A 287,763-nucleotide genomic window follows, 5' to 3' on the forward strand; every position below is an offset into this window, starting at 1 on the left:
GAGCCTGCTTTTGCGCCTTAAAAACTACAGGAAATGAAACCGCGGAAGACACTGGGGTTTTGCAATCCCCACGTTCCCCTCCTGTACCTAAGAGGGTAAATCTTGTTTGGAGATGCTTCCGGAGATTAGAAGTCATTAGAGCTGAAGGAGCCGTAGGCCCTAGTTCATGCTGAACGCCATCAGGGGAAATACACATCTCCAAACCCACTATTCCGCACCTAAGGTTATTAAGTGTTCGAGGACGGGCAGGCACTGCGGGGGTGGGCGGGGCGAGGCGGGTGGGGCGGGGCCAGGAGGGCCGGGCGGATTCCAGGCCACTGGTCCAGGCAGGGCGGGGCCTGGTGGGGCGGGGCATCGTGGGCGGGGCTGGCGCTCTGCTAACGGTCCTTGCAGGCGGGCGCGTGCCCGCGCTCGTCGTCTCCGAGGCCCTTGGCGGCCAGGAGCGCGCCGCCGCCGCCTCTGTCGGCTCCTCCCGCGCGCGGTCACGGCTTCCTCTCGAGTTTCCTCCGCGGCGCCGGAGGCTGCTCCGGGGGCTGCGGCCGAGCACGGCGGGGCGGCGCCTATACGCGCCATGAGGATCTCGCCCTCCGGGCCGGCGCCGAGTCTCTCGGTGCCGCAGGGCCCGCAGTGACCCGGCGCCCGCGCCCTGGGGAGGACGCGGGCCCTCGGCGAGGAGTCAGGCAATGGGGGACAGGTAACCCGGGCCCAGCGCCGCGAGGGTCCCCGCAACAGAGACCCCGGGAGGTGGGGCGCGCGTTGGGTGGGCGCGGCCCCCCCTCGTGGTCCCCACTGAGGATCCCTTTGCCTTTTGCGCAGGTGGCTGCGGGTGACCGTCCTCCCCGGCTGCGTGGGCTGCAGGACTGTGACCGTCCTGGAGTCCTGGACAGTGCGAGACATCAAGGAGCTCATCCAGGCGGAGACCGGCTTCCCGGCGTCGGAGCAGCGGCTGTGGCTCGGGGACAGGGAGGTATGGCCCGTCTCCTCGTCCTAGCGGGAGGGTGGGCCTGCCATCGGTAGGCTTGCCGGCAGGGAGGCGGCATGGGTTTGCTCTTGTGTCATTAAGTAGTCACCCTGAAAATAATGCTTTGCACGTAACGTGAGCGCGACACGGATGTGTTCCTATCATTGTAAGTTTTACTGATTTACCATTCAACTTGCGATTCCCCCCCGGCCCCATTTTGTCTGAATCTTCGCTTTCTGAAACTAAGATACTTTTTCTGATGTGCATTATAACCAGAGGGTGTTTTGCTTTGTTTTGTTTTGTTTCCTTGTTTAGAGATATCATTAAATATCCTAACCTTTTTATGACTTAGAAGTACCCCCCTGCAGTTTTGAATCACAGAAATTTAGACTGCAAGTATCTTCAGACATAATTTAATGAAGAAACTATTAATTTGAGGAGTACATTTATATTAAAACTTCTAAGGTGGAAATGAATGCCTTAGCAGATCAAAACTTTGGAAAAGAGCGGGTATTTCATATTGGTGTATGTATCCTTTAAGATGGGTGAAAATACTTAAGGGAAGAGTTACAGGAGACATATCATTGAAAACTAACTTCTTTTATCCTAACAAATATATTTACTTTTTATGTGATAAAAGAACATCATTTCCAGGATTTAAAAGAGGCGAAAAAGAGTTGAACTGACACACAGGAGTGCTTGAGCTGTACGGAACCTGTGGTGTGGGGTTTCATTAGTGTCCAGTGCCAGTGTGGGTGAAGGGCTTGGTACCTGTGATTTTCAATCTCTCAGTGTGATCTTGACCCTCCATGCACCTGGGTCCACTCTCTGGTCACTTGCCCATTTAGGCCCAGACTTCCCATTGATCTGCCGTTTGTTCCCCCATGGGTCCGTCTTCTGTGCCAGCTCCCCAGGGTGTTCGGTGGCGTGCAGACGGTGACTGAGAACTTTGGGCGGAACTGAGGGGCAAAGCTCATTTTTTGTACTCTTTTTCTATACCTCCTCCTATTTTTGAACTTTCCCATGTATACTCCTGGTTCAGTGCCCACTTCTTTGGTTACCCCTTGAGTCTGCTTTGTCGATGTGTCCCCTAGGTGTGGTTGTCCCCAAAGGCTCAGTGTGGTGGGTCCTGCCATTAGAAGTGTCATTGGAGATGTGGGATGGTGCACATGGCAGCGGGGTGCAGCGTGGCCAGACTGCGTGGGTGGTCTGTCGGGGATCTAGTTAGGAAACTTACCCTAAGAGGGGATAGTGAGGCTCTAGACTATGCCTATACAGGTACACCGAAAGGAAAGGATGACCTGGAAAAATATAAAATGATGGCAGTTTGGTACCAAATGGATGGGGGTGCCGATCGGGGGGATGAGAAGAAGAATAAGGCAGAAGGCCTTGCCAAGGATGCTCAGAAGCCTTGAGTGAGATCGGAAAAAATACGGGCTCAGTTAGCAGAGATAAACATGTACAGAGGGGACCTCCTCACATTGGAGGAAAGGTGGTGGGTGACCAGTTTGCTCTGGGATGTGGCTCAGCTGGTGGCAGGGCATAAAAGAAACCTCTAGGAAAATGCATGCAGAGGTAAGTGACCCAGATCCTACTTCCAGTACTGCCCGAGTAACAGAGGCCGCGTTCACTACCATGAGGGAATCTGTGCTCTGTTTCTAGTAGGAACTGGATCAGTGGAATCCAGCCAGCTCTAAGGTCCCTGCTGGGCAGGGGTCTAGACGAGGGGGTGGTGGTTAGCAGAAAGGCCTGCGACTGAAGCTCAAGGGAGGGATGTCAGGGCCACAGACACACTTTTGGGAATCCGCTCTTCCCACACATTTCTCCTGCCGTGTTTCGCTAATGCATGAGGAAGAGTATTAACATTCATTGAGCCACTCGCTGGTGCACACACTGTTCTAGGTGCCTTGTGCATATGTATCATCTCATTCACCACTGAGAACAGCCTCATGAGTTTGCTGTTACTCCACACCCCAAAGAAGTGTCTGATCAGGATCGGGACTCAGGTCTGTCTGGTTTTAAAGTCACTGGGCTTTCTGCTGTTCCACACCAGAGAATCCACTAGGGTGTCAATTTAAAAAAAAGGAAAAAAGTAAAGTTCTTTAAAACAGGAGAAGAGCTTAAGCCATTAAACATGACCTTTCAAGTCCAGGGTGGAACTCCCCAGAAAAACCCGCAGAGGGCACAAATCTCTGCTGACTCAGAAAAGGCAGGCGGCGACTTCAGCGGTGCAGGCGAAGGTTGCAGTGCTGACCTGCGCCACTGCAGGGACACCTTTGTGTGAGCCAGTCTTCCCAGAGGTGGTTGTCTTTTTCGTGTAGAGTCGCACCAAACTGCTGGCAGGAGTTCTGAATATTTGAGGGAGGGAGGGAACAAAAGCTGTTGGCAGCTCCTTGTCACTCCCTGGTTTGGTTGGACACAGCAGCACCTACCCTCCTCTTTCTGCCTGTTGCTCTTTTGCTTTCCTTGGCCCGGAGGTGGCATCTGTAAGCTCCTGACCTCCTGACCGAAGCTTTCATGACAGCCACACGTGTCTCTGATCCTTTTTCTAACCCGCACCAAAGCAAGCCAGGCCTGAAGCATTAATTCACCTTCTTGTCTTGAATTTGATCAATGAGGCCCTTCCTGTCACGTCTTGAAAATTGAAAACCTCCTTGTGCCCTTGACAACTGAATGAAGGAAGAAGTGTTGGGAGATCCAGATTGCAATTAATATTGTCGTCTTTGCTTAAGAATTCGGAGTTACTGTTTCGCGGGAAATGAAAACGAGCATCTCCGAGGTGTTGAAGGGAGGCTGTGGTGGGCATGGACAGAAATCCGTGTGTTCAAATTATTTTTAATCACTTTGTTTTCAAAACAAATACAAAGACTGAAATGGACAGTGTTTACGATTTCGTTGCCTCTGGACGTTGCTAGGACCAATGTCACTTTGCCCTGTTGGAGGGACTTAAGGTCCAGGAAGGAATGAGGCCCAGGCAGAACCCTCCAATCTCGGCAGCCTGTGCTGCTGAGGTCACCTGTGCTGCTCGCTCTCTCTTTGGGAGAACCACGTCCCCGTAAGTAGGTCACTGATAACAGTCTACCACAGGCGGTCATTGTCAGGCTCACACAGTGGCGACATCTGTTTTCATTAACGTGCTTCTGCTCCACGCCGCCTCCTTTCCGAGTCCTCTTGGAGACCTGGAAACTTCTTCGTGCATCGTCGTTTTTCTTCCTTCCTCCCTTTCTGCCTTTAAATGTACCTCGCTGTATGGAATTAGACTAGTGACCCTTGGTTCCTACATGGCTCTCTTTCAGTAGTTAGTTAATTAGCTGACAATATAAGGAACAACCATAATGACATCATCCAACCGGAGAACTAAACACGGTTGATAGTTTGTATTCACCTCTTTGCTTCTCCTCCCCAGCCTGGACACCGGTACCTCTTCCCTTACCCTCTGTGTTTATTATTCTGGTGCCTTGTTGTTTGTGGTTGTTTTAATAGTTTGATCATGTGTTTGTGTGTGTGTCTGTATAGCCTAAATATACGACCTGGACAGTATGCTGTTTACTTTTAGCTATTTATGAACTTTGTAAGAAGGTGCATATTCTGTATGTAGTAACCCAGAATTAGCTCTTCACCCACAATATATGTTATGAATATTCACCTAAATATATGTGCAGTTTATTTAGCTTATTTGTTTTTTATTGCTGTATAATGTTCCATCATATCAATATGTCACAGAATTTCGGTTGTTTCTAAATTTTTGTTGTTAAGCAGTATTGCTCTGGCTATTCTTTTAAAAATGCTATAAAATTTTTGTTTATTGATTTTAAGGAGAAAGGAAGGGAAAAAGAGAGAAACATCGATATGAGAAACATTGATTGGTTACCTCCCATATATGCCCTGACCAGGAATTGAACCCACAACCTTTTGGTGTATGGGATGATGCTCCAACCAACTGAGCCACACCGGCCAGGGCATGATTTTTCTTATTCATGTTTCCTGTGCAAAGAATTTTTACAGGCTTCCTGTAAGATTCAGTGGGAATATATATATGAAGTGCTCCATACATTGGGAAGGGTAACATGTTCAGAATTGGATGTCAGAAATGGGGACTGGAATGAAGATGACGCACAGAAAGTTAGGACACCAGATGGAGACTGTTACGAAAATCCATGACACGCAGGGTCGGAACAGAGTCTGAGCAGTCGGAAGTGGAGAACAAGCTGGCTCGGAGAGGTACTCCGGGGGGGCGTGCTAGGCCGCAGGGATCAACTGGACATGTGGTTGAGAGAGAGAGAGGACTTTTCCCACAAAAGTGACGAGATTGAAGGTGCCACCAGTCACCGAGACACAGAGTGAATGGTGAGAGATGGGTGGTGGCAGGACAGCTATGACACCACCTTGGGTAGGGTGAGCTTTTTAGGAAACCCGGAGGATGTCAGGGTGAAGTGGGCAGTATCAGTCAGAAAAACGCGCCTTCGACATAGTAGACGTCCTTCCCCCCCGTTGGAGAAGCGGAAGGTGCTACGGTGGCTATCCAGGGGCACTTTTGAGTGACGGTCTGCAGACTGTTGACCTGCGAGGAGTCACTCCCTAACGACACTGAAGAGTGGACTGCTTGGGACTGGCTTTGGATTATTCATCTTATTTCTTAAGAGGCACTCAGTGAGACCGCTCCCGAGGTCACGGCCACCCACATTGTACCCTGCCCTTGTGAGGAGCAGGGGCAGCTGGTTTCAGGGACGTTAGTCTGCAGCAACCCCACAGGCTGGAGTCCTGGTTTGTCTCTTCCTTTGACACGACACCTTTCTCACGACAGCATCTATAGCCGTGTCTCCCCGACCGTGTTTCTAGGACCAGTGACCTATAAGATGCTCTTCAAAACTAAATGGAAAAGAAATCCCTGCTCAAATCTGTGCAACACTGCCTGGTACAGTCCTCTCTCAGAGAGTTGCAGTGCCTTCTTATTAATGTGTTAAGTGTCCCAAAACCCAGATTGTTCCAATTAACTTAAACTTTTTTTGCCCATGACTACCTGTGGTCATCACTGTGAGCCGTGCGCTTTGCGGGTGCTGACCCAAGATGAGTCTGCTTCTGTCAGTGGCCCTGATGCGGCACACACAGCTTACATCATCGTCCGTGGGAATGTGTGTGTCTTTCTTCATAATTATTTAAGGGGAAATCTTTTACATTTTCAAATAAAATTCTTGACTGAATTTCTTTTCTTTGAAGTATTCACTTTTCCTAGCAGCTTATTTCTTGATTAGAAAGGTTAAAAAGCATTATATCCTAAGTGAAAAAAAAACCTGTGGTGATGCTTTGTACTTTACAGTATTAGGAACTATATTATTTTTCATACATTTTACTTATTTATTTTTTCAGTTACCTGACTGGATCAAGATTGGAGATCTGACTTCCAAAAATCGTCATCTATTTGTAAACCTTCAATCAAAAGGCTTAAAAGGGGGAGGTATAACCTTGACTTTACTGGGAGATTGGGCCGTTCTGAGTTGAACAGACCACGGTTTAAAGTGAAACGAAAGTCTATGATGCTAGGGTGTGATGGGGACCTTGGGGGCCAAAGGAGAGTGTGGGGGGTGCTGCTGAGTTACGGAAGTGGGGGGGTGCCAGTTTGTGGGACAGAGGTGGGGTGGGCTTGGTGGGTAGTTGTGCCAAAATGATGCGAATAAATGTATGGCGATGATTTTGTTTGTTAAGCACAGATTTGTTTTTCTTCATATCCAGATTTTTTTTATTCTGTGCATCTGAAAAATTACTTCCCTTCCTCTGTTCTCCCTATACATTCCTGTCACCTGTCCGAAGGTGACTTGGTCAGTCCAGTCTAAGAATCTGTAGTTTGAAAAGCCGAAGGCTCTTTGAACCAGACGGCCATGGAGACCGGGACTGTGCCGAAGGTCCGAACGGCCGGGACATCGGCTGAGTTTGGGAGTGTTTACAGTGTCACAGTCAGCACCGTCCTCTGGCTTAGCAGTGAGCAGCGAAACACCATTTGTTTGTTTTAATCTTTTGGAAAATAGCAACACCCCCCCAGCCCCATGCTCTTTACTTTTGAATTAAGACTCTTTTGTGACATTTAGTATATTTTTGAACATATTTTTAAAGCAGAATTTGTAGCTTACTGAGAAATGTTGAGGTTTGATCCGACTGCATCTGTGGTCCTTTCTACTGCGTCTTTAGTCAGCAGAGGTTCATCTCCGAGGGCTGCGGTAGGCCGTGGAGTTTTCACTGGTAGAATTTTACCGTGTCTGGGAACCAGGAAACACCGGTCACAAGCCGTGGCATTTTTATCTTAGGTCGATTTGGTCAGACAACTCCACCACTTGTGGATTTTCTCAAGGACATTTTAAGAAGATACCCAGAAGGAGGACAGATTCTTAAGGTAAGGCCTGTGCCGTGTGCGAGCGTGTGAGTTCGTGTGTGAGTCTGCTTTGGTGACAACGAGGTGGAGGGAAACGCCTTAGAAGTGCAGTTAGTGTTTACATCTGTGAGCTCCTGTCTAGACTGGACCGGCTGTGTGTGTCCCCGTGCACCTGCGGCACGGTCACTGGCCGGCGCGCGCACGGGAGCTTCCGGAGGCCCAGAAATGCGTCCCCTGCTGTTGTCAAGCAGGGCCGCTCTGGAGCCCGTTCTGTGTTCCGTGCTCTGTTTTCCATGAAACCGCATTACACTCTGTGATGCGGCTTCGTGCAAAACACGGTGCAGCGGCATTGCAGATCTGCTGGCCGGCCACACGGACGAAGTGACGCAAGCCCACCTGCAGGGCCCGCGAGCGTGTGCTCGCTTGGCCCCCGGATGTAGAGGGCCGCTGTGGGGGAGGACAACTGCTTAGTTATTTAAAGCTGTTTGTGATAGTGTTCTGTCGTAAATAGCTCCATTTATGATGTGTTCTTTTGGTTCAAATACACGTGTTAAAAAGCTGGACAGCCATAAAGAAGCAATTATGGAAGATACTGCAAAGGTTAGATTTTGTGTGTAAGCTCAATAAGAAAGCTCCTTACTTGTAAAAGTAGATCAGTTATGATGCATTTTCTTCTCATTAATTTATTTAGTGTTTATTATGTCCAATATCTTAGTCCTCGTTATATTTTCTAGTTTAGACAGTACGTTTTTAGAAAATAAGGACTAAGGTCACTTAACTGGCCTTAGATAGTCCCGCTCCAACAGGCGCTGGGTGAGACTTACGCCATCTTCTGTGATTTTAGTGACTAGAGGGTGCCCTTCCAGAACAGGCATCAGTGGTTCACAGCAGGTTAATTTGCAAAACATTTCTGCACTGAGATGTTAGGAATGTAAAGATGGGAAGAGTGTGGTTATTGGGTTGTAAGAGGGTAGAAAGGTGAACAGATACACCCAAAAATGAAGATTGGGTTGGTGGTGGCAGGAGCAGAGTGTGATCGATTCACGAGTGAGAGAGGCCCTGTCAGTGAACCAGGCGGAGGCTGTGACAGGCCCTCTCACGTCCTCACAGTTAGCAGGCCACTGAGGCTTCGTCCTTGAGCCTTGCTCACTGTGGGTGTTTACGTGCAGGCCAGCTGAACACAGACTTTGCTCCTTGGATGTCTTAGTAGAATCTGACCATGTTAGACTTAACAGGACTCTCAGGAACCGCCCAGACTTAGAGCCAGAGACGCTCAAACGACTTGCCCAAGAGCACACGCAATCTGGCACACTTACTGCCTCCTCTCGGACTCGGTCCAAAAGAGAGCCCATTCTCGTTTTTGTTCCACTTGAGACTGATAGTGGGAGCCTGAGACTTGGGACTTTACCTTCAGTTTTCTTCATCTCTGCCCCCTTAAACACACATACATCAAAAATAGGTATCCAAATGAAAACAAGACCCAGCCTGTAAAGTGCTCTCATTGGTGAGTTAACATTGTATTTTGCTCCCTGTTAATTCTTATTCCTATCTTTTATGTCATAATAACCCAATGTAAATAAGGTTATTATTTAGGGTTGCTAATTTTTAGGGATTCTGGTAGAATAAATACAGTAGGAACTAGGTCTTAAAAATCCTAGGAGAAACAGGCCGTTGTGTGAACAGGAGAATCTGTAGTCCTTAAGGACTAGAGAGAAGGGCTGTCTGGGGTTGGGCAGCAGGTCCCCAACCTTGCGGGTGCGCCCAGTGAACTCACTGCCTCACCTGGTCTCAGACTGGCTCTTCACTTTGGTGCTGTCTCCTTGCTCAGTCTTAGAGTCGTCTCATTCCTGCGGGTGCTGTGTTCACCTTTTGCTCTGATTAAGGCTTTGCTGTGGCTTTGTTCTCTTCAGTCCTTGCCCATTGCTACCCCCACCCCTCCCCCAGTTTAGTGATACCAAGATGCTAGAGAAGTTAAGCTATAGTTCTCCCCAAGGTCAGGGGTCCCCGATGTAATGATACAGGGTGAACTGCTGTGTTTCTAGAGACCTGCCCACGGGGCCGCCTGCTCAGTTTGACCCACGTCTCAGCTCACCCGGCCCCTTGTCATGTGTTGGCGTTTCTGCGCTTTGGACAGGGTCTAGGATGAGCCAGGGGTGATGCCCCTGGGGTGTGTTTCAGCTTCTGAGATTAGGGGGTGGCCCTGGGAGCTGGACTCCTATTGCATAGTTTGGGGCTCCTGGCCCGATCTCGGTAGGTGTGCCGAAGTGCCGAAGCGCTAGGGGCTGTTGAGACCGGGCACTGGTTCGAGGCTGCTGATGGGTGTGAGCCTTGTAGTTTGTCCTTCCCACGTGCAGAGCTTCGACTGCCCGTTCACCTGTCATTTGCCCGTCCACTCACTCGCCCACCAGACAGTATCACTACCTTCTCAGTGAGAGGAGGAAGTGCTGACCTTCAAGACACTTTGACCTTAGGACAGACATGTTCATATCTCAAGTTCGCAGGAATGCAGCCTACTGTACATGAAGACTGATAGAGTTTTTTCTAAGAGAAGGGTAAGCAAATGATAAATGAAGGTCTTTTTTGGTAACTGCTTGAGAATGGTGCTTGTCCCTGACGACAGAACACTCTGTATAGCGTTTGGAACGGGAGCAGTTTCTTTTGTAGGAAGAAGGCTTTGGGTAGATTGTAAATAAGAGGCAGAGTTGTGAATAGTCCCAGGATTTGTATTATAGGCAGGAGTAGCATGTTTAAAAAAACGCACTGTAGGCACGTATAATTGCGGCAGGACTCCTAACACTACTTCCAGTGGTGCCCGCAGCAGGTCCTAAAGGTCAGGATGCAAGCAGCGGGTTTCCCCTACTGAAACGTAATTGCTTTTTAAATATTACAGGTAGATATAAAGATGGACAGTGGATTCCTGTATTATGAAACGTTATTTTTGTATATTTCTTGACTAGGAGTTAATTCAGAATGCAGAAGATGCTGGGGCCACGGCAGTTAAGTTTGTGTACGACGAGACTCAGTACGGGACAGAGACTCTGTGGTCGAAAGATATGGCGCAATTTCAGGGTAAGACTCAGTCTTTAGGAACAGTATGCACTAACAGGTGGTTTTTAGTGATTTACAATATTCTGTTTAATGAGTAGTCTGATTACCACTTATACTTCACTTCTTGGCATATTTCATTCCACTTCGGGAGGTGTAGGCACGTGAGAAGAGGCTTTTGGGTCCTGGGATGTTCTCCATTCATTTGGCTGGATGTTACGCAGGTCTACTCGTTTTGTGAGAATCCGTCAAGCTGCACACTTAAAACGTGGTACTCAGCTGTCTGTACAAGATGTGGTAAAGTAGGTTTGCAGTTGTCTGTGGAAAATAATACAGGAATTAATAATGATGCAAGAATAATTGTGTTTCACGTCCTCACCACTGTAAACCTACTTTTGCCCCACCCTGTGTGTTACACTTCAGGACTGCTTTCACACAGAAGTGTTAGGTCTTTTAAAGTATGGTGAGTTACTATAGTTGAACACATTGAAAGAATATTAGGGACTCGGAGGATATATCTCACAGAGTTCCAGAAATATTCAGGGCAGAATCATCACTTTTTAAAGGAACTACTTTGGAGGCAGGATCTTTTAAATTATATAAGCAGTGCCTTATAAGGTGATTATTAAACTTATTTAAAGGGTTATTGTACACCTTTTAAAGTAGTCTGTTAACAAGGTTTCTTCACATAGAAAGTATCCATAGTATATTTACAGGTAATCTCATTTGCAAAAAAAATTTTAATGTGCTGCTTAGAAACAAGTTGTACAGTGGGCCACTGCGATTGATTTCCTCGTTTGCTCCATGTTTTGGGTGTTTAAACACCACAAGACCCTTACCTTTTCCTTTTCAGATGGCCAACAGTGCTCTCTCTCTCTGCTGGTACTTTTCACCATTAATCTGACTTCTATTTTTACTGTGAGAACAACTGGAATTATAGTGCAGGATTTGGTCATTCCACTCCCTTCTTTCCGTTTTCCCATCCAATAAGCCACTGTCTGCGGAGCACGTGCTCGTGAGGACTGAACCCCTCAGAGTGGCGCTCTGCGCATGTGCGCGCGTGTCCCTGCCCGCAGGCGCCGCTCTGTACGTGTACAACAACGCGGTGTTCACCCCCGAGGACTGGCACGGCATCCAGGAGATAGCGAGAAGCAGGAAGAAGGACGACCCTCTGAAGGTGGGAAGATTTGGAATCGGGTTCAATTCTGTCTATCACATAACAGGTACAGTATTTGCTTTCAGTCATGATATTGAAAACTATTTTCGCCTGTAGTTTGTAATTTATTTAGTTAATTTAAGAGGTGATCTATTTTTAAAAGGCATCTTTTCCAAATTGTTTTGTCAGTGGCAAGAAGTATGTCAGTGAAATATTGGTGTGCCTTGAGTTTTCAGAAGTTCCCATGGTAACTACACCAAAGTTGCGTCATGTGACAGTAAAAGTGAATGTCATCATGGTGCAGTGTAATCAGTGTAATATATGAGAGGGGCCCGCCAAAACCGGAATCATCTTCTGGAGGGCGGCCCTTGTACTGCAGGCTTCCCCCCCAGGTGAGGGTTCCAGGAACCCATCTGTGTCAGTTACCAGCTGGTGGTGTTGTGAGAGGCTGCATTTGGCTTCAGTGAATGTTTTGTGAAGACTCTTGCAGTGCGCTTGCCCATTTCACGATGGGTGATTTCGGAGTGCACCTGCCACACCACGCTGAGTGTTCAGAAGTGTCTGACCCAACACTACATGACCCCCGTGCCCCACCCTCTCTATTTACCCAGTCTTGCCTGGAATGACTTTTTTTTTTTGTTTCCCTGGATGAAAAAAGGCCTCAAAGGGAAACGTTTTGCCAGTTTGGAAGAGGTAAAACAAAAAATGTCAGAAGCACTAAAAGGCATCCAAATCGACACGTTCAAACACTGAGCAGTGGGAAAAATGTCTCAGGAGGTACACCACGTCCTAAGGAGAGGACTTTGGTGGTTCAAACATGTGAGAGTGAATACACAGTTTTCTATAAGTACATTCCAGGTTTTGGGGGGTCCCCCCTTGTGTTAAGTCACTTTATGTGGGTTGTGAAATGTAGCTCTTGAAATGCCATGAAATTGTTACTCTAAGATACTTTACAGTGAAAACATCTGAGTCAGGAAGACTTATTCTCATTTTCTTGTACATATTTTTTAAATATCAGGAGGTTAAAGAGAAAAGTATAACACTAGTGGCATTGAATAACTGACAAAGTGAAGATCTTGGAAGTGATTCTGGTTTCTCTACATTTTTCTCATACAGATTTGCTCTTAAACTGATGAGTATTTTAAAGATCACTTTGAAATCATGTTTTGAATCAGGAAGAATATGAGGTTTCCATTTCAGAGCTGAAATAGGAAATATGTGTATCTCAGTGCGGACATCTCTGGAAGTACATGCATGCTGTTCTTTCTGAATCAAAGCCCTTAGTATTTACTACACTTTGTGATTAAAAGTTGTTGTGGAATTGGCCTTTGTTAGAGTTCAGGTTCAAACTGTTCTGCATTTTGCACTTGCAGGAGGAGAGGTTGAGCGGCAGAGCCGTAGCCATAGCTAGGGGGTGCTGTAACGTGTCATCCGAACTAGGACACGGAGGGACGCTGTTCTCCTTGGACAAGTGGCCTAAATTGGGACTGCCCTGGGTGTGTGGGAGTAGGGTCACCCTCATGGTAGCCCAGTTTAGTAAGCCTATTTTTCTGTATTGCAGTTACATGATGATATATTGTATAATGTCATATTAAGTGAGATTACTTATGTAACAAAATATTAACTTATAAATTATGATATATAATTATTATACATGAATATTGACATTCATGTATTCAGCTGTTGCAAAGTACACTCAGGGCAGTTTTAAAGCCCCTGGGGGCTCCTTGGTGACAGGCCGGAGCTGGAGACAGCTGTGCAAGGCAGAGGGAACTGCCTGGCAGTGTCCAGATGATGGCCGTTCTCTGATCTGACGGTTCGCATGGGTTGAGGTGCATGCTGTACAATCACCAGGCATGTCCCTAGTGTGTCTCAGTGACGGGAGGTGTGCACAGTCTGTGGTGGGAGTGCCACAGACCACGTTTGTGATCAGGGTCACAGCGGGCTTGGCGAAGGTAACCTTTCCTGCTTAAAATACCTGAGAGCTTCGGAGCCAGTGGTGGGGCCTGCAGCGGGGCCTGCAGTGGACGCCCACAGACAGTGTGAAAGGCGGGATTGCCCGAGCTGCGTCTGCACAGAAGGTCAGGTGCTGTGAGGATCACCCTCCCATCCCATCCAGGAAACGTTTCCTGTGGGCGCAGTGCACCCACCATGGGGAATGACTTCACGGACAAGCTAAGTCGGTGTTCAAGAGCAAGGCTGCTGGCTTCGGGCTCAAGGTGGTAGAGTAGGAAGGTCCTGAGCTCACCTCGTCTCATGGACACCAAACTGCAACTATGTCCAGAACAACTGTCTCTGGGCCACCTGAGGACTAGCAGAACAGATTTGTGATAACTGCAGATACAAAGTAAAAGCCACACTGAAACAGGTAGGAGGGGTAGAGACTAAGCTTGGTCAGGTCCTCCCTACTCCCCAGTCCTCTGCAGTGAGTCATGAGTGGGAGGGATGTCACAGCTGCAGCGGTCATCCCCACAGAGTGAAGGGTCTGAGCCCCAGCCTGCTTGACCTGAAGCAGGAACTGGGGCCCTCATAACATCAGGCTTTGAAAACCAGTGAGGCTTACATCTGGGGGAACCAAATGGCTCTAGGAAGCCCAGGCTACGCTCTCTCTGAGTCCTGGCACGGTGAAGGCAATGCATTGACTGATTTTAGGGTGTGTGCTGGAGGGACGGGGATTTCGGAACTTGCTCTTGTGTCAGACGTGGTGGTAGGTGCCATCTTTCCCCCCTTTCATAACCTGGCTGGTCTGACACAGGCGGGTGCCATACCTGACACTGTTATCCTTGGTGACACTGTTCACCCCATGCTGGCATTTCCCTGAGGACATACCCAGGGCAGCACCCCTCCAAAGTGCTTCTTTCCCACCACACCAAGGGGACAGCCTCAGCCGGCACCAGCACACAGCAGAGGGTCTGCTGCTGCGGGGCTGGGCCTTGGAGCCAGCTGCATCACAGGCTTGCCCCACACAAAGGGGAGCCTGCAGCAGCTGTGGCCTGGACTCCCCGCCAGCAGGCCAGGGACCAGCCTTGCCACCAGCGTTTCCATAAAGTGGTGGAACAGCCGCAACAGGAGGCCACACTAGTCCACCCCTGGAGCCCCTGGCTCTGGTGACAAGGGGGACACTTTCTAAACTTCCAAATAAGGCCACTTTTTTGAGACCAGGAGGTTTAGCTGACCTAATACAATACATAGAAACAAACAGGCAAAATGAGGATAGAAAAGAATATGTTCAAACAAACAAACAAAAAAACAGGACAAAACCCCAGAGAAAGAACTAAATGAAACCAAGGTAAGCTGTCTGTTAGATGAAGCGTTCAAAGTAACAGTCATGAAGAGGCTCATTCTACTCTCCAGACAGTGGATAGACTCACTGAGAACTTCAACAAAGAGATAAAAATGATAGAAAAGAAAGAACTATAACAACCTATCAGAAAGAAAGAATATAACAATTGAAAAAGCCACTGGAGGGAGTCAACAGCCAATCAGGTGACACAGAACAATGGATCGGCAGTCAGGAAGACAGGACAGTGGAAACCACCCAGCTGGAAGATCAGAAAGAAATAAGAATGCAAAAGACTGAAGACAGCATAAGGGGCCTTTGAGATGACATCAAACGTACTAACATTCGGATATAGGAGTCCCAGAGGAAGAGGGAGAAAGGGGCGGGAGGCCCATTTGAAGATGTATTAACTGAAAACTCTCCTAACCTGGCAAAGGAAACAGACATCCAAGTCCGGAAGCACAGCATCCCAAACAGGATGAACCCAAAGAGACCCACATGAAGACACAGAATGATCAAGTTATTTAAAGGTAAATAGGGAACCTTAAGGGCACCAGTAAATAAAGCACTAGGGCATACCCATAAGACTATCAGCGGGCTTTTCAACAGGAACTTTGCAGGCCAGAAGGGAATGGCATGATAGATTTCACACGATGAAAGGAAAAAAAACGTACAATGTACCCAGCAAGGTTGCCATTCAGAATGGAAGGAGAGATCAAGATTTTCTCACACAAGCAAAAGCTAAAGGAGTTCATCACCACTAAACCAGCCTTACAAGAGATGTTAATGGGAATTCTTTAAGTGGAAAAGAAAAGGCGAAAACTAGAAATAAGATAGTATGTGAGAAACCTCACTGGTAAAGGCAAACATATAGAGGTGGGAGACCAACCACTTACAAGTCTAGTATGAAAACAATTCAAATGGCCGTAAGCACATGCCTGTCACTAATTACTCTAAATGTAAATACTCTAAGTGCTCCACTGAAAACACATAGGGTAACTGAAGGGGTAAAATAAAAAACAAAACAAGAGCCCTACATAGACGGCCTGCAAGAGGCTCCAGACTGAAAGACAGATACTGAAAGCAGAAGGGCAGAAAGATATTTCATGAAAATGGAAATGAAAAAAAGGAGAGAAGCAGGGGTAGCAATGCTTACATCAGACAACACAGGCTTCAGAACAAAGGCTATGACAGGATACAAAGAAAGACCCAGCAATTCTGCTTCTGGGGGCGTAACTGAGGAAAATGAGACAAACTCCAAAAAGACACGTGCACCCCTGTACTTGCTGCAGCATTACGTGCAGTAGCTGGGTTATTGAAGCGTGTGCGTGCAGTCTGGAATATTACTCAGCCATGAAAAAGAATGAAACCGTGCCCTTTGCGACAACATGGATGGATCTGGAGGGTATTATGCTCAGTGAAATGAGTCAGAGAAAGACAAGTACTTTGTCATTTCACTTAGGGGTGGAATCTAAAAAACTAAAGAAGTGAACAAGCAAAACAAACTGACCCACAGACACAGAAAAACTGTTAATTGTCAGAGAGTTGGGTGGGAGAGGGGAGAGTATGGGCAAAAAGGTTAAAGGGATTAAGAGGGATAAACTTATAGTTAAAATATAAATAAGTCACGGGGATGTCAAGTACAACGTAGGGAATAATAATGTCACAGGAACTCTGTGGTGGCAGATGGGTGGGGACTTTTGTGGTGACCACTTTTAAGGCATATAAATGTGAAATCTCACTATGTCATACACCCGACACTAATATAATACTGTATGTCAACGATACTTCAATTCAAAAGAGCTTTACATTCCAGCAAAATTATACATAAACAAAATCACCCTCAGGAAGTCCTTAAAGGTCGGTGCAGAAGACTCTCTCACAACACAGCACTTTCAACGTGTCCCGTTTCTCTGCCAGTGTTGCAATACCACTTTGTCTTTGACTGAAGAACAGGCAAAGCAGCTGGTGCGGATGTAGACCCGTGCTGTATAAGATGCAGGCCCAGGTCGCACTGGCCTTGGCTCGCGGAGGTGAGCTGCCCCCGCTGTGGGCGCACCTGCTGGGAGAAGCAGGGGGTGGGAGCTCTGTTCACGCTCCCCGAGGGCAGGTGCGCACAGAGGACCAGCGCTGGCATCACCTGTGCTGCCGTCTCTCTGTCCCTCTGCCTTCGGGGCACCTGCTCTTGTTCTGATGGTGAGACGCAGCTCTCTTCTGTTCCCTGGAGTTGGTTCCTGGGGCTGTGGGGGCTGAGTGACCACGCCCACTTCCTCTGTACACATTCTGATTGTTTGGTAAGTGTCTAAAGATGTGTCTTAGGTTTTCAAAATAATCGTGTAAAGTCTCTATGCCTTGTGCTCATTGAATCGAATGAGAAACCGTTACCCTTCATGTAAGAATTATATCTTCTGAGCTAAGTTAGGGTTTTTTCTGAGATAAATCTGTTTTGGAGTCATTTCATGGCTTACTGTTTTTCATGTGAAATATTTTGGTAGTAATGATGCATTGTGATTGTACTTGTCCATTGAATTGCAGAACTGACCTTGGCTTGAATTTGTTTTACAGATGTTCCTTGTATTTTCAGTGGTGACCAGATCGGAATGTTAGACCCTCATCAGACACTTTTCGGTCCACACGAATCAGGGCAATGCTGGAATCTCAAAGGCGACAGCAAAGAAATCAGTGAACTTTCAGACCAGTTCGCGCCATTCGTCGGCATTTTCGGAAGCACCAAGGACACATTTGTGGAGGGCAATTTCCCGGGGACGCTGTTCCGGTTCCCGCTTCGCCTGCAGCCCTCCCAGCTGAGCAGTAACCTCTACAACAAGCAGAAGGTCCTGGAGCTGTTCGAGTCCTTTCGGGCGGACGCAGACACGGTGCTGCTCTTCCTGCGGAGCGTGCAGGACGTGTCCCTGCACGTCCGCGAGGCCAGCGGGACGGAGAGGCTGGTGTTCAGAGTGACCGCCAGCGAGGATGAGGCCCTGACTCAGGAGCGGCCGGATGCGGTCAGGCTGCTGGGAGCGGCTATAAGTAACTATTGTAAGAAGATCCCAAACGACAGCATAACCTGTGTAACGTATCACATGAACATAGCTCTGGAGGACGCGAGTGCGCAGGACACACAGAAGACGTCGTGGCTGGTGTGCAACAGTGTGGGCGGGCGGGGGGTTAGCAGTAAGCTCGATTCTTTAGCTGACGAATTGAAGTTCGTCCCAACCATCGGAATAGCGCTGTGCTTATCCAGCGGAGATGATGAAACAGGAGCAACGTCTGATTTCTCAGGAAAAGCATTTTGTTTTCTTCCCTTGCCGCCGGGGGAGGAGAGTAAAACCGGCCTCCCGGTTCACATCAGCGGGTTCTTCGGCCTGACGGACAATCGCAGGAGCATCAAGTGGCGAGAGCTGGACCAGTGGCGAGATCCGGCCGCCTTGTGGAATGAGCTGCTAGTCCTGAACGTGGTCCCGAAAGCCTACGCCACCCTGATCTTGGATTCCATCAGCCGCCTGGAGGCGCGCGGGAGCACCGGCTCGCCGCTGTCGGTGGACACCATCTACAAGCTCTGGCCGGACGCGAGCAGAGTGAGGGCGCACTGGCAGCCGGCGCTGGGGCCCCTGTTCCGCGAGCTGCTCCCGCACGCCGTGGTGCACTCCCTCGGCGGCCGCTGGGTGCGGCCGGAGCAGGCGCGCTTCTCCGACCTGGACGAGGGTTTGGAGCGCACCGGGGCGGTGCTCCGCTACCTCTGCAGCGCGGGGCAGCAGGTGGTCAAGGTGCCGGAGCATCTGGCGGAGGCCCTGCGACTGGCCGCTGCCCCCGAGCAGCCCGTGCAGAAGGTGACGCCCGCGTGGGTGCGGCAGGTGCTGAGGAAGTGCGCGCCCTCGGGCAGCGCCCAGGAGAAGCTCCACCTCCTGGAATTCGTGCTTTCCGACCAGGCCTACAGTGAGCTGCTGGGCCTGGAGCTGCTACCGCTGCAGAACGGAAAATTCGTTCCTTTCTCCTCCTCTGTGTCAGATCAAGATGTTATTTATATTTCCTCGGAAGACTATCCAAGGTACGGAACAGATTTTCAAAAGACGTGTTCACGCTTAAGGACGCCCCTGCCCCTGGCAACGTGTTGAACCCTGTACTGGACGGAGCCGTGATCCGGGTAGATTTTTCACAAGGAAGTCTTGTGCAGGAATGTAATACTGTGTTAAAATGTGAATGGACACATTTTTACACCCTAAAATGAAAAAAACATTCAGCTGTTTGTCAGTTAAAAAGTTATCCAGGCAGTCAGGTTTTTTTGGAAATTTTAATAAGAAAACAATGGTTATTAAGTGCTAATAATAACCTAGTCAGATTTGCCAATGAATTATTTTATGAAATTCAATTTAAGTGAATTAAAATAGAGTATTAAGTAATTCTTTATAACGAAGGATGCATATTGACATTTCAGAAAATAAGATTAACTTTATTCTGAGAGATTTAGACTATCTCTGGATTCACATGAGGTGCATGGTGCCCTCGTGGTTTAAAGCAAAGGCACAGTGATGGCTGGTCAGGAAGTGCTGCCTGTGATTGGACGCATGCCCTGACTGGTGTCCTGTGATTGGACGCATGCCCTGACTGGTGTCCTGTGATTGGACGCATGACCTGACCGGTGTGAAGCCCGGTGTTCAGAATAGTTAGAGATTGTAATTGCTGTGGTCCTTTCATCTTTCAGGTCCCTTTTCCCTGGTCTCGAAGGAAGATTTGTTTTGGACAACTTGAAGCCTCACCTTCTAGCTGCTTTAAAGGAAGCTGCCCAAACTCGAGGTATTATAATTGTTTTTTTTTAAATTTTCACCCAAAGATATGGTATTTAGAGAGAGAGGAAGGGAGAGAGAAAGTAGCATCAACCAGTTGCCTCTTATATGTGCCTTGACTGGGGATCGAACCCTCAACTTTTTGGTGCTTTGGTTTGGACAATTCTCCACCAAACCAAGCCACCTGGCTGGGGCAGTTTGTTGGGGTTTTTTGTTTTTTTAATAAACCTATCTATTAAAATGTAAACAATTTTTAAGTTTTCTGTTAAGTTGAACCCAATTTGAAATTGCCAGTAGTTTTCCATTTTAGACCTGGTAGTCAACAATTTCAGCCTAATCTAATTGTTATATTTTAAGATGTTTCAATCCTGGGTTCTGGCATCCAAAAGCATCCAAAGTTGCACTGATACCTGAGAACCGCTCCTGTCCCAGTGTGGCGGTGTACATTTGTGGAAGCCATTTCTTACAGCTGCACAGGGCTTTGCCTTCCCTGCATCCTCATTTCTCTCCTCCTCTGAGCCCCCGTCTCCCCCTTTGTAGCATGAGCGCAGAGAGGGCAGCTGCTGTCTTAGGCTGCACAGGTGAGGAGAGGATGAGGTGGATTTCGGGGTCTGCAGCTCCCGTCAGCCCGCAGCTCAGGTCCCTGAGCCTTGCTCTGTCACCCGTAGCAGCCCTCGGTTTTGAGCAGCTGCGCTGGGTCGCTTTGGGGAAATGCAGACAGGTGAAATGACCTCTGCAACTGTGTCAGGAAAGGGACCCGTGGGTCTCAGCAAAGGGCGTGCATTCCTGAGAACTCTAGGAAAAGACCGAATGCTTTGGGGGGAAATTGCGTGGCTCTAAGTGGGACATTCTCTTGCAGCTTTTGCAGGCATCCTTTCCCTTGTAAGACTATTATTGCCTGAACTTTTTCTAAGTTAGATATTGGCCTGAAAAATTCTGCATTTGCCCCACTGGTTGAGATTATAAAGCATATTTGATGTGATGTGTCTTTTATGGCACATGCTATATTCTTTTCAAAGGTAATGACAGGAGGAAAAGTTGTAATAACTGCACATCTCAGTTCATTGAAATATAAGTGAAAGGGATGCAGTAGGGGAGGCAAGTAAGTGCAGAGCCAGAGTGAGTCCAAAGGAGAATGAGTACGCACGTGCCGTTGACCACAGGGAGTCTGCAACTGTGAGGTCGTAGCTGTGACATTGGTGGGAACTGCCACCTTCAGAGCAGCCTCTTTGGGAGTCCAACCCTGCCGTGGTTTGCTCTAGAGTTTTAGAAATCCTTACTTTTCAAACTCATTGTTATATTCTGGTACAAAAGCATTACACTGAAGTGGAATATACCTACAGAAACGTGTACGTATCATAGATGCAAGCTTAACGAAGCTCGGTAAACCAAAAACACCTACATCAAAGCCGGCAGTTTGCCAACACCCAGCAACCCCTCTCGTGCCTCTTTCGGTCCCACCCACTCGGGGCCACGTGGTCCCGAGTCTCCCAGCATTGGCAAGTCCAGCTGGTCGTTGCACTCTCCACACAAGGGGTCACGCAGGGCGTGGGGACCCTTGCGTCTGCCCCTTCCCCACTGCTGTTTCTGAGACCACTGGCCTTGTTCATGGGTCTGCAGATCTCTCTCTCTCAGCGCTGTAGCATTCATTGTTGGACGATCACCTTCTTTTGAAGAGATTATTTTTGTTGATGGTCAATAGTTTCTGAGGTGGATATGGATTTGGAAATGAGCTGAAGGTTACCCACAACCAAATCAGATTACAAGTGTCTCAGACTAACAAAAGAGTACTGCTTTTACTCAAAACATCATAGCCTCGCAGGAGCGGAGCCTGTGAGCTTGCCCGCTCCGTGGAGCTCAGGGCCTGCTCTAAGGGGGGTGCTCGGTAATTGTTTTTAACCCAAGTGAAAGTTTTCTAAATCTGTATTTTTGTACAAGCTGTTCCTTTTGCTTAGAGCAGCCTTTTTCCATCCACCACCTCAACTTGCTGACTTCCGTCCCTCTTTTCACACTCGGCCCACTTGGTCCCTTCCTCCCACCCTCCTGCCCCTGCTGGCGGGTTCTCGCCAGGAGCCCAGTGCACAGCCCCCTAATCCTCTTCGCCTGATTCCGATCCTGCTTCTGCTGTGCCAGGCTGCACAGTCCTGAGAGCGGGCGGTCTGTCATTTCACTGTATCCCCATGTCTGTTGACAAGCTTGGTGACAAGCTCGGTTCGCATGGTAGTGCTTCCGTGTGATGGCAGTGGGGGGCCCGGGGCACTGAAAAGGCAGAGCTCTGGCAGATCCCGTGCCTGTGGTTTCGTATTTCTTTTTCTCCTTCTTTTTAAAGGATTTATTTATTTCCTTTTAGAGAGCGGGGAAGGGAGGGTAGGAGAGAGAGAAACATCAATGCGTGGTTGCCTCTCTCACACCCCGACTGCGGACCATGTACCGCGACTGGGAATCGAACCGGAGACTCTTTGGTTTGGGGGCCAGCAGTCAATCCACTGAGCCACACCAGCCAGGGCTTAGTGTTTCCTTTTCAAACAAGTATCTTCCGTTATCTGTTCTTCGCAGCTGTGACATGATGGAGCCTATTTTGTCGTCTTCATTTGAGAGATGGAGACGGTGCAGCTGCACGAGGCTGAAGGGCTTCAATGACTCGCTTGAGTTGCAGAGCGGGAACTACGACTGGTTTGCTTGTTTCCTGGTTCCGGGCTGGATTATTTCTGTATGGAGTTACCTGAGTAACGGGTGACGGGCAGGAGTCGGGGAATGGTCAGGAGAGCAGGTGGATGGCTTTCGGAGGAAGTGAGTAGGGAGGAAGCAGTCAAGTCAGACAAAGGGTAGGATTGCCTGACGGGGGGGTACCAAGGCACTGTCCACATTTAAAACTTTCCTCCACGTTTGTTACATAGGGTCTCATGGCTGCTTCTGTTTCACAGCCAAAGACTCTTCGGTGAGCATCTGCTTGAATGTCCTCCATGTGCCAGGCACCGAGGAGCTAGGTGGGGACGATGTGGAGGTGCAGAACCGGAAGGAGCGGAGAGCTGCGTGGGGACAGCAGTGGGTGGGGACAGGAACACTGTCATTGAGGAGGGTCGGTCCTCCTTCAGGTTCTGAGTTGAGCTGGTGCAGGTGGGGGTGGCCGGTCAGGGGACCTCGCAGATGAGCTGACGCATCTTCTGTCTCAAACGTTCAGGGAAGAAACCACGAGCTTCACGTGTGGAGGGCAGGCGTGTTCACATCGCCCACTCTGACACAGCTCTGTATTTACGGTGCTCTTCACAGAGGCCACGGCGTCTTCTGTGTGTGCGTAGGAATCTCTGCCACACGGGCCAGCCGCGGGTGTGTAGACCGGCAGTCTTCCAAGGATTTTGGTGCGAGATCTGCGCCGTCAGGGTGTTCTGGGCCACCGCTGTCACAGCTGCTTGTCGGCCCACGGGACCGGGTTCAGGAAGGCCATCCCCCACCCCGACCCCACCTTGTCCTTGTTTGGGCGACCTTCCTGCCTCGCCGGTTAATGAAGCACAGCACCACCAGACTTATCTTTGTAAAATATTATTTTCCCACTTTCCGTCTGAAAATCTTCCAAAGGCTCCCCCTTTTCCTTGGAACAAAGGCCAAAATCCTCAACAGCCCCCGGAGGCTCTGCATCACTTGGCTTGTTTTCCAGGTGTTGCAGAGACGCCTGGGCAGGGCCTGCAGGTGCCCACGTGTGAGGCATGGCTGTGGGGCTCTTACCAACAGGCCCTCCCTTGGGCCCTTTATCGTCTCCCTGCCCTTCCTCAGGCTTGGAAGGCGGCAGGCTCTTCCCCCAGCCCCTGGCGAGGTACATGGGGCTGCCCTGCCATCCCCTCCACCTCGCTGCCCACACCCACCTGTTGCACAGCCCATGTGTGCTGCTGACACAGCGCTGAGCTCCCTGTACACGCACGCTCTTGCACCTGTGTACTCCTTCACCAGGGTCCGTCTATACCTGCCTCTTCATGAGACGGTCAGGCAGAGTCGGGGGCCACCTCTGTTTAGGTCACATCTCTCTAGCACTTGGTCAGTATTGAATGGCTGACAAAATGCGTCTGAAGTGACTGAAAGGGTGTTAAGATGAGGGTGGAAATTCCCTTGGTGAGGCCCGTGGTCTCCGTGCGCGCTGGCAGGTGTAGTCAGAGGCTCTGGGACACACAGGTGTCTCACTGAGCTGTAGGGAGCTGGGCTCGATCGCAGCTGTAGGCAGAGGACGGGGCAGACGTCCATGGAGCGACCCTTTGACGAGTGTGATGTTGGTGGTCACCAGAGGTGCACGACACGCTCTCCCTTTCTTTACTGTAAAGCCGGAGACGAAGGAGTCATTGTAGGTTTTCTTCATGGAGATGGTCTGAACCCTTTAAAGTCGAGCATCTGCCTTTCCTTATTTCCTGCCTAGAGTGTTGCAATGTCTGGACGCGGAAGCCTGACCAAGAGCCCGCTGGGCGATTGTGGGACGGCTTTGTTTCTGCTGTTGGGGTGTGACTCTCACACCCGAACTACTTGTACCTGCCCTCTTCGCTCTCTTTCTGATCCGAAATGCCCCGCCTTTTATGTGGTTTGGCTTTAGTTTGTACAGTGCCTCTTTAAATTTTAAATGTATAATCTGCTATGTTTGGAGTTTTGTTTATAGCTTTTGTTTTACATAATGATGCAATGAGACAAACAGTGTTAAATAAAACAGTGTTACTTTAAGATACAGAATAATTTCTGTAGCTGTTGTGTGAAACTTGTGAGAATTCTGTCTTTTCTAAGAAGAGATTTCATTTTATTCTAGCACAGCAGCTTCTCTGGGGATACTCAGGTACGTGCCTGACGAACGTGTTCATGTGTGGCCTGATGTCTTCATTCGTGTGGTTTTTTGAGTCCTGTTTTTCATTCACCTGAGTAGCTAGAAATTGTGTCGACAGTTTTTTCTAGTGGGAATAGCTATTAAAGGAGAGAGGACACCCTACTGACGCAGGTGCGTAGGCGAGTGCTGCACGCACCACAGTGAAGCCACACTGACCGGCTTGGGGACACGTTTCTGAGAACACTTAGTCCCGAGGAAAGAATCCGGGGGACCTGCATTTCAGGCTGTGGCCTTTCATGGGGCCGTGCAGGAGTGAACACACCCCTGCTGCATGGCCCCCGTGACTACGAGGTTCTCAGTGAGAGGGTGGAGGGTGGGTGGGCAGTCGGTTCTGGGGGTGCATGGGGGAGAAGACCCATGGCTCGCTGTGCTGCCGCGGGGATGGCAGGGGACCAGGACAGCGGCCAGCCAGCCCCGTTCTCTCAGTGCCTCGCAGGTCCTTCTGTTGGCCTTTTTAAACTGCAAAGTGTTTGACTCGACTTGTATTACTTTCCCTTAGGGAAAATTAGAGGGGACGAGGTTTGCTTTACAGAGAATTTTGGTAAATGATACTTTTGGAGTCTATCTATCTTGTGAAGCAGGCTACACCTGTGTTAAAGGTAGTTGAAGAAGCAAGGGCCTGTTGCACTGATAATCCATGTAAACAGCCATTTGTTTTCTAGCTTGTATTCCAAGTGGCTTAGCATTGTTACAGTCTATTATTGTAACATGTCTTACCCCTCAATTAATATACCTTCTGTCAAGGTTCAGTCAAAGAGGAAACAGATCCTCCTGGACGTGAGCTCCCCAGGTCCCGCCCCAGGGGCTCTGGTTGTGGGCACCGTCCCCCAGGCGTAGCTGCGTCTCCTATTCACGTTCGGGGTGGAAACAGGGAAGGCGCAGCCCGTGCTGATGGACTGAGGAGATTTGGTCCCTGGTCCTGGTTTTGAGCCACCTGGGAGGCCCCGTCCACATTAGAGTGGACGTTCGCGCTGGGCCCACAGCGGACTGCCAGGTGGCATCTTGGTGGGCAGGCAGGCTTTGCTGTCCTTCCTTGGTCTGGCCTTTTTCTTTTCCTTTTTTCCTTTTTGTTTCTTTGGAGGTGTGACTGACTTCCTGTTCACTGTTTAATTGGACCTTCACTTTCACATGTATGTATTTACAAAGAGATTTGGCTCCCTGCTCACAGCGGTTGGGACTCATCAGCTACAAAAGCTGCTGTTGCCACTTTCTGTAGGAGAAAAGTGTAAAAACCGCTGCTGGACTCACAGCCTCAGGTCATCAGTCTGGTCAGCTGTAGTCAGCTCCCAGGTGACAAGCGAGGGGGCGAGTTTTTGGTTAAGTCAATTTTGAAGTAGACTATGATACTTCATTTCCGTCCACGCTGAAAACCCTTCTCCAAGTTAGTGCTGAGCACACACATGCAAATAAATGTGCACAATAAAGAACAGTGCAGCCTTTTGGTGGTCACTCAGAATTGACGTTATTTTGAACTCATCTGCAGAAAAGCTGAAAATACTCAGAATCTGAGTTATTTCTAAAGTAACTAGTCATTTAATAATCACTTAGAAAAAAGCTTTCTGTCCCTGGGAACACTTTCAGTACAGTTACCTACTTTTGACAGTGCTGATCATTCAAAGGCTAGGCCACAAAAACACGAGTCATTTATCACGATGCTATAAATTATTTTGCTGGTGCTGTTAGAGGAGATTTACAATTTGAGTGACTTTCTAAACCAGGACATTAAGGCGTTTTTCTGTGTTAACGTTCATAATTGAGGGTTAAAAGCTCTATCAGGGCCTAACTACAAAATAACAGGAAGAGCGAGGACATCAGACCGCGCTGACGTGGGCACATAGAACTGTGTGCTTCCGTGTTTGCCCTCCCCTTTAGTTCCATCACAGCTGCGGTCGAGCATGGCCTGTGCGTCATCTGCATGTGTGTGTGTGTGTGTGTGTGTGTGTGGTTGGCATTTTTCATACATTCATATTGGGTAATTTTCCTGAAGGTAGGTATGTGTTTTATAAATTGCCAAGTTTCACGCAAGGATATTGGATAGGATTACTTACAAAAATGCATGTTGTATGACGATTATTAACATGGAACCTATTGTGCTGCATATTTAGTTTTTTGTTTTCTAAATGTTATGAACTTTAATTTCTAACTTGTATCTTTGGCATTGTCTCTTTGTGTTTCTTTTTTCTTTTTTTAGATTTTATTTATTTATCTTTAGAGGGGAAGGGAAGGAGAGAGGGAGAGAAACAGCAATGTATGGTTGCCTTTCGTGTGTCCCCTGCTGGGAACTGGCCTGCAACCCATCTTTGTGTTTCTTATTATCTAGGTACTCGGTTATTGTAAATTGAGTATGCATTTGTTTACAACGTTGTTGTTAAAAATTAATCACAAACACATATCTCGGTGGGACCCATGGACTGAGCAGCCCGTGCCACTTGAGCTCCTGACAAAACCTTGTGATTCCTCAGACGTTTCCACTGGATTTACCGACTTGAGTCACACGATGTGGAAACTGGGAATATTCAGAATTTGGGGGTTGAGAGCTTCTGAACACGGCAGACAGGTGCTCGTGCTTAAACCTGTGTGGCAGTGATTTTCAAATGTCTTGTTACGACACGAGAGATGGCTTCGGGACAAAGGTGAAGTCGCCTCCTGACGTGTAGGGTGACGACCGAAGGGAGCTCTTCCTTGCTCAAAGTGTAATGATACGTAGAAACTTCAAGGGGTTTGAGCCGTGCCCTCTTTTATACGTTTTTTCCAAATCCGTCCTAGGAGAGTCTAGAAACTGTAGCTATGCAGGGAGAACATTGGTGCCAGTGCCCCACAGCCCTGCGTTTGGGGTGCTTTCTGCCTCCCTGTACGGGCAGATGTGTTAGCGGCGGGAAGGAAGCCCCGCGAGCCTCCTCGGGTCTCAGCCTCAGGCAGGGTCGTCTCAGCCCCCGGGCCGGGGGCTCTGCGCCTGCGCCCTGACTCCGGGCCCTTCCTGGTGTCGGTGCAGCCGCGCGTCCCCTGCAGGCCCGAGGAGGAGGCAGCCGTGCTGGGCCTGCCCAGAAGTCACTCACCCTAATGAAGTGGCGCTCACTTAAACTCCATCTGCTCTTCTTGGAACTTTTATTTGTGAACAAATAACCACTAACAGTTCTTTTCCATGTCGATTCCATTTGTGGAACATCATAAGATAATTTTTAAAGCACACACAAGTGCACTTTATATATTTATTTAAAATCAGCACTTTCCAGAGAAAATTCTATCTCCCGTTGGTTATTACAAATACGGATCTATGGGTAGACTCTTGGATCTGCAGAAATAGGAAGCTGAGCACCTTGTGGCAGCATTGTGTGTCTAACGCGTGTCTCTGGTTCGCAGGGAGGCCGTGCACCCAGCTGCAGCTCCTGAACCCCGAGCGGTTTGCGCGGCTCATCAAGGAAGTGATGGGCGCCATCTGGCCTGGCAGAGAGCTGGTCGTTCAGTGGTATCCGTCTGACGAAGACAAAAATCACCCCTCCGTTTCATGGCTCAAAATGGTTTGGAAGAATCTCTACATACATTTTTCAGAGGACCTGACGTTGTTTGACGAGATGCCACTTGTCCCCAGGACAGCACTGGAGGAAGGGCAGACGTGTGTGGAGCTCATCAGACTCAGGGTCCCGTCATCGGTCATTTTAGAGGATGAGTCTGAAGCGCGGCTTCCAGAGTTTTTAGCTGACATTGTCCAGAAACTTGGAGGGATCGTCCTTAAAAAGTTAGATGCCTGCATACAGCATCCACTTATTAAAAAATACGTTCACTCGCCATTGCCAGCTGCCGTGTTGCAGATGATGGAGAAGATGCCGCTGCAGAAACTGTGTAACCAGGTGGCCTCGCTGCATCCAACACACAAAGACGCCCTGAGGAGGTTCTTAGCCGGTTTAACTGAGAGCAGCGAAAAGGACAAAAGGGTAATTCAGGAATTGCCGATATTCAAACGAATTGACCACTCCTCTGGCCAGGGAGTTTCCTCGTACACAAAACTGAAAGGTTGTAAAGTCTTGCACCGGACCGCCAAACTTCCACCAAACCTGCGGCTCTCGGTTTCAGTGATAGACAGTGCTGATGAAGCTACTGTTCGCCTGGCAGAGATGTTGAAAATAGAGAAGTTAAAGACCACCGGCTGCTTAAAGATTGTTTTAAAAGATATGCAGAGTGCATTTTACTCACATGAAGAAGTAACACACCTTATGTTGTGGATCCTTGAGAATCTGTCCTCTCTTAAAAATGAGAACCCAAACGTGCTCGATTGGTTAAAGCCGTTAAAGTTCATTCAGATTTCCCCGGAACGGGTGGTGCCAGCCAGTGAGCTCTTTGACCCTGATGCAGCAGTCCTGAAGGACCTCTTCTGTAATGAAGAGGAAACTTGCTTCCCACCGTCAGCTTTTACCTCACCCGATGTCCTTCACTCTTTGAGACAGATTGGTTTAAAAAATGAAGCCAGTCTCACAGAGAAAGATGTTGTGCAGGTGGCAAAAAAAATTGAGGCTTTACAGGTCAGTGCTTGTCTGAATCAGGAAGTTCTCACCAAGAAAGCCAGAACACTCCTGCAGGTTTTAAATAAGAACCCCACGCTGCTGCAGTCGTCGGAAGGGAGGATGGTGCTGAAGAAGATAAAATGGGTTCCCGCTTGCAAGGAGCGGCCCCTGAACTACCCGGGCTCGCTGGCCTGGCGGGGGGATCTGTGCAGGCTGTGCGCCCCACCAGAGATGTGTGACGCGGCCCACGCGGTTCTTGTTGGCGCGGCGCTGCCCCTTGTGGAGAGTGTCCATGTGGACTTGGCAGGTGCTCTAGACGTCTGCACACAGCCCAGCATCAGTGCCGTCCTAAAACACTTCAAGATCGTGGTTGACTGGTATACTTCGAAAACGTTCAGCGACGAAGACTACTACCAATTCCAGCACATTTTGCTCGAAATCTATGGCTTCATGCACGACCATTTAAATGAAGGGAAAGATGCTTTCAGAGCCTTAAAATTTCCATGGGTTTGGACTGGCAAAAAATTTTGTCCCCTCACCCAAGCTGTGATAAAACCGTTCCATGACCTTGACCTTCAGCCTTATTTGTACAGTGTGCCTAAAACCATGGCAAAATTCCACCAGCTGTTTAAGGTCTGTGGTTCAATAGAGGAGCTGACGTCGGACCACATTTCCATGGTCATCCAGGAGGTGTATCTGAAAAGTGGTCAGGACCTCAGCGACCAAGAAAGCAGGCAAAACCTCCAGCTGATGCTGAGCATCGTCAGGTGGCTGTACAGCCATCAGATCCCCGCCAGCCCCAACACGCCCGTTCCCATACATCATGGCCGAAAGCCTTCTAAACTCATCATGAAGCCCATTCACGAGTGCTGCTACTGTGACATCAAAGTCGATGACCTGAATGACTTACTGGAAGATTCGGTGGAACCAATCATTCTGGTGCACGAGGACATACCCATGAAAACCGCGGAGTGGCTGAAAGTCCCCTGCCTCAGCACCAGGCTGATCAACCCTGAGAACATGGGGTTCGAGCAGTCAGGACAGAGGGAACCACTTACTGTAAGAATTAAAAACATCCTGGAAGAATATCCTTCAGTGTCAGATATTTTCAAAGAACTACTTCAAAATGCTGATGATGCAAAGGCAACAGAATGCAGTTTCCTGATTGACATGAGAAGAAATATGGACATCAGAGAGAACCTCCTGGACCCAGGCATGGCGGCGTGTCATGGGCCTGCTTTGTGGTCGTTCAATAATTCTGAGTTCTCAGATTCCGACTTTGTGAACATAACTAGGTTGGGAGAGTCTTTAAAAAGAGGAGAAGTTGACAAAGTTGGGAAGTTTGGTCTTGGATTTAACTCCGTGTACCACATCACTGACATTCCCATCATTATGAGTCGAGAATTCATGATCATGTTCGATCCAAACATAAACCATATCAGTAAACACATTAAAGACAGATCTAACCCTGGGATCAAAATCAATTGGAGTAAACAACAGAAGAGACTTAGGAAATTTCCTAATCAGTTCAAACCATTTATAGGCGTGTTTGGCTGTCAGTTACCCTTGACCGTGGAAACACCTTACAGCTACGGTGGAACTCTTTTCCGGCTGTCCTTTAGAACACAGCAGGAAGCAAAAGTGAGCGAAATTAGTAGTACCTGCTACAATACGGCGGATATCTACTCTCTTGTGGATGAATTTAGTCTCTGTGGACACAGGCTTATCCTCTTCACTCAGAATGTAAACTCAATGTATTTAAAGTATTTGAAAATCGAGGAAAGCAATCCCAGCTTAGCACAGGATACAATAATAATTAAGAAAAGACTCTGCTCTTCCAAAGCACTGAATGCACCTGTCTTAAGTGTTTTAAAAGAAGCTGCTGAGCTCATGAAAACTTGCAGCGGCAGCAATAAAAAGCCTCCTCCTGATGCACCCAAGTCGTCTTGCATCCTTCAGATCACAGTCGAAGAATTTCACAACGTGTTCCGAAGGATCGCTGACCTGCAGTCGCCGCTGTTTAGGGGTCCAGATGATGACCCAGCTGCTCTCTTTGAAATGGCCAAGTTGGGCCAATCGAAAAGGCCACCAGATGAGCTGCCCCAGAAGACAGCAGAGTGCACCACGTGGCTTCTGTGCAGCTGCATGGACGCGGGGGAGGCCCTGAGGTTCTCCCTGGGTGAGAGTGGGAGGAGACTAGGCCTGGTGCCCTGTGGGGCCGTGGGAGTTCTGCTCTCTGAAGTCCAGGACCAGAAGTGGGCTGTGAAACCACACACGGGAGAGGTGTTTTGCTACCTGCCTTTACGAATAAAAACAGGGTTGCCGGTTCACATCAATGGGTGCTTTGCTGTCACCTGCAATAGGAAAGAGATCTGGAAGACAGATACGAAGGGACGGTGGAACACCACCTTTATGAGACACGTTGTAGTGAAGGCCTACCTCGAGGCACTCAGTGTCCTGCGGGACTTGGCCATCGGTGGGGAGTTGGTGGATTACACTTACTATGCAGTGTGGCCCGATCCCGATTTGGTTCACGATGACTTTTCTGTGATTTGTCAAGGGTTTTATGAAGATATAGCTCATGGAAAGGGGAAAGAGTTGACCAGAGTCTTCTCTGATGGGTCTACGTGGGTTTCCATGAAGAATGTGAGGTTTCTAGATGACTCTATACTTAAAAGAAGAGACGTTGGTCCAGCAGCCTTCAAGATATTTTTGAAATACCTCAAGAAGACTGGGTCAAAAAACCTCTGTGCTGTCGAGCTCCCTTCTTCGGTAAAACTAGGATTTGAAGAAGCTGGCTGCAAACAGATACTGCTTGAAAATACATTTTCAGAGAAACAGTTTTTCTCAGAAGTGTTTTTCCCAAACATTCAAGAAATTGAAGCAGAACTCCGAGACCCTTTAATGAATTTTGTTCTGAATGAAAAGGTCGATGAATTCTCAGGAATTCTTCGTGTCACCCCATGTATCCCTTGCTCTCTGGAGGGACATCCTTTGGTGTTGCCTTCAAGATTAATTCACCCTGAAGGACGAGTCGCAAAGTTGTTTGATACCAAAGATGGACGCTTTCCTTATGGTTCTGCTCGGGATTATCTGAATCCTATTATTTTGGTTAAACTGGTTCAGTTAGGTATGGCAAAAGATGATATTTTATGGGATGACATGCTAGAGCGTGCAGAGTCGGTGGCCGAAATTAACCAAAGTGACCATGCGGCTGCTTGTCTGAGGAGCAGCATCTTGCTGAGTCTCATTGACGAGAAGCTAAAAATAAGGGATCCCAGAGCAAAGGATTTTGCTGCCAGGTACCAAACAATCCCCTTCCTTCCGTTTCTGACAAAGCCAGCAGGTTTTTCTCTGGGCTGGAAAGGTAACAGTTTTGCGCCTGAAACCATGTTTGCCGCAACGGACCTGTACACAGCTGAGCATCAGGATGTGGTTTGTCTCCTGCAGCCAATTCTAAACGAAAACTCACATTCCTTCAGAGGTTGCGGTTCAGTGCCTCTGGCCGTTAAGGAGTTTTTGGGATTACTGAAGAAGCCAACAGTTGATCTCGTTGTAAACCAATTGAAAGAAGTTGCAAAATCGGTTGATGATGGAATTACATTATACCAGGAGAATATCACCAATGCTTGCTACAAACACCTACATGAAGCAATGATGCAAAATGAAAACACGAAGTTATCAATTGTTGAGAAGTTAAAATCCTTTCATTTCATTCTAGTTGAAAATGTGTATGTTGGCTCCGAAAAGGTTTCTTTTCATTTGAACTTTGAAGCAGCACCGTACCTTTATCAGTTGCCGAATAAATATAAAAATAATTTCCGTGAACTTTTTGAAGGTGTGGGGGTAAGGCAGTCATTTACTGTTGAAGATTTTGCCCTTGTTTTGGAATCCATCGATCAAGAAAGGGGGACAAAGCAAATAACAGAAGAGGGCTTCCAGCTTTGTCGGCGAATAATTAGTGAAGGGATATGGAGTCTTATTAGAGACAAGAAACAAGAATTTTGTGAGAGAAATTATGGCAGAATATTGTTGCCAGATACTAACCTGAAGCTGCTCCCTGCGCAGTCTTTGTGCTACAACGATTGTCCCTGGATAAAGGTGAAGGACAGCTCTGTGAAATACTGTCACGCTGACATACCCAGGGAAGTGGCTGTGAAACTGGGGGCGGTGCCCAAGCGACATAAAGCCTTGGAAAGGTATGCGTCCAACATCTGCTTCACCACTCTGGGCACTGAATTCGGACAGAAGGAGAAACTGACCAGCAGGATTAAGAGCATCCTTAACGCCTATCCTTCAGAAAAGGAAATGTTGAAAGAACTTCTTCAGAATGCCGATGATGCGAAGGCCACAGAAATCTGTTTTGTGTTTGACCCCAGACAGCATCCAGTGGACAGGATATTTGATGATAAGTGGGCGCCCTTGCAGGGGCCGGCCCTGTGTGTGTATAACAACCAGCCTTTTACAGAAGACGATGTCAGAGGGATTCAGAATCTTGGAAAAGGCACCAAGGAAGGAAATCCGTACAAAACGGGACAGTATGGAATAGGATTCAATTCTGTGTACCATATTACAGACTGCCCTTCCTTTATTTCTGGCAACGACATCCTGTGTATTTTCGATCCTCATGCCAGATACGCACCGGGAGCCACATCCATTAGTCCTGGCCGCATGTTTAGAGATTTGGATGCAGATTTCAGGACACAGTTCTCAGATGTTCTGGATCTTTACTTGGGAAACCACTTTAAGCTGGATAACTGCACAATGTTTAGATTTCCTCTTCGTAATGCAGAAATGGCGAAAGTTTCAGAAATTTCTTCAGTTCCGTCATCAGACAGAATGGTCCAGAACCTTTTGGACAAATTGCGGTCAGATGGAGCAGAACTCTTAATGTTTCTTAATCACATGGAGAAAATCTCGATTTGTGAAATAGATAAAACCACTGGGGCTCTGAATGTGCTGTATTCTGTGAAGGGCAAAATCACCGATGGAGACAGACTGAAAAGGAAGCAATTTCACGCATCTGTAGTTGACAGCGTTACTAAAAAGAGACAGCTAAAAGACATCCCAGTCCAACAGATCACCTATACTATGGATACTGAGGACTCTGAAGGAAACCTTACTACCTGGCTAATTTGTAATAGGTCAGGCTTCTCAAGTATGGAGAAAGTATCTAAGAGCGTCATATCAGCTCACAAGAACCAAGATATTACTCTCTTCCCACGCGGTGGAGTAGCTGCCTGCGTCACTCACAACTATAAGAAACCCCACAGGGCCTTCTGTTTCTTACCCCTCTCTCTAGAGACAGGCTTGCCGTTTCACGTGAATGGCCACTTTGCTCTAGATTCAGCCAGAAGAAATCTGTGGCGTGACGACAATGGAGTTGGTGTTCGAAGTGACTGGAATAACAACTTAATGACAGCATTGATAGCCCCTGCATATGTCGAATTACTAATCCAGTTAAAAAAGCGGTATTTCCCTGGTTCTGACCCAACATTATCCGTTTTACAGAACACACCTATTCATGTTGTAAAGGACACTTTGAAGAAGTTTTTGTCATTTTTCCCAGTCAACAGGCTTGATCTACAACCAGATTTATATTGTCTAGTGAAAGCACTTTATAGTTACATTCACGAAGATATGAAACGTCTTTTACCTGTTGTACGGGCTCCAAATATTGATGGCTCTGATTTGCATTCTGCAGTTATAATTACTTGGATTAATATGTCTACTTCAAATAAAACGAGGCCATTTTTTGACAATTTACTGCAGGATGAATTACAAAACCTTAAAAATGCAGATTATAATATCACAACACGGAAAACAGTAGCGGAGAATGTGTATAGACTGAAACACCTGCTTTTGGAAATTGGTTTCAACTTGGTTTACAACTGTGATGAAACCGCCAATCTGTACCACTGCCTCATCGATGCAGATATTCCCGTGAGCTATGTGACTCCCACTGACGTCAGAGCTTTTTTAATGACGTTCTCCTCTCCGGACACCAGTTGCCATATTGGGAAGCTGCCTTGTCGTCTCCAGCAGACCAACCTAAAACTTTTTCATAGTTTAAAGCTTTTGGTTGATTATTGTTTTAAGGATGCAGAGGAGAATGAGATCGAAGTGGAGGGACTTCCCCTTCTCATCACACTGGACAGTGTTTTGCAAACTTTTGATACAAAGCGACCCAAGTTTCTAACAACATACCATGAATTGATTCCATCCCGCAAAGACTTGTTCATGAATACGTTGTATTTGAAATACAGTAATATTTTATTGAGCTGTAAAGTTGCAAAAGTATTTGACATCTCCAGCTTTGCTGATTTGCTGTCCTCTGTATTGCCTCGTGAATATAAGACCAAAAATTGTACAAAGTGGAAAGATAATTTTGCAAGTGAGTCCTGGCTTAAGAATACATGGCATTTTATCAGTGAATCTGCAAATGTGAAAGAAGACCAAGAAGAAACAAAACCAACATTTGATGTTGTTGTTGATACCCTAAAAGACTGGGCGTTGCTTCCAGGAACAAAGTTCACTGTGTCAGCCAATCAGCTTGTCGTTCCTGAAGGGGATGTTCTGCTTCCTCTGAGCCTGATGCACATCGCGGTTTTTCCAAATGCCCAGAGTGATAAAGTGTTTCACGCTCTCATGAAAGCTGGCTGCATCCAGCTTGCTCTGAACAAAATATGTTCCAAAGACAGTGCCTTTGTTCCTCTGTTGTCCTGTCACACCGCAAACATAGAGAGCCCCACGAGTATATTGAGGGCTGTACACTATATGGTTCAAACTTCAACGTTTAGAACTGAAAAATTAGTAGAAAATGACTTTGAAGCACTTTTGATGTATTTCAACTGCAATTTGAGTCACTTGATGTCCCAAGATGACATAAAAATTTTAAAGTCACTTCCATGCTACAAATCCATCAGTGGTCGCTATATGAGCATTGCAAAATTTGGAACATGCTACGTGCTCACAAAGAGTATTCCCTCCGCAGAAGTGGAAAAGTGGACGCAATCATCAGCATCTGCATTCCTTGAAGAGAAGACACACCTAAAAGAACTGTATGGGGTGCTTGGCTGCGTGCCTGTGGATGACCTTGAGGTGTATTTGAAACACCTCTTACCAAAAGTTGAGAATCTCTCTTACGATGCAAAATTAGAGCATTTGATCTATCTGAAGAATAGATTATCCAACACTGAGGAATTGTCAGAGATCAAGGAACAGCTTTTTGAAAAGCTGGAAAGTTTATTGATAATCTATGATGCTAATAATCGATTAAAGCAAGCAAAACATTTCTATGATAGAACTGTGAGAGTTTTTGAAGTTATGCTTCCTGAAAAGTTGTTCGTTCCAAAGGACTTCTTTAAAAAATTAGAACAACTTATAAAACCCAAAAATCAAGTTGCATTTATGACCTCTTGGGTGGAATTCTTAAGAAATATTGGACTAAAATACATACTTTCTCAGCAGCAGTTGTTACAGTTTGCTAAGGAAATCAGTGTGAGAGCTAACACAGAAAACTGGTCTAAAGAAACATTGCAAAATACAGTTGACATCCTTCTCCATCATATATTCCAAGAACGAACAGATTTATTATCTGGAAATTTTTTGAAAGAACTGTCTTTAATACCATTCTTATGTCCTGAGCGGGCCCCTGCTGAATTCATTAGATTTCACCCCCAGTATCAAGAGGTAAATGGGACACTTCCCCTTATAAAGTTCAACGGGGCACAAGTGAACCCCAAATTCAAGCAGTGTGATGTGCTGCAGCTGTTATGGACATCCTGCCCCATTCTTCCAGAGAAAGCCACGCCCTTGAGCATCAAAGAACAGGAAGGTAGTGACCTTGGCCCACAAGAACAGCTTGAACAAGTCTTAAGCATGCTTAATGTTAACCTGGATCCCCCTCTTGATAAGGTCATTAATAACTGCAGAAACATATGCAGCATTACAACTTTGGATGAAGAAATGGTAAAAACCAGAGCAAAGGTCTTGAGGACCTTGTATGAATTTCTCAGTGCAGAAAAAAGGGAATTTCGTTTCCAGCTGCGGGGTGTTGCTTTTGTGATGGTAGAGGATGGTTGGAAACTTCTGAAGCCTGAAGAGGTAGTGATAAATCTAGAATATGAATCTGACTTTAAACCTTACTTGTACAAACTGCCTTTGGAACTTGGCACCTTTCATCAGCTGTTCAAACATTTAGGTACCGAAGATGTCATTTCAACTAAGCAGTATGTTGAAGTGTTGAGCCGCATATTCAAAAGTTCTGAAGGAAAGCAATTAGATCCTAATGAAATGCGTACAGTTAAGAGAGTAGTTTCTGGTTTGTTCAAGAGTCTACAAAATGACTCAGTCAAGGTGAGGAGTGAGCTGGAGAATGTACGTGACCTTGCACTTCACCTTCCAAGCCAAGATGGTAGACTGGTAAAGTCCAGCATCTTAGTGTTTGATGATGCACCGCATTACAAAAGTAGAATCCAGGGGAATATTGGTGTGCAAATGTTGGTTGATCTTAGCCAGTGCTATTTAGGGAAAGACCACGGATTTCATACTAAGTTAATAATGCTTTTTCCTCAAAAACTCAGACCTCGTTTACTGAGCAGTATACTTGAAGAGCAGTTGGATGAGGAGATGCCCAAGGTCTGTCAGTTTGGGGCCTTGTGCTCCCTCCAGGGAAGGCTGCAGCTCCTCCTGTCTTCTGAACAGTTCATTACGGGACTGATTAGAATTATGAAGCATGAAAACGATAATGCTTTCCTGGCCAATGAAGAAAAAGCCATAAGACTTTGCAAAGCCCTAAGAGAGGGCCTGAAAGTGTCCTGTTTTGAAAAGCTCCAGACAACATTAAGAGTTAAAGGCTTTAATCCCATCCCCCACAGTAGAAGTGAAACTTTTGCTTTTCTGAAGAGATTTGGGAATGCTGTTATCCTGCTATACATACAACATTCAGACAGCAAGGACATTAATTTCCTACTAGCATTAGCAATGACGCTTAAATCGGCCACTGACAACTTGATTTCTGACACTTCATACTTAATTGCTATGCTGGGATGCAATGACATTTATAGGATCAGTGAGAAACTCGACAGTTTAGGGGTGAAATATGACTCCTCGGAACCGTCAAAGCTTGAACTTCCAATGCCTGGCACTCCAATACCCGCTGAAATTCATTACACCCTGCTTATGGATCCGATGAATGTCTTCTACCCGGGAGAATACGTGGGGTACCTGGTTGATGCCGAAGGGGGTGACATCTACGGGTCATACCAGCCAACGTACACGTATGCAATCATTGTACAAGAAGTTGAAAGAGAGGATGCCGACAGCTCTAGTTTTCTAGGGAAGATCTATCAGATTGATATTGGGTACAGTGAATATAAAATAGTGAGCTCTCTCGATCTTTATAAGTTTTCAAGGCCTGAGGAAAGCTCTCAAAGCCGAGACAGCGCCCCTTCTACACCAACCAGCCCCACGGAGTTCCTCGTCCCTGGCGTACGAAGCGTCCCTCCTCTCTTCTCTGGCAAAGAGGGCCACAAGACCTCCTCTTCCAAACACCACCCCTCAAAGAAGCTCAAGGTGAGTTCTTTACCAGAAATTTTAAAAGAAGTGACGGCAGTGGTGGAGCAAGCTTGGAAGCTTCCAGAATCTGAAAGGAAGAAGATTATTAGACGGTTATATTTGAAGTGGCACCCTGACAAAAATCCAGAGAACCATGACATGGCCAATGAGGTTTTTAAACATTTGCAGAATGAAATTAACAGATTAGAGAAACAGGCTTTTCTGGATCAAACTGCAGACAGAAGCTCGAGGCGGACGTTTTCCACCTCGGCCTCCCGGTTTCAGTCAGAGAAATACTCATTTCAGAGGTTTTATACTTCATGGAATCAAGAAGCGACAAGCCATAAATCTGAACGGCAACAGCAAAATAAAGACAAATGCCCGCCTTCGGCCGGACAGACTTACTCCCAGCGGTTCTTCGTTCCCCCTACTTTCAAGTCCGTCGGTAACCCGGTCGAAGCGCGGAGGTGGTTAAGACAAGCCAGAGCGAATTTCTCCGCTGCCAGGAATGACCTTCATAAAAATGCCAATGAATGGGTGTGCTTCAAATGCTATCTTTCCACCAAGTTGGCCTTGATCGCTGCTGACTATGCTGTGAGGGGCAAGTCTGATAAGGACGTGAAGCCAACTGCACTTGCCCAGAAAATAGAGGAATATAGTCAGCAACTCGAAGGACTGACCAATGACGTCCACACTTTGGAAGCATACGGGGTGGACAGTTTAAAAACAAGATACCCCGATTTGCTCCCTTTCCCACAGATTCCCAATGACAGGTTCACTTCTGAGGTTGCCATGAGGGTGATGGAGTGTACTGCCTGTATCATAATAAAACTTGAAAATTTTATACAACAAAAAGTGTGAAAGTGTTTGAAGAGAAACAGTAGACCTAAGGCCTGAATGGGTCAGAGCACAAACAGGAACTGCTGCCCTCCCTCCGGCTCCATCGCTGTGTCTCAGGAACTCGGAGCACAGAGCAGGCTGCTTGGGACGGGTTTCGGAGTTGCTGTGAATTTGAGTGTCCGCAGAAGACCTTGGCTGGTTCCAAAAGGAAACTGTTTTGAAAGCAGGGGCGGACTGCAGAATCCCCAGCTGTGCTTGAGTGGCCAGGACAGCATAGTGTTGGATTGCACTTGGTCGCCACGGCTTGGCTGTTCGTTAGAGGGGTTCTGCTCGTGTCAGCGGTTGGGATGGAGTTAATTTTGTGTTCTTAACGTGGTCTTTTCGAAGGAGCTGACAAACACTGGAATACCATTGGTTTAAACAAATAAGGGGAATTAAGTCCTAGAATTTTATCGTTTCTTTATGTCCTCTTGGACATATGCTGTTTTCTTATCAGCTGGATCTGATTATGAATTTGTTGCAATTTTACATCTTAAATCCTCAGTCCATTTAGAGCGTGGTACCGTATTTTATTCCTGAATGTTACTTGATTAGGAGCAGTCGGGTAGTGCTCATTAGGGTGCGCTGGGTGCACTTTGCATCTTTACGTTAAATGTTTTTCACACTTTATGTTTACAGGCTGCCTCTTTCAGGAAAGATAGCGTATGGGGAACTAACAATTGTGGCAGTTCTTACCGCCAGGTGTCCATATTGCTTCTGGAAACTGCGCACCAAAACAACATTTATCAGCTGTTAGAACATTTGCCTCATGTTTGTTTGTATGTGCTTTCCACGGATGTCCTAATTTATATAGTGTAGCTGAACAGGATGCGGTCTTTCGTTGTCTAAAGGTGCTGCAGTTAAAAAAAAATCCTTGTCTTTCAAGATGGCACTTAGTGGAGCCTTGAAAAACTGTAAAATCATTGTGACAAAATCCAGTAGTTTGTAAGAGAGGAATTATCAGTTTGTGTCTTCCCCATGAACGATTCAGAACTGACCGTTCGTTCCCATTGTGTTGGAGTGTCTCTTCACAGGTGCTCAACACACTTCTCGTGCAGAATGTAAAAGGGTAATGATAAGTAGTTCACACACGTGTGCTGGCTGTAAATGATGCTAAAAATATTATATTTTTAATTGCATAGAAATATAATATTTTATGCAATTAAGGGCTTATGGAACATTACAACTTTTTTACTTGTATTGGTAATAAGGAATGTTTGCACCACCGTGATTCTCTTGCTTCTGAATGTGGAGCCATGTAATTATTTCTGCTGTTATATTAAGTGCCATAATTTTAATAAAGTGAAATGTACATATGAAACCATTGCAACTGGTGTTTTCTGAGAAATAGTTCATTGACAATCAAACTTAATGTCTTCCTATATTAAAATTTTTTTTAAGATTTTATTTATCTTTAGAGGGGAAGAAAAGGAGAGGGAGAGAAATATCAATGTATGGTTGCCTCTTGTGGGTACCTTGCTGGGAACTGGCCTGCAACCCAGACATGTGCCCTGACTGGGAATCAAACTGTGATCTTTTGGTTCACAGGCCTGCGCTGAATCCACTGAGCTACACCAGCCAGGGCTCCTATATTAAGTTTTGATATGTGTGTACATGTGGATTTATTGGAAATATGGAATTTTCCCACATTTTTTATACTGGAATTTTAGTAGATTTCTCTTTTATGATTGAATATAAAGTACTAGGTTTATTAGGTGCTTATTGATGAAGGAATTTATCTGATTGTACCTTTTTAGGGAATAAGCACACCTGATACATAGTGTGTACAGGGTAAGGCAAAAGTGGGCGCAGTTGTGAGTAAATCACACACACAGTTTCTTCTTGTGCCCTTATGATGTATTGTATCCTTCTCCATGTGAACAACTGGAAACCCGTGTTTGCCCCACCCTGTGTGTGTGTGCGTTTGGAAGTGGATGCAGTAAATATGGCTCCCCTACAGGCAGAGGCTGACTTGCTGTTTTCTGTGCCTCAGGACAAGGCTTCATGTTTGGGGGCTAGTTCACACCTGAGCCCTAACGGGTAGGAAATCATCTTCCCATCGGAGGCGGAGGTCTTCGGAGGTAGGCAAGCAGCGCGAGTTCTGTGTCCTGGGGCAGCCCAGACTCTGGGTCTGCAGCTTCCTGGGCCTTTGTAAAGAAGTGCTTGGTACTTTGGAGCTCGGTTGGGGCACTTGGAGGATATGTTACCGCTCTGGGTTTTTAAAACTGACACAGGAAACCTTGTCTGGCCTTTGTGATACCTGACCCCGTCAGAGTCCCGGTGGCTTTTTAAAAAGACTTTCTTTTTTAAAAAGTTACAGGTTCACAGTCCCTGGTATGAAACCCTGGCGTTCAGATGTACTTCAGATTTGGATTTTAGAAAGTAAGCATTCCCATCAAGCTGCTATTTTTGCAGGAAAGCCTGTGAATATTCGCACCAAGTTGAATAGAGACCTGGTGAGCAGCCTCAAATAAATGTAGGTCATGTTTTGCAGCCAACATATTCAGAAGGTTTTCATATTGGGGAGCTTTTTAGGTTTTAAATTCAGTGTAAAGAATTTTGTACCTGAACTAATTATTTTATGCTGTTTCTTTCTTTTGCCCTGTTTGGCTTTTCGTATTGAAAGGAAGATGGAAACTGTCAGCCAGGGTGCAGAGCGCTGCTTGGGAGGAACGCACATTCCACTCGGGAGTGGGTGCCCGCGCTCAGGAGCAGGCTCTGAGAGCCCGAGAATGGTGTTGGTAAACTGTTCCAATCGGGTTTAATAAAATAAAGTTGCTACCAGGTCTGATTTGGGGATAGGTGGGGCTTTTTCTATTTGCGCAAGTCGACATTTTCTGTACTTTGATGTTTTGTAGATGTGAGAAGAGTAAACTCGGTAGTGTGCTGGTAGAAAACAGGAATTAGAAAAGATTCCTGTTTCATTAATGACGGTTCCAGCAGAGCGAGCCGGAGGGAGAGCCTGTAGATGCAGTAGACACAGCTCCGTGAAGAGATGTACTCGTATTTCCAGGGACCGACTCGTGCCTGTGGGGACCGCCAGATTTTCCGTTCCTAGGCCAGGCCTGCACCGCTGGCTGGAGATGCCCGGGCAGGAGCTGAAGCTGCAGTCTGCATGCAGGTGGGATTTCCTAGACCTTTGGCTTCTAAGTTCCTCCCCCCTCCCAATGATCTTATTTTCACCCCGGTGGCCCACAGCAGCACTTCTGAGCGCCCTGCCAGGGTGCGCCTCTGGGCTTGGAGGTCCCTGCATCCCACATCACTGTCTACCCACGGCCGTGAGACTTGTGTGCGCGCAGTGGGGACTTGGTACTGCACACTGAAGCCGAAATGGGAGAGGTTTTATTTTAAACTGAGAGTGATGTGTCTCTCTCGACAAGTGGCTTGGGGAGTGTCCTTGTTTGAACTCTGAATACAAAGCCAGCCCTCGAAGAAGACAAAACCGAAGTCACACTGTCTGTTCCCTGAAAAAATTGTGTTTTACTTACTGGTGCCCTTAGATCTCCTGGTTCCACCTGCTTCTTAGTACTTGATCCAACGTTTATGTGGTTTGCACACAGCAGTCAAGTTGAGGTGGAATTTGAAACACCCAGTGGGAAGGGGCGCTCTAAATCAGGAAAGGAAACGAGGGCAGGCACTACTTTGTAGCCTTGGCAGGGGTGGGGGGAGCAGGGCTCTGCCCTTTCGGAAGACTGACTCCCACGGGTTCACACCACTCCCCGGAGGGTCCACAGCTGAGCCACTGGGTGAGTGGACAGGGAGGGCCTGGATGGGCAGGGGGTGGGAGGGAGGTGAGGGAGTGGGGGGTCGCCCCCTCCTGGTTTGAACTTGGCTGCCTTGGGAGCAGGGGCGCTGCCCTGCCCACCCTGCCCTGCATAGTGAGCCCCGGGTTCTGCCTGGGTCAGGAGCATGCATGCGGTACTCAGCCGTTCAGTCTTAGAAAGTCTATTTTGCTGTGACTCAGACTTCTTTAGTAGTCAGGCTAATATTTTGATTTTTTTTTCTTATGTCTACTCAGTTGGTTTGGAAATGGGGGAAAAAGTAAGGATTTTGAGCAAAATGTCAACACTTGCTGGTCTTATTATTACTTCGTCTTAGGGGTGTCGGTTTATCTACCTCGTTAGTGTGTATGCGTAATCATGACCTTAGACCTTTGATAATAATTTAAATGACATTGTATAATGCATTTGAGAAGGCAGACTTGTGGACTACATTTGAGAATACAGCTTATCTAAAAGTTTTCATTGTAACCAGGGAGAAATTTCTTATGTCTCTCTGGAGAATGTAGATACCCTCAGCAATTTCTTTCATGACAATGCCATAAAGCAAAGGGGCCAAAAAAAATCTCATTTATATCTTTTATTTAAAAGGTTCTATTCTTCGTACTTTCTCCTTCATATTTCTTCTTGACCTCTCTTTATCATTTAAGCACCATTTTTTAACCCTCACTTGAGGACATTTTTTTCATTGCTTTTAGACAGAGAGGGAGGAAGGGGGAGAGAGAGAAACATCAGCTGATTGCCTTCTCGCTCCCATCCCGACCAGGAAGTGAACATGCACCCCGCACATGTGCCCTGAGCAGGAATCGAACCCACGACCTTTCAGTCCATGGGACGACATTCCAAGCAGCTCAGCCACCCTGGCTAAGCACCGTTTTTTTTTTTTCTAATGCGAACTGTGAGAACCAAGCTAATGTGTGAATGTTCCACGGTGATCCCGCGCTATGTCAGCTGGGCTTCAGGTTCTTTCTTTTGCACAAACATGGAACCACACAGTGAATACGATCCAAAAAATGGCAACACTAGGTACTATGGCAATAGGAACGTCATAGAAAGTAGACATTAATTTAAATCAAGACTTAAACAGAAATGAATAAACAATTTATAATTTAACAGAACCCACCCCCTGTGAAACTTTGGAAAAGCAGATTGGAGTTGAATTTGCTCTTAACTGCTTAGGAAGCTCCGTGGTTTTATTTTGCAATTTCAAGTCTTCACACACACTTGCGATTTAAAGTCAGATTGTTACAAGTGGGTTACCCATTGCTCAGCGAACACCACCCTGCAAAACAGCATTGGGAATGAGCTCACTTTTCTATTTCCAGTTTTGAGACTAGAAGATGAATTGGAACTTGGGATTATAGTTGCACGTCCCGTAACTGGAAAGCTGCCATGCTGTTGATGCCCCACACCTTGTACTGCTGGGGGAGTCTAGCCACGACAGCTGGTCAAACGCAAAACAAACCCAAACCCACCAGGCCTCCGGAGGAAGGGCGTGTGGAAGACGAGAAGCTACACGTGGCCAACTGGTTTTCATAGGTGATGCAGCAACTCACACAGCCAGTCGGCACTAAATATATTTTCAGAGGGTCCGATTCCATGAAGTCACACCCAGTCGTGTACCTGTTGTGCAGAGGTAAGTCCACGGGACTGGCAGCCACGAGCCCCACCACCTGGCTGTTGGACCTCCACCAGCGACAAAGGCCATTAGGACTTTGGTTTCTTCGCTGAAGGAGTGTCATCCCATCTGCATAGTTACCCTGTTGACGGGGGTCTGCGATGGAATGAAACGACATACCCAAGTCTCCCCAAGGGACAGCAGCGGTTCAGGTGCAGGGTCACCATTTAATTTCCAGTAGAAACTGCGTGGCCCTGTGACTTGCTCTGCCTGAACCATTCTTTTCCATCACTGGTAACTTGGGCGAAAAATCGTACCTCCCTCAAAGAGTTGTGAGGCTTAAAGAAAGTAAGACACTCAAACTGTGAAGTTGGTGACAAATAGAAGTTGGTTTTTATTGCTCATTGATGATACAGAAAGCATGTTTAATTTTGTGCAGTTTACTCCTGTGACTACATATTGAACATCAGAGCAACCTTGAAGTCGCTTTCAAACTGAAGAAGGACTTTCCTGTGAACTGAGACACAACTTTGCAATAAAATGAAGAGGGAACTGGCAGGCTTGAGTGATGGAAGCACCTTGCAGAACTCGGGGCCTTTTAGTGCTGACCAACGCCACTTCTACGGGGCATCAGACAGCACACGGGAACATCACAGATAAATCCCACACAGCCGTTCAGGACTCTTGGTAGATTGACGTGCACGAGAAAGGAAAAGGAAATTCACGTAGTTCTGACGACACTCACTCTGGAGAAACAAACAGTCCATTGGCGTGGCTTTGACTTTCACATCTAACACCCGCACACCAGTCGTCTGAACACCTTCGTGGGCACGCTTTTCTTTCTAAGCCCCTTTTGGAAGGGTGTCCTCTCCTGCCACCCGCCCGCTCCTCTTTCCAGGGTCTCACGTCCCTTGAGGTCAGTGTTTCAGGTTCGCCGAGACAAAGCAGAGCTCCACGGAAGACGTGGCTGGTTCAGAGACAGACGTGGCTGTTTTCGTGGCACGTGGTGTCTGCGGCAGCCACAGACAGGTAAAGCTTCCCATCTGGACACACGCAGATTTCGTAGAGTCCCTGTGAGCTGCCAGCAGGCCCCGGAGTCCCCTGAGCCAACTTGGGTAAACACAGAGTTTCAGCGTCAAGCACGAGCTGTTTGGGAGACAACGAGAGGTTACGTGCTGAGGGAGGAACACACAGGATAGATATAAAACCCTCTTCCCGACACGCTCTGAACAAGCTCGTTTTCTCTCTGCAGAGAAAACGAGGAAGCACCTGGTTTGAGTTGTTGTATCATCTGAATTCTTCAACGCCCGTTTCTATTTTACATTCAGGCTGGGTGTTCCTAATTCCTCCCCCAGCCTGGAGGGGGCCATCTTTGTTTTGCCCGTGTGCTGGCTGAGCTAGGGAAACGCATGGTGCTGCCTCCCCACCGTGCCTTCCGGAACGAGCTGGTGGAAGAAGCATAGAGTTCTCGGCCGCTTTGCGTTTATCACGTTGACTTTGTTAAATCATGTTCTCTTTCCCATTAGGACTGATTCCAAGCCACAGAACTAGATTCTTCTAAGTAGTTTTTTACCTGCAAGTGTTGGAATTTCTCCTAATTTTATTTTCCCATGAAAGGCAAATAAATACATCCTATTCGCCATCAACCATTTCCCCAGATTTTAAAATAATGAAACTGCTGCCTTCCATTAGCTGGGGAAAAGCAGGGCACAGACAGGCAAACGCCAACTGAAATGAAAGGAAAGCGGCTGAGTTGTGTTCCGGCCACAGTGCAGTTCGGCTGAAACGCAAGCAGCCAGCCATGGGCGGAGATTCGGAAGCTTCTCCATAACCGAAGGCAGCAGGAGTTGCCGTGGACACAATGTTCTTCCTCACCCACAAGCGGGCCTCCCCACTCTTTCGCGGGGCTCCATCCACGAACCCCAGTGCCGGAATGAACTGCCGGCTGCAGGCTGCCCTCCCGCCCCAGACACAGGCTGACTGCTGCTGGTGGGAGCAGGGGCTGCAGCAGCGTAGGGACACGGCAGGCAGAGCTCTCCCCTTGCACTCTGCGGCTCATGGGTGCTGCTTTGAAAAGCAGAGCCTGTACACGTCACCGCCCCATGCTGTGGGTCCCCTGGATGCTGCTGGCCTTTGCCTGCATGCTCTTGTTTTTCTCTCACTTGTCTGCTGCGCTCTCCTTTCTTATGAATAATTGCCCATCTTTTTTCTAGTTGTTTTTTTTTTACCGGGCAAGCTCTAGTTGCTGGTAGTTCACACACTGCTTCCCTGCTCATTCTCTTATACTTTTGTGGGACAGGACTTTGGGGGAGGCCAGAGGTGGTCCCAGTCCTCTAAACAGGCCCAGGAATGAGGGACAGGAACTTCAGTTCTGGGTCAGGGGGAGCTGCTTATGACGTGATGCCTAAATCACGGAGGAGAGAATGTTCTGTGATTTTAAAATGGTCAGTATATGTTTTTTCAGGTTTTAAGTATGCAGTGACGTTGTGATCTAGTGGTAAGATTCCAGAATTCCTGATTTCCGCGTTTGCATTTATCTGCTCCGGGCATCACGGCTCCTTTGGTGGAAGCTCGCAGAAGCCTTGCCGATGACCTTTACCCACTCCCAGGCCTCTGCACTCAGGAGCTGCCTCACACGGCCTCTGCTTGCTGCCTCAGCTCCACTTCCTCTTAATGTTAAATTCTTCATGTTAAATTTAGCGTAATGTCAAAACATCACCCCTGTTCCCATACGGGTGTCTCATAGACCTGTGACATAGTGAAGCATGGTGTCCCCTGAACTCGGAAAGGTGGTCTGTGCATTGATCGAGTGCTAGAACATTCCAGGCTGAGTAGCATGCGCTCTGCAGCCTCGCCCGACTGTAGCTGGTATCAGTGTTGCGCTGTCTCGGGACGGGAAGTTGCAGATTTTATCCTCACTGTGGTTGACTTCTGAAGATCTTGTTTTCACCCAAAGCCCAGTGCTCTGAGCAGTGACAGATAATGGCTGTCACTTCCAGGTCCCTCCTCCCCGGGATGGCTGCATGGAGACAAGCCCAACCTCTGTGGAAATGGCAGTGTTCTCAGTCCCTGCAACCGCTGTAGGTCCAGGGTGTTTTTCCAAAGCAGAAAGTAACAGGAGACTGGACAGCTCAAACACCAGCCTAAGAAAGCTGTCTGGGTCCAGTTCTGTGCTGGAGTGTCCAGCCTTGTGGCGCATCTGGGCCACACTGGAAGGTGAAGAGTTGTCTTGGGCCACACATTAAATATACTGCAACACGTAATCACACACAAAAAATCTCATCACGTTTTAAATAGTTTACAATTTTGTGTTGGGTGCATTCATAGCCATCCTCAGGTGGCCCATGGGCCTCTGGTGGACACCCCCAAACACAGAATTATTTTAACCTTTCTTGGACCTTCGTTCAACGCCCAATGAGCGTTTAGCTTTGTTTCACATGTTCTACTCCTAAGCTCTTCCTGCGGTTTCTTTGCAAACAACCACCAGTTTAACCTGCCGGCCCCTCCCAGACACACGCAACGCAAGGACATCGCCTGGACTCACCCGACCGTCACCGCTGTGAAGAATGACGTCCATCTGAGAAAGGGCCTGGAGGCTCCCGGCCCGAGCGCGGATGTGAACACCCTGCGGGGCGTCCATGCTCAGGCTTCGCGTGGGGGACTCTAATCTGAAACGAGGGCACAAGACCAGGGAGAGACGGCATCACAGAGAGCCACCCAGGCACCCCTCCGCGAAGAGCCTCGCCCAGAGAAGACCCTGAATGAGGTACACTGTACCGTCACATCACTCCCGAGTGTGACTATAGTGTGCACTGTTCGTGGGCGAGGCTAGAAATCAGCTTTCTATCAGTGAGACTGCAGGCAATTAGTACCCCCTAAAAGCATACCCCTGTGCAGAAGGTTCAGACGCTGGGTGGGACGCGCTGGTGGGCCGAACCAGAGAGACATGCCCTTGGCGAAAAACTTTGTGGAGCATTTTTCTTAGTTGAAGCACAGACTTGTTTGGGGAAAAGACAAATCGATGGGTAGCACATGCATTTGCTTCATAAACTAGAATATGCGTTTGGCCTTTAGGTTTTGTTTGTGTTTATTTATTTATTTTATTAATTTAAGGAGAGGACAGGGCAGGTGCAAAGATTTCTTTTGGTAAACTACTGAACTGATGGTGTTAATATGTGGGATGGAGATTGGGCTCAGCTGGCTTTGTTTTCGTAAACTTGAAAAGAATCTTGTTATGACGGAGTCAAACGTGATACAGAAGTTCTAGGAATATATGGGCCAGGAAATGTGCCTCTGCCTGGAAAACACTGAATGCCCACCAGATGGCGCCATGGGATCACTTGAAAGATTTTTCAGTTGCTCCAACCCAACCCCGCCCAGAAGTTTGGAAGGCCGATGGGCTGAAAAGTTTCAAGACAAGGAAAGGAAGAACAGGGTAGAAAAAGAGTTGTATCCTCCTGAAGGGTAAGTTCAGCGTGCAGGTGGGTAGGAGAGAGAAAAAGGAATGATTGAGAGAAATACCCTGATCAGGAATTTGCTTTTGAGTGGACTGAATATGTATTTGATAGAATTTCAAATCAGATGGCCGCCTCCTGTAACTGGCAAGTTTTTTTGTCTACTGATACTGGTTATAGTAAACAAAGTTTCATTTTTTATGTTCATCTCAGTAAGTGAGCTTTGATATGCTACATGTTTTGAAATCTCAGTCTGACTTGAGAAAACTCAGAAACACTGATAGTGAGATTTCTTGGTCACATGACCTCGGGCTTTGGTTTGGGGGTAACATTGATATTTCCAGATGAGCTTGGTCTGGCTGGCAGCCCATTTGACGATTTTGACTTCTGCTGATTGCCTCCTTTTGTCTTGCCCGGATTGATCGGAGGGAGGAGGGGAAGAGGAAGGCAGGAGGAAGGCAGGGAAGAAGCCATGGGCCAAGGTCTGCTCTGTTTCAGGCAAACCATTTGTGAACTTGGAGCCCCTGGTGAAAGTGGGTCCGTTTCAAAGACTGGATAACCACAAAATGGCCTCCACAGGGCCAATGACTCATCTTTAACCTTATCATAATATGATGCTTCCAGAAGAGCAAATCTCCTCCCCTTTGCTGTCATTTCTAGCCTTGAAGATAAAGCACTTCAGTCTAGGTCAGCTCGAGACTCACGTCACCAAAAAGCCTGCGACTAGAATGCTCTGAAGTATGCATTTCTACAAGCACGTTGGAGAGGAGTCGGAGAGAAAGTAATTTAATTTTTTCTTTCTGCTGTGTTTTAGTTTGCTTGTTAGACATCACCCCTTTTCTTCAAATATGTGCATATATAAATATTTACCATTGACATATAAAGAGCAAAAAGTTTTGAACACTCACAGAAATCTATGGAAATAAATAAACAAATGAGCTGTGTCTGTGTATATGTACATATAGACACAAAATTCATGTTAAAAAAGTACAATTAAGATACTTGGTTGCTAAAGCAGGTGAGTTTTAAGTGGTATTCCTTTCAAAATGAAGAGAGGGTTCATTAATTCTCCAAAGTTTTGCACATACTCACTTATTATAGATGGCATACAATATTATGTTAATCTCCGGTGTACAGTATAGTGATCCGATGTTTCCATCGTCAGAGGTGCCCACCACACTGTGTGTGCAACCATCTGTCATCACACAAAGTCATCACACTGTCACCGACCGTATTCCCTGTCACTTTTCATGCCCATCTCCGGACCCCTCCCTCTGGCAACGGTCCTTTTGTTCTTTGTCTCTGTGAGTCTGTCCTTGTTTTGTTTTGCTGGTTTTTTTTTAAACGTAATACATTTCCATAAAATAAAACTCTCTCTTTTTAAATTACACTTGGCATTCAAAATTATTTTGTATTAGTTTCAGGTGCACAGCGTAGCGGTTAGACAGTCATCCACTTTTCCGAGTGACCCCCGGTATTTCCAGCGTCCACCGGGCGCCGTCCACAGGTATCACAATATTCCTGGCTGCATCCCCCACCCCGGACTTCACATCCCCCTGGCTGTTCTGGGACCACCAGTCTGTGTTTCTTAGTCCCTTCGGCTTTCCCACCCAGGCCCCCGACACACCAACCCTCCGGCACCCATCAGTCTTTCTCTGTGTCTGTTCTATTTCTAGTCTGTTTGTTTTGTTCACTGGATTCCACGTGTGAGTAAAATCACATGGCATTTGTCTTCCTCTGTCTGACTTGTTTCGGTGAGCATACGCCCCCCAGGTCCACCCGTGCTGGCACAACGGGGAGGATTGCCTGCTTTTCACGGCCAAGTGGTGCCCCTCTGGGTACACGCACTCAGCCTTCCCATCCACGTGTCTGTTGACGGACACGCGGGCTGCTTCCATATCTTGGTGATTGTAAATAACGCTGTAGCGAACAGAGGGGCGCACATATTCTTTTGAATTGGTGTTTTTGCCTTCTTTGAGTATGTACATAGACCCAGAAGTGGACTCTCTGGGTCATAAGGCAGCTCCATTTTTAATCTGGGGGGGTAACTCCATGCTGCTTTCCACAGTGGCCCCACCAGTCTGCATTCCCGCCCACAGGGCACGAGGGGTCCCCTTTCTCCACATCTTTCCCAGCACTTGTTGCTTGTGGACTTTTGATGACGGCCATTCTGACAGGTGTGGGCTGGTAAAGCCGCAGCGGCAGAGGCGGAGCTTTCGATGAGTCACCTGAGCGCAGGCCCCGTCGCTGGTCAGCTGGAAAAGGTAAAAGTCGACCCAGACCTCGTGCCTCACGCCTCGGGCAGCAATAAACTCTAAGTGGATCGAGGACCTAAGTGTGGAAGGTGCAGCCATAACAGGAAACCTGGCTGCCCAAGTGCTCCCCCTGCAGGAAAGTCTTTGAACTCACGGCTTAAAATCTAGATGCAATAAAAACTGCTCAAGTTGAGTGTACAAACATTACAATCAATGAAACAGTGAAAAAGGTTAATATTCATAATGTATAGTATATTAACCCCTACACATTTATTTTTTTAAGTAATTAAAGAGGAAAAGGAGACGAGTCAATTCACAGAAGAAGCAACTTTTTTACCTCATCTTTGTAGTCAAGTTCCTTTCCTGTGTGAAGATTCTATTCATACCCGTTTTAAAGTCTTTCCCCCACTACCTAGAGTTTTAGGGGTTGACTTGTCGTGGTCGCTAATTTTTGGCAATGGCAGTTCGATTCTTGATCCCTTTATCTTTTCTTCTTTCTTTGATAAGCTCATCTTCAGCAAAAACTGTTTTCCATAAGTGTTTTTGTGTCACGGATAATAGAGTAATGTCTTTAATGCAATTCCCTTTCTTTTTATTGTCCTGCAGGATTAATACACTTGGTGCAGTTTTTAATGTTAATTCTCCAGCATGGAACTTCTTTACAATGACGTCGTATAGACAGTCCTCCTACCATGGCCAGTGCTGGCTTGTAATTTGTGATTTCTTCTAAGTTTTCAACCTGTGACCCAGGGTAATAATCTTTCCTGCCACTTCCTTGGGCTAGTGTGCAAATTGTTTGAAATACTTGTTCCGGGGGGTGGGGGCAGGATTTGTGAGTCATACATCTCCAGGGACCCTCAGTCCCACATGTCATGCACACTAGGCCAGAGCCTGGGCCCTTGGCCCCCACGATCTACTGTGGTCCCAGACTCTGTTCTACAGGACCCCAATTTCTTTGTCAGCATCTTGGCTTAGCTCCCATTCTGCTCTGCCCACACACTTGCTCTTTATTACTGGAACCTGGAAATCAGCTTTTCTTGGTTTCTGCTTGAGCAATATTTATAAACTTTGGATAAGTAAACCAGGGTTTATAAGTGTTTCAAATAGAAAATGTTTCCATGTCTGCTCATTCTACTTATTCAGTGAATACACACATACACGCTACTGACTACATGCTAGGCGTTGTTCCCAGCAGTTTACAAATAATAAGTCATTATTCTTATCCTTTTATCTTCACATGAGGACATTTTTTCATCGGTTTTTTAGAAAGGGAGGAAGGGAGGGAGGAAGAGAGAGAAATGTCAATGTGAGTGAAAAGCATCGTTTGGTTGCCTCTCATACATGGCCAGATTGGGGATCGAACCCACAACCCAGATATGTGCCCTAACCAGGAATCAAATTGGCACCCTTTTGGTCATGGGATAATGAATGCTCCAACCAACTGAGCCACACTGTCCAGGGCCAAATAATGACATGTAATCAGCATCACATCCCTACTGGGTTGCAGAGAATTTCTAGTTTACCGTACCATAGTCACTTCTGCTGATTCCTTAAACTTCGGTTTAAAATGCTCTCTTCCCCATCATATCACGTCAGTCACCCAGGGAAGGTTTTATGCTGTGTGTCCCGTGCCTTGGCTGTAATGTACTCGCATCATACAAGAATGGCATTGTTGTAACGTGTTTGTGTGATCAGGGACCATGCCTTTTGTCCCCATAGAACTAGCATCCATCATGGATTCGGGCACATAGATTCTAGTGTAAGTACAAGGTAATTGTCTCTCTTCTTAAAGAAGATAATTAATCATCCTCCTTCTATGACTACCATTTCAGCAAATATCAAAACTGACATTGTGGCATTTAAACGTGTATTTCAGAGAGACATACATAAAGGCCTCATGATCATAATCTTACAAAATCTGCATTCAGTGTTTTCATAGGTCAGGTAGGGCATTCTAGAATCATTTTTACCTTACTCAGGCCAAGAATAGGAACGCTACCGGGCCCGGCAATGAAAAGTGAGAGCCCGTTTGTGGTGAGAATCTGTGGCAGGGAATGTAACTGCCACACGATAAATCAGTGGAGTTGGGAGGTAGATGAAAGAAGAGGTCTCTCCAGGTCCACTCGGTGGTGGGGAGAGTGCGCAGTGTGCGTGGGTTCACAGGCAGGGCTGGATTTAAGTTAGAAGTTGTCCACATTGTTATCACTGGCCGCAGAGCAGGCTACTGTCTGGAGCTCAGTTTTCTCGTATAAAATGAAGGTAAAGTTGATCACTTTTAAGGTCGAGCGGATGGTTAGAGGAGGTTATGACAGCACAGTAGTCCCTGGCAATTGAGTGCATTCAGTACATGTTCATGCTTCCACCCACACCGCATTCCTCACGCAATTCCTTGCAATTTCATTGTTTTCTCACTCATTCTGGTTGTAAAGCTGGGGGTTTGTAACCCTCCCTTATTATTACCTTTTAGGAAAAAAGAGAATACTCTTTTGCCATATCTTTTTCAGCAAGGACCTGCTGTATAAGTTAGTAGAATTTCTGTTGTGGTGGGACAACATAAGGTGAACTGTTTAATTTTGAGATTTATATATTTTAATTGGAGCACTTAAGCCATTTATATTTGAAGTGATTATTGATCGATTTTTAAAAATATATTTATTGCCATTTTATTTTTAAAATATTTTCTTCTATTTTTTTTTCCTTTTTTTCCCCTTCTTTTTGAAGCAAACCCTTTAACATTTGTTGAAATACTGGTTTGGTGGTAAGAAACTCCTACAGCTTTTTTTGGTCTGAGAAGCTCTTTATTTCCCCTTCATTTTAAATGTTAGCTTTACTGGGTAAAGTAGCCTTGATTGTAGGTCCTCATTTCCCATCGCCTCGAGTATTTCATGCCACTGCCTTCTGGCCTGACACAGTTCTCCTGAGTAATCAGAGGGCAGTCTATTTGGTGCTCCCTTGTAGGTAACTACCTGCTTTTCTCTTGTGGCTTTTGAAATTCTGTCCTTGTCTTCAAGCTTTGCCATTTTAATTATGATGTGTCTTGATGTGGGCTCCTTTGGGTCGATCTTGTTTGGGACTCTGCACTTTCTGGACTTCTGTGTCTTTTTCCTTCACAAGGTGAGGGACCTTCATGGTCATTCTTTCTTCAAATAGGTCGTTGGTCCCTTGCTCACTTTCTTCTCCTTCTGGTCTCTTCATGATGCAGATTTGTCACACCTCATTTGTCCTGAAGGTCGCTTAAACTCTCTCCATGGCTTTTTAATTCTCTTTTCTTTTTGCTGCTCTTCTTGGTTTTTATTCCTACTCTTCTTTTTTCCCTACTTTGTCTTCCAAATTGCTGATTCAATCTTCTGCTTCATAAGACCTACCATTTATTTCTTTCAGTGTATTATTTACTTCAGATATTGCATTGTTAATTTTTTAATATTTTATTTATTTTTTAGAGAGAGGAGAAAGAAGAGAGGAAGAGAGAGAGAAACATTGAAGTGTACAAGAAACAGTGGTTGCTTCTTGCATGCCCAAAACCAGGGACCTGGCCCATAACCCAGGCATGTGACCTGACTGGGAATCAAACCAGTAACCTTTCTGTTTGCAGATTAGCACTCAGCCTGCTGAGCCACACCATCCAGGGCACATTCTTTATTTCTAACTGACCCTTTTTAATGGGTTGTCTGTCTTTTTCATGCTGCTGAGCATACTGACGATCATTACTTTAAACTCTATATCTGGTAAACTGCTTGCCTCCACTTCACTTAGCTCTTCTGGAGATTCTCTTGTTCTTCTGTTTGAGGCCCATTTTTTTCTCTCCCCATTGTGCCTGCCTCTTTGTGTTTGTTTCCATGTATTGGGTAGGTCTGCAAAGACTCTGGTGCAGTCCTATGTCAGACGCTGCCTGTGACTGGCCCAGGACAACCTGTTTGGAGTTATCCGTGATCCACAGCTTGTAGCTCCCCCTGCTGGGCCTTGGGTGTGTGCTGAACGAATCAAGTTACACACCTGGGCCGGCTTTTACCAGCACCAGGCCTGGGGGAGGATCAGCTACAGTTTCAAAGCTCCCATCTGCAGGCTTCCTGTTAGGCCCAATCACTGGAAGTGCCTCCGGCTGTCCTCCCCAGCAGGGCTTAAGCTCCGAGGGGTGAGGCTAAGGGATTCCTGCAGGGGGGGGGCATTGCCTCCCCCAGGCTGGTGCTGCATGGAGAGCAGTGCTCTGCCCAAGAGAGGCGGCCTCTGCAGTGTGGGGAGTGATGAAGCGCAGGGGTCCTGGTGGCTGACCCTTCAGCTCTCTCCCCAGAGCCACCATCCTCTGCGGGAGCCCCGGGTAAGTGGCTCATAACAAACTGTGTGATGGGTGGATTAGAGAGGAATAACCCGAAGGCAGCGATAGGCTACAGGCAAGCGCAGGGCCTGAACTAAAGGAGGCGGCAGGGAGAGTGGAGGCCTGGGGCCCAGAGACAGTAAGAGTGGAGAACTGGAACTTTCTGCCACCTTTGCATTGCAGTAAGTAATGACCCGTTACATGCAGAGAGTCATGAGAATAGAGGCAACTAATGGAATAAAAAGCAATCTGGTAACAACAGCTAAAATATTATTCTAGCACCTATGCTGGTATCTGTGATATGAGAGTATGTTTATATTCGAACAAAATTTTTACCTTAGCTCCTTGAACGGGTTGGCCGTTACGAGGGGTGTCTCTGCTGAATGTTCAAAAAGAGCCCCTTCAGGCCCTAAACAAAAAAACAAAGAGGCACCAAAGTGACGTTCATGACACCAAACAGAGAACGTTTAGACCACATACTACAGCATGAGTAGGTTCTGATCCTCGTGGCTGAATCGGTGCCGATGTTTGAGTTGCAGAGCAAAGAATAGGCATGGTTGCTCTCTTGCTTTTCCAGGGACACCAGTCTCAGTGGGTTCCTATAAAAATATGACCTTAAAGCAATTTAAAATATGCAGGTTGATTTTAGATCTAGAAAGCACTATTAGCCCTCAAATGAAAAAGAAGTAATTTCAGTTGAAAACTGCATAAGTCTCTATCTTTCGGGTAATAGTGATTTGAGTCATTCTCTAGATTTTGTAAGTAAAATCTGCATCATGTGATGTGTTTCTTAAACCACATCAGGAAATTATAGGAAAAAATGAAAAAATTTTCACTTCTGGAAATATATCCTAACAATTCCGAAACACCAATCTGAAAAAATATATATCCATAGCAGCATTATTTACAATCACCAAGATTGGAAGCAGCCCAAGTGCCCACCAGTAGATGAGTGGACAAAAAAGCTGTGGTCCATTCACACCGTGGAATACTACTCAGCCGTAAAGAAGGAATCATTACCCTTTGCCACAGCATGGATGGACCTGGAGAGCATTATGCTAAGTGAAATAAGCCAGTCAGAGAAAAACAACACCATATGATCTTTCCTATATGTGGAATCTAATGAACAAAATAAACTGATGAACAGAAACAGAGGCGTGTTTGCACGGAACGGCCCAACAGCTGTCAGGCAGGAGGGGGAAAGGGGACTGGGTAAAAGAAGGGGAAGGGATCAGCCAAAGAACATACATGTAGAACCCATGGACACAGACAGCAGTGTGGTGACGGCCAGAGGGAAGAGGGTAGGGGCTGGGTGGAGGAGGGCAAAGCGGGGAAGAACGGGGACATCTGTAATAGTGTCAACAATAAAAATAAGGTTTAAACAAGAAAAGAAAATGTTTTAAATATTGTAAACTGACTTTGCAATCTCTGGGAGCTGGCCCCTTCCCAGCTGCTCCTCCGAATCTCAGAGTCGTCTGTAAACTCGGGGTGAATGGAGCTAGTGTTTGCCTCTGTGGGTCTCCTCGTCTTACGGAAGCTCAGCAAGTGCATTTGGAACATTTTCTGGATATTTTTCAAAATAAAGTTTCTTCTTTTCAGTCCTAAAAATGAGTCCTGTCAGAGGCCCATCTTATCTTTATCTCAAAGAAAGAAATGCTTTCTGTAAAAATGTAGGGAATCCAAGTACCTGACACAGTGGGAATAAAAGAGACTTGGAAGAAGGTTCTTTCGCAAAAGTCACGTGGGAAACAGATGCTCTAATATTGCCCAGATAGGGGAGGAATTCATGATGAGCCTTTGTCTGCACCAGTTGGAGGGACACAAAGGGGAACAATGTGGACGAAGAAAAGATTTGAGCAGGATGCCACTCTTCTGGGACAGCACCAAAGAATTCCCAAAGAAATGTCATGCAGACAAGTCAACAGCCCTGGCGGGTGACTCAGTTGTTTGGAGTGTCATCCTGAGCACTGAGAGGCCGTGGGTTCAATCCCAGTCAGGTCACATGGCTAGGCTGCGGGTTCTGTCCCCGGTCAGGGTGTGCACGGGGGACAACTGAGGGCATCTCTCTCTCTCATTGATGTTTCCCTCTCTCCCTTCCCCCCTCTCTCTGAAATCAGTAAGCATGACCTTGGGCGAGGATAAAAAGAAAAGAAAAAAGAAAGTCAACAAATTCACACTACTTTTTCTTATCTGCCTCAGAGATTGCAGAGTAAATGCACTGACAGTACCGTTTGCTTTTGCAGAGGTGTACTCCACGGGGTGTGGTTTCCTCAAGAGGGATCGGAGATGTATATGGGATATTGTCGAGCCTTAAAAAAGATGAAAATCGTACTATTTGTGACAACATGGATGAGGCCTGAGTGCATGATGCTGAGTGAAAAGAGTCAGACAGAGAAAGACACATACATTATGATCTCATTTATATGCAGAATCAAAACCAAAACAAAACGAAACGAAACAACCGAAGTCATAGACACAGAGGACAGCTTGGTGGTTCAGCAGGTGAGGGGCGGAGGGTGGACAGGGTGGGCGAAGGGAATCGAAAGGCCCAAAACTCCAGCTGTAAACTGAAGAAGCCACGGGATGTGATCCGCACCAGAGTTCTGCAGTTGGGATACTGTATCGTCTATTGGAAAGCTGCTCTTCGGTGAATTTGAAAAGCTCTTTACCGCAAGAACAACCTTGGAAGTGTGTGTGCCGGTGGCTGCTAACTGGGACTTACTGTGGCGATCACCGCATGATTGGTACAAATGTGGCGTCATGGTGCCAAAATGAACCTAATGTTAGATGTCGATCACATCGCAATGAAATGAGAAGAGCTGCCACATACCCGTTACTCGAAGTCTGTCCGTGCCGACCAGAACTTGGCTTTCGTCCACAGTGAACAGCGGCTTCCCTTCTTTGGAATTGATCTGAAACTGTGGACTCTGGACTTCTACCATTTGGGGACCTGAGGGATCAATTAAAACAGGTTATTATAAAGTGTTCACTACACGCAGTGTACAGTCTGTTTTTACACGTTCCACGACACCCTCACTAGCAAGTTACGAAGTACTTAGAATTTGCTACCAATAAGTTTTTTTTAAGTTATGATTAAAATTTTAAGTTCTAAGTCTAAATCTATGATATTACTTAATTTATGTCAAACCTGTGCTGATCTATATCAAATATATATGTATGTATGCCTAAGTTATTTAAAAGTTCACTATTTCAGGTTTCCGAAACTTGCCAACGATTATTTAATCCCGCCACACATCACTTAAATCTGCATTCTTTGGAGGCCAACCAAAGGAGGCCTTCGTATTCTGAAATGCGAGACTTACAAAAGGCTCGCTTGAATGGCTATCGTCACCCCAGAAAGTGGCTCCCACTACGGTTATTTCTTCCCCCCCTGTGCTCAGGAGAGGTCTTCCCCTCTTATCCCACGCAGAAACCAGGCCTCGCTGTGGAAGAACACCCCCAGTCCCCGCCCTCACTGAGGCCTTTTGTCTCCTTCGCTCCTTCCTTCTTTCTCTTTCAGTGACACAAACACCATTTTCTCCTGCGAGCTTCATTCCTTCCCATGTGTGTTGGGCCCGCTGCCTCCCTCACGTTACTGAATCCAGCAACTGTGTGATGGGTGCTTCAGCCGGCCGGGTGCTGGGGATGCTGGTACCCGGGGGTGCCGGTGCCTTCCTGGTGTGACAGGGACCCTGCACTCGTCATGTCGTGTTTTGTAATGTCTCTCTGCGCATCCAACCCTCCAGCTCTGGTGGCATCACGGACTAACTCTCTAGAGCACAGCTTTACGCCTTTGCTTAAGGAGCCTCAAGGGTTCCCTGCTTTTTCTGTTTGTCAGCTCTAGAGTCTCACCTAGAAAAGAAACTTCACCGAGAAAATGGATCCCTTACGGTTCGCGTGTGCAAGCCCCTCCCTGGGCGCCTCACGGTGCCCCTGAACGCTGGCGGGCCCCTGCCAGAAATTAAACAACAGCTTTTCAATTCATACACGAGTCCATTTGGGACATGCTCTCCAGTGTGTTCTTACATTGCGTTATTAATTTGTACCCCAAAGCCCTTCAGTGACCCTCATTTAAGTGTGTGTTTGTGCCTCACTTATAAAGTGAAACTCATTTTTTCCTGTTTTATCTTCTTTCTCTCTTTTTTAAAAAAGGTTTTATTTATTTATTTTAGACAGGAGGAGGGAGGGAGAAAGAGAGGGAGAGAAACATCAATGTGTGGTTGCCTCTCACTCGCCCCCTCCTGGGGACCTGGCCTGCAACCCAGGCATGTGCCCTGACTGGGAATGGAACTAGCGACCTTTTGGCTCGTGGGCTGGCCCTCGGTTCACTGAGCCACACCAGCCAGGGCTGTCTTCTCCTGCCTTTCTTTCTTTGCTAGTTGCCTGTGTTTTTGCTCTTCCAAGCTGTCTCGCAGACATAGTTACCCAGGGACTCAGTGCCCTCATTTACCTCTTCCAGGTCACTGACACACCTTACATATAAACACTGATTTCCATTCCCGGATGAGTGTAAAATTATCTGAGATTAAAATTAAGAGGGAAGACGGTGGAAGTAATTTACCAGTAAGATTTCAAAGAGTTCTGCTCATTGGAATTCATGTAACAATTTTGAAAGGTTTACTGAGGATTTCTGTTAAATCATTTGTTAAGAATATAAAAGGAGTTTTTTACTTTTGGAACTTCCTAAGAAATAATGACATATTCTTTATGTATTATTAATTACTTGGCAGCGTAGAGAAACTAACAACAAATGTTTGTTGAATAAATGACAAAAAAGGGCAAAAATCCCTCAAACTTTTAAAAGCTACAGTCATTTAAAGAATTTTAAGAAATAACTGTACTATATAATTAATCGAGAACAGATGATTGGATTTAGACAAGTTTCAGGCTGAGGAGTGCTGGATAAATTCCAGTTTTCTCTAGATCCACTGAGAATTTCACTGGGCTCAGTGGTCAAGCAAACTTGCAAGTAAACTAGAGATACAATGAATTATTTAGAATAAGTTATAAAGATTAAGACAATATAAAATGTGGAGTTCTTGCATTAGTTTAATAATAAGGAATCATCAGGTTCATGTATGGCTGTAGTTTCCAAGGCAACATTATTCTGTTTTGTAAAAACAGCCCCTAAAAAGGAGAGACACTGATTTTTTTTTTCTGCTTCCAGTTGCAAGCAGGCATTGTGAGGGCTGTGTTCCAAAGACCTGGGGTCCTGCAGAGTGAAGACTTAATTGCCAGGTCATAGCAAAATACCTGAAGTTCATTGTCAGGGCTGTGGTGGTCCATGAAGAGAAGGTGGAAGGTGCGTACAGGACCCTAAACAGAATCCGCAGCGTGGATGGACTCACTGAGGACTTGGAGTGAAGCCCACACTAGGAGAAGCCTGGCCACCCACGACCGAGGGAAAACTATGACACTTGCAGGAGGAGGGTCTGCAGCGCGTAAATGACCCACAAGATCAGCTTTTTGATGCAAAAGAATCAGGCAGGTCCCCAGGCCTCCGAGGCCTGCGGAGGGAGAGTAGGCACAGGGGAAAATCCCTCTCCGGCTGAGTTTTGACCTCTTTCCTTCCTGCCCCTCCATTTTCTCTTACCATGTCTTGCAAGAGACCCACTCTCTCTCACACACACACAAAATTTTAAAAAGTAAATAAATGAAAGAGAGACATTGAAAGTTACAGTTCGTGTTGGCAGCATACCTCTCATTTCTTTTCCTGTAATCAAAACTGCCATCCAATTCTCAGATTCGGCAGAACTGTGGAATGTTGATAGTGTAGAGAATGTACACACACTCCTCTCACCAGCTGGTTTGCTCTTTTGTTCTTTCTTTTTTTTTTATTATTGATTTTAGAGATAGAGAGGAACAGAGGGAGGGAGAGAGGAGATGGGGAAAGAGACATCAACTTGTTCCACTTATTCTCGCGTTCATTGGATGATTCTTGTACTTGCCCTGACTAGGGACCAACCTGCAACCTTGGCAAATGGGGACAACATTCTGATCCACTGAGTCACCCCAGCCAAGGCTGTTCTTTGCTCTAATCCTTTTTCTCAGTGCACAAAATTTCATGTGACTTCACTACCATGTTCCCTGATCTTAGCCGATTGGATGGGTGTACATAGCTCACCCAGGGGCATTCAGCTGAAGATTAGTTACACCACTTAGAATACTTCATTGTGAATTTAGAATTCATGACCTTGAAGACCGAGTTAGTTGGTGTTGAGAACTGCAGCCAGTCAGATGGGGAACCAAAGAGGTCCCGGGGCTCCTGTAGAGCTGGAGCAGATGGGGCCATGACACCCAAGGGAAGGGCGTGGCATGTGACTTTAGAAAGGAAGGGTACAAGGCAGAGAGGGGGAAGGGACAAGTAGGGGGACAGAGGGAGGGAGGGAGAGAGGGAGAACTTTTGGATCTCAGCCCCTGGTCCGTTCTCCTGAGGACAACTACTGTGGTTACTCTCCTCTGGTCCCTGAGATCCTTTCGCATCCCACAGTAACCATTATGTTTCTTGCAGTACCTTGCACGGTCCTCTATTTCTGGGAATCAAAATAACTTTCATTAAAATACGTCAGACTATCCCCCGGGATGCTGATTGCTCTCCGGTCCACACAGCATGATCATTTTTAAATCCACTCATTGATTGTTCATGAATAACTTTGAATTCTGTAGAAGAGACAAAGACTCATCCACCAAGCTCACACTGTTCAGGGACCAGCCACCAGCAAGGCACAGTGACGAAGCACAAGGCACGGTGACGAAGCCCGACTCACCCACTGTGACTCTGCCCGTGACGTCCGTGTCAGAGCTGCGTGCATTGACCGTCACGTTGTGAGTGGACTGCAGCAGCAGAGAGGAGTCCTGGAAAGGATTCATGAGATTAGCCAAGCGCACACTACTTAAAATTATTATATCCTTATGTTGGTATAGAATTTAAGATTTATGTAAACTAACTTCTCCATAGTCACCAGTCCTGTGATCCTAACAATTGCTTTTATACAATTATTTTAAAACCCTGAATTATGTTAAGGGGTAAATGTATACACTTTTTCATAAAATATAATAATCTTATGCCTGTGTACACCAGTTACAATGTGCCAAATCAATTCTCAAGGTGAAGGTCAAAACCAGTCAAGTTTTAATGTGTTTTTTTTTTTACTTTCAAGAATTAACATTTTATTTCTTATTATTTATACATAGGACATGATATGTATATATATATATTTTTTAAATTAATTAATTTTTAGATAGTGGGAAGGGAGGAAGAAAGAGAGGGAAAGAAACATCAATACATCAACGTGTGGTTGCCCCTCATATATCCCCCACTGGGGACCTGGCCTGCAACCTGGCATGTGCCCTGGGAATCGAACCGGTGACCCTCTGATTCACAGCCCACGCTCTATCCACTGAGCTACACCAGCCAGGAACATGATATATTTAAAAAGATGAATCGGAGAATGTTTAGCTCTTCTATAATAAATACCATGTTACTTTTAAAATGCAAAATCTTCTCACCATTGCGAAAGAGGTTTTAAAATGTCTTGGTTGCCTTTTTTTTTAGCTTTTTGTTGGAAGATAAAGAGGCTTTATACGCACGTTAGTACTTTCTGCAGTATCAGTTTCAAATGGCAGGTTTTGTTTAACCGAAGATTGCTTGCTTTCATAAAAACAGTTTCTCCCAAAGGAGTGTGGTGATTTGGCTGTTGGGTCCAAGTGGGTTGATGGTTCACTGGGAGGAAACCAAATATCTTCCAAAGTTGTGAAGAATAACGGGATTTTTCAGAAGTAAAGAAGTTGTAGGAGTGCTTTGCAACTCGATCCAGCAGGTCCGAAATTCTCCCCCTTGCTTTGCACAAGCAGATGGATTTACCAGCCTCTTGCCTTTCATCCAATGATGTGACCTTCCTACTTGCTTTTGCACTGTTACAAAATGACTAGCAGGACAATGAGTTAAAAATTTGCCCACGGTCTCAGCATCCACCTCCCGCTTCATCCTCCACATTTGAAGCAGGTGCCACTGCTTCTAACACGCAGATGACGAGATTGAGGTCCAAGAGATCAAATTAGAGCTCGCTCAAAGTCACGGCCACCAACCGACAGCTCTGTGACGGCACCCCATCTTTGGATGCCAACCCTGTGCTCTTTCCTGCCCTCCTCGAGAATGGGGGCATCTCAGGCTGGAGTGGCGGAGTCCCCCCACTAGGCCTCCACAAAGTCCACTCTTCTGGGCTGGGCTGTCCCATCCAAGGGGCGCGCTCATGCCGTTTCCTTCTCCCGCCATTCTGCCAGGGGGGAGGCGACATCTCACTGTGGATTTACCACCCATTGCTCTGAAGATGGGCGACATCCATCATCTGTGCGTCTGTCTATGGGGTCTCTGTCCTCTCTGGGGACGTGTCTAGTCAGGTCTTCTGCCTGCTTTTTAATTGGGTTGTTTGTTTTTCTGGTAGTGTCAGAGTTCTTTATAACTTTCAGGTATGAACGCTTATTGCACACATCACTGGTGAGTACGTTCCCCCATGCAGTGGGTGGTCTTTTCATTTTGTTGATGATGGTTTCCATTGCTGTGCAAAACCTTTTTCATTTGTTGTAGTTCCAATTTTTTCTCTTTTCTTTTGTTTCCCTTGCCCAGGTAGATAGAGCAGGAAAAAATATTGCTAAAAAATGTCCAAGGTTTTCACTCCGACTTTCTTTTCATTAGTTTTAGTACAGGGTATCTTTTTAAAAAATTCTTTTACTCTTAACCTATTTGTGTCTTCATAGTGAAGGTAGGCTTTTGTAGGTGGCATATAGTTAGTCTTGTTTTTTCATTCAGTACAATAATCTCTGACTTTCAGCTGGAGCGTTTAGAACGCTTATATTTGATGTGATATTATGGATGTGGCTCAGTTCAAATCTACCAACTTGTCCTTTGTTTTCTTTCTATTCCATCTGCTCTGTGTCCTTTACTGGCTTCCTTTTGGATTGAGAGAGGCTTAACCTGGTCTCTGTGATTTCTGCCCTGAATTATTTTTTGTTTTTTTAAATATATTTAATTAATTATGCTATGACAGCTGTCCCATTTTTTCTCCCCTTTATTCCCCTCTGCCCTGCACCACCCCACCATGAGCACCCCCCACACCGTAGTTCATGTCCATGGGTAGTACATATAAGTTCTTTGACTTCTCCATTTCCTATTCTTAACCTCCCTCTATCTATTTTGTACCTTCCAATTATGCTTCTTATTCCCTGTACCTTTTCCTCCCTACTTCCTCCCCCTGCCCACTGATAACCCTCCATGTGATGTCCATTTCTGTGAATCTGTTCCTGTTCTAGTTGATTGCTTAGTTCTTTTTTACCTTTGTTTATTTTTGATAGGTTCAGTTAGTTATAGTCATGAGTTGGTTGTCATTTTACTATTCATATTTTTTATCATCTTCCTTTTCTTAGATACGTCCCTTTAGCATTTCATATAATAAGGGCTTGGTGATAATGAACTCCTTTAACCCAACCTTATCTGGGAAGCGTTTTATCTGCCCTTCCATTCTGAATGAGAGCTTTGCTGGATGGAGTCATCTTGAATGAAGGTCCTTGCCTGTCATGACTTTGAATACTTCTTTCCAGCCCCTTCTTGCCTGTAAGATTTCTTTTGAAATATCAGCTGATAGTCTTGTGGGAACCTCTTAGTAGGTAACTGTCTCCTTTTCTCTTGCTGCTTTTAAGACTCTCTCCTTTCATCTTGGTTGATGTAACTATGACGTGCCTTGGGATGTTACTTCTTGGGTCCACCTTCTTTGGGACTCTCGAGCTTCCTGGACTTCCTGGAAGTCTATTTCCTTTGCCAGATTGGGAAAGTTCTCTTTCATTATTTGGTCAAATGAGTTTTCAATTTCTTGCTCTTTCTCTTCTCCTTTTGGAGAAGAACCCCTATGATTCAGATGGTGGAACATTTACAGTTGTGCTGCAGGTCCCTAAGCCTCTCCTCATTTTTTTGAATTCTTGTTTCTTCATTCTATTCTGGTTGAACGTTTATTTCTTCTCTCTGCTCCAAATCATTGATTTGAGTCCCAATTTCCTTCCCTTCCATGTATATTTTTCTTTACTTACTTTGCATAGACTTCCTTTTTTGGTCTATTTTGTGATGATACTCAACCAGTTCTGTGAGCATCCTGATTACCAGTGTTTTGAGTCCACATTGGATAGGTTGGCTATCTCTTCATAGCTTAGTTCTATTTTTGGAGCTTTGATCTGTTCTTTCATTTGGGCCATGTTTTTTTTTTTTTGTCTTGACAAGTCTGTTACATTGTAAGAGGTGGAGCCTTAAGTATTCACCAGGGCGGGGCAACCTATGTCACTGCATTGTGGTGCTGTGTGTGGGGGGGGAGGGGTCCCAGAAGGAACAGGGCTGCTTGCTCAGCTCTCTTCTTCTGCCCTGTATTATTGTACCTACTTCAATTTTATAATTTATTCTTTTAATGAAAGCCACTCAAAACCAGCTTTATCTCCTTGAGATTCCTAAGCATGCTTTTTCAATCCTTTCCAGATCGATGATTTTTACTCAGGTGGAAGTTAATTTTCTTTATTGTAATGTTTTAGGTAATCATTTTTTTTAGATGCAGTGGACCATACATGGTGTGAAGTTTCAGTCTCGGACTCCGCATGTGGATGTAATTTAAGTTTTGCACTTGCCCAGCCTGTCTGAAGTTGTAGCATGCTTTCTGCCCAGACCCCAGATCTGTCACAGTGGCTCAGGGCTCTGTCTTTAGCGATATCCAGGTCTTGGCCTGGCACCTCTGTGGGTCGCTCCCCACAGACACGCAGCTTTGTGCCCGCCTGTAGTTGCAGATACTTTCTACCATGCGTTGCTGTCTCGCGCAGTAGGTCTCAGGGGCATCCCAGTCTCACTGATGCCATTTCAGCCTCTCTTCCTCTGGGAGCTTTGACTGAGCTGTCCCTGCCTCTTCAGGGTTGTGAACTTGAAAGATAATCATTTCAAGTAAAGCTTTACCTCTGTGTTTCTGTTTCCCTTCATGTTGGACCAATATATTTTGAAATACAATCTGTTTGATCAGATATACTTGCTGTGTGTTTGAGCCAGGTGAATGGGTTTAAATCATAAACTCCAAGCTCACCTGGACAACACCTCATGCAAGAATTTTGCAGGGTTAACTGAGTCATCACAAGCACCTTGTGGAATTATATCTATGATAAAAAAGTTTTCTCAGCTCAATGGTGCAAATAAATGGATTTTTCAAGTTCACAAGCTAATTTCTGTAACTGTATTAAAAGTTGCTCCCTAGACCCATCTTCGAAAATGAAGCATAAAAACGACATCAGTGCACATGAAAATTACACGGCATGATTCAGTTCTGCCAATCCAGTTGTTGAAAGTCATATTAGATACAATATACTTTGAGCTCTGTTATCACATAATAGCATTCCAAACGTTTGTGTGATTTTATGTATTGATTGGCATGTATCGTTAATGCATCATCGTGAGACTTTAATTTGTGATGACCTCAAATAATTTACACAATTTGGCCCCTGCTTTTTAAAAAGTATACTGTAGATGAAAGAGTCTAAAAAGGTATAGCTAAAAGTATTACAAATTCCAGGATATTAAATATTAAATCTAATCACTTGATACCAGTCCCTGGGCTATTTCACCAGTCTTACCTTTTAAAAAGATAAGGGGATCGGCCAGCATAACTCTGGGGGAAGGGAGGAAGGGCTAACTTCTAGTATTCAAAGGTTTTGCCCACACCTGGTTTCTGTTTTTATGAAAGCTGGCACTAATTCTGCATGCCCCCTGTGACAGGGCTGTTGATGCACCCACACACCACGGGGACAGATGTGAGTGTAACCTCTGAATAAACCCAGAGGATCGGCCCACCGGGCAGTAGCCTGCCACCTCACAGGGCCGTGGCAGCTGGGAGAGCCGCGCGCGGTTGGCAGTGGGGTTTGGGGAGGGCTGTGACGTCTAGGGCAGCAGCGTGCTTCCTCTCTCTTACAAGACCACTTGTTCCTTGGTGGTCAGCCTTCTGTTCCCTTCCTAATGGCTCTGAAACAGCTGCTACGGCGTCTGCATGTTAGGCTTGCTGACCTCTCCTTTTGTTTCTAGATAGGTGGGAGAAAAATGAAGAGTGTACTCTTCATACAAAAGTTTAACATTTCCTGTAGCTAATGCCACCTAAGCAGGGATTTAGCAAAATATTTCTCTCTACCACAAAGCCCAGAGTACCACATGAGGAAAAACAGAACATATTGCAAAAATTGTTTGACTGTATTTTGTGCTGGGCTACACTTGTTATAAATTTCACAGAGGTAAATGAATACAATACTGAGACCGATTTATTTTTAAAGTCACACAATTATTTAATAGCGATATTTAATGTCTTAATGGAGAATCCTAAAGGACTGCAATCTGGATGGTTAGTATAATTACTATAGAACATACCACCATGACACCAATTTTGTTCTGTTTTTCAGATAATCTTAAATGCCTTAAAAGAAGTGTATTTAAATTACTTGCACTGATGGAAAGAAGTTTATTGTCTTTGATAAAAGTTTTAATAACCAAAACTTTTCTTTATTATGATCTAAATTACTGAGGCTACCAAATTCAAATTTGAAGCACTTGAAAAGGAAACCTTTTTTTTTGATGACTTTATTTATTTATTTTTAGAGAGAGCGGAAGGGAAGGAGAAAGAGAGGGAGAGAAAGGCCAATGTGTGGTTGCCTCTAGCACACCCCATACTGGAGGTATGGCCTGCAACCCAGGCATGTGCCCTGACTGGGAATTGAACCGGCAACTGTGGTTCGCAGGCCAGTGCTCAATCCACTGAGCCACACCAGCCAGGGCAAAGGGAGCCTTTTTAGAATGTAATATCAGAAAAAAGTTGCACAGCCTCAGAGCCAAGCCTTTTATAAACAGTGGAGCATGACTATGTGTCCACGTGGACATTTGAGAACTCTCTTCTGAAACATACTGAATTTTTAAGCTTAACCATTGTTTTCATACCGTACAAGTGCTTGGAATGTTTCCTCATTGTCTTACCACTCTGGAGCGTATTTCTTTGGCATACAACGGGAATAAGAATTCGGATTCCCCATCCAGGTAAAGCCCGTTCTCTGTCACACGCAAGTGGCCCATCCCTGTCTGTGAGAAAGAGGAGACCACTGAGGTTTTGTTACAGCTTTCGTTTTCCTTTCATTTAGCATCAGCTTCACTAACACGTGCATTTCCATCCATTTTCTATCAGCTCTTTTCTGTATTTCTCCCAAAGGATCAGAGAATAAGAGACACCAGAGAAAGGTTGACGAGAGAACTAATCTGAACTCAGATAAAACTGAGCCTTAAACAGCCTTTATGTGGTTGGGATGGTTCATCCTTGACTCAGTTTCCAAAGAATGTTAAACTAAGATACTTTAAATTTAGACTTAAAATGGAGGTTGTAGGGAACAGCCCTGCCTGGTTTCAGGAGCTGAACCCCCCCCCCCCCCCACGGCTAAGGCTGAGTGAGCGACCTTCGACCTTCAGACCTTGAGCCACGAAGGAGACAAAGCTCACCTCCCTGGCAGGAGTGTGCTTCTGCTTCATCCATCTCTGGCCCCCAGTGCTTGGTCGGTTAGTCAATGACGGGTAAGACCTCTCGGAGGGACGGGCAACCTAAGCCAGACACGATCACTTGGGAGACTCTCAAGGAAGGACTTGGGGGGCTGCAGCAAAGAGGGGGTGATGGACCCTCGCCCCCGGGCTTTGACAAAGCCTGAGTCCTCAGTCTGAGAGAAGTCTCTGGGAATTCCTTGGCTATCTGCCTCCTCTGCCTGACTTAAGCCTGAAACAATGGCAGAGGGTGGTGGAGCCCTGTGCTGGAAAGGGCAGGGTCCCCGGGTGATTAGCCTCAGATCTTTCTATGTGAAAATCCTGTGAAACCTGCTTTGCTAAAAATGCTCTTAGTTAAATGGTAAAGGCCCAAGCAGAAAATGAGTTTGTTTTCCCAAAGTTTTTAGCCTTTTAGCTATAGACCCTGACTTAGAAGAAGCCCTAATGGTTCTTTGTACACTATCTACTGTTTATTGCCTGACAATGATTAATAAGTTGTACCCAAACTCCTATGCAAAAAACCCAGTAAAAGCCTGTCTAGGCAGGGTGTGCAGCGCTCTCCCCTAGGGAGAGTGGCCTGCACCTTCCTCTCCACAGGATGCAGGACTCCCTGCGACTTCGTCTTGATTAGCCACCCGCTGCAGGCCAGTGCGCCCGTCGGGAGGTGATGTGCAAACACGCAAACCGTAGGTTGTGTTACCTTCCTAAAGGAAGGCCATCCAATGGGCCTAACAGTATTGCGAAGCTATAAAAATATTGTCATAAATTTTAAAGAAGAAATCACAGCTTAAATACATTTATGTATACCATTTATATGTAATTTGTTGTTATAATTCATAATATATTATATACTTGTATTAAATATTTTAATGCAATTATATTAGATATATTACATTTATTAACACACATCTCAACTTACATTTGGATTGGATTGGCGGTTTGCCTCTTTGAATATGTGAAAATATACTTATTCATTATGTCAACAAAAGAAATAATATGCATACTGACTGTAGAATTATGGCAGGAAAGAAAGACAGGCACAGCCAGTGAGGGACCCTGAGTGACGGAAGGCACCACAGACCGAATGCTACAACCGCAGCTCCTGGGAGGGGCCGTGCCTGCACCCCACCTTTACCACGAGTGTGAGGAGCAGGTCACCCCACCTCGCTCTATGTCCACACCACCTCTTGTCTCACTGTAACGGTCTTACATTCCACGTGAAATAAATACTTTCAAAAGCACCCAAAATATTGTCAGAGCGTATAAAGCTACCTGGCCATCTTGGAAATATGAGGTTGTTTTTAAAATATGAATTTCTTAGGACCACTGATATTTTATTTACTAAATATTAAAGTGTAGACATGAATTTACTGCATAACAGCATGAAGCTTTTAAGAAAATTAGGAAATGGTATTGGAATGGTAAATGTTTACTAAAAATGAATTATAAAATTTTACTAACAAATTAGATAATCATTAAACAATCATGACTCAATCAACCATAAACTCAAAATTAGTACAGTTTTCCCCCATGTAAAAATAATTACTAATAAAAATTATAATAAAACCCAACAAAGTATAGTTCACACTGAAATCACTTAAAAAGTTGAAAAAGATAAATGCTATATGTATTTTTGCTACTGAAAATTCTGATACAGATGGAAACAAACATTAATTACACTGAAAGAAGCTTATACCGATACAACATGGATGAAGTGATGTAAAACAAACAAGAACATGTTTACCAACCAAAAGAAAAGAGAAGGAAAAGTACTTACCGGGGAAAACCACATCACCCTGAGAATCCAAATTGTGAGAGCGAAGTTCACGAGAAAGACGATGAGTAAGAGAAGAACAAACAAGTAGAGGCAACGCTTTCTCCAGCCATAAATGCCAACCTTGCAGACATGCTGGTTCTCTGGCCTCGCTATGTCGGTGCCTTCCGTGGCTGTCATGTACTGTTCACGCACCATCTGTCACGCGGTGGGATCGGCGTGTGGGGAGAGTGGGGAGAGGGACACGGGAGACCGGGGGAGAGGGAGGAACGCCAGAAAGAGAGAACGTGTTTGTCAACACCGATTTACTCTGAGCCCAACAAAATAGTTTTATTGCAATAATACAGCTCCCAAATTAGTGATTTTTTAAAGATAATTACGTATTCCTTTGAAACACAGGGTAATTTTTAGTTTGTCATGCAAAATGTCTTAGATATGAAATATCCATTTCAAGTCCAATGGCCTTATTTTCTGATATTAATCAATAGATTCAATATATGTGCACAGCTTGCTTTCAAAATTCTGCATGTTTAACCCTGTAATTGAATTATCAACCTAAAATAATCGAGTTATGAATTTCTTAAAAGATTCAGTGGAAGGAAAATCAAGCTGGTACTCCAATTCTCTACATGTCTTCTAAAAAAATAGAATCCAACTTACTCAATTTTATGTGAAATTATCTTTCCTCAGTTACCAAATTGCTCAGAATGAAATAGACTCCTTGTAAGACACCTACCACATTAACTTTTGCCTGTAATTAAATTTCCGAGTATTGACCTACTTCAAGAAAGACCCAAACATGCATGGGAAAGTGGAGAAGAAAGGCAATATTATTAATAATATTAATATTATTATTAATAATAATATTATTTGATATTGGCCAATCTCTTTGTCGTTCAAATATATGCTTCTTTGATCTAGATGGTCCAAAATGAATGAGAGTTTATTTATTGATTTACTATATAGCCTTTTAGAAAAAAACGATGTTACCTTTTTTAAAAGTTTTGTTTTTGTTTTTGTGTTCTGTCCAATTACTTAGAAATTACTTGCCAATGTGTAGAATATTTCATTGCATAACAGTATTTTCTGAAAGCTGTATCAACAACAAAATATGACCAAATATAGTGTTCAATTATGCAGTTGCTCAGGAAAACTGTTTTTTTTTTAACACCGGAGAGTCTCACAGGTTATTTATTGGCAGCATAACTTACGAGCGTTTTCCCAATACCCCCAGCGATGTAATAGTTTTCTTCTATGTCCCATAATGTTATGTGACTGGGATTCCCAGAGTTCTGAGTGTTCACCTCCCTCCTGTACCGGTGGGCTTCCTTCTCGCAGCAGACGCCATATAAGTCTTATTGGTGAATCACATACATTTCGCATCATGAGACTGGGTTTCACAAAGGTTCTCGTGCCTCTGGGCACTACCTCACTTTCCAACAAAGCCTTTTTATCATCACTGGGCATCTAACATTCACAGTCAGTTCTGGTAACTGCACGTTAATTGCTCCTGTACATCCCCAAATGTGTTTAAATATCGTATGTATCCGGAGGCATCTGTTCTTTGGCACTTGTCAGCATGGCTGTGAGCAGAGAATGCACAGCTCCAATAACAACATCCACAGTTAGCGTAGCGTGCACACTCTACTTCCTAGTGTAGTGTGTTCAGTGTTGAGTTTGCCGCCTTTTGACTTAAAAATCAGATCATGTTAGTATTTCAAAGAATATGCATTTACAGACTCTGAGGATGCAGCATCCTCACAAAGTTCTAGAAACTACAACCAGAGGCACAACTTGTATCAGATCAGAACTCGATGATATCATTAGTATAATCAATCAAGACTGGAATACCAATTTACTAAAATTCTGATATAAATGATCCATATACTATTTATGTATTTTCCATTTGGATGCATATTAAAATATTTTAAATGGAGCCATTATGTTAAAAATATTTTCACCATCAATTCCCCATAAAAGAAAAAAACAAATATTTTAAATATATTTGTCTCAAAATGTTTTGATAACAGAATATGATTTAATCAAAATAATTACCAAAATAATAATGACCTTTAATTTGCCTCTATTGAGAGTAAAGGGACCATTATTTAGTTCAATTTAACCACTATTTAAGGTGGAATCTATACAGGCAGTTCTGGTAGCTTAAACTTACTTCCCTACTTCTGAACCCAACCAAATCCATCTAAAATGCAAAATTTTGTCTTCTGCTCCCATTTTCCTCTCTTATTCAACATCCAACAAACAGTACATTTATGTTCCCATATTATTTGTCTCAACCCTACATTTTTTCTTCTGTTCTTTCCCCGCCAGCCCTCTTGTCTGTGATACCGCCAATATTTGTTGACTCAATGCAGGAATACAGCGCAGAGGCAAATTCTCCATTGAATACCATTTTTAATGTTCCACAGGATTATACTTTGGTCCTACCCACAGAAGTAAACCAATGAAGGGGAGAAAATTATTTCCTGAAATATTCATGCAGAAATAAAAGAGCCTTAAAAACAGGAAGCCTTAAGCAGGTAACTGCCCGCAGATGCCTCCGGGCACCACGCGGCTTCCTCCTTGCAGCGCACACCGGAGTCCCCGCCTTGGCCCTGCCTCTGGCTGAACACGTGGAATTGAACGTGAAGTTGGAGCCTGAAGTGGTTAAGTATCGGGGGTGAGGAATACGTCAACGCCCGTGGGAACACCACGGAAATACCTGGCCCTGCAGCTGGTCCGGAGAATGATAAAGCTGGACAGATGCAGGCACTGGCTAGGCTGAGAAGAGGAGGCGGCAAGGTGGACGGAAACCTAGAAGCAGGTTAGGGGTGCAGAGGCGGGCTCTGAAGGAACGGAAAAGTAGCAGGATCACATTGGGGACTGCAGGTTTTTCCTGCCTGCTGGGAAGCCGCAGCATTGGTGGGCGTGGTTCAGAAGCAGCAGGGGCTGCAATGAGCCAAACAGAAGAGGGAGCAGGGGACGCCTGTGGGTCCTACAAAGCGTGCAAGATGAAGCCACATGGGCACCCAATCCTAACTTGCCATTATTATTTTTTAATGTTATTAATTTTAGTTTTAGACAGAGGGGAAGGGAGGGAGAAAGAGAGGGAGAGAAACAATATGTGGTTGCCTCTGGGACGCCCCCTACTGGGGGCCTGGCCTGCAACCCAGGCCTGTGCCCTGAGTGGGAATCCAATCAGGCAACCCTGTGATTTGCAGGCTGGCTCTCAATCCACCGTGCCACCCCCACCAGGGAAACTTGCCATTATTAAATGACTTTTATATCCTGTATAAAAGCAGTTTCACCTAATGACTAGAAAGTATGGTTTTTACAGGGCAATATGTTATTTTCAGCACTTCAACTCCAAGCTTAGCCAACATCTTTTGGAAACTTGTATCTGTTAGTCTTTGGAATTTGATATTTAAATATATTAAAATATGACTTTTCATTTGCGTTTGCAAGAAAAACCTTAGAAAGCTCTAGAACCTATAAAACCAGCACCCACTGGAACCATTCGTTTTGAAACTTCGTTAAGTGTGCCTCTTCGTACGCATCCCCACAAAACGTTTCCAAGAAAATAAGCAAAAGATAAACATAGCACATTCTGTACTTCATCTTGTACTAGCGAGTTACTCATCCTGCTGGCAAACCTTTCAGCCCGTTGAGTTATATTTTCCCTTGTTATCTTTCTGTACGTGTTCCTTTAAAAACTTGTTTTGGGATGGCCCCACATTAACTTAGGAAACACAAAGAAAGACAACGTCAGTGAGCCACAGCATAGCATGTGTTTACCTTCTACCCTATTTACATTTACTTTTCCAAACATATAAAATGCACACAGTATGAGCAACACTTCCTTTCTTTCTTTCCAGATTTGGGGAGAGACAGTCCTCCTTCTCTCACTCCGGCTCCCCAACGAGTCCCGGAGTTGGTATTTCGCTGTTGCTCTGCTCATTCCCAAGTTATCCGATGACTGGGATTTTTGTCCTCCTTGATTCTATTCTTCTTTTTAAGGTCTATAGCAAACTGGTGATAAAACGTAATGCCAATATAACTCCACCAAGAAGTTTAAGAGTAAAATTAGAAAATCGGTGATCTTAAAGGTCGTAACTTGTCTAGTTTTACCACAGTATACAATGTAGTGCTTGGTAATATATAAATGTTATCATGGTGTTGTGCAGATTAAAATATTAGGAATACAATTCTACTAAAATACATAGAATATTAGTCATTGGAATAACTTAAAAGAGGTGACATAAGAAGTAAACTACATTTCGTTGATAGCTAATCATTTTGGGATAAACTTACTCAACATTCTAAATTTATTTTGTTAACTGTCATGTCACCTACGAAGGAAAAAAATCGAGTCATCCTGCCTCTGTTCGGCTTGTAAGGTGTTCACTGTGATTGTGCAAAATGCGAGTACAAGATGATTGCTTACCTTAGACGTAGTGAAAAGTTCTCAGGTGAATTGGCTACAACCAGCGCAAGCTTTAGCAGCGACCGGCCGGCTCCCACGCTCCCACCCCCGGCAGGAGGAGCAGCGGGAGCGGTGGAGGCTTTGGCAGCCCTGCGGGCAGAAAAGGCATCCAGTATTCGGCCGTCTCATGTTTCACCCCTCCTGTGAGCAACAGGCGTGTGTCTAATTTTACTCAGTGACATAAACAGCTCATACCAGCTTAAAATTGTCTGGGCACCAGTTCCAGGACACAGCTCTAAGTGCGCAAAAAAAAAAAAATCTTACAAAACCGATGTTTCAACCCTGAATCGTGACAGTCTTATACAACTTTCTAAAATAAACTAAACCTCAAATGAACAGCAAAAAGTATCCTGAGATACTTTCCAGTAGAATCGAATGTTGACAAAAATCTCGTGAAAAATCACTTCGGATTAACATGCAACGCTTAGACCTTACAACTGTATTAGCACCGAGTATGAGTGCGCTGTTCTTGTCCGAGTGGGCTCTGCAGCACCTAATTGTCCCTCTGTAAAAATCACTCTCATTCAGCCTCTTTTTAGGTGTAAAACTCTACTATTTGAGGAGAAAACCTTCGATAATGATCGTAATAAACAGAATATATACAACCTGTAGGCTAAAACTATGTGTTCTCCTCTAGTAAACTAAATTATATATATTTATAATTAGTTAATTCAATGAACAAATGGACCTCAGGCTCCATCTGGTTCAAGTCTGCCTTTTACAAGTGAGGGAAACAATTCTCTGAGCGAATAAAGGGGAAAGCCTGTTTGGTATTGAAGGAATTAATTTTTCTCCAAGCTCTCCTGCCCCCGGCAGAAGAGGCCAGCCTGACGACTAAAATCAGGACAGTCTGTTCACAGAGTGATCACAGAGCTGGTATGTCTTCTGACCCCCCACCCTGATACCCTGTTTTGACAGGACCATCTTATCACAGAAGTCCTCGGACTCTGACTCTTAGAATTTTCCGATCGGCTCTCTTGGTTCTCATGAGCAGTTGTCACCAAGCACGGCCTCACAGAGTGGAGGCTGTGGCATCTGTGTGAGCAACATGGCACTCGTGACTTCCTGAAAGCCCAGCAGGTACACGACAGAGCAATTAAAACCGTCTCCCAAGAGACCAAAACTACACCATTCCAAATGTCGGCTTGAACATAACAAGAAAAAGGAAGTTCCTCTTCATGGGAACCCCACCAGATACTTCGTGCTAAAAGCATCATCAGGCCCCGACCAGTGTGGCTTAGTGGGTTGGGCGTCATTCTGCAAAGCAAAAGGTCACTGGTTCGATTCCCACTTAGGGGACGTGCTTGGGTTTCAGCTCAGTCTCAGTTCCAGTCGGAACACAAATGAGAGGCGACTGATTGGTGTTTCTCACTTCCACTCTCTCGAAAAATAATAAGTAAAATCTTTTAAAAAACAAAAAATCATAAAAGCATCATCAGCATTATGAAATCACAGGATCAGGACAGAATTCTACAGCCAAATTGAACTCATAGCAGCCATTGTTCATGTTTTGTATCATCAAACCAACGTTTTCTGGCCGGTACATTCTGGTTGTGTTGGTATAAAGTCATGAAACACTACAGCTGAAAGTGGCTTTCGATATTATCTGTGGAGTTTTAAAGTGGTGAAAAGAAGAAGGGTAAGCATCAATGTTTATTCACTAAAGAAACGGCATAATTCTAAAATGGTGTGCGAAGTTACATCAGCATTTCTCAAGACTCATTCTAGGTGACCCTCTACTTTCAAACTAACCAGACATAAAGATCATTGGCACAGACATCTCACAGGGATCAGGAAACAGATGGTGTGACGACATACTTAAGAAGGCAAACATAATTAATATCAAAAGAAACAAGGTTAATGTGAAGCAAAACGTTTTAAAACTGCCTTATGTTGTTTAAAAACATACTTTAAAAATGTTTTCATATCTCATTTTAAAAAACAAAATGGAAAAGTATTTCCACTAAAGACTATTAAAGTCTATGATATTTTAATAGAGGAAGGTCTAAAACAGAACAAAAGAAATTCCCAAATTCAGTTTAAGTTATGGTTGCTATAATTAAACATCATCCCTAAAATTAGGAATCAATAAAACAGGTGTGTCTAGAGATTCAGAAAGAACAACAGCGCTCTCTAGTGGTAATGCTTGTATTTGCGTGAAAAAATAAAATCCACTAACTCTCAGAGGTACAATAAAATATGCAATAGATAATACTGTTTTAAAAATCTCATTCACTATTTTCATGTAGTCAGGTTGCATTTTTTGAGCATGAGTTTATTATAATAGTCCAGAATGCACATATAACCTGAGAATGTACAGAAAATTCAGTTCTGTCCTGGGGCTGGAGCTGGAATTCTGTCTGTGCCCCTGAGTGCTCTGATGCAGGTGGATCGGGGGTGGGGGTGGGGGGGTGAAGGCATCTGTAAGGAAGGGCAAGGGAGGAGTAAGGCCCTGCAAACTCAAATGGGGGACTCGGGGCTGTGGCCATTTCTGAATTCAGGCACCGCCCAGAAGCCGGACATCTGTGTGGTGTCTCAGTGGGGACACATCTCTGACGTGTATGGCCCTGTCCCCTAGAACTGCTGTCCAGTCTTATTAACTTGCAACTTGTAAGATATGTTCTTGAATAAAAAGATAAATGAACGAGTCAACACCCTGTCTAGGAGGTAAGGTACAAAAGCTGAGATGGTGGATCGAAGCAGGGTGTCCCGTGTTGATAAGGAGGGCATACCTCCCTTCCCTGGGCAGATAAGTGAAACGGGTGACAGACTGTGAGCCCAGGAGGCAGACAGTCATTCGAAGTGAAGGACTTGAGAAGAATGTAAGGAAGTTCTTTCCAAGCCCATTAGATCCCAGTTATCATTCTTATATCGGAACAAAAGAATTCTTAAAAACAAACTAGCTAACATTTTGTAATAATCTAACATTGTTTTTAAAAAACCTAAAGCCTCATTATTTAGATATTTTTGTAATACCCTCTAGTATTTTAAGTGGAAATCAAAGACTACATCATCTCCCTACACAGGTGACTTTTAAAAGTCAGTTAATACACAACTATATTCTAGAAGAGAAATAAGGGAAAGTCAAGTTTTCTTTTAAAAAACATTGTGATATAAGTAGGTGACATAGGAAATAGATCTGTGAGTGCAAGGTCAATGCTGGCTGATACTGGATTATGATTATCTGATATCAGTGTCTCAGATACCGTGCTCTTGTGAACAAATCTTGCCAAAGAGCTATTAAAAATGTATACCTTTTTCCTCAATTGGCTCGCCTGTCACACTTTTGAAAAATTTACTGTATCTTAACTGAAACCATGCAAAAATACTTCGTGTTTACATATCCAATGAAATGTGTCTAAATTAAGATCAACATAAACAGATTTTCAGCTACAGGGAGATATCGTGGGACTTTTGAGATGTCTGACACTCGGGACGATTATTCAATTGGTAAGCCTTTCCATGTATGAAAATGGTCCCTTTTCCACGTTCTTTTCCTGTGAAACGCTGGTTGAATGTCACCTTATCATAACAACAATCAAGCCCTTTAAAGACCAGAGTCATCTAGAGACTGGTAGGCCCTGCTGAGAGCCAGTGCACGAACACGGCGTGTTGGAGAAGGACCACGAACCCCCTGGCTGATTCGATGCTCCAACTCAGCACGTCAAAGGAATGGTACGAGGCTCAGTGAGGTCGTCTTGAAATTCTTAGTAGTTTAATAACCTTTGAATGTGGGTTTTGTAAGTCCACTGGGGTACGGAGCATGCTCTGGATGCTTGGAGCACCCTGCCAGCCGCCACCGCCCCTCCCCCCGCCCCCCACCTCCCGTAGGACAAGTTCTTCGCTGCCAGCTTCCCTCCCACAAGATTCTGCTGTCCCTCAAGCCCCCTACTAGCTGATGCTGTTCTTTACCTGGAGTAGCAATCGGGTCCCACTGGGGGAGGGAGGCTCACACTATATGGGCCCTCTCTGACTGCAGAGGGGTCCTGGGCCCAGACACAGGGAGGATGCGCCTGGGCCGGCAGCACCGCCTGCTTGGCAGGCAGCTCAGCAGGGGCGAGCCTCTTGGCGGTCCCTGAACCAGGTACTGAGGGTGAACCAGCTCACAGACTGGTATCCCCTCAAAGTCATCCATCAGCCGTGGGTGGGGCAATAAGCCTTTGGGAAGGGAAGATGAGCTTCCCTGACCCCGCGGGGGCACAGAGCTGCCTTCCAAGGATGGCGGAAGGAAATCGTCATGCGCCTGTGCACGCGCACACCTGGAGTCCTGGGCAGTGGTCCTGGCAGTGGTGAGGGTCTACAGCTGCCCTGTCAGTTTCTCCGTGTCGAAGGGAGCACCACACTCAACGACACACACAAACCACCAAGACAAGAAAAAGTTGTGTATCTTTGTACCTTAGATGGACCATTTTGCTGTGTTTCGAATAAAGGACCCTCCAAAACTATGTAGTCGGTTCTGGCCAAATTCCAAATACCTACACCCAAATTGGGCTTGTGTCTGACTTGGTTCACAAAGCATAACGCCCTCAAGATCTATGCACGTTGCTGCGAATGGCAACTTTCCTTTCTTTTTATGGCTGAATGATACTCGTGCGTGTGCATGTGTGGTGGGATATATGTGATGTTAGATACATCTGTATGGTCTACATACAGATATCTCTCAATATATATTTCACCTTTTCTTTGTCCATTCATCTGTTGATGGACATCGCAGCTGTTTCCATATCTTGGCTATTGTAAATGATGTTGCAATTAATATGGAGGTGCATATACTGTTTAGAGTTAGTGTTTTCATTTTCTCCAGAGACATAATCAAGAGTGGAACTGCTGGGTCATCTGATAATTCTATTTTAATCTTTTTTGGAGGAACCTCAATACTTTTTTCCACAGTGGCTGCACCAATATACATTCCGCCAGCAGTGCTCAATGGACCCCTTTTCTCCACGTCCTCACCAACACTCGTTATCTGTTGCCTTTTCTGTACTGTTCATAGCACCACAGGTGAGAAGTGGTATCTAGTTGTAGTTTTGATTTGCATGTCTCTAGATAACTAGGGATGCTGAGCATCTCTTCATGTGCCTGTTAGGCATTTATGTTTTCTTTGGAATAAATGTCTATTCAGATTCTTTGTGCACTTTTTAATCTAATTGTTTGGATTTTTGCTCTTGAGTCATGTGAGTTCTTTATCTATTTTGGACATTGACCCATTTTTAGACATAGGACTTACAAATATTTTCTCCCACTCAGCAGGATGCCTTTTTATTTTGTCGACGTTTTTTCTTGCTGTGCAGAAGCTTGTATGTTTCCCACTTAATTGGTTTTTGCTTTTGTTTCTTCTGTTTTTGGTGTCAACCCTTGGGAGTTATTTAAGAAACTAGGACATGTTTCTTTATATATCTTGTAAATCGGTGCTTGCATCTAGAGGGTTGATCAGATCCAGGTTGGATTTTGATGGAAATCACACAGCACAGGTACTGCTCTGTTCTTCTACCAGGGGGCATTAGGGTTTGGTTGGCCCTCGGTGGGATGATAGCAGGTATTTATGTTCAGCGTTCGCATCCAAACATGATGGCGTTCTAATATTTCTTCTCCAGTTTTTAGCGGGGCTACCTCTGACCAGAGAAAACTATTTGTTGATCCAGTAGCAGTATACTTTGTGTAAGACGGGTAGGATGAATGATGGATTCTCCCCCTTTATTTGTCATTTCAAAACAACGAGTTGGTTTATTAGCAACCTCCAGCAGTTACTAAGTGTCTTTATTTCAAACATATATTAGAACTTGTGGATGTAAACATATTTTATGTTACAATCCAGTGTGGAACTGTTCTACAATGGGGGTTTGTTAAATAAATCATGGCGTTCTATGCAATGGAGTAGTAGTACATTGTCACTGAAGATAATGACATAGTGTGTGTTATTCACCTAAAAGTTATTCATGGTATTTTCTTTAAAATAACTTTCATGTTAAATGCATAACCATGGTACCAAAAGGAATATGGTGAGAAATTTCTCTTTCACCATTGTTCACAAGCCACCCAGGTTTCCTCCCAAGCGCCCAGTAAGCGTGGGTGTCCTTGGTAGTCTTCCGGACGTGTTAGGGCTGACCGTTCATGGCAGTGCTCTGGCGTGGCCGTGGCCGCTGTTAAAATAGTTAAGTTTGTTGCACAGTCACTTCCCTGACCCCCGAGCGCTCTGCTCTCCTTTCCCTTTTGGGCACTCCAGCCCCTGCCCCCCCTCCAGATGTTGCCCACCATCCAGCACCCGAGGGTGAAAGCCTGGGGTCTGAAATGGATAAAACTGCTCCAGCTGCAGTTTTATCCCTTCTATTGGTCTTTGCCTACTCTGTGCAGTCACGAATATGTTAAATGTCATATCTGGAGATTTCTATAGTGTCAAATCCATCATACATATCTATCTATATATATATATATATGGAGAGAAATTACATTATAGAAAAATATAAATATATGTTTAATACATACTAAACTTATACAACATAAACTTACATTTCTAATGTAAACTTCATGTTTAAATGGAATATATTCTGAACTGGTATGTAAGAAAACATGAAACATAATTTTCTCTGGTGGCATGATTATGATTGATTTTTTCTTTTAAAATTTAACTACCTTCCTGGATTTGTCTACAATAGACACATTATTAACATATCAATAAAATAATATGTCTAAACTGGTTTTATTTTTTCAAACTATATATATAATATATTTATTTATTTACGTATTTATTTTAAAGTAACATCACTATTTCCAACAGCTCCACCTGCTGGCTGCTGACAAAAGTTTATTTTCCAATATTACCGTATTAGTTTTTACTGTAGGCAGGAGAAGAAAATGAATTCCTGTATCTAAACAAAAGATGCTTCTTACATTCTATGAACAGTAAGTATCAGAAATCAAGTTAATTTGTCTGGGATGAAACACGGTACAAAAGCAGGCTGTTTGCCTAGAACAGAAATGTAACATTGAAAAATCAGCTGGGTGTTTTTGGCTTAGACTGGCTGATTTTGTTTATTGTGCAAAATAAAAACACTGATTAGTAAAAACACTGATTTGTTGGATGTGCATGAAATATGTTGTAGAATTTCAGGTAACTTTGCACAAATATTCAGAGCTGCAGTCTAAACTCCTGTCATTCTTGTTATTTTTCAAGTGAAATTGCTCTTGGTCTCATATCTCTTTATCATTTCCTGAAGTTGAATAAATGATAAATGCTTTGCTAAACACAAATCTCTGTTTTTAGATGGTAGTGAGAGATATGATATTTTGTATAAATATCTCTCGGTCCTCTAATTTTGGAACTCTTAAAACAGATCTATCATTATGTTGAGATGAGACCTCTAAGACAAAGTTTAAAAAAGAAAGCAATCAGAAGGAAACTGTTTTGGCTAATGTTTTCTAGCCCTAGCATGAAGCAGCATTATAAGGCAGGCACTGATCATGTCCTAACCCCTCCCCTAACTTTCCCTTGTGTCCTCTTTCTGCCTCCTAATCCCCCCCCATACCCCACCCCCTGCAGCTGAAAATCCCTGCGCCTTTCTCAGCCCTGCTTCTTGTGTCTGTCTCCACAGAAAGAAAAACAAAAAAACAAAAACAAAAACAAAAAACAAAAAAACCCTCATGCTAATGGAAAGTCAGAAAAGCAGTATGGGCCAATAGGCACCTGCAGCTTGCAGATTTGGGGATTCCTCCACCCCTCTCCAGCCTAGAATCACTGCCCCACACCGCAGGTGCAAGTAGACTTCTTCCAGGAATATTTGCATTTTAAAGAGAGTATCAGGGCTGAATGCTGGGGATTGATCCTGGGAGGAGGGATTCTAGGCACTGGGAACTGAGTTAGGGATGAAGGTCGGGGAGGGCCTCTGTGTTTTCTCAGTGAGAAGACTGCCCCAACCCTTACCCTGAGGCCCTACACATCATAAAGTTAATGTCTGCTCAGCTTCATCTCTGCTCATAAACACCAATGGGCTAATAATTTGTTCTTTTTCAAGCAACACAACCACATTTCCACATGTGTTCTGCACGTCCAATGCCTTAACCCCAAAGAATTCATCTGGTGGCAATCTCGGCACTGACTGCTGTAGGCTGGCAGGGGCATGTATGTTCAGCTTGGCTGGACTTCAAATTACATGGAGTAAGTAACAACCTATATACAGGTGGGATTCAGGCTCCCCATTACTGACTATCCACCATGCTTTATTAAGTATGATAAACATTTTCTGCTCTTGGAAGTGAAATAGTAATGTAAAAAAGGAAAATGATATATTTGCTCTAATCAAACATGGCCCTTAGAAACTCTCTCAGTCTTTTTTACTCTTTTCTACACTGATACATTTCTTATTTCTACTGCATTTTGAAAGTGATTCTGACTTACAATATTTTTGCTATTCAGATATTTCAATCAATATAAGTGCAAACACTAAGCACTATATTTCCAGAGGACCACATTCTTGTAACATTTTGTTTACTTCTTAACATGCACATTATTTTGTTTCAAATGGTAGAAATCCAAAAAGACCAGAAGATGAATTGTCCCCTAGGCCCTGCAGAAAGGAATGCTGCTGTGCCAACATCTTGGTTTTAGCCCAGAAAAACCCCATGCCAGTGCTCTGAACAATGGAGCCATGAGACAAAGTGATGTTGTTCTAAGCTCCCACGAGTGTTGTGATTACTGGTTAAAGCAGCAACAGGAAAGTAGTACAGGTGGTGATTGGATTTGTGGTCCTTTACCATCACAGGTAATTTCCCTAGCCAAGTCTGTATAAAATCACCGTCTTAAAACATCATTCCCATACAATTTCTCTTTGTCAGGGTAGACAATGTTCCCAAATGATTTTTCAGTGATTTATGTCTTTTAACAAAATTATGCCACATCCAATTATATTGCTCCTGAGGAATTTCAACTGGAAAGTAATTTTTGGACTTTATTTTTTTAGAACGGTGTTAAGCTCACAGCAAAATTGAGAGGAAGGCACTGACCCTTCCCACGTCCACACTGGCCCCCTCATTAGGTATTTTAAAAGCCCTAAACATAGTTTATTTTTTGTTTTAATATCAATGTCACACTCCAGTTTTCCTAAACAGCGTTGCTTTAAATGAAGGTTTTCATGACTAATTTTTGTGAATCCATTCGCTGTTGTACAAAACCTACAAAAAGTATTTTTTGTTAGGGACTATGTCTCATTGAGGCCTTAAAGATTTTTTTGTCACCCTCCGTCCTATTAGGAATCGCCACATCGACTGCTAACATATGCCTGAAGCTGCAGGAGCCACAAGTCTAGGAATCTACCCTCTGCACGTCCTTGTGGTCTTCGGACTGTTTCTCCGGACAGTAAGGGCATCTGTGACAACAGAACGAATGAATAGAATGTTTTGTTGCAAATTGTGTAACTGTGCCCCACCTCCACAGCCTAAGCAATTCTTCAAAAGGGGCGAGCTGTGAGATTAAGTAAAATCGTTAACACATGCCTGTACAAAAGCTATTTTATGGCCTTTAGAGATGATTAGGTCGGAGTTACTAAGGAGCAAAGTAGTTAATAGCAATTTTATTTCCTTAAGTCAACATCAGTACTCCATTTCAGTGTTTTGTTTCTTTTTCATGCCCAACTTTTACCCAAAGTGTTAGAGAAAGGTGACAATCTTTGAGGCTTTCGACAAAAGACAGGTGAGCCGAACAGGCAGAGAATGCACTTCAGAGGGTGGTTTCTCACGGACCTGGGCCGCAGCAGCAGCGCCTTAACCCTGTGGCAGCGTGCGCGCGCCTCGGGGCGGGGCAGCGCGGAGTCGCGCGCGCGCACGCGCGCGGCGGCGCGAAGAGCGGCGAGCGACGGGGGTGTCGGGTCGGCAGGGGGCGCTGCGCCCCCACGCCGCGCTCTGCCTGCCCCCGGGTGCCGTCGGCGGCGGTTCGATTGGAGCAGCCGCCGAAGAGCGCTTGGCGCCATTTTGAAGCGAAAGGGAGGAGGAACGGCCGGGCTGGCTGCGGAAGGGGAGGGGGGAGGAGGCGATTGGATGCGGCGGCGGCGGCGGATCCCGGAGAGCAGCGGAGTGAGAGGAGTAGGGAGTCGGGCCCCCGGAGGTAGGAAACAATTCAGTTAACGGAAAGGAAAAGTCTCTCTTTTCTGGTCGCCGCGTTCCATTTTCCAGCGCCCGCCACCGCGGCTGTGTCGGGCGGAGCTCCGCGCCGCCCGTCTGCCAGTGGAGCCGAGCCTCCCGGCTTTGGAGACTGCAGCCGCCGGCTACCTAGCGGCAGCCCGGGCCCAGGGCGGCGGGGCGCGGGCCGGGGGCGTGGGCTGGGTTGAGCAGTGGGGGTGGGGAGGCCCCGCGGCCAGCGCGCGCCCTCCACGCCGCGGGCCCCGCCGCAGCCTTGGCAAATTAAACTTGCCGCCCTCGGCCCCGGCCGCGGCGCCCGCTGCGGCGAGGGCGGCGGGCGGTGACCTTGCGTGCGGGCCGGGGTCCGCGCCTGGCCGCCCCTCCCCCAGCGCCCCGGCCGGGCGGCCGGCGGCTGTTTCCCCGGCGGCAGGCGGGCGGCGCGGCGCTCCTGTTGAATCCTCGCGCTGGCGGGTTCCCCCCTTCCGGGCGGTGTGCGGGGCCTCGGGCTGCCTCGCGCCCTCCGGCGGGCCCCCGCGCGCCTCGCCCGCGCCGCCCAGCCAGTGCTCAGGGCGAAGAAAAAGCGCTGTGCGGTGACATTTTCACGCGGTTCCCTGCCAGAGGGCGGATAAAGCGCGCTCGCCGCGCCTCTCGGCTCCGGTGTTAAAGGAGCCTGAGGACCGAGTGGGGCCCGAGCCCCGCACTGGGGAGGTGTACCAAGCGGCGACTGGGTGCGCGCTCTCCTCTGGGAAGCCTCGGAGTCGGAGCGGCTGGGAACACGGTGTGTGTGCCATTGTAGTGAACGGTTTTGCACTCTTAGAGCTCCGTGACACTCGAAAAGTTTGTGGTCGAGAGGAAAACCTTGTTGTTGCGGCTGCCGCTGACTTTTGGCGCAAGAGCCACGCTCGGGAGCGGGACAGTTATTCAGGAGCACGAATTTGAGCCCCGAAGCGCCTCGGCTAGTCGTTGTCAGCGGTGCGCGCGCCTGCGCCCCTCCGCTCCGAGCGGGTCTCCGGGCTCCCGGCCGCTCCGCGGACGCTTTTAGCGTTTCCAGTTTCCAGCAGCGGGGTCCCCTCCCCCCTTTTTTACTTGGAAGAATGTACTGCGAGCGTTCTTCTCACACTGTTGTAAAGTAATGGATGGTCACTGCTATCCTGAATCGCCCTGCCCTGTTGTTGGTAGTTTCGGAAGCTTGGGACATAGCCCCTAATTCCAGGTGGGGTCTGCTGCCTGGAGTGAGTTGGGAGCGTTCTACCGCCGAATAGCCGCTACGTGCTCAAGCGTGTTCATAAATGAGACAAACTGCAGATAAATCGTGACTTTTTGAAACTTGAAGGGTAACGTAATCATTGCTTTCAATTCGTACATGTTCCAAAATAGAGCATTTTCTGTATTAACTCATGCATTAGTCAAATAAAATAATTAAAAATAGAAAAGTATTAAGCAAAATCAGGCTGGAAAGGATGCTTCTTAGCTATGCAGAGCTTCTTGTGTCAGGGATGTGATTGTGTCAGGGGTGTGAGCATTTTTCGAGACAGTAAAATGAGAACGCATGTGGGGTGGGCAGGTCAGGGTGTGGAGTGGTTAACCTGTGTCTGGAGATAGGCAGGTGAAGGTTTCAGCTGCGGACTTCTTATGTTAAAGATAGACTTATTCTTAAAAACATGGTATCTTAAGTCAGAACATTATTCATTCCAAATAAGCCTACAGGTATACCCTGCACGTAGAAAAGGGGAACTTCAGCTTCTCTTTGGTCACTTATGTAGCTGGAGTAGTAGTAGGGTTTTTTTGCGTTTTTTATGGTTTAATAATTACCCTCTCCTTAGCTGGGTTTTACTTGAAGGTGTACGTTGTTAAATGACAGTGTAGTGTTTGTGTTGGCCTTTTCTTAAGAAGCACTTTTGTTCGGTGGCCGAGTGGTCTAAGGCGCTGGATTAAGAAGCACTTTTGTGCCCCCTTTTTTATTTTCTCCCTTTTTGTTGAAGTTGATTCTTTTTGTATTAACTTTGTTTTCATAGCAGCTTTTGTTCATTTCGGCAGGTTTTATTCCTGATTGGTTATGACTTTCTTCTCCCTCCATTGCCCCAAGAATTGAAGGAAGTAATGGGGGGATGATACTGATTAATACTGATGATACTGATTGTCGTAGTCATAAGACGGTTTGCACTGGGCTTGTTTGACTTGTAGTTCTACTAAGTTGGCTGTTGGATAAAGTTACTGTAATTTTTAAATTTTATTTAAAGTTGCCCTGTAGCATTAACAGTGACAAAGAGTAACATTTTTGAGGGCTAGGTTTAGTAATAATTTGTTAAGCCTAAAATAAAGTGAAACGTGTATTAGACAGGCTTTGCCTGCTAAAGAGTGCAATGGTAGAATCTACCCAAAGGTTTGGGAGGAGGGGAGTGTTTTAGGAGGTCGTGTTCTTTCTGTCGCTTGCAGAATTAGCGTGGTCTTTGACTTCCTGGGTACCACTTTTTCTGATCATGTGTTCCTAGAACTGATAGGAGTGCCCTGTGATTTGGCTTGGGTAGCAGGGACTGTATTTAGTTTACACTAGAAGAGAGTAAATTCGTATTTCCCTTGTTAATGTTAGATAGGTACAAGGAAAATCTCCAACTCACTCATCATATACATGAGAAATTAGGTTCAGTTTGTAACTTAATTGATCTATTTAAAGTCACAGTCATATTTATCGGGTGGCATTGGGGAAGCCCTTAGATCTCCTGGGAACATAGGTCTCCATTGTTTTATTTAGGGTTTAAGCGATATTTAAAATGATTGCTAGGTTGCTGTATTGTGCCTTTCCTTCTCCCCTTTTCATTCATTCAGCCAAGAAATAAAGTTCCAAGGTTCTACGGTTGACCATCTGTTTCCGAGTCTGGTTCTAATAATTTCTGCTCCGGATTCAGTCCATTAAGTTGTTTCAGAGATAATCTCTCGCATGTCTCTGCCTCCTGCAGCTGCTTGCTCTTCATTGTGTAACATTACTCGACAGGACATTTATTTGTTCTGTGTAAAAGTTACAAACCAGAGGGTTTGGAAAAGATAGTATTGAAAAAAGATAGTATTGAATTTTACTTTGTTATAAGATGTATGTGGCATATGAGGTTTTTTTTAAAACACAAGTTACTACACAACTCATTTGTCACTTCCAATTACAATAGGTAACTGGTTTAAATATATTTGTTTGGGAATGCTAAAAATTAGAAAAGTAGTTTAAAGATAAATCCAGTACTTTCTGTGAGCATCTGTAAGCCCACTGGGGGTTTAAACTGGCGGCAGTTTGCACTTGGGACCCCTGGGTCTCGGAGGCCAGCGCTCCTTCACAGCGCACTGTCAGGAAGCGTCTGGTCAGAACCATCCTCCCCTGTGCAGGGAAAGGATGTAAAGCCCTTCTCAACAAGTAGTTCAAAACGAAGGGTAAGTTTGCTACTTCAAGACTGTAACTATTTTAATTGGCAGGGGTGATCGTGGACAGTGAGAATATCATAGGTTAAACTCAGATGAGTAAAACTTGGTTGTTTAAAATAAATCTTAAAGCCATTGATTGGAGATATGTAAAAATATCTGGAGTAGTTACTGTGCGCTAATGGTTAGACATAAACAGTAAGTAGTACTTAGATATACTTGATTCAGCCAAGAGCAGCGGAGGAAAGACTGAAGCAGGAGGATGTTTTGAGGCATCTTTGAGAGGCCTGTGACCTCGAAGTACTGCACTGACCTCCCTCTCCCTTGGACAGAGAATGTTCTGGACAGATCCCGTTACAACGAACACGTGTTGAGCTTCCACAGACACACAGCACCCAGGCTGAGCGGCTGCCCCAGGGAAGTGCGGAGCGGTGGTCGGCCACCTGCACCGCTGAGAGCCGAGGAGAACCGGAGCAGGGTCCCTGCTGTGGTGGGGTCTAGAGGGGCTGCATTTTTTTTCTCACTGTGAGAGAGTGAAATTGGCCATGACTTGATACAAAACTGATTGGGGGGTGTCATAACCACAACCATTCTCTCTAGCAGGGAGTGCTTAGGGCCTGAATGACCCCAGGCTTGTGGCTCCCTGGGCATTGTAGGGATTCTTTCTGTCTTCTTTCATATCAGGGTTTTAGAGAAGTGAAGAGGTTTTAAGGAAAAGCCCCATATGTCCAAAAATATAACCCTGAACTCTGTCAAGGCCTTTCAGTTAGCCTTCGGATACTGGGTAGGCGTGGGGGTTGGATAGTCGGTGGTAAAGGTTTAGGGGATAGAGCACATTCAAGAATTTTGCATTTTAAATTATAATATCATAAAAAATTCTAATGATACAGAAAAGTAGAAATTAAAGAACTACGTTTCTTACTTTAAAAGGTAACTCACTATTAACTGTTTCCAGAAAGTTAACTTTTTCAAAAAATTTTATACAAATTGTACTGTATTGTACTGGTTACTTTTTTTAACTGCAGTTTACTGGTTTTGAATAGTTTTAAAAAAGCTGTTTTTCATAGCTTTTTAAATATTGGTATATATAGATCAACATAATTTTAAAATGATTAGAATAATTTGTTATATGGAAGTACCATAACTTTTATTTTGGCCCCTTTTGAGTGATAATTTAGGTTGTAACAATTTACAGTAGCCACCACTATACGAGTATGCCTGTTATATGCACACTGGTATTGGACTTCATTAAACTTTATGCTTTTTGCCAATTTGATATGTGACATTTATATCTTGTTTTGGGTTTGCATTTCTTTGATTATGAGCGATGTTAAACATTTTTTAAAATATGCTTACTGGGCAGTGGAACCTTGCAGCACATACAGGGTTGACCAAAAAGTTCTTTATGACTTTTCCATAATAATAAAAGACACGTTCGTTTTCACCAAGAACTTGATTGATTTGGCTATTTTGAATACGTCAGCTGTCTCCTGTTGTTGACTTCTAGTAGGTAGAGGCCAGGGCTGTTGCTAAACATCTTCCCATGCATAAGACAGCTCCACAGCAAAGGATTATCTGGCCAAAATATCAACAGTACCTAGAAACTTCACCAACTGCTTACGATATGTTTGATCAGTCACAGCACCTTCTCCATACAGTGCACAAATCCTTTTTTTTTTTTGCATTTCAGTTGTGTTTTTACCATTCTTGAAATAAAGCATTATATGCCGGAAATGTACTTCTTCCATCTTCAATATTAAAATGGGTGCACAAAAGTTCACCAATTTAGATAAGTTTTTTTAAATGCACACTCATATGACAGCTGTCACAATACAGTCTAACAAAATTGTTTTTAATGATGTTAAAGATAACTGAGTGCTACTGGAGCCATCTTATGGAAAAAGGTAATGGACTTTTTGGCCAACCCAGGACTTCAGATTGAGTTGCTTACTTTCTTTGTGTCCCATAGGGAGGTGGGACTTTTAGTAGTGAGTAAGGTTTTGGAGTCCATGGCCCTTGGGGGGAGCAGTGTTCTAAATGGAGAGGCTACTGTGCTAGGCTGTGGACAACCAAGGATCAGCAGGAGGCTACGGAAGGCCCTTTGGTCCTCACAGAAGATGTATAAGGACAGGGAGCCTGGCGAGTCACCCCTAGCTCCCATTCCACCGGTCCACTATCCAAATTGCCCCTCCTGCCCTCAGTTGTCATTTCATTTTTATTTGTGTTGTCATTTGGTTTGCTCCTCTTCCCTGGCAGGGTGGCAACCTTGACCTTGGTATTTCAGTTCCTTCAGAGGCAAGGGACACTTAGTTTTTCTTTCTAATCAGGGACGTCGACTTTTCTTCATACTCATCAAAGGGAGCAATTCTTTTTTTTTTAATTTTAAAAGATTTTATTTATTTGTCTTTTATACAGGAAGGGAAGGAGAGAGGGAGAAAAATATCAATGTATGGTTGCTTCTTGTGAGTCCCCTGCTAGGAACTGGCCTGCAACCCAGACATGTGGCCTGACTGGGAATCAAACCGCGATCGTGTGGTTCGCAGGCCCGCGCTCAATCCACTGAGCTACACCAGCCAGGCCGGGAGCAATTCTTTAAAAAACTTTTTTTATTGATTTGAGAGAGAGGGAACAGCAATTTGTTGTTCCACTTATTTGTATATTCATTGGTTGATTCTTGTATGTGCCCTGACTGGGGATTAAACCCACGACTTTGGTGTATAGGGATAATGCTTTAACCAACTGAGCTGGTGGGCCAGGCTCAGAGCATTTCTTATTTCTAGCATTCTTTCTGTCTGTCTTCTGATCTTCAGTAGTTGATGAGTTGGTAGTCTGAGCCCTGCATGCTGGACTGCACAGAGATCTGGGGGTGCTGGCTTCACGAGACTGGTATCTCGTGGGTAGCGGTGAGGGATGTTGCTAATAAACACCCTCCAGTGTTTAGGAAAGCCCTCCACAACAAGAAATTACCTGGCCCAGAATGTCAACAGTGCAGAAGCTGAGAAAGCCTAGTCCCAGCAGAACCAGTCCAGGAAACCCGCTGCAGTTAGGCCCGGCTCAGACTCGCTAGGGAGGCTCCGCACAGCCATGGTTAGGCCCGGCTCAGCCGTGGGTAGGCCCGGCTCAGCCGAGGTTAGGCCCCGCGCAGCCGCAGTTGGCCCCGCGCAGCCGCAGCCGCAGTTGGCCCCCGCGCAGCCGCAGTTGGCCCCGCCCGGTAGCGCTAGGCCCACCCCCCGACTACAGGAGCAGTTGTGAAGCTGCTGTCAAGAAGCAGCGGCCTTTGTGTAATCGTGTGCTCAAAATGGCTGTGGTCTCATGCTCAGGGTGGTAAGTGTTGAAATGTAACCCTTGAGTATTTTCTTTTCCTCTTTGGTACCTTTCTTTTCAGCTTTTGACCTCTTCTCTGCCTGTATGGTGTGACAGACACAATTAGGTTAAGGCTTTGCAGTTCTGCGTGGAGTTCAGAGGGCCACTGGCATTTAAGATCTGAACCGTAGTGGGAGCGTTCGAATATCATGGCATTTCATATGATGCGTGATACGCCAAGGCCCTTTCTAAGGAAGGCAAAAGAACGTGGCGGTTAAGCTTATAGACTACTTAAGAGTCGAGACTGTGTGGGACAGGATGTCTCCACAGTCAGCTAGCTGAGTCACCGTAGGCAAATGACGTAATCTTGTCAAGCATCTGTTTCTTAATTTTTACAGTGGGGATAATAACAGATATCCCATTTTGAAAGACAGATTTATTGATATATTTCGCATAGTGTAGTTAATTTATTGAAAGTGTATAATTCATTGTTTTCTAGAACATGCACAGGTTGGTATAGCCATCACCACAAATTGATTGTAGAACATTTTTGTCTTCCGTAATTACGAAACCCCGAACCTATTAACTCTCGCTTCCCATCACCCCTTATCTCACTAGGTAAGCCAGGCCAAATGCTGTATGTGCTGAATAAAAAGCAATTATAACTCAGGGCAGGGAGACTCTCTATGACAAAGTTCTTTCATACTGCTTTAGAGAAGGCAGAGGCGGACAGTGGTTTGTTGAACGGACATTTGCGTGCTATACCATGCAAAACCGTTGGGCTCAGAGTTACAAAGATGAAAGAGTTCCTTCAATCAAGAGCTGCATATTCAAGGTACTGGTATTATAAAATACCAGTTTTAAGTATGAAACAAGGCAGAATATAATGCTTTCAGGAAGGTGTTAACAAATACTTGAAATGAAAGTTTGATCAAAAGAGATTATGTTAGGCTAAGTGCAAGAACCACAAAAAACTTTTAGAAGGAGGGACCATTTTGGCCAAGTATTAGATGATAAATATGGGACTTTGGCTTATGGGAGCTGTGCTTTTTGAGGTAGTGGTAGTAGCATCATTGACACCTTTTTGCTGCCTTTTGCTGCTGTCAAATGATTGGTTTATTCCCACACCCTTCTTTAATGTTGCTAATCTGTTGTGAACTTGGAAAATTATCTAAATTCTTGGTGAGAATTTAGCTCTTATTAACTAAGCTCTTGGTGAGAGCCTGATGTCTATGAGAAGAGGGTGTGGATGGGTGGCCTTCTGCTGGCACTTTGAGTTGCCTTTTTGGTTTATAGAATAAATAATCCCTAGATAAATTAGGCTCATATAAACAATTTCCTCTCCAAGGCTTGTACTGACAGCTGTATCCCCCACCTCTTTCCACATTTCCTGTCTTCTTTTATTGGCATACTGTTGGGCACAGTAGCTCCAGTGCAGTGGGTCCAGAAACTGAGCTGCCTTCCTGTACCATTTACCCTCATCCGTGGTTAATAGCACGTAACTTTCTAAGTTGTAAAGGATGACCAGATTTTTTACCTATCAGAAACCTGGGGGGTCAGTTTGACCTCTCATCTCCTTTCCTTCTCATATCACATGAGCTGCCAAATTCTGTTGGATTTTACAGTATTCTCAGGTTTTTCTGTTTACACTATATACAATGCCCCAAAAGTAAAAATTGAAAAGAGAAACAAAATACAATGAAAAGTCTGTCCATCTGCCTAGTTCCAAGATTCCTACAGTAGTTTACTAACTACTGATTTCTTACCTATTCTTCTGGGATTTAAAAAAGTGCAGCCAGTTAAAATGTGTTTCGTTTACTTTACTTCTCCCTCCACCTCCATTTTATACTAATTCTGGAAACTTTAACTGTTCTGTCCTTTACTTTTTTCACGTAACAACATTCCTTTGAGATTCTTTCCGTGTCATTATGTGAGTAAGTGCTAGTGCGTGCTTGCTCTGTCAACAGCCGCAGTGTTCGTCTCTACTTACGTGGAGATGTGATTTAAGGAGCCCATTGGAGGGAAGTGCCATTGTTTCTAGTTCTTACTTTTATAAAAATGCTGCATTGGCACCTTGTACGTGTATCATTCATTGTCAAATATTGCCATGTATGCACATGCAGGTATGTCTGCAGGATAAATTGCTGGGAGTGGAATTGGTGGGTTACAGAATTTAGCAGGTGTACTACTGTTGATACCTATTGTCAAATTGTCCTTCATGGAGATTGTGAAATCTCCTGATATATGTATATACGAGAATATTTGTTTCCCCATACCTTTCCAACACAGTGTGTAATAACACCTTCTGGATTTTTGCCAACCCAATAGATACAGGATGGTCTCATGGTGTAGCTTTAATTTACATTTCTATTATGAGTGAAACTGAGTATCTTTTCAACCGTTTAAGAGCTATTTCTGTTTTTTTATTTCTGTGAACTGCCTGACCTTAATTTTTACCCATTTTCCTGTCAGTTTGGGGATTCTTTTTTTTATTTTTTAAATATATTTTATTGATTATGCCATTACAGTTGTCCCATTTCCCCTCCTTTATTCCCCTCTACCCCGCACACCCCTCCCGCACCATTCCCCCCTTTCGTTTATGTCCATGTGTCACAAGTTCTTTAGATTCTATATTTCCATTACTATTCTTGCCCCCCCCCCCCGTCTATTTTATACCTACCGTCTGTGGTACTTATTCTCTGTACCTTCTTCCCCCTTCTCCTCCTCCCACTCCCCTGTTGCTAACCCTCCATGTGATCTCCATTTCTATGGTTCCGCTCCTGATCTAGCTGTTCTCTTAGTTTGCTTTTGTTTTAGGTGTGGTTGTTAATAACTGTGAGTTTGCTGTCCTTTCACTGTTCATATTTTTTATCGTCTTTTTCTTTTATTTTTTTTTTTAAGATTTTATTCATTCATCTTTAGAAGGGAAGGGAAGGAGAGCAGGAGAGAAATATCAATGTATGGTTGCCTCTCATGTGTTCCCTGCTGGGAACTGGCCTGCAACCCAGGCATGTGCCCTGACTGGGAATGGAACGGTGATACTCTGGTTCGAAGCCTGCACTCAATCCACTGAGCTACACCAGCCAGGGCTTATCTTCTTTTTCTTAGATAAGTCCCTTCATGGAATAAGGGCTTGGTGATGATGAACTCCTTGAATTTGACCTTATCTGAGAAGCACTTTATCTGCCCTTTCATTCTAAATGAAAGCTTTGCTGGAGAGAGTCATCTTGGATATAGGTCTTTGGACTTCATGACTTGGAATACTTCTTTCCAGCCCCTTCTTGCCTGTAAGGTCTCTTTTGAGAAATCCGCTGACAGTCTGATGGGAACTCCTTTATAGGTGACTGTCCCCTTCTCTCTTGCTGCTTCTAGGATTCTCTTCTTCATTTTAGTCTTGGGTAATGTAATTAAGATGTGCCTTGGTGTGTTCCTCCTTGGGTCCACCTTCTTTGGGACTCTCTGAGCTTCCTGGATTTCCTGGAAGCCTGTCTCCTTTGCCAGATTGGGGAAGTTCTCCTTTATTATTTGTTCAAATAAGTTTTCCACTTGTGGCTGTTCCTCTTCCCCTTCTGGTACCCCTGTAATTTGGATATTGGAACGTTTAAAGATGTCTTGGAGGTTCCTAAGCCTCTCCTCATTTTTTTGAATTCTTGTCTCTTTATTGTTTTCTGTTTGGTCATTTTTTTCTTTCTGGTCCACTCCCTTGATTTGAGTCCCAGTTTCCTTCCCATCACTATTGGTTCCCTGTGTATTTCCCTTCATTTCACTTAGTGTAACCTTCATTTGTTCATCTAATTTGTGACTAAAATCAACCAGTTCTGTGAGCATCCTGATCACCCGTATTTTGAACTGTGCATCTGATAGGTTGGCTGTCTCTTGGTTGCTTAGAAGTATAGGCTCTGGGGCTTTGAGCTGTTCTTCTTGAGCCATAATGTTTGGTCTGCTTGCGCCTGTCACGTATGAGGGGCGCAGAGCCTTAGGTGTTCACCAGGGTTGGGTGACTGGGTCGCTGGGTTGTGATGCTGTATGTTGGGGCGGGGTCAGAGAGGGGCAATGGCGTTTGTTCTGCTCGCTCTCAGATTTCGATCCCCTCTGCTGCTTCCCGCAAGCAAATTGGGCCCTTCTGGTGCTGGTTCCCAGGTGTGGGGGCCTGTGCACCCTCCAGGACCCTGTGGGTCTCTCCAACGAACTCTCTGTGAGCCTGGGAGCTTCTCCTGGCACCTCGACCCCTGAAAGTTTTTCCAGTTGGTGCTTTCAGGCTCCAATTCCCATTGCTGAGGCCCTAGCCTGTGCGGTCTGTCTCACTGCTCGCTCCTTCGCTTGGTTTATCTGCGTGTGAATGTGTGACCTCAGTCAGCCAGCTGCCTTGTGCCCTCACTGGGTCCACTCATTGCCACTTTGTGCCTGGGATCTGCCAACTGCCGCCTGTGGTCCTGGGTCGGTCTTGCCACTTTTTCCTGCGCCACCCCCTCTCCGCCAGCCGCTGACTCTGCCCCTCTTACCGGTCTGGATGAATGGTTTGTTGTTGTCGTACTTCTGTACAGTTCAGTTTTGTGTCTGTTTTGGTTGTGTTTTTGTTACTCAGTCTTTGTTGTCTTTAAACTTGGTTGTGCGAGGAGGCACAGTGTTTCCACCTATGCCTCCATCTTGGCCAGATAGATTCTTAAATTCCTGTTCAGTGTATGTGCCATTGGGTGGTTTGCTAGAAGTGAGCATGGCTTGCTCCTTCTGCAGGTCCTTCTGACAGGTCTCTGCTTCCAGCTGCACTCCCTGCTAGGCTCGCCCCCCACTGCTCACAGAGGTGGTTCTGAGAGCTCATTTTCATGTGTCATTTCCTGGCTCACACAGCTATTCAGTGGTGCTTTCCTACTCTCATCCAGATACCTTGGCATCAGCATGGTACCTGTCTACCTTTTCCTTCCTCGTGGGGTCTCTGCACTTTGAAAGCACGCGCCTGCTCCTAGCTCCCTGTTGGGGGAGACCCTTAGTCTCTGTCCCATTGCACGTGTCACTCCTCTTCTGTGATGGCCCGCATATCCAGAGTCCTGCTTTTCATCCTACACCTCACCGCATGGCTGTCCTGAAACTCGACTCTTCCGTCAGGGGCCGGGGTGCCCTTTGTTCTCCATGGGACCTGCACCGTCTTTGTAAGGGAGACCCTCTCCTCATGGGTGTTGTGACACAAGGACTGTGTTTCCTTGTTAGCCTCGTTAGGGCACGAGCTCATAGTTATTTTAGAACCCCAGCCTAGTACTGGGCACATAGTAGGCGACAGAGATGCACATCTGGATGCGCCAAGTGCGTGTACGTTGTGAGCCGGTTGTTGCAGTAGGGGGATCAGCACACAGCCCCTCACTCACGTCTTACCGCTTGGCGTTCGTGTGTGTGGTAAAGACTTGGACGTCTCTCTCGGCAGCTGTCAGGCATGCAGTACAGTACTGTTGGCTGCGGTCGCCGTGCCGAGCATCAGGGCCCAGCCGTTACTCGTATAACCGCGGGTTGCCCTCCTTGACAAAATCTCCCCATTTCTCCTACCCCACACCACCATGGCAACGACCGCCTCACTCAGTGTTTGTATGAGTTCGACTTTCTTAGATTCCACAGTGTGAGATCACACAGTGTTTGTCTTTCATTTTATTGCTCTTGGCGTCATGCCCTCAAGGTTACTTAACGTTGTCACAAAGGGCTGAGTAGCATTTCATTGCAGGTGTACGTCGCATCTTCTCTGCCCTTTCATCAGTCAGCGGGCATCTCCGAGTCTTGGTTCCCATGGCTAATGCTGCAGTGAACGTGGGGTGCAGATATATCGAGTCCCGTTTTCAAGTGATGCGCCCTTCATTTCCAGCATTTTATTTAGCTGTTTTTTAAAAACCTTTCTTTAATCCTCACCTGAGGACATGCTTATATTGATTTTAGAGAGATAGGAAAGGAGGGAGCGAAACATCGATGTGAGAGAGAGACAGCAGTCAGTCCCAGACAGGGGTGGAATTTGTAACCTAGGCATGTGCCCTGACTGGGAATAGAACCTTCAACTTTTCCGTTTACAGGACCATGCTCCAATCAAGTGAGCCACACCCGCCAGGGCTTTAAAAACTAATTCCATTTATTTGTTGAGATTTCCCATTGTGACCATGTTTTCATAAGGTCTGTGACCAGATTTATAGTATTTGCTTTAAACTCCCTGCTTGTTAATTCCCTTGTATGAATAAAAGACTATTTCATAGTCTTTTTCTGTTGACTGCTTTTTTCACCCTTGACCATAGGGCATTTTTTTTGCTTCTTTTCAGGTCTAGAAAGTCCTTATTGTAGAGTGGACATTGTGGATGATTCATCACCTTCAAGTTTTCTTTATTCTTGTCATAGTTAAGTCACTGGCTGGTCTCCTGGAACCTGGGAAGGCTCGATCTTACTCATCAGGATGGGTCTGCAGAAAGCCTGGGCTGTTTTCTGAGTTGTTGCAAGTTGGTCAGGCTTGGACTCCAGGCTCATGGCCACTTTGCGGTGGGCAGCAGTGGAAATTGCGGCTGAGTTATTCCAGGCAGCCTGGAACCTTCCCTGAGCACGTGAAGCCCAGGGGCCGGTGCAGCGTCCTGGGCTTTTGTGTAAGCTTTGGAGCCCTCCCCTCCTGTGGGCTGCTCCTTTCCTGAATTCCCCCTCTGACTCTTGGGCCCTCCGTGGCCGGGACCTTCGGTAAAACGGCGGCTCCCTGCCTGGGTTCCCCGGAGCTGTTGCCAGGCAGTGGCATCCTTGTGTGGGCTGCGATCTTCCTCCTGCGTCCACCGTGTGTCTGCCCGCCGCCTTCTTCCACGGTCCAGCCTTCACGGTCGGCCTGCTCTTGCGTGATTGCTTGCTTTTTGGTCTTCAGGTCGTTTTTGACAGTGTGCTCTGCAGAGTTCATGGCTGTGACCTGTGAGGGTCGGTCTCCCGAGGTGAAGTGAGGTGGCGCTCCTCCAGTGTTAGAGCTCGGCGCAGACTCGCTGGCGTTCTTTGCGCACGGGGCCCTTGAGCGCCTTTGCTGGGTTACACACCTCGTTTCAGGGCTGCACGTTTTTAGAGTAAGGTAGACCATTGACTGTAGCTTCGGGCACTTACACTTGGTGCAAATAGTCAGTAGTTAGTGAAAAGCCAGGAGCTAAAGAATCTTCACAAAGCCTGGTGGACCGGATGAGCATGTTTCCACTGCTGTTTCTTTCCTCTTCCGGAGCAGGGATCGCTGACAGGCAGCAGGGGGACACCTGGTCCCAGATCGCAGTGGAAGATACCAGTTTTCAGCCATCTTTGACCTTTACTTCTTTTGGTATTTCTACTCTGTGGAAAAAGTACTAAAATGTGAATGTCTCAACCCATCCTGTCTCAGAATTCATGTTCATGATGGGGCTGTTGGACATTTATTTAACTTTAAATGGTAAATGACTCAGGTCCAGAGGACCCTTTAGGATCATTCTACAAACATTTGAGTTTATGGCTGTGACTTGAGCTGGACGAAATTTTCCCTTTAAGTGTGTCCCTGCGGGAACGGGGTGAGTTGGTTGTAGAGACGGTGCACACATTTTCCAGTTTATTGCTTGTGCAGGTCTGAGGCTGACATCACGGCAGTCTAAGTACATTATGAAAGCGTGCTGGTTTTAACTTTCTTCTTGAATTTGGGCAGTGCCTATTTTGTTGTAAAACTTTGTAAGAAGGTGGGTTTTAAAATTTGAACTTGCTACTTAAGAAGGAAATATAAATGCTTTCAAAACTTAATGTTCTTCAGGTAAACCCTGAAGTATTTGCCAGTGGAAGGGAGGTGAGGTACATGGTAACCCCGGTTATGATGTTTGACTTTTTTCTCTTTAGTTCAGAGGTAGGTGGACACATTCAGCCCTTTCTACTGCAGTCTAACCCTAAATAACATTTCCGTCTCTGTCAGTCAGGGTTTGAAACAAGTGCGATTATCACAGTGATTGGTTTTACCAGTTTCAAGAGCTGATTGCACATTCCGGAGGAGTCTGGTGTTTGGCTTGGAGTCAGCGGGCTGGCAGTTGGGAGGGAAGACAGACGGGAAGTGTGTGGGGGGGGTGAGGTTGAACTGGAGCCTGCAGAGAGGGGGGCGCTTAAGGAAATCAGCCGGACCTATGTCACTCTCTCGCTGCTTCCCAGGCTGCAGCTCAGATGCGGGTTGCCTGCAGTAGCTGCGGCACTCCTCCTCTGGTGGCCCGCAGCAGCCTGCCCTGGTGGTGTTCGGACAAGCAAAGGGGGGGGTCTGACAGCAGGTGGAAGGGCGTGGGCTGAGTAGTTGCCCCGTGCCGGCAGAAGTGAGCCCGGGGATCCTTGATGGTGTCTGAGGACTGCAGCGTGCCTGACCTTCTTTTGGCATCTTGGACATTTCTTCTGCTTCACTTTTGTCTCCTAAATCTCACGGGAATTTCTTTTTAAGCCAACCCTAACCCACAACCGTGCAGGGAGCGGAATTTGGAGAAATGTACTTGTAACTTTGATGAGATGACAATGAAAAGCCATCGCAGTCATCTCGTGTCACCATGGCACCTGTACACACTACTTTTAATCATATTTACGTTATAAAAACATGCAAAATCATACTTTATTTTTTTAATTTTAATTTTTATTTAATTCTTATTCAAGTACAGTTTTCTGTCTTATATTCCCAGCCCTGCCCCCCCGTGCTCCCCACCTCCCTCCCATTTCCGCCCCCCACCTTAGTTATTGAAAATCATACTTTTTAAAATAATTCTTTTTATTATTTTTAATTTTTCTATTTGAGAGACAGAAAGAAAGAGAAACATGGAGTTGGTGTTGCACTTCCTGGCGCACTCAGGAACTGATTTTGGTGTGTGCTCCGGCGGGAGGTTGGACTCACCGCCTCGGGGTGTTGTGTGGCACTGCACCCAACTTACTGCGCACCACAGGCCAGAAAATTAGACTGCTTTTTAAAAACCCTCACTGGGAGATCCGTTTGTTGATTTCAGAGGGGGGGGGAGAGAGCGTTGTGAGAGAGACACATCGGTTGGTTGCTTCCCGTGTGTGACTGGGGAACAAACTTGAAGCCAAGGTGTGTGCCCTGACTGGGGATTGAACCTGCAACCCTTTGGTGCATGGATGACGCTCCAACCAACTGAGCTACCTGGCCAGGGCACAAAATTATACTTTTGATGAACAATAGTATTCTTTGTTTAAATATGCAAGCCTTCTCCTTAATAGAGGATACAAAATTACTTTATCCATAGTTGAGTTCATTTTTGTTCTACCTATGTCACATTTTCTACTTGATATTTTATAACTTAAATACTTTGAGGTTTGATATGAAATTAACTATTATTAGATGACTGTAGAAAGGGAGATAAAATATGTTGGTTAAGATACATGTAAAATTTTTATATCAAAATAAGGAAGATATACTCATTAGAATTTCCGTGTCTGTAACTAGCCACGTGGTCGTAGTTGTTACCTGTAAGTGCCTTCTGCTCTCATTCCACATGGCCCCTGTTCTTGCAGTTGGTTGTGGGCATGGGCCTGGGGGGTGACCCTCATCTTCATCCGAAGGGCCTGGACCCACAGCATCCTGCCGCCTTGTTGCCACCGACTCTAACCGCAGTGCTATGCAGGGAAGCCCTGAGTGGCGTCCCCGACCAGCTCCTGCCTTTCAGGCGTGCTGCTCCTCAGCCTCACCTGTGTGGTAGTGACCTGGCCTCCCCTGAGAGGAAGCTCACCTCCACCGCACCCCCAGTTCTGGGGCCCTTACTGTGTAGTCGCCTGGGCATGAAAAGGCTGAGGGGCCCAGTTTAGTGGAGCTGTTGCCACATCCCCTGGCGAAAACCAAGACCACCCCCCCACTCCCTCTGACAAGGAACTATGTCGGCACGATGCACACAGGTGGGGAGATAGATGATGGGCTGGGCTCTGTGTCGGTGAATTGGGAAGCCAAGCACATTGATTAAGAGTGAGAATGAGTTAGTACAAATTAATAGATAACGTTTCACAGTACTTGGGGAGTTTATCAGGATATCCTAGACACAGTGTTGAAAGTGCTGTAACTGTATCCAGAGAAGTGTGCGGTTTTTTGTGCAGTGCTTAATGAAGTCATGGACTGATGGTTGTTCATGGTGGGGTTCTGATTCTAGGGCTGCTGTGTATTTTGGATTTTTTGTTTAGTTAAGGAAATGAATTACACTGACTATTTTGGACTTGTTACAAAATTATTTTTAAGTCATAAAATGGTATGGGTGCCTTCTTTCTTCTTCACTAAGGAAAGGACTCAGTAGCATTGTGTAGGGAGTCTGCCCTGAAGTTGGAAGTTACGTGATGTAATGACTCAGGGCTGAGCTCGGGGTCGAGCTGCCTGGCCTTAAACCCCAGCTCTGCTGCCTCCCCATGAATGCGTGTGGCTCTTGTTCTGTTACCCGCACCCCCAGTTCAGTGGCTTAAGACTGGTGTGTATTACTGCTCATTAATAGGTGGGTCACATGGGTGTTTCTGATCAATCTGGGCTAGATTGGGCCCTTTCAAACAAGGTGCTTTCAACCAGGATCACTCCTTTCTCTGGTCGCTTGGCAGGCAGGCTGGGGGCCAGCCAGTCCAGGGTGGCTTCCTAGGTCTGGCGGTTGGCTGGCTGGCGTCCAGGGCGACTGAGGCACGTGCCCCTCGCCACCGTCAGGCAGGCCTGTGCTTGTTCGTGTGGCGGTGGCCGTGTTCTGAGAGAGGCAGCGGGAGCATGCAGAGTCTTGTGAGGTCTACACTCGGAACTGAGCCAGGGTCCCGGAGGCCTTGTTCCCTTGAGTGAGGCAAGTGGTGAGGCCAGCAGGGTTCAGGGTGGGGGGACGAGAACTCTGCCCCTCCTGGGAGTGAGCTTGCAGGAGTGTGGGCACCAGGGGGTGGAGACTTGGGGTCGGTTTGTAATCATTCTCATCTCGCTCAAGTTTCTTCATCTCTGGATCTGTTCCCTAGCCTGTACGAATGGTTAGGAGAGCAGTGATACTTTCTGAGACAGTTTAGAGGGTCCGGTGGAATAAACCTGTGTGAAATGCTTGGAGTAGGTGGTGTCCCCGAGTGTGCCCGCATGGGCTCAGCCGGAGAAAATGTTAATGTGGCACTCACTCGGACGTGCCATGCTCCTGGCCACCCACGCAGTGGTCCCATGACACAGTCGTCACTGCCTTCCGATCGCTGAGGAGCAGACTCGAGTTGCTTTAAGTTACCAAAATGCCATAGTTGATGGTAGATTTGACATTTGAAGCAAGGTTTTTTTTGTTGTTGTTGTTGTTTTGCTTTTGAAAGTCTAGTACTTACCTTTGAGAAGAGCACAGCGGCTAAACATGCGGGCTCTGGAATGGCCCGAGTCCCTGCCCCACGCCCGTGAGCTAGGCAGCTACAGGCAAACTGCACAGCCTGTGTATGCTGTGCTCTAGGAGAAAAGGTCGCTGGCCTGCAGGGGGCGCTGGGGAGGGTCGGACGGATTGACACGTGTTGCGAGGTAAGAACTGTGAGCCCTGAATTCACCAGGGTGTGAGTCTCTGTAGTCTGTCCCTCATGTGTTTGGTGCTCCTTGAGTAAGACTCAGACTTTGTTGTGCTTAATATGTGGAAAATTTAGGGGCCTAAACTGAGACTTTTAAAAATTGCACAGAGGATTTGCTTTAGCACTCACTAAGAATTGAATTTGTTACACACTGGAGACTTTCTAGGGTTTTTGCTGAGAGGGGATTGAGGTCCGGTTGTCCTCATAGTGGGCACAGAGCTAAAGGGACCCGTGTCCTCCCAAGTCCTCATGTACACACCACGTGCTGCTCAAGTCCAGTCCATCCTGCTCCCATGGGGAGGGTGGGGGGCGAGGGTGCAGTGTGGAAGCGTCCTTCCAGACTTCCTCACTGTGAGCACAGTGGTGCGGTAACTCCGCAGGGTCTGGGGCTTTTGATTCGCACGGTTGGAGGTGGGTGTTCACTTGGTCCAGCTGAGGTTCGAAGCCAGGCAGCCTGACATCACTGCCGTGGGCGCTGTTTCATTACCCTCCCCACGGCCCTGGCAGCGCAGACTGCGTGCTCACGGGTCACCAGAGTTCTCTCGTTTGTTATTACTGCTCTTCCTGTACAGATATCTCCACATTTCATTGAGCTTACTAATTAAAATTATAAAGTTCTTTTGTGCCTTTCTGTGTTCACATTGTGCTTTATTTGGCCTGTTTTGTACACCTTCTTTGGACTCTGTCTCCTAATGTGCTTTTTCACTTATCCTCATGCAGTTGTATTTATGACGGGAATTCTAAATTAGTCATTTTGGGTAGCGGCTGTGGGCTTCTTTAGCAGTTTATACCAATTAGTATTATTTTCTTTAGATGAGTTCTCCTAAGGGAATGGGTGAGTCTAGTTTCATCTCTTGTGTGGGTTATCCCTGGTATGGTAAATGAGTTGACAGAGAGAGAGGCTTTTAACGAGTTGGAATATTTTTAGGGTTCTGCGGGCTGGGAGCACACTGCCAGAGCCTGTGTCTCCCATGAACAAGACAGATGGCTGAGAGATCGTGTGGGTCACCAAATCCTAGCCTGATTTATCTTTCGGAGTCTTGCCAAGCCAAGAAAGCAAAATCTTTGCCTATCTTAATTTCGTTTTGGTTTCTGGTGGACTGTCAAAATCTTGTCTGCCTTGTTCTCTCAGCTGAGACTGTTGGCAGGGATTGGGAGAGGAACGGCTATAGAGGTAAGAGCTTGCTGTTGGGAGATGCCGTGGTGCGTTCTTGGTGGTGGCCCGAGGCAGGGGACGTGCAACCTCTTGTCTGCAGTCCTGCAGGCCACCTCGCAGCGAGTCCTGAGTCTGCGTGTCTTGACTTTCCGCATTGTAAGTGATCTGGTTTCTAACACTGCTTTCCTTACTTTGGAAACACATTTTTTCCTTACTTTGTGTTTCTTTGCCATTTTAATGGGTTTGGCCAAGAAGAGAAGTAAAGTTTATAATGCAGTTGTCTACCATAAAATCAGAAGTTCTATTGAAAAAGGCTAAGATTTATCTCTTGTTCTCAGGTTGAAAAGTTTTTTAACTAGAGATAAGATTTTGATGATTTTATTTTTTATATTTAGCTCTAATTCATGCACATGCCTTTCCACCCCCCCCCCCTTTTTTTGGTATGCATGATGAAATGGAAATCTTATGGTTTTTTTTGTTTGTATTTGTTCTTTCTTCTCTCTCCACTCACATTAATTTTTATTTTCTTGGTTGAGAAGTCATTTAGGCCAAAGTTTTATAAACAGGGTTTCAATTAGAGTAGAAAATCTCAGAATGAGTGACATATGAAAAGAATATTCTGTAATCAGAGGTGTTTTTTTCTTTTTTTTAAAGATTTTATTTATTCATTTTTAGAAAGAGATAAAGAGAAGGAGAATGAGAGGGAGAGAACTGCCAATGTGTGGTTGCCTCTTGTGCGCCCTGTACTAGGGACTTGTACCAGGGACCTGGCCTGCAACCCAGGCATGTGCCCTGACTGGGAATCGAACTGGCGACCTCTTGGTTCGCAGCCTGCGCTCAGTTCACTGAGCCACACCAGGCAGGGCTCTCCTTTTTTTTTTTAAAGTGTGCTTATGTACTGGGTTGTATTGCCATTTAAAAAAAGTTTGAAAGTCATTGCCCTGGCTTTAGCCTATGGCTTGTAATTTGTGCTTTTCAAATAAACCATTATTCAAACGAGATCTTTTGAAAAGCTGAGCTGCTCTAATTGAAGGCTGGCCTCCTTCCCTTTAACTTAACACTCGTTGAAGCCCAGAGGTTCCTGTGAACACTGTTACAGGTGTGGAGGTGGAAGGCCAAACTGGTCTGGGACTTTCCTCCCCTCTGCGACAGAGGCCTCTGCTTGATGTTTTGTAACTTAGAAGTTGGTGGAGATTTTGTTTCAAAGTAGGGCTCGGCTGCTGAAGATAGCGAAGGCTTTGAGACTGAATTAACCTTGTCTTTAAACAAGCCAACATAATACAGGGCTGGCCCAAACCTCTGTTTAGTTTCTTCCATAAAATTAAAGGCACATTTTTCATTTCCACCAATAACAGTATTGATTTGGGACATTTTGAGTATGCCAGCCTTCGCCTGTGTGGTAGAGCACCAATTGTTCTCAATTAATGACTCAATTTGATCGCTGTCCACTCAACTAATCTACACAACTGTGGAGCATCGTCAGTGAGAAATCTCCACGAAACTTCACAGACCACTTTGGACACATTTGATCCGTCACGGCACCTTCTCCATATACTGCATGAATCTGTTTTTGCATTTCAGTTGTGTTTTTACCTTTCTTGAAATAATAAAGCATATTTCAAAAATGTTGCTTATTCTCTTTCATCTTCAATATTAAAGTGGCTCCACAAAAATTCACCAATTTTGATGTTTTTTTAATGCACAGCTGATGTGACAGCTGCCACAATACAATGTAACATAATTATTTCAGATGAATTTAATGACAACTAAGTGCATCGAGAGCTATTTTATGGAAAAAAACAAACAACCTTTTTGGCCAACCCAATATATGCAACATTTGGATATTTTTTATTTAATTATTGTAGTCAACCTTTAGTTTTGTCTACTGCTTTTCTCAAATGAAATGTGATGGAGAGCAGCCTGTTACCCTAACTCATTTTTGGTATGTTTTCTTTCAGTCTTCTTAGTTTGTATAAAAAATTGTCTGTACCCCATCACCAGTGCACAGAGGGTGCAGATGACAGGCCAGTGCGCTGCTTGCTCACCAGGGTCCGCGAGGCCCTCCTGCTGGCACTTGGCCAGAGCGGCCCCCAGTTCTGGTTCCCATGCAGCAGCCCTGCCCTCGCCGTTTCACCGTTTTTATATGGCTCCAAGAATGATACGTAGCAGTGCTGTTTTAGCTAGGTACACATAGCTTAGTAAGTATTAGATCTAAGGATTGCACATACATGGAAACAAAAAAAAATGCTTCTTTTTATTCTTAAATAGCAACAGCTACTTACTGATGGGATATGTCTCCCGTTGGGCATGGGTAATATCGCAAGTCTCAGAATCAGGTTAGACGCTGCCACCTCATACTCTGTTTCACACTGACTCTCATACAGTATTTTTTTTGTCTCATCAGTTGCCCCAAACCCAGTTTCTCAAAGATGCGGTACCGTTAGAAGGAATATAGAATGTTGATATGGAAGTACCTTGAGCTAGTAGCTCACCTGGAATCTGCCAGATCTTAGGACCGCTGTGTTTTTCTCCACAATTAGGAATACCCTCCAATGCTCGTGAGTTTGCCATGGGGTCTTGGGTGTTTGGAGCTGTCTCGGTGCACACTCTGGTGGCTGCAGGCGCAGTGCTGCACAGCTGATGCAGTGGGTAAGCCAGCAGTCACTGTCTGCGTGTCATAGAACAGGACGTGGAGCCGTCTCTCTGCGGTGCAGCTGCAGGTATCTGTGCAGAGATGATCTACTGGGCTGTCTGTTCGCATCTCAGAAGACAGTCGATGTTTTAAAGTCTATTTCTGAGTGGTATTTTTGTAGTATAGTTCATTTTCTGAGTTTTACCTTTTTAGTGGAGGAAAATTTGTTTGCCAGGGGATTGAAAAGACGTATCTTCTTTCAAAGTGAAAGATAGCAAAACTATTTTTACATTGATGTTCTTTATGCAGCTAGTTTGTTTTCCTGAGAAAAAGTAGGAAAGAGGTCAAAATTAATTTTAAGATGAGTAACTGCATTTATTAATGTGCATCAGTGGATGAAGGATTAAAGAGCATGTGTGGTTTTCAATCGTTAAAAAAGGTGGAAATCTGACTGTTTGTGACAACATGGGTGGACACTGAGGGCATCATGCTGCGTGACGTGAGTCAAAGAAAGAATCTTAACAACAAAAAACAAAAGTCCCAACACATGCATGCAAAGAACAGATTGGTGGTTGCCAGAGTTGAAGGGGTGGGTGAAAGAGGCCAAAAGGTGCAAACTTGCAGAAACAAACCAAGTAAGTCATGGGCTGTGTTGTAGGCCGTGTCCTCGGTGGTGCAGCCATGGTCATTGGTACTGCATTATTCACCTGAAGTTGCTGAGCGAGTGGCTCTCGGAAGTTCTCTTCACGAGGCAGTTTGGAACTATGGTGCTGGATGTTAACCCAGTATCTACATAAATTGAATAATTAGAAATTGAATCATTACATCATATGCCTGAGACTAATATGTCAGTTGTATCTCAATAAAAATTAAAAAAAAGAAATCATAAAATGTGGGAGCATATGTTGTATTTGAAGTCCTGTTGGATCTAGGCATTTGACAAAAAAATTGTTTAGTAGTATTGTGCTATGAAGGAAAATACGGCCTGTAAGTGATTCGTAGATGTGGTGCAGAACAACTAAAAATCCCTCTGTGAAATTACCTTTGTTTATTACACGCAGGAGATTTAATAGTTTGGAGAATCCCTAATCTTTTTTAAAAATTTTAATTTATTGATCGATTTGAGAGAGAGACATTGATTTGTTTTCCACTTACTGATGCACTCATTGGTTGATTCTGTACGTGCGCTCACTGGGGATCAATCCTGCATCCTTGGCATCTCAGGACAGCGCTTTAACCAACCGAGTTGCCCAGCCAGGGCCGTAATGTTTCTCTATGAAGCTATCTGGTGCAGCTTAGAGTGCATGTGAAGTATCTGTGAGGTCGTTTCCCCCACATTTAACACTGGATTAAAATTTTAATTTTGCTAAAATTTTTTCTATTGGAGATAAGTACCTACAAGGACATAACTTTAAGGAGAAAGCCTGACTTCAAGATGATTTAGGGCTGAAAATTTTATTATGATGTTGGGAACAAATGCCAGTGTAGACTGACTGTGCTAGTATTTTGTGGGGATCGTTGTTGTTTTGCTAATGTTCTGTCCATTATTTCGAAAGTGTGATTCTGCAGAATGTCAGGTTTTCCTGGAAACACACGTATATTATAACAGACAGCTGTGTTTGTTTTGTTCTTTGCATCAGACATGTCTTTGTCCTCTCGTGTTACTCAGTCTCCTCTGCCGGGACCCTCACCCAGCCTCCCCTTTGGGTCCCACAGTATAGCTGACATTCCAGCTCTCTGATGGGCAGCTAGGACTTTCTCTTCGTCTTGGACAGGATGAATTGCCCTTCTTTTGTGTTTCCTTTGACACACTTATCTCCTGTGTGTGCAAGTCAGTGATTTTTAGTAACTTTAGTGTGCACTGACATCCTCTGAAGACCGTTCATTCGTTTGCAGTCACTTCCCTCCCCGCCAGCCCCACGTGGCGACTGACCTGTTTTCTGTTTCCCTGTCCAGATGTTTCATGTGAATGTAATCACGTAATATGCAGTCTTTTGTGTCTGGCTTCTTTTCCTTGAATGTTTTTGAGGATCATCCTTATTGTTTCTTTTATTTCTGAGTAGTATTTCATTGTGTGCATATAACAAATTTTGTTTATACATTCACTGGGTCATAGATGTTTGGACTGTTCATACTTTTGTGCTGTTAGGGTGCATTGGTAGTCAACTTTGCATGTAGAAATACAGAAGTTTTTTCAAGTCCAAGTTCAGCCTGAGTATTAGGGGATGCAGGTGTGCTCCGTAGACTGCGAACCATTAAGGTAAGGGGAGAAGCCTTGGGAATTATATACGGGTTAGGTCAGCTCAGTTGCTGGCTCACTTTGACATAATTAATCCCTCTAATCCTCAGTCTGCTCACTTGTTAAATGGGCATGATTTTATGATTCATGACTAAAGATACTTGTTGAGCCCTTGCATTTTGGTTGTCATTGTGTTAGGCGAACAAAGTAGGATTCTTGCTCTCACAGTTTACATTGTAGAAGGGGAGCCAGGCGTTAGAGGATACATCTTTGCAGTTATGGGGAGTTTTTCGGAAAAGGACGGGGCAGTGTGACAGCGTGTGGTAGGGACTTGATTTAGCTCGCCTGATTGGGGGCCGTGTCCCAGAGAAATGGACATGGGAATCTCGAGAAGTCCGCGTCAGCCAGGCAGGAGCAGAGTGAGAGAGCAGGTAAGAGTCCGAAGGGGGAGAAAGAGCACACTCCGAGGCTGGGGCACTAGAGGCAGCTGGAGTGTGCTGGGGACTTACTCCAGGGGCAATGGGACCTGTTTCGGACTTTTAAGTGAGCGGCGGCGCTATGAAGAGATGAGCCTGGTAAGATGGATGCGGCTGCTCTGTGGAGGCTGAATCGGAGGGTGGCTGAGATTCGGGGGTGGTGAAGTGAGTGGCGAACTGCCGGCCACGTGAGGGCGGGCGTCCTTTCTGTTTCGCAGTTAAGGTTCACAGACTCAACGGCTGCTTTTAAATGTTGAAAGAGAACTATTAAGGGTCACTCCCAGTGTTCTGGGAAGAACAAGTCGGGGTACACTAGGGACTAATTACAAAGAAAAGATTGAAAAAGGAGGGGTGTGTGTGTGTGTGTGTTTTAAGAGGGAAGGAGTTCGGCGAAAGTATGTTGTTTGGTTTGGGGTTTTTTATGTCGAAGGTGCCTTCGAGGATGCCCCGGTGGAAGTGCGCAGTGGACAGTGGCACCTGCGCATCGGAGTTAAAGGGGGGCTGTGGGTGCGGTGCGCACTTGGTGCGTGTGGGTGCGCACTTGGTGCGGATGGGTGCTTGGGAGTCTCTGGGGTAGCGCTAAGAAGACTTGGGCAGACGCCGTGCAAGAAGAGACGTGTACAGGTTAAACAGTGAATGAAGGTTCCAGAACTGAACTTCTGCAGGAGGAGGAGACAGAGGACACGGGTGTGGGGAGTGGGGAAGGAGAAAAATGAGCAGCGTGGTGTAGAGAGGGGGGTTGGAGGAGGACGCTGCAGCCCGACATCCTCACACTGCCGAGAGCAGTGCAGTAAGGACGAGAAGAGTGTTGCTTTGCTTTGACAACATGGAAGTCGGTGACTTTGAAAAGGTTATCCGCTCAACATTTACTGCCCAAGCTCCGAAATGGTGCTTAGAACAAGCACCATTTGTGTAGCTCCCAACCCCGTGGGTTGGCAGGTTGAGTCCGGGTGGTCCTGCCGGTCTGGGTCACTGTAGCCGATGCCACTCATGCATCTCTCGGTAGATGCCTGGGGTCCCCTGGTGGTCTGGCCGCGGCCGGCCTGCTCGTGGTGATCCTGGGGGGAGTGCGAGGGCCTCGCCTAGCGGGACACTGCGGGGCTGTGCCTGTGTTAGGAGCAGAGCCCTGAGAGCTCCAGCCAGTGAACCCAGTGGCACAAGCAGTCATTAAGTTGCCCAGCATCCCATTGGCCAAAATAAGTTATAAGAACATGTCACTTTCAACTGCTGGGAAACACTCTTGCTCCCCCTGCGCCCCCCGCCGCCCCAATTTCCACCACTAATCATCTTTTTTAACACTCTTACCACTTGATGGGAGGAGCAGCACAGTCACCTTGCAAGGGCATGGATGCAGGAAAAGGACAGTCTGTTGTCTGTTTTGACGTCTGCCACAATGCTTATGGCAAAAGCATTTCTGTGGGTGACGGTGGTGGGCGTTGGACCCAAGATTAGGTTGGTATGGAAAGTGGGTGGAGCCCTGGCTGGTGTAGCTCAGTGGATTGAGCACGGGCCTGCGAACCAGAGAATCACGGTTCGATTCCCAGTCAGGGCACATGCCTGGGTTGCAGGCCAGTTCCCAGTAGGGGATGCATAAGAGGCAACCGTACATTGATATTTCTCTCCCTCTCTCCTTCCCTTCCCCTCTAAAGATAAATAAATAAAATTTTTAAAAAAAAGAAAGTGGGTGGAGCTGAAAATGCGGAGGGAGAAAGTGTGGCTGTGCTTTGAGAAGCTTGGCTGGGAAGGTCATTGGAGAGAAGAGACAGTAAGTAGCTGGGAGGGCATTTGGAGTCTAAGCAGGTGCATTGTATTTTCTTTCCCTTCCCGCCTTTCTTCTAGAACAGAATATTGCACACTGAGAGAAAGGGTCTAGTGGAAATAGAGGAAATGGGAGGCAACTAATGAAGTGAGGGTCTCTGAGAAACCTGCATGGGTGCAGTTTTGTGCACCTGGTAAGGCATTAAGTTTTGATGTAGTGGTGGTGATGGGGCGGGGTGGGGGGGCTGCATACTTTGTGGTAACAGGAAGGAAGCAGGGAGTGTGTACAAACATAGCAGGTGAGCAAGTAGATTTAGTGCCGGGGTCCTGGGAGGGCTCCCGTGGACAGCTCTGTTTGCTCCGTGAGGTGGAGGCGGCCTGAGAGGGAGGGGCTGTGCAGGAATATGTGCTGGAGGTTTGATGTGAACAGTGAAGTGCATGGTTCTTTCCCCCACTGAATGGGGCATGGACCTGACTACTTACTAGGGAAATAGCAGCCATTCAGTCAATGAGAGGTAGTATCACTATTAGTATGAAAAGTACTGCTGCAAAGGGACTCAGCCGAACATTTTCTGTTGCTTAAGTGGGAGTCTGGTGTTAGTTGAGGTGTTCCAGGGCTTGGGGTTCTTTCTGTTTGAACCGGTTTCTGTAACTCTACTCCCTTCTAGAACACTGATTTCCTTAAAAAGAATGTAGGCAAGAGAGTAAAACTGTGTTTAACCTTTTATAAATAAACATCAACAAAAATATGAAAAGAATGGGTCAACTTTCTAAAAGGTCTTCCTTAAGCATTTGAAATCACTTTGTTTTTACCAGAACACATAGGAAAAACAGGGACAACTTCAATATAGTTAATTTGAATTATTAAGGATTAATTCAAGTTGAATGGTAGGTTAGTGGTAACATTGCATATGGGGAAAATTCGCTTTTTAGTTGAAATAGTTGGGAAATATGTAAACATAGCTTGAAAGTTTTATCCTTAGGGGATAACAGGATAATTTATTTTGTCTTTTTTTCTGTTAGAAAATATCCCCATTAGCTTTTTAATTGTCCCTGGCCAAGAATGCCCAACTCCTGTGTAGTGACTGTGTTAGTGAGGGTTGTCTTTATGGAGAGCGCCATCTGCTGGTTATGTCAGGTACCGGTTGTGGGAAAACTGCTTTTTGCAGTTGACCAGACTCTTCACAAAAGCTTGTGCTCCTTTCCTTCTAATTAAACCTCAGACCTGGAGTAAAGTCCCAGGAGGGAAAACAGCTTTTAATAAACGTGGTCAGGTTGGGATTTTAATAGTGGTATGCTTCAATTTCTGTGACTGAACTTCTTGGCGCATACTAGAATTCAAAGAAAAATCATCATGAAAATGACAGATCCCTGTCTTTATTTCTTCCCAGATTAATTAAGAAATACGAGTATTGCTTCTGCTCTTGCCCTTTCCCTTTAACGAAGTAAGTGTTCTGTTCTCTTCTGTGCATTGAAAGGGCCTTCAATATTGGACTGCTGTCTCTTATTTAGGGTCTGATGCTCTTCTGGTTTTTTCCTTCCTAAAGCCATTAGTGTGATGTAAAACAAAATCAGTGGTTTCTTTAATGATGGTTTTATTGTTTTATTTGAGCTTATTTATTCAAAGGCTGTAGAAGTTGTTTAGTATTAGAATGTTCTTTTGTGTTTCCCTTACTGTTCATGTGCACTTAAAAATGCAAATATTTATGACTGCATATGTTACTTTCTAAACTTAATGGCTTTCTGCAAATATTTGTTTCAATTTGCCCTTTAAAAGTAGGGAAATTGTACATTATTTTAGTTTTACTGTAAATTGGTGGTAAATTTTAAATGGAGAAAGAACTTAATTGTCATGCTAGTCTATAGTATATGCAGTGTATAAAATGGATTCTGATGGGTCGGTTTCATGTAGATTGTTTTGTAAGTACGGTTTATATTTCCTCATCTTCAGGGTATCTGCCATACCTTCCTTATGTGTGAATAATTGAGATTCCACAAAGATGAAAGGAATTAGGTTGGATAATTTCCGTGACACTCATTTAAGTTCAGAGGAGCGGCTGGGTATCAGCACCTTTTTCCCACTGATTTCCGGTCAGCGTGGAAGAGCCCACTGCTTTGGTCTCCTCCTCCCCCCTCGTCTGCACTGCTCTCTCTCTTTTCCCCTTGTCTCCTGTCCACCTTTTTTCTCATACCTTGTAATTTGGCGTTCATTCTTTTTCTTCTCTGGACACTTAAAAATCACCTTGCCAAGTCAAAGAGAGTATTTGCTGAGGTCATTTTGTATGTTTTAGCATTGCATATCATCACACCATCTTTGAACTTAAAAAAAAAGCCCACTTTATTCTTATTTTCCACCTTTTTTGACTCCTGTCTTCCTTTCTGATTTCCGTCTACTCTCATAGCAATATAGATATTTCCTCAACGTTCATTCTCAGTATCTCGGCTCACTCTACACATTTTCTTTATTGATCTTATAAACCCACAGAGCTTAAAGCTGACATCATCCTAAAATATTTTCTGGCCTTAACTTTTTCCCAGAACTTTACATCTACATCTCCACTTGCTTTCTAGACCAAACAGTTTTCCCCAAGCTTTGATCTCTGATTTTATTACAATGAGGATAGAGATTTTGTTTTATTACTGCCTTCCTGATGCTAGCACATTACATTGCACAAGGTAAATTCTCAATAAATGCTTAATTGACTTTCCAGGAACAAGAGCTTTGAATCTTGTAATAATCTTGTCCTTTCCTTATAGTCATTCACAAGTCTCTGAGTCACTTTTCTTGTTTTCTAGTCATCCCTTGCCGCCAGCTACTCATTGCTTCCTACTGGGGACTGGGCAGCAGCTCCCTAACTGGTCTTCCTGCACTGAACTCCCCTCCGTCTAGCCTGACTGCCCGTGGTGGCCACCATTTCCCAGCGTAGTTCTGCCCATTCACTCAGCAGGTGTTTTCTGAGCACCCACTTTGTGCTGCAGTCTGTGATAGATGCCAGCATAGAATAATATACTATTCTTGTCTTAGGAGCTTATAGTGTGGTAGAAGGAAGAGACACAGAAATAAACAGTTTGTTAAATACGATGTGATGAAGGCTAATGGTGACACGTTCCAAGTTTGCTGAGCTTTGTAGGAAGGAGCCTACTTCTGCCTGGAGAGGTCAGGGAAAGTTTGAAGGTAGACTGGAGATTCTAAGGGGTGACACAGAGAGTTTGCTGACTGGACAAGGGCCAATGAGTGCGCCTTACTGGAGGCACAGCCTTTGTGTTTTTGCAGAGGGGCGCCAGACCTCTGCCCACAGTGGTGTTGCCGTGGCAACTGAGTGGGGGCGTGCTGTGCAGCCTGCTCCTTTGTTGGCTCTTATCCCCCGCCCCACCCAGAGCCCCTTCGCTTCTTCCACTTCCTTCCCCTGTTTCCTTCAAGTCTCACTTCTACACCGGCACCACCGCACACTTTCTTTGCTGAGATTTAGTCAGTTTGTTTTCTCTGTCCTTTTTACCCTTCCTCCCTTACTTGTTTTTTTTAATTTTTTTAAATTTAATTCTTATTCAAGTACAGTTTTCTGTTTTATATTCCCTGCCCTGCCCCCCCCCCAGTGCTCCCCACCTCCCTCCCATTTCCTACCCCCACCTTAATTATTGTCCATGTGTTCTTTATACTTATTCATGTGAGTCCCTCCCCTTTTCCCCTATGATTCTCTCCCCTCTCCCCTCTGGACCCTGTCAGCCTGTTCCATATTTGAGTGTCATTGGTCATATTTTGCTTGCTTGTTTGTTTTGTTGTTTAGATTCCTGTTAAAGGTGAGATCATATGGTATTTGTCTTTCACCGCCTGGCTTATTTCGCTCAACATAATGTTCTCTAGTTCCATCCATGATGTTGCAAAAGGTAGGAGCTCCTTCTTCCTTTCTGCAGCATAGAATTCCATTGTGTAAATGTACCATAGCTTTTTGATCCAGTCATTTACTGATGGGCATCTAGGTTGCCTCCAACTCTTGGCTATCATGAATTGTTATGTATAGCTTTTAAATAAGCAGAAAAAATAAAACAAAATAAAGAAAGTTTTAATAATCTAATCAAGAGCAGGAAGGGGAAAAATAGTGAGAGGTGGGGTTGGCAGGGTAGAGGAGAGTAANGCAATTTACAGCATACACCAAAATTAATTCAAGGTGGATAAAAGACTTAAATATAAGCCGTGAAACCATTAAAGCCCTAGAGGAGAACATTGGCAGGAAAATCTCAGATATTCCACGCAGCAAGATTTTTACTGATACGTCCCCTAGAGCAAGGGACATAAAGGAAAGAATAAACAAATGGGATCTCATCAAAATTAAAAGCTTCTGCATGGCTAAGGAAAACAGTATCAAAATTAAAAGAGAAGCAACTGTTTGGGAAAACATATTTGCCAGTGATACTTCACACAAAGGTTAAATTTCCAAAATATACAAAGAACTCACTCGACTCCACTCAAAGAAGACGAGCAACCCAATTAAAAAATGGGCAAAGGACTTGAACAGACATTTCTCCAAGGAGGACATACAGAGGATCCAGAGACACATGAAAAGATGCTCGATATCACTAGCTATCAGAGAGATGCAAATTAAAACCAAAATGAGATACCACCTTAGTTGTTTATAAATTTTTCTAAGCTTGTTTGAAGTTTTAGAGTTTATTATGATTTAATTTTTTTTTAAGATTTTATTTATTTACCTTAAGAGGGGAAGGGAAGGAGAGAGGGAGAGAAATATCAATGTATGGTTGCTTCTTGTGAGTCCCCTGCTGGCCTGCAACCCAGGCATGTGCCCTGACTGGGAGTCGAACTGCGATCGTGTGGTTCACAGGCCCACACTCAGTCCACTGAGCTACACCAGCCAGGGCCGTGATTTAATTATTTAGGGGATGTCTGTTCCCTTTGATTTTGAGACCCATCCCACTCACTGCTGAAGAGTTCTGAGAGTAATGGACACTTGATAAATTTGTACTCTCTGGGTGAATATATTGTACAGAGGCACATGGTCTGCGTTATTTAGCTACGGCCTGTGCTCACAGTGGTGTGTCTGTTGTTATGGGTGGTGTGCAGGCAAGGTGAAGACAGTTTCTGCCACCCCTGGTTCCGGGGAAAAGTGGGGATCTTGACCCATTTATTTACTTACTCCTGGGATGATTTGTCTTGGCTTTTGCTCAGTGCCTTGTTCTTTGGTTGAAAGAACAGAGCTATGAGGTGGGTTCTTGCTAGACAGGTCATGCTTTTGCTAACCTGAGGTCATGAAGTTGTTCTACTGTATCACATTCTAGAAGCTTTTACATTTTGCTTCCATGTTTAAGTTACTAATCCACCCGGCGTTCATTTTGTGTATGATGTGAGGGGTGGCTTCAGTACCTTCCCCCGTATAGATGTGGAAGTGTCTCAGAATTTACAAGTGTATTTAAAATGATAAAAAGTTAAGCAACTTTATTGAGGTGTAACTGACATGCCATAAAATTAATAAAATTCACTCATTTCAAGTGTACAATTCCATAATATTTAGCGAATGTGATGAAATGTGCAGCCATCATGCCAGTTACAGCTAATCCCTTAGTGGGGCCTTTGTAATTTTTCATCCTGAGATCCCTGCAGCACCCAGGACTGTGGGCCATTCCCTGTCTTGAGACTTGATTTACTACGCCTTACTTTCCGACCCAGCTTTTCCAGGGTCCTCTCCTTGCCTCTTCAGTAACTCTCAGGTTCCTTTGCAAGCTCTTTTGCCTTTGCCCATTTCTTAAACCTAGATCTTCTCGTCTCTTTCTAAGCTTGCCCCTGGTCTCACTGGATGAGTCTGCCTGAATGCTTTACCAGTGAGTGCCCCAGGTCTTCTCTGTCACTGAGGACTCCTAACCCTTTCTCCAGCTCCGACACCGCTCTGCAGGTGTAACTGCCTCCTGGCCACTTCCTGTTTCTTTTTTCCCCTCTTCCCCTTGTTTTCCCCAGCAAATGGGGGGAAATGTTTATTTCCCAAAGGGTGCCTGAAAGGTTTCTTTTATTTATTTTTACAGTTTTATTGAAGTATAACTGATATACAGAAATACTGCATATATTTAGTGAGTAATTTGATGAGTTGGGACAGATGCACACACAAACGATACTGTCACCATGGTCAAGGTGATGGACACAGCCATCACTCCCAAGTTTCCTGGTGCCCTTTGCTTTTTTATTTTGTAAGAACACTGAACACGAGGCCTGCCTTCTTTGAACCCGCACCGCTGTAGCGTGCGAGGCACAGTGTGGTCCAGCAGGTTTCTGGGACCCAGCGGTTTGGGGTCATTGTAATTGTACACAGCTGACCGACTCCCCGGTTCCCCTCCTCCCATCCCTTGGCAGCCGCTGTTCTGTCTCTGCTTTTGTGAGTTTGACTGGTGCGTGTGCCTCGTGTGAGTGGGGCCACGCAACGTTGCAGCATGACTGATTGCTTTCTCTCAGGGTGATGTCTCCCAGGTCCATGCATATCATTGCAAACGGCAGGATCTCTTCCTTCCTTTTTGCTGAATGGTGCTGCAGTGCATGTGGATATGCGGATAATCTCTTCTTGAGTTCCATTCTTTTGGATAAAATAGCCAGGACTGGGATTGCTGGATCACATGGTAGATATATTTTGAACTTTTTCACAGGAACCGTTATGCTGTTTTCCCTAGTTGACCTCATCATTTCACATTCCTCCCAACAGTGCACAAGAGTTCCAGTTTCTCCACATCCTCAGCAGTACTTGATTTTCTCTCTCTCTCTCTCTTTTTTTTTTTTTGGTAATGACCATTCTAACAGGTAGGAAGTGATGCCTCCTTGTGGTTTTGATTTGCATTTCTCAGTGGTGAAAAATGGAAGGCTTTTCCTCTAAGACCAGGATTTGCAATTCTGCCTTTCCCATTCAGTTGTCCAAGCCAGAGCAATCAGGCAAGAGAAATAAATAAAAAACATTCAGAGTGGAAAGGAAGAAGTAAAATTCTTGGTTTACAGATGGCATGGTGTTATATGTAGAAAGCCCTAAAACCCTAGGAAAAACCTATTAGAACTAATAAACAAACTTAGTAAAGTTGCAAAATATAAAAAAGATCAGCATGTAAAAATCAGTTATGTTTCTATATATTAACAATGAACTGTTTGAAAAGGAAATGAACAAAACAATACTTTTATAATAGCATCAAAAAGAAAAATAACTTGGGAATAAAATTTACCAAGGATGTTAAAGACTTATACACTGAAAACTAACAATACAATGATGAAAGAAGTAAAAAAATAAATAAATGAAAGACATCTAGAGTTCATGGTTGGAAGACTTATTGTTAAAATACTAAATGGTAGTCACAGCTTTTTATTTTGTTCTCCCTGCCCTTTTCTTACTGTTGTACCCTGCCTCTGTTTTTATACATAGAGCTTCATGTTGTGTAGGTCTGTTTTTAGGATGCCTGATACTTCCCATTGAACTCTTTCTGTACCAGTCCCATACCACCTAAATTCCTTTAGCTTTATAATGGGTTTTAGTACCTGGTACAAGGCATGAATTTACTGTGTTTTCCTTTCAGTATCTTGGCATTCTTGGCCTTGTGCATTTACCTATAAGTTTTTTTTCAAAAATATAAACCTGTCAATAAAATTTGAACACCTTTTGTTAGATTTATTCCTGGGTAGTTTATGCTTTTCAATGTAAACTATTTTTTAACTTTTGGTTGCTATTCCTATGAATATAATTGATGGTTCCGGCTTTTAAAACCCTTTTTTGTGGAATAATTATAGACCAAGTTGCAGAAAAAATAGTACATAGGGCCCTGTGAACTTGTCACCTGTGTTCCACCAGTGGTGACGTGTGATTATGTAACTATACTACAGCATTAGGTTCGGAAATGGACTTTGGTGTGACAATGTTAGATTACAAACCTTACTCAGTTTTTCGCATTTTTGCGTGACGTGTGTGTGTGTGTGTGTGTGAGAGAGAGAGAGAGAGAGAGAGAGAGAGAGAAGTCCTATGGGGGTGTCCTGTGTGTGGGTTCAGGCCCCCCCATCAAGATGCAAAATTGTCGAGGAATCCCTTCGCGCTTCCACGTGCTCACCACGCCTGCCGGCTGCTGCTCACCCGCTCGCCGTCTGTGTCTGTAGCCGCGTCGCCTGGAGGAGGCTTAAGCAAGTGGGGCCGTGCAGGGTGTGACCTTCAGAGACTGGCTGCTTCCAGAAGCGTGATGGCCGCCAGTGACTGCTTCTGTCAGTCCGCCTGTTCACAGCAGTGACACCGTGGGTGCCGAGGGGCTGTCGTCAGTTGCTTCCCAGTTACTGGGTAGAACCTTCTCAGAAAGCTCCCTAGACTTTGGTATTTTATTTTTGTGAAAAGATTAATTAATTATTTAGTTTCTTAATAGTGTTTTTTCTTCTTGATTATTTTTGGCAAGGTGTAGATTTTCTCCATTTTACTGAATTTTCAAATGTTAAATCAAAAATTTACAAGATCAGACTGTGATTTTTGACTGTGTTAATCCTGTGCTTGTTTTCTTTTAATTCATTCATCATTAGGAAGTACTTTAAAATTTTTAAATGTTTGGAGTTTTTGTTGTTGAAATATGATGTAGTTCAGAAAAATGTTAAAATTATATGCGGCTGTAACTTCACACGAAGCGAAGACAGTATGTCACCCACATATGGTTTCTCAGAGACAGTCTGGAAGAAACCCCCCAGTTTCTCTGTCAGCTGTGTTTCCCAATCCAGGTTTTTGCTCTCCTGACTTCTAACTGCATAGATCAGGTTTCCTTGGCTTTGAACTTGTGTAAGTAGTGTTCACACTGTCGTGTTTTGTGTCTGGCTTCTTTCACATAACTTCCTTTGATAGTCCATATTGTGTGTAGCCGCCGTTTACTTTACTCTGTAACTGTGCTTGTTCCACTGTCATGAATACACTGCAGTTTACCTGTTATCCTGCTGTCGATAGGCATTTGTGTTTTCATTTTGACTAATATAAATGGTATTGCTGTGAACATTTTTATACAGGTCTTATGGACACATGTATGTGGGTGTTGTGTGTGCGTGTGTGTGTGTGTGAACTAGAATTACCTGATTTCTGTTTCTGGTTTTCATTTCTGCTTTATATTTGTATTTTTCTATTGTAATTGACATACATTATTATTATTAATTTCAGGTGTGCACCCAGCCCCAGGGATTAGACATTACGGGACTAAGTGATCACCCCATAGGTCTTGCACTCGCCTCACAGCGCAGGGTATTAGACAGTTGTTGACTGCACTTTCCCACGCTGTGTTTCACGTCCCCTTGACCGTCCTGTTGACTACAGTCTGTACTTCCCAGTCCCTTCATCCTTCAGACCTGAGCTCCCTACCCCCCTCCCATCTGGCAGCTGTCAAGATGTCCTCTGTATCTATGAATCTGTTGGCTGTTGCTGCTCCACTTGTTCGATTTTTTTAGATTTGGTTATTGATATGTGTTTATTGCCATTTTGTTCATATTTTTCATGTTTTTATTTTTCCTTCTTAAAGAACACCCTTTAACATATATAATACTGGCTTGGTGGTGATGAATCCTTTAGCTTTTTACTGTCTGGGAAACTCTTTAACCTTCCATTTTAAATGATAGCTTTGCTGGGTAGAGTAATATTGGTTGCAGGTCCTTGCTTTTCATCGCTTTGAGTATTTTTGCCACCGACTCTGTCGTGAAAAGTTTCTGTTGAGAAATCAGCTGACAGTCTTACGGGAACTCCCATGTAGGTAACTGACTGCTTTTCTCCTACTGCTTGAAGATTCTCTCTTTTTGTGTTCAACCATTGGCATTTTAATTATGATGTGTGTTGGTGTGGGCTACTCTGGGTTCTTCTTGTTTGGGACTCTCTGTGCTTCCTGGACTAGTATGTCTATTTCCTTAAACGAAACAGACATGTTTTAGGTCATTATTGTTCAAATGGGTTTTCAGTTTCTTGCTCTCCTCTCCCTCCAGCACCCCCATGATGTGAGTGGTGGTATGCCTGAAGTTGTCCCAGAGGCTCCTCACGCTGTTCTCATGTTCTGGGTTTGTTGTTCTTTTTTGCTGTTCTGGTTGGGTGTTTTTTGCTTCCCTGTGTCCCTGATTTCTGGTTCCAGCCTCTGCTCCATCTACACCACTGTTGATTCTCTGTAATGTATTCGTTGCAGTGATTGTCATTTTCATTTTTGATTGGTTCCTTTTTGTTTTCTAGTTCCACTTTTATATTTCCTATATCTTTGTTTATATTCATCTACTCTTCCCATAAGTTCATTGAGCATCCTGATGTCCAGTGTTTTGAACTCTGTGTCTAGTACAATAGATTGCATGTTTAGTTTTTTCTGGAGTTTTGTTCTGTCCTTTCACTTGGGCCATGTTTCTTCGTCTCCTCGTTTTGGCAACCTCCCTGGGTTGGTTTTTCTGTGTTAGGTAGAGCTGCTGTGTTTCCCTGGCTGATGGAGTGGCCTTGTGTCGTAGGTGTTCTGTGGGGTCCAGTGGCACAGCCTCCCTCCCTGTACCTGACTGTCGGTTTAGTGATCAACCAACCCTCTAGGTGACTCTGCCTGGTATGGGGTGTGTACGCACTCCTGTTGTAGTTCAGCCCTGATTGCTGTTGGCACATCAACGGGCAAGATTTACCCCCAGGCTGATTGGCTGCAAGGGTCGTCTCAACGGCTGACCGCCAGCCTCCAATCACTGGAGAATCAGCTGTGCAGGGGTCCACCCCACAGAGCAGGATTGACTTCCTCGGGGCTCCAGTGCCCACTGAGTCTGCTCCTGAAGTGTGTTGCTTCTGGTTGGGTGTGGTACTTCCATGTGGTCCAAACCTGCCCAGTGAACCTGGGTGCACTGGCTCTGGGGCCTCCTGGGAAGTACAGTCCAAGGTCTGCCACTGCCTGTGTTCTGTCCAGGGCCACCCAGCATGACCCACAAAGAGATCTGCATCTGGCTGCTACTTATGCTGGGCTTGTGCCCAAATGAGTTCAAGCTGCAAACCAAGGCTGTCTGCTGCAAGTGCTGGGCCTGGGGCCACTTAGCCAGCGCTGTGGGGGTTCCTTGAGGCCAGATGCTTCTTGTTTGAGAAATTTTGGAAAAATCTGAAGCTTGAACCAAAACAGGCCATTTGTAAGGAAAGGCTACTGGAAACAGCCTGGATGGGCCCACTGGTTGTGTGGGGGTGAGGCCTCAGAGAGTGAACAAGGCCGAGCCAACCAGGGGAGCCTGGCTGGTGGAGACTCAGATGTGGCCCCGGCCTGCTGGCTCTGAGGGCGAGGGCTCAGCAAAGGAACGATGGCTTCCGCCAGCACTCTGTCTGGGAGAAAGCTGTCCCCCCAGCTCTCGCCCTCATAGTGAACTCACGTGGCCTTAGGAGTCTTGTGGCTTTAGGGCTGCTGGCCCAGCGCTGAGGCTCAGAGGGAGGGAGTGCTCGTGAGTCTGGGCACGGGCCCGTGAGAGGAACGTCTCGGACTCCAGCAGCCTCTCCCGCTCAGCCACCACCCGCTGGTTCTCACAGGCAGGCGGTTTAGGGACTTCTCTTCCTGGCACGAGAACCCTGGGATGGGCTGCTGTGGGGTGGGACCCCTCGCTCCTCAGGGGGCACCTCCGCAGCCAGAGTAGCCCTCCTGATTTTTATCCACCACTCGTGCGTGTGGGACCAGCTTGGTCTGCATCTCTGTCCTCTGACAGTCCCACTGTGGCTTCTAATTCCTAGTGCTAGAGCTGTCATTCAGCCAGCCGTCAGGCGGTTCCGAGTGGTGGCGGTTCTGTAGTTTTCAGTGGTGCTTGGAGTCGGGCGTGTGTGTTGCTGCTGAGTGTGCAGGCCCTGGCACCTCCTTTTTAGTTTTTACTTTGAGATTTCTGTGTTGTTTAGGGTACTCTCCTTTGCTTAGTCATTGCATGGTGGATTTTTCCATTCTTTTACTTTCAGCATCTTGTACTTACATATTTTACTGTGTTTTGCTAAGAATTCTATATTGAAATTTTAAACTCTTGGTCTTTTTTTTTTTTTAAAGATTTTATTTATTTATTTATCTTTAGAGGGGAAGGAGAGAGGGAGAGAAACATCAATGTATGGTTGCCTTTTTGTGCATCCCCTGCTGGTAGTTAGCCTGCAAGGAACCGGTTTGCAACCCAGGCATGTGCCCTGACTGGGAATCGAACCGCGATCGTCTGGTTCGCAGGCCCGTACTCAATCCACTGAGCTACGCCAGCCAGGGCTTAAACTCTTGGTCTTTTAACCTGATCATGTATATCATACTTAGTGTTAAGCAGTGTTTTATGTGATATATATATAAATTTATTATAGCTTTTAATTTTTGCTTGGCTGGTTTGTTTTTGTTTCACTGTATTCTTGAAAATGACATTCCCTGAATGTGAACTTGAGCTTTGCTGTCACACGCTTTTCCCATGTTGGAGATGATGTTTTGTCATCTTCTGGATTATATTGTTATCCTTGAGAAGTCACTTGCGACTTTAACTTACATACTCTTCCTGTCAAGGGGATACACCTGCCTTAAGGTTTTGTTTGTTTTCTGGAATTAATATTAATAATATTTTGAATTCAGTTGTGTTGCTCGTTGCATTTGTGGATTGGTATTCTCTGATATTCTCAGACTGGGGCCTCTGCCTCATTTCTTCTTGTATTTCCATGAGTCATAAGGTAAGCCCTTCTGTCCTTTACTTTTCTGTTCATTCTATTTTTATGTTTCTCTTTTTTGTATTTTTGGATAATTTTCTCTGTGACCTTTCTTCCAGCTCACTAATTTTAATAACTTTTTATAATCTTATAAACTCATCCATTAAGTTGTTCGTTTCAGTTCATTTTTCAATTTTTACAAGTTCTGCTTTTTTGTTCAGTCTTTGTTTGCTTTTTATAATTTTTATTCCTTACAAATTTTAGAGTTGTCTTTTATCTCTTTGAAACTGTAAGAACAGATAATTCTGTGATCTGGTCACTGTGACATCCGCAGTCATTGTGCTGGGCAAGTCCTCTGAGGTCTGGCGTTTCTGTGGCCCTGGCCTGCGGTGCCTTGTTCCCCTGGGTCTGTGGTTGTTTTTGACCTGGTGTGTTCTTTGTCCTGGAAACACGATAGTGGGGGTTCTTTGAGTCACAGAATGAAAACGCTCTCTAGGCAGGACTGGGAATTATTGAGATGTGGTGCTTGGGGTACCACGAGTCGGCAGTCGGTGAGTTCACATGTTGAGATTTCTCTGGCCTAGTTAGGTGATGTGAACCCCAGTAAATATGCGGGCCCATGGCGAACACTCGTTAGCTGTTGTCCCTTGTATATCAGTTATTACTTTGATTGTTATCGAGACAGCTTTTTCTGCTGTCCCGTGGGCAGGGGGTGATGGGGGCATGGGCACAGTTTGATTTCTGGTTTACTCTCCTTTGTGGATGCTTACCTTTCGGGTTTGGCACGCCGTTCACATCAGTGTCAGGAGGGTCTGTCACTTCCCGTTCTGCTTTGACAGGTCTCCATTTTCCTGCTCTCTGTGCCTTGAGAGAACAGCACAGCTGCCCTCTGGGCCTTTCAGGGGTGCCAGTGCCCCGTGGGCACGGATGCACGTGCTGCGACGCTCCAGCGCGCCGTTTCCTTCTGCGGGCTTCTGCGCACTCTCAGATTTTGATCCACGCCATATGCAGTGCTTTAAAAATATGCTTAGTGTAGACATTTTTCTCGCACGCATATAGTTTTTGTAGTTGGAGGGTTAGTGCAGAATAACTAATTCACCACAAATGAAAATGGAAAAGATTAAAAAAGAAAAATTTGGGAAATGCTAAGTAAAATGCTTTTCATTAATTAGGTAAGTGAATCGCTATGTAGATAGTTACAAATTACTGGTGGGCAGGTTACTTTTCATGTTTATTATGAATGTTGTTTATACTTATTTTGGGGTTTGCATCTTGCTTCCTTGTTTCAGGGGTAAATATATTTCCGTCATGGCTCATTCAAAGACGAGGACCAATGATGGAAAAATTACCTACCCTCCTGGTGTCAAGGAAATCTCAGATAAAATATCCAAAGAGGAGATGGTGAGGCGGTTAAAGGTGAGTAAAGTTGGGTTGTGTCTGGTTCTTAGACATCCCTTTGGGGTGTGGGGCTCACCCAGTGCTGTATCTTGGTAAGGCACCGTTAGAAAGCAAGTCAGGGCAGGCAGAGGCAGAGAAAGGAGCCCAGGGAGGGGAGGCAGCAGAGAACTGGAGGGTTTCCTTGGCTGCTGTTAGTGGGAGAGAGCAGTCAGAAGGGCGGGGCTTAGAGTTCCTCGGGCCCCTGTACGTGGGTATGAAGAACAAATCCACAATCCTCACAGCCATGTTTGTGTGTGGAATGTTGTCCCCTACTTCTGTCATTTATTTGATAAAAACAGCCCTTTTGAGGAAGGATGTTTTAAGTTTCTGTCCTTACTCAGACTGTACTTTACTTTTGCGTAAGTTATTTGAGAGGAAGTTAAAGAGCTTTAATGTAAGCTTTTTCCCTCTGCTAACGCGCACAATGAATCGGGATTGCTAGGGAACGCACGCCTATGTAGATGAGGAGGATTGTTCAGAATGGGCCTCCTTTCCTTTGTGGCCATGATGGTTTCTGTGATCGTTAAAGTGCTTAAAGGAACCAAGTGGACAAGGGGAATGGTAGTCTGATTTATCAGTCAGTTCAGATGGGGGTTTTGTGTTTGCTTTATAAATTACTTTATTGTTCAATTACAGTTGTCTGCATTTTCTCCCCACAACTCCCCCCCCCATCCAAACCCACCTCTCTCCCTTACTTCCACCCCCCCCCCCTTGGTTTGTCTGTGTGTGCTTTGTAGTAGTTTCTGAAAACCCTTCTCTCCACAGTTGTTTTTTATTTGAGTATTTTTTTCCTGTTCCAGGTTATATCTGCTTAGTCATTTATTTTGCTTGGTATATTATTATTTACTTGTATTTCAAGACTGGAAGGAAGACTTGCCTTAATTAATCATTGAAGGCTCAGGAACTGTAAAGCAAAGTTATTAAAAGTTATTTAAAGTAGTAGTTATTTTGTAGTTATTGCTGCATGGTTCATTTTCATCAGAAGTGAAGAACCCTAATACTACTATAAGTTTCATGTAAAGTCTTAGTATTATATATCTTTATGCATGAAATACTAGGGTCTCAAATATCAGATGTTTATTATTGAAAGGGATGGATATTTTTTGAGCAGATTCAATTGACCATTGTGTGAGTATTTTCTCTATTGGGAACATCTACATTTTTTATTTAAAATAGTCAAGCTATGAGCCCTTTCTGTGTGTGATATTTCTTGTTTTCTGTGTATCTGCATTCTCGTGACTTGATGGAAGTTTTAGGGAAGCAGATCCATTCATTTCCCCAGATGTGTCCGTGTCTCAGCAGTTATAGGAGTACACCCGGTGGTTTGCTGAGACCCTCACGGTGAGCCCAGGGACCACATGCAGACACTGACTGGCACCTAGTGGCTTTCAGGGACATCATTTTCCATTTCGGGGATTCACCTGAGTTACTGATGCATTCCTAGCACCATTTCAGCTGTAGGCAGTGGTGAGGGAGTCCCACCTGGTACCTAGCCCTTGAGTGAACTTGTTCGTTGGTCCTAGACCAGTCAGCTCAGTGCTCACCTCTGGTGTTTGCAGTACATTTCCGGTGTTTTGTAGATGCTTTTTTCCATCAGTGATTTGGTTAATATACTTTATCTCCTTTAAATTTTCTAATTTATACTTCCCATTCTTTTAGCAACCTTCTTAGAGAAATACAGGATTTAGTGTGGGATGATGATAATTCTTGACATGGACAAGTACAGTTGTAGGTTGTGTAGATTACAACAATTTGTTGACATGTCAGGTGTCTTTGTATAATTTCTAGAGTTTCCTGTAGCGTTTTACTCAGAATATACTTAATCTCTTGCTCTTTTGTGGCGAGATCGTAGAGAAAGGAACAGCCCTTTGCATGTAGGTCTGTTTCCCTTTGACTTTTTACGATACATTAGGCCCTCAAAGCTTGGATCTCAACAGTAATCAAACTGAAGAGCCAGGAGAGCGGTCCTGGCCGTGGCGGCCTGGGAGTAACTGTAGTGCTGGGCTGGGGGGTAGTCTGCTGCTTGTCCTGGCACTGGACCCAGCGGGACCGCGGGTGTCCCCGGGAGCACGCACCCCAAGGCTGCTCTGAGCACTCGCCAACACGGACACAGTGGACGTGTGTCACTCCCCAAGTCTAGCTCGGCGGTGGAGTGGAAATCTTTGCGGCTTGTCTCCAGGACCAGGTCCTAGACGTTGCTACTTGGTGGCCAGCACTACTGGGTGATCAGTAGTTGCAGCACCACCTAGTGGGCACCAGATGGTCACTTTTCCTGCCCCTGCCAAGTGAGGCGGTTTTGTTAAGTCTCCTGTGACGTGGGGATAGTACAGACTAAGGCTCATTGTGACTCCTGAGTCTGAAATTAGAGAGAACACTTGAAGAGTTCAAACTGTACTGTTCCTCCTGCTCTCGTTTTCACCCCACTTTTATGTAAACGTTTTTTGTAAAAGGAACTATTTCTTGTAGGGTCCCTAGGCTCACTCTCTGCATGCCCCCAAGTCCTATTAATGAACTGTCCGTACCTTGTCCTCTTTTACTGCGGCACAAGACATATTTTGTCGGATACTGTGGTAGTCTCTCGTGGTAGCTTTTTTACACTTAAGGATACATCTTTGTCATGCTTTCTGTTTCTAAATTCTTTTTTAGCTGAGTATATCAATCCGTGTATCTGGAGTGGTTTATGGCTCAAATGGAAAAATAAATTGTCATTCTAGGTTTCTGGTGAAAGGTATACTTTTTCTCCTAATGAAAGGATTAGCTATATAATTGTAGAAGGATGCTGTTAAGGAGGACATCCTCCGTGTAGTTCAGCTGTAACACTGAGATCAAACGCACCACGTAAGTGTAGTTTTAAACTTTTAGAATCTGGTTAACATGTATGATGGGTAAGTTAAAAGTATTTCATTGACTCTTTTTAAAAATGTTATTTACCCTTTAGTTTTAGGAGGATCTTGTTTTCTCAGATCCTTTAGGGAGGAAAATGGAAACATTTATTGGAAGCTTAATCTTTGTAATTAATATGGCTTTTATTTTAAATGACTTTATTTTTTTACGTGAAGGATTTCGTTAATTGCTTATTGTATTTTTGTATAGATGGTTGTGAAAACATTCATGGATATGGACCAGGACTCTGAAGAAGAAAAGGAACTTTATTTAAACCTGGCTTTACATCTTGCTTCAGACTTTTTCCTCAAGCACCCTGATAAAGACGTCCGCCTGCTGGTGGCCTGCTGCCTTGCAGACATCTTCAGGATCTACGCCCCCGAGGCTCCTTACACGTCTCCCGACAAACTGAAGGCAAGCACTGAGTGAAGAACTGCCAGGGCTGACTGACCCTTCCCTTGCATTTCCCACTCAGACGGGGTTGACGGTTTCTTCCCGGTTTCTTCCCATAGTTTCAGGCAGTTTCAGGCAGTTTCCCCTGACTCCTTGACGTCCGCCGCAGCGGTCTTCTGCTGTGTGCTGCTGGGTTCTTGAGAGCTCACCGCCCGCCACAAGCCCAGTCCCAGCGTAGTACTTGCTGGCATCAAACAATGTCTGATCTTTAGGCTCTTCTGTGCTTTTTACGTCATCATTTGCTCTTCAGAAGGCCCTTCACATGCTGGACTTCATGTGTAGGTCAGTGATTGTTGGAGAGATGATCAGTCAGGGCCTGGTCTCTGCATCGCGGGGCAGAGTCATCGCGACAGCCAGTTCGCTTGGTCAGATGAGCAGGGCCCACTCCCGGAGGACACGTTTTACACAGTACCGTGGGAGGAACCGTTCCGAGGGGTGCGCTCTCGGTAGCGTGCTCCTTGCACGTCTGTCTGGCCATCTGCGTAATAGAGCTGTTCCCTTTAAAACAGGCTGCGTGTCATTTGACTCTAAAAGAAATGTTTTTTCTCTTTTTATTTATCGATTAGCGTGCTTCCTGTGCAGAATTAGCTTTTTTAATTTCAACCTTTTTCAAACTTTTCCAGAACATTATTTTCATAAAAATTTGACCCAAAGTGATATCGAACCTCTTTCTGTCCAGGTACAAAGAAAGTTGTAGCAAAACAGCAAAACCAAGAGATAGGGATAGATTGAAAAATGGTGGGGAAAAACAATTATGTTAATTAGATAGGAAGCTTGACAAATTAACTTTAACAGTGTTTTTAAAAGTTCTGAACTTCTGCAGTCTGCTGTCTTTTGACTTGGTGATTTTACTTTGGGGTGTGAAAGCCTCTAGACAGTGTTCTTGCTGTACAGGCACCACCCCGAGTGCTGTCCCTGGTCAGCCCCCAGTCGTTGCTGCCTGTTTCATTCCCATAAAGTTGGCATGAATTGCAGTTCACTCAGTTTTGGGGTCTTTTTTTTTTTTTTAACTTGCTGGAAGGTGAAGTTTTTCTCGACAGTACAATGATGGTAAATGAGTCACTGTTTTCTTATGCAGAGTTTTAAAATAATTGGTGTTTTCATATAATGGTGTCCTTTTAAAAACTTACAGCCAAAACAATTTTTTGTTGGTTCTTTACAATTTATCATGATAGGTACACATGAGTGCTGAATGTGCTTTAAGAGTGTGGTGGATGTTTCGATGCTGCATCCATAATCTAATCAGCCCTTTTTTTTTAAGGACATATTCATGTTCATCACAAGGCAGTTGAAGGGGTTGGAGGACACGAAGAGCCCGCAGTTCAATAGGTACTTTTACCTACTTGAGGTGAGCAGCGCGGTGTGTCTTGAGAAGGCATTTTAAATGGTTGCTGTGCTTTCTGTGATTGTGTGTTTTCACTAATTAAAACGTATTTCTTTCACCTCTTTTACCTCTTATTTTTAGAACATCGCCTGGGTCAAGTCATACAACATATGCTTTGAGCTGGAAGATAGCAATGAAATTTTTACACAGTTATACAGAACATTATTTTCAGTTATAAAGTAAGTTTATTTAACGAGGAATGTCACTTTTTTAAATACAAAGAATTTGTAATTTACAGGTTAATCTGATTAACTCTGTTATGCATATTGGAAGGCTAAGAGTTGTAATTTAAGAATTCATCAACTTTTTTTATAGTTGCTTTAAAAACATTATAGAACTTAAATAGAACTTAATCACTTTTGTGGTGCAAATAATAATACAAGGGTGGCATTAAGGCTATCCTATACCCACTGTAAAATATATTTAGGGTTATATTTCAGTCTTTTATTTAAATTACATATTGCTGATTCCTTAATTCATATGAATATTTGAATTATTTGTGCGCTTTAAAATTACTAAAATTACCTTCAATAAAGCAATTTGATTTTCTGAATTTAAGGTAAAACAAAAGATGCATTTTGATTTAATTACTTTTGATTGTGAGACTGGTTAAAATTAAGGAGAAGTAATCCTGGAAATGTTTAAAAAATGGATTTTGGGTATTACAAGGTTTAGGAGAGAGACAGAAGCTTTACATGAGTATAAAGAATTGGATTTCATTAATATTTCAGTGTCATTTTAAAATAAAGGGTAATACTTGCTAGTATCCTGTTACGAGTAAATAATGAATCCTTTAGTTACATGCTGAACGCCTTGTTTTGAATTGCAGCAATGGCCACAATCAGAAAGTCCACATGCACATGGTAGACCTCATGAGTTCAATTATTTGTGAGGGTGATACAGTGTCTCAGGAGCTTTTGGATACCGTTTTGGTAAATCTGGTACCTGCCCATAAGGTATGTAGCAGTTTATACTGAAATATGTGCAAAGCCTGTTAATGTTAAGCCCCAGAATTTGTGCTTCTATTCTAAATATAATTTACCCATTAATAAATATTAATTGTGTTTAATGTTGAAGAGATGTACTTATTAATCACAGATGACAAGTGATAAAATATCTGTAATAGCTCAGTTTTGAGTAATAAGATATGTTTCAAGAGGTGAGTTTACTGGCTGCTTAAATGCCGTTGCGTGACTGTAGCTGTTGGGAGATGCATGGCCAGGTGAGATGTGGTGGGGATGAGCAGTGGGCGGGGGGGCGGTGAGTTAGTTTGGAGACAGAGGGTGAGATGACACAGAGCTTCTTCCTTCGGTGCTGTCAGTCAGGGAGAAGGGGTGTGTGTGTGTGTGTGTGTCTGTGCGCGTTCTTTGAAAATAGCTTTCAAGTAAGCAGTTGGAAACATTGTTCTTTGATTCACAAGGGTCAAGGTTAGAGAGAGGGGCACAGAGAATACTGTATGCAGATCTGTGCAAACTTAAAACCTTTCTGGCAAGATGTAATCGAAGTTTACGGGAACACAGCATTCACAGAAGTAATGTTTCAGACAGAGTGACCTGCTAACCCAAAATTTCCAGACATTGAAAATAACCTGTCGGTGCCAAAACTCAGACACTGGAAAAACCAAGATTAGGGCTAAAAGTTCAGATAATGTGATTATTAGGTAAAAATAATAAAGTACCCTCAAAAGGATTAAAGATATAAAAATAAGAATTAACAAAACATGATAGCTAGATATGTGAAAGGAGAAGAAGGTTGAAAAAGTAGAAATAAAAAATGGTCATTAAAATTCAAATCTTTATTGGATTATAAAAAGGTAGAAAAGTGGGAGATAGGTCTGTGGAAATCCTATATTGGGTTGCCCAAAAAGTCCGTTTGGTTTTTTCCGTACGATGGCTCTAGTGGTGTTTCTCTTTCTTTAACATCATTCAAAACCATTTTGTTAGACTGTATTGTGATAGGTGTTATATCAGTGTGCATTAATTTTAAAAAAATCTTACCAAAATTGGTGAATTTTCATATAGCCATAAAAATATTGAAGATGGAAAAAATGCAACATTTTCAATTTTCAGCATTATTTCAAAAAAATTAAAAATGCAACTGAAACTCAACTAAAAGATGTGTGCAGCGTATGAAGAAGGTGCTGTGACTGAGTGAATGTGTCAAAAGTGGTTTGTGAAGTTCCATGCTGGAGATTTTTTGCTGGACGATGCCCCACTGTCAGGAGGCCAGTTGAAGTTGAGAGCGATCAAATTGAGACATTATTGAGAACAGTCAACATCCCACCAAGCAGGAGATAGCGGCATCTCAAAATAGCCAAGTCAAGCTATGAAAAGCATTTGCACCAGCTTGCCTATGTTCATTGCTTTGATGTTTGGGTTCCACACAGATTAAGCAAAGCAAAGAAAAACTCCTTGACCCTATTTCCACATGTAATTCTCTACTTAAGCGTACCAAAAATGTTCTGTTTTTAAAACAAATTGTGATGGACGGTGAACAGTGGGTACTTTACAATAATGTTGGACTGAAAAGATGGTGGGCAAGTGAAGTGAACCACCACCGACCACGCCAAAGGCCGGTCTTTACTCACAGAAGGTGATGTTGTGTGTATGGTGGGACTGGAAGGGAGTCCCCTGCTCTGTGCTCCTTCCGGAAAACCAAAACATTAATTCCAGCTGAAAGCAGCACTGGATGAAAAGCATCCAGAATGGGTCAGCAGAAAAGGCGTCATCTTCCATTGGGTACCGCAAGACTGCGTGTTGCCTTGATGACCAGGCAAACACTGTAGCAGCCTGGCTGGAAGATTAGGATTCGTCTGCCAGATTCACCAGACACTGCACCTTCACATTTCCATTTATTTCAGTCTTTACAAAATTATCTTAATGGAAAAAAATTGCAGTTCCCTGGAGGACTGCAAAGGTACCTGGAACAGTTTGTTGTTCAAAGAGGTGAAGAGTTTTGGGAAGATAGAGGTATGAAGTTGCCTGAAAGATGGCAAAAAGTAGTGGAACAAAGTGGTGAATATGTTGTGCAGTCAGCTTACTGGTGGGGTGTGAAAACTGAACAAACTTTTTGGCCAACCCAATAGATATGTTGAGATAAAATGTTAAAGGTGCTAAAACATGAAAAATACATGGAAAGTTTAAGGATATATGTGAACAGCACTGCACTCACTGGTGAAGCTTGGAACGTTGTGAAGATGTTGCTTCCACTTAGAAAAAAGGCAAGAATGTTATTGCTAAGCACCATTAACCAGAAGTCGTAAGTGGAATAAGACAAGAGAAACAAGTAAAAGGTAAAAGGATTAGAAAGATGGAACAAAACTGAAATTATTTGCAGGTGACAAGACTGCCTGTGCTGGAAGTGGGGTGCGGAGTTTTCAGTATGAGAAGGTTCTTCAAGGTTGCTAGATATAAGATCAATATATAAAAATCTATTAATATCACTTCAAAAACTTTCATTTGTTGCTTTAAATAAAGACGAACTGCTTGGAAATTTTACAAAAATGTGCATGCTCTTTATGTTGAAAGTCATTATAGTTGACTGGAAAGTACAAAAGACTTAACTGTGTTGCATGATTTATTATTGTTTACGGTTTGGGAAATTCAGCAACATATTGCCGTCAACTCTCTGCATATGAAGAGAGAGTCCTGTCAGAATAGAAATGGAAAATGTCTGTGTGTGTGTGTCTGTAGTTTGACACACTGATTTAAAGTTCACATTGAAGAGCAAATGGCCAATAATACCCAAACAGTTTTGAATAGGAATGAGAAAGTAGGGACTCACCTACCTGGTGTTAAGACATTGTTCTCTTCGGACAGTGGTGGACAGACAGGCATGGCAGTGATGGAGAATTCATGAATGAAGGTGTGCTCGTGGGGAAACTTGAGTGTTTGGGTATTATATGTCATTGGAGGGAATAATGGGCTATTTAAATTAATGGTTTTAGGATAATTGAATATTCACGTGGAAAATAATATTAGATTCTTATTTTATACCATACCTAAAAATAAATTACAGGTAAAATAAAGATTCACATCTAAAAAAGCAAGTCTTTAAAATTTTATTTGAACTTGACCTGGGGTGGTGAATATAATACAGTATACAGATGATGTATTATAAGTTTGCACACCTGAAACCTATATAATTTTATTAACCAATGTTATCCCATTAAATTGAATTAAAAATTTATTTGAGAGCATAAAACATCTTAACCACAGTGTAGAAAAGAATTTCTTGAGAGAGAGATAAAACACAAGAAGAACAAGCAAGGATTACATTTAGTTCAGAAATTTCCGTGTGCTCTGTGGTGCCCTGACCGTTGTTGGACAGACAGATACAGACCAAGACATGTGATGAGCATAATTGGCCAAGGTTTACTGTGCAGAATTTATAGAGAAACTTTAAAAGTGAAGCAGGAGGAAAAACCCAGAATTTTGAAAAATAGCAAAGAACTTACAGAAAATAATTTCGTATATGTGCACACAAGGAGTCATGTGCAAGACATGTGATTCAATATCTGTGAATAGGGAATGAATAGTTAAGCTGTAGCATGTTATGTAGTGAAATACTAAATACCCATTAGAAATGAATGAAATAATCTGAAACAAGCATCAGTACAAATCTAACAATATGCTGAATGCGAGCTTCAACTTTCTAATTCATTTATTTATCTATCTATCTGTCTGTCTGTTTTTTTCTTTACTTCCTGGCCTCTGTCATGTGTTTAAATCAGGAGACGTACTGATTCCATTTTAGATCTTTGGTCTTGAATCCTATTACCATCAAAATCTGTTCAGAAATATGTATTCCTAATACACTTTCTCTCACACCCTTTTTCTTTTCATTCTTTGTTGTGTTTGTTGTGTATTTGAGCTTGACTGCGCCCTGAGATGTGCCTGGGGGGATCCGCTCCGCAGAGCTGCTCTGACCTTTGTCCTTCCCTCCTGCAGACGTCCCTGTGCCCTGCCCACCTCGAACCCAGCGCGTCCTCTTAGGGCGCGTTCTAGTCCTTCAGGACCTGAAGGGAAACAGCCTGTATTTATACTTTGCGGGCTGATTTGACCTTGGCACTTGATTTAGAATGACTCTCTCCTCTTGAATCAACTAAACATTTATTGACCTTTTTATATGGTTTACATTATGTTATGAATAAAATAAGAAGAACATATAATTAATTACCCTTGCTTGGAAGGGATGTTAGGCTTTAGTAGACCAGTTAGTCCTAAAAGGAAAAAAATGGTTTTGCCTTCTCCTTTTTATTTTGAGTCTTGGACAGTTTCTCATTCATCTACTTGAGTGGGTTTTTTTTCCAGTGGCTTTTTGAATACAGGCAATATTTTTTTTCACAGAGAATTATAATACAGATAATATTTTTATTTTTCAGAACTTAAACAAGCAAGCATATGATTTGGCAAAAGCTTTACTGAAGAGGACAGCGCAAGCTATTGAACCATATATCACCAATGTGAGTCTGGCTTGCTAAATCAGTTGTCTGAAGGGCTAGCCAAAGTTTTAAAGACTGCTGGAAGCAAATTTTGGGAAGTAGTATGTGCTTTTAATTTTGTGTTGTATTTAATCATTAAGTAATGTATTTTCTTTCTCCTTATTTAAAATTTGTCTTGGTTAATATTTTCTAGAAGGTTAACTCCTCTTGCTTAGTCATTCATTTGCTACTTTCAGATTGCCTAGGAACTGGAACAGCTTTTATTTTGGTTAGCAAGATACACTGTTTTCTACTGTCGGATATGTAACTAGGTAAAACTTGGGGCTTTTTATCATTCAGAGAAATTGTTTACAGCTTTCTGGAGATTAAGTAGGTTTGTACAAGGGGAAGATACCAAGACCTAGAAAGTGAAGGCAAGTACGAATGGCACGGATTGGGCAAAAGTGGTCTGTCATGCTCTGCCTGGGGTAGATCATTTAAAGCCACCTTTTCTTAGAAAGGGGAAGAACTACAGTGAAATGAGTCCTTTCAAAATTGCCCCAAATCTACTTGATTTGCAGTTGCCATTCTCATGTTTATTTTTAGAAGATGTGCATTTCAGCAGACAGAGCTCCCGTGTGGAAGCTGACTGTGCGCTTGTTCTCTAGTGGAGCCTGGAGCTGTGCTGCTCTAGAGGCACCACTCCCCCCCCACACACACACCTGGGGGTCCCTGCCAGAGCCCGGCTAGGGCGGGCCCTTAGTCTCTGTGGGCGGGGCCGCCTCTGCCTGCTCTCCGCTCCCATCCACCCCACTTACTGGGGTGGCCCTTTTTAAAAGTTCATTTGTTTTTTTCTGTACCATGGCTCTAGTAGTGCTTAGTTGCTTTTAATCTCATTCGAAACACTTGTTCTATTTTATTGTGAGAGCTGTCATCAGTACACATTTAAAAAATAATCAAAATTGGTGAATTTTTTGTGTGGCCATTCTAAAATCGAGGCTGGAAGAAGATACCCAACATTTTTGGCATGTTATGCTTTATTATTTCAAGAAAGGTAAAAATGCAGCTGAAACACAAATATTTGTACAGTGTATGGAGAAGGTGCTGTGACTGATTGAACATGTCAGAAGGGGTTTGTGAGATTTTGTGAGGGAGTTTTCTCACTGGACGATGCTCCGTGGTTGGGCAGATGGGTAGATAGCGATCAAGTCGAGACATTAATCGAGAACAACCTATGTTATACCACATGAGAGGTAGCCAACATATTAAAAATATCCAAATTAATAAAGTTATTGGTGAAAATGAATAACGCGTGTTTTATTTTAAGGAAAAAACCATACTTTATGGCCACTCCAATGCATCATTTAAATCTGTCTTAGGAAAAGTAAGAAAGAAAGCTTTTTATAATAACATGTACTTAATTTTCTTGAAGTTTATTGTCAGAATGTTTTGAATAATAAATGAAAATTAATTCAGTATATAAAATACATCATGAAAAGATGTGCTTTGAAAAAGAACGTACTTTAGAAAACAGTACCTTGGTAAATCTTGATTTTTGTTTCTGGCTATGGCCCTAAATGATTTTAAGCACATGATGATTTGGGAAAACATTAGATTTATACATTATTTTAGAGAGTGAACTTTCAGAAACTAGAGAATCAAATTACCTAATCTATCTTAATAGCTCAAAAATTGGCAAGGAGTTCTGTGTTCATTTTTGTAATTTTGTGAGTCTTGGGTACTGGCTGGTATAAATTGGTTAGATTGAATGGATTGAGTTTTTGCCTTTATTGATTTACCGGCACTTGGAGTGACTTGCGCCTGTTGTCTCCATGGCCCATCAGGTGCACTAGATGAGCTCCTCCTGGTGGTTACTTATTTGAACTGACATGGCCAAGCCCGTGCTTTGAAGGGGAGCACAACTTCCTTTGGTGCCTTCTTCTGGCACAAAGAGAAGGGAATAATACTCTACCGTGCCCATACTGTTTATAGGATTGGGAAAGGAAAGGGGAAGAAAGTTCAAGATAGAATGGTGGTGTCTGTTGGCGCTAGGTTCTTTGTTGTTGTCACAACATTTGTGCAGTTTCAAAATATTGACACTAAAAGTTGAAAGATAAAACGGCCAAGGTAGGACTTTGGTGATCCCAGGTAAATGTAGGTAAGAGCATTTAGGTAAAAGCGTGTTCCCATCACTGACATCTAAGTTCCTGCCCCCCCCCCCCCCCACACACACACACACTTGCTTTGGTAGCTTTACCAGGAGCTGAGCGGGAGGCATAGACTCAGTGGACCGGTGTCGGCACGCGTGCAGTTATGCGCTAGCCACGCGCTGTGCGGTTTCTCCGGTTCTCTTCTCCCTCGCCTGACCTGAGGCTCTACTGAGCCCTTGAGATTTGCTGCTTTTCTCCCCTTGTACTCCTTTACGAGCCTTAGTTTTGTGCCTCATACCTGTACATGTGAAATGACTTTCTAATGAACTTTAGTGTCTTGTAAAATAAAATTTAGTACTGATGAAAGGTATTCTCAGCCTTTTGAACTTGTGCATGTGATAGCCATTATTCATTTACCTTCCTAGTAGAAAATTAGCAAAACTAGAGGTAGGATACTGAGGTAATAATAGTCCCGCTTTATTCCTTTTTTAAAATTTGTGTCTTTTTCACTCTTATGCATAGACACATTCAAGTTTGTTCTTTATTTTGTACTTTTAGATTTTATTTATTTATTTTAAGACAGAGGGGCAGGGAGGGAGAAAGAGCGGAAGAGAAACATCAGTGTGCAGTGCCTTGCGCCCCCTGCCAGGGACCTGGCCACAACCCCGCATGTGCCCCGAGTTTGTTTGTTTTTTAACTGAGTCTTTTTTCAACGATTTTATTTTATTTATCTTTAGAGGGGAAGGGAAGGAGAGGGGGGAGAGAAATATCAATATATGGTTGCCTCTTGTGGGTCTCCTGCTGGGAACTGGCCTGCAACCCAGGCGTGTGCCCTGACTGGGAATCGAACCATGATTTTTTGGTTCGCAGACCTGCACTCAATCTACTGAGCTACACCAGCCAGGGCTGCCCGACTTTATAAATAGTGATTCCTACATATAAAAGACTTAAGAAATCACTGTGGTGTTATAGGTTATTTTTTAAGATAGAACTTGTTGTGAACTTCCAGCCAAGATGGAGGCGTAGGTGGAAACACTGTGCCCCCTCCCACAACTAAATTTAAAGAGAGTGAAGTTTTAGAAACAAAGACACAGGCAACACAGTGAAAATTGAACTGTACTGAAGTCCAACAACAATGATCCACTCAGCCAGACCAGTAAGAGGGGCGGAGTCAGCGGTGGAGCAGGGTCGGGCTGGAAAGACCGTTTGGTCGGTCCTACCGACCCAGGAACGGAGGCGGATCCCAGGCGTGGGGTGGTGACGGACGGACCCAGTGAGGGCGCAGGGCGGCTGGCTGACTGCAGTCACACATTCGCGCACAGATAAACCAAGCGAAGGAGTGAACAGTGACACAGACTGCTCAGACTAGGGCCCCAGTGACGGGAATTAGAGCCGGATAGCACCAACTGGAAAGACTTTCTCGGGGTCGAAGGGTCAGGAGAGGCTCCCAGGACTACAGAGAGTTCGTTGGAGAGACCCACAGGGTCCTGGAGAGTACATGGGCCCACACACTCAGGAACCAGCACCAGAAGGGCCCAATTTGCTTGCGGGAAGCAGCAGAGGGGACCGAAATCTGAGAGCGAGCAGAACAAACGCCATTGCCCCTCTCTGACCCCACCCCCAGATACAGCATCACAACCCAGCAGCTGGGTCACCCCGCCCTGGTGAACACCTAAGGCTCTGCCCCTCATACATAACAGGTGCAAACAGACCAAAACATTATGACTCAAGAACAGCTCAAAGCCCCAGAGCCTATAATTCTAAGTGACCAATAAATAGCCATTCTTTCAGAATGCACAGAATGCATCAAAATACTGGTGATCAGGATGCTCACAGAATTGGTTGATTTTAGTCACAAATTAGAGGAACATATGAAGGCTAATCTAGTTGAAATGAAGGGAAATGCACAGGAAACCAATAGTGATGGAAAGGAAACTGGGACTCAAATCAAGGGAGTGGATCAGAAGGAAGAAAGAAACAACCAAACAGAAAAGAAGGAAGAAACAAGAATTCAAAAAAATGAGGAGAGGCTTAGGAACCTCCAGGACATCTTTAAACGTTCCAACATCCGAATTATAGGGGTACCAGAAGGGGAAAAGAAACAGCCACGAGTGGAAAACTTATTTGAACAAATAATAAAGGAGAACTTCCCCAGTCTGGCAAAGGAAATAGACTTCCAGGAAATCCAGGAAGCTCAGAGAGTCCCAAAGAAGTTGGACCCAAGAAGGAACACACCAAGGCACATCATAATTACATTAGCCAAGACTAAAATGAAGGAGAGAATCCTAGAAGCAGCAAGAGATAAGGGGACAGTCACCTACAAAGGAGTACCCATCAGACTGTCAGCGGATTTCTCAAAAGAGACCTTACAGGCAAGAAGGGGCTGGAAAGAAGTATTCCAAGTCATGAAATCCAAAGACCTACAGCCAAGATTGCTTTATCCAGCAAAACTTTCATTTAGAATGGAAGGACAGATAAAGTGCTTCTCAGATAAGGTCAAGTTCAAGGAGTTCATCATCACCAAGCCCTTATTCTATGAAATGCTAAAGGTACTTATCCAAGAAAAAGAAGATAAAAAATATGAACAGTGAAAGGACAGCAAACTCACAGTTACTAACAATCACACCTAAAACAAAAGCAAACTAAGAGGACAACTAGATCGGGAGCTGAACCACAGAAATGGAGATCACATGGAGGATTAGCAACAGGGGAGTGGGAGGAGGAGAAGGTACAGAGAATAAGTAGCATACACGCTAGGTAGAAAATAGGGGGGTGGGCAGGAATACTATGGGAAATACAGAATTTAAAGAACTTGTGACACATGGACATGAACAAAAGGGGGGGAGTGATGGGGGAGGAGGGTGGAGGGGAGTGAAGGGGGGGAATGGGACAACTGTAATGGCATAATCAATAAAATATATTAAGGAAAAAAGAACTTGCTGTAACTTGACAATTCAGAAAACTAAAAACTATTTTTTAAAGATTTTATTTATTCATCTTTAGAGAGGAAGGGAAGGAGAGAAGGAGAGAAATATCAATGTATGGTTGCCTCTGGTGAGTCCCCTGCTGGGAACTGGCCTGCATCCCAGGCATGTGCCCTGACTGGGAATCAAACTCCGATTGTGTGGTTCACAGGCCCAAGCTTAATCCACTGAGCTACACCAGCCAGGGCTAAAAACTGTATTTTTTTAAAAGTTAAAAGAGTATCAAACAAAAAGTAATTAGTGGCAGTTCATGAACAGTTTCTACGTGGATCACTTCTTGGTAATACTGTTTTCCACCAGATCATTTTAATCAGAAGTTTCAGAAGATAGCACAAAATTCTTTTGTTGTGTTGAAAACAATTTTTCAAATCCATCTTGATATAGGTAAAGTTTCATTAAATTGCTTAATCTTCCTTAGCCTCAGTTTTTGCATCTGTAAATTGGGGTTATTAATGCTTGGGATGATGCTAGAGAACATGAAAACACTTCTGTAACTAAAATTGAATGCTTCAGTCTAAGGTAGAATTTGTTACTGATCTTTAACTCACTCATACTCCTTTCACTAGGAGGTAATTGTTATAAAAATAGTTTAATTTCTAGTATGACTATTAGTTACCCATTTGTAAATGAAAAATTAACTTTTGTGGATGGAATAGATTTGATTAAATAAATTAAACCAAATCTATTTTCAGTTCCTCCCTAAATTGTGGGCCCTCGTGTAGGCCTTGGATGTTTATGTTTGTATCACAGCACCTGTTACATGTTCCTCATTTGTTTACTGGAGGTATGGCAGTCACACACTTTGCAGGCGTGGTGCTGGGCTCTTGTTATACAGTGGAAGAGGGTGACTTGGTCCTTGTCTTTATGGAAGTGATATAAGTGTTACTGTTTTTGATGTAATTTGTAAGAAGTTAAACCTGGGAATGAGTTTTTTAAAAATTGCAAGTGAGTCTTCCCCAGACCCATAGAAGAGGATGGCTTGATCACCAAGGTGGTCATACTGGAAAAGATGATTGTTTTTTGTTAAGGAAAAGTAGATTTATCATTTTTAAACAGGAGAAAATTTGTGAATTTAAACAACAAAGCCACTTTACTTTCAACCTAAATGAGAATTTAATGTTCAATGTCATGAAATCCTTCACCACAAAATTGATGAACAAGAAGGGAAAACAAATTATTTTTAAAACCAGTAAAGAAAAAATAGTAAAACAGAATCTGAACAACCCAAGAACTGAAAGGAAGCAGAAGAGACACAGAACCGTGAAGCCCTTGGCCTGCACTTGGCACGTGGAAAGCCTCTTCAAACCACGCTGCATGTCCGCAGTGCCCACAGGACGCACAGGGCAGGCAGTGTGGAGAAGTCCTCACCTCCTCCTTCAAGGAGATGAGCCGCCATTGAGGCTACATGATGAATGCCCTGGGTTAATTTTTACATATTTAGAAGACTTTAAATACAAAGGAACTTGACCATTATGCCATGTGTCTTTGCTAGGTACAGTAGTACTGTGAATTGAATGTGGGAATTAGAGATGGCTGCTTTTGGAAAATAAGTTGTTGTAATTTGAATTTTCTTTGTGTTTGTGTGTGCTTTTAATTGGATTTTAATTACTGCTATAAATCCTTGAATATTATTTCACTTTGTTTATGAGAACATAAGACAAAAACGATTATAAAGAAGTTTTGCATTATAAATGTAACATTACATATTTTAAAAATGGAATTGGCCCTTACTGTAGAGGTATAAGGCTTGTCTTTGCTGTTCTCTCGTACATGATAAGGTGAACAAGAAGTGATCCCTATCCTTAAGCAATTTATCTAGTAGAGAAATTGAGACAACGAATACAGGATACAATATAGCAAGTATTATAAGGAAGAATAAAGTGCGTTTGGCAGTAGGATGCTCATTGGTATGCTAATTGACGGGGTGGTATAAGTTACCTATTTTTAATTGTGTACAAGGTAAATTCTGTGTTTTATCTTTTCATATAGCCCACACTGGTTTCCTACCTCCAGTTAGGAAATATTTTGATACGCGAAGTTTTACTTGGTGTAAAATAATAATGAATTTAAATGCATAATAGTTAAGATTTGAGAAAATTTGTTTTGCCTGTGGAATTTCTATTAATGGTACCATTTCTACTGCAAAAGTTTTTTAACCAGGTTCTGATGCTGGGGAAAACGTCCATCAGCGACTTGTCGGAGCACGTCTTCGACTTGATCCTGGAGCTCTACAACATCGACAGTCACTTGCTGCTCTCCGTGCTACCGCAGCTGGAGTTTAAACTGAAGGTAGCCTTTCCAAGAACCGGGCGCTTCTGTGGACTGAGTTGGCAGAGGGCGCATTCTTGTTGTGGCTTCGTCTGAGTGCGACAGGTGTAGTGGTGCATTGCATTGTGTATCCACATGTGTGTGCCTGCCTGTGGGTCTCCAGTGCCCACCATGGTTCCTGACAGATAGTAGCTACTTAATTAATGATTGAGAAGGGTGGTATTTTCCAGACTCTCACTTCTGCGGTCAGAGCTATACATTAAGGTTACTGTTTTCCAGACACTGTGTGGAAGTTCCCCAGGCCCCTTGTTCAGGCCATGACAGCAGTGCCGGCCCGTCCTCCCTGGAGCAGGGGCAGCTCCCCGAGTGCACTGCTTTCCAGTTACGGCCACAGCCGTTACTTTCCCTCGCACATTTGGGGATTTTTTTCTTTCATGTCTTTGATGAACCCCAGTGTACCACCCAGAAGAGTTCTCCATCATTTGTGTTGTTTCTAAAACTTTTGATTTTTTTTCACAGTGACAAAATAAGCAGTCATGTTGGTAGTGTAATAATTCTGTGGTGTTCTTAGGCACCTGTTCCGTCTGTCTCCCCGGCGAGCCGCCAGCTCCTCTGCCTCCCTGTCCTCCTTTTGCCGTGTACCTAGTGGTTTCCATGAGGCAGAGTCGGGCACACTTGTGATTGTGCTTTGGTCTGATTTTCTCTAATAAGAACACTGAGTACTCTTAAGGAATATAAAAATAAGGATTGCCGTCCGTTTTTTCCTGCAAATTTAACATCTAGTATGAAAGGAAGGGGGAAAATAACCCAGATCTAATAATAGGCCAGGCATTATAAATGTCACACAAGATACAAACAGCACATGGTTGAAGCAAAGGAAACATCGTGCAGAAGCAGGTAGAGGTAGGAAGGCGCTGGGTGGACGTGTGGCGCACAGGGACTCGTGCAGCTGGATGGCAACGTGAAGTACACTGCAGTCATTCCTGGTTGCACGTTGGGACCTTCAGCTCTGGAGCCTTAACTAACAAGTAAATGTGCAGGCATTAAATAAACCGAGCCAGTCGATCAGAACATCTGGCATAGGGTTTAGGTATTGGTTGCTTTTTTATTTTGTTTTGGAGTTTTTTTGTGCGCATGCTTTTTTCCCTTTAATATAACTTTTAAGGTCATTCTAATGTTTAGCTGGGGTTGACAAGTGTCTCTTGGGAAGGAAAATGAGAGAGGTAATAGAAACCAGTGAGGTCATATTATTGGAGCTCTTAAGGCATGGCCGAGGCATTGGTTTAAAATTTTTTAAAAATTGTACAATGCTGTCCATCACACCTTGAATATCACCTTGAATATCACCTTTTTAATATTCCCAGTGGTCACATTTTATGTTCAGTTTTAGAGTTGTGCTGGCTTGGTCATTTAATCATTGTCATCTTTTGGAAGTACCAAATCTATAGTAAAATGGAGCTCTTGTCCCCAGGGTACCCACAATGTAGTGTAGAAAGCAGAAATTTTCATTTCTGCATGTGCAAGGCTCCATCACATTGTCACATCCGTTACGAATCCGCTGTGTGAACGTGAACTAAGGGCTCTGTGGGGAGACTTCGGCACATACTTGTTTCGACACACAGCTTAACTAGAAGAGTCACATGGAATTCTCTCTGTTCTGAGGGCTTGGCCTCTGTCAGAATCTGTTTAAAAACTCCAAATTGTCTCTTAAGTGTCCTAAGAAGGTTTGAGGAAAATTAGTTTTTGAATTTGACTCTGAATGAAAATAAGGCCCAATTGTAAGGGAGGTGGGGACTTCTAATACTCAAACTTGAGAATGTGTTTCACGGAGGAAGTACTGCTTCGATGTAATCCGAGATGAGCAGCGCATTGGAGATGGAATTTTATAGGAAGCCGGGGGAGCATGTTTCTGTGTGGTATTTCATCTGGAGTTCCGGGGGGGGGGGTTCTGTGCAGTTGGGGGAGCAGCCAGCTGAGAGAAGGGCCGGGCTGCCCCGTGCGGTGCTAAAGCTGCGGCTTTTCCGTTCCAGAGCAACGACAACGAGGAGCGGCTGCAGGTCGTCAGGCTGCTGGCGAAGATGTTCGGGGCGAAGGACTCGGAGCTGGCTTCTCAGAACAAGCCCCTCTGGCAGTGTTACCTGGGCAGGTATGTGGTTTGGGTGTCCTGTTCGAAAGTAGTGGGTGTTTGTACCTGTGTATATCAATGTAGGTAAAACACCACATCCACAGTTAAGATTGTTCTCTGAAGTCATAAAAAGTAAGTATTCTATTTTGGGATTTTTGAATGCTCGTAATGATTGGCTACATTTGTAATTTTCCTTTTTCTTTTCATCTTTGTAATTTTTATTTTTTAACATATTTTATTGAGTATGCTATTACAATTGTCCCATTTTTTACTCCTCTTTGTTCCCCTCCGCCCTGCGCACCCCCTCCCACTAGCATTTCCCCACCTTAGTTCATGTCCGTGGGTCATGCATTTAAGTTCTTTGGCTTCCTCATTTCCCATACTGTTCTTAACCTCCCCATGTCTATTTTCTACCTACCATTTATGCTTCTTATTCCCTGTACCTTTTCCCCCATTCTCCCCCCTCCCCTCCCCACTGGTAACCCTCCATGTGATCTCCATTTCTGTGATTCTGTTCCTGTTTTGTCGTTTGCTTAGTTTGTTTATGTTTTTCTTTAGGTTCATGTGTTGATAGTTGTGAGTTTGTTGTCATTTTACTATTTGTATTTTTGATCTTCATTTTCTTAGACAAGTCCCTTTAACATTTCATATAATAAGGACTTGGTGATGATGAACTCCTTTAACTTGACCTTATCTGAGAAGCACTTTATCTGCCCCCCTATTCCAAATGATAGCTTTGTTTGGATAGAGTCATCTTGAATGTAGGTCCTTGCTTTTCATGACTTCAAATACTTCTTTCCAGCCACTTCTTGCCTGCAAGGTTTCTTTTGAGAAATCAGCTGATAGTCTGATGGGAACTCCTTTGTAGGTAACTCATTTTATAAGTGTAATTACATTATGACACTCAATTTAAAATGTTTTACATAATGTAACAAAATTACAATTTTTACAGAAAGATACTCAGTATATCTTTAAATCAGGACTTGGAAAACCCAACTTTATAGGGTTTTTTGTAAAAAAAAAAAGCCTAATTTAGAGGACTTCCGGCCAAGATGGAGGCGTAGGTGGAAACACTGTGCCTTCTCACACAACCAAGTTTAAAGACAACAAAATTTTAGTAACAAAAACGCAACCAAAACACAGAAAATTGAACTGTACGGAAGTCTGACAACAACCAACCTCTCAGCCAGACCGGGAAGAGGGGCAGAGCCAGCAGCTGGTGGAGCGGGGTTGCGCAGGAAAACTCGGCCAGACCGACTCATGCGTGGGAGCAGTTGGCGGATCCCAGGTGTGGGGTGGCAATGGGCAGACTCAGTGAGGGTGCAAGGTGGCAGGCTGATCGCGGTCGCACATTCCCACGCAGATAAACCAGATGAAGGAGTGAGCAGTGAGGCAGACCGCTCAGCCTAGGGCCACAGCGGCCAGAAGCAGCAGAGGGGACCACCATTGCCCCTCTCTGACCCCGCCCCCACATACAGCGTCACAACCCAGCAGCTGGGTCGCCCCGCCCTCGTGAACACCTAAGGCTCTGCCCCTCATACATAACAGGTGCAAACAGACCAAAACATTATGGCTCAAGAACAGCTCAAAGCCCCAGAGCCTATAATTCTAAACGACCAAGAGATAGCCAACCTGTCAGATGTACAGTTCAAAACACTGGTGATCAGGATGCACACAGAACTGGTTGATTTTAGTCACAAATTAGAGGAACAAATGAAGGCTAAACTAATTGAAATGAAGGGAAATGCACAGGGAATCAACAGTGATGGAAACAAATCTGAGACTAAAATCAATGGAGTGGGCCAGAAGGAAGAAAAAAATGACCAAACAGAAAACAATAAAGAGACAAGAATTCAAAAAAATGAGGAGAGGCTTAGGAACCTCCAGGACATCTTTCAACATTCCAACATCTGAATTATAGGGGTACCAGAAGGGGAAGAGGAACAGCCACAAGTGGAAAACTTATTTGAACAAATAATAAAGGAGAACTTCCCCAGTCTGACAGAGGAAATAGACTTCCAGGAAATCCAGGAAGCTCAGAGAGTCCCAAAGAAGTTGGACCCAAGAAGGAACACACCAAGGCACATCATAATTACATTAGCCAAGATTAAAATGAAGGAGAGAATCCTAGAAGCAGCAAGAGATAAGGGGACAGTCACCTACAAAGGAGTTCCCATCACACTGTCAGCTGATTCTCAAAAGAAGCCTTATAGGCAAGAAGAGGCTGGAAAGAAGTATTCCAAGTCATGAAATCCAAAGACCTACATCCAAGATTGCTCTCTCCAGCAAAGCTTTCATTTAGAATGGAAGGACAGATAAAGTGCTTCTCAGATAAGATCAAATTCAAGGAGTTCATCATCACCAAGCCCTTATTCTATGAAATGCTAAAGGTACTTATCCAAGAAAAAGAAGATAAAAAATATGAACAGTGAAAGGACAGCAAACTCACACCTAAAACAAAAGCAAACTAAGAGGACAACTAGATCGGGAGCAGAACCATAGAAATGAAGATCACATGGAGGGTTAGCAACAGGGGAGTGGGAGAAGGAGAAGGGGGGAGAAGGTACAGAGAATAAGTAGCATAGACGGTAGGTAGAAAATAGATAGGGGGGCAGGCAAGAGTAGTGTGGGAAATATAGAATCTAAAGAACTTGTGACACATGGACATAAACGAAAGGGGAGAGTGATGGGGGAGGGGTATGCAGGGTGGAGGGGAATGAAGGGGGGGAAATAGGACAACTGTAATGGTATAATCAATAAAATATATTTTAAAAAATGCCTAATTTAAATTTGTCACCTTTTTATTACTTTGTATTTTTTTTCTTTTAATATCAGTGACATAAAACTCGGCAAAGCCATGTAAACATTGACTTGATTTTCGTGGACATGTCGAGACTATGGCGGTTATATGGGTAGGACTGATGTGGGCACGGCTTCCGTCACGTCAGGGATGCGGGGTTTGCCCAAGGTCCGCCGCACGTTTGTGAGTGCGCGTGTTCGAGACCGAGCTCTCCGAGGAAAGGCTTTCTTTCCATACTTAGTGTGGGGTTCATGTGATACACGTGGGAACTGTGTGCACACGTACGTTCATTAAAAATATATTGGAAAGTATAAAATTTTAGAAAAAACTTTGTCACCTTAATTCTTGTATTTAAGCCAAATGTGTATTGTTCCTTAAAAATACACAGTTCTCATGGACATTGTCCTAGTTTGATAAGGAGATTTCAAAGCATTTGTACACAAACTGTGTCACAAACTTGGAAAAACTGATTCCACTGAGAATTATCCTACGTAGATTTTTCTTTTAATCAAAGAAGTTGGTATAAGTGTGAATTAAACACATTTGTTTCATTCTCTCCTTTTAAAGATGACTCTGCCTTTATATTTTATCAGGTTTAATGACATTCACGTACCAATACGCCTGGAATGTGTGAAATTCGCTAGCCACTGTCTCATGAACCACCCTGATTTAGCAAAGGACTTAACAGGTACTGTGTGCCCGTAACAACAGACACTTCTGGGTACTCGCTGGTGAAGAAATACTGGTTTTGTGTATTGGGGAGAAACCCTCCCCCTTTTTGTTGTCACTGGAGGTAAAGTCTTGTTTCAGTTCGTTGTCTGTAGAGAGTCTCTCTGAAGCTGGAATCTTTTACCTCCTAGTGCTGACTTAGGCCGAAAGCACCTATAAAACGGTGGTTATATCAGAGATATGATTAATTTCATAGTTTAAGGACATTTCTAAAAGAATTTCAGGCATTTCATTTTGAACATGTCTTAACTTTGAGTAAATTATCAGACTTGAACATTTTCTAATATTTTAAGAACTTGGGTGAGAATCATTAATATGTAAATTGATTTAACCATCCTAAAATGAAATTAAGTTTTTCGAACTATGTATAAGGCAGTTCAGAATTTTATATTTATGTAGTAATGAGAATGTCACATATTTCACTATTACTGTTCTGTTAATTTTTTTTAAATTATGGAATAGTTTAGGAAGTGCAGGTGAATATAACAGCTACTGTGTATTTCTCAGAAATGTTAGCATTTTGATGTTTGCTTAGAGATTTAAAGAAGGAAAATAAATTTTAGGTTTTCCTTAAATGCCCCTCACAGACCACCCCCCTTCTACGGAGGGCGGCCACTGCACTGAATGGGGTCTGCACCTGCTGTTTCTCTGTGACACCGCGTTTGCCTCTCCGTGGGTTGTGTGCAGTGTTGCCGTGGGCTTTAAAAACTTCATTTAACTATGGTTTGAATTTAATGTGGTTGATTTTATTCCCAATATCTTATTTTTGTTCCATTTTTCATGCTTTTTTCTATTTTCCTCTCTTCTGCTTAATTAATTTTCTTTGATTCATTTTTTTCTGCATGCACTTGGAGGCTAGGTTAATGAAGTCTATAAAGTTAATTAGAATTCTCCAGCTTCTTTCTGATCAATCAAGGGCCTTTGAAAACTTTAATTCTTAACACTCGTCTCATATGTCACACTATTGCTTGCTATTTATTTCCTCTTTTTTAAACTTTATTAACTTGTAGTACACTTGTATATGCTTTTCTATACAGTATTTGCTTACAGTTGCTTCTTAAATCTTCCTTCTGATAAAAATCAAAGGGTAGCTTTTGGTAATATTTTTCACAACAGATTGTCATAGTAACGCTTTCAGGTTTTGTTAAATTCCCATCAGCTTTCAACAGTAGGTATTTATTGGTTTCATCGTTTGGCAGACGTGGGGGGTGGATGCCCTGCTGGGAGCCCTATGTCTGCTGGGAGCTGCCTCGAAGCACTGAGCAGGGCCCGTCTGTTCTTCCTCTCACCGGCCAGCTCCTTCCTTCCCCGGCCTGCTCTGCCTCTGGTGTGCATGCAGACCGCGTCAGGACCTCTGTGCCTCCTGTCTCTCCCCCTTTGTCTTCTCTCTTCCTCTTCCCTAGTGTTGTGCCTTCCACTGAGGCCTAGGCCTTTGGTGGCGTTTGCGCAGTGGTCTCTGAGAAAATTAGTGACTATGTTTTGCCCAAGTTTTCTTCTTCCTACCAAATGTTTCAGCTAACTTGTTTCTCCCACTTTGTATTCGCTTTTCTATTTCCCACATCAGAGGCTTTTTTTAAATGCTTGACAGTCTGGCCGTTTGCTCATCATGAGGAGTCAGGGGCTAAGTAGAGAGTGGGTCAGAGAGCTCTAAAGGGGCGGGTGGGGTTGTGGACCGTGTCATTGCTCTGGGACAGGGAGCGTGGGCTGTCCTTGGAGAGCCTGCGGGTGGTTCCTCTTGAACAACTCAGATTCCCCAGAGGAGGGCGTCCTATCGGGCATTTAAAAGTCCGGTTGCTAGTGTCTGAGGGTCTTATATTCTGAGTTTATTTTTATTATTGTGTAGTATTCTGTTGTTACAATTGCACCATAATTTGTTAATTCATTTTTTCCTTTTCATGGATGTCTGGGTTGTTTGCTTTGGGGTAATTGTGACTAAGATTACTGTGAGTATTCTTGGACAGGTGTTTCTGTCGACTTATGTATTTATTTCTCTGTGGAACCATTTAGGAGTGAAATTGCTGGTCATAGGATAAATATGTGTTTAACTTGTATTTATCCATCCTCTAACCTACCCCCCCCCTTAGCTGTCATCTTGCTCTCTGAGTCTGTCCCCATTTTTCCTTGTTAATTCAGTTTGTTCATTAGATTCCACATATGAATGAAATCATACGGTATTTGTCTTTCTCTGACTAGCTTATTTCCCTTAATATAATGTTCTCCAGGTCCATCAGTACTGTTGCAAAGGGTAACATTTTCTTCTTTTTTTTATCATGTACATGTGTCACAGATGTTTTATCCCCTCATGCACTGGTAGACACTTGGGCTGCTTCCATGTCTTGGCCATTGTAAATAACCCTGCAGTGAACACAGGGCTGCTTATGTTCTTTCAAATTGGTGTTTTGGGGTTCCTTCAGATATATTTCAAGAAGCGGGATAGCTGGGTCCAAAGGGTATTTATTACTCCTGGTATTTCAAAGGGGTGTTAACCTAGATGCACAAGGACAGGTAGACATGGCCGGCTTAAAACCTTTCCTTAAAGAAGTTATGTGCCTGGGCCTGATTGCCCACCATGACCTGCTTGCTGAGTTCGACATTATGGTCAGATCACCCTGAGGGGTTACTTTGCATAGCACCTCCTTTTTGGTCTACTTTTTGCTTTAGCTGAAGACAGGACAGTTGCCCCTCGGTGATAGGCCATTGTAGGCCTAGTGACATAGTACAAATGGAACCTAAAATAACATGTATTCAAAACAAGTATAATGAAAGAAATGGAATTGAGATATATTTAATAGACGCCATTTGAAATCAGTACTAAATCAGTCCATGGGCATTGGTTCCTGGACTCCCTCACCTCCTCCATGCAGATACTAAAATCAGAGTGTGTTTAAGTCTCTTATATAAAGTGGTTTAGTTTTGCATGTAATCATATGAAAATATATACTATATACATCCTACCCTATACTTGAAATCATCTCTAGGTTATTTATAATACCTAATACAATGTAAATTCTATGTTAAGTAACTGTTAACTGCATTGTTTAGAGAATAGTGACAAGAAAAAACCTACGTTTAGTACAGACACAGCCATTGTAGGGCTAGTGACATAGTGCACTTCATCAACTTTAGAGAGAAACATCGATTCGTTGTTTCACTGCTCATTTATGCAGTCATGGTTTTAGTCTTCTTTATGTCCTGACCAGGGCGTGAACCTGCGACCGTGGTGTATCTGGACAAGGTTCTAAACAACTGCGTTACCCGGCCAGGGCTCTGACAGGGTGTTTTTTCCCCACTTCACTTATTTTCTGTTAGGGTTGGTTGAATCCACCGACGTCGAACAGATCATCTGGAGGACTGAATAGACAGGATCCGGCCCAAATACCACCCTGTGTTTTTCAATTACAAAGTCATAAGTGTGTAATTCTGTAACATAACAATATCACACTCAAGCACACCATATGGTGTGTTAGGTGAAATGTTCCAAATAAAACTATACGTTATCACACCCATATTACGACCCTACCAACCACACTCAAGCAGGCCTTACGTCTGCTGGGCCCTGTATGTAGTTTCATTTTTTATGAAACATCTATGTTATAGTGTATGATTTCCTAGTGTTTGGCCTCTGGGAACATTTTAATTTTTGTAGTTGCCTGAAAGCTCTGAACAACCTAGGGGTCTGACTCTCAACCACTCGCGTTCAGCTGCGGTCTTCGTCTCGCCTCGCTCCCAGCTCGGCGCCTTCTGTTTCTGACTGCGCGCGGGGTTCTTCTACTCCGGAGTCAGCTGGTGGTTTGCTCGTGTGTTTGCTCGTTTTCTTCCTCATTTGTTTTTTATCCTTTCCCTTTTTCCTCTGGCATTTACCATCCATCTGCCACAGTTTTGTTGGAAATCTCTTTTCCTGTGATCTCTTGTTACTTGTTCCATTTAAGATATTATCTTAGAATTTATGGAATGAGCTGAGAGAAATATGTGCTAACTCACACACATTTATCTTCTCTACAGTGTGTTTGTGAGAGACATCCTTGTATCTTTAGCCAGGTTTCAGGGACACAGCCCATGTTGTGAAGCATATTAGATTCTTTTCCATGCTGGGTAACTGTTGAGAATTTTTGTGTCCTCTATTTTCTTTTTCTCTGCACAGTAAATATCTATACATTGTGTTTCCTGTGTATACCTGCTTTATGAATAACTGTTTTAGAGAAATAGAGATCCATTTTAAAATTCATGGTGTCATTGTTTTTTTCTTTTTTAATTAATTTTTAGTTTTTAAAAGCTTTTCATTTGTTTATTTTTAGAGATAAGTGAAAGGAAGGAGAGAGGGAGAGAAGCATCAATGTGTGGTTGCCTCTCAACGTGCCTCCTACTGGGCACCTGGCCCGCAACCCGAGCAGGTGCCCTGACTGGGATTGATCCTGCGGCCCTTTGGTTCTCAGGCTGGCACTCAGTCCACTGAGCCACACCAGCCAGATCGATGTTTTCTTTTTTTAATGGAACCTAAAATAACATGTATTCAAAACAAGTATAATGAAAGAAATGGAATTGAGATATATTTAATATACACCATTTGAAATCAGTACTAAAAACAACTTTTTTTACTAAGGTAAAATAACCTTTCCATTTTTTCAAAAGTTTTTTTTAGCAACATATGGTATTTTGCATTTTTCAGAATAGTTCCTATGTTCAGGGTAGACAGGCTTAAGACCTGAGCAGTGGTTTTATGAATATTTATATTATAATTACTTGTTCAACTGCTATTTTATAGAGAAGTAAATTTACTTACAACAGTCATAAACTCTGTTGTGTATAGGCATGGCTATATTATTCCAAATCCAAGTGAAATTTTATCTTACCATTTAAAAAGCTGAATATTTTAATTTATTTTTAAACATTTTTATTTATTGATTTTCCAGAGGATGAAGAAGCGGGAAAGATAGGGACAGACACATCAGTGTGTTGTTCCACTCACTGGTGGACTCACGGTCGGTTCCCGTGTGCGCCCTGACTGGGGAACGGACCCTCAGCTTTGGCGTGTCAGGATGGTGCTCTGACCAACTGAGCTCCTGGCCAGGGCTGAATATTTTATTTTTAAAATTCATATTCAGTTGTGTGACTGAATATGAATTTTATTCATAAAATAGCATTGGGCTTGTTTCTTAAGCCCAATGCGTGATTACTGAAGGTGGTTCATTTTCCTTTCAGCGTTCCCAGGGCCAGGTTCGAAGTCCCCTGCGTAACTTTGAGACCCTCATAAAAACCCCCAGCACTCACGGTTTTTAACTGTTTCATCTCCTCTGTCTTCCCTTTGGCCTTTCTGAGTTCAGTTGCGTGTACTTGCCTGGGGTGTTGCCCGTAACCCTGTGTCCTGATAGCTGGTATCTCAGTTTTGTTCTCTCAGTCACCTCGCTGAAGGTCTCCCTGATTAAAGAAGAGGAACTTGAACACTGTGGTGGCAACACTTGTCTTGAATATTGTAACATTTAAACAAAAACAAAGGTGACATATTTGATGTTGATGTGCTGCTTGGTTCATGTGCACAGTGTGTGTAATTAATGAGGCGTTAGGACCCCTTGAAGCAACTACCCTCTAGCTGCAGGTGGGGAAGGGGTACAGGTGCGTCGTTTTGTTTGGGTGGAAGGACTGACCTTCCTTTCTGTGTCTCTGCCTCCCGCCCGCCCGTCCTCCACTGCTCCCAACTTACTTGGAACATGGAACGTTCTCCTCGGGTTTGCGTTGGTTCCTTGGGTTTGTGTTGGTTGGGCAAAGACCTTACTTTCAAAGGTCTTAACTCAATTTTAAAAAACATTTCCTTCTTGAAGTTCCGTTTTAATGAAATAAAATTTTATCTTTCAGAGTATCTTAAAGTGAGATCACACGACCCCGAGGAAGCTATTAGACATGATGTTATTGTGTCCATAGTGACAGCTGCTAAAAAGGACATTCTTCTGGTCAATGATCACCTGCTTAATTTTGTGAGGGAGAGAACTCTAGACAAACGGGTGAGTAGGAGTAACAATTAGTATAGGTTTTCATGGTGCGTATTTGAGGTTCAGTAGTATTTCCTTTTAAAATACTGAGATTTAAATATAATTATCCCTTTTGGGGGGTGATAGGCATTTTAATATGAAAATGTTTTACTTCTTGCTACATTACATTTTATTAGTTTTTCTTTATTGTTTGTTGCCATCCTAAAAGTAAGGTGCCTTTCAGTGGTCATCAGATATTCAGCTTGTACGCCAGCTTTGATACTTGACTTTCCTAAGGGGCCTCTTACTCAGCTTCCCTCTCGCAGTTGGCTCTCTGTCTCTTCCATGCGGGTGTGGGTTTACAACCTTACCTGGTTGCATTATCGCTTCCACGGAATAGGAGAAGACAAGACGCCTTCAGTTCCGCAGAGCTCAACTGAATGTGCTTCTAGCCTAGGTTCCGGGACCCCATATGTTCCTTCCCGAGGGGCCTCCAGGAACTTCCCCAGTGAGCTGGGTCTGGAGAGTGGGCCTGGGGGTGCTTGAGCTCCCCGCAGCCTGGGCAGGGCCATGGGCTCCTTTCAGGGAGTGCTAACCTCCTCTCCTGCCTTTGCCTCACCTCCCTTCCATGGTGTGGACCTGAGGGACTTAGACTTCAGGGTAATTTTGGTGGAGGGTAAAAAAATATTGGATGTTTTAAAGGGTTAATTAGCAAAGAAAGAGCTGTGAATAGCTTTGACTAAGTAACTTCAGTATTTCAGTAGTTGCCCATAAGGCTTGATTTTGCCGTCTCCGTAATGTACTTCTCTCTGATAGTGCTGGTGGTGGGTGCAGAATAGGCGGGCAGGAGGTACGTGGTTTCCCTCCAAATCTGTGCGTGTCAGAACAACTCATTTGAACTGATAAATTTAGACTAGTCTTTACTGACTGTTTCACTGGGATATTAAACAATGAAACTGCCAAGGGGCTTGAAGAAGGAAAAGGAGATTTGTATCATGGTGGGAAAACAGCCTGCAAAGTCATTTGGAATTGAGACAAGTGTGCGTTGTTGGGGTCATAGTTCATGTATATTTTTATTACTGTGTTGTGTTCATTTTAGGGCTGCTTGGTTCATTCATATTAATATTAGTTGAGTGCCAAACATAATTGAATATGTCTATGTTTTTTGTGGTATTAGAATGTACTCTATCTTTAATTTCTCCTAAAAAGAGCAATTTGGGGAATTAGAGTTAGAGATAAGACAGAATTAAGAGGTGAAATTTTTATAAGCAAATTGAATTTATTCTATGAGTAAGACTTCTGAAGTCTTTTATTTCAATACATATGTGGTGGATGGATAACACTATTTTTTAATCTACTGCAATTTGAGGAAAACAAGGGAAGACTATTGCTATGAATGATACTCTGCAAAGGAAAAATGAGTACTGTGTACAGATTGTATATCCTACTGACTGTAGTGTTGTGCTTATGTAAAATGAAAGAATAAACTCATTCTAAAATAATTAAGCCATTTTAGACATTGTGGTATAGCCAATATGTATTTATGTTATTTTATTTTAAAGATTGTTAAAGAGGGGAAGGGAGGGAGAAAGAGAGGGAGAGAAACATCACTGTGTGGTTGCCTCTCACGTGCCCCCCAACAGGGGACCTGGCCCCCAACCCAGGGATGTGCCCTAGACTGAGAATCCACCTGGTGACCCCTTGATTCCCAGGCTGGCACTAAATGCACTGAGCTACACCAGCCAGGGCCAATATGTATTTAAATAGTTGAATATATTTTTCTTATACTTGAACTTGATTTTCAGATCTATAAAATGAAGCCCTCAAGTATCTTTACAGTGTTTGATAAAGCCAGTATCAATATCCTGTATAATTTTAATGTAGGTGTGCTTAATATACAGCATAATTTGGAAAAAATTATAAGGGATGTTACAGTTTATCCAGCGGACTCTTTCTTTGCCTTTGAAAATTGGCAGCATGCTTCCCCTTCCAGTTCCAATGGACTTTGTGTAGATTGGGATTGACTTTTATTTTTAGGGTAGGTGGTGGGTTTAAGATACCAAAGCATTAAAATTCCTTATGCATGCCAATATATTTATATTTCACATAGTAGGTGTATTTAAATGATAGTGGTGTTTTTATCTCTTCTTTATTAATTGATACCCACTAACTTAGGTTTGATGAAAATAAACTGTGTAAAGTTTATTATAAACTAGAAATCTAGACTTTCCTGAGTTAATGTAACGGAAGCATGTTTATGTTACGAGTAAGTGCCTGTGCTTTGTTTGAAGTGGAGAGTGCGCAAGGAAGCCATGATGGGACTTGCCCAGATTTATAAGAAATACGCTTTGCAGTCAGCAGCTGGGAAGGATGCTGCAAAGCAGATTTCATGGATCAAGGACAAACTGCTGCATATATATTACCAAAATAGCATCGATGATCGGTGAGTTCCAGGTGCTGTGTGTACAACTTGGGTGGTTGTGTAACTGTTGTTGATCTGCTTTCTGGGCAAAGTGTTTTCTTTTTAATTTTAAGCTCTTTCCTCAGTATTAACAGCGTCAAGTAAAGGTACAGACTGATGAGTTTTCTTCCCTTCAAAGCCGTAAATGAAGCAGTAGTATGCATGTAACTTTACAGATAGATACAGCTTTTATGTTCATTTTTATGTATTATTTTAGAACAGAATAATATTTAAAAGTAGGAATGTATATAATTATAATTTACATTTTGTTTCTTAGGTAATTGTGTTAGAAGGATCACAATTATTTTTCAAATAAAAATTTTTCCAGTAAGATTTAAATGAAAATAAACCCTTTGGATTATAGACATTTTAAATAAAATGATGTCTACTCAGTTAAAAACACAGTTTATAGGTTTGTGTATATACACATCTGAATATGATCTTTCTATTTTTCTATTCCAGTGTAAGGTTAGACTTCGTATGTATCCTGACCATTGAGTAATTAGGAGACCTGTAAATCCTAGAGACTGAGTGTCTTAGGTCAACATTATACTCTAAGCAATTTCAGTTATTATCTTATAAAAATTGAAGTCTTTAGACTTTTTGAGTGTACAGCATCAATTCGTGAAGGATTTGCATTATGACTCAGTAGAACTTTTTTATACTTTTAGCAAGATAATTTTTCGTCATAGACACTATGAAACTTCGAAATATCTTAAAAATTTGTTATAGTTTTAGCTTACAGATGTTTAGAATTTGTCATTTTGAAGGACCTGGTGTGGTTTTTCCTAACACTTTATTTTTTAGATAAGAAATTTGACCTCTTGATATATAACCTTCCCAGAGTAATGCAGAAGTAGTTATCTTAGCTGGGTACAGTGGTATTTCTAGTGCCTCCAACTAAATTCTTTTTTGCCCCCTATTATTTTCTTTTTCTTTTTTTAAATTACAGTTTGCATTCAACATTCTTTTGTAATAGTTTCAGGGTACAGTGTAGTGGTTAGGGTCCCTTGATATTTCAGGTACCCACCTGGCACCATACATAGTTATTACAGTATTGTTGAGTGGCCCCTGTTTTCACAGGAAGGAATCTTTGATTTGTGCCTTTCTTTTCCACTCTGAAAGCAGAACTTTCTTTCCTGTGTTTTTCTTAAGTGTTTGAAGTTGTATGTACAAACTTAGCGCCCACTTTAACCAACAAGGCAGCGCCTCCTCTCTGCTCTTCCGTAGCCTGCTCGTGGAGCGGATCTTCGCCCAGTACATGGTGCCCCACAACCTGGAGACGGCGGAGCGGATGAAGTGCTTGTACTACCTGTACGCCACGCTGGACTCCAATGCCGTGAAGTAGGTCTCCCTGCGCGGTGTGCCTCCGGTCTGTTCCGTGGGGTGACTTGTACGACTTTTACGGTGGGGGGGGGGGGACTTTTTAAATGGCAACAATTTGTGTAATGTAAACTTTGTTTAAATGGCCGGTCAGTAAAATATACAGCAGTTTTTTTCCAGGAAGGACTGCTTTCAGCATGATTAACATGGATTTTTGTAAGCAATTAAAGATGGTAATTCCTTTTTAATTTAGGCTGTAGTGATAATAGGTTATAATCAGGTGTAGAATCGAGTAAGATTTCTTCTTTGAATCGGTAAGAGAATGTGCTAGGTAAAGTCATTGACGCTTTGAGTGCAGGCCCGTTCCCAGGTGCAGGCCCCTGGGAGAGTGCAGGTGAGGTACAGCACGCGACAGAATCCACTGCCTTGGAAGCTCGGGAGCAGTTCTCAGATGACTGCTGTTCCTTCGGAAAATTAGTATTTTAATCACGTACCTCTTGGCTGTTCGAGTTTTCCAGTCCTCTGGTTGTTGTCACGTGTCTCTTAAAGATTGCATTCTTAAAGTGTGCTGAGTAAAGGTCGCGTGGAACTGCAGTGACGTGGAGACAGTGAGGTGCGGTTGCGCTAGATTCCACTCGGGGTGAAAAATGCCCCGCACAGCAGCTCTGCCAGTGCCGTTCGGAAGTAACTTCCCCAGTGGAGTTTGAGTGCCGTGTTTGAAGTAATGTGTCTTTTTAAAAAGCCACGGGTATTTCTATAAAACACAGCAAAGGAGGAGGTGAAAACAGGAGACGCTTTGTCGAGGTCTGATCTATCAGAGAAGAGAGGCGGTGTCCCTCTGCCGTCTGGCCGTGGTGTTCCGTGTGTGGGGGACGGGGGTCAGCGCTGGTGCGGGTGGTCGGGGACGATCGCGGGGGGCGTTGTTTGGATTTGGAAACTCTCCTCTTTAAGTTTTAAAATATGTGGGGGTTCTGATACTCCACAACTTAGTATTTCAATGACATTAACTGCTATCTGTGACTTAGATATATTTTCTTGAGCACCTATGTAATTTCTTATTAGCGTTAAATTCTTGCTTGAGAACAATGAAAGTATTGAGAGGACATCAGAATTTTTACCATACTAAAAACCTTCATTTTTATACAAGATTACCCAAACACATAGTGTGTAACATAACACCATACAAAATACTACAGACATGTATGGTACAGTACGTGCCGTCGTTCTGTCTAAGGACAGTGCTCCCACTCGGCCTGCCTGCTCTGCAGGACCTCACTCCATCCCCACCAGATACACCTTTATTCTCAAGGTCACTGTCTCTACGGTCACTTCTATACCTTGACCTACAATCCTATTTTAGTTAATGATTCATCTTACCTGTTTTTTATATCTTTTTTGGGGGGAGGCTGTTGAGAGAGAGCTTGGGAAAGAGACAGAAAGATCGACTGGCTCACTCAGTATGCATCCGTTGGGTGCTTCCCCTCTGCGCCCTGACCAGCGCGGAACCCACAGCCTCCATCTGCAGGGGCGATCGCGCTCCAGGCGGACGAGGCGGATGAGGCGGGCGAGCCGTACGACCGGGGCTAGCTCACTTCCCTGCCCTTACACGCAAGGAGAGCTGCTGCTGCTAATGCGTTTCCGTTGGTGCAGATGCCTCTCTTTTCTGCATATGTCGTCAGTTGCCAAGTCCTGTGACTTTTACTCATCCCTGTCATCTCCTGTTGTAATATGAACTCTAAAAAAAAAGTAGTACAGGTCGAATATTCTGGAAGGATTTTACCCTCTGATACTTAAATTTACATGTTCCTATTTTTCAGAGCATTGAATGAAATGTGGAAATGTCAAAATCTGCTCAGACATCAAGTAAAGGATTTGCTTGACTTAATTAAGCAACCCAAAGTAAGTTCAATCTAATGAAAAGTTGCCCTTCGATGTTAAGTTTTGCCTTCATCATTGCTGCTGCGTGTGATGCAACTATTTGAGTGGAACGGTTTTTGACTCTAAAAGCTGTGATTTCTAACTTAGAATACTGAGATGTGGAAGAAACTTATTGCACGGGCAAATTGACATTTATTACATCCGCAGAAGGTGATACGTGACAGGAAGGGAATGCACCTCCATGCACCCAAACTGGAGGGGTGGGGGGTGGGGGCGGAGCTTCACCTGGAAAAAGGGAGAATCGCTGGTAGAGGGGGACTGTTCTTGGATCCAGCTGCACCGAGACGCTGCCGTCATCTTTGTAGAGCCTGTCATTTTAGACAGTTTCCATGTGCAGAGTGAATACCTTGGTGTTTTTACTGCAATTAATGTGATGGTAATTTTAATGTTCTTCTTGGTGTTCGTAATTATAATGTAATGGGGGTAGGCATCCAGTTGACATATCATGTATTTTACTTTTTAGACATTTTAGAGTCATTCTAGGTTTCTTACTTATTTTTCTTTTGGAATGATGTAAGTATATGAAACGTATAATTCATCGGAAAGGCTGTGTGCCTGGTCATTTTAAATTGCATCCAGGAAACACTCTATGGTGTTACTTTTCATTGCTTTTTCAGTCCGGTCTGGAAAGTCCCTCCCGCCCCTCATAGTGTTCCCCTCAAGTTCCCAGGACAGATGTCAGTAGAGTGCAGCTGATTCACCTGAAGGGGAGATTTCCAGTTCTCCTGGGTGTGCGTTTGCCCGTTTGCCATAAAAATCAGTGAGTTAACATTGGCTGTTGGAGTGATTTGTAGTAACCCACTCACTGTAAATACAGGAGTTACTTAATATTCACTGTATACCAAGAACTAGAGTAGACATTATAGAGTTTGAGTTAGAACAAAGATGAAGCTGTCTTTAACTTTTGGGTGTTTATATTTCTTCCTATTTTGCTGGGAAGACTCAATATACTTAATCAGTAGTGTGTATTTTTTGCCTTCACTATTTAGTCTGATTAAGATTTTATTCTTACTTAGCTCCATGTCCCTCAAAGTGACTGTAATTTCCAGGATTGTACTTTTGTTGATGACGTTTCTTTTTCATGTGGATCAACTTCCTGAAAGCCCATACCACCTCTTTTCTCCCAAATTCAAATAATTTAAGTTCCGGATTTGGGGGAATTAACTCTTACCCTCTGTTATGCTTTGTCTCCCACTTGCTCTCAGCAAGCACCTTCTTAATCGGGATGGTGTGTTTGTTTGTGTACTTGGTTTATTTCTTTCACCCAATGTTTTTCCAGCTCTGTATTTTACACTGTTGTCCAATGACATTTTTGAAAATAACATTCACCTGCTGCAACAGATAAGTAGCATTCTTTAAACTATCTTTACACACCTGACTTTGCAGACCATTACATGTAGCACAGTGTAGTGAATACGTTCGTTCTCTAGAATAATGTTAGGGTAATGCTAACCTGATGCAGCAAATAACTAGCCCTCTTGGGGAAATTGTACTTTTCAACTTTAAAAATTTTTTTTAAGATCTGAGTAAAAATTTGAAAACCCACCTTTCAGGTTATCTTGTTCTTTTCTAAATTTAGTTGCCCTGGTTTTTTTAGTAAAGAAGAAAAACAAGGTATCTGTCTGTCCCAAAGGTTGGTGCTGCCGTCTGTTCTTTGTCTGTTTGGTAGATGACATACGTGGCAGGTGAGGGGAGAGATGACAACGTGGAGTGTTGCGTCCCTTCCGCTTCTCACTGAGTCTGTCTGGAGTTCAAACACAGCGGGAGGGGGAGCCCGCAGTGTGGGCAGGGCGTGGGCCGGAGCATCGCAGGCTGCACTTGTGGAATTTTCTGAAGAGTATAATAACGGCTACTCTTATTGTACTAATAGTTTTAATTTTGTACTTTTTTTCTGTGCTTCTCAGACAGATGCCAGTGTCAAGGCCATATTTTCGAAAGTGATGGTTATTACAAGTAAGTTATTTTAAATACTATATATAAAATTTAAGGTTTAGTTGGAACATCTCTATCTGATAAAGTTTTTCACGGAGCTCTGTTTTAGGCTCTGATAATATAGAAAAAGACAAAAATGTTTTTGATTGATATTTTTGACAGCTTAGTCTCAGCTTTCCCTTTTTTCCCTGATTTTTATTTACTTTGCACACAACACATACAACAGAATTTTAATTTTTCTCTTGTATGTTGATATGGGTAAGAGCTGGATAAAGGATTTATATAAATTTATTTTTGAGAAATAATTTAATTTAGTACTGCCTTGTTCGGTGTGGCTTAGTTAGTTTGGGGTCATCCTATAAAGCCAAAGGTCACCAGTTTGACTCCTGGTCTGGGCACAGGCCTGTATTGCAGGTTGGGTCCCTGGTCAGGGCGTGTGTGAGAGGCGGCAGATCAGTGCTTCCCTCCCTCTCCTTCTCCCTCTCTCTAGAAGTAAATAAATAAATGTAAAAATGTATTTTTAAATGTATTACATTAGCTGACTGTTAAAAGTGAATTTGTGCTTTGGTGTTGCTTGCTCTAATGAAAATCTATCTGAAGCTAATTCCATTTGAGCCAAAATTTAGAATAAAAGATATACCTAATAATTACAAAAGGGCTTCTTTGAAAGAAATATTAATTTGCTTTTTTGCTTTCAGTAATTTCAGATAAAATATTAGTTGCATTGACCAGTAAAGACGAAAGGAGTGTTTAGCACATCTCGGTTGTGCAGTGGAGGGCGAGGTCACGGTGGCCATTTCCGCAGGGCCTTCACGTTCTGCCACCTTGGAGGCCACTGTGATGTGCACCGAGGGGTGGGGAAGGAGAACCGCCCAGGGAGGAGCTCCTGTGGGCTGTCCACTGGGCAGTGACAAGGATGGGTAGATGGTTTTCTGAGATGTCAGCAAGTGTTCCACCAAGTGTACGAAGTAGCGCTAAGACACTGAAGACCTGCGTCACGGGGCTTTAGACTGAGTGGTGAGAATTTCAGCATGAGTAGGGCTTTAAGACCAAAATGTAGCTTAGTCCTGGGCAGTTAACTGTAGACTTGATTTTGGTTGCTCTGGATAATTTCCAGCAGGTGATACTCTTCCTGCTCTTTTAGAACGGTTTCCTCAGCACTTGGTGTGGGTACACCCCTAAAGGATATCATAGCCTGTGTTGTTTCGGTTCCCTGCCCACATCCATCTTCTTCCAATAGTTTCAGCATTTCCCAAATTCTGTCCTGAAGAATGCTGGTGTCCTGCAGGAGTCAGGAGCATTGTTAGAAAAGAGGCTTCCATGGTCAAATACCTTCTGCAAGGCTGACGCAAAGTTTCCTTGCTCTCGTTCGTCCCTCCCTCCCTGTCTCCCTTCCTCCTTTCCTCTCCCTCCTCCATCCCCATCTCTTTTTTCGTTTCATTTGTTTAATGGTAGGCCTTATTGTAACCTTCAATGTGATGCCTGGGCCTCATGGAGGAACTGTAAAGTGTTTTCCAAAATTACTCAAAAATAATACAGTAGATATTTTCTACTATAGAACCATGAAAAGATTATCAGTGAAGTATTTAGGGGGGAATTTGTTCTTAATACATTCAACGATCTAGCCAAGAATTAAAATGGAATTTCAAAGTCGTATATGAATTTGAAGAATACATTCACTATAATTATATTTTAAGATTGATTTGAGTTTCTACTACTTCTATTAAAGCCCGTAGTTCTTATGATAATTTTTGTTAGAAGTATCTATCTGGTTGTCTGTAAGAGTTGTTAAGTAGACAGAAAAAAAGATTCTGGGAGTGACATTTTATTAGCTGTGACAAGTATTTTGACACATAGACATATTAGGAGAGTCATATAATGTTCATTATCTCCCTTCTCGTGCAATAATGGCATATCTGCACGTAACACCTGGGACGTACTGCTCAGCGTGTACCGGTGCCAGGCAGCATAGTGTGCCTGTGTATGTCGTTGTCTGGATGGTTTGGTAATAAACAACGGGGTACAAGAAGCTCCTTTCTTTAAGGTAAAACTGACTAGTCTCTTGTTGGGAATTACAAGAGAGTAGTTGTGCAGCAAGCTGGGGGGGGATAATAAAGTCGGTACTGTTCAGGTTGACATTTAATGCCCTTAAGTATTGCAAGGAGTTATTTAGAAAGAGCCAGTTCAGTCTTTTCCCATGTAGACTAAGTTAGGCTTATTAACCAGTAATAACAATAATGAAAAATGTTAATCTTTCATTTGAGAAATTTCTAAATTCTATTTTAATTGAACTTTAAAGGAAATTTGCCAGATCCTGGTAAGGCTCAGGATTTCATGAAGAAATTCACACAGGTGTTGGAAGATGATGAGAAGATCAGAAAACAGTTAGAAGTGCTCGTCAGTCCGACGTGCTCCTGCAGACAGGCTGAAGGCTGTGTGGTAAGGGAACCGCTGAAAGGAGCCGGTGTTTGAAGAGGCCCCCGCACCTGTTTTGGCCCCTTTTACAAAGTCCTGTGTATTCCTCATGTAAGATCCAGAAAAAGTCACAAAAGTAACAGTACAAATGTACTCTAATCCCCCGTAGGCTGTTGCTCTTCTGTACACACACACACACACACACACACACACACAGCTCTTCGTGCGTCTCACGTATGTTCATTAGTCTTTTACAGTCTTGTGCTGATAAAGCAGCGTGGTGGACCGTTGAATGTGTGTGCGTACTTTATTGAGCAGTCCACTTGTTACACGTTCAGATTTTCCCCCAGTTTTTGATTAAAGAGCAGTTTAATGTATTTATGGGGAAATGTAAATTTATACAATCTTGCTTATTTCTTAAGGATAAATTTAGTATTGGCCAGTTTCATTTTTGGAAACAAAACTCATATGAAAACATAAGTTATTTTTATCGTATTTCTCTTTCTTGGTTGCTATTCCTTTGACCCTTTTTTCTCTCTGGGTGTATTAGCTATTCACATTCATTTGTGCATATTTCTTTTCTGTTTCTAATCTCTGCCTGTTTACCTGGAATATTTGTCTTGCATCTTACTGATCTGGCAGTCTGTCACGGCGGCGGGTAGTAATGAAGCCACAGATAATCTTCTGTCAGTCGTAGTTTGCCCTTTCATTTTATGATGTCCCGTGTATACTATAGTTTTTTAATTTAAATTTAATTTTTAAATTACAGTTTGCCCTTTTTTTAAATTCATTTCAAGTATATAGTGTAGCCATAATTGTATTTTATTTTCATCTAGATGAGTCTATCAGCATTTTCTTCAAAGATTTTGTCTTCGGTGTCCTGCTTACAAAATTCCGTTCTATAACACAAGTCAGTTGAATGTCAGTTTTTATTATTGTCTTGTCCCTGTGTCTTCCAAAGGGCTTAAAAAAGAGTTCTTGGCTCTGTCTCAAAGTAACAAAACGGGAACCTTCACAGTGCGGTTCACAAATCTGGAGCTCAGCCAGTTCCCCTAGTGATTAATTGTGTTTGCTAAATTTAGTTTGTCCCCCAACTTTCGGTTGTATCCTTCAGTATTTGTTTTTATCCTTTTAAAATGCTTTTGGTGTAGGTTTTTACTCTCACTCTGTTTTCATTCTAAATGTCTGTGCAGTTATTTCAACTTTTCCCTACCTGAAATGTTACCTTTCTCATATGGTAAATTTAACCTCGTCTGTTTTCTGGACTTGTTCAATTTCTGTTTGTTCATTTATTCTAGCACCAGTACCACATGGTATTAATTATGGTAAGTTCTTAACATTTTAATGTAATTATTTAAACATACCTTTGTAATATTTAAAAATCTACATTACAGCGTGAAATTACTAAGAAGTTGGGCAACCCCAAACAGCCTACAAATCCTTTCCTGGAAATGATCAAGTTTCTCTTGGAGAGGATAGCTCCAGTGCACATAGATACAGAATCTATCAGGTATTTTATGTGAAACGCTGAATTTTTATGTCCGTGTGTCATTCATGCTTCAGTCGGGGTCACTGCTGAGCACCTCCTGTGCCAAGGGACGCCCCTGTGCAGCCTGGTGTGTGTGCACAGTGGCCTGAGGTGCATGTGTGCCTGAGTGTGTGTGCACACTCGTCTGTATATCTTTGCTTTTATTTATTTTAATTTTAAACACTGCTTTATTTTGTGTGAGAAATTGCCGGTCTGAGCCTCGTTTTTGTCTCTTACCGGTGTACCCGGAATTCCTGTTTGCGTTGGCTTGTTTCTGTTGGCTGATGCAAACACATGGCGGTGTCTGCTCAGGAGGGAGAGACTGGATGCACGTGCTGTAAAGAAACATGTGCTGCGTTCTCAGAGATTCTTGGGAACCGAAGATGTTACTTTTAAAACAACCGTCCTTTAAAGTTTCAGCTTCGATGTTACTGTGACATCTTGGAGAGCACTTTCTTTTTATTGTTCAACTGTTTCCTAAAATGTCTCAATTGGTTAAAAAATGAACTCATTATTAGATATGTATGTGTATGTGTGGTGTACTGATTTATTAGTCCTCAGTAGTACCCTCTAGAAGTACATTAGAATCTAAAGTAAGGAACACCGATGGCATCTCCTGTGCCCAGTGAGGCCCCTCTGGGGACCTCTGCTGGGCGTAAAGGGGACAGGGTGCTGCTCTTGGCCTACACTCCACTTGCCCCTACCCCGATGCAGGGAGGCCCAACTTTGGGTATCTGTTAGTCATTTTTTAAAATAGATTTTATTGACTACGCTATTACACTTGTTCCATTCCCCCTTCGTCCCCCTCCACCCTGCACACCCCCTCCCACCCACATTTCCCCCCTTTAGTTCATGCCCATGTGTCTGTCATACAGTGTCACAACCCAGAGACTGGGTTGTCCCGCACTGGTGAACACCTAAGGCCCCACCCTTCACTACGTAACAGGCACAACCAGACCCCACCCCACCCCGCCGCCGCCGCCAAAAATAGCTCAAATGGAAGTACAAGATCAAAGCCCCAGAGCCAATACATCCAAGTGACCAGGAGATAGCCAACCTATCAGATGTTAGCCACTTTTGACTCCTCTTGTACCAATTTTCATTTGAAGAAGAGGCTGTATAGTTTGAGAAAAAAAACAAAACAAAACAGAAAACTGTAACTCTCCTCATTAGTATGAGGAACAATCTGAATCAGACTGAATTTCATTAAGTATTACGTGCCTTCTCCCTTCAAGGCAGTGCCTGTTAGGTATTGGCAAGGCATATTCCTCCTGCCTGCTCTTTTCAGCAACCTTCTGTCTAGTAACTTAATGAAGAGTCTTAATCAGGAGATTGTATCACAGTTCCATACAGTTAGTGCAGTAGCGTCAGATGACTGCCCCTGAGAGGAAGACTGGGTGAGACTCCGTTTCTGCAGAGATGGGACGTGGGGTCTTCTAGGCCAGGAGAGTGGCACCGGCCAAGCTCGGACTGGGCTGAAAAGGAGAAGGTGTAGGCGCGCGTGCCATCTGTTCAAACGGCAGCTCAGAGAGGCAGTTGAGTGTCCTGAGACGGTCCGAAGCATCCCTGGGATCAGCTGCGGACGGCATTTGCAACCTGACTCGGAGCTTCGACCTGGTCCTTTGGTCTGTGGAGAAGCATGGACGGAGGGTGCAGGGGAGGCGGGGGCGAGGGGCACCCCGCTGAGGCCTTGTCGTACTGTCTGTGTACGAGGGTAGTGGGACGGAAAGGAAGGAGTCTTTTTTTAAAAAGAAAGCGTTTTTAAAGAGCAACCTAAAAAATAGGTCATTCTACTGAAAGTGGGCAGTAAAGATAAGGGAGAGTCTCAGGTACCAGACAGGCCCAAACGGGGGAGAATGCAGTGGGAAAGCCTCGAGGGCGTGCAGGGAGCCGGTTCCCCAGGAGGCGAGCGCGGCCGCGCTTCTTCCTAGGGGGCAGCAGCGAGTTTTTGCGAAGCATCGGGCCGTGGAGTTGGATGGGCGCTGACTCCGGGTTACCCCTCGGAGCCAGAGGGCGCCCAGAGGAAGCGGGAGGGTCCAGAGACCGTGGGCTGGACCCCACGTCAGGAAAACCAGGTCACTGTAGCCATTTTCAACCTTTTTTTATCTCGTAGCACACAAAGTAATGACAAAAGTTCTGCACACCAACAAAATATATTTTTTGCTGATCTAAAAAAAACAGGTATAGTTTTGATTCATTCATGCTCGATGGCTATTGTTTGGTTGGCTGCTGTCGTCTTTTTACCCGGCAGTCGGGGGGCAGAGAGGCCGTGCCTCGGGCTCCGTCGCCAGGGCCCTGTGTTTCACAGATCCTTGCGGCACGCCGGCTGAGAGTCGCTGCACTTTTGCAGTGTTTTGAAAGTTCCGATGGAGACAGTTTTCAGGAATAATTTATACTGCGAACAGTGAGAGAGAGGCTGAGGAATGAAACAGGTCTTTGGCTTTAGCTCGTGGTTGGGTCACAGAGGTGGAGAAGGTGTAAGGAGGCTGACGTCACAACAGGTGGAAGCAGTGAGTGTGCGTGATGGGCCGGGGATGACTCTGAGTGTTCACGAGTTTGCACTTGTTACTTCCTGACTCAGTGAGGCGAGGGTACTGCTGCTCTTGCCGTACAGATAGGGACAGGGAGTTAGACAGGTGCTGAGTGCCTTCTCCACTGCCGGGAGGTGGCAGGTGACACTCAGCCCCAGAAGTCCGGCTCCAGGCCCTGGGGAAGCCACCCCCTAAGTAGGCTTCCAGAAGTCCCACTCTTCGTCACCACTGACACTCGGGGTGTTCAGTCCACCTCACTCTTCCCACTAGTAGCTGTTGCTGTTTTCAGTTTTTGCCATCTTTTTTAGGTCAATAGGTAGGTACTTTTAAAAAAATTTATTGTAATTTTGTTCAAGTACAGTTTTCTGCCTTTTATCCCCATCCCAGCCCACCCCACCCCAGCACTCTAGGTAAGTACTCTTTTTAAAATAAAATATGTTACTCATAAAGTTGAACATCCCCCCCATGTATTTTTTGGCTATTTGAAGTTTATATTTTTCTGTGAGGGACTTGGAAGAATGGTCTTTTTCTTATTAATTATAACTATGCTTTATAAAATAAGGCTATTAACCCAGTTCGATTGACTTTAACATTTTTATCTGACATTAATAAATATTAAATTATATAAATAAACCTATTGTCTTTTTTATTTCTGCTTTTAGTATTAAGTGATTTAATTGACATTAAATCTTCAATTGCTCTGAAATTTATTGTAGTATAAGGTAGAGTTAGAGCTTCATTCTTTTAAGCATGTGCTAGCTATTAACTCTGCCTACTGAAAAAGTTGTATTCGTTCCCATTTTATTTGAAATATTTCCTTATTACAGCATAAATTTTCATATGATTTGGACTCTTACTACATTGTCACTTGGGTTCCTTTGTGTTTTGAGGTTTTTATTGTACATTTTTATCTCATTAACAAAGTTCTTTTGTCCCTCCCCCTTAAAATTTAGAGGTTATTCCAAGATGTTAATTTATTTTTTCAGATGAGCCATAAAATGGGTTTGGTGAATCTTATCCCACACTAAGTTGTATTCCCTTGAGATATTTAGAGATTTAGTGAAAAATGTCTCTTGTATAATACTGCATTTCCATCTTAGGAAAATACTTGCCTTGATTTATTTGAATCTGTATGCAACCTTCATCTAATTTTAGAATTTATATACAGATTGTGTGCATTTAAAACTTTTTATTCCTACTTACTTTATATATTTGACTTGTCATTTGTAAGTAGGTTTTTTTTCCCCCTCTATATTTTAGATGAGTTTGGATTAGATAGAAAAGCATTACTGATTATTTGAACGTAGTATTTTTTGTCATAATTGTAGTTGATTTCTTTTGTTTTCTTGGTCAGTACTTTTACTGACAGACTTGTATGTATAGCTCTTATTCTGAGGTTTTGGGCTCAGTTGTACCTTTTCAGAAATATCTGTTTTTTTTAGATTTATTTATTTATTTATCTTTAGAGGGGAAGGGAAGGAGAGAGAAGGAGAGAAACATCAATGTGTGGTTGCCTCTCATGTGTCCCCTACTGGGAACTGGCCTGCAACCCAGGCATGTGCCCTGACTGGGGATCGAACCGCGATCGTGTGGTTCACAGGCCCGCGCTCAATCCTCTTAGCTATGCCAGCCAGGGCTTGTCTAACTATTCTTGGTAAAAGACCTTTACTTCTGGTCTTGGCTTTTTTTCTAGTCCTTATTCCTTGATTATCATATTATTTATTAGTTTGTTTTCTTTTTGGCTTTTCTTCACTTAGACTGAGAGCTTCATGCTCTTAAATAGTGCCTTTAATTTTGGATATGTGATATTTTTTATTCCTGTGCAATGACACCTAGGTAAGAAAATCTTGGGGCTGTTGAAAATGGTGGGGATCGGATTCAGGCTGAAGGTTTTTATCTGGGGTAGTTAGAGCTATGAGAATTGATTCATTGGGGAGAATGGGTAGAAAAGGAGAGAAAAATATCCTCAAAGGTACCAACTGTTAAGGAGGCGATAAATGTAGAAGGTTCCTGCAGGGAGACAAATGCATTAGACTCCTAGCTTGACCTTAAATTCGAGTGCATAGTGTTTTTGTAGAAGCGCAGATCTGGTAAAGTTACTAGAGGCCATTGGATAATGAATTTTCCCGTATTTTGATACATATTATGTCTTTAACCTAGTGTTTGTGTTTCTTTATAAAGAAAAATACCAGTGTCAATAATTATTTTAGATAATTGATAATGCACTTACAAATGTTTGTTTTAAGGATAACATAAGCTTGTTTTTAGAAGAAAATGATGAAACATGTTTCTTTTTTGATCGATTTCAACGTTCCAGTGAGACATTATCATGTGTCCATTACCTGGGTCTTCCTACATCTTTCAGTGGCAGCAGGCCTCGGCGTGTCTGCCTCTCACAGCGCGTCTGCCACACAGGAATGCTTATGGGATGGTCCAAAAGTGCCTCATGTTGTCATTTATCTCCCACGTCAGCATGTATTTTCTTTTTACTGGAGAAGTTGTGAACCTGAGATAATTAGAAAACCTCTGTCATTCATGTGTTTGGGCATAAGCCTTTCATGGAAATTACAAGAATAAAAATATAGACATTAATAAATAGCAAATGAAATAATATCTTGACGCATTTGAATGGACAAAAGAAAATACTGGTTTTGAAAAGAAGCATCTCAAAGTACAGTACTGTTTAGGAAATCAAATTTGTATCTGGTTTGGATATGCACTATTTAGAAAATATTTAGGACTCTTTTTAGGCGTTGCTAATAAGGTACAGTTAAAAATGACTCTTTTTTTAAATCTTTCTTTAGTGCTCTCATTAAGCAAGTGAACAAATCGATCGATGGGACGGCAGACGATGAAGATGAGGGCGTTCCGACTGACCAGGCCATCAGGGCAGGCCTGGAACTGCTGAAGGTAAGTAAGCATGCCCCTTGAGATTATGGAACCTAGAGGAAAAATTTCTCCGTCCTTTTTATGGATTGGGGTGGCCAGAAAGTTTGGTTTTCCCGTAAAATGGGTCTAGTAACAGTTGTCTTTAACTTCATTTGGAGCAATTTTGTTAGAGGGTACTGTGACAGCTGTCATATCAGCGTGCATTTTCCAACAAATCTTATCAAAATTGTATTTTTTGTGCAGTCATTTTCAAAATATTGAAGATGGAAGAAAATATGCAGTGTTTTTGGCATAATATGCTTTATTATTTTAAGAAAAATAGAAAACGCAACTGAAACACACACACAAAAGATGTACACTGCATGGAGAAGGGGCTGCGACGGATGAGATGTGTCAGAGTGGTTTGCAAAGTTGCGTGCTGGAGATTTCTCGCCGACGGTCATGGTTGGGTAGACCAGTTGAAGTTGGTAGATCAAATCAAGACATTAATTAAGAACAGTCAACTTTATACCATATAGGAGATAGCTGACATAAAATATATAAGTGAATAACATTATTCACAAAAATGAAAAATGTGTCTTTTATTTTATGGAAAAAACCATATGGGCTTTTTGACCAACCCAATAAATAATTTATTTGTAGGATTGTGGGGTTTTTTTTTGTTTTTTAAAGTTCTCACCTGAGGATGTGTTTATTTTTTATTTTATTATTTTTTAAAGATTTTATGTATTTATCTTTAGAAGGGAAGGGAAGGAGAAAGGGAGAGAAATATCAATGTATGGTAGCCTCTCGTGCATCCCCTGCTGGGAACTGGCCTGCAACCCAGGCGTGTGCCCTGACTGGGAATCAAACTGCAGTTGTTTGGTTCACAGGCCTGCGCTCAATCTACTGAGCTACACCAGCCAGGGTGAGGATGTGTTTGAGAGAGAGAGAAACATAGATTGGTTGCCTCCCAATTTTGCCCTGACCAGGGATCAAACCCACAACTTTTTTGTGTATAGGGACAATATTCCAACTAACCTAGCCACCTTTAGTTTTAAATTGTGTATTATAGCCTAGTATCAATTATGTTAAAATGGTTGATTCTAATTTGAATATTTCATTACTAATGAGCAAGGAAGGTGCTTGCTCTATCCTGGAAGGAGACAAATTCGTTCTCAAACTCCGTTTTATCATTTGTTAGCTAATGTACTACTGCCTTATGCTGATTATAAAAACATTGGTTAATTGTTGACAACTTAGTAAATGTGAAATTATAAAGAGCAACATTCATAATATTCATAAATATTAGTTTCTTTTATTCCTTTTAATCTTTAATTTTTACAGAGTTCAGGTCAGACTGAATGTACAATTTTATATCTTGACTATTTCTTACTAAAATCTAAGCTTTTTTTTTAGTGTTTTTTAAGACTTTTTAAGAATGTCAAAAGCATCTGATTTTTGGCTGTCAGTTAGTAGGTGTGTGCGTCTGGGCTAGTGATTGGCCTTCACGCCCTCATCTGTGGTGCACAGTGATCGGAACAGTACTCACCTCACTGACGACTGCACGAGATTACACACATGGGCTCTTAGCGGAGTGTCTGGCTCACAGTGGAAACAACAAACGTGTTTTGAAGTAGTGATTCACTTTTGGAGTGTCGTAATGCTTCCATCTGTTTCTCTGTTGCCGGATATTTAGATATTTTACATTTTATGCCTATAACCAGTACTAAGGTAAATACCCCTGACATCTCTTACTAAGGTCCTTAAGAAACTTCCTAATCTTACAAGCAAAAATAAGCTTTTAACTTGCATAGTTATTGCAGAGGTGTACTAGCAAGGTACACCTTTCCTGTGTCAGTCATTAGTGTTTTCCCTACGAAGGGTTCATTATTTTTGTTCTCTGTTCATTTTCTGCTGAAATCTCGATCTTTTGAGCTTTTCAATTTCTCTTGCTGTTTTATCGGACGTGTTTGATAGTACAAGTGCATTCTATTTACATGCGAAGTAAGTTGTGGAGTGTGTTGGTGAAAGGAGCACCGGTGGGAGGAAACCCGAGTGCTAAGGTGGCGTGTCAGGGGCCCCGTTGGAGCCCCTCGAGCGTCCCCGCCCCCACTCCCCCGACTGTGTCGTCCTGCTCTCTGCCTTCCTGCTTCTTTTCTTTCGGGTTCTGCCATCCCTGGCTACCCGTGTGTCTACCGGCACATCTCCAAATAACTGCTTGTTTTGACCTTTATGCATAATGTGTTTTTCTACTTCTCACTTGTTTTTACATTCCACATTTGAGTCCAGTTAAGCTTTAAAATAAGTCCCATGATTTTCAAAGAATTTTGTTTATTTTTGTTTTTTAAATCCTGAATCATAACCTATCTGAAATTTATTTCAAAACTGTATGTTTTGGGGAGTGGTCCAATTTGATTTTCTCCAAATAACTACCCAGTTTTACCAAGACTATTCATTAAAAATCCCACTCATTCTCATTTATCTTCTCTTTTTTTCTCTATAATTTTTTTTAAATATTTTATTTATTTATTTTTAGAGAATGGGAAAGGGAAGGAAAAAGAGTGGGAGAGAAACATCAATGTGTGGCTGCCTTTCATGTGTCCCCTACTGGGGACCTGGCCTGCAACCCAGGCATGTGCCCTGACTGGGAATCGAACCAGCGACCCTTTGCTTCACAGGCCTGTGCTCAATCCACTGAGCTACACCAGCGAGGGCTGTTTTCTCTATAATTTATTATACTCTGTATAATCTAAGTTTCTATATGTACTAGTCTCTATTTATTACTTTCTTTTTCTATTTTATGTTTCTTCTAATGTTAGTACCATGCTGACTTGATTATTGTAACCTTATAACACCTTTTACTAGCTGGTATTCTACTTCCCTAGATTATTTTTCCCCCCAAAATGTTATTAGCTAGTTACTCTAATGACCTTTATTTAGAGAAACAGATATATTTTGTTAAATTCTTTTTTGTCTTTTTTTAGCCTACCCTCATTTCCCTTAAAAAAATTAACTGGAATCCAAATTATTTTTAAGTAAAATTATATTAACAATTTAATTTTGAAAAAATGAGTTCTTTGGATTATACAGTCTTAAACAAGAATACTGCTGTAACATTTAAGCACATTTTAAATGTTACAGCGCTCTCATTTACTTGTTAGCACAATATTACTTTTGTACTTGATTTTGTATTTCTACTACATAATAGTTTAGATTTATATTGTAGAGATGAAAAGGGTTTACAGATCGTTTTTATGACCGATTTTTTAGGTACTCTCATTTACACATCCCATCTCGTTTCATTCTGCTGAAACGTTTGAATCTCTCCTGGCTTGTTTGAAAATGGATGATGAAAAAGTAGCAGAAGCTGCACTCCAAATTTTCAAAAACACAGGAAGCAAAATTGAAGAGGATTTCCCGCACATCAGATCGTGAGTCAAGTTTACTCTGATAAATATTCTGGAAAATAGAAAAGTTCATTCACTGTTTCTTTAATTATGTAATAGGAATGATGTAATATTTCCTTCTACTTCAAGGAAATAATGTCCAGGTTATCTTAAGTTGATAATGTTGGCTTTAGATTCTCATTTTCTGGAAGAACGCACTTCTTGGTATTTTAGAAGATTCACGAAAATGTGGGGTGCACATGTCATTTCTTTCTGAAGCATTGATTTTACTTAAATGTTTTCGTGGAAACAGTCTGGTGATAAAGCAGCCCTCTGCGGTGTTGTGACACGGAACGAACATGGTACGTGACTTTAAAGCCCAGTGGAAGCTGCAGAGGGACTGCAGTAGGACGTCCCACCGCGCCGCCTCTTTCCTCGGTGACTCAGAGGGCTGGGTCCCTCCGAAACAGCTGTCCTTGATGCAGGGAGGCGGGGGGCTTGGCTGTGTGTGTGATGTGTGTGCGCGTGTGTTCCGGTGTTTCTAAGAACTGGGACTTGCATTTGTTCTGGGAATCTCTAATAGCGGTTGGTTGTCGGTCAGGGCTCTGTGATTGCTCGAAATAATAAGTCTTCCTTCGAATGGATCCCTGCTTGCCGTGCTCTGCACACATCTGCCCCCGTCCCTGGGGAGCGTCTGGTCCTGATGCTGTCGTCAGGCGCTGATGGCAGGTTTGGCTTCTGGCTTAGCCACTGGCTAATTAGTTGTGGTAGCATCCTTCCCAGTGTGAACTGTCTCTTAGTGTCTCAGGTACATGTTTTTGTTATTCCTTTCTGCTCATGGGGACTTAATTTAAAAAGCATTGGTAAGTAAGACAAAGGCATTAATTAAATGATGAGTGAAATGTACCATAATTTTGTGACAGTAGTCTCCTCGGCCAGAATAAGAAACTTTATAGTTTAGGACTGACTTCTTAATTTTTAAGGGGGCTTGAGGTGTGAACTTACACTTGGCATGGTGCTCTCACTCTTGTGTGCAGATCAGCGATCAGAGTGCAGACCCCCACACACACTGTGTGTGAACTCTGTACCTAACTGTACCATTTACAGTTATGTAAATTTACACAATGCCCAGTACTGCACTACCTCATTCAGACCTTGTAACACTCACGAAAGTGTAGGACTTAGCATCTTAATCTTCTGTATGAGGAATCTAAAGCTCTCTTGAAGTGAATGTTTCCAGGTCATTTAGTCAGTGAGTAGCAGAGTGAAGATTAGAATTTGGGCCTGTTTGTCTGCAGTGCCTATGATACCATATGTATTATGGCACACTTTTTGTCTTAACTAGAGTTGCAAACAAATTTTAGTGTGATTTACGTACTAGAGATTGTTGTTTTCATTCTACGCTGTCTTTCCTAGTACCTTTTATATTAAAAATTGTTTGATTTTTCTATAGGAGAACTGCAAGATGAAGGTAAACAGGTTAGCATTTTAGAACATGCATGGGTGTTGTAAAGTACTTACGTACATACGTACGCGCTGCTGTCATGTGGCACTGAAATTCGTAAAAAGTACTTGGTTGGTGGGCGGGGCGTGTTTCACGTGTCTCCCAGGAGAGAGTGCACTGAGGCTGAGCTCCTGCTGTCGGCCACACCGCCCTCGGGGGGTGACTCGCAGTGCGTGTCTCTGGGATCGCAAATGTGTAGGCCGAGTCTGTGTGTAAATCATTAAATTAGGTGAGTTGATTTTGAAAAAAAATGATAAGGTAAATGTTTTATTACATTATTTTCTTCCAAATCTACCAAAATAATTTACAAGAACCAGTGGAAACGGGTGTCTAAGCAGATGCTGCAACCAAAACACACTGACACTGGGTGAGCCTGGGGTCAGGTGTGCGCAGGAGTGTCTGGTGCACGCTCTGTGCTGGCACAGAGGGGAGGACACTGAGACGCTGGGGAGCAGTTAGGAAAGCCTCGGCCCAGCTGCACTAGACCTGAAGGGGAGAGCGTTTGTGGTCATGCTAGTTTTCTTTGGGCTGACCTGTTTTCCTTGTGGAGGAACAAATCTTGTATTAGAGTCATGAAGCAAGGTTATTACCAACTTGCAGGAACAGAAAAAGGCATGTGCTGACCCACTAAACAAAAATGGTGGTGAGTTTGGGTTTCATTCTGACTCAGCTTATCTTGGAGTCTGGCCAACCTGAGAGTGCGCAGTTAGCTTATGCGCGGTCACAGAGAGTCCCTGGCAGTGCCGGACGGATGGAGCCGTGGCTGGAGTGGGGCTGGCCCTGACCCTAGGAGGGGTCTCAGCAGTCCTGGAGAGAGGTGACACAGAGAAGGGGCTCACACCCACCAGGCCCCTCCATGCCACTGAGCCTGCTGACGGTGCCAGTGTGGCCTGAGTTGGGGACATTGATGTGGACCTGTAAGAGGACCGTGCAGTGTTCCGTCAGCTGGGAAACTGTCTGCATTTCTGTTTAAAAGGCAGAACCAGAGAAAATTCCACTTACTCAAACGAGAATTACCAGAATACAAATTAACACACGTGAAACGTATGTAAATATTTCAGCATTAAAAAGCTGTTAAGTGCTATTTGGAAGAATTCATTTTTCTAAGAAAAACATTTAAACAGTTCTAAAGTTAGAACTGTGCCCAGAAAGTTAAACTGCAAATGACATCTGGGTGGGGGTAGTGGGAGAACAAAAGTAAGGTGTTATATTAAAAAGGAAAGTGGCCAAGCTAAGGATAAAGAAGAGCAGAAACATTTGGCTTGTAGAACACAGTCTATGACAAGCAGCAAGAAGTAAACGATACAGAAAATGTGACCAGGAAGCTAGGGAGATTGAGCTTGAGGAAACTGCATGGAATGCGGAGGTAGCGGCCCAGGAAATAAAGGCAGTGGGGGGGAGGGGGTAACTGGTTTCTACAGAGAAGACAACAGCTATGCAAAGTACAGGCTGTTTTTAAAAAGTGGTAGTAAACTTGTTTAGAATGAATGAAAACAGGAAGCTGGAGATGGAAAGAGCTCATGTTATAGGAAAATTTCCTGCTAAATTTTTAGGGATTGCAGGAGTGATTTCCCAAACATCAAGGGAAGAAAGAAAAAAAAGGAGGTCATGTACAACCAAAGAGGAATGAGGCTGATGAGTTTCTTTTCGACCACATGAGATTTCCAAAGTTAATGATTCAACAGCTAGGCAGTTTTGGTGGACCAAAAAATGCAACTAAAGAATTTTCTAACCAGCCAAGCTGTGTTTCAGAACCCATGAAGGGTACTCTTTAGGAAGCAGGGACTCGGAAAGTGTGCCGCCCTTTTTATTGTGAGGCTGCTCTGGTTAGCCAGCCGTATTCCTTTTCCCTTCGCATTCAGGTTTGCTTATGCTGCCAAGCCCGCCTCTGCATTCCGGTTTCCGTGTCTCTTACATGTCTTTTCTCAGCAGTTTGCTCTCAGTATTTAAGTCTCAAATGAGGCTAGATCTATTTGGAAACAATTTTTTTAAGGATGATATAAAATTGACCCAAGAAGAGGGAAGAAAAACATAATAGGCTATAATTATTTTTTAAAGTTTGGGAAAATTACTCTCTAATAAAAGTGCCAGTAAAGTTGTGTGTTGAAGAGGTTTTCTACAGGCAGCCTGAAATCCTAATTCTCTTTTAATTATTTAGATAATGATGTGGGGTGGGGGAACATTCAGATTGCTTTTAAAGCCAAGATAACTAGCAGTAATGCTAAATTCCCCCAAAAGGAAAGTAAGGCAAATCTTAACATATTATAAATCTTAACACTGAAATTATAAATAAAATACTAGTGAAAAGAGAGTTTCCTACTATAACATGAGCTTATATGGGGGGGGCAGAAACCCTGAAATTTATTTATAAAAAAACTGTATTCTCACATGTTGAAATGCCAGTCACCTTCACAGCACTCTCCATTTGAGGCAGTACACCAATTGAGATGGTTTTCCCACTCTTTAAAACAGTTATTGAACTCGTCAATTTGGATGCCTTTTAGTGCTTCTACTGGGTTCTTTTTTATTTGTTTGTTTCACCTCTTCCACATCAGCAAAACATTTTCCTTTGAGGACATTTTCATCTGGGAAACAAAAAAAAAAGTCACTGCAGGTGAGATCCAGTGACTAGGGAAGGTAGGACATAGGGGGTCATTCTGTTTTTGGCCAAAAACTGAACACTCAGCTCCCTGTGGACAGATGTGCTCGTAAATCTCCCATCACAAAGTGGGTGAAGCTTTAAAAGAGTCTTCAAAAAAAAGGAAGCTCACAAGCGAAATGCAGCCTCTCACAGTAACACCAGCTGATCCACAAATGGAGATGGGTTCCTAGAACCCTCACCTAGTGGGGGAAGCCTGTACTACAAGGCTTCCAGAAAGATACTTTTGGTTTTTTGGGGGTCCCCCCCCTTGTACTATGACTGAATGTGGTTCGTTCCAGGAATACAAGTGTTGTTATCAGTAAGACTAATACTCGTGTTACAGTTCATTATATAAGTGGGTAAAGGGAAAAGGCACACAATGGATCATTTTGGCAGATGATGAAAGGGCTCTGGTTTTTAAAAAATCAGTCTCTTTACAATTAAACCCAATAAAATAGGACCAAGTGCCTCCACAACAAAAGAGGCCCGTAGGCACCAGGCACCGTCATATGGTGAAACGTTAGGTGCGGCCCAGGTGAAGTTGGGAACGGGGGAGGGGACACTTGCCACCACAGCCTCACGTTGGCAGGGGCACCAGCCGGTATAATTCCACAAGAAGATACAGGTGGCGCAGCTGCGGAGCCTGTGCCCTGGGCGCCCGTGGCTGTGGACCTGGCCATGACCTGGCAGCTCTCCCAGGATCAGGGCGTCACCCTGCACGGAAGCACCAAGACCCTGGCCCAGGGTCCTCCTGTGGCATCACTGGCGCTTTGTATCACGTGGCATTGGTCCCTCTGAAACCCTGCGCCAGTGCGAAATGGGGACCTTGTTATTTTCCCGTTGCATGATTTCTGATGGAGAGTGTTTGTTTATTTTTTGATCCTGTGTATGTTGTGTGTCTGTCTGCTGTTTCGAAGAATTTTCTTTCCAGGATGTTTTTACCAATTTGATAATCATACACCTCGTAACAGCTTACTTTCTGTTTCTCCTGCTTGAGGTTTACAGGGACTCTTGGGACTGCGAGTTTACTTTCATCGGGTTTGGAAAATTTTGTCTATTAGTTCTTCATACATTGTTTACCTCTCCTCACCTTCTGTTTTCTGGGACTCCAGTTACACGCATTTTATTTCTGACTGCTTGGCACTGTCTTACAGGCCACTGATGCTCGGTGACTTTTCTGCCTTTGTTTTCTCATTTTATTTTGCATGTTGTGTATTGCTGTGTTATCAAGTTCACTGATCTTTTTCTTCTGTAGTATACAGGAGTGGGCAAGAGCAGGTAGTGTTGTGAGTACATAAAACAGTTTATTCTTGAGAGTGTATTATTTATCTTTCCATACAAACGACTGTAAACCTACTTTTGCTTACTCCCAGATAATCTGCTTTAACTCCTATTAGTATTTTTTTACTTTATGTATTGTTCATATTTAATAGCTCCATTTAGGTCTTATTCGTGTATTTTATTCCTGCGCTCATCGTGTTTATGTTTCCTTACCTTCTTGAGCATATGGAGCATATTTATAATAGCTGTGCGCATGCCTTTGCTAATTCCGTCACCAGTGCTGTTTCTGCACCTGTTTCTCCTGGCTAATTTTCTCCCGGTGAAGACGTGGTGCATCCCCAGAACTCGAGCCCTCTCTCTCTGTAGCGCCCTCCTCCAGTTCTCTGCCCCAGAGATGGGGGCGCCTGCCCGTGGCCTCCCTGGGCTCCTGGCTCTGCTCCCCTCAACTGCCCGTGACCAGCAGGCTCTGCCCGGGCCCAGACGCCCCTCCTTGCAGTAGGCAGGGGCAGGCATGTGGCTCTTCCAGCCCCCCATCCTCCAGGGGCGATAGATCCTTGCCGCCTGCCGTCCAGTGTGCAAACCTGTAGCGGGTTTTCTCTGCTGTTCTGCTCGTTCAGGGTGGGGGAGGGAACCCACTCTCAGGGCATCGGTCTGGCTCTGAGGCGGACGTCCTCTCCGTGTCCTGTAAGCTGTGTTTTTTTCTAAAAATAAGGGAAGGTGAAAATCTTTTCATACTTCACAGCGTAATTTGTGTCTGTTTTTTGAAGACCTTTCTATCTTTATGTTCAGCTCATTTTTCCATAGTATTGCTGGTCTTTCCACTCTTTGTGGGAGGACTTTGAAGGGGAGGGGTGGTAGCCCTTTCTCTCTAGTATGAGATGACCAGTGTCCCCTAGGTTACCCGCTAGGTAATGTGTCTTTTTAATTTGTTCTTGATGTCTTTTGTGAGACTGTTATTACTGTGGCAAATCATTAACCCTCTGAACCCTCAGTACTGGAGCGCTGGGTTGGTGTTGGCAAGAGGAGGAAGCGGGGGTCGCCTGCACTGTGGTTATTGGAACAGTGGTTGAGCTCATAGGTTCTGCTTTATTCAGTGTTTATTTCGCCTGTATTGTGCGATGATGACATCGATGAGTGTTCTTCCAGGTACGTGCGGGACTCACTCCCCAGCTCCCTCAGAACTCACTGCACTGGTAACTCGATCAGAGAGGTCTTCTCTGACGACCCTGTTTAAACCCGTGAGTCCCTCACGAGCCCTGCCCACTCCTGTCCCGGCCCTCCTTTTCTTTCTTTTCCCTACAGTTGTTAATCACCATCTGACACAGCCCGTATTTTGCTAATTTATGTGTTATCATTAGCCTTGTCCCCAATATGTGGGTAGCATGAAGGCGAGGATTGGGGACTTTTAAAACTGTCTGGCACATAGAAGGCACTCGATTTGTGTTGGTTAAATGGTCAGCGTGCCCTTTACCTAGGTAGTCCTGGAGCCCAGTGACAGGAGTCGGAGAGGGGGAGCAGCGTCGGGAAGAGGGGACGGTGGGTCCCTTCGCAGCAGTCTTGTGTGCGAGGCGGCGGGGTGGCTGGGGCAACCGCAGTGAGGGTCAGAGTGCAGAGGCTGGCGGGGGCTGAGTGAAGGAGACCAGGTGGGTTGTCCTCCGTGTGTGTTTGTGCTTGTGGGAGGAAAACACGTCTGCATGGTGTTTTTAACACAGGCATCTGCAAGGCCAAATGATCCACGGTGGAAAATGAGTCTGAGCAAGTACTGTAAGTACCTAGTGGAAGGCATGCTGATTTTTCTGATTCTTTGTTCTTCCCTCTTTTTTAGAGCATTGCTTCCTGTTTTACATCACAAATCTAAGAAAGGACCCCCTCGTCAAGCCAAATATGCTATTCATTGTATCCATGCAATATTTTCTAGTAAAGAGACCCAGTTTGCACAGATATTTGAGGTAAAGAGAAAAAGATTTTCTGTTTCCTGTATTATAGTTACAAAAAAAGTAGTCTGGTTTTACAGAACGTTCTCATTTGGAGACACATAATTTTCTAGCACATAGTAAGTCCTCGCTCAGCTTCTTTGATAGGTTCTGGGAGTTTGAGTGAAATGACACCCAACAAAACACAAGAGTTCAGTTCCTGTGGCATCTCAACAGCATGACATTGTTTGAGAACCTGCTGTGCTTTGAAAATTGAGTCATATAACTAGTGCTGACTGGTGGTTAAAATGTGGAAACATCTGACTATTCCGATGTTTGTGCTGACTCAAATTAAGATATCAAACAATTGTATAATTTTAATATGTATATGTTTTATACACTGTATTCTAATGCATTTAGTAGTAGGAAACATTAATAAGTAGTTACATATAAAATTATACTTATCGATAGGTAATAGATGATTACTCTGTCATTTTTCAGGTTTGAAAATTTATTTATGAGATACTAATGAAACGAGTTTTGTAAACCAGTACTAATTGGTAATATAAAATAAACAGGTTTATACTTTAATGACTGACCTAATTTTATATCATGTTTAAGTATATCTTTTCAATATATATTTTCTATTATTCTAACTTACAGTTTTAGTTCATGAGCCTTGAGTGAAATCAGAACAGTTTGGGAATGTGTTGAGGCTGTCTGCATAAATACTGCGACTTGTGATCTTTGTCTTATAAACATTGGCTCTAACGTTGTCATACTTTGTGTGTGAAAGAGCCAAAGGAGGAAGAGAAGTTGTACTCCTCGACACCGTTATCTGTAATATGTTTTCGTACATGAGAAGGATTTCAGTGAACTCATGGTGACTTACAGAAAGCTTTTGTTTTTCTTAACCTTCCCTTTCTAATGATGGGGAGGAAAGGGCGATGCTGATGGTGACTTGAATTTTTATTTTCATTTTTACAAGAGCCTGGCCTGTAGTCCTGCTGGGGCAGGGCCAGCCGGCCCTCCGAGGCGAGGTCTCCTAGAGACGTCTCATCTCTGTCTCGTCTTTCTGAGGGGCCGTTAGTCCTGGCTCTGGCCATTCATTACTTTTGCTTTTTCAAGAGTGATTTATTATTTTACTGTGGAAAATTGTCACACTCATTATAATAAACTGATTGAAGCTAATTTACATGATCAGATTTTTGTTCATAATAATAACAACAAGCTGGAACTCAAATTTGCTATGAAAGTATTGAGGGAAGTCGGCAAGAAGCTAATTTGTTTAAATGCACTTCTGACTGAATGACGCTTCCTATTGCCCTAACACATTGGGAAGGTGCAGCTCCGTGTTGCTTTTTTAGGCTCCAGTTTCTTGGTGCTCAGTTTGGGAGGCTAGATCATCAGTTCAGTGAACTCGGTCATTAAAATTTTCAATAACCAGTATATTTACTTGCTTCACAGTCAGAAGATGCAAAACAAATATCCAAATAGTGAAAGATTAATAAGTTTTGTGCTCCTCCCAATGTCTGTATCCCCAGCTACCCTGTTCCCTTTCTCAGAGGTAGCCGATGTTATCAGTTTGTAAGGTACTTTTCTGGAGAGATTTTGTCGATACACAAATAATGCAAATACACACATATACCGCTTGTCCCCTTCCCCTTTGGCCAGTGATAGCATATTATAGTCTCTCTTACAAATATTTGGTTTTAAGAATTTAACAGTACCTTTTAGATATTCTGTATGTGAATATAGGGAGCTCCATTCTTTGGTCATGGCAAAATGCATATTATTAGTTGGGTTTCGTATAAGAATAATAATTTTGTAGTTATAGTATTTAATATGTGATGCTATAAAAATCCACAAGAAATGCCTGTGACTATGTATTAAAAGCCTATTCCTTGCTCCTGAAAAAAGTCCAGTAGGGCATTTGAACTTCATTCCTGTCTCAGTGGCTCGGGCACGCGCACTCCTGACCAGCGGCTTCCTGGTGAGGCCCCTGGACCCGTGGCATTCAGCCAGCGAGTGAGGAGCAGACGTGCGTCTGTGTGGGCATGACGCACCTCGCTCTCTGTTGTCCTGCTCGCCAGAACTGACTCCGGTATCCTCACCTGACTGCCGAGGAAGCTGCCCCTTGAGTCACCCTGTGCCCAGGAAGTTGAGCAAAAATGAGTGTTGGTGAACCCGCTCAGTCTCTAACATGGTTCTCCATGCTGAGATGTTTCTTTACCTACCTCTAAATATGACTGGAGCAAAACCAAAAATACTTACCTGTGATGCTTTCTAGACGTAAAAACCTATGGAAATTTCAGTGTGAGCTTGAGTTACTAATTATGCCATGTAGGTATGTAAGAACTTCTGCAGATTGTTTAATTTGAAAAAGAAATGTGTGAACCGTTTATTCGCATGTTCACAGAGTCAGATATGTTTTCCTTGCCTCGTTTTCAGCCTCTGCATAAGAGCCTAGATCCGAGTAACCTGGAGCATCTCATAACCCCGCTGGTCACTATCGGCCACATCGCTCTCCTTGCCCCTGACCAGTTTGCCGCTCCGCTCAAGTCCTTGGTGGCTACGTTCATCGTGAAAGACCTCCTCATGAACGATCGGGTAATTCGCATTTCTCTACTCGTGTGCGCCCTGGTGTCATCCTCTAAAATTCTGTGCAGTGGAGACATGAAGTGACATAAACGACCCTTCCGTTTGGCTGCCTCAGTTTAGGTTTTCCTGCTGCGTTTTTAGCAGGCCGTTCTCCCTTGTGAGTGAAACAGCATTGGCACGTCTCTTCAGCTCAGCCAGGGCACGCTGAAACGCCCTCCTCGGTGAACGCTGAATGCCACCGGCTTCTGTCCTCCGCAGCCTCCGGGGTTTAACTTTGGTGGTGACCTCTCCTTTCCTACGGGAGGCCCACAGGCTTGCTCACAGCGTGGTTGTCAGGACAGTAGCAGTCCCTTCCCCGCGCACACACGCCAGAGAATCACTTCCCAGAGCCTGGGGGGAGGGGGAGCGCCCGGGAAGAGCTAGGGGTGGAGTCCATCTGTGGGTTGTGAGTGCAGTAGTCCCCCTCGACCAGGCTGCGCCTTCTGTGCTCTCAGTCACCCATGCTCGATTGCATTCTGAGAATACTGAATGGAAAATTCCGGAAGTAAACAGTTCCCCAGTTCTCGGGAGCTCGGCATTCTGGGTGGTGGGAGGAGAGACGGTGCTGTCCTTCTNGGGGGCATCCCCCTCTGTCTGGCGTCTCCATGCTGCTGCGAGTGCGGTTTTGCAAGATCCTGTGGGAAGTTGAGAAAGTGACTGTAATCACGCACCTTGGACCGCGGTGCATTATTATAATTGTTCTGTTTTTATTAGTAACTAACATCTCACTGTGCTGTGCATTAAACTTTATCATAGGTATGTACCTACAGGAAAAAGTCTACACACAGGTGAAAGTAGGTTTATAGTTGTGGCTCTGTGGAATGGAGTTGATTCTCTTACAAACGACTATATTGTTTTCTTTATGAACACCTGTAAACCTACTTTTGCCCCACCCTCTTTATTAGCCACTAGAAAACACATATAGCTATTGAAATTTTAAATTGAAATCAAATGTAAATACAAATTTATGTATACATTTCAGGTGCTCAGTAGCTGCCTGCTGCTGGTAGGGGACAGGGCGGGACTGCCTGCCGGCTCAGTTCTGTGGGACAGTGTTGCTTGAGAGCGTCGTTGTTTTAGTGTCCCCACGTAACTCTGGTCTGCTTGCAGTTGGCTTTTGTATATGTTGCGGTAGGGACCTCCCGAGTCATTCTCATTTCCATCTGACGCAGCCCCATTTATCGAAGACTTTCTTCCCTAGTGCTTAAAAAAAAGATGTGAGATTCAAATATTAACATAAAATGAACTATCGCAAAGGATACAGTTCAAGTGGCATTTACTGCATTCACAGCATTGTACAACCACCATCCCTACCTGTTTCCAGATCATTGTCATGACATGGTCATCACCCCACCCCCCTGCCCCCCGTTATTTCCTCGCTCCTGACAGTCTCTTGTCCGTCTCAGTGGGTTTCCCTGTTCTTGACTCTTTCCTTTGGACAGAGTCGAGCAGCGTGTGGCCTTTTGTGCCCAGTGCCCTTCGCGCGCGCGCGCGCGCGTGTGTGTGTGTGTCTGAGGCCCGTCCTCCTTGCAGTTTGCATGTCAGTACTGCAGCTTGCTTTGTGGCCGAGGAACGTTCTGTTGTGTGTGTTTTTCCAGTTTGTTTACGTGTCCGTTCGTTGTCGGGCACGTGGGCCGTTTCTGCCTTTGGAGTTCTCAGTTCACTGCTGCAGGTAATGCTGCTGTGAGTTTTGTGTCTGTCCATGTGCCTGTCCTGTTGCCTGTCCACTTTCAGTTCTCGGGCGTATATTCCTAGGAGTAGATCTGCTCACTACACAGGAATTTAACTTTTGAGGAACTGCCAAACCATTTTTCCCAGTGGCTGCATCATTTTATCTTCCCACCAGCAATGTATGAAAATTCTGATTTCTTTCCATCCTTGCCAACTTGTTATTTTCTGTTAATTCGATTGTAGCCATTCTTGGGAGCAGGAGGTGGTGTCTCATTGTGCTTTTGGTGGCGTTCTCTAATGACTGATGAAGTTGGGCTTGTAATGTTCTTATTACCACTTTCTGTGCCTTTTTTGAAGCAATGACTGTTCATGTACCTTCTTTAGTGTTTTTTTTGTCGAGCTGTAATAGTTACATATACTAGATACAAGTCTCTTATCAGATACACGGTTTGCAAATATTTACTCTCATTCTGTAGATTTTTTTCCTTTTTTAAAGTTCTTTAATTTTTTAAATTGATATAATCGACATACGTCATTATGCAAGTGTCAGGTGTACAGCATAATGTTTCAGTATTTGTATGTATTGTGAAGTGATCAGCACCACATGTCTAGTTACTGTCCATCACCACGTAGGTATACGTCTCTTTTTCTGTGGTGAGAACTTAGGAAATGAGTCTGTTAGAAGTTTTCAAGTGTACAGTACACTGTTATTAACCGTACTCACTGTGCTGTGCATTATAGTCAATGACTGGCTTACGTTACAACTGGCAAGTCGTACCCTTCGACCCCTTGACCCATACCTCACCTCCTTCTCTCGGAACTGAGACTCTCAGTCTCTCAGAGTGCCGGTCTGTTCTCTGTATCTGTGAGTTAGGCTTTGTTGGTATTATTTGGGTTTTGTTTTGGTTTTGTTGGTTTTTGTTTTTTAGATTCCACATGTAAGGGAGATCGGATGTTTAAAATGAAGAAAGGAAACACCTACAAGAGGTTTCTTCTGTTTTGGGGGGGTTGTTTGTTTTGTTTTTCAGCACAATCACAGAATAATCCTGAAATGATAAACTGCAGCTGCTGAGAGAGATGAGTGTGGCATCAGGAAATTAATGAAGGTGACAGAAGTCTGGGCCCAGTCGTGAAAGCCTGGGGGGCCCGTTTTCACTCACGGCTGATCATCTGTGGTTTGCAGAAACAGCTCAGGAAACAGAGATTAAATACCAGCTCAGGTGACCCTTAGCGAACAGGATAGACATCCCTAAAACCTGCGGGCGGACTTCCCAGACACATACAGCTGCACATTTAACGACGGCTCCACAAGCAGTTCAGTTGAGAAATGCCCTCGAAGGATAAAGTAGAAATAGTGAAAGTGAAATCACAACAGAAACATTCTGCTAAAATTTCTGAACTAAGTATGTGAGAAAGATCCCAAAAGCTTCCATGGGGCAATCTACCAAAAAAAGTAGGAATCAGATTCACTTCAGATTTCTCAGCTACAAGTCTGGGTTCCAAAAAACTGATATAATTTTCTGCTGCCAAGTGACTTGAAACAGAAGACTCTAGTGATTCAAGAATGAGGGGAAAATACTTCCAGAAATCCAAGATCAAGTTTCCAAACTACAGAGCTTTTTGAAAGAATTAATCAAAGATACATTCCACTAAAATACATAATTTACCAAAACCAGTTCAGTCTGCATGAAAAAATGTATAGAAAATACATGTACAAATATGAGAAGTGTATAGAGATAAAATATTAGAGGGTCAGAAAATAATCAAAACTGGCATTCTTCATACATTTGATTAAAAATAAAGAGTTTAGCAAGAAAGATGGTATAAGATCAAATCTATAAAATGATTTCCCAACTTAACCACAATCATAAAACTCACTTTTAACAACCAGAGTACCTAACAAGTTGTACAAGAGAAAATTTAAAACTTTCTTTACAGAGAAAATTAAACAGTTGCGTTAAAGACGCCTTGTGGGTAAACAGACAAAGCAATGGAAGGGAGAGAGTCGAACATGGCGTGAGCAGCAGCATCGCAGGTGACTGGGCGGAGGGGGCTGGACTCAGGAACTGGGCTGTCCTGCTGGGGAGGAGGAGGAGCGAGGGAGCCTTGGGCCTCCGCACGCAAAGAAAACAGATCAGTTCCAGATGGGGTCAGTTTTTAATGTGTGAACAAAGCCTTAAAACTTTTAGAAGAACATATGGGAGACTATTTCTATGACATTAAAGTAGGAGCGGACTTCTTAAATAAGACATAAAAATATTAACTACAAAAGAATGATCAATTTAGCTACATTAAAATTAATAGCTTTTGTTCAAAGGATATCATAAAGGGAGGGAAGGGCACACCAGAAATTAGGTTTTATGTATATTATTAAGATACTGAAACATATAACTGAAAAAAAATAATGTGTATAAAGATTAACTCTGAAAAAAAGACAACACAGGAAAAGTAGAAGACATGAAAAGGAATTTTGGAAAGGAGATAACAGGAACGGTGGTGACTAGACGTATAAACTTTGTTAGTAACCAGGAAAATGCAAATGAAAGCTATTCTGAGACACTTTTATATTAATCAGATGGGAAAAATCAAGAAATCGGGCAAGAATTGGGGCTACACATTGCTGGTAGGAAAGTAAGTTTTAACCATTTTGAAAAATAATTTGACATTAAAAGTTAAATACACGTTCACATTGATTTGTACTTATATGAATATAATGTACAGAAATTCCTGTTAATATGTATCAGGATGCCTCTGTAAGAACATTTATTGAGTTATTTTGCACAATGATAATACAGAGTGATAATGAATGAACTACATTCATTAGTTCATTAGTCAGATTTCATACAAGGATTATTCTAAGAAACAAATGTATAGTGATAAAAGTGTCATCCAAGAGTACATATGGTCTAATACAACTTTCATAAACCTCAGGAACTAGCAAATTAATACAGTGTTTCGAGAGAGATATATGGTAAGTGGGGTTCTGTCGTAGTTGGGGAATGATAAACCCAAAATTCAGCATGGGCTAGTAACCTACGGCAGGAAAGGGACAGGAAGGAAGCTTTGGAGAGTGACAAAACCCGGAGCTAACGGTTCATGGGTGTTGGTTCTGTTACTGTAAAGCAAAGGATACAAATGTTGCATACATACAGGGGTGGGCAGAAGTAGGTGTGCTGTCGTGAGTATGTGAAAGCTTATTCCTGTAGTATTTGTTGTATGATTTATTGGTATCACAGCTGTACTTTTGCCCACCCCGTATGTTCCTTTGTACTTGGCGACCAGAACATAAAATAAGACACAAATCAACGGATTGGAAGAGGTGAAAGTGAGCTCTGTCTGACAAGAGCCGACCAGCCTGTCTTGAACCTGTGTTGCCACTGGGACAAATACAAAGACTGGACACACTGGTTTTTAAAAGTCAGTGTGAATGCAGCCGAGAGCCACCAGAGCAGTGAGCGTTGGCAGGGCGAAGGTGCCAAGGGGAGGGAAGTGGGCGTTGAGGTTGGTGCTGCGGTGGTCTTCGTAGACACAGGGTGGCTGACTCTGAGCCTGAAGGAGGCACTCGTCACTGTGACAGTGAGAGGGGGACATGGGACTGGGAGCCCAGTGAAGAGCAGAGCCCTTGTTCACCAGCCTGGACCTCGGGTGGGGCACGTGTACAGGCGTGCCTTCTGGGTCTCCGCGCTGCCTGTCCTGCCAGAGCGTCACTGTCACCGGAGGGCTGCTTGATCCCTGCTTTTGAGGCTGCCTCTGAAAATGGTCCATGTGAGCGGAGAGCTGCCAGGGCTGGGTGCAGCCTTTCTGCCACCCTGATTTAATTTCCTGGCTACACTGTAAACCCATATATTCTGTTAGCTGCAGTTGATCATTTCAAGGTTCTTCTGGGATTGTGCTGATTTAAAAGAAAACTCTCGGCGGGTGTGTTTCCTTTTTGCACTTGTATGGAGATAGGAGCCCTTCAGCTCTGTTAATGTTTCACTGGGTGTCTGGAGTTTTTCAAGGTTTCCCTATGATCTGGTGTCCTGTTGGGCCCCTTTCGTTTTCTAGCCTTGTAATTTTGTGTGTGTTTGTTGTCATTTTGGTGGGATTAGCTAGGAAAGTATTAATGCGTGTTTTCTGTGACCTTCACCTGCAAACCTTTTACCTTTCCCCTGCTTAAGGTCTGTGTGCACACCTTTCCCTTTGTTTAAGAAGTACACTTTCTGGCTTCACCGACTTTTATCCTTGACCTTGCCAGCCACCTTGGAAAATTGAGTGAGTCCCAAAACATATTATGGGAGTGTATGTAGGAGGTTCAAATTGGTCTACCTCCGACCTCGGATGACCCCCTGGGTGAGGATAAGGACTTAACAGTAGCGGTGGGGACTCACCTCCCTGCCTTCTCGAGTAATAGGGATTGAGGAGGCTTTTTTTCTTGTTTGTAATAACTGTCACTTCAGAAGATACAGTTTCATTCGTTCACTGAAAATTAAACATAAGCATTTATGTTCACATTTTAAAGGTCTTAATTTTTGTTTAGCTTCCAGGAAAGAAGACAACTAAGCTTTGGGTTCCAGATGAAGAAGTTTCTCCTGAGACAATGGTTAAAGTGAGTGATAGGCATAGATTTATTGATTTCAGTACATTTGATGTACCCTTGATATAGGTGTCAGAATTTCTGTTCCTGTTATAGGGATGGCTGCTATGTCATTCACGCATTTATATTTGTTCTGCAGCACTGACCCGGGTACGTGCCAATGTAGGACAGTGGTGAGAAACCCCGGTGAAACGGAGTGTGGGAACTGCTCCCTGGTGCCGCTCCTCAGACTCGCCCTCTCAGTGGCCAGAGGCAGGGCTGGGGTCCTCAGGCGCATTTTCCTGCTCAGTGCAGGGCGTTGCGCAGCTTTGAGGACTATGTATCCTTCCCACAGGATTTGATAAAACTTAGTGTCTTGACTTTTTCCAAAAATTCAGCCTGGTTCCACGACTGAGGAGTTCATCATAAAAGACCGCTCGTCACCAGTGTGGAGAGGGTTGGTTTATTTACTGGAACCATTGACAGTCTGTGGTCTCAGACCTCACCTCTGTCCACTGTCCAGAGTGTGCAGGCAGGGAGTGGATGGATGTGCCCCGACGTCTTCATAGTTGTCATTTCTTATAGATGGGGGTGGGGGGCAGGGTGCAGTTCACGTTACTAACTGCCTTATTGCATTATTTTGGTTTTAGATGCCATTGTTAATGTAGACAGGGTTTGTGAAAGCTTGTACAGCAGTCCTTCCTTTAACACTAAATGGTGCCTGGTACTTCGGGTTCTAGTGTAGACCTGTGTTCTCAGCTCTGCTCAGAAGCGGCAGTTTTGTGTAGTCAGGCAGCACTGGCTGGAAGGCAGGCCCCTGCACATAAGTCGGTTCCAACCAAATGGCCCCAGAAAGGGATCTCCAGGGGATCTGACATACTGCCGCTGGCCGAGACCCACTGAGCCCTGCGCCTTAGAGCTGTGAAAAGCTAAGTTACTATGTGAAGAGAAGGTCATACATAGTATTGCTCAGGTTGTTTGTCATTACAAAATGCAGTGCGAATGGGTGGTGTATTGTGTCTCAGACACACAGGGTTGAGTGCAGTTTGTAAGGTAACTCATCTGCCTAGGGCAGTTAGCATGATTTCATGATGGGCTCTGAAGGGTAGAGGCATGTTGGGGGAAATTTTTTGAAAAAGTAAGAAGAGCAGTCTTTCATTAAATTATTCTTCACTGACCTGAGGGGTGCGACATGTTCAATGTAAAACTTTCAGTTATCTTTCCACATACAGAAAATAATTTTCCCTTTCCTCCTTTTTTAAAGGCATCTGTTAAAAATGCCTTCTTCATTTTTTAAAGCTTGATATAAAATTTCTTTGAAAAGTAGCAGTGTTTCATTTGTCAATTTGTCTGTTGAATAGATTCAGGCTATTAAAATGATGGTTCGGTGGCTGCTTGGAATGAAGAACAATCACAGTAAATCAGGAACCTCCACCCTGCGGCTGCTGACGACCATCCTGCACAGCGACGGGGACCTGACTGAGCAGGGCAGGATCAGGTGCGGCCATGAGCGTGGGCTGCTTCGGGGGTGCTGGCCGCGTGGCTCCTGTCCCGCAAATGCTGGTCTCATTCTGCAGGAACGCGCGCGTTTCTCCCAGAGCGCTCTGTGCAGTGGTTCCTTCGTTGCGGGGGGCGGGGGGGGGCACTGCATGCTGTGATGATCCTGAACAGTGCCTGGTTGTTCTTAGTGTCTAATGGGAAGAAGCTGTGCAGAAAAGTAACTGATATTTTATTTTCTTGTCACTTGATGTCTGAAGGATACAGAACAGACTGCATAGAAAGCAACTTACTGGATCTGCTTCCAGAAGTATAAATATATACAAAATTTTGTTTGTTTTGAGTTGTTTAAAGATGGAGTACAGCACAGAGGTCGGAGACACAGCCCCCGGAGCCCGGGTTCGAGTTCCACACCCGCCCTGGCACAGGGGCCTTTACCAGTCACTGTCCCTGCTCTGTCCCGCGGTGTCCTTGCAGACAGTGATCGTAGTGAAACACAGTCACTCGTGTGTCTGAGGTACCTCGGCACTGCCCAGCACGTAGGCGTTGGAAGTGCCGATGGTGACAGTGGTCACCGCGTCAAGGGCAGCTCAGATTTAGACAGTCATCTCTGGGACAACACAGGTGTCCCCGATGGACTCTCTTTGGTAATGAGCATAAGAGGGTAAGCTCCCCCCTCCTGATACGTCTAGCTTCCAGACTTCAGTGACGGGGGATGAACGCGGGACAGCCGGCCGCTGGCTCTCCGTCCCCGGTGTCCGCCTTCTCGGCGCTGCTCGTGCTGCACTTTCTGCGTAGCCTGTTCAGAGCAGCACATTTTCACCAGCAAACCAAGTAAAAGTAAAACCTGGCCAGGCATCCCACATGCACAGCTCATTCGTGTGGCCACTTCCTGTCTAATTACTTGTCTTCGCCTCCCTACTCTTATAATTTACATACGTCCGTGTTCGGGATTTACCTAGTAATTAGGAAAATTTTCCTTAGAATTAATACATTTTTGTCTCTTAAATTTATCACGTTACTCATGTGCATGTTTGGATCTGATCTCATCTGTTTGTATTCATGGTATTAACAGAATTGACTGTGTTCTCAAATTCTGCAGATGTATGTGAATCACATTGGTTCTGCCATACCTGGTCTTCAAACCTTAGCTGTAAAGTATTTAATTATAGTCAGTTACTGCTTTTTACACTAAATACAGCCCAAAGAGAAAAAGGCTTCCCTCTTGCAGGGCGGAGTGACTTAGCTCAGAACAGCTCCCAGGTGTGGTTGCTGGATGAGCTGAGAGGTGCCCCTGGGGCAGGGGGGGACTTCAGAACCTTATTTGTCTTAGAAGTTCCTTTTTTAAAATAATTGTTCATGTTTCAGTCACAGTTGACATGCGATATTATATTAGTTTCGGGGGTACAATTCAGTGCTCAGACCTTTGCATAACTTGGGAGGCTTTCTTTTCTGGGAGGACCAGCCGCAACCACTGACCCTCTATGGAGGACCGGCTGCGCACGGGCCGCCCTGCAGAGCAGGCCTGACTTCAGCAGGGCTCTGGTGGTGCTGAGGCTGCCCCTTGGGTGTGTCGCTCCTGTCGGTGATTGGGTGGGTCTTTGGCTGGGTCTGACGCTGTCCTCAGGGATTGCTCACTCCGGGACTTGCAAGCGAAAGTCAGCCGCTGCTGCCTGTGTTCTGCCCTAGGCCAGGAGCTGGGGAGTAACCTGCAGATGGCTGCTCCTTGTGCTGGACCTGGAGGTGCCCAGGAGAAGCCCTGGTGCAGATCAAGACCAGCTGTGTGGGGCCACTTACCAAGAATCACAGGGCCTACCAAGGCCAGATGCTGCTTGTTCGAGAGATTTTAGGAAAACAGGCAGCACGAGCTAAGACAAGCAGTTTGTACGGAAAAGCTGCTGGAAATGGCTTGGGTGGGCCTGCAAGTTGGGTGGGGAGAGGTTCAGGGAATCACTGGGGCAAACGACATGAGCCACATTGAGGGAGACTGAGATACGGTGCTGCCTACTGGCTGGGGGAGCTGGGGGCTCAGCAAAGGAACACAGACCTCTGCTGGCAGTTCTTTCTGGGAGAAAGCTGTCCCCCTAGCCCTTGTCAGTACACCAGATAATTCATTTCCTTTCCATGTGTTTCTGGTACCTTCTAATCTGCTGCCCCAGTGCTGGAGCCCACAGTGAGTGAGTCTGAGTACGGCTGTGCTCCGGCCCTTTGAAAGGAACATCTTGGACTCCAGAGTCCTTCTTGTCACTCAGCCACTGGCCCCTGCTGGTTTTCACAGGCGGCAGACATTACTGGGACTTCTCTTCCCAGCATAGAAATCCTGAGCTGGGGAGCCTGGTGTGGGGCTGGGACACCTTGGTTTTGGGGGGGGACCTATGCAGCTGGGCTCTCCCTCCTGATTTTCAGCCACCACACGGTAGTGTGGGACCAGCCTGTTCCACGTCTTCACCCTTCCTGTCTGTCTTGTGTGGCTCTTTATGTTCTTAGTCATAGGACAGCTGTTCAGCTGAACTTCAGACGGTTCTTAATGGTGGTGGCTCTGTTGCTGAGTTGTAGTGTTGACCTTGTTGCGGGAGGAAACTGGTACCTCCTCCGCCTACGCCATCTTCACCAGAACCGTACTAAGGTTGTCTTGCATCCAGTCAGTATTTTTGTATTATTTTAGAGAAATAAAAGAAGGGTCTTAAACCAACTGTATCATTAGATCTTGGAGGACTAAGTTAACAGCTTTCTCTCCTCAGATTAGCCCAAGATCTCTCATTCATCTAGTGTATCATTGTGGTAGGAAGGGCTGTTGGGTGTGTTTACTAGTCAAAAACTTACTGCTCTTTGGAATGTGTCCCATTTAGCAGAAGTATTTTTTTCTTAAACTTAAAAGGAGCCTCTTGGTAATGTTTGAAAGGTTGGATTCTATTTAAATAGAGTAATGTTTTATCCACTACCCTTGCTTTCATTTTATTTCTCTTGTACTTAGCACAGTAGTTGTAGTTGACTGATGAGCATGTGAGGACATTTTTATGCCTAATTTGTGAGTAAACACATATCCAAAATAATCCTTACTGGAACACTGAAGACCTAAGAACTAAACATACAAATACATCTTTTTTCTAGGGTTGGCTACAATGTGGTTTTCTGGAATGAGGGAATTAAATGACTTTAGCCTAGGCCAACAATTTTCAGCCTTTTTCATCTCATGACATGCATAAACTAATTACTCAAATTCTGCGGCACACCAAAAAATATATATTTTTGCCAGTGTGACCAAAAAAGTAGGCATAATTTCGATTCCTTCCCACTGGACATCTGTTGTTGCGTTGGCTGTTGTCATTTTTATTTGACAATCTAAGACGAAAGAGGTCCATGCCTCTGGCTAGTCAGGGGCTGTATGCTTGAAAGTCGCTAGCATAGACTGAGTTCAAGAGAACTGTTTCGTAGTGGTGGATGCCCTCTTAAATACCATGCAGTGTTCAGTGTCACCAAACTGGTTACTACCTTTCTCTTGGCTGGAAGAATTTTGGTAAAATTTGATCTACAAAGGTTTTTGTACACACAGTTGGAAGTCTGACTGGCATTCCTTCTTGCGTGTGTTGCAGTAAACCGGACATGTCCCGCCTGAGACTGGCTGCGGGGAGCGCCATTGTGAAGCTGGCCCAGGAGCCCTGCTACCACGAGATCATCACCCTGGAGCAGTATCAGCTCTGCGCCCTGGCCATCAACGTAAGGAAACTGCTGTCGGGCACGTGGATGGCTGCAGGTGGTCTTTGACCTGTGCTGTCCACTGTGGACTGAAGTCCACTGTGCTGCACAGATAAAAGTCTTAATTGTTTGAGTCTCCTTTTGAAAAATTAATGCATGAGAAACACTTCAAGGTCTAAAACTATCATTTGAGTTTTAGTTGCTGACATAGTACGGTCGATTCTTGTTGTTTGCGGTAGTTCCAAAATCCCAAAAGTCATTCCAGGCACTGAATTAGGAATCACGAGCCATTGCTCGTGGGGGGGGTGGTCCTACAGGACTGCAGGCACACCACTGTTCCCAGTCAGTCAGTGCCTGGCCTGGGCTTGCGCGTTCTGTTGGAAGCTACCTGACTGTGCGGTTGTGCCTCGCGCCAAACTGGTGGCCTGCGGTGCTGTCACTCGGGCCTGAAGGAAGCCCGGTGAACACACACGTTTCCCCGCGAGGCACAACCCAGCCTTCTTGCCATTGGGGAGGGGAAACAGGATTTCAGTACTGGGCTTGGAAGCTGATTTAAACAAGAGTCACCAAAAAGTACAGAAATAAAAATGTGGCACTAGACTACCAAAGGACACGTGTCTGTTGGAGCCAGCACCAGGGGGTGGAGCAGGGCCTTGTCCAGCTGTCACCAGCGGTGTGTGGGCAGCTCGCCTTTTGGCTGCTCAGCGCATTAACTGGGCAAAGCATGGCGGTGTGGGTTTGGTTACAAATACGTTTAGTGAGTGGGTGAATTCACAAATGCGGAATGTGGGAATAATGAGGCTCGACTGTACGTAGTTTTTAATAGGAAGAAATACAGAAATTTGCAGTTTTATAAGGACATCTTCTAGGTAAATTTCAGGTCATAAGCATTCTGTATTAGTTAAAATTTCAAGTTATTAGAAGTGGTGTTAATAGATTTATGAGGTGGCGCTCTGGAAAAAAAAGGAATTATGTTCTGGAGGGCAGGCCCCTTGTGGTACAGGCTTTTCCCACTTGTTGGGTGTCCTAGGACCCCGTGTGTATCAGAGGGCCAGCCGGTGTTGTGAGAGGCTGCATTCTGCTTCCGTGACTGTTCTCGAGGACTTTCAGTGCACTTGCGCGTTTCACAATAGGTGATTAACAGCGCACCTGCCCACAGGGCGCCGAGTGTTCAGCAGTTTTTCGCCAAAAAACAGCGGGACTCCCTTGCCCCACCCTCCCTATTCACCAGAGATCTTGCCCCCAGCAACTTTTTTGTTTCCCCAAATGAAAAAAGTTCTCAAAGGGAAATTTTTTCCTTGTGGAAGAGGTGAAACAAAAAGGCAGAAGCACTAGAAGGTGTCCAGATTGATTGGTGTAAAACTGTTCTGAGCAGTGGGGGAAAAAAACACCTGGACAGGGGCACTGCTTCAGGTGGAGAGCACTTAGAAGGTGACTGAAGTTTCAGTGTGTTAGAATAAAGGCACAGTTCTTTATAAATACATTCCAGGGTTTTTTCGGGTCCCCCGCTCATATATTCTAGTCTTATGGCTTCCATATTACAGTAACATAATATTTGAATGGTAATATACCACTAGAGAAGTTTTTGGCACCATTTGAGAAAGTTAAAGGAAAAGGACTTTCGTAACAGTAGAAAAAATATTCCGAGTTTTTCATCCATAATTTAGTTATTTTGCACTTAGTTTTGCTGTTCTTTTTCAAACAGTCTTATCTATAAGAATTTGGCATTTACTTCAGGAATTATTGTAATTATTTTCCACCTCCCCTTTTTCTATTGCTTATTTTTAAATGGAGGTTATGTTTTTAATGATAATCATTTCATCAGTCTCTGGTACTTCTGTCCGTAAGTTATTGCAGACCCTTTATAATTTAGCTTTGGTGTCATTACTCAGATGTTAGACTAAACCAATGAAATTTTGAGAATCCCATAATTTTCTGATTTAGTCTTCCCCATTTAATTTTGGAGATCATCTTGTTTTTCAAGAAAGTGAAAATTCTTTAGAAATATATGTTAAATTTCCTAGGAGAAAACAGATCTATATAACTTTTTAAAAATTGCTAGTACTTGCAATTTGTTGATTTGTCAGGTTCTTGGTCTTATATTGGAGTAGAAACAAATTTAAAAACCAAGGAATTATGGGAATGGGTTAAAAGAGAGACTATTCTGAGTATAATAAGTATGTGCAAACCATGTTAAATGTCTACCGTGTGAGAAAATCCTTCATGCATGTTAGCTTCCAGATAAAAGAGGGACTGTTCTGAGTGTAATAAGTATGTGCAAACCATGTTAGATGTCCACCGTGTGAGGAAATCCTTCGTGCATGTTAGCTTCCAGAGAGTTTCTTTCCTCGCACAGTCTTTGATACACAGCACTGCCTCAGTCACAGGTTCCCGAGGCGGAAGTTCAGATTGCCCAAGTTACAAGTTTGCTCTGGAATTCTGTTGACTGTGGAGCATGTGTTAATGGTTAGATTTAATTATTAGTATATTGTAACAGTTTATAAACATATGAGGTTACCTTACCTTCTAAACTAAACTTTTCCCTAACCCTCTGAACCTCATGCCTCTCTTCCTTTTCAACTTCCAGACCTCAGAAAAAGAGGAATCTGCGTCCTTGTGTCTCTTACCCCTTTATCACTAATCATCTGCCTTCGGTGTTTTCCAGACGCTGCATTAGTCCCCAAAGCCAGTGACATCAGTCTTCATTGTACATGTCCTTCCTGCGTCGTTTCCCATAGCTTGCTCTCTTCATTCTTGAAGGTCCCTTTGGCTTCCACCTCCTGGTTCTTGTTGTACTGTGTTTCCTTATGAATGACTGTGAACCTACTTTTGCCACCCCCCAGTATATTCTCCTTGGGCCGTCTCATTTTCTAGGTCCGTGATTCCTGGACTGCCACTTTCATCGCTAAAACAGAATTTTCAGACTTCTGTGTTCTGTGAATGTAAGACTGAGTTCATACTTGACTCAAACCTCTTCTTTTCTGACATGCAGAGTCTCAACAAACCTTAAATAAATCTGACTGGCTTTTCTTAGACCTATAGGCATGATTGGTATTTGACTGTTCGCTTGTCTTTGTATCGCATAGTGAAAGCACAGATAATTCTGTCCTGATCCCTATTGTGTCTTATTTATTCATACTTCTTGACCATCCTCATTGCTGTCACCATCCTCATTGCTGTCACCATCACTAGCTCTCACCTAGATTGTTGTGAGGCTCTCTGTTACTGGTTAAATTCTCTATCACGATTTTTGATCACAATATTCCCCATTCACAAATATTTAGGGCCTTATATTCATAAAGAAAAAAGTACATATATTATACAAGCTGCCATTCAAGTTCTCATATTTGGATTCAAATATACATTTAAAAATCTTGTTTAGCATACATTACCCTTCACCTACCCTTATTTCACTGAAGTGGAGCATTTCTTTTTAATGTACCTGTAATTTGCTGCCTCTAATTTTCTTTTCACCCTTTATTTCTACACATCCACATCACCCCTTCCTACTAATCAAGAGTCAGACAGTCTCCTCCAGGAAGCCCTTCCTCACACTCACAGCTGCACTCCTGACCCTGGTGGTCTGACCTGCTGTCCTCGTCCTACCGGTCCATTGCCATAGGCACCTGTGGTTTATTGCTCTTGCTTGCCTTGAACTTGCTTTGAGCTCCTTCAAGGCACAACTTTATCTTGTTAACTTCTAGAGACATCCTCCTAGCTCTCATATAGACCCTTGTTATGTATTTGAATAGAAAGTAAATCTGGAGGAGGAGAAGTCAATAGTAAGAATCTTAACGTTTAATAATTACTAAGCTACTTTAGAATTTACATGCTGTTTGTGGAGAATCTGTACGCACTTCTCTGTGCTGCATGTTGTTGTAGGCACTGTACATATAAACACGAGTCAGTCAGGGCAGTGGCCCTCCAGAACAGAGCCTCCTGAGAACCCAGGTAGTGCACTGAGTTCCCAGTACAGAGCAGTGCACAGAGCGGTTGAACTGCTTACGGGGCACTGGAGGGAGGTGGTTCTGACAGCAGTGTGCACTAGAAAAGGCCACTAAAAGTGGCGGATTTCCTTAATATGCAGACTGCTTAAGATTAAGACTTCATTCATAGCCTGTAGTGAATAAAAGGTTTATATTGAACTTTCTATTGGGGGAAATATATTTTGTGGTATTAGACCATTTTGAAAAATTTTGAACCAATTATTGGTTATAACCATAATTGAACGTATCAAGTACTTGCTTTTTTGAGAGTGTTTTTGGTGAATTAAAGTTGTGTTATAGTATCCTTCACATTCAGCATAGTGGAAAGGGTCTTTTTTTTTCTTATGTTTTTTAAAAATTTTATTCATTTATCTTTAGAGGGGAAGGGAAGGAGAGAGGGAGAGAAATACCAATTTATGGTTGCCTCTTGTGTGTCCCTTGCTGGGAACTGGCCTGCAACCCAGGCCTGTGCCCTGACTGGGAATCGAACCGTGACCCCTTTGGTTCACAGGCCTGTGCTCAATCCACCGAGCTACACCAGCCAGGGCTGAAAAGGATCTTTTCAAAAAAACAAAAACATTGGAAGACCCCCCCTCAGTTCCCAGGAGCACGTCTTTAAATCTTTGCTCAGGTGGTTGAGTCTCTTTAGATGTCCCTTCTGTGTCATCATGTGCATCAGATTCCTCCTTAGCCCTGTCAGTTTCCTTGCACGTGATTGACAGCTCTGCTCTAATGTCGCTTCAGTGACTCTTTAAAGAGTCTCACTACTTTTGCCATGGGATTCCCAAACCCACTTTGCCCTTCATTTGCGGTGGGTTGTTGGATTCCGAATGATTAGTGAGAGAGTGACCAAACTGCAGTCTTGCTAGGAAATGCATCGAAGTTGGGGGAGGGGTGTTTGGAGATTATTTTTTAATGAGTGGTCTGTTCATTTGTAAATATATTTTGATATGCTGATTTATACAAGTTGTAATTAGGTATTTTCATAATATGTAATTGATGGTGAAGGGTCCTTCCCCCTATGGGAGTGATACTGAGCAAGGAATGTGTTCACTTTAGCTTCGTTTCATTGAGTGTGAGGGTACATGACAGTGTTTATGTGACAGCTAGACTTTTTTTAAAGTAGGTGTTGGTGTGAGAAACTAAAGTTGAAATGAAAAAATGCACAAGATAAAGATTTGAAGATAAGGACAGTGTCACGGCCTGTGCCGTGACAAAAGGAACTTTCTAAAAGAAGGGGTGTAGGTAAAGCTGCAAAACTAGGGAACACTCCATACCCCGCGTGATTGGGTGGAGGGTAAGTTACCATTATAAAGGTCTCTGTGGGGACCCCAAAATCGGCAAGGACCCAAAAGTCGTGTCAGGCTTTTCCCTGGCTTAGAAAAAGTTGTGATGGTCTGGGCGCAGGATACTGTGCTTGGAGTCCGCAAGGAACGGGCTTGGCGGGGGTGGGGGGCTGGGGGGGGGCGGCGGGGGGGGCGGAGTGCGGGGAGCCCACGGGTGGGAAGGGCACCTCCGGGCCAGAGTGGGGGCGGGGTCTGGGCTGGGGGGCGTGGCGGATCAAGACGGGGGCGGACAAGGGGAGCAGGTCCGGTGGCTCATTTCCAGAATGGCCGGAATCAGTTGTGTCTGAAACTGGTTAGTCACTCTTGCATTAAGAGTGCGTTTTTCTGTTTTAAATGCATTTGGTATTTTCTGGCCCTTGCTACCGGCAGTTACTGGGGCCACGCAGCGCCGGTCTCTCGAATGTCTGAAGTCGCTCCGCGCCTCCACGTGGGGCTGCCACGTGGGTAACGTGCCGAACGCCCGTGTCTCCGCAGGATGAATGCTACCAGGTCCGGCAGGTGTTCGCGCAGAAACTCCACAAAGGCCTTTCCCGACTACGGCTCCCCCTGGAGTACATGGCCATCTGTGCCCTTTGCGCGAAAGACCCCGTGAAGGAGCGGCGCGCGCACGCGCGGCAGTGCCTGGTGAAGAACATCAACGTGCGCCGCGAGTACCTGAAGCAGCACGCCGCCGTCAGTGGTGAGCAGCCGGGGCCGCGCGGGGCGGGAGGCGCCCGCTGCACGCGTTTCACTGTTTCCGAGGGTGCTTCCCCTCTCAGTGGGTTGCTTTTTAAATGGAAACTCGTGGGGGTCTGAGTATTGGCCCGTCATAGCTCCTCGTGCGACAGACGAAAGGCCGAGGGAGTAAACAGTGACTTGGGGCGGGGCGGCGCCTCTCCTCGGACAGTGGAGAGAGTGCGCCTGCGCGACAATCCAGGGGCTGGTGCTAGTGCGCAGGTGCACCGACCTCGCCTGCAGCTGATCGGGCGTGTGCTGCACGTGTGCCGGCTCAGTCTGCGTGCTTCCTCCCACGCGTCCTGTCCGTCTCCAAATGCTGACTTGTTCTCAGGGTTACATCTGCCCAGTATCTAGACTGGGAAGCAGACACTCCTCACACCTTTTCACCCCGCCCCGCAGTCACCAGACCCTAGGACACCCCTCGGCAGCGGACCCACACTGCTGTCTTTTCCTGGGATTAGCGTGACTCTCCTAACTACCGCCCTGTAAATGTCCCCTGCCTCCAGCCCGCCTGCAGCTAGGCCACCCTGCTGTCAGGATTACCTCTATGGGACTGACTGGATCCTACCCTGCCTCGCTGGAAATCTGGGTCGATTGTTTTTGCTCACAGAATCAAGTAGAAACTCATTAACTGGCCATGTAGAGTTTGCACAGCCTGAGTTTGAAGCTTTTTCTCTAGCGGCTTTGTACTGTCAGTTCTGGGCTCCTTGTACTCTGGATTGTGTGGAATTTGCATAGCCATCTTTTTTCTCTGTTGTCAATACTGTGGGGAAGTTGCTCCCCGTCCAGCCGGACAAATGACACCACGGAGCATGGTGGGCCCCTTGTGAACCCTTCACACGTGGATTTGGTGCCACACGACACTGGGGGCCTCTCCCTCCCTCACCCTGGGGGAAGTGAGTGCTCTGCAGTCAGGTCCCACCTCCGGTGTGTGTGGGCAGGTTACTTGAGCGGTGTGAGCCTTGATTTTCTTATTTGAAAAATTGGTATAATTATGCTCACTTCTTATGGTAATTACAAGTATTAAAAAGTTATGTATATAAAGCACTTGACATAAGGCATGGTCCAAAGGAGCAGTCAGTAGTTACTAGCTATTTTTGTCATAGGGTATTTGCCACATTGAAGGATAGCTCTATTTCTGTGCTTAGTTATGAGGGCTTTGTCTAGTTTCATTCATCTTTATATTTAAAATAGTAAGCCTGAAAAATTATAAGTACCCAATGAATGTTTGGTAAGAGTTTAATTTGAATTCCACTGAATTTTGAACCTTGATGCTTTTTTCTCCTCTACCAACCTGAACATGAAGGATATTACACACAAACTATTCTCTTTGAATTCAGGAACAGAAGCAGAGCTTGGTGCCTGATTGACACATGCTATTCTCTGGGGTGAATGTCTAGCTTAAAGGAATTGTACAGAGTATGAGTCCTGGTCTTTCTGAATAACCTCTATTAAACTAATTAGTGTTATAGTTCTGACCTTTAATGGCATATTCTGATGTCAGTTAAAATGCAGAAATGTTTTCATTTAAAGAAAATGTTTGTTACTTAAAATGTCTTAGAAAGTCTTTATGTTTGTGTTTTATATCTGTTCTTCTGTTACAGATACTATCAAACACTTGTACTTCATTTTGATACTACATGTATCAAAACCCTCTACTTTCTACTTTGTGTCATACTGATGCTGAAAGATTCACTAGTTTTTAATTTTTCTCAGCCACTCACAAACGAGTGTTGAACATAAGGTTGCTCATGCTAACAAGAAAAATAGATCCTGTGTTTCTTAGTCTCATAGTTTGTGTGGGTCACTTTTCCCCATATGCATTGGAAAACTGAAATAAGCACATGCATGATGCATTTAATAGGCACTTTGATATTGGGTTTGATGGATGAACCAGTAGACTGGTTAATTTATGATGTACTTTAGCACTGCGTACTTAGGTGCATTTTTCTTCTAGTTGTAATGTGGAACTTTTGGGGTGCAGGAAACACAGACTCAGAGAGAGAAAAAGAAAAAGTAAGATTCAGTTTTCTAACCTGGATGTTTGTGTTTTGTTTCTTTTTCTTTTTCAGAAAAATTATTGTCTCTTCTACCAGAGTATGTTGTTCCGTATACAATTCACCTTTTGGCACATGACCCAGATTATGTCAAAGTACAGGATATCGAACAACTTAAAGATGTTAAAGAGTAAGATTTTTCCCATCCCACTTTCATATTTTTCAAAAGTTTTTATTTTCTTTCCTGCTGATCATGAAACTTCATTTATGATTCGTTTATTAGATTTATTTTATTTTTTAGGAATTTAAGGTTTTTTCCTTTATTTGTTCTTTTATTTTTCTTCTCATACCATTTCTTCATGTTTCATTTTTACATAATTTTTTAAAACTTAATTTTGCATAACTGCTGTGCATTGCTCTGCTTCCCTACCATTTCTTTTTTATTGAAATAATTTATTAAAAGTTTCCATTACAGTTCTTGTCTTTTCCTACTTGTAAAACACGGTAGATTTTCAAATGGGATATAGTCCATACTCTTCCCTTTTCACTTGGAAAGCACCTCTTTTTTGCAGAAACTCTTCCTCCAGAAGGAAGAGAAAGTAGTCTGATTGGCTAGCCTGACAGCCAGGGGCACTCCCACCCATGGGGGGGGGCGGTGCTCCACCGCATCACGGTGGTAGCCGCTGTGATTTGGTCTAGGGCTGTGAGCCTGGGCGGGAAGCAGCAGGTCACAGTGGTAGTTCAAGAATCTGTGTGGGACCAGCGTCCTGGTGGATTGCCATGGAACTTGGCAAGGGCAAGGCTGTTACCTTCTTTTTGCCACAGTTTCTGTTTTTTAAAAATAAGCAATTCAGCTCTCCCCAAATGAGTCCTATGTTAGAGTAATTATAACTAATAAAAACTTCTAGCAGTTCCTCTTTCTCAGAAAACATTGGCTTATGAAATAGATAAAATACAATTTTGGAATTTACTATATATGTTTGGCTGTATCTCTAACTTGCCCCAGTCTGTGAGAAAACCATGCTAAAAGAATTTATTCTGTACCTGAGATCCTGAAGGTTTTTTCCCCTTTATAACGCTATCTTGCTTCATCTGTCTTCTCCCCTTACTCCCCTCAGTGCTGTGACTCTGTCCCATTCTGACTGGGTCACATGCAGGGACAAAGCACCTTTTGCCTTAAATAGAAGTTTTTGTAATTAACTTTAAAACTGAGCTAACTTTAAAAAGGAAGCTTTTTGAATATTTTCCTCTTTAAGCAAAGACTGTGTGAAAGACAGTGTGTGCACTCGGGAGCCGTGACTTTTTTCTCTGTACTGATGAAGGTTCTTAATTACTGAGCAAGGCAGCTGTACTTTCTTGAAGATGTCTGTCTGTCTGTTGGGATGACAGCCAGTCTTGAGTGCCTTTGGTGTCCCTTCAGGACCAGCTGTCCCCTTAGGCAGTCTTTCCCTCCCTTCAGAATTGGCCCTGCTTTGTTCTCCTCGGTGTGCTCGTCCCAGCTGCCTCCCTGGAGGGGTCACGCTAGTGGGCCTTTGAGAAGAGCACTCGGGAATTCACACTGTTTTGCTGATACAGTGTGATATGGATGTGTGGTGTCTTTTTTCTCTTGATTGTAGTTGTTTTTAATTTTTTCCGCTCACGGTGTTCATTACATTTTTATTTAGAATTATTATATTTGCATTTAACAACCAATTCTTTTCTGTTTCTCTTGGTTTTTTTTAGATGTCTTTGGTTTGTTCTAGAAATATTAATGGCTAAAAATGAAAATAACAGTCATGCATTTATCAGAAAGATGGTAGAAAATATTAAACAAACAAAAGATGCCCAAGGACCAGATGACGCCAAAATGAATGAAGTATGTAATTATTTGTAAATAATTACGATTTCGTGTGTGTGTAAGCATCAGAGTGTAGGATATGGGGCTTCTGTAGCATTTGTGGACGACTTCAGTCTTTTCTAGTAGTAGTAAGTAATCAGTATTTCGATAAGAGTAATTAGACTTGCAAATATCGTTACTAATATAAAATCAGAAGTAAGTTTCTAGTAAACTAACAAGAACAAGTCCGTGTTTTGAACGTGCCTTGTTGTATTGGGAACCGCGCACTGAACGTGTTGTGGAGCCGCGCAGACTTTAGGATGTCAGCTCAGACCCACTTTTTCCTGCCGTGGCAGAAACTGTACACTGTCTGTGACGTCGCCATGAACATCATCATGTCCAAGAGTACCACGTACAGCTTGGAGTCCCCCAAGGACCCCGTGTTGCCAGCCCGCTTTTTCACCCAGCCGGACAAGGTAGTTGTTGCGGAATCTGTCTGTGTGCAATGGAACAAAGTGTCTTCTCAGCGTGAGGTGGTGGGGAGATCCAGAGGGTCTGTGTCTCTGTGAGTCTTCGAACGGGTTCAAGACCAGGCCGCGGGCCGCACAGAGGTCATGGAGGAGGGTCAGAGACTCGCCAGTTGGGTCTAGAGTTTGCGGTCACGGTTGGTCACCAGTCTAAGGGCACAGGCAGATCTAAGGGCACAGGCAGAAAGGCCATCAAAGCGCGTGGCTCGGTGAGGCAGTGGCCGCTGATCCGCAGTGGGAAGGAGCAGGCAGGCAGAGGTCCGGTCTGAGGTGCCAGCCCCTCGACTGAGGTCTGTGGGGCAGCAAGTGGGCAACCAACACTGCCCTGGCCCGAGACTCAGGGGCTGCTGCAGAGCCTGTGCCCACTGTCCTAAAACTCCAGGTCGTGGGCAGCGGGGGAGGTGTTTCCTGGGGTGATGGAGCACAGAAACCACCACTGCCTTCTGTTTCCCTGAGCAAGTGCCAGTTCAAGTCCAGAAACTGACCCAGGAGCTGGGCGTGGCCATCTGCTGTTAGTGCTCAGGGCGGGGGAGCGACCGCGCAGTCTCTCTGGCCCCTTCGGGGAGCGCTGGTGAAGCACGCGGGGCTCAGACAGGTTCTGGCGCCCTTGGAGTCGGGGCGAGGGTAGTGCAAGCGTCGTGTTTCACATCGGGGACTGAGATCTTCCGTGGCCGCCGGTCATTTAATTTTAATAAATGGAATTTTAATGGGCTTTAAAGCAAAAGCTGCTCTTTGTTGGCGTTTGAGCCTCACAGATGCAGTGTTTCGATATTCACTGACGACATCTTTTTCTTTTCTTGTAGAACTTCAGTAACACCAAAAATTATCTGCCTCCAGAAATGAAATCGTTTTTTACTCCAGGAAAAGTATGTTTTGAGAATGGTTTTAATTCGTATGTAGTGGTTTATTTTAGTGTGATTAGTGGTGTAATTATGTAACTTTGTATATCTTTAAACATTGGTGTATTTTAAGTTAGAAAATGTAATTATTTTCCATTTACTAGAAAGAAATAATTGTATTAACTACACAGATGCAGGCTGAGATACATGGACTTATTTTGTAGCTTAAAATAAAGCCCCTGGAGACTTGGAACTTAAATATCTGTCCTCTAATATCAAGGTAAAAATTTTAAAGTGAAGAGACCCCCTCTGTGTCCTCTTGTAGCAAGGGTTAGCGACCGTTTTCATTGTCCACTGTGGGTGCGACTTGTCCTCACTCCTGTGCAAGCCTCCACATGACTAAGGAATGTGACTCTTATTCTCTCTCTGGTTTTTTATTTGTTCAAGTAAGATTCAATTTATAGTCCTTATTTTGCTTAAGAATAGACAATTTTTTCATGATTGGTGTGCACATACTTTGACAGAGGTGTCATATATAGTTCTTTAAATGTAAATTTCTTCTGACTTTAATCAAATAGAAAGAGATGCACATTTTTCATTCCAGCCCAAAACAACCAACGTCCTGGGGGCTGTGAACAAGCCACTCTCCGCGGCGGGCCGGCCGTCTCAGAGCAAGTCGTCGCGCATGGAGACCGTCAGCAATGCCAGCAGCAGCTCGAACCCCAGCTCTCCTGGGAGGGTGAAGGGGAGGTGAGTGCGTGAAAAATGCCGTCTGGCCCTTCAGATGGAAGTTCTGCAGCAAGGCTGTGGGACCTAAAACAGCGTGATGCACAGCTTCTAGTGTCAGTGAGCGGGCACGGGGACAGGCAGTTGGGTCTGGGTGGCCGCTCTGGGTTCATGTGGCTTTTCTTGTTCGTTTACACGGGTCCTCTGCCTCTGCCTTGTGTGCGCCGGCCTTGAGGGGAATCCATTTGTCTAGTGGTCGTATGTCCATGCAGTAGAGTTCACAGTCGCTAAAAATGGTGAGGCAGGCGCTAATGTGAAGAGTTTCCACAACACGTTACTGAGTGAAAAGGCAAAGGATAGAGCAGCGTTACAGTATTTTTGCATTTTTAAAAAGGACTTGTATTCACATTTGCTTTACATGCACAGAAGGTTTTTGGCAGGACGCATTGTATCTTAGTAGTGTTTACGCAATCTGGTGTAGGAGGGAGGTCATTTTATATTCTTTGGTGTGGTTTAAATTTTTTTCAGCATATACACGTATAAGCTTTTTGTTTGAAGAAAGAAAAAAAGGAAGCATTTCCCACCTCCCTGATTTCATCACTTGCTAGCGGGAGCGCCTTGTGCAGGGCCAAACTGCCGCTCTATCTTTGTTTTGCTGGGGAACTGAGCGAGACCGGATGCTCTTTCTGCATCAGTCACGGCCAGTTAGTAGAGGAGGGAGATGTTCTAAGGTATCGTACCAGTTTCTTCCCAATGGATGTTCAAGTGATAAGTAGTGCAATAAGAATAAAACAAAGATTATATCTGGGGGTCTTATTTGTTCTAGATGCCTGTGTTAATGTATATTAGTTGCTTATATCTAAGTGACTGAAGTGGCACCCGTATTATTTGGACATTTTCTAGTGAATATCCTCATTCTGAAAATGACCAAAACAGTTCCAGCAAACAGTTTCTAAATCACTGGGCTTTTCTCCCTGGATGCCTGGTTATAAGCAAAGATGATCTAATTCACCAAGTCATCTGAGCTAAAAGCCTCCAAACTAGACTGCCTGTGGCTCTCCCTCCTGCTGCGTGTTGCCAGGTGCACCCCACCCCACCCCCCGCCCCCCAGTGGCTCTTCCCTGCAGTGGCGCATGCTCCCCCTGCTGCTCTCAGCGTTCAGTTCCTTCTCTCTGATCCTGGTCTGTGGCCTTTTCCTTCCTTACTCCTCTAGCTGAATAAACCTTACCACTGCTAGATAATCTTTCTTAAATGCTGCTGGGTCAAGGTTATGTCACTGCTTCAAAATCTTAATCTGCTCCCCTTGTTTGTTTTCAGGATAATTAAAATTTTACCTTGTCCTCGGTTCCTATTGTTATGTTACTGAAAACAAATGACTCCTAATTTTCCTATAATACTTTTCCAGTGTACTTAGGTTAACTAACTTTCACCCTTTGACTAATCTTATTTCGCCATTTTTTCTACCAGAATCCCATCTGCTTACTAGGACTCTTCTAAGAGAAGGAGCTACAAGTGTGTTTGGTGGGGGAGTAGGAATGAGAGAATAATGGGTCAGAGATGAAGTTTTGAGGTAGCCAGATGAGGTTTGGACTTTGTGAATTTAAGTACAACTGGATGATACTCTTGTGGAGTTTGGTGATCTAATTTGTGCCTTTAAAGATTGCCCTGATTATTTAGAGAACAGAGAAGCTAGAATGGAGGTAGAAGAACCAGTCAGGAGTCAGCCGATAGTATTTTAGGGAAGAGAGAGAGGGGAAGTTAGTAGATAGTGGAATTTGGGATTTACTTTGATGGCCGATGAAAATGGTCCTGCTGGTGAGTGAGTTGTGCATAGTTAGGGGAACTAGGGAGGAGCAGGCTGTGTGTGGGAGTGCACACATGCGTGCGTATTTTGGGGAGATGAGGAAGAAAGGTACCCAAGTGGCAGTTTTGGCTGTGGTAAGGGTAAGATGCCTGCTAGAAATTCAAGCGACTGGGCAGCTGGACGTGCGAGTCTATAACTCAGGCGTCTTAGCCTGAGATTGCAGTTTAGGGTTCAGTACTGTTCACATGGGTTTTAAAGCCCAACGCAGATGAGATCACCCAGGACAGAAGACTGAGCCTTCATACCATGTGAAGTGTGTGAAAGCATGGAGTAGGTGCCTCCTTTGTACCAGGCACTGACCCGCGTGCTTGAGTGCACGCTGGTGGGTAAACTGGCAGAACAGCCATGTGGACCTGCTGGTGAGGAGGGAGCAGTAATGAAGCTGGGGACTTGTGATGTGTCGTAGGCTATTGTGTGTGCGCAGAGCAGGTGTGCTCAGGGATGCGGGGTGCAGGGCAGGGGCTCACGTGGCCAATCCAACTTTCTAACGAGACGTTTCAACTGACCTTCTGTGCCTGCTCCACTATGGAATTTAGGTTTTAAAAAGAATTAGGGAAAAAGTAAATTTGTGATTTTTTACTTCCCCTTTTTGTTAAATGTGCTTCTTCACTTGTTAATTTGGTGCTGAGTGTGATAGAATAAAACCAATACTTTTTGAATGGAATGAACCTTTTTTAAAAAAATAAAGCTACATTAGAGAACAGAAAAAGCTTCTAAGGTTATTTGATTGTAATAACAATGATAAATATCTGTATTAAAAGGCTTGATAGTTCTGAAATGGATCACAGTGAAAATGAAGATTACACAATGTCCTCACCTTTGCCGGGGAAGAAAAGTGACAAGAGAGACGACTCTGACCTTGTAAGGGTGAGCCGTGCGGTTTGATTCTGTGGTGATTGTTGTTGTTGTTACTTTATTGTAAATAATTTTTGTACTGAAACCAGTTAACATTATTCTCAAATTTGACATAATTTTCTTTTAAAAGTTTTAATTAGAAATTTGAGTTTATGATTATCCTCTACCATGTAATTCAAGTATATTGAATTCATTGTGTTTTTGTCATCCCACTAAATGACCTTTTTCTTTATGTCTTTGGTCGCTAGCATACCAGTTTCATACTCAGGCTTCTTGTTTTTTTATTTTGTTTGTCTTTTTTTTTAAACACAGTAAGTTTAGACTTAGCCTTAGAGAAAGGAAACCGAATGGGAGTCCTTAAAGGCTCCTGCAATTTAGTGATTTCTTGAGCCTTTAGCCACCACATAAGCTTCTAATAAAGATAAATGCTACAGTTCTTGTATAGTCCTTGTTTAGTTTTTGAGTCTTCCCAGCAACAGTGTCCATATGATAGGTAAGTTGGGTGGCTTGGATGCAGACACAGAACACAGCTGAGGGTTTCCACCACCCCGACGGCCTGAGTCAGTGGGCCCGTTCCGACTTGCTGGGTTTGCTCCACACGTTTCTGTGGTACCCCAGTCGGGTCTCTGAGTCAGTTTCTTTTTCTGTAAAATGCGAGTACTTACCTAGTAAGGTTTATCAGAATAAATCATTAGCCCATATGAATTGTTGTTATAAAGATTAATATTGTTGACTAATGATTACTATAAAAGTTAACATGTTTGAATCTTCTGAATTAATAAAGGTGGAAGGTTATTAATAAAATACTTCTGCCTTCTCCGAGATACATGGGGGGGGACAAAAGTAAGTTTATAGGAAAAGAAGACAAATGATACAGTAATTAATCAGTACTACAGGAATAACCCTTGTGAACCCACTTTGGCCTGCCCTTGCATTACTGCCTTCTTTTCTTTCACGGGCCCAGCATTGTATAGCCAGGAAGTTTACGTTCAGTTGTTTGATCCTTGAATTGAAAAAGGTATTTGTATTTTCTCGTCCAAACTCTCGCCTCTTGTGGCAGTTCTTTCATTGTCACTTATGAGAATGGGCTGCCCGGGCTTAATGCTGCCTTCCGTGCAGGGGCACTTGGGTTCCTCTCCTTTCTTTGGGGGCGGGAACTGGGCCACCCACATCCGCTGCAGGCCCCGCCCTGCACATTTGGGAAACGGTGTTTGATTCTTAGTATTTTGTATTCTATAAATTCTGTAAAATAGCTATTTTACCTTATGAAGCAATGCAAAACACAGTCTCTGTTTTTCATAGAACAGTTTGAATTTCTCAGCTTTGGGGATTTTCTATAGATTTAAACGAAGGCCTTTGGCTGCCCTTTCTGTAACATTGCATTCGTTCCCAGAGTACCAGAGCCTGTTGATTGAATTTCACCTAAAATTTTCTCAAAGGTCAGAACTGCGAGGCCCATGAGTTACAGTGAAAGAGCACAGCCGCCTCTGCCCACTTCTGGCTTCATATTGATGCTTCCCTGGGAAGGAACGCTCCTATACACTTAGGTTCAAATTAGAGTTGTATAAGTAACGTCTGTTCACCGTTTTCTGCTCCCAACCTCAGTTTTGTATTCCTTCTGCTCTTAAAACAATGCAATGCAAAGCGAAAAAGAAATTAGAGAATGTAGTGCCTTAGCAAAATACGTTGTTTTATGGTGTTCTCAAAAAAAGCAGGTTTCCTGTTTACCACTAACCTTCTCCATAGCAGAAAGGAATTCAACCGTCCTTTTAGATCTTTGGACATCCAAATGAACCCCAGCACTTAAAATTGGAGGTAACACATTAAATTTAGTTTTAATTTAATATTTCTTTTAGCTTCCCATCTCTCAGTAAAAACAATTTTTTATTTATGTAAAAAACTAAATAAATACTGACAAATTAAAACCTGTCATTTATAGGTCTATTTTTCCTGGAATGCAAGGAAAATTTAATGGTAAAAAAAAATCTCTTAATACAAGATATTGATACACAAAAGAAAAATATTAAGAGAATCTCAGATCATTCCAAAGACATAAGCTTTCAAATACAAATTTTTAATAAACTAATACCGGAAGGATATATCCTAAACATGCTAAAAGTTGTATCTGTTTAAATTAGTAGTCAGTGGTTTAGCTGAATAATTCCTCCTAAAGGCAAAACACTCGAAGCCTTCCCATGAAAAACAGGACAGAGCAACTTCTCACCACTAGTACTAACAACTGTTCTAGCGCGTTTGGTTGTTCAAGAAGACGTGAGATGGGAGTCAGAGGTATGATAGTGAATGAGAAGAAAAACTCATTTTTATACTGTTAAAAAGGAGTGAAGTAATTAAAAACGGTGAGTGTGGCCTGGTAGCCATGTATTGTGTGTGTGCGTGTGTGTGTGTGTGTGTATGTAACCAACGTTACTCTGGTGGTTTTACTTTATATACACTTGGGGGAAAGGGGACTGACTTCGCCATAGTAACCACTACAGCAGCAAAATGAGGCAGATCTAAACATGACCTTAAAAAGAAGTAGTGAAAACTCGTGTGGAGGAAACAGACTTTGACAAAGAGAAGACATACCGTGGTCTTTCGGGGAAACTGAATTTAAAAGATGACAGCTTTTTCTAAGTGAATATATAATGGTAAAATTCCAGTGTGATTTAAGTCCATGTGGAAGAATAAATGAGTACAGAAAAGAAAAAATAACAATAAGGTCAGCCCACAATACTGTGCTGCTGTTACAATCGCCTCCAAACATTAATTTTTAAAATATAATAAAGAATAAAGGATGCCCTGGCTGGTGTAGCTTGGTGGATTGAGCACAGGCCTGTGAAGCAAAGGGTTGCTGGTTCAATTCCCAGTCAGGGCACATGCCTGAGTTGCAGGCTAGGTACCCAGTGGGGGACACATGAGAGGCATTGATGTTTCTCTCCCACTCTTTCTCCTTCCCTTCCCCTCTCTTTAAAAGTAAATAAGTAAAATACTTAAAAAATAAGAATAAAGGAAGCATTACAAATCAGTGATTTTTGGAATAATTTTCTCTTTGGGGGTGAGAGTAGTCAAAACAGTTTAGAACCTCATCTCACATTCGATTTTTAAAAACAAGATGAACTGATGTCTCATCTGCTCAGGCTGCTGTAACAGAGTACCGGCACCTGCTGGGCAGCTCACACCGCAGGGGACGAGTGTGGTCCCAGTTCCGAAGGCTGGGGAAAGTCAGTCCTGGGGAGCGCATCCCTCCGGGTCAGCACAGGGCCCCTCCCCGCGGGGACCTCACGTGGCGGGAAGAGAGGCAGGGTACTCTGGTGGCTCTGAGGGCACCAGTCCCATTGCAAGGTCATTTTGTTTTCACAGATTTTTAAGAGTGTAAATTGCTACAAACTTTTGGAAGTTAACTTACTGTTACAAATACCCATATTTGTGTGTATGTGTATTAATGTTTCTGTTAACATACATACTGTTTGTTTCTTTGGAGGATTTTTTCCGTTTCTATGTGCTACTAAATGTATAAATTAAATTCTCTGTAGACTAGGATTTTATTTCAAATTTGAAAGTCACTGATTTTTAAGTTATTTTTGTTGTCGATTAGTTACTGAAGAAGCAGTATAGTGGGTTCAGAGTTGTGTTTAAAACTTCTCATAAATGATATGTTCTATGTTTGTATTTTTACAACTTTCATTTATAAAACAGTCCTTTTATGATATTTAAAACATGATAATATGATAGCTGATATGTCTTATTATATACTATGCGGTAGAATTATTCACATCGAGTATCCAGACAGAACCCTTATACTTTAATATAATAATCCATTATTCAGGCATTGAATTTAGAATGTTCATTGTATGGAATAGCTCTTCACTAAAATTTATAACTTAATAAAATACTGCTCTTGAGAAGTTTCCATTTGAGGATCTCTAGCTTAAGTAAAAATAAATACATTACCCTGATACCCCAGATAATTTTTTTAATTAAAAAAATAATAGTAGCCCTGGCTGGCGTGGCTCAGTGGATTGAGACTGTCCTGTGAACCCAAAGATCATTGATTAGATTCCCAGTCAGGGCACATGCCCAGGTTGCAGGCCAGGTCCTCAGTCCGGGTCATTTGGGAAACAACAGATTGATGTGTCTCTCACACAGTGATATCTCTCTCCCTCTTTTCCCTGTCTCTAAAGATGGATACATAAAATTTGGGGGGGGAAACCTGATAATAAAGGCAAGTAAAGTTATGGCTCTGATATATTAAAGAGCCCTGCACTTCAATTACATTTTATGACAAAAGTTGGTAACAGCTTTTTTTGTGTGGTATTCTTCAAAATAATGCTTCCTAATGATTTTATACCTGACATTGTGACTTTTATTCCTAGTCTGAATTGGACAAACCCAGAAGCCGGAAAAAAGCACCTGCTGCCGACTCAGAGGAGAAACTAGGCCTGGACGACCTCACCAAGCCGGCACAGGAGCAGAGACCCAGAGGCGGCCAGCGCGGGCGGAAGAGAGGCCACACGGCCTCTGAGTCGGACGAGCAGCCGTGGCCGGAGGAAAAGAGGCTCAAGGAAGATCTGTTAGAAAATGAGGATGAGCAGAATAGTCCACCAAAGAAAGGTAAAAGAGGCCGACCACCAAAACCTCCTGGTGGGGGAGGCACAGCAAAAGAGGAGCCAACAGTGAAAGCTTCCAAAAAAGGAAGCAAAAAAAAACCTGGACCTTCGGTAGCAGAAGAAGAGGAAGAAGAGGAAAGACAAAGTGGAAACGCAGAACCGAAGTCAAAAAGCAAACAGCACCGGCCGTCACGGAGGGCGCAGCAGAGGTGAGCACGTGCGGCGCTAACTGCACGTATCCGGTTCTCAGTTGGGAGTGGGAGTGTGATGCTGTGTGCACTCGGGTCTCCCCCGGAGCAGAGCAGAGGCTCCTGAAACTAGTGCGGTCGGGTCCACACAGTCCGTCCCGCAGAGGGCGAGGAAGACCATCACAACCCCCCAAAATGTGTAAGTTGTAAACAATGTTACAGTTCAAACCAATTTCAAATTCTTTTGCAAAAGATCATAAATTTTTAAATATACATAGGGCTGCATTTAAATGCCATATACTTAGCCCCAGTAGACTAGGTAAGACAAAATTTTTATAGACTTCCCTAGGTGATCGATAGCACAGTTAACCCTTTGGTAACTGTGCATTTTTACAGGCTTTAAACAAATCTTTAAATTAGTTCCAATACAGACTTTATGGTACCCAAAGAGGTGATAAGGTATTTTTAAACAATCACAGCATATTGACCAGGTTGCCTTATCATTCCACAGTATAATTTTTCATGTCTTTTCTCAGTAACTTTTTAAAAAGTAGCTTTTATACTTTTTGCTTTTATTTTTTTTAACTGTGTAGGAAAGTTATAGGCATTGTTTTTCTTACATTGCATCCATAGAAATTATCACATGATGCTGATCTCAGTTTATGATTGTCGACTTTTTGTTTTCTAATCAGATTGATACATCTGCACCCACACAGAGAGGTGGGTGGTCACACGTTCCCATGTTTATATGGCAATTGTAGGAACATCTCTGTCTAAAATTGTAAAGTGACAGGAACATTTATGCTCTAATTTTTAGTTGTTTTACACTTTCGCCTCACTTACTTAACTAGACATAGGATGGCATGTCTCTGCTTAGTCAGAAAATCTGCAGTTCTTCTCAGCGTAGTCCCATCACATAACTATACAGTGGCTTCACGTTCAGAGTTGCCAGCACACGTTTGTGAAACGGTTGTCTCAGAAGCTTTCTCTCTTCCTGTGTGTTGCACAGAAGAGGAGAAGCTGCCTGCGTGTCTAGCTGGCAGTTCGTGGTTTCTTTCGTTTAGTTTTCCCTTCAGGTGAAAGGTCAGTACGTTTTCTCGGCAGCTTCAGTGTATTTGGATTCAAGCGGGAAAGTCACTTGTTTAAAACATTTTTAAGAAATGTTAAATATCTTTCAGGCTTGTAACTTTAATTTGTTTATAGATGGGCATCATAAAATTAAGGGCTTAATTACTATCATGTTCTCTCCTAAAATTACATGAGTCCTCATATTAATGTTCTAAAACAAACATTTGTTTTAAATCAACACAGAAATTCTGCATTCTGTGTTAGCAGCCTCCTGTCCCTTTCACTATGAAGTTTTGTTTTAAGGCTGGTAAAATAATAATGTTACATTTGCCTATTTTTCTTCTTCTGTCTTCAGTGGATTTAAGAACCACTGCATTATTTTCTGTGTAATACCTGTTTTCTTCTGTTAATCGTGGGGGGTGGGGATCAAGTTACAGAAAAGGCGTGGGGAGATCCAAAATGACAGCAGCGTAGGTGGAGGAGGTGGAAGGTACACTTGCCTCCTCCCAGGACCAGATTGTAATCACAGCTAAAATTCAGAACCTTCACCCTGAGGAGCCAGCGGAAGGCTAGCCCAACAGAAGTCTTACAACCGAGGTTTCACAGAAGCAGCCGTGTTGAGGCCGGAGTAGGAGGGTGCAGAGGCACAAGGGTCGACATCGTGCCCCTGTGTGAGGACCGAGACTCCGGAGGGGTAGCTCAGCTGCAAAAGGTCCCCCCTAAGGAGAGTGGGGTCTCAACCCCACCCCGGTGCCCTGGCTGAAAGCACCAGAGCCAGGAAGAGGAGACCACCTAGGATCTGACTGAAAACCAGTGGGGATTCTGTCTGCTAGAGAGAGACTGGGTTCTCCCAGGGACCCAGGGACCCTCTTACAGGGCCAGCCCCTCACCCCTGGCTCCAGCAGAAGCAGGCAGCTCCTGTCTGACTGGGTGTGGGAGGAGACGGGGGCTATGTGGCTCCAGGGAGAGGGCCACAGGGACAACTGCCAGGGTCCCTCTGCCGAGCGCTTCTCCCACCCCCTGCACAGACACCATCTTTCTCGGGTCCAGCAACACCCTCCCTGTGGCATCAGCTTGGGGGAGTGCTCTGGCCCCACCCCCTCACACCCTCCAGGGGGGCCAGTGGTCTGGGCCACTGGTGTGGAGACCCCAGTGTCGGAGACCGAGTTGTGCGCTCGGGGGCAGGGGCGATGCCGCACACCTGTCCTCCAGCCCGAGGCACTGAGCCTGCCCTCAGGACTCACGGGCACCCCACCCTGCCGAGGGCAGGCTTTCCAGAAGGCCAGGGGAAATCTGGGACAGACTGAGCTGTCTGACCTCAGGACAGGGCGTTTTTCCCTCACAAACCTAACTGGTGCAGAACCTGCCCTCCACAGGGCCAAGAGGTAGTAAGTAGAAAAGTAAAAAAGAACTGGTCAGATGTGAAGAAGACAGTATCTGAAGTGAAGAATACACCAGAAAGAATAAATAGTAGGTTGGATGGAGCAGAGGGTTGAATCAGTGATTTTTAAGACAAGGGAGCAGCAAACACCCAGAGTAACAAAAAGTAAAATGAATTCTAAAATATAATAGTTTAAGGGCTCTTTGGGACAAGGTGAAGTATAAAACATCCACATTACAGGGTTACCAGAAGGAGAAGAGAAAGAGCAAGGGATCGAGAACCTGTTTGAAGAAACAATGGCTGGAAACTTCCCTAAATGGGTGGCGGGGAAAGACACTCACGTCTAGGAAGCCAGAGGGTTCCATACGAGGAAACAGTGAAAACCCCAAAGGTTCAGGACAGAAGGCTGGAGGCAGAAGACTGTATGGAAGATAAATGTTAGTGGAAAAAATACGGTGACAAAAAGAATTTTTAGAGCAGCAAGAGAAAAATAGTTTACCTACCAGGGGGCTCCCATAAGACTGTCAACTGATTTCTCAACAGAAACATTTCAGGCCAGAAGGGATTGTCACGAAATACTCAAAGTGATGAAAAGCAAGGACCTTCAACCGAGACTGCTCTGTCCTGCAGGGCTGTCATTTAAAACTGAAGGAGGAATAGTGAGCTTCCCAGACAAGAAAAAGCTGATGGAGTTCATTACCATCAAATCAGTATTACAAGAAATGTTCAAAGGGTCTCCTTTAGAAAGAAAGAAGAAAAACAGGAATGTAGTTATAAAGAATAAGTAGCAGTAAATATGTACCTATCACTAATCAATTTAAATGTAAATGGCTCAAATGGTCCCATCAAAAGACATAGGGTAGCTGATTGGATTAGAAAACAGAACTCATCTCTATGCTGTCTACAAGAGGCCCACCTCAGAATGAAAGATGCACACAGACTAAGTAAAAGGATAGAAAAATATTTCGTGCAAATAGAAATTTTAAAAAGTTGGGGAAGCAATACTTATGTCAGACAAAATAGACTTTAAAACAAAAGCCCCCGTAAGGGGCAGAGGAGGACACTGCGTAGTGAAGAGGTTGGTCCAGCGCAGGAGCCCCTGAGTGTAGAGCATCCTGCCGGCCCTGGGGGGAGAGCACAGCAGGACAGTCACAGGGGGGACTTTCACACCCCCTGACCTTGACTGGTGGGTCTTCCAGACAGGAAATCGTCAAGGAAACTGTGGCCTTCAGTGACACAGTACACAGGGTGGATTTAATTGGTATCTTCAGAGCATTTGACCCCCGAACAGCAGAACACACATTCTTTTTAAGGGCATGTGAAACATTTTCTAGGTTAGGCCACCAAACAAGTCTCTTTGAATTTAAGATTGATATAATCTGAAGCATCTTCTTCGAATCAATGGAATGAGACTATGAATCAATTAGAAGAAAAAAACACAACATGCAAGCTAAACAACATGTTACTGGACAATGAATGGTTTAACAAGGAGGTCAAGGAAGAAATCAAAAGATGCCTTGAGCTGCCCTGGGCTGGTGTAGCTTATAGATTGAGCATGGACCTGCAAACCAAAGGGTCTCAGGTTCAATTCCCAGTCAGGGCACATACCAGGGTTGCAGGCCAGGTCTCCACTGGGGGGCGCTGCGAGAGGAAACCATACACTAATGTTTCTCTTCTCTTTTTCTCCCTTCCCCTCTCTCTGAAAATAAATAAATGTATTTTTAGAGGATGCCTTGAAGCAAATGAAAATAAATACAGCAACCTAAAATCTATGAGACGCAGCAAAAGTAGTCCTAAGGGAAATTAATAGCATTATAGGCCTACCTCGAAAACCAAGAAATACCTCAAACTGACCTTTCCCTGAAAGGAAGTAGAAGAAGCGTCAATGAACAATACCTGAAGTGAGCAGAAGGGAGGAAGGAATAAAGATCACAGCAGAAATAAATGAAATGGAATTAAAAAACAAAACAAAAGATTGCCCTAGCTGGTGCAGCTCAGTTGGTTGGAGTGGTGTCCTATGAACTGAAATTTCACGGGTTCAGTTCCCAGTCAGGCCATATGCCTGGGTGCAGCTTCAGTCCCCTGTCAGGAAAAATGTAGGCTACTGTAAGGATGTAATGGGAGAGCTGGGAAATTAGGGAAAGTGACAAGTTGATTCCTTGAGAGTTACAGGAATTCTGTAATAGACTGATAGAGGGCAAGGAGAGGAACATTTCAGGTGGCGAGATCAATGTTTTTGGAGGTTATGAAGCAGGAGCCGTCTTGGCAGGTTCGGAGAGCTGAAGGATGGCGGGGGTGCTTGACTGCAGTTGTGGGGCATTGGGGACTGGAAAGAGACGACCCGGTGGGCCCAAGGGCAGGGCCTGGTGGGCCGTGTGAAGGGATGCGCAGAATCCCTCTGAGCACAGTAGGCAGCCGTTCAGGGGGAGAGCCGTTAGCTGTGTGTACTTTTTTAAAAGATGACTTTGTTAAGAGAAGAACCAAGAGATGAAGAGGACTTGGGAATGCGTCCTAGTGACAGAGGCGGGGCCGAGTGAGTGGATTTGAGATTTCTTTGTGAACTGAATCCTCTGGGCTAGACCCAGAGCGGTCTACCATTAAGGAGGACTGCATTCTCTGCTTTGTTCAGGAGCTGCAGATGCCTTTTACTCAGGGAACCGTGGAGGAGCAGAGTTGGGGTTAGGTGTTTAATTCCTCTGTGCTGTTGGTCTCAGTCACACCTGTTTTTGTTACTGGCTTGATCTTTGTATACAACATTCTGGGATTAAACACGGGTACAGGGTGCAGGGTGTGAGAGTAGTATCTCTTCTTTTATAAGGTAATTAAACATCAACATGGTAATCTGAGGATTCAGGACATATTTAAATGACTCCCTTCGATGAGGTACAGTGCTACTGAAGGATCGGAGTGTTCATTGTGTTTTACTCGTGTGTTACCCCAGCCGTGTAGGACGCTCCAAACAAGCGGCTGCTAAAGAGAACGACTCCAGTGAGGAGGTGGACGTGTTTCCGGGCAGCTCCCCCGGCAACGAGGACGCTCTGCCCGAAGGAGCGGAAGAGGAGGCGGTTTCCCCAGTGAATGTGTGTGTTGGTCGTCGCACCTGGTGGGGCGGAGTGGGGCGTGGGAGCCGGGTTGGTCAGTGTTGGGTCACACGCACTTAGCACTCACTGGTGCAATTCCAAGTACTTACAGGCTCTTCTTCCTCAATTGGTAGCATTGTTTTCTCTGCCCGTTTGTATGACAGAGAACACTTCTTCTTGGGAAGCCTGGCCCTAAGTGAGGATGGATGTAGCCTAGTGAAAGTGTAAAGGTCAAGGTCAAACTAGATGTAGAGAAGAACAAGAACCAGTGTGGTGCTGGCGCTTCAGGCATTTTTGTGCCTTTGCTTTAGAACACTGGCATCTGTTAAATATACTGTTATGTTTTGTCAATTTTGTTTGAGTTTCACAGTGGAAACTGGAAGTCACATCATATAGAACTATCTTTAACTGAAATCAGCCTTTGGAATTAATAAAATCGGTAACAGACACTCGTCTACAAAGTGCTTGTAGCATGCGGTGCTTCCCGAGACCCCGTTCTAGTGTTTCGGGAGTGACTGCTTCCGAGTCGCACGGACCGCTCTCTGGAAGCGCCGTAACTGCGCGTTGAAGTGAGACGGAGATGAGCCGAGCCAGCCGTCCCCCTGGAGACGCGTGTGCTCCGGGGCCAAGTCCTGGAGAGGACGCGCGTGCTGCGCTGGGGCCTCAGACTAGCTGGGCGCCTTTCCCACAGAGTGTTTTGAGGACATAAAAAGAAGGTGGCATAGCCTCCAATATCCTCATTAAAGGAAAATAATCAAACTAAAATCCTGTTCTGTGTATGTTCCCGTTGTTAATACTGATCGTTTTTGGACTTAAGCTTTATGCTTTTGTTAGCTGTTGCCAATTAATGGCAATACATCTGAATTTCAGCTTACTTATATTTAATAGTTATTAGGATCTCAACCCAATAACAATTTTCTCAGAAATACAGCTATAAGCCTAAGTTTGTGAGTACCAAATGTTATCTTTTACCACAGAAATAGAACTACAAAGATATTTGCAATCGTTTTACTTATTGTTGACATTTTGTTCATTTCTTTTGAAAATTATTAAATAGAAATTTTCCCCTGCTATTCTGGGAAAAGCTGGTTATGAACATTCAGATATTACATACGTCTAAATAAGTGATCCCAAGGCAGCAAGTTAAAATAGGAGAAAGGTTTGGAGGAAAGAAAGCAAAGAAAATCAGGAACAAGCAAGAATAATAATTGGTTTAAAAATAATTACTATTTTTCTATGTCTTGTAAATGTGTACCCATTTTAATTAAGCATGTGATTTTTCTTTTAAGGTACGGCGGCGAAGTTCTAAAAGAGAAAGGCGATGAGCAAATGTAATTAATCATTTCCATGCGAACGCTTTAAAAAGTCATGTTTTGTCAAGTTCAAGGCTGAGGAAAGCCTTTGATGCACACACCGGACTGCTGGAGAGGGGACAGTCGGACCTCAGTGTGCTGGCCCCGTACGCTGTGGGCACCACCCTCGAGCCATACGGGTGGTGGTGACATTGACTGTGGCGTGTCATGAAAGTGTAATTTCTGATGGTTGTGTAGAAATAAACTAAAGAAGAAACTTGTAAATATATTTTCTTTTTTTTAATGTTTCTGACTTCTAAAGTGCTTGTATAGCTTTTATCCGTGGCTTTAAACTGACAGAGCCAACTGTACATTGGGTCTGAGGATTTGAAGAGAGTGTGCCGGGTCCGAAGGGGGCCTCTGTCGGTGTTGGTATTCGTAGCCTCTGCAGTTTTACTATGAAGAGTGTTTTGTTCAACCGGTGGTGCCGTTTCTCGATGGCACCGTTTGTTGGAGAGTTAGTGGTCCCTGTCCCTTGGGTATCTCACCTAGTGCTTACTCCTGGGTGCCCCTGGTCCCCAGAGCTGCAACCCACTTGCATCCCACCCACCAGACGCCCCCCGAGGGGAGGGCCCCGAGCACAGCAGGTAGAGCTACTGTCCTGCCGCGTGGGAGTGTCTGACACCTCAGTGTTGGTCCCAGAGTTTTCTGCCTTTGGTGGCAATGAAAATTTTAAGAGAGAGATTTAAAATATTTTAATTTTAAAGAATGAGTTATAAAATAATGTACTGAATTCTTTTCCATTTTATCATCCCTTTTCAGTTTTTATTAATCTACTGTATCAATAAAATTCTGTAATTTGAATTAGTTTTTAATAGTCTAGAATGTTATTGTGTATAGATATTTCCTCTTGAACATGATGTTCAAAAATGCAAATTATTACACTGTAATATAAAATCTGATATGTACGCATTTGAAAAGTTCCAGTTCTCCATAAAATTGTAAAGGTAATCAGAAAGAAGAAAAGTTTTATTGATGCAGTGTCATTATAAAGCTGTTCTCGGAGGCAGTTGTTTGCGTTTTGTAGTGAGTTGCATGTTTATGAAAAATGCCACAATCGGGATGTGCTCTTTCTGTAAATTCTTGTTTAGCCGTAGAATATGACGGATTGCCCCACATACCATAGTTTTTCATCAAGAGTTTATTACCGTACTTTATTTTGGAGCCAAAAAAGTTGTTTGGGGCGGGGGGAGGGTGGGACAGGGTGGGAGTGTGCGTCCAACCGCATGAGCTTCTCGGGTGTCACAGTTTTACAGACTTCACGTGAAACCCCACCCTGTCCTGACTGGGAGCAGTGGGGGTCTTCTTGCATTTGAGAAGAACTTTTTTTTTCCCTTCATTGTAATCTGCAAAATTACTAAAACAAATTACTTAAGGCAGTATCCTTTTACAGTTTTATAAACTGTTATTTTGAACCAAAACTCATACATTATTACTACTTAGCTAAATTCATTTTAGTATTTTGGGTGCTGTTCTTTTTTTCATAGTTAACATTATAAAAGAAAATCATATTCTAAATTATTAAATTTATCACATTGAATAATGGAACATTTTCACACAATACACCATTATGTTGAAGGTATATTTCCAAGATTGATTATAATAGATGGGGGATATAATAAAGAAACTATTTTGGGAAATGACATTTTACTATTTTCCAACGTATATCACAATTGATGTGATTATTTTTTTTAGAGATTTCTTCATGTTTATGAGACTGCCTTTTATTTTTGAAAAACGTGTTGACTCGGGTCCTACTCTCCCACGAGTTCACTCGTTTACAACAGTGGTGGTGTCGGGTCGCGGGAGGCCGCTGCGCATGCCCGCAGCTCGTGTCGGACCAAGACCCGGGCTTGTGTGCGCTGCATCAGCTCAGCTCCCCAAACATGCTGTTCCTGCTGGCCCAGTGCAAAGGCATGTTTATAAATCTATTCAGCAAATAATGAGGGATAGCTTTGTATTTTGGTCGTTGCCTAAATTGCACCGGAAATGTTTATGGAAATATATCTTTAGGACCCTTTTATAAAACAAAAAATGATTGTGGAGGATTTTTATTTGCATGATCGTAGTGAAGCAAATTTTATTGTACATTAATCCTGTACATCAGTTCACAAAAATGTTCATTGTAAATTCTGTTCAATGCCAATGAGTCTGTGATTTTCTAATGTGTCTGTTCCCTTTCTGGGGAGGATTATGATGTAAATTTTCCATTTTTCTGTAGGAAAATAGGTGCAATAATGATCAAAGTTTTGATGTCCTGGGTCTTCATTTTAGGGGATTATCTTATGTTTAAACGTAACATTTCATGGACTGACATTTGGAGAGCCACATACTATAAAGTAAAATGGAGCATATATAAAACACCGATTGCTAACAGTGCTTAGCAAGCTCTTCAGTGACAACGTTCATGTTGAAAGTATGTATTGTGTAAACGTAAGAAAATTCACAGCTCGCTGTAACAAGTTCCGTGGCGAAGTCCGCGATCCTCAGTGAGGCCGCCGGAAGCCTGCTCAGCGATCTCCACTGCGTGCGCGCGTGTGGCTGTAAACCCCACTCCGTGTATTAAAGGTCACATCACTCTCTGTGTCTTCTTACTGCCACTTGTAAGTACGGTTTCTCAGACTTCCTTTTTGCCCACTTGAAAAATGTCAGCAATTGAAGAATTTGTTTAACTTAGGCATATGTCCCTTACCATATAGTATTATGTCACCATAATGAACAATTGGTATTTAGATAAATAACTTACTTTCAGACACATTTTTGGATTTTCTCTGAAGTTGAATAAACATGAAAGCTACTATAAATTGTATTATTTCATTTATGTGAAGCTATATATACTTAAATATGCTTGCTTAATGGAGCAAAGCAAATTTTGATGATGTTTAATGTCATGAAGAGAACATAATATTTCCTAGTAACTTTTTTTTTCAAAGTTTTTTATTAAACCATAGTGAAATCTTGGCTGACAGGTTTAATTACTAAGTACTGTTTAATCTAAAGGATTGCATAACTGAAGGCTATAAATGTATAATACAGACTTTTAAAGTAACCACTAAGAAGGTAAGTTGCTAGTGGCACTTTTCTTAATTCGGCAAATACTTGCTGAGTGCCTGCCCTGTGCCGGCTGGTGAAGGAGGATGAAGCTGGACGGAGGCAGAACGAGCTGCTGCCCTTGGGAGGCTGGCTGTTGCCCACAGGTGGTGTGGGGCGTGGTAAGAAAACGCTGACTGAACACACAGTGTCAGGTTGTGAAGAGTCGTAGTGGGTGAAAATGGTTGGAGAAGCTATTTTACATGCTTTGAAGCTATATTATTTGTTACAATCTAAGATTGTATCTTTCATGAAATGACACTTTTGTAGTTTTAAAATGTCACTTGGTGACATTTTATTGTATGAGTGTGTCATGCCTACTTTGATGATAATACAGTCATACCAATTTTGGTTTAGGTATTGTTCGCATCACAGAACTTTGTTCTTTTACTTTCAGCAAATGTTTGATCTTACATTTAAAGTGTGTGTTTTATAAACACTATACTTTGGACTTGTTTTTTATCCAATCTTAAAATTTTTGTTCTTTAATCGAATTGTTTACACTTTTTTGGTGTAATTTCTGATATTGTAGGTTTTAAGTCTACCTACCATCTTGGGCATTTATTTTCTTTTTGCCAATCTTTCTATCTTTCATACATTTTTCTCCTTTTCCTACTTTCTTTTGGCTCATTAAAATGTGTCTTATTGTTCTGTCTCTTCTGTTAGCTTTTTTTTTTAATGCCTGATTGTATTTTTTTTTTAGTGGTTAGTCTACCGAGCGATTGATTATGAGTCTGTGCTGTGTTAATGCTCTTGTTGCCTCTCTTTAGTCTCTGTGCTATAGTTACATGCTTTGTAGTTACAAGGGCCACTGTATTGCTTTAAATAGTGTTCTTTCTCTTTGTGCTTTTTTAAAATATAGTTTTGTGCTTCCATCTTAATATATTCTAGCATGAACAACTTTTTTTAGTATTAGTTACAGTGCAGGTCCAGGGACATTTAATTCCGATACTGCTTGGGAGGAAGGTCTTTATCACTCCTTCATTTTTAAAGAGATTTTCATTGGCTGCAAAATTCTAGATTGGCAGTTTTATTTATTGGGCAGCTTTAAAGTTGGCTTTTCATTGTTCTTTTGTTTTTATTATGTTTTGTTGTGAAGTGAGCCCCAAACCTTTTTGCTAGTTGTAGATAATGTGACTCTTGCTGCTTTTAGGATTCCCTCTTTATCTTTGTTTCAGCAGTCTGACTGTGATGAACCTAATTATTGCTCATACCACTTTATTTATCTTGCTTGGGGTTTACTGTGCTCTTGAATCTGTGGGTTAATTGATCTTACATCAGTTTTGAAAAACTCTTAGGCCTTGGCTAGAGTATCCTGATACCTCAGAGTTGGAGGTTCAATCCCCAGGCAGGGCACATACAAGAACCAGCCGATTGATGCATAAATAAGTGGAACAACAAATCAATGGTTGTCTCTTCTTCCCTCCACCTCACCCCTTCCCCTCCCCTTTTCTCTAAAATCAGTAAAAGAAAAGAAAAGAAAGCCCTAGCTGGTGTGGCCCTGTTGGTTGGAGCGCCCTCCGGCCCTGAAAGAGGCCTGTGCAGACATTCTGGGAGAGGCAGAAGTGCTGCTAGCATGTTTTGGGTGTTTCGGGGGTGTCTGGTTGGGGGCGCCCCAGACAGGCTCCCTTGGCTGAAGAGAGCTTCCCCGGCTTCGGTTGAGCTGCAGGGAGGTGACCTTGCAAAAGTGGTTCGGGAGAACGTCATATGGGGCTTTGGATTCCAAGGCCAGCTCAGGGCTCTGTGGACAAGATAAGGAAGCTTACAATTTTTAACGTGGCAGACTTCAAAAAATGAATTAAAAAGGAGATGGAAACAACCTCAGACTTCGAAGCAAAATACGAAAATAATCATTGAGTTCACTACATCAGGATTTTTTAGTCTGGGTCACTTCCTCACTTACATATACCTATATATCTTTTTAGGTGAGTAGGATCATACTGTACCTTACTACACTTTTTCCTCTAAATACTCCTACATGGCTATCAGTATGTGCGAGTGTATGTCACCTGTTAAACAGCTGGGTAACGTGCACCGGATGGGCATGCTGTGGTTTGATACATTGCTGTTCCGTGCATGGGCATCTGAGTCATTTCCAGTGTTCACTTTCACGGACAGTGCAGGAAATGACCGTTCTGCCTTGGCCTGTGCCAAAGTGCACAGTGGGACGCAGTCTCCTACGCAGGCGGCTCTGGCTGGTACGTAATTTTGCATTCTGCCCCGCTGCCTTCCCAGAAGTGCACCAGTTAACACCGTCGTCGTCAGATACTGTCAGGCCAGTGGATCCTAAGTCACTTTGTTCTCATTTGCATTTCTTTCGTTCTGAATGAAACAGCATCGTTGCATGTTTCCATTTTGATCAGCTATTTCTAGTCTGAATTGTTTGTTTGTATTTGCCCATTTTTCTCTTCAGTTTACCTTTTTTAAAAATAATTTTTATCTCTGGGTTAAAAGGGATGGGTTAAGGACTTAAGCCACGCTGTTAATTTTATTTCTCACAAAAAGGCACTGCAGTTTTGGCTAGCTATGTGCTAAAAGTGGATTTACCATCTTTCTGCAAGATTCTTACATAATCTCATATTTTTTTAATTTTTATTGTTTAGTTAGTTATCCCCACTTTCCCCCATTACTCTTCCCCCCCCTACTCACCCCTACCTCCCAAGTTCAGTTCTCCTACCCCCATTGTCTTTGTCCATGGGTCCTTTATTCGTGCATTTTTAATTTATTTTTTTGAGTTTATTGATTTTAGAGAGGGGGAGAGAGCAACCTTGGTTGGTTCTTTTATGTGCCCTGACCCGGGACTGAACCTGCAGCCCTGGTTTATCGGGTGACACTCCAGCTCACTGGGCTGCCTGGGTTTCACATTGTCATCTGGTCAGTGTGGGGAGCGCTCTCCGGGCAGTTTTGTGAGATGGTCTCTCTGTCCTTCAGAAGGGTCCCCTGTCTGTGAGCTCACATCTGTCCGTGTGTTTCATTACACCTTCTGGGTTTCATGCTTGCTTGCAAGATTTTGAAAGTATTGTGTTTTTTCTAATACTTATACTTCTTTTACATTATTAATGTTATTCAGCTGGATGTTTTTGGAATCGTATTTCATTGATCTCTTTTTCTATGCCTATACCAACATCTAAAGTAATTATTATACCTGCATGTTTTTATGTTTGGTCTGAAAATTTTTCCTAAATTTTAATTTTAATAGTGTCTTGTTTTTGATTACTACTGTGATTTTTCTCTCAGAATGTCAACTTCTTTACAGTACTTAGTCCACAGGGACAGATCATAGAAAGATCTTCTATGTAGTTTTACTGTTTTCTTTATACAAATAGGCCTTGCATCTTTAAAAGAAAATTTTATGGATTTTATTACAGCTAACACACTTAAGACTAATTTATGGGAAAGCCCATAGTATTTAGAACGTTGAAAGCTGCTTTCCACTCAGTGCTGTGTCTGAGACACAGTGCTGTCGGTACGTGTAGATCTGCTCGTTTGCTCACAGCGTAACTTCTGAAGTCGGGCTGCTGCTTAGGTTGGTGACGTGTTAAAACTGGCAGCACTTTCTGTCCCAGTGACAAAATAATGGCACACTTGGCCATTGATTCCATCTTAGACTTTGTTAACTCCTGTAGTTAGTTCCCCTTGGTTGATTTTATGGAGCATTCTGTAGTTTGGGTGTGTCAGCGTTCATCACTCCTCTCTGTGCCGGAGTTCCTCCTCCTCCTTGCAGACAGGCGATCAGACTGTGCTGCAGCAGTGCCCACCCAGTGCCCACCCAGTGCCCAAGCAGACCTCCCTCCAGCTCGTGAACGGGCTATTCCGAATGGCAGTGTCAGGTCTAGGGAAGACGGGTGGTTTACTTTCTAGGTAGCATTGCCTGCTTGCATTCCACAGTAACTGTATTGCTTCATACTCCCAGCACCGATACGTAAGAGCTTTGTTTGCTTTTTATTTTCAGACTTGCATCCTTGGAAACCAGTTTTGTGTGCTGTGGGTTGGGGGTCGGATTTCACCCTCTTCAAGTGCACGGCCGTTCACTGCAGCACTCTCGCCGCTTACTGAATAGTTCATTCGTCCCCGATTTCAGTGCCGCGTCCTATACTCAGTACCTGCACATACTGAGAACACTTGAAGAGTAATGTTCTTCCCTGTGTTTAATAACACCATGTTTCGAGCCCCCCCTGCATTCGGTAGTTTATGGTGTGTGCCCACAACCGTGCATTCTCATTACGTAAAGTTACTCGCACTCTTCGAAACTTTCTTGGCCACGCCTTTCTTTTCACCCCTCCATGGGAATTTTACAGTCAGGTTGCCATGTGCTGGGAAGAGGCCTTCAGGCTCCCTCTGGCAATTTCAGAGAGTTTTACAAAAACGTTTTTGAGAGAGAATGATCATCTTTATGAAACTGAATCTTCCCATCGATGAGTATGTCTGCCGTTTATATTCAGTAGAGTTTTATAGTTGTCTTCATCACAGCCTTGCAGACCATGTCTTTAAAGTTACTGTGTCTGGTGGTTGCTGATAGATAGGACCACTAACTCTGTTGCCTGTTTCTCCTTTGCCCTCAGAGGCCAAAGCTTTGCCTCTGCAGGCCAAAAGCTTTTTTCGGAGCTGAAGCATTTATTGGGTTGGCCAAAAAGTAAATTTGGCTTTTTTGTTTTTGTTTTGCTTCCGTTTTTACCTAAATTGGCTCTAGCAGCACTGAGTTGTCTTTAACTTCATTTAAAAACAATTTTGATAGATTGTATTGTCATAGCTCTCATATCAGTGTGCATTTTTAAAAAACTTATAAAAATTGGTGAACATTTGTGTAGCCATTTTATTATCAAACATGTTCAGCATATTATGCTTTATTATTTGAGGACAGGTAAAAACACCTGAAACGCAAAAGATTTGTGCAGCGTATTGATGAGGTGTGTGACCTATATCGAATGTGTCAAAAGTGATTTGCAAAGTTTCATGTTAGAGATTTCTCGTTGGACGATGCTCCACAGTCGGGAAGACCAGTTGAAGTTGTTAGCGATCAAATTGAGACGCTGATTGAGAACAGTCAGTGTTCTGCCGTGACATGGCCAGCATGCTCAAAACATCCATCTCAGCAGAGTGGGGGAAATGAAAAATGATGCCTTTCACTTCACGGAAAACACAGACTTTCAGCCCACCCAGTATTCATTTTAGCTTCTCTGTTGTTTAGTTAGTCCAGGTTTTTCACTTTTTCCTGAATGAAGTTTGTAACTCATGCTTTCCTTGGAAATCATGTCTAGATTTTAACTTTCACTGAAGTTTTGCGTGGGCTGTTATTTCACAGACTTCTGCAGCCTCTATAAATACTCACCTGTTCTCGATTCAGATCCGTTTTTGTTACCTCCTTTTCCTCTTATCACTGATCAGAAACAGCTTTTGGTGTCAACTGAGCGTTTTTATTGTTGCTTTTCTGTATTTCTGCAATAATCTTCATCCTTTCTTTTCAACTTTATTCTTTAGTCCCATGGGTTGTACACTTAGTCCATTTACCTTTAGTCTTGGTTTCTAACATGCGTTTCTCTCCTAAGTGCTGGTTGGTTACATTTTAGAGACTGTTCTGTGGGGTTCACCTTATTACTCATTTCTAAATAGCTCACGATCTGTTTTGGTCTTGAAGCTTAGTAGTTTTCTTCCCCCAGAGGACTTAAAAGTCCATAAAAATAGGAGTGAGGGGGTGTTTATTCTATTATCTTTCTGTGATTAATTTCTGATTTAACTGAATGTGGGCCAAGAGTGTCATTTACGTAATTTTGCCTCCTGGTCTGTATTGAGAGGGTTTTTTTGGTGTGTGTCTGCATATGTATCTGAAAAGAAGGCTCATTCATAGTGTTTGTGGTACCAAGTTGTGGGTGTGTATGTGTCTTTCTGTTGGGGAGACGGAAGTTTTATGGTTTTGTACTTAATCCATCATCTTTGACTCTTCCCGAGCCTCTTAAGAACACACCTAACCCTCTTCTGCGTGTCCGCGCTGCAGCTGCTTCTCCGTGGGGGTCGCTCGAGTTCTCCAGCCTCCCCTGTCCGGCCCTGTCCGGCCAGGGTGAGAGCAGCCCACCTGCCGGATTCTTGTCGGAGGTCCCCGGTGGCGAACGTCAGTCCTCCCTGCTCAGGCCTCTTTCTCCGGGACTTCTGCATTCCGCTTGCTTTTTGACTGGCCCTGGTGACATTGCTAGACTAGGGTTTTCTTTTTACCGGTTATTTTCACTCGTGGTTTGTGCCTTCCACCCGCCCCCCCTTCATGGGCTGCAACTTAACGTGAGGGTGTGTCCTGGTGCCCCTTCTCCAGGCGACACCTGGCGGGACTGACGCCGCGCAGTGGAAGCCGCGCTCCTCGCATCTGCGGTTTGCACTGTTCGCCTCTGCCCGTGGCTCTGGCCGGAACACCCGAGTAGAGCCGCGCGGTGAACCGATGGTGCCCTGAGCGCAGGGTCCCAACACCGGCCTGGGGGGCGGTTCTCTGGTCTCTGACCTCTGCCCTTGCCCGGTTACAGTTCACGGAGCCCGCTGATCAAGTTGGGCGCTTTCTCCCCATTTTTACTGTGGTAAGACATACAGGGTAAAATTTACCATCTTAACCTTTTTTTAGGTGAACAGTACAGTTCAGTGTGGATTAAACACCTTCGCGACCGGCAGCCGTCACCAGGACCCGACTCCAGGCCTCTCTCCTCCCGACCAACGGGAACCCGCCCCTGCAGCCCGCGTGGCCACCGCTCCGCTCTGTCTCCCAAGTTTGGTCGCTCCGGTGCTCACGCTGGTGGGGGCCTTCGTGTCCTCCGTCTCGTGATGGCCTGGACGTCTGCCCGTGTGGACATGTCTGCAGGGCCAGGAATGCTTCCCGGGTGTGCGGACGCGGCCTGCGCTGGGCTCCCCTGCGCACGTGGGCTGCTCTCGGTCCCCCGACCTCCTGCGGCGAAGGAGGCGATGCTGAAGCTGGGTGTTCGCATGGGGGTCCCAGTGTGCTCTATGGAAGCCGCTTCCCAGGGCCTTCCCCTGGCAGGGCCTGGGTGTCGTGGACAGAGGGCCTGGGGAGGGTTGCTGCAAGCAGAAGACAGCAAAGGTGCAGAGAGGAACTGAACCCTCACACAACCTGCCCGCACCCCTTCCCTCCAAGGAACAGAGCAGGTGAAAGACGGGGCAGAACACAGGATGGCCCGGGAAAGAGGACACCGAGCACTTCTTTTGCTCTCAAAGAAATGAGAGTGCGTGAACTGGAAAAAAGACGTGACGCGGCTGAGGAGACCATAATGAGCCCGCAGGTAGCTGCAGACAGAAGCATGGAGGGGACCAGATTACATGGGGACCCCCCCCCCACTCTACCTGTGTGACCTCTGTGTCCTCGGAGTGGAACAGACCTTTTCGAGCTGTCCTGGGTCATTTACAGAGAGTGGCCATCGTGCTGCAAAGAATTCCAAACCTAAACATGAAAACCAAAGACATACCTGGAATGTCTCCTAAAACTCTCAGGTCAAAGGAAGAAATAGGTGGATATCTAGAACGTAACAAGGAAACAGCGCGTGTGAAGAAAAGTACAGAGGGGAGAAGTGGGTTTACAGTTGTTTGTGTGGAGATTAGTGATACGGGAATGAGCCGTGTCTCGCATGCTCACAGCTGTGAACAGCTTCTGCGCCCCTGCCGCCCTGGTCTGAACTGTGTGGCTGAGAGCGGAGGCTCCGTGGGGACCCCTATCACCTGTCGTGCCTGTTTCACTGCTTACGGGTGTACCCTCGAGGAAGTGAATAACCTGCCGAGGTCACAGCGTCGGTGGGTTTAATGAACATAAAAAGTACCTGACCTGTCAGGTGCTCACAGGACATGAGCGCTGGTTACTGTTCCCTAAGGCGGTCGGTGCGGCACAGTGGAGCGAGGAGGGAGGGCCGGGCACTAAGTCAAGTGTGCGTAGCGACCGTGCAGGTGGAGGGCCTCGCAGGCCTCTGCATTTCCTAAGGTCTCGGAGTGCGGCACCCTCCTGCCGTAGGTTCCTGCCTAGGGCCGCCTGTCCTGGTCCCACGGGTCTTTCCACGGCACCGTCACGCAGCAGTGACAGCTTGATTGAGTACTTCCTGGGAGCTGGTCACCAGTGTGGGGACACTGCATGTGTCCCTTAAGTTACACAGCAGCTCGGTAAAGCGTTTTCACCGACTCGCAGGTGAAAGAATTGAGACTCGGAGCAACCTGCATGTTGCAACAGCGTCAGAGCCAGAATTTGCATGTAGCTCGTTTTCATTCTGCTTCTCAATAAAGAAACATGCCTCTTTACAGCAGCAAGAGCACAAGACCCCAAGGAATACTTCGGAGCATGAACAGTAATGACTTGTCCATATCTCCCTGGAAGCTGCAACTGTGAAATTATCTCGACGGGAACTTGTCAGCCAGTGAAGAGACAAGGACGCACAGCCTGCATGGCGTCCGATACCTGACGTTTTCCACTCGTTCAGATCCACTGAACATCTCACCACGTGATTTGTAGGCTACGCTTCCATGAAACAGACTTTTTAAGGTTTAGAATACCCACTACTTACAAAGGCCTTGGTGCTTTGCACCCAGCAAACACACAACAAATGTGTACCAACTTCATCCTCACAGTAACTGTGACCCCTGTGACTCCCCCTAGAGTGAGGGCCCAGACCCTCGCAGTGAGTGGCCTGGGGACCTGGCCTGTGGCCCCCTCCCATCACACCTCCAACTCTGTCTCCCTTGCACCCTGGTTCCACGCCAGCCTCCAACGCACCCCGCAAGGCGCCACGCCACCCTGCTGATGGTGCGCAGTACCCCCTCCGCCTGGGACATTTCTCTTCCAGATCCTGACACGCCTCGTCCACCCCTCCTTCCAGGCCATTCACAGGCGCCTGGACCCGAGGCCTTCCCTGGCTCTCGTGGATAAAACGGCGCCCTCCCTAGCACTCCTCCCGTCCCTGCCCTTCGGTGCTCCGTGCTCGCCTTGTCACCCGCCCTCGGTGAGCGCCACATAGTGTGCCCTAGTGCTCTCGCTACTGTCTGCCCCTCTCCTTCAGAAGGTGGCACGGGGAGGTCCGCTCTCTGTTGCCACCCCGCCCCCACCCCAGGTTTCGCAGGGGGTCACGGCACCAGCTGGCAGGCAGGCTGCACCTGCGCAGGTGTGCATGAAAGGGCTCTCACTTCGCAAATGCTGGGCCCGAAGCTCGGAGAAGTAGCCCTTCCGGGCCGCGCGGCCAGCCGGCGGAGCCTGGGTCAGGGCCCGGGCGGGCTGCGGGTTCGGAACTTTCTGCGCCAGGTCGCAAATACTTGTTTTCTTACGATGCCATTGCTACATACGCTCATGAAAAGCCTAAAACAGAGATTTAATTTTCACTTTAAAGGCTGTCTTCTGCTCGGTAAGGTGGTTTCTGTCCTAACAGCCAATGCAGAGCGTTGCGCCGCCAGTCTGGTCCGCCCAACCCGTGCCTGCAGGGTAGACCCCGAGAGCCGGGTCCCCAACTCGAGCTCTGTCCCCACGTATTCAGGGCAGCGTCTGCACCGTTGGCAGCAATGACAGCCAAAGAAACAACCAAACCTGTAAGGATCTTTGTGAGTGTATCGGAGCCAAACTGACGACAGTTGCCAGGAACCAAAAGCCCAGCGGATTGAGGACACGCAGCAGAGGACGCGGTGCAGCTCTTTACTCTGTATGTTACAATCAAAGGCGAAGGTGAAGGTGGTTTCCATGAACTCCGCAGGTGATGGGTCAGGGAGGTGGGGGGGCAGCAACGTGGGGGAACCGCTGGGAGTGGGTGAAAGGCACAGTGACAGACACCGGCTTCTTTCGCACCGGTGGGCACTGGGTGGTTACCAGTCAACGATTAACATGAAGACGGTCACAGTAAAGGGATTTGTGGCCTCCCCCTCTGCGGAGCCTGTGCTTTGAGGGTTCCGAAAAAGAAATCTGACACCCCAAAGGTGTGTTATCAGAGGTGCAAAAAGACGACAAACAGGCTCAGTTAGGTAACTACTGACTTTTGTCCGGGAAGAGTCCAGCCTAGGACACGACTGCTCACCATGTCCTGCTTTTAGTTCGAGAGTTTTACCTTCAGACCACCCTGTGTGGTTCCTTCCCATCTCCAAGTTCGTGGGGCCACCATTCGGCACCCCCTGGGCAGGTCAGGCTCAGCCTGTGGCCCCTATTTGTCCACATAAGTAATTAGTAACAAAAATTATTGCCAATAATGTCGATGATGATATTAATCATAAACCCATATTTCATATTAAGATGGTTTTTTGAAGTAATATATTGACATAGTTAGAGAAAAAAAACAAATAGTATGGAGACGCCTGTGATAAAATGTCCCAAACTCCTGGACTGGGCCTTGAAGCCCTGGTTCTTGCCACACTGTCCTCAGGCTCGCTCACTCTCTCTCTCTCTTCCCCTCTTTCTCTCGTTCTCCGTCGCTCTGTGCCACTCTCATCCCTGACTTTGCTTCTCTTTGCTGGACTCTGTTTCCTAGACCTCATGTCTTCTTCGTAGGCGATGGCCTTATTTTGCTGGAACTGACCTGTAAGTAAGCCCTTACTTTCGAGACGTAAACTGTGGGTTCTTTGGTCCGATGACCGTGGAGAAGAAAGGCCTGGAAGTAGAGCCCGGGGAGCGGGGGAGGGGGGCTCCTCCTTCCTTGTGTGGCCCCCAGTTTGGTAGCCTTTGGAAACGTTGATCTCTGTGACCTGTGACCCCGGTTCCTGTCCCATGCCAGCACCAGCCTTCTTCCCTGAGGCTTGCTTTTTTGCACTTCACACTCCTCAGTTCCCTCCAGGGGTCGGGGGGGCAGCTGAGTGACAGGTCTGCCCATGTTGGGGAGGGGAAGCAATGCTCACGGTGACAGCGGCCCAATCAGAAAGACAAGCATGGCCAGAGTGAGGCATTGGTCCCTCTGCCCCGGTCCTGTCCTGTTTTCTTCCCCCATTCCCCTAGTCCATCTACACACTTTAAAGAAAAGAAAGAAGAAAAAGAAAAGAAAAGGAAAGAAAAGAAAAGAAAAGGGGGGGGACCCTAAAGCTTACATGCAGAGAGCAACGCATTTAAAATAAAATGGTTTGCACTGAGCCAGATTTATGTTCTTGGCGGAAGGATTACTCAGAACCTGGAGCGTCACTGATGGCTCCGCGTGTTTGCAGGCCCCTGAGTAAGTGGCAGAGCCGCTTAGAACTCGAGGGTGTGCAGCCACAGCCAGCAGGAGACGAAATGCAAGACCCTGGGCCTGCGCAGTCTCTCTGACAATGGGTGAGGGTGGCAGAACCTCTAAGACAAGATGGAAGGGGTCTTCTGTGGGTGGGGAGAGACGAAACAGTCGACTGTGTGCAGAGGGAGACGATTTCTTGGGGGAAAAGAAAACCCATCCCCACCCAACACACACAGGGAGTGTGGGAGGGGCTTGCCAGGGCCCCTGGCAGGGTACCAGCCCAGGCTGGAGAGAGCTGTGGAGGCTTGAGGCAGCGCCTCCAGAGTGACACCCTGTCCTCAGCTGGCCCCGGGGGGGGGGGGGGGGGGGGGGAGTNGTGGCCGGGGGGGGGGGGGGGGGCGGCAGTCCACAGCATAGATCCCGGCCTGTTGTGGACTGCGCTGCCTGGTTTTAGGAATTGTACCTCTACCCCTTGTGGCTAAGGCGAGGGACGACCTCTGGAATGCGAGCTGCAGGAGACAAAGCTTGTCTCTGGTAGCGAATGCTGCCTCAGTTTCCTCTCCCTGCCCCCAAAACTTGGTCGGAAGTCAATGAGGGGTAAGACCCCTCACAGTGGGGGGCAACCTAAGCCAGACTCGATCACTTGGGAGGCCTTCATGGAAGGACTGGGGGAGGGGCTGCGACAAAGAAAGAACAATGGACTCTCGCCCCCCAGCTTTGAGAAGCCCAAGTCCCCATGTCTCTGGGAGAAGTGCTCCCTGACTCTAATCCCCTTAAACCTGAACACCTGATGGGGAGGAGTGCAGCTCCTTGCCTCGCTAGAGCATGTCCTGGGGAAGAATCTAGCATCACAAAGACTTCCTGATAAACCTGTGAAATCTGCTCTGCTAAGAGTGCTTTCATTCATATGTTAAGGATTCAAGCAAGAAACCTAAAACGCTGTTCCTGACAGACTCTGACTCATCCTAAGCCCTCAGACTTCTTTGAAATGTTATCTACTGTTTGATCCTTGCCGCCCTGTATTCCTGTGTATTACAACCCAAAAAAAGCCCCTGGAAGAGGGGGCTCAACACCTTTTTCCCCTGAGAAACCGGTCACTGCTCACAGCCTTTTTCCTCTGGGAAAATGGCCACCTCTCCTCCCCAAGCAGATCACATCATGTCTCAGTCATGTTTACTCTCATCCGTGGTGGCTGGGGGGGCTTGCGAGTTGAGTTGCCCCCACACTGGCCGCCAACCTCGAGCCAGGGTAAGGGAAAGCCTTGGTGTCATCTAGAAGAGGGTGCGTCTCCCAGGAAGACCTGTCAGGACGGGGCTTGCTCAGCAGTGGGAATCGTGGGGGATTGGAAGGGCCAGAGTTGAGGAGCGGCATCCAGCTGGCAGAAAAGGGAAGGGCCCAGGAATAAAAGAATCTGCTAGAAGCCTCTGCCGAGCCTGGAGAGATTGCTTACCACCCTACCACTCTGTCACAGCTAAGAACTTTCTTTCTCCCACCTGTCCCCACTTCTTATCTGGTCCCCCAGGGTGCACTACGAGGCCACCAGAAACAACCATGTGTGGGGAAGAAACTGAGTGTCACCTCCCCAAAGCTGGGGCCACCACTGTGACCAGACTCTGCAGGCCCTGAGCGCAATGTGAGGGCTCTGTGGTGGTCCACATGGCCCACCCACAGCACAGTGCCCCTTGGACCCTTGGACCCTTTAAGGGGTGGAGGTGTGGTGCCCACTCAGTGAAACACGAGAGCAGACCTGTGAGTCCCCAGGAGGCCCTGGGAAGCACCTTGCCGTCCTTGGGCGTGCTTACCAACCACTCTGACCTCATTTGCACTCACAGCCCAGGTGATGTTTCTATTGCAGAGAATGGGATTTCTAAGATGCCAAATTGCTGTTCGTTGGAACACAGCATCAGCATCGACCATCTCTCTGTCCTTCCCTGTGTTCGTCTCTGCTTCCCTCCATCCATTTGATAGGAAGTTTGTGGACCTCTGAACACAGGCCCCTTGTTCATGCTATTTGTAGGGGCTCCTAAATATTTTCCCAGAAAGAATGGGTAAAGGTTCCCAGGGGAAGGGCACCCATGACCTGTGGGTGGTGGCTCCCTCGCCCGTGCACGGTGCCATGACCGTGACCCTGCTTGCATGTTAACGCTGCCCTTTCTGCTGCATTGTGCTTTCTTTGCTGGAAACATTCTAAACAAATCTCTTAAGAAGCTTTACATAATTAGCCACGTTTTATGTGCAGATGCCAAGGCTGACAATCTACTCTGAGATATTTAATTAAACAAGGAGTAAGCTTATGTGGAAATCAAGAAGGGGCACATTATTTTCTCCTAAATATATTTGCCCATAAAGAGGATGCGATAGGCTGCTGGAGCCCTAAGAGAGGCGGAGCTCATATTAATTGATTCTCAGGGCAGGAGTTCCCGTGCATCACAGCATCCGCACCGTGCCGATCCAGTCTGATTTAACGGTGCACGTCTCTGCATCGCTCACCGGCATCAGGCCCGAACAGTATTCATGTATGTCAAACAACAGTCCAGATATGAAGCTTGGAAAATATTAGATGGACTGGAAATGCAACGGCCAGACCCACCCAAATACTGAAACCCTGAGACAGCAGTCTTGCCATGTGGACAATTATAGCGGGGTGTATACAACTTGCATTGAAAAAATTTTTTAAATCCTCACCCAAGGATATTTTTTCATTTTTTTTTTTAGAGAGAAAGGAAGGAAAAGAAACATCAATAGGCTGCCTCCCATATGCTCCCCACGGGGATTGAACCAGCAACCTTTCAGTTTATCCGACGACACTCCAACCCACTGAGCTACATTGACCAGGACTAAAACTTGCATTTTTTTAGGATCAGGATTTTTCTGTTTGTTTGTTTTGGTCCTTTTTACCCATTGGAAGGAAGTCTTTAGATACCCTTAGACTGTTACAGAAAGCACCAGCCTCATTAATTCCATGAGCTCCGTTGGGCTACTTACCAGGGATGTGGTCGGGTCTGCACCGACCTTATGTAAGCATTGATGGCTGTCTCATTGCCTTGGGTCTCTGACCATCAATAAGGCATGGTGGTGAGAACAACTCAGACATTAATGAGAGTAATTGCTGTGTGTATGAGGTCTGCCCAGGTGTCCAGCCATGTACTATGAAAAAGAGACATTTATTGAAGACAATACAAGACACAAGAAACACTGTACACAGGACAATGATGCCTCAATCCCCTTCAAAATAGGCACCTTGGGCCCTCACACAGTTCTCTCAGTCACCATCAGCTGCCCTGTCTTATTTTCCTGAATCTCATCAATGGTCGGAAATCTCTTCCCTTTCAAAGGTGATTTTAGTTTTGGGAAAAGCCAGAAGTCCCATAGCACAAATGTGGGCTGTAGGGGACTGAGTCACCTGAGTGATTTGATGTTTTACAAAAAAACTCTGCATGAGACATGATGCATGAATGGATGCATTGTGGTGATGAAGCTGCCAATCACCAGTTGCCCATAGCTCCGGCCTTCTGAATATCTGAATCATTTCCATGGAGGAATGTTCAAGCTTAGCCCAAAATTTGATGCAGATTTGTTGCTCTAGTCATTCAGTCATTTTGAATGTGATTGCTCATTCCCCCCAGAGGAAGATAAACTATATCAATTTTTTTGGCAAATTTTTCAAAAAAATTATAAAATATAAACTTTGGTCACAAAAAACAAGGAACTTAGTATAGGTACTTTCCATATTATTTGATCTTTGTTATCATTGTTTTGTAGATAAGGCCAGTCACAGTAATCTAAAAAATTGTTTTTTATAATTTTAGAAAATATTTTATTTATTTATTTTTAGAGAGAGGGGAAGGGAAGGAGAATGGGAGAGAAACATCAGTGTGTGGTTGCCTCTCATATTTTCCCTGCTGGGAACTGGCCTGCAACCCAGGCATGTGCCCTGACTGGGAATCGAACCAGCAACCCTTTGCTTCACAGGCCCACGCTCAATCCACTGGGCTACGCCAGCCACCGGCAGTGAAATACTGTTATTTTAAAATGGTCTTGATGACACATTAGCTTATAATTTCTATCTTATAGGACAAGATCTCTCAATGGATTTCTTTTCTATTTTTCTATTTAATTTTGAAAGTTCATCTAGGGCAAAAAAAGCCACGTTCAGAGTGCTTCGTTCTGGTGTCTTAGTGGGTATAACCCATTAAATTGAGAATGAGAAAGAGAGAGGAAACATTTTTTTCTAATGCAGATTTAAATAAAACATGAATCATAATGAAATCAGCACTCACAAACCCTTGGGAACACATATCCACCATCATTACAACTCCTGTTCAATTACTGAAACTATTGAATTCATTATTCAATTTACTTATTAAATAAAAGTCCAAGTTCTCTGCGATGTGCGCGGACGGTACTTTCCGTATCCACAGACAGCATTTGCCGGGACTGGTCGCAGTTTTCTCTTCCACTTCCAGACCCATTCACAACAGGATCTTAACGTCGTTAAATTAGCTAAGGATGGCCAGAGGGAGAAAATGGCCTCCTAGATGGCACATTATAACACGCCTTCTGAGAAAGTAATTACGGCAAAGTTGTACTTACTTGTAAAACCATTAAACTTGTAAAAGCATGAAATTGCATCTTAGGTTATGCATGAATTAATGTCTTCTTTGTGCGGAGGGTTTCCCATACGCGTCGCTCGGGTGCAGCAACGGGCAGTGAGGCTCTCGCACGGCAGAGGATGGCCTTGGCAACCCGCTGAAAGACAAGACGAGACAAGAAAAGGAAAGGAATGGAAGGAACACCCCCGATCGTTCGGGCTGGTCCCAGAGGGAAGGGTGCTTTGAAAGAGGCCTTGCTTCTGGGTCCCCAGCCCTGTGCTCTGTCCCCAGTAGGGGGCGCAGCTGCTTCCTGTGGACGCACCACCGCCATTGATCTGGGGGTCTCGCTCGTCTGACCTCCTGATCCCAGGGCAGCGCAGTCTTACATTCCGAGGCTCAAAGCCAGGCCAGATGCCCAGCCCACGCAGACAACTGCGCTGCTGCCACGCAAACGCACCCTCTAAGCCAGGTTGTTTGCAAAGTGCTGCACAAGCCCAGCAGCATCGTTCTGCGAAGGACAGCGAACGCACCATCCCTGAATGCGACAGAAAGCAGCTCGGAGACCGGGGACTTCCCCAGCGTTGCCTGGCTGATGCCAAAGGGGGGAGGGAAAAAGAACCGGAACCTGCTGTGTAGCTGTTTTTCATTCTCTTGATTTTAAATTCAAGAGTGCGATTTCTTTGACCCGCAGTCTGCAAATGTCCGTGTTTAGAAAATGGCTCTGTAGCCTAGGTTTCCGTGGACACATTCCTGTCCACGGGCTGGGTAGCAAGGCTCTGGACTCCGGAGGAGCAGGCGTCTGATCTCAGGTCTGTGGTTGCGCACATCGCGGTTGGTGTTTGTTCTGTGCAGTAGTTTCGTTCTGTGAAGTCACTGTGACCACGGACCTAGCAAACATGGAATCACTGCTCCGAGAGGAAACAAATCAGGGAAGGTTCCTGCAAGCCTCTTAGCGCAGTGTCTCAGCAGCTAAGTTATGGACGCGTCACCTCGTCTGATGAGTGTTTCTGTGTAAGGATGCCATACTTAACATATACGGTTGCTTCCTTGAACGGGGCACTCACGCCCCAGATACTGTGCCGTGCACCGCCAGAGCAAGGCGCGCTGAGTGCACGCGTTTTCTCTGTAGAGCACGTTCTGGGATTCTTGCTTGCAGGAAGGCTGGGCAGCAGCCGCAGCACCGCACAGGGTCATCTCGAACAGTGAAATCACCGGCAAAAAGCACAAAAATGCACATGCCTGGCTCTAAATAGAGCGTGAAAGGACGCTTACAGGAATGTGTCAGGGGACTCAAATTTTTGGCTGCTCTGCACATTTCTAATAATCTAACTTTAAACTGAAATGAACTTGGAAAAAACAACAAACGAAGCCCAAAATGAGTAGAAGGAAGGAAATAATAAAGATCAGAGCAGAATTGAATGAAATAGAGTCTAAAAAAATTAAAAATACTAAAGATCAATGAATCCAAGAGCTGGTTCTTTGAAAAGATAAACAAGATTGACAAATCTTTAACCAGACTTATAAAAAAGAGAGGGGGAGGGGCTAAATAAATGAAATCAGGAATGCAAGAGGAGAAGTGACAACTGACACCAAAGAAATACAAAGCATTTTAAGAAAATATCACAACTATGTGCCAACATATTGGACAACCTGGATGAAATGGATAAATTCCTAGAAACATACAGTCTTCCAAAACTTAGAGGACCTGAGTCTATAGATTATAACTAGTGAAATCAAAACAGTGATCAAAGGGCTCCCAACACACACAAGCCCTGGACTAGAGGGCTTCGCGGGTGAGTTGTAGCAAACATTCCAAGAACTATACTAGCTGTTCTTCTCGAACCAGTCTAACAAATTCAGGAAGAGGAAGGACCCCCACTATGATGATCTAACTCCAAACCAGATAAAGACACTACAGAAGAAAATAAATTATAGGCTAATATCCCTGATGAACATAGACGCTAAAACCCTCAACAGAATATTAGCAAACCAAATACAACAATACATCACAAAGATCATACACTTGGATTGAGTGGGATTTATTCTGGGGAAGGCAAGGTTGGGACAACATTTGCAAATTAATAAATGTGACTCCCCACATAAACAACATGGAGGGTAAAAACCACATGATCATATCAATAGATGCAGGGAAAGTTTTTGATAAAATCCAGCACCCATTTATGATCAAAACTCTCAGCAAAGTGGGAATAGAGGGAACGTACCTCAACATACTAAAGGCCATATGTGACAAACCCACGGCCTGCGTCATACTCAGTGGGCAAAAGCTACAAGTGTTCCCCTTAAGGTCAGGAACGAGGCAGGGATGTCCACTTTCACCTCTCTCATTCGACATAGGACTGGAAGTCCCGGCCCCAGCAATCAGAAGAAATAAAAGGCATCCAAATTGAAAAGGAAGAAGTAAAACTGTCTTTATTTGTGGGTGGTATGATACTGTACACAGAGAACCCTAAAGGGCCCATCAATAAACTACTGGAACTGATAAATGAATTCAGTAAAGAGCAGAACACAAAAGTAATATGCAGAAATCAGTTGCATTTTTATATACCAATAATGAACTATCAGAAGGGGAAATTAGGAAACAATCCAATTCACAATTGCTTCAAAAGCAATAAAATACCTAGGAATAAATTTAACCATGTAAAAGACCTGTACTTGTAAAATTATAAAACATTGAATAAAGAAAATGAAGAAAATACAAATAAGTGGAAGTACATACCATGTTCACGGATAGGAAGAATTAACATCATTAAAATGTCCATACTACCCAAAGCAATTTATCAATTCAATGCAATTCCTACCAAGATACCAATCACGTATTTCACAGAACTAGAAGTATTTCAAAAATCTATACAGAACCACAAGAGACCCTGAATAGCAACAGGAATCTTGAGCAAGATGAATGAAGTTGGAGAAATCATGCTACCTGATACTAAACTGTAAAATAAGGCCATAGTAGTCTTATAGTACATAAGACCACAGCACGGGACTAATACATATACAGACTCTTAGATCAACAGAATAGAGTCCAGAAATAAACCCATGCCTTTATAGTCAATTAATATTGGACAGAGGAAGCAAAAGCATATATGGGGTAAAAATAATTTTTTCAAAAAATGGTGTTGGGAAAATTGGAAAGATACCTGCAGAAAAATGAAACTAGAGTACCTTCTTGTGCCACATAGAAGAATAAATTCAAAATGGATTAAAGACTTAAATGTTAGACTTGAAACCATAAAAATCCTAGAAGAAAACACAGGCAGTAAAATCTCAGACATTACTCATAGCAATATTTTTTCTGATATATCTCCTCAGGCAAGAGAAACAAAAAAAAAATAAACAAATGTGATATGTCAAACTAAAAGGTTTTGCTCAGCAAGAAAGCCAGCAGCAAAACAAAAAGACAACCTACTGAATGGGAGAATGTGCCAGGAATCACCAATGACATATCTGATAAGGGGTTAATATGCAAAATTCATAAAGAAGTTACACAACTCAACATCAAAAACAAACAATCCAATTAAAAAATGGGCAAAGGACCTGAATAGGCACTTCTCCAAAGAGGACATACAGATGGCCAATAGACATATGAAAAGATGATCAATGTCACTAATCATCAGAGAAATGCAAATTAAAACCACATGAGATACCACCTCACACCTGTCAGAATGGCCATCATCAATAAATCAGCAAACAAATACTGACGAGGATGTGGAGAAAAGGGAACACCGGTGCACTGCTGGTGGGAATGCAGAACACAGATTGCCACTGTGGGAAACAGTAGGGAGACACTTCAAAAATTTAAAATGGAACTGCCTTATGATCCAAACCACTTTATTGAAATATGACTAACATACAAAAAGCTGTTCATAATTAGTGTATATCTGATGAGTTTGGAAATAATATACACCCATGAAATTGTCACTGTACCCGATGCCAAAACCATGTCCTCCTGCCCTGTCCATCCACCTACCACCCATCACCCAGCTACAGATTCCAGCACTGTTACAAGTGCTTCCCATATACTCACTTATGGAGCCCTTTCAGCCTCCGTATGACTGTATGCCCACCTATGGGTGTTGGCGCCAATTCAATGCCCACAGGCATCCCCAGTGTGAAGTGACAAGGAAGTCCCTTCAAAGGTGAAGTGAGGAAACTGCTCCGTGCCACCAGCTCACTGTGATAGAGCACAGCTGTGAAAAGAGCACACTACACTCTTGCCTCACACTCTGCTCCGTTTTGGCTCAGTGTGGGGAAGGGGGTCCTTTTTTAAAAAAAATATTTCATTGATTATGCCATTATAGTTGTTCCATTGCCCCCTTCATTCCCCTCCACCCTGCACACCCCCTCCCCCATCATTGCCCCCCTTTCATTTATGTCCATGTGTCGCAAGTTCTTTACATTCTATATTTCCCATACTATTCTTGCCCTATTTTCTACCTACTGCCTATGCTTATTCTCTGTACCTTCTCCCCCCTTCTCCTTCTCCCACTCCCCTGTTGCTAACCCTCCATGTGATCTCCATTTCTATGTTTCCGCTTCTGATCTAGCTGTTCTCTAGAACAGCAAACTTAGTTTGCTTTTGTTTTAGGTGTGGTTGTTAATAACTGTGAGTTTGCTGTCCTTTCACTGTTCATATTTTTTATCTTCTTTTTCTAAGTCCCTTCATATAATAAGGGCTTGTTAATAATGAACTCCTTGAATTTGACTTTATCTGAAAAGCACTTTATCTGCCTTTCCATTTTAAATGAAAGCTTTGCTGGATAGAGTAATCTTGGATGTAGGTCTTTGGATTTCATGATTTGGTTTCCAGCCCCTTTTTGCCTGTAAGGTCTTTTTTGAGAAATCAGCTGACAGTCTGATGGGAACTCCTTTGTAGGTGACTGTCCCCTTATCTCTTGCTGCTTCCAGAATTCTCTCCTTCATTTTAATCTTGGCTAATGTAATTATGATGTGCCTTGGTGTGTTCCTTCTTGGGTCCAACTTCTTTGGGACTCTCTGAACTTCCTGGACTTCCTGGAAATCTATTGCCTTTGCCAGATTGGGAAAGTTCTTCTTTATTATTTATTCAAATAAGTTTTCCATTTGCTCTTCCTCTTCCCCTTCCGGTACCCCTATAACTCGGATGTTGGAACGTTTAAAGATGTCCTGGAGGTTCCTAAGACTCTCATTTTTTTTTGAATTCTTGTCTCTTTATTGTTTTCTGTTTGGTCATTTTTTTCTTTCTGGTCCACTCCCTTGATTTGAGTCCCAGTTTCCTTTCCATCACTATTAGTTTCCTGTGCATTTCCCTTCATTTCAATTAGTTTAGCCTTCATTTGTTCCTCTAATTTGTGACTAAAATCAACCAGTTCTGTGAGCATCCTGATCACCAGTGTTTTGAACTGCACATCTGATAGGTTGGCTATCTCTTGGTCGCTTAGAATTATTAGCTCTGGGGCTTTGAACTGTTCTTGAGCCATAATGTTTTGGTCTGTTCGTTGCACCTGTTGTGTATGAGGGGCGGAGCCCTAGTGTTCTACCAGGGCGGGGCAACTCAGTCGCTGGGTTGTGACGCTGTATATAGGGGTGGGGTCAGAGAGGGGCAACGGTGTTTGTTCCACTCTCGCTCAAATTTTGGTTCCCTCTGCTGCTTCCCACAAACAAACCTGGCCCCCCTGGTGCTGACTCCTGGATGTGTGGGCCTATGCACCGTCCAGCACCCTGTGGGTCTCTCCAATGAACTCACTGTGAGCCTGGGAGCTTCTCCTGGCACCTTGACCCTGAAAGTTTATCTGATTGGTGCTTTTGGGCTTTTGGGCTTTAATTCCCGTTACTGGGGCCCCAGCCTGTGCCGTATGTCTCACTGCTCACTCCTTTGCCTGGTTTATTTGCGCACAAATGTGTGACTGAGGTCAGCCAGCTGCCTTGCACCCTCACTGGGTCTTCCCATTGCCACCCCATGGCTGGAATCTGCCAACCGAAGCCTACGCTTCTGGGTCAGCTCTGACGATTTTTCCTGCCCGACCCCACTCTGCCAGCCGCTGACTCCGCCTCTCTTACCGGTCTGGATGAATGGTTCATTGTTGTTGGACTTCGGTACAGTTCAATTTTCTGTGTTTTGGCTGCGTTTTTGTTACTGAAACTTTGTTGTCTTTAAACTTGGTTGGGTGAGGAGGCACAGTGTTTCCACCTACGCCTCCATCTTGGCCGGAAGTTGGAAGGGGGTCCTTAATCTTCGCTGAAAAGGGAAAGCGTGCAATCAGAGCCAGAGGGGTGTGGCTTGTACAGACAGAAGTCCCTGATTGGTCTATCCTCATGCAAATGAGGACTCTTGTCAAAGTTTGATTGGTCCAAAATGTACTCTCCTGATTACTCAGAATGGCACTGCTATGGTTGGTTGGAGATGTTGATGGGTGAGCGGGGAATATAGTTGCGTAGCTCTGATTGGTGGAGGAAAAAGCCTCAGTCCTATTGGCTGAACGGGACTCTGGGAACTCCTCTATAAGGACCTGCTCAGAGGGCAGAGCCAGTGCCTCAGGCAGCTCTGTGCCAGCTTCTCCCTGGTGTGCACCCTACCGGAGAGGCACCCCTCCCCATGTGTAGGGACACCCATTTCCGCAGGTAGGTGTAGTGGTATTATCTCCATTTTACAGATGGGAAAATTGAGGCACAGGGAGGTAGTTGACCATGATGAGTCAGTAGAGGTGGGATTTGCTGAGTCTGTACTTTTAACTGCTGCTGTGCACAGTCTTGCGGAGAAAGCGAGGGGCAGTGCCTGTGCCCTGCCCCGCGCCCTGGGTGTTGCCTTACTGGGTGCTCTGTGTGTGTGTGCGTGGGTACAAGCGTGTGCACGCGTGCACCCAGGGGTCAGTGCTGAGTTCCAGGGTGTGGAGACCTTTTGCTCGTTACTGTGTCTCCAGCACCACCGTGCTCAGGACATGTTTGTTGACTCGATGAAGAAACAGATTTTTCTGGGTACAGGGCTCAGGAAGCTCCGTTGTTAGCAGTGAGTTTGTGACCTTCATTATGAGCCAATTTTCCTTTCTCATTTGGGTGAAAAATGATTTTGGCCTTTAAGCAGCATGACTTCATTATTGATATTTTCAAATCTGCTCCCACCATCAAATTTCCCTTTTGCTATTTTGTCACTCCTGTTATATTTAGATACGTTTGGGTTTGCAGTCTTTTTCTTCCTACTTTCCAATCGATCATGCATTTTAACAAGGAGTATTCCATGAATGTGAAATAGTTGTATTTTTATTTTATCTCCTCTGCTCCCTAATAGAGGTGAAGAATATACCCTTTCTGATAACAGAGAACTTCCTTACTATCTTTTTGATGAAATAGGCAATGAAAACACTGTAATTGTGTGAAATGGTCTGATGTGGAAACTAATGATAAGGAACATAATTACTAATGAAATATGCATGGAAGTCCTTGCTTTGCTGCTCCTAATGTCATCATGGACAAATGTGCAGCCAGCAGGAACTTGCATAAAGTACATTCGAAGCCGGCCATTTCTAGATTATGTCTGAAAAGTCTCCGGGCAGCTTCCCTTCCTGCCCCCAAATCTGCACAGGTCCCTTCCTGCTTCCGGGGGCACGGAGGGCACCTTTAAAAACTGGGGAGCAAGTTGTCTCTCCTTGATAAACTCTTACTTTTTCTTGGTATTTGTAGGCAAAGATGCTTTTAAGCCCTCGAACATTTGCTTTTTCAGTTGGGTGAGGAATGTTTGAAGGAACTCTGCTGTCTCACTCAGAGACCATGGCTGCTACCATTGATGTGAAATGTTGCCCTCTGAGGATCAGTCAGAGAAGACGAAAATCTGAGTGATGACGACTCTAAATCTTTTGTTATTCTAAACATTGCATGTGTACTTTCAAAATAAACATAATTCAAGGCAAGTAAGAAATAGAAACTTTTAGACTTTTATTCTCTTGAACATTCACCTTCCTCTCCCCCACCCTTGTATTGATGGGGAAGAGGAAAGGTAAGTGATGAGCCCATATTTGGGGGGATTTGTCTGAAATGCCAGACTGAAAATAAGGATTTAACTCCATGTAGCTGTGAGAAGCTGTTTCAGGGACTTATCTAAGAAAAAGAAGATGAAAAATATGAACAGTGAAAGGACAGCAAACTCACAGTTACTAACAACCACACCTAAAACAAAAGCAAACCAAGAGGACAGCTAGATCAGGAGTGGAACCATAGAAATGAAGAACACATGGAGGGTTAGCAACAGGGGAGTGGGAGGAGGAGAAGGGGGGAGAAGGTACAGAAAATAGCATAGACAGTAGGTAGAAAATAGATAGGGGGGAGGGCAAGAATAGTAGGGGAAATATAGAATCTAATGAACTTGAGACACGTGGTCATAAACTAAAGGCAGGGAATGGTGGGGGGGGTGTGCAGGGTGGAGGGGAATGAGGGGTGGAATAGAACAACTTTAATGGTATAATCAGTAAAATATATTTTAAAAAAAGAAAGTCCTAAAATGAGGGGTGGGGTGCAGCATTTCCCGACCCTGCTTACATACGGGGCCCTGGACGCAGGTCACTCACAGTGGGAAGAAGGGCAAGTGCAGTGCCAGGCTCTCGGCAGCAGAGCCTCTGCGTCTACCCCATGTCCAGAAGGAGAGCTGCAGGCTGAAGGCGCGGCCGAGGCCGGTGTCTGAATGAGCAGCAGGGCTGGACCCCGATAAAAGGTAAATGAGCTGGGGTGATGATGTGAGGAGCGTAAAAGTGAGTTCAGTTAGGGTGCCCGAGGAAGTCTGCCTGGCCATACTGTAGCTGAAGAACCCCTTTCAGCTCTGATCGGTGTGCCCACCTCCGTCTGGGGCCATTTCCACGGAGCAGGTGCTGAGGGGTGCCGAGACGGGGCTGCTGGGGAGTGGGCAGGCGGCAGAGCTGGGCTGCTCTGACACCGTGAGGCTGCCTGGAGGAAGTGGCAGAGGCCCAGGCCGGCTCCCATTGTCCTGCCTGCCCAAGGCTTGAAAGGCTGAGCCCCACCCCTAGGGTCTGCTCTTCCAGGGTCAGGCCACCTCCAGCTGCTGCTGTGGCTTCACCTTGTGCCTTGTTCACATCCAGATGTAGCGGCCACAAGGCTGGTGAGCGCTGCGTTTGGCATAGTGGGTGCTGCAGCCAATCCTCCCAAGTCTTTTTTACATCCAGGGATACTGCGCATGGAGCCACATAGGCGCATACATCCCTGGAGGGCAGTTCGGAGACACCGGCTTTTCTCCGGCTTCTCCCGCAGACTTGGAGAGCCGCTGTTGTGCCGAAGGCAGGGAAGCCTTGCCATCTGGCTGACAGGTGTCCGGGGCTCTCTCACATCCCGTCACTCAAGCTGCATCCCTGCAGGAAATGTCCAACTACACAAAAAGTTGTTTCCTCACTCTGGTAGGTCGTAGCAGCAGTGAATCGTTGCATTGATCTGTCTTCTTTGTGGGTGGTTTTGTGTCTCTTCAGCAAGAACGGGGTGTCTGGCGTCACTGCAAACCTGAGAGCCTGGTCTTGCTCTCCAGAGCGTGGCTCACACACGCCCCGCAGGGTCCCAGGGAGGGCTCTCGGGCAGTGCGACTCCAAAGCGGATAATCACTTCTGAGTGTCTGTTTCGGGCCCGGCGTGAGCCAGGCACAGGGCATGTGAAGATGCTCAAGGGTCCATCCTCCCCTCGAAGTCTGAGTCATCCATTTATTCAAAAATTCTTGTTCTAGGCGTCGATGACACCGCAATGAACAGAGTGTGTATGACAGTGGGTGTAGAAAACAAAGCCTATAATAAAATACATGTATAATACTATACTATGCAATAAACAACAAGGTGAATACAAACATAGGTGGAGGTCCAGGGAAGAAAATAAAGCAGATGGCCTCAGAGTCTGTGTGGGCTGTTGTAGGGGAATGACCAGGAAGAGCTCTCGGAAGAAATGGCATTTGGGAAGAATCCGAAATAAATCGGGGAGGGAGCTTGTGGTTACCTGAGAGAGAGAGTCGTGGGTGACAGAGAGGAGCAAGTGCAAAGGCCCTGAGGTGCAGAGCGTGTCCGGTGCACCAAAACCACACCAAGCAGGTGGGGTGGCCCGGCTCAGTGAGTGCGGGGGCAATGGCGGGGGGCGAAGGTCAGAGAGTCAGGTCCGTGGAGGCTCGGAGGCCACTCACGTGCTAGGCTGGTGTCCAGTCTGTCTGCGTGAGCCACGCCGCTCATGTTTGTGTCTCGTTGTGTCTGTGGGATACATTCTGGGAATGAGGTCACGGGATTATGGAACGCTTTGCATTAAGCATCTGCTGATGTGGCCCGTCCGGGGAGGGTGCTTCCGGGCTTCAGGCCCAGACAGGCAGGCCGGCCAGCAGCCGGGCAGCAGCTCACCTGCGGGGGCAGCTTCGAGGGGCAGCTGCGAGGGTGGCCCCAGGCCCCTGCGCTTCGGCAGAGAAGGGAAGGCTCTGGCCTCCACACCCAGTCCCTGTGCTGTTGGGGGCGAGTTGCTTCCCCGGTCTCAGGAAATGTCAGAAAGGCTCAAGAACTCAGCGGTGACGTTGGTGGTGCCCTTGGAGGAGTGGACGGCATGGCCTGGGAGCCCAGAGGAATTATCGGTGAGCTGACACATGGGTGCAGGCAGCTTGCCAGTTCTTCTGAGCACCCCCCAGGCTGCACGCAGGGCAGTCCGCTCAGAGTCTGCCTTCACCGGGGACAGTCCCTCTCAGTCACACCGAGGTCAGCCCAACCTCTGCTGGGGCTGAGGGCACATGGCCCCCTCCCTGCTCACCGAGGGGCGTGGAGAAACGCCCGCCTCAGCCCAGCCCCGGGTCAGCAAGAACCTCCTCCTCTGAAGAAGGGTGACCCTTGATGCCATTGTCCTTTTGTGGAAGTTCTTGCCTTCCTGTGTTTCGTTCCAGAGCCACTGTCTCCACAGCAGCTCTCAGGGAGCCCGGCGGAGGAGGGACAGGCAGCCAGCATGTGTCCCCAGGACCCTCTGCTCCAGGAGATTCACACGGGGTGCAGCGCCGGGCTTGGGCGGGGTGAGCTGCCGTGGGGGCTGGAGAGCGGCTGAGCCTTCTACCTGGTCTTCGGAACGGTTTCATTTGGCGAGATTTGCCCTGGCGGCCATTTTGTGAACTGCAGTCTAAATGCTGCATGAAGACTAGACTCACCAAAAACTAAGCTGTCCCAACTCCCGCTGAGGCCTTTGTCTGCCAGGAACCGGGGCTCGAACCGCGGAAAGTGCATTTCAGATCCTGCAGCGATTCTCCGGGGCTGTGCCTGACCTGCAGGTCTGCTGCTTCGACGGTGACGGTGACGGGAGATTTGGTCTTTGACAGGCAGGGCACCATCTGTGCCCCTGGGAGCACAGGAAAGAAAGGTCTGGAAAACACCGGTTCTGCCTCCTCTCAGCTGCATGACTCAGCTGGGGAGACAAACCGAAGGCTCGTGAAATGTCCTGGGAGTGAAGGGGACACAATCACAGCCCAGCCTGGGCACACTGAGTTCCGAGTTCCCCAGGGAAGTCCCTCTCCTGCCAGGCTGTTCTGTGACTCTGTTGTCTTGTGTGCCGTTCTCGGGCCACCCTGGGTGTTCATCTTTTAAAAAAGTGATCTATGATCTTGTCCAAACGCCCTGATCCATAAGGAGTCTCCTTGGAGACTCCATGAGAACGCTTTTCAATGTGGTGGCCTTTGCTTGTAATAGGCTCTGGTCTCTTAGGAGTGATGCCCATGAAGGATCGGGTAGAGCCAAATCAATGTAGGAGGGCTTCCTGGAGGAGACGGCTTTCCTCCTAGGTTTTGAAGAAAGAGATGATCTTAGATTTGGTGGAATTATCCTCCCAATTCTTTTTCTCCGTTTTGTAGGTTTGTCCTCCTCCCTGTTCTTGTGTTTAAATGTGTCTGATCCTCCAGGCCTGGAAATATAAAATACTTTTTCTCTGATAATTGTAACTCCTCCCTGGCTCTCAAACTTCAGGTCCACATTTGTAGACACCCTGTGGCAAGCAGCCTCCAAGACACATTCTGTAATCCCCGCCTCCTGGAAGTCACACCCTTGAGTTCTCCCACGCCCTTTGAGCATCTCGCTCCAACAAATGACACGTGGCCATGCTGAGGGGTGGCACGTCTGTGACCCAGTGAGAAAAGTGGGGACTTCCCCTCAACGCAGACTCTTCTGCCTTCCTGGCTCCCGTGCTCGGATGGCGACGCCCTGTTGGGGAAGCCCACGCGGCAGAGGAACGTGGCCCCTGGCCAGCAGCCCACAGGGAGCTGGGGCCCACGAGGAGCTGAGCCCTGACCCCTCCCCGGGTGAGGCCTCAGGTGAACACCAGTGTCAGCTGGCACCTGGACCCCAGCCTTGGGAGAGCCCCAGGCAGAAAGACTTAGCCACGCGGCACTGATTCCCGAGCCGCAGAAGTTGTGATGTACCATGTGCGCCTCGTTTAAGCCGCTAAGCTTTGGGGTGATTTGTTGCATCGGAACAGACGAGCATACACCTGGTGACTCTTGTCTCTGGGGCATCCAGATCGAACTCATCCCCTTCTCCCTCCCTGGCTTCTGTGGCCCACTCCTCTGGCCTTGCAGTCCTCTCACTGCCCGGAGACACGGGGGCCCTGCCTTGTCCCCTGCCCTGTTATCTCTCAGTCTCCAGGTCTGTTCCTTTTTCTGTTTCCTGTCCGAGCAGGGAGCGAGGCCTCCCGTCTGTCTCCGGCCGGCTCCCCCTCCTCCAGGCAGCAGCCACCCTGCCCATGAGGCTGCACCTGTGGGACATCACACCTGCTGATCACCCCACGCTCTTTCCTCACCCTGAATCGCAAGATTGGATTTTACTGGCGGCTGCCTCCCTTTGTGATACCCCTTCATCCAACTGTCGATTCGCAGGTTCCTTGCAGCCTTCTGCTGAGCCTGGCTCAGATCATCTGTGACGTTGGTTTGACGATTTCGTTCACAGGCCTGGAGTCTGTGCTGTGGACTCAGAGGAGGCAGACGACGTCCGACTCCTCTCGTTTGTCAGAACATTGCGGATCCACACTCACCTTCGCCCGAGTCTGGCTCATGGACGGATTCATCGCTTTCATCGCCACTCAAGAGAGATCTGGAGGGACAACCTGAGTCTTTCAAGACCCTGGGGTGGCCTCGTGAACTAGCAGCTTGAGCTGCAGTAGCTGAGTGTGTAACCACAGACCAGGGACGGTGGGTGGGAGCGGAGAAGTCCCGTGAAGGGGCCGGGGCTGCGTGGAGGCTCCTCCGTCTCCGACAGACTCCCTGGGCCTGGAGGCAGTTTTCTGGGGAGCAGGCGACACGGGTTAACCTCCAGCCCCAGGGCGGGGGCCTGCTCAGCGCCCCTGTCTCCCAGGCATTTGCCTGTTCACAGCAGACCAGAGCCCAGCGTGGCTCCTGGGCGGGAGCAGAGGCCCACTGGGGAGCAGCAGCCTTCTAGAAAATCCCGGCTTGAAGGAAACAGCAGAGAGTGAGAGGAGATGTCACTTTTAGGGTTGTATTTGTTATGCAAATAAGAGCCGGCTGTCCGAAAAGGAAGCCCAGGAGGAACTGCAGGACACTAAGTGAGAAGCTCTGGGTCCCACAGTCCCGACCCACTGGCAGGATGGGGCTTTCACAAGACGCTGCCTTCCTAGAAATGGTGCAGCCGTCTCCCTCCTTTCCCACTGCCTCTTCCCTGCAGCACCGAGCCGCTCTCCGCTGCAGATGGCGGCGAGGGCGTGCCCTCACCGTGTGACCTGCGTGTGGTCCGGAGGTCATTGCCGGACACAAAGGGCTCACCTGCACGAATTCGCTTCTTGATGGTGCCGCTCACCCAGGGCTTTTTTTTTAAGTTTCTGGAATAAGAATAAAAACTTTTTGAAAGATCTCTTGTAACTCTCTTCTTCTTTTTTTAAAATAGATTTATTTATTTATTTATTCTGAGAGAGGGGAAGGGAGGGAGAAAGACAGGGAAAGAAACATCAATGTGTGGTTGCCTCTTGTGCACCCCCATCTGGGGACCAGGCCAGCACCCCAGGCATGTGCCCTGACTGGGAATCGAACCGGTGACTCTTTGGTTCACAGGCCAGCACTCCATCCACTGAGCCACACCAGCCAGGGCTCTCTTGTAACTCTCTTCTAGCTAACAGACTAGTTGTGTGTGTGTGTGTGTGCCTGAGCGGGTCTTGTTAAACGCTTATGCCTTGATTATCACCAGGACGAGCGGTGAAGTTGAGCACCACAGAGGTGGCCTCTTTCTGTGCAAACCGACAGCCAGGGTTTGTCATGTTCTCTTGGAAGTCTCGAACATCAGTGGAGGCTACCCTGCCAGGCCCTGGGCCCCAGGGCCTGGAGCTCCGAGATAATTTGGTGATAACAAATTAGGAAGCCCTTCAAAAAGGGTGCGCCAGCTTCTTTTCGCTCCTAAATAGCTCTTCTAACCACTGCTTTCTACTTCATTGCGCTTTTTCAAACCTGCTGAAAGTGATGTCAGGCGCTCGCTTTGAGTGCATTATGGAGTCTCTGACTCCTAGGACCTAGAGAGCAGGTATCAGCTGGAACGCAGGGCGCGGGGAAGGCCTGTTGCAGGTGCCCAGTGAGGGCGGCTGGGGATTGGACGCCCGTCTGCAGCTGGGCTCCTCAGTGCAAAGCCCATGGCTGCCTGCGCTGGCCCACCCACCTCGCAGTCAGGGGAAGTGACGGGAAAGTCAGGAGACAAGGCAGTCGTTTCACAGGTCAGCCCAGGTGTTATGCTCTGTAGGTGGGTATGGCCGGAAACAGTGCCAGTTTCTCTCTGGATATTCTTTGAATCAGTAAAGCAGGTAAATCAAGGGTGTCCAGAGGGGCACGAGCAGTCTGCAGCTGTGAGTGCGGAGACAGACTCTGTTCTCCTGTTAGCGTTCACGGAGTGTTACATTTTTGCATAGAAACGGCTGCGTGCCCCACCCTGGATGCACTGCTCACCGGGGAGAAGGCTATAGCCCCCCGATATTTTGACTCTCCCTGCAGTGGCCCTTACACAGAACCCTCACTCCCTCCTGCTCCCAGAGTCTGCTCCTCCAGAGTTGGCTTCCTGAGAACTTTCCGGAGGTTCTGAATTTGAACTTCAAAGCACTTTCGGGAAGGCCAGAACTGTGTCTGCAAACCTAGACGCAGCCACGACAGAACAGGGGGAGCAGGGATTAGTGTTTCACCATCTTTACAATTCCTTTTTTCTTCAGCTCAGTCGGGGCATGATTGGTAAGCAGCAATTGTGTCTACTTAAGATGTAGGCTGCAAATGTCAATCTGTTCTCGAATGTTTCCCACAGTCTACTTGATGACGCACCCATCACCCACGGGCAGTCCCCTTTTGTTGTTTATGTATTTGTTTTTTGGTGAGAATAATTAAGATCTGCTCTCAGTGAACTCAAGCACACAACGCGGTATTGTTAACTCTTGCACAAATACTTTCCCACATCTCTGTGGGTCAGAGTCACCTTGGAAGTAGAAAAGGGAAGGCGCCCATGACAGGCGAGCCCTGGTCATCCCGTGGGAGGCCTGTGCTCCTGAAGCTTCCAGAGTCTGGGGAGGAAGGCGTGGGGGTGGGAGGCCTCCTAAGACTCCGGAAAGGCGGTGACTCAGGCCTTCGAGGCTCCTCCATCCTCAGAGCTTTGGGAACTGGGCCCCTTGACACACTGATGATGCGCTGGGCTCTACCGGGCACAAGGGTGGGCACAATGACTCAGCTGTTCTGCCTGGGGGCGGAGGGGGGGAGGACACCCAGCAGAGGGAGGAGGGGTCATGGTGTGGGGGCCTGAGGAGGGGTCTTGTGGGAGGGGAGAAGCAGCTGCTGCAGGAAGGGGAGGGAGAGGGGAAGGAGGGCCTGTTGCTCAGGCCTGCTCTGGGCCCTGAGGCCAAAGTGGGGAGAGGGGGAGAGGAGCAGAACTCCTTTCGGACCAGAAACAAATTCAGAATGCTGTTGGAATTCGGAGCCTGCTGTGGACTGGTGATGAGGAAGGGGTAGAAGGGATGTGGAGACCATTTCCTGAATGGGCAGCGCAGCCGTGAATGTTCCCCGCATGGAGAGCAGTTCCATGGGCACTGGGGCCACCCACAGAGCATCACTTTCCCTCCGTGGGAGGCAGATGAGCTCCGAGCCCAGCAGGGCTGGCTCATTCTCGGGGCTCCATGCTGGGGTTTGGGGTTCCCAGCTTGGTGCAGCTCCCGTGTCCATGAAGCTCTGCAGTGACTGCCCGAGGAGAGTGGTCACTTTGGTGTGTCAGTCATTCCGAGCGTGGGGCTCCCTGGCTTCTCTACAGATTCATGATATTTGAAAATGCGTCCTTGTGACTTACACACTTTGCCTAGGAAAATCCAAAGAACACAGTTCTTTGAGCGATCTGTGCTTTCTGCATATTTTTCAGAAAAAGAAGTCCTGGAACATAAGGAGTGGGGTTGGGGGGGGGTTGCATACCCTACTTCCTCTCCGGCCTCGGTGTCCCCCTCTGTCCTAGGAGAGGGGCAGACTGCAGAGTGCAGGTGGTCTCCTGCGGGGGCTGGTTTCCTGGTCTGGATGCTGTGTGACCGAAGCCGTTCGAAATTGCTTGGCCAGGCCTCAGAGCAAGCCCCCTTCCCAACTGAATTCTCCTGGGGAGCCACAGAGGTTCTTATTTCCCCTATGCTACTGTCTCCCGTGACCCCCCAAATAATTCCCTACACATTCTGAAGGAATCAGTTCATCCAAGTCCTTTTTGACAGGACAGCGGATTTCACTGGGAAAAGTGACATCTGAAGAAGAGAGTTCCCCCAGCTGGAGCTCATCAGTGCCCTTGTCTTTGGGGACATTTGGGGACAGGCAGACAGGACCCTGCCACCAGAGCCACGCTAAACCTGAAACGCCAACCTCCTTCCCTCCCCACCCTTCTATCCTTGAAGCTGAGCTGTGGGGCTGGCCGAGCAAAGTTTGCTCATAGACTGAGGACCCGCTGATGGAAAGCTGATGGGTGCAAGGGCAAAGGAGCAGAAAGTAAATGCCTTCTGTTTGCTTTGACACATCTCTAAACAGCATAAAGTAACCCAGGTGTCAATATGAAAATGAGTGGTGTGCCTGTAACACAGTTGTCTCTGTTTGAACCCTTGTACTCAGTGTGATGGGGGTGGATTTGGGCTCAGGGGTGCTACTGGGAGATCGGTGATCATTTTGGGAAAAGAGGGGGGGTCTGTGCAGCAGGAAGCAACCCTGGAAAGGCAGACTAGGTGATGAATACTGGGTGACCTTGAGTGACAGGCTGAGGCGTTGCATTGCATTTCATGGCCGGTCGTGGGGGTGGACTTGAACATGCAGTTCGTTGGCCTTCACATCTCTCCGACTTCAAGCTGCCCCCCTCCCAGCCGAGGGAGCACCACCTCTCCCTGGGGAACGCGTTCTGAGCCCTATGGCCTTCCGTCGTCCTCCCCACGTGAGGTCTTGTGGAAACGTTCTCTAGGAAACTGGAAGTTGTCCAGGACCTGGGGGACCGTTTGACCTCCTCAGGGCAAGGACTGTGTGTTCATTGGTGCAGTTCACTGATGCCTTACCCACCTGCTCTGTGTCGGGAACGGCTCCAGGTTCTGGGACACCAGCGAGTGAGTCATGGTCCCGGACCTCAAAGACCTCACAACGGGGAGGTAGACACTAAAAGTCACGTCCGCTCTAGTGTAGTGACACCCGCCTGCGGGACCTCATGGAGGCCTCGACGGAGTCGTCTCAGAGAAGGTGGAATGGGCCTGCTGGTTCATCCCAGCTAAGAGTTCAGTGAACAAGTCAAGCAGGCCGCCCTCTGACAGCTGGCAGTCTGCTCCGTGTGTCCAGGTCCCTGTTTCTACGGTGTTCGTCAGTTCGTTTTGTTCACTAGATTCCGCGTGTGAGTGAGATCGTGCGGCATTTGTCTTTGTCTGGCTCACTTGACCGAGCATGATGTTCTCCAGGTCCATTCGGGCTGTTGCAAGAGGGAAGAGTTCCTCCTTTTCCCAGGCTGCATAGTATTCCGCCGTACAATGTCCCAGTTTCTTAGCCACGGACACTTCCCCTCCTTGGTCACTTCAGTGCCCTTTTGTCTCCACTGAAGCCACCAATACTCCTCTAGGACCAACAGCAAAGAAGGGTGTCTAGTGTGCATGTACATAAATGAACTATCATTCTTCAGCTGGCTGTTTTCCCAACTCCAGGAACACAGTTTGTGAGGGAATTAGGTAAGAGCCATTGCCGACAATTTTTGCACCTATACTCATTAGGCATACTGCTCTTTGATGTCTTTTCTTATAATGGCCTTCTATGGTATCAGGGTGATGCTGGCCTCCTAAAATTTGGGAGTTTTGCCTCTTGTTCAATTTTTGGAATAGTTTCAGAAGGACTGGCATTATTTCTTTAAATGGTAGGACCCACCAGTGAAACCGTGTGGGCCTGGGCTTTCCTGGGGTGGGGGTTTGCGGCGAGTGACTCCCCTTCCTTACTCAGCATTGGTCTGTTCAGATTCTCTGTTTCCTCCTGATTCAATCTTGGTCGGCTGCACCCTGCTAGAAAGGTATTCATTTTTTTTGGTTGTCCGCTTTATTGGTTTATAATTGTGTGTAGTGGTCTTTGACATGCTTTGTGTTTCTGTGGAATTAATTGCAATATTTCCTCTCCCGTTTCTGACTTTATTTGGTTCTCTCGCTCTCTCTATTTTTCCCCTGAGTTAGCTTAGCTAAACCTTTGCCTATTTTGCTTATCTTTAAAAAAAAAAAAAACAGCTCTTAGTTCCACCAAACTTTTCTATTGTATTTCTGGAATCTAAGTCATCTTTTTTGGCCCTGACTTTCATTATTTCTGTTAGTATTTCCTTAGTGTATTTAGGTGTTCTGAAGTTGCATGCATAGAGATTTACGATGATTATATAATCGTACAAATTGACCCCTTTATCACTAAGTAATGACCATCATTGACTCTTGTCACCATTTTTGGCTTCCAGTTTATCTCATCTGGTGCAAGCAGAGCTCCCTATCACCCTGAGTTCCGGCAACCCACCTAGCGTGTGTGCTTCCAGCCCTGTACCTGCAGGCTCAGTGATATCCAGGCCCTGGTCCCAGGGAGAGACCCAATAAGGGTTCCCCTAAATCTCCCTTATAGGGATTGAGCTTCTCCTGTAAGTTGGCCAGCAGGCAAAGAAAAAAGATGTCATAATGACAAGGGTAATGGACCCCAGGACCGCTGCCCCATCACGCGGCAGGGAAGATAGGTCTGAAACCTATTGGGGTGTTTCTTGGTGCGTCTGTGACCAGGAGTAAACTATAAATGGGTGAATGAGGCCACTGTAGCCTCAAGGGCATGATGGCCGGGGCTTGGGCACCAGAGATGAGGGTCTGTGTGTGTCACGCCATTAGGAGAGCAACCTCACCTGGCAAGCGGGCAGGCAGCCTAGACCAGAGGAGGGGTCCGACGGTGAGGAGAATCTGAAATGGATTCCGGATCTGGAGGAAACCAATACCAGTTGCATTTTAGGGCAGTAGCTTCCAGGTGGAAGAAGCCTTTTCTTTAAGAAGCTGTGACCAACCACCACCTTGCAGAAGCCTTGACCAGAGAGAGTGGACTGCAAAAGTCATCTGCATAGATTTGGGTCATGCACGGGCAGTACAGCCGCTGCTGCCGGTGCCCTGGTCATGTGCCCAGGACCCTGCTGTCTCAGTGTGTTCTCGATGACCTGCCACTCCCAGTGTCTACTCAGCCCTGGAGAACAGTGCTGTTTGGGTTTGTTTGTTTTTTACAAGTGCAGAAGGGCTGTGTGCTTGCCCAGCACCCTGAAGTGCTGGGAATTAACAGCCCTCTGGGAGCCATGCTCAGCTCACGACAGACAGAATTTGTGGTGAAGATACCCCGGCTCCCTGCTCCGTTGGGTAGGATAGCTCTGCTGTTGGTGTTCCGCAGCTTCTCAGTTTTCCTGAGGGACCGAGCTGGAGCCCACCCCCCCCCACCCCCCCCCCCAGTTTCAGGTGGTCTAACATGCAGGCTCTATTTGCTGCCTGCATTTCTCTGGGCCTTTCCTACTTCCCTGCAATCGTAGCGTGTGGACTTCCAAGTGCCTGCACTCAGGGCCCGGTGTTGGCGCCCGGCTCCAGGAGAAGCCGGCTGAAACATGCTTCCCCTTAACGTGTCTGCCTTCCTTTTCCTTTTGCACGACATCTCAGCTCTGCCTCTCATTTGGACTCACGTGTCTCCGTTTGGACTGCGTTTCCCGGGGCAACAGACTCCTGCCACTCCTCCTCCTTCCCCATTAAAGTCAATCCAGGCCCTGTCACCTTCAGGGCAGCGGACAAACATCCTCTGGGGACAACTGAACAAACAAACCCCACGTCACTAAGGCAGCTTAACCAGAGGCACATGGCGTCAGCCGGAGAAGCAGGAACGGAGCCGTTTTTTCACCAGGTTGCGTCTGCGCTTGCCCTCACTCCTTCAACGTCGGTCTCGCCCCTCGGTGTTCATGTGTGGCTCGTGTTCTTCCCCAGATGCAACCTCTTGGTGTAGGTCTGCCTGGCCTCCCCTCCTGCGCTGGGAGACAGGAAGTGCCCCATTGTGATGGCTCACACAGGTGCCCCGGAAGCTGCTTCCGGGGCTGGCACCTGGCGGAAGTCATCTCCCTGTGGCTTATATATAACCGGCCGGACCAGGGAGCAGATGGGCGTGTTAGAATTCAGTGTGAGATTAGCGGAGCCGTGTCTGTGACCTATGTGGCTAGGCTCTCATGTCCAGGTGGTGGAGGAGGCTTCCTTGGACACTTTTCCAGACCACTGTGGTGGCCAGAGGAGTGACCTCCAGGTAGAGACAGTGAATGTGGAATCATGTGTTTGCTGTGAGCAAAGAAGTTTCTGTGGACCGCGTGGCCACCGGCTCCTCTTATCCTCGACTCAGTGCGCCCTGAGTCCCCTCCGCAGGCCTGCGTCACAGCGGAGGGGAACGAGGCCCTCGGTTCCTCGCCCAGCATCACGCGGTCGGGAGCTTTGGCGCTGGGACTGGAACTCAGTCATACTCACTCCAGAGACGGTGCCCTGGGCAGGACATCCGGTGCCTCTCGGGGAATGGCGAGCACACTGCCCACCCCCCGCACACTCACCCACTCACCTTCCCACTGAAAATAGAAGAGCCTTGTGAAAGAAACGGCTTCCGTGTGATGACCGTGCCTTGAAAAACTGTATTAACTCGACCGCACCCCTCCTCCCAAGCTCCTTCTTGGCTGTCAGACTTGGAAGAGCGCGTCTGCAGTGAATAAGAACTCTGTCTAGGATTTCGAAAGCAATAACAAACACTGGAAATTTTGACAGCCATTTGGAGTCCACTGAGTTTTTCCTGGAGAAATCAAGACAAAAACTGGCTGGAAATGGTCTGGTGGGTGATTTCTATGAAAAATTCAAGGAACTATTTTGTTTTGTGGCATTCTTGTTGAACAGCATTCAAGGGGAGCCTTCCCGTGTTTTCTGCTTTATGTTCTGAAAGTTGACATGTGCTTTTATACTCTACTCCCCCGAGGCTCTGAAGGGTTTCCCCCCGGTTAGGGTTGACCAAGGCATCTGCCTGTCTGTGGGGTTGCCCAGGGATCTGATATTGTACCTTTGGTCTAAATGTCCCATCAAAGGGATGGACTGAGTCTACATCTAGTGACTCTGGATGGCCACTAACCTCTTCAGGGCTCTGTTTCCTCATCTGTACAGTGAACAGAGGAATGACGGAACCTCCAAGGTCTGCCCTTGCTTCCAAGGACTTCCAGGCATTTCTGGAAGGCTAGCCTTGCTACACACATTTCTTCCCTGAGCCTCCAAACCCGTCATCCTTGGCACCTGGTTTTTGGCATAAAAGCATCTTCTGACAAGACTTCCTACCCTAGAAAATAGCACTCAGAAAAAGTGCTGATTTAATTTTTCACATCAGACAAGTCAAAAGACACTTTCTCCCAGGCTCACCAGTCATTATTGGTTTGCTCTTGTGCCCATCTGGTGAGGGGGACACGCCAAACAGCCTTTGAATGTGGAGGACCGGCATGCAGCTGTTGGCGGATGCTGCTCCCGGGATCGCTCTGCAGACGAGCAGGTCTTTTCAGTGGGAGGAAATGCTGGCGCTGCTCGCCGCTCTGCCGGCACCTGCCCTGGAATTTGCCAATGTGACATTCACATTCTGGATCCGGGCCATTTGTCCCTCATTACCTCCACACCTCTTTGCTATTCAAAAAAAAATCAATGTTGGTGAAAGACAAAGATAACTAGCGGTCCAAAGAGTAACAGCTCGGTGACTCGAACGGTAGTAACGTGTGCTCACGTCTATTGAAGGCTCGGTGTGGGCCGGGCCCTGTTCCAAATGCTTTATGCTTGTGCCTTCTTTTGAAGTGGCTGTTCTTATTTTCCAGTCCCTCAGCTGAAGTACAGAGAAGTTAAGTAACTTGGCCAAAATTGCACAGCCAGCAGTTTTCTGAACCTCAGCTTTTAACGCTGAACGTGGGATGGGGGTGGGCGGGGTCCAGCTGGAGGCTGACGTGCACCCCAACGGTTGGGGAAGACTGCTTCCCGAGGGAGATCGGCCACCTGGATTCTAACAGCTTTAAAAAGATTTTTTTTCAAATTCTCCCCTGTGGTCATATTTATTGATTCTAGAAAGGAAGGGAGAGGGAGGAGAGAGAGAAACATCCACCACTCGCCAACTCCCCACATGCACCCCAACTGGGGATGGAACCCCCATCCGAGGCACTTGCCCTGCCCGAGAATCAAGCTCACGACTCTTTGGTGCAGGTGACAGTGCTCAGCCAACCGAGACGCACTGGCCAGGGTGAGTCTGACAGCTTTACATTAATACTGAGTGGGTAGAAATGCATGGAGAGTATGTCCAGTCCTGGGTGCTTCAGAATGGAAGACATATATGACGATACTTCCATTCACTCATCTATTACAAAAATACTCACTCAGCATTACGATGTGGTGGGTGCTTTAGAAGACAGAGGCCTGGAGTTGGAGGAGACGCCTGGACTTCCAGCCACAAAAAATAGGAGCCGAACAACGAGACAACTGCCATCTTAGCTACGTGGCCGCGATGGGGTGGGTGCGCAGACAAGCAGAACGCACAGAGGCACCTGGGGAAGGAAACGATCCCCAGCTGGTAGGAGGAACACGGTGCTTACCGGAATATCAAGAGAAGTGCTCATGTGAATGAGCGAAGACAACTGGTTGTGTTATTTATGGAATTAGCTGTTAGGAAACCACCTTTTACACACACACACACACAGTGTAGGCTGTAGGAGAACCGGTGAATGTTTAACAACCACCAGCAGCACGTGGAAACATCTGGACATTACGAACAACTAAAAACAAAAAAAGCCAACCCAGCCCAACCCAGCCCAACCCAGCCGAACCAAACTCCAAACCAATAACCGCGGCAGGAACATGATACAGCAACTCTCCCTCAGGAGACCCGGCCTGGCTGAGAGGTGAGACCCACAGAAACCAGTTTCTAACCAAGAGTTGGTTTCGCCTGGACTCAGCCAACTCAGCGGTGGCCCAATCCAGACCTGAACATTGCTTCTAGATGTTTGTGAGATCTCTTTGGTCTAACATTCCAAGTTTAGTGGACTGGTAAGGAACAAAAGCCATAGTTTTAACAAGAATAACTTGCCTGTTTCTTTGTAATGATTCACCTGGTGCCGCTGCCAAATTCTGTGAGTTTGGGTGAGATTATGCTGCTTCCACACTGGGGCTGACAGCTGGGTTTTCTCGGAAGGACCCCCCCCCCCAGCCCTGGAGTTCACTGTTCTGTAGTCTCGTTGAAGACACTAGGCAGCGCTTCGGCCCCCAGCAGCGCTTCTCCCGCACAGCTTTCCAACCGCAGCACGGTCGGAGTCCCAGACACCGTGCCTCCCTGGGAAAAGCACCCGGCACGTTCCCCACGGGGTGCTTCGCTCCCACATCTACAGGGAGATGCTCCATCTACAGGAGCATTTTTGCTCCTCCTTGAACTTATGGAGCGGAGTTCGCCTCCGCAGGGTCTGGTGCCTGGGGAGACCGCCCTTTGGAGATACCACTTGTGGAGCAAATGGGATCCTGCTCTGATGTCGTCTGAAGCTGGCCGCTGGGCATGTCTGTTCTGGGGCCTCTTGGGAGGGACTCTGGTGCAGGCCAATGCCAGGTGCTGCCTGGGACCAGCCCCAGGCCCTGAACCTGATATCAACTTCCACAGGCTGTGGGGATTTGTTTTCCGTCCTGGCGATTACTAATGTGCCACGTCAATGGGAGAGGAGTTTATTGAAAAGGCAGCAGAATTTATTTACTTATTTTATTTCTTCTCTTTCTCCTTCCTTCCTTTCACCTCCCCCTTCTCCTTCTGCTTCTTCCCCCACATTCTCTTCCTCACCTGCTTCTTCTTCGGTCTTCCGTCTCCTCCTCCTGTTGTTATTATTCTTCTCCTTCCTGTTAAAGAAACCCCTTTAACATTTGTTGTGATACGGTTTCAATGGTAACAAACACCTTTAGCTTACGTTTGTCTGGCCAGCTCTTTATTTCTCCTTCGATTTTAAATGAAATCCATGCTGGGGACAGTAGTCGTGGTTGAAGGTCCTGCTTTTTTCATCCCTTGGAGTGTTTCCCGCCAGTCCCTTGTGTCCTGAAATGTGTCCATTGAGAAATCAGCTGACAGTCTTACAGGACCTTCTTTATAAGTAAGTGTCTTCCTCTTGCTGCTTTTAAGATTTTCTCTCTTTGTCTTTGACTTTGCCATTTTAATTGTGACATTTCTCGGTGTGGGCCTTTCTGCATTCTTGTGTGGAACTCTCTGTGCTTTGTGGATTCGTCTGTCTTTCTTCTTCAGTACGTTCGGGAAGTTTTCAGTCACTATTTCTTCAAATACGTTCCTGACCCCTTGCTGCCCTCCTCTCCTGCGGGTGCCCCGTGATGCTGATGTCGTTACCACTTCATGTGGTCCCCAAGGGCTCTTAAACTCTCTTTGTCTTTGAAAAAATTCTTTTTTTCTTTTTGCTGCTCTGATTGGGTGTTTTCTGCCACTTTGTCTTTCAAATCATGGATCTGATCATCTGCTTCATCAAGCTGACTGTTTTCCTTCTGGTGTCTTCTGCATTTCTCGTTTGTCTTCTTCATTTCTGACTGGTTCTTATTTGCAGCTTCCATGTTTTTTTTCATGCTCTCGTAGTTCTCACTAAATTCCTTGAGCCTGTTTCTAACCACTGCTTTGAACTTCGTGTCTGCTAAATTGCTATCTTCCATTGCATTTATTTCTTTTTCTAGAGATTTCTTTTGTGTTCACTGGGGCCATGTCTCTTCGTCTCCTCATTCTGGCGGCCTCTTTGTGTTAATTTCTGTGTGAAGGAGAGCTGCTGAGACCCCCAGTCTTTGAAGGGTGCCCGTGAGCAGCGGTGTCCTGTGGGGCCCAGAGGCTCAGTCTCCTTGGTCACCTGAGCTGGGTGTTCTGGGAATAGCCTTTCTGTGGGTTCTGTGGGCCCTCCTGCTGCAATTGAGTCTTGGCTGCTATTGGCCCAATTGTGCCTGAGGACCGCCCCCAGCCACAGCGTGGGAACTGCTATGCAGATGCTGAACTCATGGAGTGGAGTTCACCTCCACAGGGTCTGTTGCCTGCGGAGACGGCCCTTTGGAGATACCACTTGTGGAGCAAATTGGATCCTGCTTTGATGTCCTCTGAAGCTGGCCTCTGGGTGAGTCTGTTCTGGGCCTCCTGAGAGGAACTCTGGTGCAGGCCAACGTCAGGTGCTGCCCATGACCGACCCCGGGCCCTGAACCTCACATCAACTTCCACAGGCTGTGGGTGAGGGTCAGCATTTGGGGCTGGGGGCAGGGCACAGTGCTTGCTGGCCTCGTACCTGGCCATGGCCCTCTCTGAGCCCAGGAGCCAGGAAGTCACTTTGGCGTGTCCTGTGCGCAGCATCCCGACCCCTCCACGGAAAGCTGCTCTGCCCAGCGTCTGCAGGGGGCAAGCTAAGGAGGGCAGCACGGCAGCCCTCACTTTCCAGAGGAGCCAGAAAATCTCCCCAGCGCCCCGGCCCTCGGCGAGAACAATTTCTAGGAAACAAGGGAGTTCGGTGGTTTTTTAGGTCTGATTTGTATCTCAGTTCTTAAACACCAGGCTTTAGAAATCAGACCCTACCAATTCTGGAGGTCTTATTATTGTGGAATAGTCATCACTGAGGCTTTAAGTGATTAGTAACGGCAGGGTTTGTTTAACCATCAAACTTGAATGGTTTGGCTCTGCTCCTGGGAGCTGGCAGCAGACGGGTGGAAGTGGGCTCTCACGTGCTCCGCCCTGGGCTGGTTATAAAGGTGACCCTCGAGAGGTGGCCTCTGTGATCAGAGGCCACTTCCAGCCGCCAGATGGTCCTCAGCCGCACCCTTGCCGAGCAATGTGGCGCTTCTCGACAGCTTTTAGCATCTTTGCTCCCCCAGATGGCTGGTGGATCCAAGGGAGAGGAATTTATGGTCAGTTGCTTCTTTCCTTCCTTTGATGCTGTGACTGCTCTGAGGCTCAGAAAGTCAAATTCCTCACTTTGTATGAATAGTGGACTTGGGTGCAGGGCTGACACTTTGTATGCATTGTTCTATTTAAGGTTCATAAGTACCGTGAGGGACATGGAGTATTGTTGCTATTTTAAATATCAGGCTATTGAGGCTTAGCTATCAAGTCACTTTCCAAGTGTACCCACTTTGTATGTCAGACAAGTAAGATCAGATCTGGAATTAACTCTTACTGGATGCCAAACAATGTGCTCTCGCCCCCACCCTACCTCACTTACTAGAAAAGCCACCGAAGAACCTGGGCCCTGGGCTGGGGACAGGGCCACCCCCCGGGTCCTGGGGCAGCCCCCACTCTGTTCTGAGTGAGTGGCGGGCCGGGATGCTTTTGGAGTGCAGACAAACCAGGAGCCGCGGCACAGATACCGCAGGAAGTGCTCAGGCCGGCTCCGCCACGTGCCAGGCCCTGCTGTAGGGAGCGTGTCAGCGTTCTGTCACTGAGTCCTCTCGCAGCCCCATCATGCAGGTGACTGTCACCCCTCCATTGCACAGTTAAGTCACAGAGATGTTGAGTGACCTGTCTGATGTCACATAACCAGCAGGTGGCCGAGCAGGGACCCAGGCAGGCTGGCCCCAGGGTCCTGTGCTCTTCATCATCCCTGCAGGGCCCCTGTGACTAGGGTGGGGAGGCCAGGGACAGTTTGCCAACAGTCATGTTTGAGCGTGTGGTACCTGAGGGTGACTGCCAGGTGTCCCGGAACAGCTACCAAGAAGGCACGTGGGTATCCAATCAGCATCATCAACACGCAGGCAGTGTGGGAAGAAGAGCTAGCAGGAAGTGTCCTGTAGGAAATGAATAGGTGACAGAGACCAGAGGCCCATGGCCTTGGCCACACCTGGTGGGGGCAGAGGAGGGAGGGCTGGCAAAGGACCCAAGTGACCCCACCCTCTCTCTCATACTCTGCACCCCAAACTTCAGTGGCACCCCCATAATCCTCCCATTCTTTTCTAACGCCCAAGAGTGTCACTCCTGCAACCTGGGGTCCCGTCCAACAGACAGATAAACGCTCTGGTCGCCTCATGCTCCTCGCTGGGCTCCTGCCATGCAGCCCTCTGGTCCGGCACATGCAGGCAGCTCCGTGGGGACCTGCCTTGGCTCTCTCCGTGCCCGCATGCCTTGCTCAGAGAGTCCCAGGCCTCCGTCCCCGCTTCGTTCAGGTCCCAACTCGAGCCCTGTTGGGGACCTTTCCTGCCCACTCTGTCCTTGAAAGGGCACCCCGGCGCTCTCATCCCCCTTGCCTGCTTTACCTTCCTTCACAGCCCTGAGCACTGAAGGTTCTGACGCAGCCAACTGAGTGAGCAGGGCCTGGAGACTGCGGGGGGCGGGGGGGGGCCACCCTCCAAATTAGGAAGTGCTGCTTGTCAAGTTAAAAAGTGCTCCAACCACCCCAGGGGAGAGTCTCAGTAGCCATTCTTCCTCATGCCTAACTTCTTACAGAGAATAGCGAACGAGAAAAGCAGCCAGAGTTCCGGATGGGGGCGGGGCTGAGGGGGCCCTAATTCCCACTCTTGGTGGTTAGGTGGGTGTTTGCACTGCAACCCGACTGTGAATGAGGTGTTCGTACCCCAAGGCCATTCCTGCCAAGGTTGGAGAGCTCACGGGCCGCACCAGTGCCTTCCGGCCACGTCACGAGGGGGCCCGAGCCCATCCAAGGTCATGGTGATGTTTGCCCTGTTCTGCTCCTGCTAGAAGTGTCAGCCTCAGGCCCAGTTCTCAGTGCTTGAGAGATGCCCAGAGGGTGCAGGACCCTTCACTTGATCCTCCAGTCAAGCCAGTAAGCGCTGTCAGCCCCCTGGGCTCCCCCAAAATGGGGGGCCTCACACCTCGCCCATGGCTGACTCGCTCGCTTCATGGCCAGGGAGGGGACTGAGGCAGCGCCCAATGCCAATTAGCTTAGCACAGAAACACACAGCTTCCTGGAGGCCAGGCCCAGCATTAATATGAGGACTGAAGACTGACAGGCGGGCTGGGGAGGAAGCATCCTGTTTAAGGACGTGGTCAGTTTCAGGCCTAAATGAGGTCAGTGCGTTGGCCTTTCTGCTCTGCTTTCGTAGTGGGGTGCTGTGTGCTGCCCGACGCTGCGGGTTCCAGTTTAGCCTTTTGTCTTTCTGTCTGTGGGGCGTGGCAGGGTAGGGGTGGGACACTCTTGTCCCTGTCAACCTGAAGGACTTGGATGGTGGACTCCTCCCCATCTTCTGTTAGGCGTCCAGAGGTCCCCTTTGCACTGATGGCTGTCTCCTACCATTGAGAGTCCCCTCTGACAGACAGACACTACAAACAAGGAAAGAACGGAAAGAGAGAAGCAGCAACGGCTTGCTCGGGATAAAGCCACCCTCTCACGAATGCAGAAAGCTCCAATAAATTTGAGACTTGGCAAAACTAGGGCGAGCAGATCCATTCAATATTGTTTGATCAACCATGTGAGCTGGAATATGCTGATTTCTTGTACCATCAGAAGTTGCCAGGGAGCAGGAACTAGTCTGGAGCCCGGCTAAGTAGGTCACCGCTTTGGTGTTCCGATTTTGGTTAAAGAGAGAGAAAAGGAGGACAGACATGTGCTTTCTCCGCCTCTTTCCTGAAACTCTACCTGGCGTCCAGGGACTGTGCACACCCCCAGGAGGCACAGGCTAGGCTAAGAGTAAGGCGGACTCCACTGTTGACCTTTGCCCTCCCTGCTTCTGTAAGACCTGAGATCTGCTAGAAAGCATAGAGGGAGCACCCTCCTTCCCCTGGGTACTTTGGGGTGATGAGATTTCCCTCGGGGCCCCCTTGCACTCTGGTGGAGGGCATTCCGACCAGCACCAGACCGGCGAGGCGGCCGTTTCTGCACAAACTGGTTCCCCTCTGTCTCTGCGTGCCAAACTCCAGTCTTCGGTCTGCAGGCAGTTGCATTTCCTGAGAATCTGTTCTTTTTTGCCGGGAGCCGTTCTTCAGGTTGCTGGCCAGGCTCCCCGGAGCTCGGGCAGGGCTGCACGTCGCTGTGCCTGTCGCAGTGGAAAAAGGCCCAGAGGGAACATTAATAAGGTGCACGTCTCGCAGATGAGAACACGGTGCAGGGAGCAGTGTCTGTCTGGTGCTGGCCAGGCCTGGAGCCCTGGAGGGTGGGTTGCCTAGCAGCCCCTGACACTTCAGCCAGTGCTAGGCAACAAAATGCAATCTGTCAGCCACAGGGTGGCCGAGTTCTCGCCTGGTTTTCCAAGACTCACAGGTATTTCAGAAGCATCTCATTAGCTTCAATCCCATTTCCTTCCCCATCTGCATGGGGCCTCTAGCTCAGCCTCCCCTCCCCCCTTCCTCCAACATTCAGATGCCCTTCTCTCAAAGGAGGGGAACCAAACTGCGGCAGGAAAATGGTGTGCATTGTAGAGGACAGGAAAAGGAGAACGTGTCCCTTTGGGGGACATGAGGCATCTCCTGCTTTCCAGGAAGCTGGCTCTTGGTGGCCGTTGGTGAGGCTCCCCATGGACACAGGCACTGTTGGATGTGCGAAGGGCAAGTCACTGACTGGTGCTGAGGAATCCAGGGTCCCGATTCTGCCGCCCTGCTGAGAGGGGAGGGTGCAGGGTGGAAGGTTCGGAGGCCCGGCAACCCCCCGCCTTCAGTGTGCACGTCCTGTGTGTCCATCCTCTTCTCCCTTTCCATCCTCGTGGGAACCCTGCCATCTCTGTTGTGCGGTTGAGAAGCAGAGGTACTCGAGTCCAAGCCTCAGAAAACCCTGGTTGCTCCGTGGCTCCAAGAGACACCCGCTGCCTGCCCCCAGCAAAGGCCCTGGGCTCATTCAAAAACTTGGGGATCCAGTGAAGAAGCTTCCAATGATTCTGCAAGAAGAGAGTTGTTGCTTTAAAATCCAGGACAGCATCCAATTTGGAGGGACTCAGAGAAGGGCAAGTCTGTGGCCGGGCATCCTGCAGGGGCTGAGCCCAGGGAAGGGCCGAAAGGCTTGAGGAGGGGGTCGCTCGCTCTCCTGAGCCTCTTTCTGGGGAACCCACCCACAAGCAGTGGCACCTGCTGGCCCCGAGGTCAGCCTTCAGTTTCAGGTAGCAGAGCCCCGCCCGGAAGCGAAGGTGAACCTGGACTGGACTCTGCCCACCAGCCTTGGTTGAGCTTCAGAAGTCACATTCCAAGAGCCCGGGTGAGCCTGTGTCCACTCCCACCCCCACCGCTGCACGCAGGTCCCAGCTGCTGAGCAAGCACCCCGCTCCCCCGCCACTAGATCGAAATAAGGTACATATTAATCCTCCCCAGCACTGCAGCGCCCAGTTCCCCAAGTAGGAACTAGAAAACAAGTAGGGGAAAGCCAATGACCCAGAGAACAGAAAGTAGGCGGGGGAAGACTCACTGGGCTTGGTTCAAGGTCAAAGTGAGTCAGGCGAGAACTCACACACGTACACACTCTCTTCATTTTTGGAATGGCTCCCTTAAATGTTCATTGCTTTTGGAAAGGAGCTTTGTGACATTGCAATGTTCTGATACCTGTGCACCGTCCCCTACAAACACTCACACACACTTACACGCCCAGGCTTGGTTGAGCTATGGGTTCTCAGACAACTGCTGAAGGGTACTGTGTAGGGCACTGGTCCTTCAACTTCAGTGTGCCCATAAGTCACTCATGGAAGTGCTACCCACCAGGGCCTCCCTAGCTTCCAAATGTTATTTGGGATCCGAGTGTGGTTTAAGCTCAGACCATCAGAGGTCCCAAAGTGGTCAGCCCCACTAAGTGTAACTCGCTTTGTTCTCTGAAAGACTCCCTATCCACAGAACCCATGTTCCCACCAGCAGTGAGGTCAGAAGCAACACGACCCCCAGTGTGAAATCTGTGGTGTCACCACCGCTCTTGGAAGTGGCCGTTGTCCCTCTCATTTTGAGGGGAGAGCATTGATGGTAGGAGATGACATCAGGGCTGGAATCCGTATCTCGCCTTCGAGTCCCAGCTGGGACCTCTGACCTCGCAGAATGGCCTGCTGGACCCTCGAGGAGGTCAGGGGTGGCAGGTGCTAGTCAATTTGGGTCTGATCATGGAGCTTGACAGATCCTGGGAGGCGGGGGTGGGCGCTGGGTGGAGAGACGGTGTGCAATGCGCCGGCTCTGGGGGAAAAGGGAGGAACTGAGATGGGGTTTAGTGTGACTGCCCCGCCCACCTGTGTCCCACCCCACGCCGCCCAGTGTTTCGGCTTCCCTTCCCTTCCACCCCCTACACAGCCGCAAACACCTGCTGCCGTCTGCCTGGCCTGGCTGGCTCGGAGGAGTGGGGCTGGAATTCCCTAACAATGAGACAAGTTTCATTATTAATTTCCTCGTTCCAGAAGCGGTTTAAAGACATTGATAATAATATGCACTCACTGTATTGCCCCGTCCCGGGGCATCAGGGGCGATACCTGATGAGATACTGTTCAGTGTCAGGGACTGAATTTCTAACGCGGAATCTGGGCGATTTTCTCTTGCGCACGTGGGAGGGGGTTGCAGAGGGGCACTCACTGCCCACCTGTGCTCAGCTGTGTCCCCGGCAGTGCCAGCCCGGGCTGGGGGCAGAGGCTGAGCCCCCACTCAGCAGCACCAGGCGCCATGGCTTTTAAAAGGACTTTGACCCCGTCAAAAAATGGAGTCAGGTCTGATCCACTCATCCCCTGGTGGGCATGTGACTGTTTCTCGCACTTGGCGGCCGTAAATAATGTGCTGTCAACACTGGGGTGCACAGGGCCTTTTGGTGTTTCAGGGTTCTTAGGGTATAATTCCAGCAGTGGAATTGCAAGGTCAAAAGGCAGTTTCATTTTGAGTGTTTTTTTGAGGGAGTTCCATACTGTTTTGCAAAGACAGTGGGGGGGCGGGGTGGGGAGGACTGAATGTGGGGGGTAGGTAGGGCAGAGGAGAGTAATGGGGGAAGTGGGGACAACTGTAGTTGAACAACAATAATAAAAAAAGAGAGCCATGTTCGCTGAGCTGCTTCAGATGGGCTTGGAAATGGCCGTGACACCGGAACACAGGCCCTGGAGAAGTGAAGATTGGAGGCTGGAACGTCTGGTGGGTCCGGCTCGTTATCGAGTTTTGTCTCACCGCCTCACGAATGGTCTGGGAGAGGCAGACACTACAGAACTTTAATTAAATTCAGGGTGGATATTAAATTGCAAGTCGTTGTGAACCTCCGGCGGGAATGGAAGGCGACTGAAGAGGAGGTGAGAAAGAGAAAATCAAGTAAAATCTGGCATGAACGGGAGAAGAGAAATGCCTTCGAAGTGACTTGCGTGGAATCAACAAAGGTTTCGGGGGATGGTTTGCTGTGCCGGACGCTTCGTCCTTCCCCTGCCCACTGCGGGGTGGGTCTGCTCTGCTTCTCAGTTTGCAGGGGGGAAGCGGGGGCAGGACGAGGTGAAGTGACCTGGACAAGACGCGCAGGAGACCGGTGGCCTAGAAACCCCCCGAGCCTGTCTGCCTGGCGCTGCTTTTCCTCTGGGGCCATGACATAGTGGGGAATCTGGGCTTTTAAAAACTCCTGGTTATTTGGTTTTTGTGGAAATGCATGTTTTGTGTATTAGCTTGAGGATAACCTAGTTAAAGAAATGTTCTAAAAGCACAAAGAAGAAGATGTTCCTAGCACCTGTTTCATTACCAGCCGAGTGGGTGTCCGGTGAGCCTACCCTTTGAGGGGCCGCCAGCCGGAAAGCACACGGTTCGTTCATGGCGGCCCGACACGGCCTCTGGAACAGCATTCAGAACACAGGGCACGTCCAACAAATAATTATTAAATGCGCTTCTATTAGGCCTCACTGATTGCAAGCCAGCTTCAGTCTGACACTCAGAAAGCCTCGGATGGGGGTTGGCAGCAGGGAGAAGGGCTGGGGCGCATCTCCGCTTCGTGTCCTCAGAGGTCCGTGCTGAGTCATGACCCTCGCTGCTGACTGTGGTTTCCTGGCCCACGCCATGGCGCCACCGTGGGGCCCCCTCTCCTGCCTTCACAGGGCTGGACAAATCCGACCTGGAGAGGGCTGAGAGGGCACCGGCCAACGGGCAGGCCTAGCACGAACTTTAGTTACCACACAGTGAGAACCTCCCCGATGCTCTCAGATTGGATGCCACCCTGCCCACCGTTTGGAAAACAGTTCAGCTGGTTCAACCGCCGAGTGCCTTGGCTCTAAGGAGAAGACAGTCCCCAGCAGGGTGGCTGGTCACTTAAGGACAAATAGCAACTGGCTCTGCTTTCTTTCCAGGTGAACTTCGGGAACGTGGTTATTGAAATAATTCCTTGTGACTGTGATGTTCTGACAGGCTGATGAAGAATGGCAAGTTCAAGAGAAAAGCTGCTTCTTAAGGGAGGAGTGGGGCTGGGAAGACCAATGGTCAGAAGGCCGAAGAGTGGGGGATTCTGAGGGATCTTAGTGTTCAGTGGGGAAGAGGTCATAGGAAAGGTGCCAAGGTCAAGGTCAGGGACGGTGCCTTGCAGGGTGACTGTGTGCAGCCGGGTGCCGGTCTGGGTGTTTATTGTCTGAGCTGGGAGAGAGAGCAGAATCAGGTAAGTACTACTTCTGGTCACTGGAGATGGGTCCCGCGGATGGAGTCAGTTCTTCCTCCCCTCAGCGTTCGTGCATTGCCTGAGCCCCCCAACACCCGGTCGTTCGCCAGTTCCTCTTTCAGCTGTGCATTCTGACCCGCCCGTGCCCCCCAGACCAGCAGAGGATGCGAACCATGGTCAGTCACAGGCTTAACAGTCATTGGTCGAGCGCCTGTCTGTGTGGGTCAGTAAACACAAAGGGGGGTTCGATGAAGTGGGGGACACGAGTGAAATAATCCTGTACATGTGGTGCAGTGTACAAAGTCTTTAGGCCACAGAGAGCATGCCCAGGGTCCCCGAGACGTCATAGAAGGGCCTGCTGCAGCTGGGAGGGTGACTCGAAGGGGTGACGTCGGAACTGTCACGGAGGGGCCGCTGGAAAGGGAGTAGATGAGGAGAGTGGGCGAGGAGCGTTCCGGATGAAGAAGAACCAGTTCGGGGTGTCCAGGAGCACGGGATGGAATGCAGCGAGACCATGGTGGCTGCGGAACAGAGAAGGGTCCCAGGGGGCTGGAGTCGAGCCCTGGGGGACCCCACATGCAGGGCCTCATAGGCTAAGTGTGGGGGCGGGGGTGGGGCCTCTCTCCTAACGAAGGTGGGGGACCTTGGAGGATTTTAAGGAAGAGTGACAGTGAGTGTGGTGTGTGTGAGAGAGAGAGAGAGAGACTGTCAGTCTGCTAGGGTGGCCATTGCAAAACCGCTCAGACCGAGTGGCTGACAAGACAGGAAATTATTTTCGCCCAGTTCCGGAGGCCAAGCTCCAAGTCTGACGTCAAGCGTCTGCAGAGGGTGGGTTTCCCTGGAGGCCTGACTTGCAGGGGGTAGTCTTTTCCCTGCGTTTCCCCTCATGCATTTTGTCCTCTGCAGGGGGGGGAGGGTGTCTGTGTCCTGATGCCCTTTTTTGTTTTATAAGGACACCAGTCAGTCAGATTAGGGTCCACCCTAGTGACCTCACTTTAAACTCATTCCTTCTTTAAAGGCCTGATCTCCAGAAATAGCCCCGTTCTGAGGTTCCGCAGGCGGGACTTCAGCAAAGCACTCTGGGACAGGGGCACCATTCAGCCCCCTGCAGACGGGCACGCAGATTTTTATTTCGAAAGACTTCCCTAGCCACGGGGTGGGGAGGGACGAGGAGGACCGCCCCGGGATTGGCTCAAGCCACACCCCATGGTGCCTAACACTCGTCCCCCGCGCAGTCTTGGTCTTCTTCTGTCTCCTGTTCCAAATTCATTGCACTTTCATGCAGAAGGTTCTAATGCTATGAAAAGTGAACCTCTGCTTTATAAACTATACTTTTTAAAATAGATGAGCTACTACAACATTTTATATAGGAGTAAGTAGCACGTCTAGATTTGAGTTTAAAACAAACAAGCAAACAAACAAAATTCCCTACTCATCTGAAGGCAAACAGGAATGATTTTTTTGTGTGGCTTAATTATGGACACACCAGCTAAATAAAATAGGTTTATATTACTGCATTTTTTTCATGAACTGTCACTTGAAATAAAAATAAAGGAACAGATGCTAGCTGTCTTTTTAAAACAGGCATCTCTGACATAGCGTTTTAGAGAATGAAAAGTTTTTAAAAGGATATTATTTAGGCATTGAAATTTTATTTTATGTTCCTAGTGTGTGCTAAAATAAGAAAATCTGCACTCGAAAATGAGAAGAGATTCAAAGGACCATAACCACCCTCACTACTTCATCCCAAGGAAACGCTTTTTCCCCAAAGTTGTAACACTCGGTGGTGCCCAGGAAGCACATCCGGGAACCGTGCCTGGGGCGGAGGAAATGACAGGTCTTGGGGCCATTAGTCATTCACCAGTGTGCCCTTGTCCCTGCCGCCACTGCAGCAGGTCTCAGCGGTGTTCCCTGGTGACCTTGACCACAAGTGCACAGTGGGTTGTCACCCCAGAGCAAACCTGAACGTGTGCACACAAGGAACCAGCGAGGCTCAGCCAGCGGAAGTCACTGCCATAGAGTCTTGAGCCCAGAGCAGTTCAGGGCCCGCTGTCAGAGCCACCTGTGAGCTGTGCTATGAGAGCAGACAGAAGGGAGGTCAAGTTCACAGGTCTGCCCTGAGGCTTTATTACTGGGTGGAGAAACAAGCTTGGAAACGTGGAATGCAAGGAAACACCCTGGGGTAGAACTTCACCAACTCCTGAGACCACTGCTGCCCTCCTGCCTAGTCCTCTCACTTTGCAACGAGCAGCTGACAGAGAGAAAGCTGACGAGCCCAGGTCACGGGCTTAGGGGGCTGCTGGATTCGAATTCAGGCCTCTGGTCTGGGGTTTGGTCTGCTCCCCTCACGTTGCCCCAAATGCCTTCAGATGGCCACACAGCACCTGGCTCTTGCAAAGAGAGGTGGCTAGTTTTCTCCTGAAGATGCTTGGTTTTGCTTTTTTAAGGGGGCATGTAATCCTTGCTCTTGTCCAAGTGGGAGACCCTAAGACCCTGCCAGCTTTCTGCACAGCGTGGCCGAGGGACCAGCTCCCTGTCTGCGCCGGTCACCGACTAGAACACTGACCGGGAAAGCACACGGTCACCGGGGCCATGCGCGTGGCCTGCCGAGATTTGCTGGCTCCTGGAATTCCGAAGTGGTCTCTGGCAATTAATTTTTAACTTTTCTAGGTCTGTTTTTTGGAAATAAAATTTGGATCTTGCCGAAGGAAAACAATGAAGGCATTGGAGGCTATTTTGTCCTCAGAGAGTCATGTCATCGAGAATTCAAAGTGTTTCTTGCCAGCTGGGACCAGGGAAAAATGACTCATTCCACGTAGTGAGGGATGTGGGCTCTCGAGAAGGGACCAGCCGCCAGCAGGAAAGCGTCAGTGTCGGCTTGCCCCCTTGGGCTTTGGAAACAAACGGGCTGTCGCCTCTCTTGACGTGTGCTTGGCTCGTCTCATCCCAGGCCACGGCTTCACGCACACTGTGGCTTCTCAAGTCCTCGCAGTTCTGACCTCAACCCCCACCACGCTCAAGGGCAACAGCGACCCTCTTCCTGCCACTGGGCCCTGTGTAAGGCATCCCAAGTGCCCTGGTGGCAGATAAAGCTGAGCGTTCGAGAGGACACTTCCGATGGCCCCCAGTAGGAGTGTCCCCCACTTGAGACCCAGAGCTGGTTAACTGCCAGAGCCCAGAGAGGGGGGGGTGAGAAATGAGCCCTCCCCATGCAGTGATCCGATTCGTGGGGCCAACCCTGCCCCCAGCCCCGGCTGCCCAGGCCTGGGTGTTGGTCCTGCTGTGGTCATATCACTGGTCCCCAGTCCCTGGTTCAGGACATGGACTGTGTCCTGCAGGAAGGTCCCCACGCATCGGGGTATTCCAGCACGGGGACCGTGGGCAGCGGGCATTTCACAAGGAGTTTTGGAAATCTGACTTCTTGTCGGCCTCTGACTCATTCACGTAACATTAGAAGAAAATTAACAGGGTGCAATGACCTCAGAGGACATCTGGGGAGAAGGCCAAGTGCAGGCAGAACTGAGTCAGCTGCAGAGAAGGGGGAACTGAGTTTGCCCACCAGGACCAGGACCTGCGGAGCCTCCTATGGTCCCGGCGGATAGTCGGATGGTCGTGCCTCCTGGGGCTGGGCCGCAGGGACGCGTAGGCTCTGCTGCAGGGGGAACAAGCCGGTGGCCCCTTGTGCATGCCTTTCCTTCCTGTGACACTTTCAGTGCGTGAGGCTGCTGTGTCACCCTGAGCTGTGACGACCTGTGGCAGTGTTTAGTGATACAGTGGCTTTGCTGTATAATTGGTAAAGAACGCGGCGGTACTTTTGATTGGAGGAAGCTAAAAACTGTACAAAAACATAAAGCTGTGTTTATATAAATGCAACCCCCCCAAAAAACCCCTAAAAACCCAAACTATTCCATCAACTCTCTGAAAAACAAATGGGCAAACAAAAAGAGTTTTTAGTGTTTTTTTTTTTACTTCGTGCAAAATATGTAATTTAAACTGAAATCCCCCCCCTTTTTATCTGTTGCTTGTGAGACACAGGGTATGTAGCAGCAGAGAGGAGATGAGAAAATCTGCTGAAAGCTGGTTCTGTTTAACAGATCAAGTTCAAATGTGTTTTTAAGAAGGAAGAGCTGTAGCGTTTTACTCCGGCTGAGTGATGGCGGCCGCAGGAGTGGAAGCCTGCAAAGGAAAGCGCTTCATGCCCACACACTCCTGCCTAGAGTTTTGAAACAGAATCGAGTTTGTCTGTGGGGAGCTGTATTTATTTATTGCTTTTAAATTATTTGAACGCATGCTCACTCACTCCCCAAACACGGGCGGCTGCCGTCGCTGTCAGCCAGTGAGAAATGGGAGGGGCGACCCCGTGCCTTCCAGCAGCCCCAGCGCCCTCCCGGCTCCGTCTGCTTCCCCGGAGCCCCCTCCTTCCCCGGAGCCCCCTCCTTCCCCAGAGCCTTCCTGTGTTAAATCAGCTCAAAGTCTGCATGAAGGACAGAGAAGCTGATTCGGTGGTTCATCTATAATTCAGTCATATAGCAGGGATGAGAAAGAAATGTTATTAAGCCTACAGGACACCAGGATATGAAAAAGAAAAAAAAAGGACACGAGCATTGTACCTGTCCATGAACTGTCGACTTACATGGCTCAACTGTTGATGAGAGCGGACAAGCACTTTGTTCGAGTTGATAAATTTTCTTCCCCACCCACTCGAAAGTATTTTCCATGACACTTGTCACTAACAGGGGGTCCCACACCGTAACTGACCAACGGTGACTTCCTGAGTGGAGGATATGCTCTCACCCAGTGGGAGAGTCTGTTGCGGGGACGACAGAACACCAGTGAGTGGACAAGGAATCAGACACAGTGGGGGCAGCTGGGTCTCAGATTCGCCACGGCTCATGGGGACGCTGTCTGCAGCAGCGAGGCGGTTCTTTCTGGGCTTTCTTGGTTCTCCCCCCATTTAACCAGACACACAGCGTTTCCAAATGATTTCTGTGCTAATCCTCTGGTGGGTCCTCAGCGGAACACCTGAAAACCTGGTTTTAAGAGGACAGAGCAGATCAAAGGGGCAAGGAGAAGAAACGGTGTGAGTGGAGCCCCCCAGAGCTGGGCCCCTGTGGTGGGCGAGCTCCGTGAGGAGGGACATGGAGGGGAGCTCGCGTGCCCAGCCCCCGTGAGTGCGGGGCTGGCGCTGGGCCAGGGCACCTCCCTGGCTTTGCATTCTCGTGCCTCCCCTGCCTCGCCCTGTCTGGCCCCGTGGGGTTGTCTGCTCCTTTCTTGAGGAGCGCACTGCCACCCCTCAGTGAGCCCTCACTTATTCTTTCTGGAAAGTCACCCGTTTAGAGAGGCTTCGGTGTGATTTCACTCACTGATGGGAGAGGAAGGTTTATAAGCCATGGCGAGAACTTTCTGGAACAGCTGAGGGCGAGAAGTCAGGACCGTGGAGACCGGGGGTCTGCCGGCAGAGCTGGAGGGGTGGGGGAGGAGGAGCAGTTCCGAAGCCCAGACGGACCCTGAGGCTCCGAGCTTTTTCCTGCAATCCAAGCACACAGCCAAAGTGAGGAAATACTGATTGCTCACAAGGATGCCCCAACACCCCGAATCCTGTCCTTCACCCGTTCCTTTGAGGAAGAGCCTCTTTTTTAAAAAAAAGCAGGCACCGCTTCTTCAGTTGCAGGAGGGCGGGTGGTACAGTCGGGGTGTCAGCTCTGTCTTGTGTGTTCACTGTTGAGATCATTTTCCATAAGAGGGGAGGCTGGAAATTCTTCACAATATTTTTTTCCCCTAAGATTAGCACAGGATTCCGAGGCTCGGTCATCTGAAGAGAGTATGCTGGCCTTCTTTGCCTCTCAGTGTCGGGTTCCATGTGCAAAGCAAAAAGAAAATACACAAAGGAATCTCGAACAAGAATTTATGTTAAGTTCTGAATGTACAGGTCAGTGTCCATGGTTATTACCAATCCTGTGTGTCTTAGCTTTCGCCGCTTTAGGAAAATACCATAGATTAGGTGCCTAAAAGCAACAGGCATTTATTTCTCACAGTTCTGGAGGCTGGGAAGTCCAAGGTCAAGATGGCTGTGAATTTGGTTGTAGGTGAGGGCCGGCTTCCTGGCTGGCAGACGGCAGCCTCCTTGGCGGAAAAAGAGAGCTCTGGCCTCTCTCTTCCTGGAAGGCCCCATACCTGTCATGGAAAGCCCACCCTCACGGACTCACCTAACCCTAACTCTCTCCCAAAGGCCTCATTTCAAAATAGCATCACGCTGGAGTTGAGGGCTTCAACCTAGGTAATGGGGGAGGGGCAAACATTCAGTCCAGAATAACAAAGTACAGATAGCATACCAGGAGATGTTGCAGAAACTGTTAGGTTAGCTGCTAAACTGTTAGGTTTCTTTTTAATCCTTACCGGAGAACATTTTTTAAATTGCTTTTAGAGAGAGGGGAAGGAAGAGAAGGAAACATTGATGTGAGAGAGAAACACCGACTGGTTGCTTCTCATGCACACCCAGGCCAGGGGTCGAACTCACAACCTTTTAGTTTTAGGACAACACTCCAACCAAATGAGCCACAGCAGCCAGGGCTAAAACGAGAGCTTTTTAACTCCAGTTTGGCCTGCGTCCATTCCTCTAGTTTCGTAGCCAGTTGGCCTCTTGCTCGCGGTGGTTACATGCATGGCATCTCACTTCACTCGCCAAGAAAATACATGGTCCTCCCAGCTCGGCAACAGACGGCCAGAGTTTACAAACGCATGAAAACAACTTCACTGCTAATGTTGAACCGTTTCTTTCACGGGGTATTTTGATTCACAGGGTAACTGCACTCTAATCTGGAAAAAGAAAACACTGAACATGAGTTGAAACGCACAAATACCCCATTTAGCTGTTCAGAGCAGGGTTTTTGTTTTTTTTTTTAATGGCCTTGATGAATGTTCCTCAGGGACTGGCTCCGTACAGCAGTCTCAAGGAGAGAGTCGCTGGCGTGTGTAGCTTCACACTGTTCCACTGTGACGAAAATAGAATGATCTTTCTAGTAGTCTGCGGGGGAAAATGTGCTAGGCAACATGGTATTAATGAGAAACCTGAAAGAGAATTAAAAAATAATTATTGTTTACACCAAAGCTATTCAACTACTCATGCAAGAAAATCTCTCCGCTTCAGTACGGCCTCCTTCTCCAAAGGGCAAGGGGAAGTTTGCACATCAGCGTCCACTGAGTTTGTATACCCCACAGAGCTTACTCATGGTTAATCAGAATTATAGAAATAGGAAGTCTAGGTAGAAAATAAGTGCCTGATGCACAATCAATTAATTTATTTATATTTAATTGATTGGAGTCAGTTTTTGCAAAAAAAAAAAATTTTAAGCCCTGGCTGGCATGACTCAGTGTATTGAGTGCCGGCCTGCAAACCAAAGGGCCGGCAGGTTCAATTCCCAGTCAGGGCACATGCCTGGGTTGCAGGCCAGGTCCCCAGTAGGGGGCACATGAGAGGCAACCATACATTGATGTTTCTCTACCTCTCTTTCTTCCTCCCTTCCCCTCTCTCTCAAAATAAGTATGTAAATAAATCTTTAAAAAATGGTTGAAAAATAGGTGTAAGAAATCCCCTTGATGCTGAACTTAAACCCATCTGAATCTGCAACAGGACAATGGGAGCTTTGGGTACAGCAGGAGCACACGTGTGTGTCTGTAGTGCTCTTTGCACTCCGTCTCTCACCCCTCCACCTCTGCCGGGATCACAGGTGGTGCGGTTGTGATGGAGAGAGTGGAGAGCAAGGGCTCTGGGTGCCGTCGGCAGTCATGACTTGCACCATGAGTGCACGGCTCTGCAGAGGGCCCGGAAGGTTTGTGCAGGAAGGGATAGTGGCGGCCTTTCTTTGTGGACACTGCAGTGCCTCGCAGAAGGCTGTGCTTCTAGGAATTCAGTTGGGACACCATTCACCTGGGGACTTGAAGCGAGAGAAGAAGCACACCACCTGTGAGCTTTTTTCAACACGAAAGTCCCTCTCGATTCCTAGATGAGAAAATAAGGGGTCACCGTAAGGGGACAGATGAGGGGAGGATCAGGAGTGCATAGGCTGAAATGTGCCACAGGGCACGCATTCTTTCTCAAAGGTTTAGAGATGCTATAATTTCTGTACCATATATAACCTCACATCCCAAGAGACCATACATGAGTTAGAATAGTGGACTGTGTTTCTCTTGTGGGGTTTTTTTTTTGTCTTCTAATAATTTCACTAAATAAGTGAATTTAGTGATTTATTTCACTAAATAAGTCATCTTTCCTGACAAATCCCAGTGACTTCAGTGTTCGAATATTTGAGAGCACCCTAAGATGGTTACACTAGTTAGGCCCCATGACACAATTTCATCTGGGAAACCTGTATCTGTGTTACAGAACAAAGGGTCCGAGGTGGGGGGCAATACATGGCCCACCCAGGGATGCCAAAAACTGCTACAGAAAACAGGGGCCCCTCCCAAGGACGATACACTAATATCTATAGGGCTCTTCTGTCCGCCGCCAACTGGAAACACATCTCTCAATGCCAGAGATTTGTGAAAAGGAAACAAAATGTTTATTTAATGCTATTCAGGCCTAATGCCTTCCTTAAAATATTAAAGTCTTTAAGGGTATACACCTACATACACACACACACACACACACACACACACACACACACAGCGCTCCCTTCTCCCACTGTCCCAACTCCGGGTACCGTAAATCAGGAGAAGAGCACCAGTCCGTTTTTCAGGTCGCTGGCACTGTGAGCTGTGTCGCTTGCCTGTCCAGGCAGGATCTCCAAGTAATCCAAAGTCATCCGGCACCTTTCACTGGCAAGAGTTCTTTGTACCAAGTTCCTGTCAAAGTCTCTCCTGGTTTCCAGGCCACTCGGCCAAAGGGAGCGCCCCAAAGCCGCGTGAGCCTCTTCTACCAAAGCGGCACTCCACCAAAAGCGCGCCTTTCTTCTTCACCTGGCCGCAGGGATCTCCATTCTGGCAAAGCTGCATGGTCTTCCCTTTCACCTGGCCAAGAGGGGGTCTGCACTCTGCTGAAACCGCATGGCTCTCCCTCCTAATGGCTACAGGGGTCTACATCTTTCCAAAACAGCGTGGCTCTCCCCCTCACCTGGCCAAGAGGGGGTCTTCACTCTGCTAAAGCCACATGCCTCTCTAGCAGGCACTCTCTCTGAGAAACAGCTCCCAATTCTAGCTTGGGTAGCTGCCACTCACTTCTCCCTGGCCCAAAACTTGGCCACAGCTATTTAACATATCTATGAAACCAGTTAAAGGTTATAGATATGTTAAATACCATTCCAGAGGTTAGCTGCAAAACTGTTGCTATGCAAAACAGCTCTCAATGGCCCTGCTCCATGCGTCCCTTCCCCCAACTGATACCTTGGGGGGGGGTGAGGATATCTTAATATTTCCTCCAATATTCCTGTACACTTTGAGTTCTGGACACCATTCCAAATCTTTTCTGGGCCCCCCCTTGGCTGCACCCTGTATCATCTGGACTAAACGCAGCTATGATACAATGACATGCAATGGGTGTGTGGCGTACTGTAGACCGTTCTGAGTGCTTCGCTGATGTTGCCTCATTTACTGAAAGAGAGGGAACGGCATCAAAGAAAACATAACTTTTATTGTTCACAGACTAATTCATTTTTAACATTTGGAGTTCCTACATAGAATAAGGTGAAAATAAAAAATCTGTGGTCCAAGGCATTACCAAGAGCTAAGAAGAACTCTGTACTGTCTAAACCCAAGAAGGGATTAATATCTAGATTAAACTTCAGCACGTCAACAACCAAACACTCCTGTAGAAAAATGGGGAAAATCTGGAAAAGACAATTTACAGAAGAGGAAACTCTTTAAGCTGATAAACATATGGAGGGAGGATGTGAAAGGAATGCAAAGACAATAGTGAAGGACCCCTTGTGCTCGTTAACTAGGAACTAATTGCAGGGCTGGACGGGGCCCACTGCCGGCGGGGAGTGGACGGAGGCAGCCCTGTGGGGGCAGCGGCACCACCGGGCCCAGCCAAGCGCATTTCCAGGGGTGTTCACACAGGTTGTCCGGTGCCCTGCATCGGGAGTGGGGGGTAGAAGCTGAGGGCGAGCACCCACGGGAGGCTGTGCCCAAGTTAGTAGCAAAAGATTCAATTTCGTCGGGGAGCACGAATAATTCTTAAAATTATTGCACTGGATGAAAAAGCTCAGAAGCAGAGCGAGGTATACAATTCTGTTCGTGTGAATTAAAGACATATCCTGTGAGTATAGTACATTCTGCAAAAGAAAACGTAAGAGAGAGCTTCACGATTTAGATCTGGTAGTGACTCTGGGAGGTGACATGGAAAGCAAAGTCGGTGGAGGAAAAAAGTAGATGAATTGGATCTCATCAAAAGGAAAAACTTGTGTGTATCAAAGCAGCACCACCCAGGGCAAGAAAAGGGAACTTTCGGAGTGGGAGAGAACATTTGCAAACTATTCTGTCCAGGCTCAGCACCCAGGGGCTTGAGGAACTGCCACACCTTCCCACGACTGCCAACAGCAAAACCAACCCGGTAAAAAGAGGCAAAGGACTTGAGTAGAGGCTTCTCCAGAGATATGCAAATGGTCAATTAGCACATAAAAAACCATGTCGCTGATTAGGGAAATGCATATGCCAATCACAGCAAGATATTTCTTGATAGCCATTAGGACCATTGTTATTAAAAATAGAAACCAAAAACAAAATCCAGAAAACAGCGAAGACACGGAGAACGGGCATCCCGCGCCATGCCGGTGGGACATAAAACGGTGGAAGCATGGAGGCACCGGCTCCTCCGAAACTGGAACCAGAATTGCCCTCTGGTCCAGTGATCCCACCTCCAGGTACGCAGCCCAAAGAAGTGAAGGCTGGACCCGAGTCCATAACGGCAAGCGCCACCCATAATAGCCAAACAGTGGCCACAACCCCGGGGTCCATCAACAGATGAGCAGACAACACAGGTGGTCTGCACGTAGGGTGGACTGTTATTCAATCCTAAAAAGGAAGGAAACCCTGACACAGGTTACCTTGTGCATGCACCCCAGGGACATAATAAGTGAAGTAAGCCATTCAAAAATACCTAATACTGTATGATTTTACTCATAAGGAGATGCCTTGAGTAGTCAGATGTATAGTCTGTAGAGACAGACAGGGGAGCAGCAGGTTCCGTGGTGTGGAGGGGGCAGGGAGGATGGGGTTTTGCTGAATGGACACGTACTTTCAGGATTAGTTGATGAAAACGTGCTGGAGATGGGTGGTAATAATGCATAGTTAATGTGAAGGAACTGGAGGCAGGGACGTGTACACCTGAAAGCGGTTAAATTCTAC

General features: G+C 45.4%; 3 protein-coding genes across 4 annotated transcripts; 2 read left to right on the plus strand and 1 right to left on the minus strand.

Annotated features, from left to right (window-relative positions):
• Nucleotides 1-485: 485 nt before the first annotated feature.
• SACS (sacsin molecular chaperone) lies at nt 486-40,711 on the plus strand. Its single transcript, XM_037057635.1, has 10 exons — nt 486-694; nt 817-967; nt 6,329-6,416; nt 7,261-7,346; nt 10,283-10,394; nt 11,447-11,593; nt 17,372-18,854; nt 19,509-19,600; nt 24,371-24,397; nt 27,806-40,711. Exons 1-10 carry the CDS (start codon nt 684-686, stop codon nt 39,361-39,363), a joined length of 13,755 nt encoding a protein of 4,584 aa, XP_036913530.1. The 5' UTR covers nt 486-683; the 3' UTR covers nt 39,364-40,711.
• Nucleotides 40,712-45,156: 4,445 nt separating this feature from the next.
• SGCG (sarcoglycan gamma) lies at nt 45,157-75,769 on the minus strand. The gene is made up of 8 exons (XM_037057638.1): nt 75,597-75,769; nt 71,156-71,350; nt 68,830-68,931; nt 62,567-62,654; nt 58,630-58,749; nt 56,136-56,208; nt 48,323-48,446; nt 45,157-45,924 (listed from the first exon to the last, which is right to left on the minus strand). Exons 2-8 carry the CDS (start codon nt 71,348-71,350, stop codon nt 45,751-45,753), a joined length of 876 nt encoding a protein of 291 aa, XP_036913533.1. The 5' UTR covers nt 75,597-75,769; the 3' UTR covers nt 45,157-45,750.
• A 9,827-nt stretch (nt 75,770-85,596) lies between these two features.
• PDS5B (PDS5 cohesin associated factor B) lies at nt 85,597-226,148 on the plus strand. 2 transcript variants are annotated; one of them, XM_037057639.1, is made up of 34 exons: nt 85,597-85,728; nt 126,129-126,255; nt 129,370-129,573; nt 130,874-130,960; nt 131,078-131,175; nt 131,826-131,952; nt 136,380-136,460; nt 143,701-143,841; nt 145,851-145,966; nt 149,339-149,433; nt 155,325-155,470; nt 157,729-157,880; nt 159,129-159,242; nt 161,039-161,120; nt 163,064-163,112; nt 165,391-165,530; nt 166,901-167,016; nt 172,370-172,475; nt 175,707-175,867; nt 183,074-183,197; nt 185,613-185,771; nt 191,992-192,060; nt 193,389-193,525; nt 197,118-197,241; nt 203,027-203,231; nt 205,342-205,456; nt 206,989-207,121; nt 207,439-207,558; nt 208,413-208,475; nt 209,053-209,198; nt 211,800-211,905; nt 216,267-216,709; nt 222,079-222,217; nt 223,507-226,148. In XM_037057639.1, the coding sequence occupies exons 2-34, from the start codon at nt 126,148-126,150 to the stop codon at nt 223,540-223,542; spliced, it is 4,242 nt and encodes a 1,413-aa protein (XP_036913534.1). In that variant the 5' UTR covers nt 85,597-85,728; nt 126,129-126,147; the 3' UTR covers nt 223,543-226,148. The 2 variants fall into 2 exon arrangements, with proteins under 2 accessions (XP_036913534.1, XP_036913535.1); XM_037057640.1 differs by having other exon boundaries at nt 211,800-211,899.
• Nucleotides 226,149-287,763: the final 61,615 nt, after the last annotated feature.

Source organism: Sturnira hondurensis, unplaced genomic scaffold (assembly GCF_014824575.4).
Source record: "Sturnira hondurensis isolate 20B ecotype Veracruz unplaced genomic scaffold, ASM1482457v3 Scaffold0009719, whole genome shotgun sequence".
NCBI classification, from domain to species: Eukaryota; Metazoa; Chordata; class Mammalia; order Chiroptera; family Phyllostomidae; genus Sturnira; species Sturnira hondurensis.

Coding starts and splice junctions, on each gene's coding strand:
- PDS5B (XM_037057639.1), top strand. CDS start 126,148: ATGGCTCATTCAAAGACGAGGACCAATGATGGAAAAATTACCTACCCT. Junction 157,881..159,128: donor CAAAATAGCATCGATGATCG/GTGAGTTCCAGG, acceptor GCTCTTCCGTAG/CCTGCTCGTGGAGCGGATCT. Junction 205,457..206,988: donor CAACTTAAAGATGTTAAAGA/GTAAGATTTTTC, acceptor GGTTTTTTTTAG/ATGTCTTTGGTTTGTTCTAG.
- SACS (XM_037057635.1), top strand. Junction 6,417..7,260: donor AAAAGGCTTAAAAGGGGGAG/GTATAACCTTGA, acceptor TTTTTATCTTAG/GTCGATTTGGTCAGACAACT. Junction 10,395..11,446: donor AGATATGGCGCAATTTCAGG/GTAAGACTCAGT, acceptor CCCTGCCCGCAG/GCGCCGCTCTGTACGTGTAC.
- SGCG (XM_037057638.1), bottom strand. CDS start 71,350: ATGGTGCGTGAACAGTACATGACAGCCACGGAAGGCACCGACATAGCG. Junction 58,750..62,566: donor CACGGGCAGAGTCACAGTGG/GTGAGTCGGGCT, acceptor TTGATCCCTCAG/GTCCCCAAATGGTAGAAGTC. Junction 45,925..48,322: donor TTCACAGCGGTGACGGTCGG/GTGAGTCCAGGC, acceptor TCTCCCAAACAG/CTCGTGCTTGACGCTGAAAC.